At 46.6% G+C, this 288,358-nt stretch overlaps 1 protein-coding gene and 1 pseudogene across 1 annotated transcript; one reads left to right on the top strand and one right to left on the bottom strand.

The window, feature by feature from the left end:
• The first annotated feature begins 153,039 nt into the window (after window positions 1–153,039).
• On the top strand, window positions 153,040–156,252 carry LOC123169029 (cytochrome b561, DM13 and DOMON domain-containing protein At5g54830). Its single transcript, XM_044586887.1, has one exon. It carries the CDS (start codon window positions 153,226–153,228, stop codon window positions 155,911–155,913), a length of 2,688 nt encoding a protein of 895 aa, XP_044442822.1. The 5' UTR covers window positions 153,040–153,225; the 3' UTR covers window positions 155,914–156,252.
• A 24,176-nt stretch (window positions 156,253–180,428) lies between these two features.
• Window positions 180,429–180,567, bottom strand: LOC123171734 (uncharacterized; annotated as a pseudogene).
• Between the last annotated feature and the right edge of the window lie 107,791 nt (window positions 180,568–288,358).

Here is a 288,358-nt window from a genome sequence, read left to right as displayed (position 1 = left end):
AGTGCATGTGTCGTTGAGAAACGACAAGACAGCATCACTTCCGTGTGCGATTATCTCCCCCAACACCGTTTCTTTTGCTTCGTCTCGGGGGTGCGGATCCATAGTTGCTGCAAATATTTACAACATGGCAATAATTATTCAAACATGATAGATGGATATGTTAGTGGCAAACGTAGAACTAGCTAGCAACACAATAAGGAATCATATTAGTGGCCTGGCCTCGACGCTTCTCTAGGGTTTGGGGTGGCCTCGGCAACGCTTCAAGGGTTTGGGGTGGCCTCGACAACGCTTCATGGGTTTCGGGTGGCCTCGACGACAACGCTCTTTTAACTTGGTAAATTTGGGTGGCCTCGAGAGAGTTTGTTGGGTAGGGGCGTGGCGGGAGGGGGTAGGAGACCGACATCGTTTTTTTCTAGGGTTTGGGTGTCCTCGAGAGTTTTAGTCGAGCAAGAGGGCCGGGGGTGCTCCCGTGGTATAAGTTATCATGGTCGAGAGGGGGTTATATCGACAACGACATACCCCATAAAAAATAAGAAAAGGAAGAAGAAGAAAAAAAAGAAAAAAAAAAGAGGAGAAGAAGAAAGGAATAGAGGAGAAGAAGAAAAATCTATTTTTTCTTCTTCTCCTCTATTCCTTTCTTCCTCTCCTCTTTTTTTCCTTTTTTTCCTCTTCTTATTTATTTCTCCTCTTCTTCATCTTTTTCTTTTCCTTCTTCCTAAACTAAACATAAACTAAAATAATCCTAAAACTAAACGAAACTTCTCCTCCTCCCTTTATATTTCTTCGTCTTATTTTTTTCATCCTAAAACTTTATGAACAAAATTACAACAGAAAAAACAATAAAAATTCTATGAACAAAATAAAAATTCTATGAACAAAATTACCTGACCAAAAATCCTATGAACAAAATTACAATAAAAAATCCTATGAACAAAATTACAATAAAAATTCTATGAACAAAAAAAACAATAAAAATTATATGAACAAAATAAAAATTCTTTGCATATGAACATATATACAAACATTTGCATATTCTACAATATCATCATCATATTCTACAATAATATCACCAAAAATCCTAACTTTTGAATATGAACAGGGGGCCTGCTTCGTCGTCGGCGTCGGGGCGGGCGCGCCGCGGCGTTGGGGTGCGGGGAGGAAGGGGGAGAGGAGGGGGAACGGCACGGTGAGGCTCACACTGCAGGCGAGCGGCGGCGAGGTCGGGGCAGGGGCGACGGCGACGAGGTCGGGGCAGGGGCGACGACGACGAGGTTGGGGCAGGGTGCGGCGAGGCCGGGGCAGGGGCGACGGCGACGACGTAGACGGTGGCGAGGTCGGGGCGGGGGCGGCAATGCCGGGGCAGGGCGAAGGCGACGAGGTCGGGGCAGGGTGCGGCGAGGCCGGGGCAGGGGCGACGGCGGCGACAGAGACAGCGGCGAGGTCAGGGCAGGGGCGGCAGCCTGGCGGCGTCGATGTCGTCGGCGTCATCGCGGCGGCAACTGCGAGATGAGAAGTGAAATTTTCACAAGTCCTTCTTATATACCAAGAGCATTGGTCCCGGTTCGTGGCACCAACCGGGACCAATGCACCACTTTAGTCCCGGTTGGTGCCACCAACCGTGACCAAAGGTCAGTTTTCGGCAGGCCAAAGGGTGGGAAGCGGCGGCCATTGGTCCCGGTTGGTGGCACCAACCGGGACTAAAGTATGGGCATTGGTACTGGTTGGTGCCAGGAACCGGTACCAATGCATACCTTTAGTACCGGTTGGTGCTACCAACCGGGACCAAAGGTCCTGTGCTGTTGCGCCCGCGTCGAAAGTTTAGTCCCACCTTGCTAGTTGAGAGGGGCGCGCGGTGGTTTAAGAGCCCCACTGCCGCACCCCTCTCGAGCTTCTCTCCATTGCAGGCTTCAGGCCTAAATGTCACTGCTATGCCTGATGGGCCTACTGGGCCTTCTGCGGGCCTGAATCCTGGCCCATCGATGGGTTTCTAGTCGTATTCACGCCGTGGCAGCCCAGTAGGTGGCATATTTTTTATTTTTTGACTATTTTTTGTTTTCTTTTTTGCTTTAGTTATTTTGTTTTGTTTCTACTTATAACAAAAAACTTATTTATTTTATTTTATTTTATTTTGTTTCTAATTACTTATTTATTTTATTTTATGATAATTCTTTTTGCTATTAAAGTTTCTAAACAAAAAAGGTCTTTATGAAAATTCTTTTTGCTTTTCATGATTTTGAACAGAAAATACTTCGATAATTTTAGTTGCATCAATTTTATATAATTTTAGTTTCAATAATACTAGAGGTTGCTTATAATGTTTTGAACAGAAAATACTTTGTTAATTTTAGTTTCATAAATGTTATTAAAGTTTATTTTATTTTGTTTCTACTTATATATTTTACTAAAGTTTATATTAATTTGTTTCTAATTACTTATTTATTTTCTTTGTTATTTTTCATGCACCATTTTTCATGCATTTACTGATTATTTTGAGCTATAAGGCCCTAAAATTGAAAAGCATTTCAAATGAACTCTGAAAAGGTTGAAAGTTGGCATGGTATCATCATTTCACCCACATAGCATGTGCAAGAAAGTAGAGAGGCTTACGGCAAAAACTGGATGCACTTCGTGTACAAAACGGACAATCTCTTTCGAAGTATCAGGGTTTCATACGAAAACTTGTCTGTTACAAAGGGATTTCATTTTTTTGAACTTATTTGAACTCCATAGTATTTCTGTGTTCAAAATGCACCATTCAAAGCCACATCATCAATTTTCAACCCTTTCTGACTTCATTTGTTATTTTTCATGCATTTACTGATTATTTTGAGCTATAAGACCCTCAAATTGAAAAGCATTTCAAATGAACTCTGAAAAGGTTGAAAGTTGGCATGGTATCATCATTTCACCCACATAGCATGTGCAAGAAAGTAGAGAGGCTTACGGCAAAAACTGGATGCACTTCGTGTACAAAACGGACAATCTCTTTCGAAGTATCAGGGTTTCATACGGAAACTCGTCTGTTACAAAGGGATTTCATTTTTTTGAACTTATTTGAACTCCATAGTTTTTCTGTGTTCAAAATGCACCATTCAAAGCCACATCATCAATTTTCAACCCTTTCTGACTTCATTTGTTATTTTTCATGCATTTACTGATTATTTTGAGCTATAAGACCCTAAAATTGAAAAGCATTTCAAATGAACTCTGCAAAGGTTGAAAGTTGGCATGGTATCATCATTTCACCCACATAGCATGTGCAAGAAAGTAGAGAGCCTTACGGCAAAAACTGGATGCACTTCGTGTACAAAACGGACAATCTCTCTCGAAGTATCAGGGTTTCATATGGAAACTCGTCTGTTAAAAGAGATTTTATTTTTTTTAACTTATTTGAACTCCATAGTTTTTCTGTGTTTAAAATGCATCATTCAAAGCCACATCATCAATTTTCAACCCTTTCTGACTTCATTTGTTATTTTTCATGCATTTACTGATTTTTTCCAGCTGGATAGAGATAAGTGACCAAATTAATAGTAGTTCATCATCACATTAAAACCAAAGTACATACATAGTTCAAATTGAACAACATATAGCTCTCCAGAACATCTAGTTAAACCATACATTGAAACTATGTAAAACCTTTCAATGCAACAACAAATGCGTTCATAATCACAACTAAGGTAACAATTGCTCGAACGACATAATGATACCAAGCCTCGGTATGAATGGCATATTTTCTAATCTTTCTAATCTTCAACCGCATTGCATCCATCTTGATCTTGTGATCATCGACGACATCCGCAACATGCAACTCCAATATCATCTTCTCCTCCTCAATTTTTTTATTTTTTCCTTCAAGTAATTGTTTTCTTCTTCGACTAAATTTAACCTCTCGACAATAGGGTCGGTTGGAATTTCCGGTTCAACCACCTCCTACATAAAAAAAAATCTATGTCACGTTGGTCGGCATAATTGTCATAAACAATAAATGAACCAAATAGTTATAAAAAGATAATATATACCACATCCGAATCATAGACAGGACGAGGGCCGACGGGGGCGGATACCAGAACCATCGCACTATATAATAACAAGGAATAATAAAAGTAAGAAAATTAGACAAGTATCCATCTCAAGTAAGAATTTTTTTCTTTCAAAAAGAAGATAAGAACAAGAGGCTCACCACGGTGGTGCCGGCGACGAGATCGGCGCGGGCGATCGACGGCGGTGAAGACGGGGACGGGACGTGACGGACCGCTAAACCTAGAAAAATCTCGGGGAAAATGGAGCTCGGAGGTCGAGTTTCGAGAGAAGAAATATTAACTAGTGTGGCTCGGACATTTCATCGAACACCTCATGTGCATAGGAGGTGAGCTAGAGCATCCAAATGCCCTCCCCTCGCCGGCCAGCAAAAAACAGAGCACGGTGGAGTGCTCTGCTGGCTGGCGGTGGGCTATATATAGGCAAATCATTTGTCCCGGTTCGTGGCTGGAACCGGGACCAATGGTTATGGGCCAGGAGCGAGGCCCATTGGTCCCGGTTCATTCCAAGAACCGGGACAAATGGGTCCAGACGAACCGGGACCAAAGCCTGCGAGGCCCCGGCCAGCCACCTGGGCTCACGAACCAGGACCAATGCACCCGTTGGTCCCGGTTCGTATAAGAACCGGGACTAATGGGCTGGCCAGGCCCGAACGAAAGCCCCTTTTTCTACTAGTGATGGCGGTGTGATTTACGGATAGGGTCTACCGCTTCTTAGGCTGGACATGATTTATTGCTTGGCTTTGTACCAAATTATTTTATTTTAGGGTGCTCTGGACTTTTTGCCTGTGTTCATCTAGCTTTGCAGAGGCCGGGTTTCTTTCAATACGATTGTATCACCTCGATATATCTATTCAATGAAAAGTCCTTTATCGAAAACGTTGCGGCCGGAAAAATATCTCTGCTATCTTATACTTCGTCTACCTCCGACCGTGAGTGAGAGAGAGCTAGTCTAGGGCTGCGCCAACATTTGGTATACAAAGCTTCGATGTGATCCTGCCGGTGGCCATGACGCTCGTTCCACACGCCGGTGGTGCGGGCGCTATGTCGTTGCAGCTGCCGCCATTGACGACGGCGAACTACACTGCTTGGGCGATCAAGTCGGAGGCTATCCTTGATGCCCAAGGGCTGTGGAGTGCGGTGGCTCCGGCGGAGGGCGCGCAGGTCGACGCCGGGAAGAGCAAGACGGCGAGGGCGGCGATGCTGGGGGCGCTGCCGGAGGACTTGCTGATGCAGGTGGCGACGAAGCCAACCCCGAAGGAGGTATGGGACTCCCTCAAGGTTCGCTTCGTCGGCGCCGATCGGGTGTGGGCGGCGAGGCTCTGGACGCGAGTTCGATCGCCTATGGATGGACGACGACGACGAGTTGGACGACTACGCCGGGAAGGTCAGCGGCATGGCGGCGAGGTACGCGATGCTCGGGTCGACGCTCGACGGCAGCGCCATGGTGAAGAAGTTGCTCGACACCGTGCCGGACCGCGTGTACGCCACGGTGGCCGGAATCGAGCAATTCTACAACGTGGAGGAGATGGCATTCGAGGAGGCGCTCGGACGGCCCAAGGCGTTCGAGGATAGGACGCGGCGGCGTGTGCAGGTCGGCGGCGAGCGCGCGGATGGGCAGCTGATGATGACGGCGGCATAGTGGGCGGCTCGGAGCGACGGCGAGGCGGACGCGGTTTCGGCGACCACGACGATGACGGCGCGGCGAGCACAACGTCGGGCGGAGGGAATCGCCGTGGACGCTGCTACAAATGCGGGGAGCACGGACACTTCCGGCGCGAGTGCCCGCAGCTGCGGAAAGGACCGGCGGCGGAGCAGGCTCTCCTGGCCGACGCCAACGTCGACAACGATGGACTCCTCTAGGCCGTGGCTTAGGGGGTCTGTATTAGAATAAGCCACGGGGTCTAGTGCGGTCGGGCTTGTCGGACGCGTCGGGTGCGCGCGGAACGTGCGGGATTCACTGATGCGATCGGACTCGTCGGGCGCGTCGGATGCACGCAGGACGTGCAGGGCGCAGTGGAAGCATGGCGTGTGTATGCGTGTGTGTGGGCATTGTATCGCCCGCGCGCGTGTGTGCGTGCGTGAGTCTAGGTTGAGTCGGACTGTGGCTGAGCCTGCGATCGTGCGGCGAGGCAAGCAGGATGTAGCGGTAGCACGATGGCATCAGGTCTTGCGGAGGAGCGGGCTGCTCACGTTCGAGGGAAGACCGGATCCCCACGGACTCCGTGAGCGTTACGTATTGTTAGCTAGAAAGCCGGATGTACGTTTGAGTCTGTTAGTGCGTGCGTGGGTGCTACGTTTCTGTTGGCTACAAAACGGCCGTAAAAGCCTAGTCTGCTGGGGGGCGTTGTGTATCCAGTTTGAGATAAAGGGAAAAAGGCCTGTACGTTGCGGCCGGAAAAATATCTCTGCTATCTTATACTTCGTCTACCTCCGTCCGTAGGTGAATCAGAGAGAGCTAGTCTAGGGCTGCGCCAACAAGAAGCTAGTAGATTAATTCCTCCTTTGGGGTAGAAGCATGGTCGACTAGCCAAGTTTTTTGATAAAACAATGTGAAAAAGTAAGTACATAATGATGTGTCGCTTCGCCGCAATTAACACATAGCTACATTTATATTAATTTAAATTCGGCCTTACAATTGTCAATAAGATCAAGAATATTAATAATTATGTTATATGAGAACTTCACTAGTAATTGCTTTGGATTATAGGTTATCATGCAATTCAGAAACAAGTCATCTCTCATTGGAATGTGATCAGTGCACATTAGTCTCATTAACAATATCACTACACTAGTAGGAAAAGGGGCTTTTACCCCGGTTCATAAGGGCCTTTAGTCCCGGTTCTGGAACCGGGACTAAAGGGTCGTTACTAATGCCCTAGCCCTTTAGTCCCGGTTCTTACACGAACCGGGACTAAAGGCCGTCCACGTGGACGGTGCGGGGAGCCCAGGCAGGAGGGCCTTTGGTCCCGGTTGGTGCCACCAACCGGGACCAATTGGCATCCACGCATCAGCACCTGGCAGGAGCTGAGATTTTTGTTTTTTTGAAAGGGGGTGGTTTAGGGGTTTTGGGGGGTTAATTTAGGTGTTTCATATATTGTGTTAGCTAGCTAATTAATAGGGAGAAGTGTCCTCTCTTATCTCCGTGCTTGGTCGACGCTACGTACTATATACGTACGGAGAGGAGTAGACACGCTAGCTAGTAATCAAATGAAGGAAACAGAAGATCGTCATGAACATATGCATACAGAGAGAAGTGATATCGACCACCTCTCTTTCTCCGAGATATTCATCGAAAAACAAGTTCTCGTATATCTATCCGTCACTACCGGCTACATATATACAATAATTATCTCTTACAATACAATCTCCTAATTATATTGTAGGAACACAGGGTCCACATAGTATTCTCCGTTTTCAGCGATCACGTGGTCAAGGAAGAATGCCGCCAATTCCTCTTGAATTCCTAGCATACGATCTTCTGCTAGGAGTTGATCCCGCTTCCGAAAAATCTAATTTGAAGAAGGGGGTCAATACATATATATATATATGAATAAATGAAACTCAACACAAATGATGGTAATAAAATAAAATTATGAATATTATTGCTTACGCACTTCATATTGTTCTTCAGTGTAGCCCCGCTCACAGGTATGGTAGCGGATGGACTCGCAAATGTAGTATCCACAGTAATTATTCCCGGGTTGCTGCCACAACCACTTTACAAGAAATAGAGGTCAATCAAACTGATAAGCAAGCATGCTAAATGGTATTGATCAAACTAGCGCTTGAATCACTAGGAGATGCGCGGAACATGCTACTATAGTACTTACTTTCGGGTGTCTAAATTGCAGCTGGTTCGGCAGTCCCGGGGCTTTTGAGGTGAATTTTCTCCAAACCCTGCCAGACAAAGAAAACAATTACTTGATATCAGGAAATGAACAAAGTTGCTGATATGGTGGATAATGATCGATTTAACTTACTTCTGGAGCATTTGAGTCATGTTCGCATAGTCCTGGGGATCTTTTCGTCTCGAGTCTAAGACGGTTACTACTCCCGGCTCAAGCTTAATCTCTAGGAGAATATAGTGGAAGCTGCGCATGCATGCATAAGTCATCAATTACATTACCATAACCTGGACTAATAAAGGGAAACCGAATATGCAGAAGACAGTAACACTCACTTGAAGTTGTAAGGAAAGAGTATTATATCTTTGTTTTGATTTATTACCAACGATTGTAGCAAGTTGGCCTCGGCTTCTTTGGCATGAAATTTAACCTGAGTTGCATCTATGAGATTTGTGTTAATGAACCCAATATCACCGATTTGTCTTTTCTTCAATTCGGCGATCTTCAATCTGCATAATATAGTGAGGATAAGTATAAATACATGCAATGAAAGAGCTGACCTATATAGAGAGACTTAATGACAGAAGTAGTACTACTTACAGACAGTAGCAAGTGATCGTTGTTTTATCGAGGGACTTTAGATTGTAAAACTGGAAGAAATCCTCAAATGGAACATTCAGCAGTTCAATTCCAACGAGGTCATGCTCCGGTTTAACTCTCAGCGTTAAAGTACTCATCCCATTAGACTCTCTGTAGGTTTTCATGTACCAATCATGTAGTCTTCGCATCATCGTGCTTAGAGATTTGACATCTTTGACGAGAGGCTTCCCGTAATGGTATTTGTGTTCGTCCACCTCCATGATTTCATAATGTACATCGTCGGGCAGGTAATCTCCAAGATCGTATAACCGGGCACCATACCCGGATCATTAGCGACGATGTCTTTTGACACCTTGAGCGGGGGGCACGATTGGTTCTGTTGTTCGCCGAGCTGGGCAATTTTTTTCCCAGCTCGTTGTTCTTTCATCCTTTTATCACTGACAGTACTTCCCGACCGCTCCGCTTCGGCATATGCCTTTGCAAGAACGCGCTCATAGTTGCCTTTTGGCGGAGACTTTGGTGGTTTGTCAGGGCAGCCAGAGTGCGCTTTGCTTTCACCGGATCTACCTTCTCCTCCGGAGGTGGATGTTTCTTTGCTTTGACCCCTTCAAAGAAGTTCTTCACTTCGGCTCGCACGATCTTCGCGTTCTCCTCCTCGGTCCTCTCATATGGTAACTTCTCTGGAGTCTTCAGAGAAGGACCGAATCTGTATTGCCTCCCGCCTCTGGCAGCTGTACTGCTAGACGCCGGCAGAGCAGACGGAGCGGCTACGGCTGTCTTCTTTCCTTGCTTACGAGGCGGAGGAGAAGGACTACGACGCGCCGGAGCAGCCGCAGCGGCGGCGGGTCTCTTCCGCCCTTGCTGACGAGGCGGAGAAGGAGGAGGCTGGCTGCTCTGGCGCGCTGGCGCTGGCGGAGAAGGAGGCGGAGTGCCGCCACGCGCCGGAGAAGGAGGCTGAGTGCCCTGATCACTCGCCGGAGGAGGAGGCGGAGTTCCCTTACTCGCCGGAGCCGTCCAGTTCGGAAGCTTGATGAGCTCCTTCTGCCATAGGCATGGAGTCTTCAGAGCTAAACCCAGCCGAGTCTCCCCTTCACCGGTAGGGTGGTCAAGCTGGAGGTCCTCAAATCCCTCCGTTATTTCATCCACCATCACCCTAGCATATCCTTCAGGAATCGGCCGGCAGTGGTAGGTTGCGCCGGGTTCAGTAGGTAAAACAGAGCCAACAGCCGCCTTGACTTTCAAGTTCTGCCATTCCGCCATAAGGTGGCAATGTTGAGACTCCGTGATAGCATCCACGGGGTAGCTAGGAGTAGCCGCATGCTCCAGCTGAGGCAGCTCGGTGGAAGCCACGCTGCTTCTACGCTGAGATGGCGGTGTAGCTTCGGGGGCAGTTTCGGCATCTCTATTGCTGTCTCGTTCCTCTAGCACTTGAACCCTTTCGTGCAGACGCTGAATTTGGATCTGCTCCACTTTTTTCCTCCTCTCCTGGGTTTTGTAACCGCCCGCGTCCGGAAAACCAGCCTTCCACGGAACGGAGCCTGGCGTGCCTCGTGTCCGTCCAGGGTGCTCAGGATTCCCGAGGGCCATTATGAGCTCGTCGTTCTCTCTGTCTGGAACGAACGTCCCTTGCTGCGCTACATCGATATAGTGCTGAATCTTCTTGACGGGTATAGCAAGTTGCTCGTCCGTCCAATGACACCTCCCTGATACAGGGTCCAAGGTTCCGCCAGCCCCGAAGAACCAAGTCCGGCAACGGTCTGGCCAGTTCATTGTCTGTGGTTCGATCCCTTTATCAAGCAGATCCCTCTCAGACTTGGCCCACTTAGGCCAGGCTTTGAGGTAGCCACCTGACCCCGTGCGATGGTGAAGCTTCTTCTTCGCAGCATTCGTCTTGTTTGTCGCTGACATCTTCTTACCCTTTTCCGATGTCTTGTGGGCCACAAATGCGGGCCAGTGATCTCTGATCTTCTCATACCGGCCGATGAATTCAGGTGTCTCTTCTTTGTCGACAAACGTTTTCAGCTCATTCTTCCACCTCCTGAATGGGTCTGCCATCTTCTTAAGAGCATGAGACTTGATTAATTGCTCTTTAACTGGCTTCTCCCGATCCTCCTCTGGCGGTAGGGTGAAATTTGCCTTCAGCTCAGTCCAAAGATCATCTTTGTGCATATCATTGACATAAGACACCTCAGGGTCTTCCTTCTTAGGCTTATACCATTGGTGGATGCTGATCGGGATCTTGTCCCTAACTAGAACCCCGCACTGAGCAGCAAAAGCATCCTTTGTCCGGAGGGGTTCAATCGGTTGGCCGTCGCGCGCGATTGCTGTGACCTCAAACCTTTCATCCGAGCGCAACTTTCTCTTCGGGCCTCGTCTCTTTACCGCAGTTGTGCTCGATCCGGAGGGCTAGAAAAAAGAAGAAAGACGAGTGTTAATTAATATGTGTACATACCAAAACAATGAATGCATCAATTAGCTAGTCAGCACAGGCTTAACTAATATATTTACCTGGCCGGACTCTGTTCGGTCACCGGAGCCGTCACCACGGGCTCCTTCTTGCACCAGCATTGGGTCACCGGAGCCATCATAATCATGTCTTTCCTCCTCCACTCTTCGATCACCGCAGCCTGCTTCTTCACCCTGTTCTTCCAGACCATCATTGTCGTTAAGATACGACAAGATATCACCTCCGGCTAAGATTATGTCCCCCAACACCTCTTCTGCTTGCTCATCTCGTCCGTGCTCCATTGTTTCTGCAAATATTACAACATGGCAATTATTACACAAACATTACAGTAGGTGGATATATTAGTGCAAACGTAGACCTAGCTTATTCCGGGTTTGGGGTGGCCTAGGCAGCGCTTCAAGGGTAGGGGCGCGGCGGGAGGGGGTAGGAGACCGACATCGTTTTCTTCTAGGGTTTGGGTGTCCTCGAGAGTTTTGGTCGAGCGAGAGGGCCGGGGGGTGCTCCCGTGGTATAAGTTATCACGGTCGAGAGGGGGTATACATATCGACCGTCCATCATGTCGAAGTTAGCTGGGAGGGAGTTATATATATCGACAACGACGACATACATACACGGGAAAATACTGTTATGGGGGAGGGGGTATATATCGACCCCCCCCCATGTGTTGAAGTTATCGGGAGGGGGTTTTATATCGACAACGACGACATACATACACGGGAAAATAATGTTATCGAGGAGGGGGTATATCGACACCCCCTCGTGTTGAAGTTATCCCCCCTCGTGTTGAAGTTATCGGGAGGGGGTAATATCGACAACGACAACATACATACACGGGAAAATAATGTTATCGGGGAGGGGGTATATCGACCCCCCCCACGTGTTGAAGTTATCAGGAGGGGGTTATATTGACAACGGCGACATATATACACGGGAAAATAATGTTATCGGGGAGGGGGTATATCGACCCCCCCTCGTGTTGAAGTTATCGGGAGGGGTATATATCGACGACGACAGACCCGATAAAACATAAGAAAACGAAGAAGAAATAAAAAGAGGAGAGAAGAAGAAAGGAATAGAGGAGAGGATTGAAGAAAAAAAAAGAAGAAAAAAAAGAAGAAAAAAAAAGAGGAGAAGAAGAAAAAAAAAAACAGAGCCGGGGCGGCGGCTCTCACAGCGGGGGCGGCTAGGACGAGGGCGCCGGCGCACGGGGCCGGGACGGGGCGGGGGCGGCGAGGGCGCCGGCGAGCACGCGCGGGCCGGGCAGGGGGGCTCGGGGCGCCGAGGCGGCGCGCGCGAGCAGGGGAGCACGAGGCGGGGCGGCGCGTGGGGGCAGGGCGACGGTGACGAGCACCGGGCGGCGACCCGTCGAGGCAAGGGCGCGGGGCGACGGCGATGAGGAGCGGGCGGCGACGGCGAGCACGGACAGCTTGGCGGCGTCGGGGGCAACTGGCGAGGTATGTCGAAAATTTCCTAAGTGTGGACTTATATAGCAAATCCTTTAGTCCCGATTCGTGGCACCAACTGGGACTAAAGGTGGGCATTAGTCCCGGTTGGTGCCACCAACCGGGACCAAAGGCCTGTTTTCAGCAGCCCAAAGGGCGGGAAGCGGCGGCCTTTGGTCCCGGTTGGTGGCACCAACCGGGACTAAAGGGGGGGCATTGGTCCTGGTTGGTGCCACCAACCGGGACCAAAGGCCTTGCGCTGCCCGCGGCCAAAAGTTTAGTCCCACCTCGCTAGTTGAGAGGGGCTCGGAGTGGTTTATAAGCTCCACTGCGGCTGCCCTCTCGAGCTCCTCTCAAATGCAGGCTTACGGGCCTAATGTCACACTGTGCTGTCTGTTGGCCTATTGGGCCTTCTGCGGGCCTGAATCCTGGCCCAGGTTGGGTTTCTAGTCGTATTCAGGCCGTGGTGGCCCAATAGATAGCAGTTTTTTAAATTTTTTGCATTATTTTTTTTTTGTTTTTTGCTTTATTTTTTAATTCTTTTTGCTTTTAGGTCAGCAAAATTATAAACTGTCTGTTAGTGCCATTAGTTTTAGAAAACATATAAACTTTCTATTAGTGCCATTAGTTCTTTATGAAAATTCTTTTTGCTGTATTTAGTTTTTTTATTTTCTTTTTTACTATATTTATTTTGTTTTATTTCTACTTACAACAAAAAACTTATTTATTTTATTTTATTTTGTTTCTAATTACTTATTTATTTTACTTTATGATAATTCTTTCTGCTATTAAAGTTTCTATCAAAAAAAGTTCTTTATGAAAATTCTTTTTGCTTTTAATGATTAAAAATAAAAAAGAGGCGCAATGCGCGTTGATTTGCTTCAAGCCTTTCGGAATAGTGTAGACTGCACTGCACATAGCTCGATGCAGTCTACCTTATTCCTCAAGGCTTGAAGCTAAGCAACGTGAGCATTGCGCCTCTTCTTCATCGTCTCTGCACTCAGGGCTTATAAACCGCTCCTAGTGCCTCTCAGCTAGCAAGGTGGGACTAAAAAACTGCTTAGCTAGTAAGAAACTCTAGTACCGGTTCGTGCCACGAACCGGTACTAAAGGTGCTCGTGGGGCCACAACCTCATTAGTACCGGTTCGTGGCACCAACAGGGACCAAAGGGTGGAATTGGTCCCGGTTCGTGCCACCAACCGGGACCAATGGCCTTGCACAGCGGCGTGGTGGTGAGTTTAGTCCCACCTCGCTAGCTAAGAGAGAGCCGCACCTGTTTATAAGGTGCGGTGCGCCTGAGCTGTCGAGCTCCTCTCTAAAGCAGGCTTACGTGCCTAACCTCTCTGCACTCAGGGCTTATAAAGCATTTCAAATGAACTCTGAAAAGGTTGAAAGTTGGCATGGTATCATCATTTCATTCACATAGCATGTGCAAGAAAGTTGAGAGGGTTATGGCAAAAACTAGATGCACTTCTTGTACAAAACGGACAATGGTATCATACTCGTCTATTACAAAGTTGGCATGCTATCATCATAATAGTTGCGGGAGAAAGTCTTCACTTTTTATTCGCTTGTGTCATTTGCTTATTGCGCCGTAACCATGGATAATCTTCATCGTTTATCAGGATGCTTGGGTCAGCCTTGACTTTGAAGGGAGGAATTTCATGAAACTTTTCATAATCTTCAGACATGTCTGCCTTGCCCTCCACTCCCACAATGTCCCTTTTTCCTGAAAGAACTATGTGCCGCTTTGGCTCATCGTATGATGTATTCGCTTCCTTATCTTTTCTTTTCCTCGGTCTGGTAGACATGTCCTTCACATAGATAACCTGTGCCACATCATTGGCTAGGACGAACGGTTCGTCAGTGTACCCAAGATTGTTCAGATCCACTGTTGTCATTCCGTACTGTGGGTCTACCTGTACCCCGCCTCCTGACAGATTGACCCATTTGCACTTAAACAAAGGGACCTTAAAATCATGTCCGTAGTCAAGTTCCCATATGTCCATTATGTAACCATAATATGTGTCCTTTCCCCTCTCGGTTGCTGCATCAAAGCGGACACCGCTGTTTTGGTTGGTGCTCTTTTGATCTTGGGCGATCGTGTAAAATGTATTCCCATTTATCTCGTATCCTTTGTAAGTCAATACAGTCGAAGATGGTCCCCTGGACAACGAGTACAACTCATCACAAACAGTGGTGTCACCTCTGAGACGTGTTTCCAACCAACTGCTGAAAGTCCTGATGTGTTCACATGTAATCCAGTCGTCACACTGCTCCGGGTGTTTGGAGCGCAGACTGTTCTTGTGTTCATCGACATACGGGGTCACCAAGGTAGAGTTCTGTAGAACTGTGTAGTGTGCTTCAGACCAAGAATATCCGTCCCTGCATATTATTGAGTTCCCCCTCCAAGCGTGCCTTTTCCAGTCAGTCTCCCCTCATACCGCGATTTAGGGAGACCTATCTTCTCAAGGCCAGGAATGAAGTCAACACAAAACCCAATGACATCCTCTGTTTGATGGCCCATGGAGATGCTTCCTTCTGGCCTAGCGCGGTTACGGACATATTTCTTTAGGACTCCCATGAACCTCTCAAAGGGGAACATATTGTGTAGAAATACGGGCCCCAGAATGACAATCTCGTCGACTAGATGAACTAGGACGTGCGTCATGATATTGAAGAAGGATGGTGGGAACACCAGCTCGAAACTGACAAGACATTGCGCCACATCACTCCTTAGCCTTGGTATGATTTCTGGATCGATCACCTTCTGAGAGATTGCATTGAGGAATGCACATAGCTTCACAATGGCTAATCGGACGTTTTCCGGTAGAAGCCCCCTCAATGCAACCGGAAGCAGTTGCGTCATAATCACGTGGCAGTCATGAGACTTTAGGTTCTGGAACTTTTTCTCTGGCATATTTATTATTCCCTTTATATTCGACGAGAAGCCAGTCGGGACCTTCATACTGAGCAGGCATTCAAAGAAGATTTCTTTCTCTTCTTTCGTAAGAGCGTAGCTGGCAGGACCTTCATACTGCTTCGGAGGCATGCCGTCTTTTTCGTGCAACCGTTGCAGGTCCTCCCGTGCCTCAGGTGTATCTTTTGTCTTCCCATACACGCCCAAGAAGCCTAGCAGGTTCACGCAAAGGTTCTTCGTCACGTGCATCACGTCGATTGAAGAGCGGACCTCTAGCTCTTTCCAGTAGGGTAGGTCCCAAAATATAGATTTCTTCTTCCACATGGGTGCGTGTCCCTCAACGTCATTCGGAACAGCTAGTCCGCCGGGACCCTTTCCAAAGATTACGTGTAAATAATTGACCATAGCAAGTACGTGATCACCGGTACGCATGGCGGGCTTCTTCCGGTGATCTGCCTCGCCTTTGAAATGCTTGCCTTTCTTTCGACATTGATGGTTGGTCGGAAGAAATCGACGATGGCCCAGGTACACATTCTTCCTGCTTTTGTCCAGGTATATACTTTCAGTGTCATCTAAACAGTGCGTGCATGCGTGGTATCCCTTGTTTGTCTGTCCTGAAAGGTTACTGAGAGCGGGCCAATCGTTGATGGTTACAAACAGCAACGCGTGCAGGTTAAATTCCTCCTGTTTGTGCTCATCCCACGTACGTACACCGTTTCCAGTCCACGGCTGTAAAAGTTCTTCAACTAATGGCCTTAGGTACACATCAATGTCGTTGCCGGGTTGCTTAGGGCCTTGGATGAGAACTGGCATCATAATGAACTTCCGCTTCATGCACATCCAAGGAGGAAGGTTATACATACATAGAGTCACGGGCCAGGTGCTGTGATTGCTGCTCTGCTCCCCGAAAGGATTAATGCCATCCGCGCTTAAACCAAACCATACGTTCCTTGGGTCAGCTGCAAACTCAGCCCAGTACTTTCTCTCGATTTTTCTCCACTGCGACCCGTCAGCGGGTGCTCTCAACTTCCCGTCTTTCTTACGGTCCTCACTGTGCCATCGCATCAACTTGGCATGCTCTTCGTTTCTGAACAGACGTTTCAACCGTGGTATTATAGGAGCATACCACATCACCTTCGCAGGAACCCTCTTCCTGGGGGGCTCGCCGTCAACATCACCAGGGTCATCTCGTCTGATCTTATACCGCAATGCACCGCATACCGGGCATGCGTTCAGATCCTTGTACGCACCGCGGTAGAGGATGCAGTCATTAGGGCATGCATGTATCTTCTGCACCTCCAATCCTAGAGGGCATACGACCTTCTTTGCTGCGTATGTACTGTCGGGCAATTCGTTATCCTTTGGAAGCTTCTTCTTCAATATTTTCAATAGCTTCTCAAATCCTTTGTCAGGCACAGCATTCTCTGCCTTCCACTGCAGCAATTCCAGTACGGTACCGAGCTTTGTGTTGCCATCTTCGCAATTGGGGTACAACCCTTTTTGTGATCCTCTAATGCGATCGAACTTCAGCTTCTCCTTTTGACTTTCGCATTGCGTCCTTGCATCGACAATGACCCGGCGGAGATCATCATCATCGGGCACTGGTTCCTCTTCATCTTCAGCAGCTTCCCCCCTTGCAGCATCATTGGGCACATCGTCTGGTTCCTCTTGATCTTCAGCAGCTTCCCCCGTTGCAGCATCACCGTATTCAGGGGGCACATAGTTGTCATCGTCCTCTTCTTCTTCGCCGTCTTCCATCATAACCCCCATTTCTCCGTGCCTCGTCCAAACATTATAGTGTGGCATGAAACCCTTGTAAAGCAGGTGGGCATGAAGGATTTTCCGGTCAGAGTAAGACTTCGTATTCCCACATGTAGGGCATGGACAACACATAAAACCATTCTGCTTGTTTGCCTCAGCCACTTCGAGAAAATCATGCACGCCCTTAATGTACTCGGAGGTGTGTCTGTCACCGTACATCCATTGCCGGTTCATCTGCGTGCATTATATATAATTAAGTGTGTCAAAAACCATTACAGAACATCATGAATAGATAATTAAGTGACCAAATTAATAGAAGTTCATCATCACATTAGAACCAAAGTACATACATAGTTCTCATCTAACAACATATATATAGCTCTCCAGAGCATCTAATTAATTAAACCATACATTGAAACTATGTAAAACATTTCAATGCGAAAACAAATGCGATCATAATCGCAACCAAGGTAACAATTGATCCAACGGCATAATGATACCAAGCCTCGGTATGAATGGCATATTTTCTAATCTTTCTAATCTTCAAGCGCATTGCATCCATCTTGATCTTGTGATCATCGACGACATCCGCAACATGCAACTCCAATATCATCTTCTCCTCCTCAATTTTTTTTATTTTTTCCTTCAAGTAATTGTTTTCTTCTTCAACTAAATTTAACCTCTCGACAATAGGGTCGGTTAGAATTTCCGGTTCAACCACCTCCTAGATAAATAAAATCTATGTCACGCTGGTCGGTATATTTGTCATAAACAATAAATGAATCAAATAGTTATAAAAAGATAATATATACCACATCCGAATCATAGACAGGACGAGGGCCGACGGGGGCGGATACCAAAACCATCGCACTATGTAATAAGAAGGAATAAAATAGTAAGAAAATTAGACAAGTATCTATCTAAAGTAAGAATTTTTTTCTTTCAAAAAGAAGATAAGAACAAGAGGCTCACCACGGTGTTGCCGGCGACGAGATCGGCGCGGGCGGTCGACGGCGGTGAAGACGGGAATGGGACGTGACGGGCCGCTAAACCTAGACAAATCTCGAGGAAAATGGAGCTTTGAGGTCGAGCTTCGAGAGGACAAAGCTTAACTAGTGTGGCTCGGGCATTTCATCGAACACCTCATGTGCATAGGAGGTGAGCTAGAGCACCACAAAGCCCTCCCCTCGCCGGCCAGAGAAAAACAGAGCACTGGAGTGCTCTGCTCGCGGGCGAGGGGTATATATAGGCACCTCATTGGTCCCGGTTCGTGGCATGAACCGGTACTAAATCCGGGCCTTCTGTCCCGGTTCATGCCAAGAATCGGGACAAATGGTTGTGGGCCAGGAGCGAGGACCATTAGTCCCGGTTCGTGGCTCGAACCGGGACAAATGGTTCCATACGAACCGGGACCAATGCCCACGAGGCCCCGGCCGGCCCCCGGGCTCACGAACCGGGACGAATGCCCCCATGGGTCCCGGTTCGTGACTGAACCGGGGCTAATGTGAAAACTGCCCTGTGACCTATGCCCTGTTTTCTACTAGTGCTAGGCTGAGAGCAATAAACAACAGACACAAAACTCAAATAAATTTTTATGGTGTTTGGCGGCGCTTTTCTATTCATCGCAGCATGGCACATCACACAATCAAAAGAGTTGAAAATCAAATCGGCATGATAGATCACACAATCAAAATAATTAGAAAATGAATGACAATTTCAACCACATAAGATAGTTTGAGGTGATTCGTAGATAAGATAGTTGCGGGTGATTTGTAGATTGTATTCACTAGTGCTAAAAAAAGTAGTGCTAACCTCTGCTAGTTGGCTCGACGGCTTAAGAATTGATGAGTGCAGCTGCAGAATTGCCCATTGGGCGTTGGTGTTCGCCTGATTCAATCTAATTCGAATCCATCTGAATGCATGTACAACTTTTGTTTCAAAATCTGAAAATCAAATTGCTGGCGCGGCACCAACATGGCATGGCACTACTGATGAATATCACTTCTGGCGTTGCCCACGTGGCACACCATCACTCTCTAAAATACTGCTGGCGTAGGCTCCAATGCCACCACTATTTATTAAATGACATCATATTGGTGGCGTCAGGTGTCCACACCAGCAAGCAAGTCTCTTTTCTGCACTCCACCTATTTATTAAATGACATCATATTGGTGGCGTCAGGTGTCCATACCAGCAAGCAAGTCTCTTTTCTGCACTCCACCTAGATTCATCCTTTCTATCTAACCATCAGTCTCAGCATGATAGGCAGTATCATATTTATATGAGTGCTAGTTTTAGTAATCAGTAACTTCGACGGCTGACTAGTGAAAATAGGATTGCTGTCAGAAACTATAACCCTAGACATACCATGCAACTTGTACACATTGTGCAACTAAACCTCAACAACTTTTTAAGCATTGAAAGGATGTTTAAAAGCTATTAAATGTCCATACTTGGACAATTATACTGAGAAGAGGAGGGCGGACCACTAGACGCAGACAACGACGCAGCGAGGCAACAGATGCTTAGCAAATATTAGGCTTGCTACCATATGTATTGTCTTTTTATTTTTTCTTCACACATTTTCAAAAAGTAGAGCTACGATTTTTTTCATGAAGTTTCAAATATTAGGTTCATATGTAGTTATGTACACATGTTCAGACTTTGCAACGAAGTACTATGAGTTATGGCATATTTAGTTAGGTTTAACTTTTTTTCAGATAGGAGGCATCTGCCCGGCCTTAAACTGAGGCCCTTACAAGTTGAAGCAAGTCTTAGGCGGAACAAAAGAAAAGCGGCAGAAGACAAACACAAATAGTTCGATACATGATCACACACGACCCGAATTGCGACACAGCGCAAGACTTCAGCATCGCCTAGGGGAGAGAGACGTCGAGGTCGTCGAGGGGAGAGGGCGGCTCCCTAGCCGGCATTGTCCCTCCGATCCCTTTGTTGTAGCTTAGCACAACTTGCGTGAAGACTGTCGGCGACTAGCTCCACCTTTCTTCGGTCCCTTGGTCTCGCCAGTAGCTTCCAAAGCTGCAATGGGATCACCAGTTTATCTATCAAGTCAGCCGGGTGTCGAAACAATTTCCCTTCAATAAGCGCTTTATTACGGGTGGTCCATAAACTCCATGCCAACGCAGCAAACCCCACCCAAGCAAGGCGCTGGTCCTAGCCCCGCGTTGCCTTAATCAATATATAGAGATCCGAAAAGCCCCTAGGGTTCCATTAACACCCGGTGGCTTCCCGAAGCACAATCCATGTGAACCTCGCGACGATGGACTTGAAGATGATATGGTCACATTTTTATCATCCCCGCACCAGAAAACATTTGTCATCCCCTGGCCCGTGTCTTTTTCTCACTTGATCCCCACTAGGGATTCGATTCCTGGCCACCGGCCAAATGAATATTTTTTGTTCGATGGGATTCTAGCTTGCCAATCCCCCACCCCCCAAGGTCACAACACTTACATACAAGAGCTACGACTTATCCACAATCAACTCAAAGGAAGCATTCCCGAAGAGTTTGGGAAATTGCCGGATATGGGGGAGGACCAAGCGGCGTTCCTCTGTCGGAATGGGCTATCGGGTAGAGTTCCAACAACATTATTTAATCTATCCAAGCTTATAATACTAGAACTGAGTACAACTAAGCTGAGGGGACAGTTCTGGCCCTCGCAGATGTGACGGTGTCGGAGCCCATTCAGCCTGCTGCCGCTGCATCCGACAAAGGTACGGAGAAGTCCGGGGGTGACAAGCCGTCCAAGTGGGCGACTAAGAAGAAAAAGTTGACCTATTTCCGGTGCGGTGAAACGGGACACTTTATGGTGATTGTTCTGCTGAGTTATGTGATATATGTCGGAAGCCGAAGCATACGACGGCTGAGTGTCCGCTTCTTTTAGGGCCCAAGCCGACGGTTAATATTTATGGGCTCTGTTGCTCTGAGTTGATGTTCTTTGAGTCACCAAGTGTGGCTCCGGTGGCTCCCGTGATTGAAACCTCCTTCCCAGGTGTGGTTAAGGTGGTTCATGGACCTCTCACTGAAGCTCAGATTATTCATCAGTTGCGTGAGTTGGCACCGGGGAATTTTCACTGGTCTCTGTTGAAGTTATCAGATCAGACTTACAAAGTGGACTTCCCTTCTAAGGAGGATCAGATGAGAATTCTTAAGTTTGGCATGAGTAGAGTTACTGGTACAAATTTTGTGTTACAATTTGATGAGTGGAAAAAGAATGAGCCTCAGGGTACACCGCTGACTCTGATTTGGGTTCGTTTTTCGGGGGCGCCATCTGAACCCCTGGATAACTTCCAAGTAACTTGGAGCCTGGGATCTCTGCTCGGCAAGACGGAGCAGGTGGGTATGCCCTTCACGCGTGCTCATGGTGTGGCGCGCTTGCTGGTTAGTGTGGCTAACATTGAGTTCTTGCCGGATGTGGTAAGATGGACCCACGAGGGCATTGCATATATGTTGGATGTCGAGTATGAGGACCCTGATCTGTTTCAGGAATTTGAGGAGATACATCATATGGACACTTCTGAGGGTGGAGGTGCTCCTGGGAACCAGGATGGCAGTGCACAAAATGAGGGTGACAAGGCTTCAGGGCCTGCGGATTCGTCTAAGGCAGGAGAGTCTGCTCAGGGGAAATCGCCGAGTTCTGTTCCGTCTAATATGCTGCAGCTTGGATCATTAGGAGCTTTCTCAGCGCCTCCTCGGCTTTGGAGTGATCGCATGGATTTGGATGATCCGTCAGAACATTTTCTGCCGGCGGTTGCGGGGTCTGACTCTTTGTTGGTCATAGACGGACTGGGAGGAACCAGTGGGTAGGTGGTCCACGTTACTCCCCCTTCATCTCCGTTGCCTAGGCTGGAGGTGACGGCCGCGCTGGACGGTACAGCGAAAGTGGGCGGGTGGGAGGTCCGGCCCTCATCTGCCGCGTCTGCACTTGCCTCGGGGGGGCCCAAGGCTTGCTCCGCGGCTATGGGCCCCCTAGAGGCTCTATTCGGCCTAGGAGGGGCATGCGGGCAGGAGGCATGCGCACCTTCCTCTCCTTCCCTGGCGATGCGTCCCCCGATGTCTTCTGCGGCGCCATCATCGGTGATGGCTACCCTCGTGGGAGGGTCGGCCGGTGTGGGCGGCCAGGGGCCCTCCACTGTTTCACCGCGCAGACCTACTCTTGCGGCATCATCCGGTGCTTTCACAGGTGCTGGTGCTGCGCCAGTGGTTGGTGGGGATCCGGTGGCGACTCCAGGATCTGGACACCGGCCAAGGCCGCGAGAGGCCTCGAGGACGCTTGGTGATCTTTCGGCTGATCCAGTTCAGTTGCGTTCTGTTGGGGGTCGGGCAGGCGGTCTTACCCCCAATAGGGCCACGAGGGAGCAGGTCATAGCTTTTGGCGGGATCCCAGATCCTATTTCTGAGGGGCGGCGGATAAGCAGCCGTCTCCAGGAGCAACCGGATGTGGACGACATGCAGCTAAGGTGCGCTTTGAGAGCGGCCAAGCTTCGTGACATTGAGGTCACTACTGGTATTTGTAAATTTATCTAATTCGATTTTGCATTTTTCCAATGATGAGATAGTTCATAATGCAAATCAATTAGGGGTATCCCTAGGTAGTAATGATACTGAGATCAATAAATCCGTTAATGATATTCTCGATCTCGAAGCGGAGCGCGCTTTGGAGATGATTCGTAACATAGCTGCGATTGAACCCATGAATGATCACGACATAGATGCGTTGGGAGTTAGGACTCTTGATAGTATGTGTGCGGATCTGGCCCCTGAGTTACAGGAGGATGAGGGACTCAATTCCCCTTTGGCTTCAAGCCATGTAGATGTTCCAGAGGCTAAATCCCCAGAGCCCGGTGATACGTCCATTTTGGATCATGCTTTTATATCAATATTTATTGCATTATGGGCTGTTATTACACATTATGTCACAATACTTATGCCTATTCTCTCTTATTTTACAAGGTTTACATAAGGAGGGAGAATGCCGGCAGCTGGAATTCTGGGCTGGAAAAGGAGCAAATATTAGAGACCTATTCTGCACAACTCCAAAAGTCCTGAAACTCCACGAAAGTTCTTTTTGGAAATAATAAAAAATACTGAGTGGAAGAAATACCAGAGGGGTCCCACACCCTGGCCATGAGGGTGGGGGGGCGCGCCCTACCCCCCTGGGCGCGCCCCTGCCTTGTGGGCCCCCTGTTGGCCCTCTGGCGCCCATCTTCTGCTATATGAAGTCTTTCGTCCGAAGAAAAATCATAAGCAAGCTTTCGGGACGAGACTCCGCCGCCACGAGGCGGAACCTTGGCGGAACCAATCTAGGGCTCCGGCAGAGCTGTTCTGCCAGGGAGAGGGCAATCTCCATCAACATCTTCACCAGCACCATCCCCTCTCAAACCCTAGTTCATCTCTTGTATCGTATTCTTGTCTCTAAGTCTGGGATTGGTACCTGTAGGTTGCTAGTAGTGTTGATTACTCCTTATAGTTGATGCTAGTTGGTTTATTTGGTGGAAGATCATATGTTCAGATCCTATATGCATATTAATACTCCTCTTATTATGAACGTGAATATGGTTTGTGAGTAGTTACGTTTGTTCCTGAGGACATGGGAGAAGTCTTGCTATTAGTAGTCATGTGAATTTGGTATTCGTTCGATATTTTGATGAGATGTATGTTGTCTCTTCTCTAGTGGTGTTATGTGAACGTCGACTACATGACACTTCACCATTATTTGGGCCTAGAGAAAGGCATTGGGAAGTAATAAGTAGATGATGGGTTGCTGGAGTGACAGAAGCTTAAACCCTAGTTTATGCGTTGCTTCGTAAGGGGCTGATTTGGATCCATATGTTTCATGCTATGGTTAGGTTTACCTTAATACTTCTTTTGTAGTTGCGGATGCTTGCAATAGGGGTTAATCATAAGTGGGATGCTTTTCAAAGTAAGGACAACACCCAAGCACCGGTCCACCCACATATCAAATTACCGAAGTACCGAACGCGAATCATATGAACGTGATGAAAACTAGCTTGACGATAATTTCCATGTGTCCTCGGGAGCGCTTTTCTCTATATAAGAGTTTGTCCAGGCTTGTCCTTTGCTACAAAAAGGATTGGGCCACCTTGCTGCACTTTATTTACTTTTGTTATTTGTTGCTCGTTACCAATTATCTTATCACAAAACTATCTGTTACCTATAATTTCAGTGCTTGCAGAGAATACCTTGCTGAAAACCGCTTATCATTTCCTTCTGCTCCTCGTTGGGTTCGACACTCTTACTTATCGAAAGGACTACGATAGATCCCCTATACTTGTGGTCATCACTCGGTTTCGAGGACCGGCAGGTGGAGCCGTATAAGCCTAAGCGGAAGTGGAAACGGGAGGTTTATCCAGTTTCAGCTGTGCGTAGAAATGCTAGGATCCGTACCTCTAAAAAAATTCATGATGAAATATGAGAGGAATTTTTTGGAGTAGCAGAGGTCTTAAAGACTTTGCTAAAAGAAGGTTTCTAGCGCAAGCATCTATTGACTACCACTTGGATTTTATTGCCCTGTCCGAGACTGGAAGGGACAATTTTACACCCCAATTCCTTAGTACTTTATCCGGAGGTATTGACTTTGACTGGCACTGCTTACCTCCAAGAGGAAGGTCTGGCGTGATCATACTCGGGGTTAGGTGTGACTCGTTGGAAGTGCGGAGTGTGGTCATGGGGGATTTTGCGGCAAAATTTCGGGTCAGATCAAAGATCGATGGGTTCAATTGGGCTTTAGTGGCAGTTTATGGGGCCGCACAGCCAGAACTCAAACCAGATTTTCTGGCTGATCTAGTTCGTATTTGTGGTAGCGAGCAACTCCCAATCCTAGTTGGGGTGATTTTAACATTATTCGAAGGAGGGATGAGAAGAATAATGGTAATTTTGACGGCAGGTGGTCGTTCATGTTCAATACCATAATCGAAAGCTTGGATCTAAGAGAGATAGAGTTATCTGGTAGGAAATTCACTTAGGCTAATTTGCTACCTAACCCGACTTTTGAGAAGCTGGACTGTGTTCTCGCTAGTGTCGAATGGGAACAAAAGTTCCCGCTCGTAACAGTCCAGGCGTTATGGTGCGGAATTTCGGATCACACTCCGTTGCTAGTTGACTCTGGCGATCCATCTCATGTGGGGAACAAGAATATCTTTTATTTTGATCTCTCGTGGTTTGATAGAGAAGGGTTCTTTGAGTTGGTTGCTAGAGAATGGGCGAAAGATTCAGGAGGAAGGTCTCCTATCGAGAGATGGCAGAATAAGATTAGGCATCTGCGAAGTTTCCTGCATGGATGGGCTAAACATACGCATGGGATTTATAAGGCTGAGAAGGAAAGACTCCTTTTACTTATTCAGTCCCTAGACTTAAAAGCCGAATCCACTATTTTAGATACCAGAGAGCTGGAAACTAAGGTAGAGGCGGAATTAAGACTGAAAGATCTCCTTCGGGAGGAGGAATTGAAGTGGGCATTGCGAGCTAAGGTTCGCAAGATCGTCCAAGGGGATGACAACACTCAGTTCTTTCACATGATTGCAAATGGAAAGCACTGCAAGAAGAGGATATTTCAGCTTGAGCAGGAAGAGGGGACGATCGTAGGTCAAGAAAATCTGAAAGTCTATATTACGAATTACTGTAAGCAGCTGTTTGGGCCGCTGGAAGATAACTATGTGTCCTTAGATGAGACCAGAGTTGAGGATGTACCTCAACTTGCATCGGACGAGAATGGAGTCTTGACTGCCCCTTTTACGGAGAAAGAGGTGTTTGAGGCTATTTCACAAATGAAGAACAATAAGGCTCCCGGGCCGGATGGCTTCCCGACGGAGTTTTATAAAAAAATGTTGGCATATCATCAAAGGGGACTTACTCCCGATGTTCCATGATCTTTTCTCTGGACAGCTTCAGTTGTTTCAACTTAATTTTGGAACGATTACTTTACTCCCCAAGAAGACAGAGGCTGTTCGTATTGAGCAGTTAGGCCCATCTGTCTTCTTAATGTAAGTTTCAAAATTTTCACCAAGGTCGGGACTAATAGACTTACGCAAATTGCGCACTCTGTTGTGCAGCCGTCCCAAACTGCTTTCATGCCAGACAGAAACATCCTGGAAGGGGTTGTCGTTCTGCATGAAACACTCCATGAAATCCACTAAAAAGAAACTAGATGGAGTAGTTTTCAAAGTGGACTTTGAGAAGGCATACGACAAGGTCAAATGTCCATTCCTTCAGCAGGCTTTGCGTATGAAAGGTTTTGATCAGGCCTGGAGACACCAGGTAGATTCCTTCACGCAAAAAGGGAGTGTTGGAATTAAAGTGAATGATGACATAGGTCACTATTTACAAACACACAAAGGACTGAGGCAAGGGGATCCGATGTCTCCTTTCCTCTTCAACATAGTGGCTGATATGTTGGCAATTCTTATAGGAAGGGCCAAGGATGCAGGTCAGGTAGGAGGCCTCGTCCCACACTTAGTAGACGAAGGTGTATCCATTTTACAGTATGCCGATGATACCATCATTTTCATGGAGCACGACTTGGCAAAATCTCGCAACATGAAGCTTGTGTTATGCTTGTTCGAACAATTGTCCGGGATAAAGATTAACTTCCACAAGAGCGAGTTGTTCTGTTTTGGAAGAGTTAATGATGAACAAGATGCGTACATGCAATTGTTCGGGTGTGAATTGGGGGCTTTACCTTTTACGTATTTAGGTATACCAATTCAGCATCGTAAGCTCACCAACAAAGAATGGAAGTGCATTGAGGATCGTTTTGAGAAGAAATTGAGCTGCTGGAAAGGCAAGCTGATGTCATACGGAGGACGATTAATTCTTATTAATTCGGTCCTCACGAGCATGCCCATGTTTCTTCTCTCTTTCTTCGAGGTTCCGGTGGGAGTCCGGAAGAGGCTAGATTTCTATCGATCACGATTCTTTTGGCAGAGTGATGAAGTTGAGCGAAAATACAGACTTGCTAAATGGGACATCATCTGTAGGCCGAAAGACCAAGGGGGTCTTGGTATTGAGAATCTGGAAGTGAAGAACAGATGTCTCCTTAGCAAGTGGCTGTTTAAGCTTTCTGTCGAGACGGAGGCCACTTGGGCTCAGATCTTGCGGACAAGTACCTTCACTCCAGAACCTTGTCCCAGGTGACAGTGAGACTGACTGATTCGCCTTTTTGGAAAGGATTGATGAGAGTTAAATCACTCTTTTTCAATAGGACAGGATTCATAGTTGGAAACGGTACTGCTACGAGGTTTTGGGAGGATACATGGCTAGGGAGACGCCCCTCGCACTCCAATATCCTTCCTTGTATAACATTGTTCATCGTAGAGATGCCAACGTTGCAACAGTGATGCAGTCCACTCCGCTTAATATTCAGTTTAGGAGGACGCTAGTGGGGACCCGTTGGGAAGCTTGGCTCCATCTTGTCCGAAGATTAATGGATGTTCAGCTGTCCCAACTGCCCGATCAGTTGTGCTGGAAATTAACTAAGAATGGCGAATTTTCGGTTAAATCCATGTATTTGGATGTTATCAACTCTAGTGTGATTCCTAGATCGAAACATGTTTGGAAAATTAAAGTTCCTTTGAAGTTCAAAGTGTTTATGTGGTTTGTGCATAAACAAGTTATTTTAACGAAGGATAATTTAGCAAAATGCAATTGGACAGGATCTACCAGATGTAGTTTCTGCGACCAACACGAATCCATCAAACATCTCTTTCTGGATTGTCCCTTAGCAAAAAATTTGTGGCGGTCGATCCACATAGCTTTTAACATTACACCACCGAATTCCATCAATAAGTCATTTGGGACGTGGCTTGATGGGATAAATGTTGATACAGCAAGACACATTCGTGTGGGAGTGTGTGCTTTGCTATGGGTAATCTGGAATTGCAGAAATGATTTGGTTTTTAACAGAACAATAAATATTATTTTTTGCAGGTTATATTCAGAGCCACTGCGTTGATCCGTATGGGGTCGCTACTCACTCCGACGGAGGGCAGGGAGCGTTTGGTTACTGCGTCTACCTGATGGGAGATGGTAGCACGGGGTATTTTCAACTGGTTTGGATGGCGGTCATGTAATAGGATAGACATGTAGTGCTCTTATCTTTTTATGCCAGCCGGTTGTGGCTTTTCCTTTTTTCTGTTCGGCTCTGGTGGAGCCTTTTACCTTTTTTGATTGAGACTTGGAGACTTATGTTTGATATTTTTCTTATGAATAATATTGGCCGCATGCATCATTTAGATGCAGAGGCTGGGGCATACCCCCATTTCGAAAAAAAAACTAAGGTGAGGGGCACATTGCCATCCGATATCGGTAATCTATCTTTCATGCTTCAATGGCTAGTATGGGGTGCAAACAACTTGTCTGGGACAGTGCCATCGAGCATTGGGGCCCTAAAGAACCTAACAATTTTAGATCTTGGATGAAACAACCTCGTTGGACCAATACCATATTCCATCCGCAATCTGCCAAAGTTAAGAAAGCTTGATCTTTCCAATAATCATTTTGATAGTTGGGAGCGCAACGATGCTGCCTGATGGCTAACAACTTGATTCGTGGTGGCTGGTTGTGCGAGGGATGATGTTTGCTGTGCGAGTGCAACAATCCGGCGAGAGCTCTGCACGTTCATGTTCTTGCATGGCCGTGTCGCAGTTTCTCTCAGCGGGTGTGGTTGCTCTGTCTCGACTGCAGTTATCTTTTTCTTGTTTTCCTTAGCGGTTTCCTATATTTTTCAGCGGGTTCGTCCCCATGTATGTATGGTTTGTGGATGCGTGCACCTCATTTCTGTTTCTGTCACCTAGAGTAACTGAATAAAAGGCTTCTATTTGGGGGGAAAACAGTGTGGTAGCTCCCGAAAATGGTTGTGTTGAGGGAGATGATTGGTGGCCACGAGCCTTAAAGGTAATAAATGATAAGTTCATGGTGCTATAACGGGGCAAAGTCTCATCCATTGGTAAACCCGGAAAGAATCTAACAACAAGACGTTGGGAGAAGACTTGTGGAGGTTAATCTTAGGTGCAGTCAAATAGGGTGCGTGGTGTTGGCCTGCCGTGGAGTTGCCCCCCGGCCTGTAGCTACTGAGGTTGTTGTCATGCTCATAATGTGTTCTGGTGTAGTGACACCTCTTGTATTTTTCCTTTTCATTCGTGACACAAGAAAACACAGCGAATAAATCACTTCTTCTCGCATGGGACTAATTTTCTTCCGAACAAAGTGAGGCCTTATTCAGATTGGTAGGGATGGGAGAGGATTGACGGAGATTAAATCCCTTGCAAGTGAAAAGTCTGCTAAATCCTACCCAATCCTCTTGAGGCGACTAACTCAAAAAGTCCTATGTGTCTTAGTTGCAAATTGATTTTCTTGTCCCTTGGGTTATTCGATTCATCATTTTGTTTCCTATCTGTCGAGATGCGCCTTTTGACTAATATATGAAGCTCCTTCAGGCTTCAATCTGATGAATTTGAGAGTAGCGGTCTCCAAGTTGACACTCATCATGGACGGCGGAAGGAAAACATACATGGACCAATACGGAATGTGCAAGGGAGGGTACAACTAGAGATCTACACTGATCTCAAGATTCAACCTTGCAATTTGGATTACCCAGGCGAGTATTGGACTCACATCCTTGTCCCTGTGACATCCTTCCCATGGCCATCCCCGTCCCCATACCCGCCTGCGGCCTGCAGGGATAAAAAGATTCTCATCCCCGTCCCCATCGATTTTTTATCCTTGTGGAGAAACCCATACATGCAATCAACAACTATTGATAGCATTTCAATAAAAAACAATATTTTATCACAATAAACAGTATGTTGTGGCTAGGTTACGGATTTCTTAGGGCTTTTTGGGCGAAAATGGGCGGGTTGGGTGGAAATTTAGGTGGGTAGAGGCTGGAATTACGTGGGGTCTACTAGTTTGAGAGCCCGCACGTACACTTCACTGGAGGGTAACAGGCATGGGTAATGATATCCCATGCCCATCCCCGTATTGTGTGCTGGGTAAGGTATTTGACCCACCAGCTTTTCCGTGGGCATGAAAGTGGCATATCCCCGTCCCCTAATAGAGTAATTACAAACTGGGATGCGAGTAATGGTAAACCATTTTAAGCTTGACTCAAGATGACAATGGGGCCCCGAAACCCGCGTCCCTGCGGGTTTTTACCCTATTAGGGGACGGGGGAGGCGACGGCTGTCGCATGCGGCGGGCCAGATCTGGGCGTGTCCCGGCCTGCGTTTGGTGCCTGGGTCGCCTTCAGTGTGGCTTGAGGTGCCGGTGCGTGAGGTGCTATAGCGGCGCGTGATGGTGTGTGGTCTGCTGGTGGTGGTGCGGCGTTGGGGTGCAGATTCTCCGGACGAAAGTCATGCTCAATGCAGGTGATGGCAACATCAGCTAGGAGATTTGTCATCCCTTTGCAATTTGTGAACCATTCTCCGAGTGAAAACCTAGATCCGCCTTGTCGGATTGGGAATGGGGGTTGCCTTGGAGGCCTTACATCACTGGAAGCACTGCTTTGGAGAGGTTCTTGGTCGGTGCACCCGGTTGGTGGTGGTGTGGGAGTCTTGTTGGCGCGTCCATTCGTGGCTAGCCGTTGCGTGGTGGCGGTGGACAGCAGAAGCATGATGACATGCGGGGAGTGTCGGACAAGTCGTGTTTGTCCTCCTCTCGGTGTCGGAGCGGCATATCTCCTCCTCTCTTTGGAAATGTCTTCTCTCTCCAATGTCGATGAGGTTGACGAACACGCTTGTGGCGGACATGCTCGATGAAGGTATTCTACTGTTTTGTTGTAGCAAAGTTGAAGTCGCCGGGTCATGTGTGCGGTGGGTGGTGTACGATGACACTGTGATGGGGCTGCCGTGTGCTCTACTCTGTCATGTTTAGTTTCCCTGACATCATTGTTTGTCTTGCTATGCTGTTAACTAGTATAGCTAGGTGTGGTTGCCTTTTCTACAGCTTTTCACCCGTTTTTCTTGAATAAACTGAGCAGTTCTCATCGTCGCCGTATTTGTTCTGAATGGAATCTTAGCAGCTCTCCTGCTAAGTTTCAAAATAATAATAATAAAATAAATTCTAAATACTTCAGAGCTTATAACTATATATAGATGTGATTGATCCTGACAACCCAACAGTTGCGGCTGAGTAATTGCTAAATTTGCAATGTGATCATGGTTGTGAATTGTAGAACTGTGATAATGATGAGCATTATTTATAAAAATTAGTACTCATATCAAGAGCGACTTTGACTGTACTGTGTTCAAAAAAGAAGTTATAATCAATTCTACGATCAATTATATTATGTTGTATTTTTTATTTTGTATACAATTTACACAATATGATGCTATTGTTAATTATACATGTCAGGAAAGTTTTAGGCTTTCAAAAAAGTTTTTCTTTAAACATTGAAGGCACACCCTTTAAATCCTAGGCCTGCCCATTGAAAAACAGTATAACGCAGTGACCTGCGAGCCTCCACGGCGTTTTGGTTCTCATAGCCGTCGAATCCCTGTGCGTACGCTCTAGATTAGCTCGGTCGTCCTCGGATCGTTCAGGAGCAGGCCGCTACTCCACAGAGCCAGCGTCCGTTTCTGTCCATAATCGGGCCGCAAAGGCCCAGGTCCAGTCGAAGCGTTTCCCATTCGCTGGGTCGTCCGTCCCCCAAGGAAAATGCTCCACTTACGGACGACACTTACAAAAACTCTCCTACTGACAGAATTGGCAGAGTCTAATTCACCATTCCCCCCTGAATTTCGGGTGTGGGGCCCTCCTGTCCCCAATCTAATGATGCCACTTCCATCTGTAACCTCCCATCAGTAAAAAAATGACTGTAAGTGTAGCATTGCCCGTCCCCCAAACCCGAACTGCTCGTTTTGTATTTCTCTGACCGCGACGCGCCGCCGCCGTCCTCCGTCCCGCTAGTGAGGAAGATTGGTCGTCCTCCGTCGCGCTATGGTGGAATATCGTTCTCTCCTCTGGCGAGTTGCTCGTGAAACTTAATCGCACCCTCGGGCTGGCTGGCCGCGGTGGATGACCCAAAGATGCCATGGAATACTCTTCACATCTCCCATGGCGGTTCGTACACGTCTGTTATCTTCTATGCATGCCGCTTGCGTGTTTGATCTAGTCGTGTGGTTGCAGTTTACTCAGCAACAGGTGAACAGGAATAGCTGGCAATCAATCGGACGTGTGTGCACATTCACAACTTTCCCTTTCTAGAGTGGTTACTACTACTTACTACACCATGAGTATGGTACAGATTAGAGTCCCTCTTTGGTTTTGTGAAGGTAACTTGCTTACCAATCATCACTTATCCCTTCAAGTTTGTTCTGTCGTTTCCATGTTCATGCGTATTTGCTGCCGGGCCTCAGTCTCACTTTCTAGCGTTGTGGGTGAAGATTAAATATTTTTTCTTAATTCTGATTTCTTGTCGCTATTTTGATTCCTTGCAGGGATTTATGTTCAAAGATCTCATCCTCCCATTCATTTGATCTGAAGTATATGCCCAGGGTTCAAATCAAGGGGATGGGTAAAGCACCCGCTAATACTAATATTGGCAATACTGTGTTCGACATCATCTCCCCATTATTCATGTTTAAAGTAATCGGGTGACCTTATCCATGATGCCTGCTGCTCTCTACTGTTGTTTCTGAGCAGTTACCATTCTTCAATAATTTATGGAAGGATCCTAAAAGACATTTTCCAAATGGTTTGTATTCCAAATCCTGACTTAAAAAAAGGTCATTTTAGATGGGGTGCCCCATTATTATGCTTCCATTTTTTTCATAGTTGTAACTGCATGGAAGATAGCTTATGCATTGTTACTTTACAATACATTTGTATTCGATTAGATTATTTTTTGGGTTACCGTTCATTTTGGCAATCTAATGTTCATAGGTCACCAGCCATGTTAAGTTGGAGTATGATATACCACCATGTGGCGACCATAAACTTGAAATGTAACGATACCAGCAAAACAAATCACATGGTTATATGATTATTTTGTGAAACTTGCATATGGCATTTTCTAGGTACTGCTCGAGTTATGATACCAATTTCGATTGCCATGTTTGCATATGGATACTTGTGTGCCAGCATTAGACCTTTCTTTTCTCTATTTACAGACTAATGCGCTTCAAGGCACACTTTGGTCGGTCCCAGGATTGCTTAAATGAAGTGAAAGTAGCCCTTTTAGCATTCTTCTCCTGCCGTGGGTTTTACTATCTGCCACATGATTATCTACGTGCTTAAAGAAAGGAAATACATATCGACTTTTATTATGTACATACTTGCACGTTTGAATTTAAATTGCTGATATATATTGCGCCAATGTTACATGCTTTCTAATTAAAACATTGTTTGCCGAAAAAGCGTTTGCAGCCTCGGAAGAATGTTTACATACAGATGAATATGTAGCCAAACTTCTGCACAGGTATGTGATAATATAGGTCGTAATTAATGTAGCTTTTATAATTGGTATGGACGAAACAAGACTCTTTTCCCCCTGAAATTGTAGGTTATAGGAGCTCATCTTCGGATATTTTAAGCTCATCTTCTGGTTCATTATGGGTATGATATGGTTATTCTTTGTTCAAATAAATGGTCAGCCAACGACCTTGAGCTTTACATCCATGTCCTATCGCAATAAAGGCATTTGTTTTTGCATATCTCTCTCTTGTATGTTGAAGTGCAAATATATAGACAACAGTGTTGATGTTATTCTTCTTTGGAATTGAATGTGTTCTTTGGCCGGTAATATATTTGTGCTAGAACAAAAACCGATGTCAAGTTTTTCTCTTCTAAATGTTAAACCGATGCTAAGTATTCAAGCTGACATGTGGCCTCTAGGGCAAACCAACTTTCTCTATGGATATGGATTTGAAATATTGTAATTTGGACTCTTCAATTTATATCCATTATTCAATATTTTCTAATTATTTCTTAAATATATTATATTATCCCCTTAGAATGGACGGGTGCAGCAACACACGTCTTCATGGCTCCCATGACCGGGGCCTCCGTCTACAATCATCACCTAGAACAACCTTTGCATCTACCGGTAGACTCCCTCCCAACAGCGCAGCTACCAGCGAAAGACATATCTCAAACATCGTGAAATCCGGGGACAGGACTGAGTGATTATATCTTTGCAGGTTGCTGGGTTTCCTCCCTGGCCTCGATTCATTGGCGCACTAAAGAAAGATATCTTGGGATCGGGTAGGAACCACATGCACTTCGCGTCGTGCCATCCGGGTGGCAGCGTCTCCACTAGCGTGGCGGCGCTGTCCTTGAAGCTGTACCTGTACACGCTGCACGGCTCCGGAGGACCAAAACGTCTATTCTGCTCCAACGTGTTGTCGATGACAAAGTATGCGGTGCCACCGCTCACCTCCCCGTTGAACCATGCGGCATCCACGGCGAAGCTGCATGGGAAACCCAAGAACAGGACGGCGTCGTCAAGCTTGAGCAGGCCCGCCCAATAGGCTGATTGTTCACTGCTCACCCACTCCACCACCCGGTTCCTCCAGCGGCCGCTCCGCAGACACAGCTCGTGCAGTGACACCGACAAGTCGGTGCCGCTGTCCTCTTGAAGAACACTGGCCAGGAGCAACCCGCCTCCAGATTCAACGAGGTAGCTGCAACGACGTTCCTTTCCGGGCTCATCCGGCAGCGCCACTCGCTTTTCATTGGTGGTTTCTGGACGGTACAGGCCCTCGGGGACTGAATCGGACACCCAGCCCGGCCAGAGGATGTGACAGTTAGCCAAGCCCACGCACACAATGTAGCCGTAGTAATACGCGGCTGCGCAGCAGCTATCAGGGCTGAGATATGATGATACACGGCGCCATCGGCCGCCGTCCTCGTCGTGGGGCAGGAAGGACGCCCGGAATGTGGGGGTTGGATAATATTCCTCTGGCTGGCTCGGAGTGAAGTCGTATATAAGGACGGTACCGTCGTCCAAGATGATGCGTTGCCTGTGTTGCAGCCACTTCCACTTGGGTTCCAGACGTTCGCTGGGGAAAGGCAGAGAGTCGGCGGTCAGAGGGTTGACGAGGGAGAGCTCCTTGTGGGCCCAGAGCAGCCACGCCGCCGTGCCGTCGGTGCGGGCGACCCTCCTGTCCAGGACGCAGATGCCAGGCGCGTGGTAGCTCGTCTTGGAGAAGACCATAGATTAACATCGCGGGAGAAACGATTTCGCGGCGGCCTCTCCCAGCAGCTATAGCGGCCGCCATAGCGGGCAATCGCGGCAAATAGCGGAAATTTTTCTAGTGGGGGAGATGATTGTGGAGGGATTTGTTGATTGTTGAGCCATTTATAGGGATATGTGAAGGATTTCGCGGCAGCAGCCCGGGCAGCTATAGCGCAGCTATCGCGGCTATTTCGCGTGCTATTTTAATCTATGGAGAAGACGCAGCGGCACCGCTGGTCCTCAGCGGAGTCGTCGTTGTTGGAGGGCGCGACGAGCCTCGGCAGGAGGACTTTTCTATATTCAAGTGCGTTGCGCCATGGCCTGCAGACGGCGTCGAAGCAGACAGCGTCGGACGCGGCGTGGAGACGACAGGAGATGTCGCGGAGCAGGTCGGCCGGCAGATCCGCCCACTGGCCCGAGGTCGTTGTTGACGCCATGGTGCGCGCACAATCAGTCGTCGTCTCGTCGATCCGGTGGTTCGATTGGTTTGTCTCTCTCGTGAGACCCGTCGGGGTAGTAGAGGGGAGCTTGACGTACGCCTCGATTTTATATGTGCGCGGAGTGCAGCCGTGCAGGACAAGATCGAAACCTTTCGGACTCGGCTCCGGCTCTTTCTCCACAATAATCGGCATCCAGTCTGAGTTAAACAACTTCTGTTGTAACCACGTGGGTGGGTTTGTGTTTGTAACAGATACGGCCGAGATATTATTGCTTATTTTAACCACACATGTATTAATGTATACTCCCTCCGTCCAGAAATACTTGTCGAAAAAATGGATGTATGTAGATGTATTTTAGTTCTAGATACATTCATTTGGATTCATTTTTGCGACAAGTAATTTCGGACGAAGGGAGTATATCACTAGAGGAAAAACACACATTGCCTAGTATCATGCAGTAAGCCGAGTGTCAAAACATGATCTGACGGCTTACCAAAGGATACACCGAGTGAGCATCAAAATGTGCACGGCAAACAAAAGGAACACAGCTTACGTCAGAGTAACCCGTTAGGACAAACAAAAGGTATTTGGCTTACAGGCGACACTCGCTTATGGGAGAGTAAGCGGCGAGGCTCGTGAAAATATACTCGGCATACAGAACAACAACGGCAAAGTCTGTTGCCACGTGGCCGCCGTGGGCGCACCTGATGGCTAGCCTGACGACCGTTGGTCTAAACGGAGTATGCTTCACTAGACACTCGGCTTATATTCTCAAAAAAAAATTATAACCAGAAAACGCTTGGCCTCCCAATAAGCTGAGTGGCCGCGAAAGGACACTCGGCTTACTCTGGTTTATAAATAGTGGCGCGGCAAGTCCTTTGAACTTCAAATCACACCGCTGCTGGCATCGCCCTCGCCTACACTTAGCCGGCCACATCCGCAGCCACCACCACCGCCATCTCGGCAACAACAACCACTTCTTCATTGCCGGATCGAAAAACCGAGGTGAGCACATACCAGTCGATCGATCTAAATCTTACATATAGTTCGATCTCTTCGTATTCATATAGTTCGATCTCTTCATGTTTGACCGATTTATATGAATAGAATCGATGATATTATGTTTATGGGGTAGTAAATATGAACAACGAAGGGAGTATGTGGCTTCGTGCGTTCAAACTCATATTTGTGACAAAATATGAACATGAAAAGGAACACGATGATATTTTGTTTTTTATATTAGAGTAGATGCATTTCTGGCAAAAATAACAGAAGCGTGGATGATATCTTGTTTTTATATCGATTAACCATGTCATGCCTTTTTTTCTTATATGACTAGCGTATGATGGATTATGTGCACGACTAGTAGCTCGATAGAATCGATCGGTAATATTTTGGATCGATGATCGATAGCTATGTATACTTCATGTGTTAATACAAAAAAGAAAATGCATGCACATGATATATATATATATATATATATATATATATATATATATATATCTTGTTTTCATATCGATTAATTATATGCCATGCTTTTTTTCTTATATGACCAACATATGATGGATTATGTGCACTAGCTAGTAGCTCGATAGAATTAATAAAGACATCTTATTAATAATGATATCTTATTAGTTAGTTTGTTTATTATCTTACGAAAATGCGCCCACACGTGTGGGCGTTAGCCAACTCGCCCACACGCCTCGATCGCCACCCAGTGCCTTTTGCACGAATCTTGGCACGAGAGGGCTGATTTGTGTGCCATGTAGGACAACTCGCGTGTGTGGCGTATGAGGGAGTTCGCCCGCACGTTGTTTTCCCTCCGAGGTCAGCGGTTGCGACTCTGGGCGTGCGGTGGAACTGCCGTCACGCCCGCACGCCCCGCACGACTTCTGTCCCCCATCTCCCACGACTGCCCATTTTCCCACTCTCTCACACCCAAGTTGTCATTTGCCATGTTTTTTTGCAGGTTATATGGCAACCGCCCCATTCGTGATTGTAAGCAGATGGCAACTCTCTTTTACCCCGAACGTGTTATTGTTGCCACGTCTGTTTTTGTAGCGCTACATGGCAACTGTCTAGTGTTAGTAGGTGGCAACTCCTACATGGCACCACCGTAATCCACATGCCCGTCTCCTCTCCCACACACCAAAAGCTATCAGTTGCCATGTGTTTTTGTAGGGTACATGGCAACTGCCCTAGTGTACTTGTAAGCAGATGGCAACTCTCTTTTACCCGGACATGTTTTTTGCCATGTTTTGTAGTGCTACATGGCAACTGTCTAGTGTTAGTAGGTGGCAACTCCTAAAGTTTTCAAATCATGGCAACTGTAGTAGACCAGACCATACATGGCAACAGCAACAGTTGCCCAAAAATGGCATCCGGCACTTGACCTGAGATGGCAACTGCAGTTGAGCAACCATGGCAACTGTAGTTGTCCGACATGGCAACTGTAGTTCAGCGACATGGCAACTGCAGTTGTCCGACATGGCAACTGCAGTTCAGCGACATGGCAACTGCAGTTACACGTACATGGAAGAGGGTCCGGACCATAGCAATCGCGGCGGGACGCGTGGTTACTGCCACACGGGGCGTGTGGCTCGCAGGCGGGGAGGGCCGACGGCCGAGACGGGTCCTGCAGGCCGCGTGGTCGCTCGCCCAGACGTGCTCATGCGGGCGATCGCGCCGCACACCGAACGTGCGGGCTGTGGCAGGGTGAGCCCGGACGTGCTCGTGCGGGCGGGCCTGTGTCGATGCCACACGGGGCGTGTGGCAGATACCCCCTAGATGCCACACGTGTGGCAGTTATCGACGTCCTTATCTTAACAGATGGACGGCAGTAGGGGATGGAACAGGCTCATTAAGGCGTTAGCGTTTGGCGAGGCTGATCTGTTGGCCAAGATGAAGACGATCGCTTCCTGGTATGACAGCTACGGGACCTTGGTTTTGCAGTCGAAGCTTGATCTCCTTCGTACCATGGAGTACGAGCGAGACCGGATCAGGGCCGCGTATGGTGGTAAAATCAACACTATCATGGTAAGCATTCTTGTACTATTTCAAAGTTTTTTGCCAAAGAAATTTAGAAATACAAGCAAAATACACATTCAGCCCCTTTTTGGTCAAAGTTTGACAAAAATAATTAAATGTCAACGGAAACTTCTATTCAGGGAAACTTTCAATCTATTTATCAATATTCATGGAAGTACAAAGAAGACCAGATGTAAGAGAAATTACATCCAGGTCCGTAGACCACCTAGTGATGACTATAAGCACTGGAGTGAGCCGAAGACGCACCGCCATCCTTGCCCCTCTCTTACAGGGGTTGGGAAAACTTTGTTGTAGTAGACAGACGGGAAGTTGTCATGCTAAGGCCCCGCAAGACCAGCGCACCAGAACAACAACCATCACCGATCAAGAGATGCGTAGATCAGAAGTATCCAATTTGTAGACGCGCGAACGTAGACTGAATCCAAGTAGATCCACCGAAGACAAAGCACAATTAGATCTCATGAGATCCACCGGAGACACACCTTCACACGCTCTCTAACAACTCTAATCCCACCACCGGGACAAGGGCTATGCGGAGAGAATCTTATTTCATCTTCAGGGAGTCGCTGCCATCTCATCTTTCGGAACAGGATACAGGTCCTAAAGAGACACAAAAGACACCTAAAACGAAGAAGCCCTTCCGCTAGCAAGGGCCGAGATCCACTGCGCCTTGATGGCCTAAGGCCACAAAAGACGAGGTAAATTTGCAGCACCAGTGGTAGGAGGCAAGAAACCCTAGTCGCCCTTTGCCTCACAAGAGCAAAGGCGAATGGGTACGTGCGGCTGAAGCGTATATGAAAACTTTATGTAAAATGAAAACTACCATGATGATCGTTCTGGTAAAGTTTTAAATCTCTTCACCAAAAAGAATAAAAAAATACAAGCAAAATACAACTTCAGCACATGTTTTGGTCAGAATTTTCCCCAGAAATGGAAGTGTCAAGGAAGCATTGGAAAGTTCCTACAAAATGAACACTGCCATGAATCATTCTGGAAAGTTTCAAACTGTTTCGCTGAACAGTTAGGAAAATACAAGGAAAATAATATCCAGTCTCCCTCTAGAAAATATATTGATAATCGCAATACCACATAAATAGTTTTTTCGAAATGAAATTTTTAACTCAAAACAAGAGCACATATAGACTTGCCCTAGTTATTGCACATGTAAGTGACTAAATCAAACATAAAAAAAATACCCGTGTAAAATCAGTAATATAGGACTCGGATGTGCAATATTTAAGGCACATCTAGATGTGCTTTAATAAAACTATCAAAATATAATACAAACACACACACGCAGGCCAAAACTGTAGACAGAAGCACATGTCGTGCCTCGTGAGTTTTTTTTATATATTTTTCCGGTATCACGGATTACCGGAAAATGCTCGTGTCCCGCTTTATAGATAAAGCAACAACCATAAGGCATACGACCCAGCACCACACACCACACACAACAACACATGACACATTAGTGCAAAGAACAGCGCCACACCTCCCAGCCCCTTCCAAGCCAACAAAAGAGTACAATTACAGTCCCGCTTGAAGAAATCACAGTTCTCCAATGTGATGGAGACGCCACGAAGAGATGAAACTGCGCCCAACAAACCATGGACTCGGACAGACCATGAACTCCAAGACGGTGCCTTCATGAGAGTGAGCACGCCGAGGAGGACGGAATCACGGCGACCCTATCCCTAGCTCGTGCTTTCTCCTCTTTCATGCCCAGCATATATCGCCAGCATTACTGATCGATGGAAAGAGTAGCTAGCAAAGAGTGATCGGTGGGTGGCACAAACTAGATGGGTGAATTTGAGAGTAACTTATTCCATGTGGATCGGTGGACGGCAGCAGGAGAACATGGAGTCCACGGCGAGTTCCATTCTGAGCAAGCAGAGGTGTATAAGATGAAGCACACGCACTTATAATTAAGTATATCACAACGTGCAACCTGCTGATGTCCAGTGTTAGTTCCGATTTCCCAGTGCCTCCTTCAGAGGGTTCCTATCAGAAGGATAGAATAAATCTTGACCGGAGGGAAGAACGCTCCGAGCCGGACAATCTTGCCCAACTCAAACAACGACGCAAGTGGTGAGGGACGAGTCAAGGTCTCCGCTTCCAGATGCGGCCAAGTGTGTGGATGTGAGGACGCTGTACATGTGTTCTTATTAAGCCCCTGGGGCCTGAGCTTACTTCAGCAATCAGCACCCAACTCACACACCACCACCGTCCGGCGAACAACATAGCAGAGAAGGCTGTCGTGCGGTGGGCTCCGGCCGAGCAAGCTTGCAGAGGTGCGTATCAGCTCTCCTCCTGATTACCTGTACAGCTAGTATACTTACTGAGTAATCATCTAATTTCGCTTGGGCCTTGCTGTGTAAAACTGACGCTGATGTAGATTCTTAGTTGGACTGAACTTGCTTGCTGAAACTGCTTTATGCCTTACCCTTTGCAGGTGACTGACCTAATTGATGGCCACACGGCGATCCCTGGAACCCAGTGCGCTTGTGCTACTAGCAGTACAATTACTGCTGTTCTATGGAGCTGGTAACGCCTATTGCTCTGTGGTATCTGACAACACCACGGATCGACTTTCATTGCTCGATTTTAGAAAGGCGATCACAGATGATCCAAATGGAGCCTTGCGCTCTTGGAACGACAGCATCTACCACTGTATGTGGCGGGGCGTCAAGTGCAGCAAAAGCCACCTAGGACGTACGTGTTACGACAGTGGATGTTAGAGTAATCCAAACAAATACGTGTTAGGTTTGATAGCTTGGTTAAGTGTAATCATGATCAACCTGATCAGGTGATTAACTAGGTAAGTTTTCGATGTACATGTAATGGCTGGCTTGCACGCCGTGTCCTAGTTTGAGCAGTAGTAGTATAGGAAAGTTTAGTTCCGAGTCGGTTTGAAGTTTCCTACTACTAGTACATGTACGTGTGTCAGGTCTAGCCGTCCATGTTAATTAGGAATCTTTTAGCAATTGTGTCCGGATTGGGTTAGCAGTCAACATACGAGTAGGTTTGGAGTTTAGTCGTGGCTGCACTTATATAAGCAGCGGTAGTCTTGGGTTTGTAACACCAGAGAAAAAAGAGAAAAGAAATAAAGAGAAAATAAGGGCACGACAAGGGCCCTTGGCTATCAGTTTTGTGTGCGCGTGTGTTGGTGCAATTTTATGTGATCGATCCTGTGGAAGAATTTCCAACAATTGGTATCTAGAGCAAGGTTCGAGGATTTGAAGCCGCGCTTGCCCCGGGGTGGCAACCCTGCTAGCGCCTCGGGGCGGGCGATACAGTCGCTGGTGTAGCGACAAGGAGGTGCGGGCGATATTGTCGTTGGGTGGTGCAACGACGAAGAGAAGCAGGCAATTGTCGTAGGAGCGGCGACAAGGAGGATCGGGCAGTTGTCGTTCGGCGGAGCGGCGTCATGAAGGCGGCGAGGACGTCGTCGCAAGCGAGACGTCGGGTGATTGTCGTTCTTCAAAACGACGTGGAGGAGGTTGGCGGGAGCGGTAGTGCACATGAGTTCTCGTAAGGTGCGTCCAAGAGCTCAGGTGTGTGAATCTTCTGCTGCAGTTGAGATGCGTCACTGGCGGAGGAGAATTGAGCGTGACAGCGGATGAAAAAGGAAATTGTGCCTTGCGTTTTCATTCGTGGTCGTGCAGTTCCGGCGAGTTCATATACGGTGGAGATGAGTTGCACGTATATGGCGAGTTGTGTTGCCGCTGGACAGGAGGTGTCGTTCGATAAGATGTGGCATCGGCGACACTGAGAAGATACGAAGATGTGACGGGTGAAGAGATGTGTCTCCCCGTGTGCAAGAAACCGATGTGCAGATGAAGATCAACGTGAAGATAGACGCGGACCAGTTAAGTCGAGTTCCTGCATGAGACTATGCGTTTAGTCGGCATGTAGCATGCTAAAATGTGTCGGCGTGGCTGGTAGTCCAGGTAATCGTTGATCCAGTCTACAAGTCGGTATGAACAGAAAAGATGATGATGCAGTGGTGCCCATCATTGCAAAAAGAGCGAAGTTGTGATCCGGTAAGTCGTGTCACCGGAGGCAACCGGCATGACAAGATGAACAGAGGGTCGTCTGCGTGTCTCGTCAGGTGAAGAGTCATATGTTTGGATTAGGGGGTGAATGTTAGAGTAACCCAAACAAATACGTGTTAGGTTTGATAGCTTGGTTAAGTGTAATCATGATCAAGCTGATCAGGTGATTAACTAGGTAAGTTTTGGATGTACATGTAATGGCTGGCTCGCACGCCGTGTCCTAGTTTGAGCAGTAGTAACTCGTAGTATAGGAAAGTTTAGTTCCGAGTCGGTTTGAAGTTTCCTACTACTAGTACATGTACGTGTGTCAGGTCTAGCCGTCCATGTTAATTAGGAATCTTTTAGCAATTGTGTCCGGATTGGGTTAGCAGTCAACATACGAGTAGGTTTGGAGTTTAGTCGTGGCTGCACTTATATAAGCAGCGGTAGTCTTGGGTTTGTAACACCAGAGAAGAAAGAGAAAAGAAATAAAGAGAAAATAAGGGCACGACAAGGGCCCTTGGCTATCAGTTTGGTGTGCGCGTGTGTTCGTGCAATTTTATGTGATCGATCCTGTGGAAGAATTTTCAACAGTGGACCTCTCAGTTTTGAGCTTGCTGGCCAAATCACACCCTCTCTAGGAAATCTAACCTTCCTTAGGAGACTTGTCCTACGCGCAAATTGCTTTTCTGGCCTACTACCTCCTCTCAATCGTCTTAGAAGATTAGAGGACCTTGTTCTAGGCAACAATTCATTGCAGGGGAATATTGCAGATGCACTTATTGCACTTGCAAATTGTTCCAAACTCCAGATTCTAGACCTGTCTTCTAACATGCTAGTGGGTTCAATTCCCCCAAACATAGATTCCCTATCATGTCTACTCTTTGTGGAACTTTCCCAAAATAACCTCACTGGAGGCATTCCGCCAACATTCAGTAACATCACTCACTTGTTGTGGATATTACTTAGACAATCATCTCGAGGGAAGCATTCCTGAAGAGCTGGGGCAATTGCCCAATATAAACACTTCTTCTTCGGTACAACCCCTGGACACATCAACGGCCCAGATTAAAAGATACCTCTTCGGTACGATAAGTGAGGAGGGGTAGGATGGGAATTTCAAGAGGGGCGCGGCGTAACGCGGCGTACCGCGGTGCGCGGACGTACGGTCCGCTATACGCCGTACCTGGCGGTGTACACCCGCGTGAGGGGCGGCCCACGCGTACTTAGTCCACCACCGTCGTCCCCTGCATTAATCCGGCGCGGATTGCGGTGGCCATTTACGCCGCGCAGCGCCCCGTCGAATCGCCGCAGTGTGGAGTCTAATCGCCGGCGTTGGCCCGCGCGCGGCGTCGATTCCCACGCTGACGCCTGCGCTCGCCGCCTGTCCACGCCACCGCTTTGACCGCCTGCGCACGCCGCCCCCTCGCCTGCTGGCATTAATCGCCGGTACCCACCCCGCCCCCTCCCCGCCCCTATAAAAGCCGGCCCGTCCCGCCGTCGGTGGCACACCGTTCTCGCCTCCCCCACTCGCCGGCACCCACCACCGCCTCTCGCGCCCTCTCTCTCTGCCGCCGGTGATGGCCCGCCCGAATCTGACCCTGGAGGAGGCGGAGAAGCTCGCCCACTTCTCCATCCCCACCGCGCCCGACGTCCGCCTGCCGTCGAGGTTGCGTCTCAGCGTCGACAGTGTGCCTGTCGCGCCGGTGCCCGACGTCGGCACGCTGAACTTTGCTCGCGCCGTTGGTCTGTACCGGGCGCGGCTCTCGCCGGAGGAGCGGGCGGACCCGCAGTACGCCCTCGACCACCCCGGCTGGGCGGCCCGGCTCGCCGGCGACCACGACCGCCACCTCCACGCCTACGCTGGTCCCCGCCCGCCCGTCAAGCACAACCGAGCGGTGTGGCACCACCTTTGGGACGGGCGCTCCTTCGAGGACGTCGTCGCCCCACACCGTGCCCAGGCGGTCGCCGGCGTCGTGCCCGCCCCAACGAGCTACGGCTACGTGCTCTTCCGCCGCGGCGAGGCGCGGTCCACCCATGAAACCATGGGCGCGCGGATGAACCTCGGCACGTGCGCGGCCCCCTCGCCGGTGACCGCGGCTCTGTCCGCCTCGGCAGCGGCGATCGTCGCACGCACGCGCGGGACGGCGCCGGGTCCAGCCGCGCCCCTCCTGTTGGGGATCGTTGCAGAAATTAAAAAAATTCTACACATCACCAAGATCAATCTATGGAGTTTACTAGCAACGAGAGGGGAGGGCATCTTCATACCTTTGAAGATCGCGATGCGGAAGCGTTGCAAGAACGCGGTCGGTGGAGTCGTACATGAAGCGATTCAGATCGCGGCCGATTCCGATCTAAGCACCGTACAACGGTGCCTCCGCGTTCCACACACGTGCAGCCCGGTGACGCCTCCCGCGCCTTGATCCAGCAAGGAGAGAGGGAGAGGTTGGGGAAGACTCTGTCCAGCAGCAGCACGACGGCGTGGTGGTGGTGGAGGAGCGTGGCACTCCAGCAGGGCTTCGCCAAGCACTACGAGAGACGAGGAGGGAGAGGGGTAGGGCTGCGCCAAGAGAGAGGGAGACTCGTGTCTCTGGCAGCCCCAAAACCCCCACTATATATAGGGGAAGGGGACGGGGGCCGGCCCCCTAGATCCATCTAGAGGGGGGGCAGCGGCCCCTCGGGGGGGGGGGGGGGGGGCAGCGGCCCCTTAGGGTTTCCAACTAGGGCGTGCTCGCCCCCCGGGAGGGGGGGGCAGCGCCCCCCTGGGGTTTCCAACCCTAGGCGCCTTGGGCCTTTGGGGCGGGGGCACCAGCCCACTAAGGGGCTGGTTCCCACCCAACTACAGCCCATTAGGTCCTTCGGGGCAGGTGGACCCCCGGAACCCCTTCGGTGGTCCTGGTACAATACCGATAAACCACGAAACCTTTCCGGTGACTGAAACTGGACTTCCCATATATAAATCTTCACCTCCAGACCATTCCGGAACTCCTCGTGACGTCCGGGATCTCATCCGGGACTCCGAACAACATTTGGTAACCACATACATCTATTCCCTATAACCCTAGCGTCATCGAACCTTAAGTGTGTAGACCCTATGGGTTCGGGAACTATGCAGACATGACCGAGACATCTCTCCGGCCAATAACCAACAGCGGGATCTAGATACCCATGTTGGATCCCACATGTTCCACGATTATCTCATCGGATGAACCACGATGTCAAGGATTCAATCAATCCCTTATACGATTCCCTTTGTCTACCGATATAGCACTTGCCCGAGATTCGATCGTCGGTATACCGATACCTTGTTCAATCTCGTTACGGCAAGTCTCTTTACTCGTTCCGTAACACATCATCCCGTGACCAACGCCTTAGTCACATTGAGCTCATTACGACGATGTCTTACCGAGTGGGCCCAGAGATACCTCTCCGTCATACGAAGTGACAAATCCCAGTCTCGATTCGTGCCAACCCAACAGATACTTTCGGGGATACCCGTAGTGTACCTTTATGGCCACCCAGTTACGTTGTGACATTTGGCACACCCAAAGCATTCCTACGTGTCAGGACCCCGATACCAAGTCACACCGATCTAGCCTGTAACACCTCATATAACATTGCGGCCTCACGCACGGTACTCCCACGGGTGTCGCCTTACCATGGCCGGGGACCGTTTGCGCCTTTTGGCTCACGTATATGACAATGTCGCTAGCATCCATATGACAGAGAACCCGGGCCGACATGGCTAGTCGTGAACCCAAAGCGGCACTAACATATGGGGACAGGCATACATGAATCAACATCGAACGTGTCGGTCAGTAGCGTGTGAATCCGGGCTGTAGCACTGGGCTAACAGGACTCCGGGAACCCGGGCTGTAGCAGGCTAGGCAGGACTCCGGATGTCACCGCGTGACATTCCCCCGAAGGGACAGACACAGGAACGATATGAATCACATGCCGGCCAGTCAGGCGTCCAGAGCAGTAGTGCTGGGCTAGCAGGACTCCGGTGAACCGGGCTGTAGCGGACTACTATGGCTCAAGGAGGCACTAGACTACATTTCCCCATAAGAGAGGCTGCCAAGGATAAACAACTAGATTGTCTTATCCCACACATACCAAGCATTTCAAACATACACACAATATGCTCGATATGTGCAAATACAACATGGCATCACAACAAAACTCTACAACTCAAAGTACTTTATTTAAAGGGCTCCGGAGAGCCTTACATAACTTGTTCATACAGATAGGGGTCACATGATCTGACACTCAAGTCATACAATCATACAAGCACATGCGGAAGCAAACTGTCTGGGTACAGACGCTAGAAAGAAAGAAGGCTTGACGAAGCCTGTCTATCTACATAGGCCCTTCACAAGCCTAGATCACCACCTGGGTGGCAAGTCACTCGTCGTCGTCGAGTTCTACGTAGAACCCATCAGAAAGGGCGGTGTTGTCGTCTGAAAACAGTAATTGAAGCAACATGAGTACAAAGGTACTCAGCAAGTCTTACAACAGATCCTACTATACATGCTCATTCTCAAGAAGGTAGTGGGGTTATTGCAGCAAGCCAGCTTTGACTCTTGGCTAAACTATCCTACGATACACCACTTGTGAAATAGTTTTCGCACACGAGTCCACTAATCACCATCTCAATACTCCACCGTGGATCCTCCCTCATCATCCAACGAGAGGGCCATCCGCGGTACTCACACTTATCTTGAGGCTTTTAGTAGTATCCATTTACTTGTCTATGAACTGCATAAGCGACCAAGTAGTCCTTTACCGCGGACGCGGCTATTCGAATAGTTTTATACCCTGCAGGGGTGTACTTCGTCACACACGCTCTCACCACTTATCGTCGCTACACGACGTGTACTCGGCAACCTTCAAGCGGAAGCCCAACGTGGGTGTCGGCCACAGCCTACCTAAACACTCGAGTCTCTAGTCCAGGTTTATCGCCTATTTAGGTTCCATCCGCAGGGAGTCCGGCCGAGGTTTCCACATACGGCCCCAAACGATGTGTGCAGGGTTCCCGGACACCAAACGGGCGACTCGGTACACCGTGCCACGAGCCTACCGCATCACAGCCCACCCCTTGGTCAGCGCTGTCCACGGCCTCCAGCTTACTACAAACACCAGAAACTACGTGCAACTCCTGGACAGAGGACAAGGGTGATTAAGAAGCCGAGGGGGTCCATTGGTTTCGGGCCCAATGTGTGGTAGTAGCTGAATCTTAAATCACGCATACAGATCTCAGTTCTTAGGGACGGTCTCAATGAAACAACCCACCATGTACTCCTACATGGCCTCCCATCGATACCTTTACCAAATCGTATTCAACACTTCACTCTCTTTACGGACACACACACTTTCACTCTAGTTCATCACCCGGATGAACCAGACCTGACACAACTCTAAGCGTAGCATGCATAGCATTGTAGGAACACAACATGGCTCAATCAACTCCTACACATGCTAGTGGGTTTCATCTAGTTACTGTGGCAATGACAGGTCATGGAAAGGAAAGTGGGTTCAACTACCGCAACACACAGCAGTTTGAGTCGCGTTGTCTTAATGCAGTAAACGAGAGCAGAAGCGAGAAGATGGGTTTGTATCGAAATGATCAATGGGTTGCTTGCCTGACGGAGTGGTGGTGGGATACTGCCCTTCAGTTGGATACTCGTGAATATCCTCGGAGGCAGGACCTACCACCATGAACACATCGAAGCACAATCAACACCAAACAAGTGCAACAATATGATGCATGCATGAGACATGGCAAGATGGATGTATTGGGCTAATGCAACTAAGGCCAGAAGGGTTTGGACTATTTTGAATCAAAGATTCAAATTCCAAGTTCATAAATGGCCCATATTAGTGCTTTATCTTGTTCTGTATAAAACAGTAGGTTAACTTGCTTAATCATGCATGAAACCAGTACCGATGGATAGAATGGATTTTTTGATCATTTTTCATATATAAATCTTTTCATTCTGAGCTATAGATTATTTTCTATGATTTTTTGAAGTTTGTGATAATTTCTGGAATTTCCAATATAAGAATAATTCCAGTAATGCTTTACTGCATCAGCCTGACGTCAGTGTGACATCAGCAGGTCAACGGGGTCGTCCAGGTCAAACCTGACGTGTGGGTCCCCTGTGTCAGTGTCTCTGTTAGGTAATTAGCTAATTGGGATTAGTTTTAACTCTAACTCAGATTAATTAGCAGGCGGCCCCACTTGTCAGTGACTCTGGGGGGGTCAACCTGTGGTCAAACCACGCTGACTCGCCGGCGTTTAGCCGCCGGCGACGTCCAGACGTGGCGGTGGAGTGCGGGATTGCTCCTCCGGCGACCAAAAGGACGGCGGAGAGTACCTACGTGTAGCTGGGGGCGAACCGCGTCGACTGGTGGTGGTGGTGGAGCTCGGGGTCGCCGGAATCGACGCCGGCGACGAGCCGTGCGGCTGCCGGGGTACGGGCGTGGTTGAGTCCGTTGCTAGAGAGCACGGCGAGGAATGTGGGATGGTGCTACGGGTTCCTGGTATTGCGGTGGAGCTAATGGCTACGGTGGTGCGGCCGTTGGATGGCCGGAGCCTCGTCGGCGACGAGCTCGTGCGGCGGCGCGTACGGGTGAGCTTTGTGCAGTGGCTGCGGAGCTCGAGAGGGAGAGAGGAGAGGATGGGAAGGTGGCCATGCTCACGGCGGTTGCGACGGAGCGGACGGCGAGGTCGGAGGCGAGCTGTTGCAGTGGCGACGGCGGAGGGGATCTCCGACGGTGAGCGGCGAAGGCGAGGTCGGAGGCGAAGCTTCGGGCAAGCGAGCGCTCGGGGCTCGGCCTGCTCGAAGGAGTGGGCGACGGCGGAGCTGTTGGACACGGCGGAACGGCGCGAGGTCGACGGTGGGCGCGGCTACTCCGGCGAGGTGGCTGCGGCAGCGTCGGCCATGGTGGGGGAAAGGCGAGGGAGAGGCGATGGGGGAGAATGGCGGTGTCCAGAGGCTCGGGGGCGCGTCGGGGAAGTTGGCCAGCGCATCCACGGGCGAGGCGGCAAGCAGGTGGCGCCGTGGGGAGCTCGCGCTCGCCGGCGTCACCTCTCTGCCTGCTCTGGCGAGAGCAGGCAGCTGACTGGCGCGGGCCAGCATAGTGCTCGGCCGCCAGGTGGGCTGCCAGGTGAGTTTCTCTGCTTTCTGTTTCTCTTTTATTTATTTATTTCTGTTTCTGTGTTTTGAAATAGTAAAAATACTATTTCATTTGGAAAAATCCTGAAAATATTCTGAGGCACCTTTGAAATTATTCTCAACAGCCTAAAAATACCTTCAAGATTATTTGGGCATTTGAAAATATTTATAGCATTAAAAATGCCCAAATGCAAATACTTATGGCTTGTGCAAAAATCCAAAATGGCCTCCAAAAATATGAAACCATTTTTGGCAGAGGTTTTAGCCAGGACCAAAGGTGGTGAACATTTATGGAGGGCATTTCAGGATCATTGAAAAGAATTTTAGTAAACCCTAGTTGTTCCAGGGGGGGTGCTAGGGGTTTCTGGCATCCCCATTTCAGGTTTCTGTAAAATGTAAACATGATGCAACACTCTAATGCATGAACTAGCTAGGATGTGACAACTCACCCCCACTCAAAAGAATCTCGTCCCGAGATTTAGGATCCGTTGGGAAGAGGGTGGGGTACTCAAGTCGAAGACGATCCTCCCTTTCCCAAGTAGCTTCTTTCTCGGAATGGTGTGACCATTGAACTTTGAGATACTTGATGTTTTGGCGTCGAGTGGTACGCTCGGCTTGATCAAGGATTCGAACGGGATACTCCCGATATGTGAGATTATCTTGGAGATCAAGCGTTTCGTGGTCCACTCCTCGGATAGGATCCGAGAAGCAACGCCTGAGTTGGGAAACGTGGAAGACGTCATGAACCTTGGAAAGATGCGGAGGTAGTTCCAATTGGTAGGCAACTTCTCCTCGCTTGGCAAGAATGCGAAAGGGTCCAATGTAGCGAGGGGCCAATTTGCCTTTGATACCGAATCGATGGGTTCCCTTTAAAGGAGTCACCCGAAGGTAAGCCTTCTCGTCAACCTCAAAAGTCATAGCCTTATGTTTGCGATCATAATGGCTCTTTTGGCGAGATTGGGCTGTTTTCAATTTCTCACGAATAATGCGAACCTGCTCTTCTGCTTCCTGGATCATATCCGGGCCAAAGAGTTGTCTTTCCCCGGTTTCTGACCAGTTAAGAGGCGTTCGACATTTTCGTCCATAGAGAACCTCGAAAGGGGCTTTGCCCAAGCTAGCTTGATAACTATTGTTATAAGCGAACTCGGCGAATGGAAGGCATTTCTCCCAATCCATGCCAAACGAGATGACAGAAGCTCGGAGCATATCCTCCAGAATTTGATTAACTCGTTCTACCTGACCACTTGATTGAGGGTGATAGGCGGTGCTAAAAGAGAGACGAGTTCCCATTGCATTTTGGAAACTTTCCCAAAATCGAGAGGTGAAGAGACTTCCACGGTCTGAGTTAATTTCCAAGGGAACACCATGAAGAGACACTATTCGGGAGATGTATAAGTCTGCTAGCTAGCTAGCGGTTATACTCTCACGAACAGGTAGGAAGTGGCCTACTTTGGAAAGACGATCGACAACACCGAAGATAGCATTATTCCCTCTCTTGGTCCTGGGAAACCCGGTAATGAAATCCATACCGATTTTATCCCATTTCCATTCAGGGATAGCCAGAGGCTGAAGGGTGCCAGCAGGCCGTTGATGCTCTGCTTTAACACGACGGCAGACGTCGCAATTAGCAATGTATTGAGCAACTTCTCTTTTCATCCTAGTCCACCAAAACCTCTGGCGTAGGTCTTGATACATTTTAGTACTACCGGGATGAATGGTGAGAGGAGATTCATGAGCTTCCTTAAGGATCAATCGCCTCAGGTTGCGTACCTTGGGAACCACTAGGCGGTCTCCAAAGAACACAACACCTTGGTCATCAACGGAGAAACAATCCGCAACTCCTTTCTTGATGTTTCTCTTAATACGGGAGATTCCCGGATCTACCTTCTGAGCTTTGATGATCTGATCCGTAAGGGTAGGTTTCGCCACCATGGTGGATAGAAAACCTCGAGGAACAATGTGAAGGTTAAGCTTACAGAATTCCTCGTGGAGAAGTGGTTGACTTTGTTGTAACATCAAGTTGTTACAATAGGATTTACGGCTTAGCGCATCAGCCATGACGTTGGCTTTGCCCGGGGTGTAAGTTATTCCTAAGTCGTAGTCTGAGATCAACTCGACCCAACGTCTTTGCCTGAGATTCAAATCTGGTTGGGTGAAAATGTATTTCAGACTCTGGTGGTCGGTGAAAATCTCGCAACGATTACCGAGAAGGTAATGTCGCCATGTTTTGAGTGCATGGACTACGGCTGCAAGCTCTAGATCATGAGTGGGATAATTATCCTCATGTGGACGCAACTGTCGGGAAGCGTAGGCAATCACATGATGATCTTGCATGAGTATGCAACCTAGTCCTTGTCGCGAGGCGTCGCAATAGATAACAAAGTCCTTAGAAAAATCTGGTGGTACGAGTACGGGGGCAGATGTCAGGCGTCTTTTCAGTTCCTGAAAGCTGAACTCGCACTGTGGGGTCCACTCAAACTTTTTATCTTTCTTGAGGAGTTCGGTTAGAGGTTTAGCAACCTTGGAGAAATTCTCGACGAAGCGGCGGCAGTAGCTCGCTAAGCCAAGGAAACCATTAAGGAATGCCGTTTTGACGTCCATTTGCCATATCTCATAATCATAGAACGCGGCAATTGCTAACATGATTCGGACGGACTTCAGCTTCGCTACGGGTGAGAAAGTCTCATCGTAGTCAACCCCTTGAACTTGTCGATAACCCTTAGCGACAAACCGAGCCTTATAGATGGTCACATTACCATCTGCGTCTGTCTTTTTCTAAAGATCCATTTATTTTCTATGGCTTGCCGATCATCGGGCAAGTCAGTCAAAGTCCATACTTTGTTTTCATACATGGATCCTATCTCGGATTTCATGGCTTCAAGCCATTTGTTGGTATTCGGGCCCGCCATCGCTTCTTCATAGTTCGAAGGTTCACCATTGTCTAACAACATGACTTCCAGGACAGGGTTGCCGTACCACTCTGGTACGGAACGTGTCCTTGTGGACCTACGAAGTTCAGTAGTAACATGATCCGAAGTTCCTTGATCATCATCATTAACTTCCTCTCTAGTCGGTGCAGGCACCACATAAACATTTTCTTGAGCTGCGCTACTTTCCGGTTCAAGAGGCAGTACTTCATCAAGTTCCACTTTCGTCCCACTTACTTCTTTTGAGAGAAACTCTTTCTTCAAAAAGGATCCATTCTTGGCAACCAAGATCTTGCCTTCGGATCTGAGGTAGAAGGTATACCCAATAGTTTCCTTAGGGTATCCTGTGAAGACGCATTTTTCCGACTTGGGTTTGAGCTTTTCAGGTTGAAGTTTCTTGACATAAGCATCGCATCCCCAAACTTTTAGAAACAACAGCTTAGGTTTCTTCCCAAACCATAATTCATACGGTGTCGTCTCAACGAATTTTGACGGAGCCCTATTTAAAGTGAATGCGGAAGTCTCTAAAGCATATCCCCAAAATGATAGCTGTAGATCGGTAAGAGACATCATAGATCGCACCATATCCAATAGAGTGCGATTACGACGTTCGGACACACCATTACGCTGAGGTGTTCCAGGCGGCGTGAGTTGTGAAACAATTCCACATTTCCTTAAGTGCGTGCCAAATTCGTGACTCAATATTCTCCCCCACGATCTGATCGTAAGAACTTGATTTTCCTGTCACGTTGATTCTCAACCTCACTCTGAAATTCCTTGAACTTTTCAAAGGTCTCAGACTTGTGTTTCATTAAGTAGACATACCCGTATCTACTTAAGTCATCCGTGAGGGTGAGAACATAGCGATAACCACCGCGAGCCTCAACGCTCAATGGACCGCACACATCAGTATGTATGATTTCCAATAAGTTGGTTGCTCGCTCCATTGTTCCGGAGAACGGAGTCTTGGTCATTTTGCCCATGAGGCATGGCTCGCACGTGTCAAATAATTCATAATCAAGAGACTCCAAAAGTCCATCTGCATGGAGTTTCTTCATGCGTTTGACACCAATGTGACCAAGGTGGCAGTGCCACAAGTATATGGGACTATCATTATCAACCTTACATCTTTTGGCATTCACACTATGAATATGTGTAACATCACGTTCGAGATTAAATAAGAATAAACCATTGACCAGCGGGGCATGACCATAAAACATGTCTCTCATATAAATAGAACAACCATTATTCTCAGATTTAAATGAGTAGCCATCTCGCATTAAACGAGATCCAGATACAATGTTTATGCTCAAAGCTGGTACTAAATAACAATTATTGAGGTTCAAAACTAATCCCGTAGGTAAATGTAGAGGTAGCGTGCCGACGGCGATCACATCGACCTTGGAACCATTCCCGACGCGCATCGTCACCTCGTCCTTCGCCAGTCTCCGCTTATTCCGCAGCTCCTGTTTTGAGTTACAAATATGAGCAACCGCACCGGTATCAAATACCCAGGAGCTACTACGAGCGCTGGTTAGGTACACATCAATAACACGCTAAGTACTTGGGGCAGTTCCGCTTCCAGTGACTGTTTCCCTTGCAATTAAAACACTCAGTCTCAGGCTTGGGTCCATGCTTTGGCTTCTTCCCAGCAACTGGCTTACCGGGCGCGGCAAGTCCCTTGCCATCCTTCTTGAAGTTCTTCTTACCCTTGCCTTTCTTGAACTTAGTGGTTTTATTCACCATCAACACTTTGTAGGGTAACGTAGCAGAAAACAAAAAAATTCTGACCTACACACGAGCCCAGGACCACTATGGAGACTGCATACAAGGTTTGATCTTTTTCGTTACCGACTCGTAGCGCAGCGGGAAGTAGAGTCGATGACGATCGGCGGTGCAGATCCCCGCAGCTAGGATTTACAACCTCCCAACCGCGAGGATGTATACCCTCATCCTCCATACGGACAGCCCTCCGGGAGGCGGTCGAACAGTCCCTCGGACGGTGTCACGGACAGTCCTCGAACAGTCACTCGGACAGCCCTCTGGGAGGACCCACAGAACTCGGACCGTCACTTGGACAGCCCTTCGGGAGGCACTCTCGAACAGCCCCTCAGGGCACTAAGATCGAAACTACGACCTCTCTACAGAGTTGCACACATACGGTGTCAGCTATCCGGCAGGGCTTCGCCGTCCAGAACTAGTTCCTGCCGGAACCCAGACAGCCTTTCGGCTCTACGAAACTATTTCGCTGGGAGGGAGAGAAGAAGCCAGATCATTGCAATGGAATGTATGTGAGAAGGGATGATCCTTTAGGCAGCCCCGTCCACCCCTATTTATAGGCCAAGCCCAAGGGTGGCTTCTCCAAGAAGCCAAGGGGGGAAATACCAAAAAGGCCCTCAAGGTGGCTTCTCCAAGAAGCCAAGCAAAAAGCACTTTCACTATTCATGACGACATATTTCAGCGTCCGTTCGAATTGAAAATATTTATGTGGGCTCAGAACATTTCCAGTACCCACTAAAATAATTTTCAACGCGTTCCGAAACAATTTCGGTTTAGTGATTTTCATCTGCGAAAAGCAAACAAGAATGCGTTTTCACTATTCATGAAGACAATTTTCGCGTCCACTAAATCCGAAAATATTTATGTGGGTCTTAGAATAATTCCAGTACCCACTAAAATGATTTTGGATTCGTTCTGAAACAATTTCAGATTAGTGAATTTCATCTGCGAAAAATAGCCAAAGCGGTACCGGCAGCTCCGAAACATTTTCGGTTTTTATTTCTGAAAATTCCAAAAAGTTTCCAGAATGATTCTGGCACCCTCCAAGAATTATCAGGCATGTGCCGAAACCATTTTGACTTAATGGCATACCCCAAAACAACTTTTTCGGTTTCACCGAAACTCATCCGGTGACCTCTCTCTGCGGTACGATTCCGCTGTCCGAAACTTTTCGGTGTCCGAAACTTTTTCGGTGATTTTCTCTCAGACTCCCTGTCTAGTATTCAGAAGATAGATGACCCTTAAGCGTGTGACCCTATAGGTTCGGTGACGTATAGACATGACCTGGAACCCCTTCCGATCAATGATCAACATCGGAGCCGTGGACACCCATATTGGCCCCTATACCCACACGAATGAATATTCGAGTGAACCTCCAGTTGAGGTGAGCTATTCCTGTTGCTTCACGATATATCACAAACACCTGAGGTGAGATTTATTGCATCCCCGTGGGCCAATACTTTGTCCACTATGCAAGTTACCTCGTTACCGGTTTTGTTCTCTTTTCTCGTTTCGTGTTCCGGCATCCCCGTGATCAAATCACAAAGTGTCTGGCCAGACGATGATGGACACCGTAACACCGAGTGGGCCCGAGCATATCTCTCCATCGTCGGAGGAGCAAATCCCAATCTCGAGCTATCAAGTTACTTCACATACTTTCCCATGAACCCGTAAGCCGCCGTAATAGCCATCCAGTTACGGATGACGTTTAACAAACCCCAAAGTTCATGAAGCAAGCATGAAGAAACTCGATACTCTCATGGTCTAAGGAATTATGCAAACATTAACTATCTCTGTGTTATAAACCATTAACTTGTGACGAATGTATCTCATAGCATAACATCAATTCGGGTCGATTCAACACAAATGTCCTTCCTGACATTGTGCCCTCAAAGTTGCTTGGCGTAGACATGCCCATGATTGGGAAAACATAATCATCATGCAACACTTGAGCTAGTCTTAGAGGCACGACTAGGAATACATTTTACCGTTTATTATTCCACACGTGCATATGGGTTCTCCCCAGAGCCTTTATGGATATACGGGCTCGGGAACCACAGCAGTTATAGCATGGAACATAAACATAATTATGAACAGGGAGATAATCAATAACTATTCACCTCCATCTTACAACTATAGAACTTTTCAGAGACTTCATATCTCTCGACCCGGGCATGAGCTTGGAAAACCATTTTCAGCTCTTGGAACATCTCATATGCTCCGTGCTGCTCAAAACGCATTTGGAGCCCCGGTTCTAAGCTGTAAAGCATGCCGCACTGAACCACGGAGTAATCATCACTACGCGACTGCCAGGCGTTCATAACGTCTTGAGTTGCTGGGAAAACAGGTGCATCACCTAGCGGTGCTTCAAGGACATATGCTTTCTTGGCAGCTATGAGGATAATCCTCAGGTTACGGACCCTGTCCGTGTAGTTGCTACCATCGTCTTTCAGCTTGGTTTTCTCTAGGAACGCGTTGAAGTTGAGGGCAACATTAGCGTGGGCCATTTGATCTACAAGACATATTGCAAAGTTTTAGACTATGTTCATGATAATTAAGTTTATCTAATCAAATTGTTTAATGAACTCCCACTCAGATAGACATCCCTCTAGTCATCTAAGTGATACATGATCCGAGTCAACTAGGCCGTGTCCGATCATCACGTGAGACGGACTAGTCATCATCGGTGAACATCTTCATGTTGATCGTATCTTCTATACGACTCATGTTCGACCTTTCGGTCTTCCGTGTTCCGAGGCCATGTCTGTACATGCTAGGCTCGTCAAGTCAACCTAAGTGTATTGCGTGTGTAAATCTGGCTTACATCCGTAGTATGCGAACGTTAGAACCTATCACACCCGATCATCACGTGGTGCTTCGGAACAATGGACCTTAGCAACGGTCAACAGTTAGGGGGAACACTATTCTTGATATTTTAATGAGGGGTCATCTTATTTATACTGCCGTCGTTCTAAGCAAATAAGATGTAAAAACATGATAAACATCACATGCAATCAAATAGTGACATGATATGGCCAATATCATTTTGCTCCTTTTGATCTCCATCTTCGGGGCACCATGATCATCATCGTCACCGGCATGACACCATGATCTCCATCATCGTGTCTTCATGAAGTTGTCTCGTCAACTATTACTTCTACTACTATGGCTAACGGTTTAGCAATAAAGTAAAGTAATTACATGACGTTTATGTTGACATGCAGGTCATAAATAAATTAAGACAACTCCTATGGCTCCTGCCGGTTGTCATACTCATCGACATGCAAGTCGTGATTCCCATTACAAGAACATGATCAATCTCATACATCACATATATCATTCATCGCATCCTTTTGGCCATATCACATCACACGGCATATGCTGCAAAAACAAGTTAGACGTCCTCTAATTGTTGTTGCAAATTTTTTACGTGGCTGCTATAGGTTTTTTAGCAAGAACGTTTCTTACCTACGCCAAAACCACAACGTGATATGCCAATTTCTATTTACCCTTCATAAGGACCCTTTTCATCGAATCCGATCCGACTAAAGTGGGAGAGACAGACACCCGCTAGCCACCTTATGCAACTAGTGCATGTCAGTCGGTGGAACCTGTCTCACGTAAGTGTACATGTAAGGTCGGTCCGGGCCGCTTCATCCCACGATGCCACCGAATCAAGATAAGACTAGTAACGGCAAGTAAATTGACAAAATCGACGCCCACAACAACTTGTGTTCTACTCGTGCATAGAAATTACGCCTAGACCTAGCTCATGATGCCACTGTTGGGGATCGTTGCAGAAATTAAAAAATTTCTACGCATCACCAAGATCAATCTATGGAGTTTACTAGCAACGAGAGGGGAGTGCATCTTCATACCTTTGAAGATCGCGATGCGGAAGCAACGAGGCCGGTGGAGTCGTACACGAAGAGATTCAGATCGCGGCCGATTCCGATCTAAGCACCGAACAACGGTGCCTCCGCGTTCAACACATGTGCAGCCCGGTGACGTCTCCCGTGCCTTGATCCAACAAGGAGAGAGGGAGAGGTTGGGGAAGACTCCGTCCAGCAGCAGCACGACGCCGTGGTGGTGGTGGAGGAGCATGGCACTCCAGCAGGGGCTTCGCCAAGCACTACGAGAGACGAGGAGGGAGAGGGGTAGCGTTGCCCCAAGAGAGAGGGAGACTCGTGTCTCTGGCAGCCCCAAAACCCCCACTATATATAGGGGAATGGGATGGGGGGCTGGCCCCCTAGATCCATCTAGAGGGGGGCGGCCCCCTAGATCCATCTAGAGGGGGGGCGGCCCCCTAGGGTTTCCAACCCTAGGCGCCTTGGGCCCTTGGGGGGGGGCGCACCAGCCCACTAAGGGGCTGGTTCCCACTCAACTACAGCCCATTAGGTCCTTCAGGGCAGGTGGACCCTCCCGGTGGACCCCTGGAACCCCTTCGGTGGTCCCGGTACAATACTGATAAACCACGAAACCTTTCCAGTGACTGAAACTGGACTTCCCATTCTGGAACTCCTCGTGACGTCCCGGATCTCATCCGGGACTCCGAACAACATTCTGTAACCACGTACATCTATTCCCTATAACCCTAGCGTCATCGAACCTTAAGTGTGTAGACCCTACGGGTTCGGGAACTATGCAGACATGACCGAGACATCTCTCCGGCCAATAACCAACAGCGGGATCTGGATACCCATGTTGGCTCACACATGTTCCACGATGATCTCATTGGATGAACCACGATGTCAAGGATTCAATCAATCCCGTATACGATTCCCTTTGTCTACCGATATAGCACTTGCCCGAGATTCGATCGTCGGTATACCGATACCTTGTTCAATCTCGTTACGGCAAGTCTCTTTACTCGTTCCGTAACACATCATCCCGTGACCAACCCCTTAGTTACATTGAGCTCATTACGATGATGTCTTACCGAGTGGGCCCAGAGATACCTCTCCGTCATACGGAGTGACAAATCCCAATCTCGATTCGTGCCAACCCAACAGATACTTTCGGGGATACCCGTAGTGTACCTTTATAGCCACCCAGTTACGTTGTGACGTTTGGCACACCCAAAGCATTCCTACGGTATCCGGGAGTTGCACAATCTCATGCTCTAAGGAAATGATACTTGACATTAGAAAAGCTTTAGCAGACGAACTACACGATCTTGCGCTACGCTTAGGATTGGGTCTTGTCCATCACATCATTCTCCTAATGATGTGATCCCGTTATCAATGACATCCAATGTCCATGGTCAGGAAACCGTAACCATCTATTGATCAACGAGCTAGTCAACTAGAGGCTCACTAGGGACATGTTGTGGTCTATGTATTCACACATGTATTAGGATTTCCGGATAACACAATTATAGCATGAACAATAGACAATTATCATGAACAAAGAAATATAATAATAATCATTTTATTATTGCCTCTAGGGCATATTTCCAACACCTCCACCCGAGCCGGCGCAGGAACCAGAGCCGGCGTTGCTGGCCGAGTACAGGCGGCTGGCGGCGGAGGCCGGCGACCCGGAGGACATGCCGGGCTACCTGACGGCGATCCGGGAGTCGGAGAACGTCTCGATGCCGCCGCCCCTCGTCTAGGAGTACATGCAGGTCGCCCCGGTCGCCGTCCACCCAGAGGACCCGCCGGACTTCCCCGGCTACCATGCCGCGGTGGCCGACTCGATGGCTGCGCCGGCCGCGCCAGTGGTGCCCCTCGACGACGACAGCAGCAGCAACGACAGCGACGACGACGACGGCCTCTACGACATGGCGGACTTCGGCGGCGTCGAGGACGAGTAGTTTAGTTTAGGTTAATTTCAAAATAACGTTTAGTAATGTTTAATTATTTTCGTAATGTTTTTTAGTTTAGTTAAGTTAAATTTCTAGTATTATGTAAAATATTTATGAAAACTATAATGAAATATCGAGTGTGTTTGAATGCATGGTTTTAAATATTGTTTACAAATTAAGTGTTTGAATTCATAATATTATTTAAAATTGTTATATTGTATAAAATTATTGTAAAAAATTAAAAAACAGAAAAAGTTAAACTTGAAGTGCAAAAAAAGTATGAAAATTAGGAAAGAAAGAAAAAAAATGGACAAATAAATAATAGTAGCAAAAAAGAATGAAAATCTCTCGCTAATAATAAAGCACGGATTGACTTTGTCGGGTTCATCGTCACAATACGCTTCTTCCTGTGATTTTACACTTTCAGTTTGAATTTAAAACATATTCGAGGTGGTACTAAATTGACTCGATTGACCGCTCGCGGTTTCGTAGGTCTCGCTTCCGGTTTCGTACTTCGTCAGGTTTCAGCTTCGGAAGTCACGTGGCCCAAATTATTTTATTATGGGCCGGTAAAAAAGTTGCTCCTTATGTATGTAATTAATAGTCCCATCTTGCGCTTATAAATCAAATCAAATCCTACCAACTTATATACCTTTGCCAGTTGCAAGAATCAAACAAGGCAAAGACACCAACCAAAAAACGATGAGATATACGCCGGGGCAAAGAGATACAGGAACAAGCGAGGAAGGAAACGACAAGAAATACACGCGAGCCGTTCCAGCTGATTCATTGTCTACCTCATGGAGGATGAGAGAGTTGACAGAGAGAGGCATGCGGCAGGGGTGGAGCCACTCCTCCGCACGACGGCAGGACCGCAAGGTGCGGCTGCTCCGGCATGGATCCGGCAACGGGGCGGACGGATCGAGTCGGAAGACAGTGGTGGAGCCAACTGCGTAGCCCATGGGGTGCTGCGGGTTTGTGTTTGGATCGAGGCGGAGGGAGGACGAGGCCGATGGAAAGGCCCCCCCTGACCGGCGGTGGGGTGGGTGCTGCGGGGGTCATTGGACGAGGCCGACAGGGAAATCTGCGAAGGGCGGAATAAATGGGACAAAAACAAGGTGGGGTTGCGTCCGATAAGGCCTTGCGTATTCCAGCACTTCGATCTAGAGCATTCTCAAAAAAGTAAGGAAATACTAACGCCCACACGTGTGGGCCTTTGCAACTTGGGCCGAACGCGTCTGGAGCCGCCGGATGTATTTGCTCGAATCTTGGAGCAAGGAGGAGGGAGTTCGCGTGCCACGTCATGTGTTGTCGCTGTGCGGCAGTTTCTCGACTCGCCGGAACGGTGGACCCGCGGCAGTTGGGCGACGGTTGTCACCCTTGTCGTGCGGGCGGTTGCCACATCGCCCGAACGCCCACGAACGCCATGCCCGCACCCTCTTTCCTCCACATCGCGGCAGTTCACTGCGGCTCCCCATCTGTCTTCCTCCTCTCTCTCTCTCTCGCATTGCGCTTCGGCGGCGGCGCAGAGGCGATTTCGCAGCGATTCATCGGTGAGACGGCGGCGGCGCTCGCGGAGTCGTCGTACAGGCGGCTGCGCTTGAGTAGGCATTGAAGAGCCGCCGGAGACCACAGGAGAGGAGGTAATGTGCTCAAAATCATCTCCACTCCCCCTCAATCTCTATATTTGCGTCTCAAATCGACGGCGATTCCAAGGCGATCTTCATTTCTATTTGGTGGGGATTCTGCAGGAGTCGCCGGTGGGACATAGGGGCGGCTCGTTGGTCACCGCACTAGACCATTTGGTTGGTTCATTTAGTCGCCTTGCGGATTCATGCTCTGCTTTGAATCGCAGAGTTCATTACCCTTCTGGATTTCATCCATTTCTATGGTTGCCAAGCAATGGTTGGCAGTACCCCTCGTTTTGTGAAACCAGAGCAGTGATGCAGTGAATCACTGTGTTCTCGTCTTTTGGTCGTCTTATTTTGATGCAGTGAAGGTCTAGAACACAACATGAACCCTAGATTCATTTTATGTAGATTCTAGTTTCTTTTGATTTTGAACTAGGTTTTGATTACAGTGTTTGTGTGTGCTAATCATAATTAGTTGCCTATGCCGTATACCCAAACATGGCAACTACATATGTTGATTGTGCTTGAAGTTGCCGTACCCTTCACACATTCAGATGGCAACTCTAATGTTCCCCATAAACACTAGTTGCCCTGTCTCTGTGTGTACTGGTGGCAAGTCAATCTTTGTTCCAAGTTAAATTAGTTGCCATGGTGTCTGTCGGCATACGTCAACTTGATATTCGAGCGTGTCTGTTTACTTTGCTGCCATTCTGTTTTCCTAACAGATGGCAACTCAATAGGTGATTTTAGTACATTAGCTGCCATGGCGTTTGTCAGGACATGGCAAACAATAAAAGATACCCACCTTTTGTGGTTGCCATTCTATTTTTTGTAACATATGGCAACTATGTAGTTCATTTTCATTTTAAACTAGTTGATGTGGTGTTCGTCGACACATGGCAACTGGTATCTGAACATTGCCATCACTATATTTTTGCCGTTCTGTTTACCTACCAGAATGGCAACTGCATGTTTGTCTGTGTGTGTACTGGTGGCAAGTCAATCTTTGTCCCAAGTTAAATTAGTTGCCATGGTGTTTGTCATCATAAGACAACATGATATTTGAGTGTGTCTGTTTAATTTGTTGCCATTCTGGTTCCCTAACAGATGGCAACTCAATATCTGATTACAGTACATTAGTTGCCATGGGGTTTGTCGGCAAATAATAACATATCCCCACCTTTGTGGTTGCCATTCTGTTTTTGTAACATATGGCATCTATGCAGTTCATTTTTGCAAATGTTCATACTTAAGCCTTGTTTGTCATCTTTTGAACCATGGCAATTTTCACTGCGATGATGAAAATTATCAATTTGCCAGACCTTTTGCTGGTGCTCACGGGAAATGTACCCTGTTTTATGAGTACCCACTAATGTGTATTTGCCGTCTGTTATAGCATAATGGTTCGCATCCGTCAGGACGACGATGACGATGACTTTGTGGACCCACCCCCACGGAACGTTGTGGCTGGTGCCAATAAACCTGCGAAGGAGGTTGGTTTTTCTTTGCTTTGCCAAATAATTGCATCTCCAACCCACATAGGGTGGTTGACCAGATCTTGTAGCGCCCCTCCTGGGTGATCTGAGGTGTACGTAGCACAAGAATTTTTCGTTGTTTGTGTCTAAAGTTGAACCTCCTGCATGGCAATTGTAGCTGTTATTTCATCATGGCAAATGTAGTTATGCTTGCATGGGAACTGCAAGTAAGCAGTTATGGCAACTACACATTTCATCAGTAATGGAGACTGCAGTTGCCACATAATGGCAGTATCCCTGCAAATATGATGGCAACTGCAGTTATCACAACATGGCAACTGTAATTATGCATACATGGCAAGTTCTTATAACCAGTGATGGCAACTGAAACACGATCAATGATGGAAACTGCAGTTGCCACATGATGGCAAGAGCAGTGAAACATGATGGCAAATGTAGGTACCACAGCATGGCAAATGTAGGTACCACATCATGGCAATTGAATTTGCCATAGCTTGGTAACTGCTAGACCATCACCACATGGCAGTTCATTCTGAATACACAAGTTATTTTTGTCCCTTGACCATTCATGGCAGCCGTTGTTGCCTTGGGATGGCAAATGCATTCATTAACCATTTACTTTCTCCATTTTTATTCTCACCTGCATAATACGTTGATGGCAGGTCTCCTATTGTTAGCTGTTGCCATGCGTTACACGCAGTTGCTGCAAATGTCATTTTTTAGTAAGTTTCCCTGTTTCATAATATGTTTTTTCTTCATAATTTACCTTGATCTCTTTTTGTCCCTATGCTGTTGTCCTGATTGTGAGGCACTCACATTTACTCCCGGTGCAGTTTTTGCCATGGGACCTCTGATGGCAAACTATAATTCCCTGCAAATGTGTAGAACGAACATCATACGTTTGCCATTATTTTGTCTTCAAACATGGCAAACTATCCTTTTTGCTCGATACGGAAATGCCCGCATGTCTCCATATTCTTGCAGTAGAGGTAGCAATGGCCCCCATGAAATGAGGTTGTTGTACGCATCCCATGGCGTCGATTGCGGCTGTCTGAAAAACCAAGGATTTGAACCTTCGCCTAGTTCCATCCTTCCTTTTTGTTAGTCCCCAAAACCTAGATGCATAACGAACAGACACCTGTTGTGTTAGTTTGCATTCTACCTTGCATATCCTATCTTCAATGAGCATCACAAAAAATGTAGCATCTGATTTTCACATGTCAAACTGATTTTGGGTGGCAATTGGCTGCCTGATGGCAAATTCATCCAGACTAATGAGGCAAATACTGCTGGAACCACATGGAAAATCTTGTGGTCCAAGGCGGCAACTATTTTTTTCCCCATTCGGATACATGCCCAGTGTTTCTTCCAGAGCAATCCACTTGAATTTCACTAGTTGGCAACTACTGTGTTGGAACCACATTGAAGATTAGGTGATGCAAAACGGCAACTAATTTTCCCATCTCTCCCATATCTACCAACACACCCAACTGCCATACATCCCAACAGATCTGGGAGAATTCTGGATGAATCCGGGTGGCAATTCTGGCTTTTAGAGACAGCAGTCACCCCTTCGATCTCAATTCGTGCGTTAGGCATGGAAATTGGCCAGATCCCAAATTTCCGAACCTACTGAGATGCGGGATGAGAGTGTAGGGACGACAGAGTGAGGGCGACAACTGCGGGACGTACATACAAAAAAGGGTTCGTTGACGTGTTCTTGGTCTACGATTTTGGCGTAGCCGACCTTGTTGCCATGGCAATTTGGGTGTAGATCGGCAGAGGTGAACGAGACGAGCAGGGGCAGAGGTAGACGAAGGAGTTGGAGGAGGGGTTAGGGGAGTTTTGCGGGCAGGCGTTTTTGGGGCAGTTGACAACGTGCGGGCTTTGGCAATTGCTGTTGCACGGTGGTGTGCGGGCCACATATGTGGCTGCCTGATCGTTCGGGCGCTGGCAGCTGCGCCCGCACGGGGGTGTGCAGGCTGGCAAGTGTTGTTGCCGAACGAATCGTGCGGCACTAAACCATACAGCCCACACATGTGGCAGTTATCGGCGTCCAAAAAGTAAAAAATGGCAACTCGGCAAGAGTGACTACGAGCTGCATTTTTTAAGCTAACTTTGAACGTGTATAGCTCCTCGGATGAGGATATATGATGGCCATATATGATCTATATAAATAAAGTTCTAAAATCAATAACAGTCCCACTTATGTATACTCTTTTTATTAAATCGAGGGTGAAGATTAAAACTTACCCTTTCGATTACGAGGGCATGATGGTCAAATTAAAACCTAACCAATTAATCGTTTACGTGCGCCCACCGGAGGTGGAGCGCATGGGCGACTGCAGCGAGTGGTAGCGGCCGGCGGCGGGAGGCACATGCCAGTGGACGCGTTGGTAATGGCACAGAACAACGCATGGCTAGGCATGGCTAGACAACGGCATCGGTGCCCACAATGCGCAGTAGGGCGTTGGCGATTTGTGTGCATTACACAGATGATGTGGGGGCAACAGGGCTCCATCGAAGGCAGTGTGTGTGCTCGGCTGTGCGGGCACGGGGCCACGTGTGGTTGCATGGTGATGACCAACACCAACAGCGAGCTTGGAAGCGGCGGTGCAATGTGTGATAGACAAAGCGAGATTGTTGCCGATGCAAGCACCTAGGAAATTCTGACTAGGGATGGATGTAGGAGTGTATAGATATGTATGCTTTGCCAAAGATCCATAATGCTGTATTATACGTTTTTAAGGGGGGTTGCACCCTTTCCTCTCTTTCTCCGTCTCTACGGTCACGCGAGTGACATTGATCGGCACTGGATCTGCACCTGTGCAGTAGGGCGGCGGCTCGTGTTAAGTAGGCCCGGGACACCTTGTCCCCCTCTATTTTTGTCGTCAGCTCCCTGTACATCTTTATCAACGAGCCGCCGTGGATTTATTGTTTTTGTATGAAGTGTAGTTGTCGTTCGTATGATACATCTTCACATGACACGGGGTCCATTCATTACATGTCTTGCTACCTTAGGTTAATCATATACGTCTTGCGCTTCCCTACCTAAAAACCCACTTTGTTTGACCCGCTAGCTTCTGACATGATATATGACGTGTTAAGTTTTGGAAGCAAACTTATAAATATAGCGCACGATCCATTTTTCTTTTATACAGGTGGCGATCCGGATTGCAAATAAACACCCACTATAATCATATAGGGAAAAGAAAACATCGAGAACTACACATGCATACCTCTGAATACGTCGCAGGGGAAAACAACAGATTTCTCATCGCGAGTGTGAGAGAAAGCGAGAGAGAGGGAGAGGGGGGAAAGAGGGAGAGAGAGACGTCTTAGGATTAATCACACTCTAACACATTTTGGTTTGTGTGAACACTAAGGCCACCGCCGGCAAGGGTGAGAAGAAGGATAAGCGGCAACACAAATATGATGCGTCGCTAAAATAAAGGAGATGGACCTATTGTGGTCTTGAGTGATGGTTGTTCGGTTAAGAGTGTGTGTTGTGTTTTTTCTCCCGTTGCAACGCACGGGCTCTTTTGCTAGTAAATTTTAAAAACAGAAATGAGTTAAACTTTGAATGCAAAAAACACTATGAAAATTAGGAAAGGAAAAAAACACGAAACAAAGGTGGAAAATAAAAATACTACAAAAAAGAAAGAAAATAAAAAAATTGTATTAAACTTCGAACACATACCATTATTTGAAATTGTTCTCTTGTAAAACATTTAAAATTACAACAGAACTAAACTTGAATTGAAAAAATTAGAAAAATTAGAAAAGTAAATAAAAATGAAACAATAAAAAAATTACATAATATTAGCAAAAACAAAACAAATTTTTTTTTTAAAAAAAAAGACCGCCGGCCCGGAGCCGAGCGAGGCGTACGAAGTCGTTCCCGATCAAGCTGTCGGCGAAAGGGACCGCTTTTCGGCCCTGCAAGGCCCACGTGCCCAAACAGACGGGGTAGGGCTGGGGCGTGCTATTGGTTTTTTTTAGTACGGCGGAGTAGGGCGGGGCGTGCTATTTAAGCCAGTGCGGGCATGCTTCGGCGGGCGAGGTGGGACTAAATTTAGACCTCGCCTCCCACGGCGCTGCGAGGACCGCCGAGGTGGGCCGAGTGGGCCGCGTGGAAGGCGTGCGCGCGAGCGGTCCAGGGCGCAGGGGCGGTGTCCGGTACGGTGGAGGCGCATTTTTTAGTGCCACCTCGCCCGGTGATGGACGCCCCGACCGGCTTAAATAGGCGGATTCATGCACCCTGTCAGATAAGATAGTTAGTAATAATGTGATTTGACTTTGCACTGCCCGGGCAGCTCTGCCGCAGCTGCCCGGACAGTGTCACTGTCCGGGCAGCTACGAGAGTGCTGCTAGCGCATTGTAAACTCAGATCATATCATTACTATCTATCTTATTTTTGATAGTTTAGCACTTTACGCAAGTTTGTTTCATTAATACCTAATTTTTTGTAATATTTGTCACACCTGATTTAAATGACATTTTTAGTACCTGAACAGTTTTCGGAGAACGAGGTAATTTTTTTTGACATCTTCAGAATGGCCTGAAATTTTGCATGTGAGTTAGTATGCCCACTCCCACACGGAATCCAAAAATTGATCGTATTTTGATACCAAGAGCACGTTGCGTCACGTCCGGTCAGTGTTTTAGGTGTTTCGACCGAAAAAATTATAGAAAATTCATAAAGTGGCAAAAAGCCACGAAACTTGTCATGCATCCTAGTCATGATGGTACAACACTATGGAAAATTTTGGGTTCATTTGAAGGATGTCCAAAAAAACTCATTTTCGGATAGGGCCTTTGCTCCTACCCGAACGGTCTACGGAGAAGGAGGTCAATTTTTTGACATCTTCAGAATGGCCTGAAATTTTGCATGTGAGTTAGTATGCCTACTCCCACACGGAATCCAAAAGTTTATCTTATTTCGATACCAAGAGCACGTTGCGTCACGTCCGGTCAGTGTGTTAGGTATTTCGACCGAAAAAATTATAAATGCCAGTTAAAAATTGCACAGAAGGGACAAAATGATACAAAAAAATATGATAGCTAGTTAATAAAGCAATTTGACTTTACATAACTGCCAGGGCGGTTGCCTGCCCCGGCAGTTATGTAAGGTCAAATCTCTTTAATACTAGCTATTTTATCTAACAAAGAGCACAAACGCGGCTATATAAGCCGGTCCTGGCATCTCTCGGCGCGCGAGGTGGGACTAAACAAGCGCCCCTCCCACATCCCCCCGCGCCGTGACTCATAGGAGAGAAAAAAATGAAGCAAAAAAAAGCCCAACCATCCTTGCAAGCCGCTACTGCGCGTAATCGGTCCGGCCCGATCAAGCCAGTGACCAAAGGGCCGGCCTTTCGGCCCAGCTACGGCCTGCAGGGCGGTCACAATGGGCAGTGGCGGGACAGGGCGGGATTCAAAGGAGTTCGAAAGGGGCGTGGGAGGCGGGTATATAAGGTGGTTGCGGCGTCGTTCGGCGGGCGAGGTAGGACTAAACTTTAGTCCTGACCCCCGCCGAACCTGCCCCCGCACCGCCGAACAGTGAATGGGCCGGCCCACGCGCGCCGTCGCGCACAGTCATTGGGCCAGCCAACGCGCGCTGTCGACGGTTTTTTATTAATTTTTGTTTCAAAAATAGTACTAGATTTATTATATTTATGTAATGTTCATTATATACTTAATAAGTAAGAATAATGAGTTGTTTATTATAATTTATAAGTAAAAATAATGAGTTATTTGTCATAATTGTTTATGATTTTTTCGTCAATGCCTAACATTTTTCAGTTTATTAAAAAATTATAATGAGTTATTTGCTACATTAAAAACACTACTTAATATAAAATTTATTCAGTCAACAATGAGAATTTATTAAGTAGTTATATTAAAAACAGTGCTTAATATATAATTTATTAAGTAGTTATATTAAAAACCCTACTTAATATAAACTTTACTATTGCTATTTGTGTCTACAATGATAATGATTTGTTTTTATAATTTTGGACCCCACACAAGATTTCAACGAATTCGGGCACCAAACGCATGTTGTGTCACGCCCAGGTCATGCAAATAACCCTACGCAATTTGAAGGATGTAAAAAAATATCCGTCGGGACGTACAAAAAAATCTTTAAGCGCGGATAGTCATACCTTACAACACTTATACAGGTCATGCTATATCAGTCCACAATAATTATGGAGTGACAGAGCAGAATGTGCATAAGCATAGTGAGGTATGGCCACCACGATTAAAGATTTGATGTTGTAGACGGATGAAGGTATTTAAACACGTTATTAGCCGTGAAAACTAGCAATGTGGGACTAAAAATACAACACTATGGGCGGTTGGCGCCCCTAGCGGTGCACACACGGCCGGCCGCCCCATCTGTGCCCGTGCGCGCCGTGGGTCGCCCCCGCCCGCCTTTTATGTAAACTGTAGGCGAACTTTTTATTATTTTTATAAATATAAAAATAATGTGCCCGAAGAGTACTGTATTTGTAAATATTAAAAAACAGAATAAAAAACTCCTGTAGTGTTGATGGATTTACCTTATAAGATTAATGTGAATTTTTGCTGTGACACTCCATGATTATGGAATGCCAGAGCATAATTCACATTATCCTAATGAGGAAAGACCGCAACAAAGAAGGAGTTAACACTGTACGCAGAGGACGATATTTAAACATCGGGAGACCTTTTCTGGGTATTTTCATGGAGAAAATCGTAGTAAATGCATCGAGTGTCGAAACGCACCCAAATTTTGCAGGCGTGCTTGTGTGCCACATTGTAGCGTGTGAAAAAAATGGCGACGTTTCATGGCTTTGCAAAAGGGAACACCTACTGGATGCATGTCACCCCAAACCAATATCTGAGGTTTGTACTGTGACTACATATCAACATGGATGAAACGCAACCAACTTTTGCATGCGCGTGTGAGTGACCCCCACGATCTCCCACGCCAAATTTCGACGGAATCGGAGTACGAACGGAAGTTGCGTCACGTCAGGAGACCTTTTCTGTGTATTTTCATGGAGAAAATCGTAGTAAATGCATCGAGTGTCGAAACGCACCCAAATCTTGCAGGCGTGCTTGTGTGCCACAATGTAGCGTGTGAAAAAAAATGGCGACGTTTCATGGCTTTTGGAAAGGGAACACCTACTGGATGCATGTCACCCCAAACCGATATCTGAGGTTTGTACTGTGACTACATGTCAACATGGACGAAACACACCCAACTTTTGCATGCGCGTGTGAGTGACCCTCACGGTCTCCCACGCCAAATTTCGACGGTATCGGAGTACGAACGGAAGTTGCATCACGTCGGGAGACCTTTTCTGGGTCTTTTCACGGAGAAAATCATAGTAAATGCATCGAGTGTCGAAACGCACCCAAATTTTGCAGGCGTGCTTGTGTGCCACACTGTAGCGTGTGAAAAAATGGCGACGTTTCATGGCTTTGCGAAAGGGAACACCCACTGGATGCATGTCACCCCAAACCGATATCTGAGGTTTGTACTGTGACTACATGTCAACATGGACGAAACGCACCCAACTTTTGCGTGCGCGTGTGAGTGACCCCCACGGTCTCACACGCCAAATTCCGACAGAATCGGAGTACGAACGGAAGTTGCGTCACGTCGGGAGACCTTTTCTGGGTATTTTCACGGAGAAAATCGTAGTAAATGCATCGAGTGTCGAAACGCACCCAAAATTTGCAGGCGTGCTTGTGTGCCACACTGTAGCGTGTGAAAAAAAATGGCGACGTTTCATGGCTTTGCGAAAGGGAACACCTACTGGATGCATGTCACCCCAAACCGATATCTGAGGTTTGTACTGTGACTACATGTCAACATGGACGAAACGCACCCAACTTTTGCGTGCGCGTGTGAGTGAACCCCACGGTCTCCCACGCCAAATTTCGACGGTATCGGAGTACGAATGGAAGTTGCGTCACGTCGGGAGACCTTTTCTGGGTCTTTTCACGGAGAAAATCAGAGTAAATGCATCGAGTGTCAAAACGCACCCAAATTTTGCAGGCGTGCTTGTGTGCCACACTGTAGGGTGTGAAAAAAATGGCGACGTTTCATGGCTTTGCGAAAGGGAACACCTACTGGATGCATGTCACCCCAAACCGATATCTGAGGTTTGTACTGTGACTACATGTCAACATGGACGAAACGCACCCAACTTTTGCGTGCGCGTGTGAGTGACCCCCACGGTCTCACACGCCAAATGTCGACAGAATCGGAGTACGAACGGAAGTTGCGTCACGTCGGGAGACCTTTTCTGGGTCTTTTCACGGAGAAAATCGTAGTAAATGCATCGAGTATCGAAACGCACCCAAATTTTGCAGGCGTGCTTGTGTGGCACACTGTAGCGTGTGAAAAAAAGGCGACGTTTCATGGCTTTGCGAAAGGGAACACCTACTGGATGCGTGTCACCCCATACTGATATCTGAGGTTTGTACTATCACTACATGTCAACATGGACGAAACGCACCCAACTTTTGCGTCGGCGTGTAAGTGACCCCCACGGTCTCCCACGCCAAATTTCGACGGAATCGGAGTACGAACGGAAGTTGCGTCACGTCGGGAGACCTTTTCTGGGTATTTTCACGGAGAAAATCGTAGTAAATGCATCGAGTGTCGAAACGCACCCAAATTTTGCAGGCGTGCTTGTGTGCCACATTGTAGCGTGTAAAACAATGGCGACATTTCATGGCTTTGCGAAAGGGAACACCTACTAGATGCATGTCACCCCAAACCGATATCTGAGGTTTGTACTGTGACTACATGTCAACATGGATGAAACGCACCCAACTTTTGCATGCGCGTGTGAGTGACCCTCACGGTCTCCCACGCCAAATTTCGATGGTATCGGAGTACGAACGGAAGTTGCATCACGTCGGGAGACCTTTTCTGGGTCTTTTCACGGAGAAAATCATAATAAATGCATCGAGTGTCGAAACGCACCCAAATTTTGCAGGCGTGCTTGTGTGCCACACTGTAGCGTGTGAAAAAATGGCGACATTTCATGGCTTTGCGAAAGGGAACACCTACTGGATGCATGTCACCCCAAACCGATATCTGAGGTTTGTACTGTGACTACATGTCAACATGGACGAACCGCACCCAACTTTTGCGTCGGCGTGTGAGTGACCCCCACGGTCTCCCACGCCAAATTTCAACGGAATCGGAGTACGAACGGAAGTTGCGTCACGTCGGGAGACCTTTTCTGGGTCTTTTCTCGGTGAAAATCGTAGTAAATGCATCGAGTGTCGAAACGCACCCAAATTTTGCAGGCGTGCTTGTGTGCCACACTGTAGCGTGTGAAAAAAAAATGGCGACGTTTCATGGCTTTGCGAAAAGGAACACCTACTGGATGCATGTCACCCCAAACCGATATCTGAGGTTTGTACTATGACTACATGTCAACATGAACGAAACGCACCTAACTTATGCTCGTGTGAGTGACCCTCACGGTTTCCCACGCCAAATTTCGACGGTATCGGAGTACGAACGGAAGTTGCGTCACGTCGGGAGACCTTTTCGGGGTATTTTCACGGAGAAAATCGTAGTAAATGCATCGAGTGTCGAAACGCACCCAAATTTTGCAGGCGTGCTTGTGTGCCACGCACGGCGAAACATCAAAAATTGTAACGTGTGAAAAACTGTAGCGTGTGAAAATAAATTGACGCTTCATGGAAACATAAAAAATAAATAAAAAACAAAAATATAAAAAATCCCCTTGTGTGGACGGATTTAGTTAAGAAGATTAATATAAATTATTGATGTGACACTCCATAATTTTGGAGTGCCAGAGCATAATATACGTTAACCTACTTAAGTAAGACCGCCACAATCAGGGACTTAACATTGCAGACAGAGGACGGTATTTAAACAAGTGAATAAGCATGACGAGAAGCAATGTGGGACTAAACATTAGCAGGTTGGGCGGTGGCCGCCGTCGCACGGATAGGTTGGGCGGTATAGGGCCTGGCCCAGTCGGCGCTGAAAAACGTTTTTCCTCTCCATCGCCGTATAGCGCCACGCACAGGGGAACCCTACCCAACCCCACCACTCGCCCCCGTACGCCGCCCCGTGCCCCCCAAGTCGCCCTACCACGATCGCCCCTCGCGCGCAGCGCCGTCACCGCGTGTGCAGCGCCCTCCACCGCCGTTGACCGTCAACGGCGCACGTTGCCGCATTGGGTGTTAGGCCGCCCCAAGTCCGCCGGCGCAGATCGCCGACGCTCAGCTGCCTACTTTCCCTCCGCCACAGCCGTTGTTCGGCGGCTGTCGCCCGGATCAAGGTCACGTTTTCCCGTCTCGTACAATTTCTTTGGATGCTATTGCGTAATTATATTTATTAATAGGGAAAATTTAACATGCAGTATGGACATCGATGGTGTGATTCCATGTTCCATAGAGAAGTAGATATGTCTCGGTTAGAAATTAACAACCACTAAGCGATTTAGGTTCTACGAAACAAACTTGCAAGAGATGTTGATCATTCCGTCAGTACAAATGAGAGATTTTTTGCTGCATTTTATGATGTTAGGTTATAACCCAAACAGCAAAAAAATCATGGTACAAGAAGATAGTGGCAGTAAAGGCCTTATTTCACTTAGACCGGACGACGTGTTTTCAATATTTGGGTTTAAGAATGAAGGTGAGGATGTTTTTGGCATTCTTGCGACGGAAGGAAAAGAGTTAATAAAGAAAATTCCTATTCAGTACATTCACAAAAAAATGGTCAGATAATGATGGATGACTTGATTCAAAAAATTGTGAGGAATAAATCCGCCGACGATGAGTTTCTTCGGATGGTTGTTCTTGTTTTGTTGGGGACTATTATTACACCGATGTCGGCTGTCTCCATACCAAAGGAGTACTACGCGTTGGTGCATGACGTGAAGCGGATAAGCACGTTGAATTTTAACGTGTTCACTTTGCGAACTTGTTTGACGGAGATTGGTAAACTCAAGCAGGACGGCCGTGTGAGCCAATGGCCATGTGGCAACCTAGCCCTACTCCAGGTATGGTATTAATTAATACTATTTAATATTCCTTCATGTTATGCGTTCGTAATTTATTTTGTCATTTGTTTTGTAGTACTTGTATTGGGAGAAGATGCAGCCAACCACCGGCCCGAAAAATGACCCGTTGTCATTGCAAGTTCCCCTAATGAAAAAATGGACTGAATCTAAAGCGGAGAAACGAGACAAGTACGACCTGGAAAATGGTCGTCGTTATGGATTGGTAATATTGTAATGTTTATTTAACAATACATTGATTATCCATTGAGAATGTTATGTACTCATGTTTTCATTGCATACTCACTTTGCAGATAGATGACTGCATTACGAAAGAGTATAGAATGAAAAAACTTGCAGATGAACAAGCTGAAAGCAGTAAGAAACATAGTAGCTGAAAGTCATCCGTTACGGGAAACAAAAAAGTGGACTGTGTGTCCGAGGTCCCTGCTAACCTAAAGCCTTTTATGGACCGGGTTATGAATGATATGAAGGAAATTCGTAAGGAATTGTTTCGTATGCCGGAGTTATGCGCACAGGTAAAAATGTAGCAATTCTGGTATCCACTCTATTAAACTCGATAAATTGACAAAATATATAACATGTAACTGGGCTTACTTTTGCAGAGATTGTTAGAGAAAATGAATAAAGCATGTATACGGTACAAACCAAGCACAATGGCAGAGGAGGAAGAAAACCTGTTTGGACAGAATAGTGAGTCCAGGTATGAAAACAAGTATCCTAAAAAAGAATTTCAGTATGATGACATACACACACCTAATGGCCGAAATGGCAGTGGGCATTATGATTTGGATTCTGAAGGAGGGGATTCGTTGAAACTCAGTACTGGTCACTTGAGTAGCTATAAAGGTGAGAAGGATGATCCTATAGATGTCCTAGAGCAGTCGGAAAAAAAAAGAAGCATCATCTTTGAAAACCGATGAAATAGAAGCAACAAGATGGCAAGTGCAACAAAATGAGCAAGAAGTGTCACAGGGCATGTCAGATGGTAATAGCGAGGTAGAAGAGAAGAAGGAGGTGATTCCAGGAAAGCGAAAGCGGAGTGCGTCAATGTACCAGAAGTCTCCTTATGTTAAAAAGACTCCGAGAAAACGTGCGAAACGTTCCACGAAAGCGATTAAGTTAAACATGGTATGAATATTTTTTTGATAATTATATATTACAAATTTGTACTATAACTATATTGACTTGTGTTGTAGAACTGTTTAATGAAACAACCCCTCAGTTTGATCATTCTGTGGATGATATGGTGTGTGCCGCTGTGCAGTACGTGAAAGCATACGAGCACTCACCAAAACATAAGAACCATGAAGTATTCAACAACGGTAAAGATGAAGGACTTTCTGCGGCAAGAGTTTGCCAGATACTTAACCATGCATGGTTATCCGGTGATGTATGTACTTTTATTGTCATGCTTATTTCATGTGTTAAGTATATTGCATCCATGTTAAATTTAGTCATCTATTTCAGGTAATTGACGCATATGCGACGTACATATCGGATTCAAGTATCGTCAAGGACAGGTATCTTGTACCCACACATAGGTCTTACTGGTTATTGAACACTCGTCCAAAGTTAGTAAGACGAGGGAAGTCGGTAGACGATCCAGAAGGTTTAGCACATGCAAATGAACCTCAACAGATGCATGACAGAATATTTTGCAAAACCGAAGGTACCGTTTGTATTGCAGAATTGTATTTTCATTACTATCATATGTGAAAGGCAAGCTTAGTAACAATATTTAAGTTGTGAAATAGGCTTATTTTGCTTTAAATAAGGATAAAAACCATTGAATTACGTGTGTTATGCACACTAGAAAGAAAGAGTTTCAAATTCTTTGATTCTTTGAGGGGGGAAGAAAATATCTCTGAAGCTACCATGAAATTCGTTGAAAATTTTGTAAGTCGTATTCATGTGTGTACAATTAACCATATAATTTGTTTACCGTATGTAGTAGTCAACGTGTTTATATTTTTTTGTCAGAGAGAGCAACTTGCAGGAGATATTCAAGATGCAAATGATAGTGCAATTATGTCGTTCCCAGATGTCTCCGCATGGCCTATAGTCCTGTACGACATGCCTCAACAAGAAGATCGGTGAGTTACATGTTGCACGTGCTTTTGAAATACATTAATTGATTCAGTGCTATCTGTCTTAACGTGCTTTGAAAATTACACTTATGATTTTCGAACACAGGAATTCATGTGGGCTGTTCGTCCTTCGCTGTTTTCAATACTGGGACGGAGAAAAATCTATTACTGCTATTTCTCAGGTGGGTACATTTTTAGTATGAAAAATTAGTTCATCATATTATATATAAGTGATGAAATTAAAATTATTTTTATTACTTTTCAGGAATCTATTGATAGTTCGAGAGAAAGAATGATAGCTGGAATTATTTTGTCCCCAGAAAATAAGCTTACAGAAGTGAAGAACAAAGTAATTCGACTTGCGAAGAGGAAACCAAAATAAAAATCTCATACGAGAATTCTACGTGGTTTTCGAAACATAATATGTTCATGAGTGAGGATTGTCTGTGGATGCTTTTATTTTTTATGTGAGTTCCAAATATTTTTCACATGTCCAGATTATGTAGACTGACAAATTTATTTAAAGTACATTTTAATCATTTGATATTTTAAAATTTAATTTATATTTTGTGTTGAATGAGTGTTCTCGCGAATGTACGATGTTGGGGCTTTCAAATACCGAGTTGATATATCATGTTGACGTATCAGAGGCGAGCGTCGCCCGCGCCGCACCACGTGTTCGGCGCGAGATGGCACACGTGGGCCCCGTCATCTGGCCAGCCAGCCCGCGCCGCGCGTCGCTCCAGGGTTGGCCTGTGCCGCCCCCGAGGTTGATTCCCCGTCGGCCCGCGTGCGCCCCTCTGCGCCCGAGGGCGGCGTCTGCCTCGGGATCGCCATCTGCGGCGGCACCAGAATCGCACTCGTACGTAGTGCCCCTTTGCGCCCGCTGGCGCCACTCGCGGCCTAGCGGCTGTTAACGTTTTTATTTTAAATTAAAGCAACCGGTGGCTGTACAACGCCTTCGATCGCCCAACATGCATGTTTTATATACAAAATCATATATTTCTACGAAAATAATGTATACATCATATATCGTATTAAAAACAATGCCTATAGCGCCAAGAAATATATATTATAACGTAAAATGTGTATGTCGCATATCATATTAAGAACAACGAGTATAGTGCCAACAAATATGACATAAGTAAACACCGATTACAAGTCTCCTGTATCGATGTACCAAAACAAATATATGAGTACTATTCTTTAATACAACCAAATAAATCGTAAACTCTATTCAGAAGTTGTTCTTCTTATTCAAACAATCCTTGCTATGATCATCATGCCATGTTCCTGCATAGAAAGATCATAATATACGTCAAAATTTGGTAAAGAATAAACTAAACAAGAAAAGAACGTTAATAAAAAGGTGTGCACATACTTAGGATTCTGTGGACAATTGCTTTTGAAATGACCTTTTATTCTGCATAAACCGCATAGGCGTACAGGAGGTTTCTCATCAAAACCTTTAGGTCTACCATTTGTAGTCACGCCAGGTTCCTTACCACGGCCTTTGTTATTCTGCCCTTTCGGTGCTCCTTTCGTATTGATTTTCTCTGGATCACCAACAAAAACATGATCTTGATCCGGCACAAAAGCATCGTCATGTGCAACCCTATGCTGCCTCACATAATCTTCCTCCTCAACGTCCTTGTTTGCTATCACATCCTCCAGAGCAGCTTTCAGTTTATCAAATAGGAATGGTCTATGACATGCCGCATGATTTGCTTCCGCAGACAAAATAGTCAACTCAGTGTACTTAGTTCTCTCCTCAGTACCTGCCCATCCCCATGCGAAGAGATCGCTAGTGCGTTTCACGGGCAGTCCACCTCTAGCATTCTTGGTGAATCTTCGCAGCACTAAGCACTTAGGTAAGTCCTTCACGTTCAACCTGGCTAAAACATAAAGAACATGCTTGCATGGAAGACCTTTACGTTTCATACTATCACAACTGCACTTCACTGTTTCTTCTGAATTAGTAGGTGTATAGTCCACTTTGAATCTCAGTTGCCTGTTATCTTTCCATGCCACTATGAATCTCCTACTGACGGCTAAACTGAGTATATCTATGATCTCAAGATCCGCTGCCTTCTTCATTTCTTTCTGCAAGAGGTAAAAGTTCACCGCAGTGAAGTCATGGGCAGTGGCTTTTTCAATGCATTTGAACTCGTCGAGTACTGATACAGGGAGTGTCTGTGTGGACATGCAGTCGTCGTGTGACTCGTTCTCACGGAGCCGAACAATGCAGTTCTCATAATGCACAACCATATCAACAATTGTCATGCCAGAGTCAAGATGCATATGAAGGCAAGAGTTCAGACTCTCGCTCCTCTGGTTACTCCGCATACCAAGGAAGAACCCACCGGTGAGATATGACGCAGCCCAAAGCCTTTTCTTCCTGTACATCCTACGAAACCATGTTTCAGTTTTCTCCGACTCCCATTTAGCTCTAAAAGCTGCCCATCTCGCCTCAAACTCATCATGTGTAGTAGCATAGTAAATAAGAGACCCGAACTCCTTAAGGGACTTGTGGTGGAGGTGTTTCTGCATGTTTTTCTCTATATGCCACGAACAAAGTCGATGCCACACGTCAGTAAGGACCTTCCTGACGGCCCTTATCATGGCTGCGTCTCCGTGTGTAATTACAGACCTCGGCTTCTTCTGACAATGAGCTCTCAAGAAGGTCTGCAACACCCAAACATATGTATCCTCCGTCTCATCTGACACAACAGCACAACCGAACACAGTGGTGCAACGATGATTGTTTAGACCAACAAAAGGTATGAATGGCATTCCGTACCTATTCATCTTGTAAGTGCTGTCGAAGACGATTACATCACCAAAGTCAAGGTAATCCCGACGTGACTGAGAATCACACCAGAACATGTCCTTCAGCTTGCCTTCTGCGTCAACAGTGTGCTCAAAGAAAAAGTCTGGATCCCTTGCCTTTCTTGTCATCATGATACCAATCGCAATGTCCGCATCACCCTTTGCTAGCAACTTCATTTTCTCCCTATAACAGATGTTATAAAGCTTTCTCCTCCCAAAACCAGCCCGTGCATATGATCCATACCTACTAACGAAGTTGTCATAAATCCAATGTTTTTTGAGCCCAGCACCTGCCATTGCTAAGATCTCGAGCTTCTGGTATTCCTTTATCTGATTATGAGATCGAAGATATATAACTTCATCCGGTCTAGCAAGGACTACAAAAAAAATACACTTCCATGATGATACGTGTTTGTCACAGTAGGTCGCGTTTTTTTTCATGCATGTACATCCATGACAAATTTATGACAGAATCAAACTAGTCATACATGTGTTGTCGTAGAAGTGTTCCATGACATTACCAAAATTATCATCACGGAAGTGTCCACTTCCATGACGATAAATCGCGCGTCACAGAAGTGCTTTCGTCAAGGGTGACCGACACGTGGAATCCACCGTAACGGAACGCCGTTAAGCTATCGGGTCGGGTTTTGGATCCGATAACCCGTTAACAGCCCCGACCAATGGGGATTTTCCACGTGTAAAATCATCATTGGCTGGAGGAAACACGTGTCGGCTCATCGTTGGGACAGATGTCATCCACTCATTGGACAGAAGGCGCCTATGATACGTCGACACGTGGCACGGCCCAACAGAGGCCCATTCCTGTGAAAAATTCGGCCCGTTTGACTTGGTCAAAAGGTGGCGGGCCAGCCCATGGAAAGCCTGTTAATGGCATGTTCGCTTATAGCCCATTTACAGGCCGCTAACCCAAGGCCCGTTACGCCCTATCCGAATTAGGCCCAGTAGCGTCATCTGGGCCATCCAATATGATTCCCGCCCGTTTTCCCTTCTGGCCCATGTATGGCCCATGACGTCTTTCGGCCCATATGAGGCCCTATGTAACTCTTGGCCTATTAACGGTCCGTGGTGAAACTGGCCCGTAATGAACAGTGTATCACTTTACACCCATTAACGGCCCATGGTGAAACTGGCCTGTAATGAACAGTGTATCACTTTATACCCATTAACGGCCCGTTATTCCGTTGGGCCGTTTCCAGACCATGTTATCTTTCGGCCTTCTCAGAGCCCATTTATTCTTGGGCTCATTTCCAGCATTCGTTTACTTACGGCCCGTTACTGTCATTTTCTGCTTGTGGGCCAAATTCAGCCCGTGGTTACACTCAGCCCGTATGTGGTCCGTCAATACGTTGGGCCGTTTTCATAGCGTCATGAAATACGGCCTATTAACGAAGCCCTGTTATGGTCGGCCCATGAACGGACGATTCCAACTCTAGACCGTTTACGGCCATAATGCGGCCTGTTATTGGCCCATGTTTGGCCAATCGATCATACGGCCCGTATAAGGCCCATTGATGGTACGGCCCATAGCAGGCCCATTGTTTCTACGGCCCGTAGAAGGCCCATTGTTTCTACGGCCCGTAGAAGGCCTACTGTTTGTACGGCCCGTAGAAGGCCCACTGTTTCTACGGCCCGTAGGAGGCCAAGTGTCACTACAGTAAATATTAGCCCATGGTTATTGTGGCCTAGTTTTAAAAAATAGGTTATTGCAGCCACTAGCAAATCGCGGAAAAAGAACTGCACTGACTACAAGCAAACAAATAAACAAGACAACAAGGAAATAAATAAGCAAGCAACTTATGCTAGGCTATCACGGCTATTACACATATTACATCCACTGGGCATCAAAGTTCGCCACCAGTGATCATAAAGCGCAACGAAGAAGCAGATTACAAAAACTGGGCACCATTGCAGCGTACCAAATAATACTGAACCGAGACCACTTCCAAGACAGTTCAAGAAAGGTTAGCCTTGCGGGGGAACTATTGCGCAAGCTGCTGAGCAAGGCCGCGAGACCGGCCTAGCATGTCGGTCATAGCTTCCAGGTGTAGCTGTTTAGCGATGAGGTTCTCATTGGTGTTCTCCGCAATCTTTCTTAGAGATAGGACTTGAAGTCGAAGTTGAGTTGCAGAATGCCTTTCTGCTAGAACTTGGGACTGAAGAAGTCGAACTGATTCAGACGACGAATTCTATGAACTTGTCTGGCTGTAAGTCTCAAGTAACTTGAACACTGCATCAAGACAAGACTTTGGGGTTGTCTCGCTATCTTCAAGATGTTTTGCCTTCTTTGCTGCAATATATGTTGGGTTTGTCTCATAGCCTTCAACAGACTTGTGCATGCCATCAGGCATATCACCCTGAAACAAAGCAGATAGATGACAGGTTTTGCACGTGTATAAACAAAAATGATAACTGTTCTGTCAATTCTATCCAATTTCAAATTAGAAAATAAAGAGTAAGTTCAAAATATCAATAGCATAATTTGGCATGTTCATAATGCGGGGAGCTTCACCACACTACTGGATTACCATGTCAACATAACAAGCATAGATGAAGGGCAAAGAAAATCATTGTATCTATTTTGGATAATGTGCATGGCATGTTGTTCATATCATCAGCCACATCAGTAAGATAAAACAGGAGATGACAAGGTGCAAACGTGTGCTGCTTCACCACACACTGGATTATAGATCCACAAAAACAAGCATACATATAGGGAGTATTAAGTAATGTGCATGGTATGAATAAGGAATTTGGTTTTACAAGTAAAACTTAGAACTTACGGTTCTTACGAACATGCATTTTTGTAGAAACAGCAAATTAAACAGCAGTAAACGATAGGGAGTATGAGCAAATTAAACAGCAGTTGAGGATAAAGGCTTTAGAAGGACTGACTTACATTAACAGTTAAAACCAGCTTTATAATGCCCTTCTCCATGTCAAGGGAAGGATAACTCAAGAATTTCAGCACAGAATCTTCTTCATAAGCATTGCCTGTACTCTACATTTTGTAGAGAGTAATTATAGATATGATAGCACTGGAAGGGATAGAGGATAATGAAGATAAGATGGAGATTGATGCTACATAATCAACTAACAATCCTTGGAAGTACAAGCGTTACAGGACAAAATGTACTGACAAGAGCAATGGGCTACACTTCTGCACTGGCATTGTCTGTGTATTCTACTTGTTGGTAAGATTAAATATAGATCTGATCTTTTTTAGTAAATGGTGGGCGAGGGAGATAAGATGCAGAATGCTACAAAATGAACCAATCCCTCTTCCCATAATACAAGAGTGTTTTGAACACTGGTGTACTGTACAAAACGTTCTTATATTATGGGACGGAGGGAGTAGCTGCTAATGTAAGTACAGTGATAGACCACGTTCAGTCCTTACAAGAGGACTGCAGAGCTAAACCTCTTCAAAAGCATTGGGTTGATTCTAAATTTATGTAAGAGTCCATACGGATCTTATAATGTCCACCAAATAGACGATTACGAGGCTAACATGTGCAGTGATGCTACATAATCAAACAGCTACGAAAGTAAGTATGGTCATATAGGGCAAGAGGTACTCACAAGAGCAATGCAGTGTGCAGTATAGTTGCGAGATTCTGTGGTCCCTTGAGAACGAATGTTCTTCTGCTAACAGTTTTCGTACAAGTGAGATATTAAGGCAAATGCAGAAATGTAGTTCAAATTGTGACGTGATATCATAGACAGTACCTTATCCTGCAGCCGAGACCAATGTGTAACAAGATTATTCCAGTCACCGTCGGATAAATGTAGCACCGGAGACTTTACAGAAATTTCGTTCAGAGGCTTGCCATCGAAGTGTGCTTGCCTCAGGTAGGAACGATACTTCATCAACGAGTGCTTGAAAAGCGCAACCAACCCTTGCTCGTCATCACAATCCAGTTTGCTCCTCGCCTATTTAAAAGAATGAAATCTTGTGTCTTCTGTCAACAGAAACATAAGCAGTAATGACCATGAATAACATTAGTACATTACTTACGCGTAAGTTGCGGTGGAAGACTGGAAATTGTTCTATGTCTGTGGTATAATCTTTCCATGAAGGAAAGATGCGCACAAAGTTCCTGACAACAACATAAGCTTCGTCTTCTAAACTGGGAAGAAATGGAACAGGGGTCCTATTTGCTGCAATTGGGGCTCTCTCTGGTTCAAAAAGGGATTTGGCAACTGGATTTGGTGTACTCTTTGCTGGAATGGGGTTTTGCGTTGTACAGGTGGTGCTATGTCAACTGGCATAATCATACTTTTTGCTGCAGTTGGGGTCTACTGAGTTGGGGCATCAGAAATGACTAGTGTAGTAGGGCTAGAGTCTGCTAGAGTTGGGGTATTTTGTGGGTCAGGTGATATTGCAACTACACCTAATGGGCTATTTGATTTATTAGGTGCCACTACCTTTTCCAAATACTTTGCTTGTGCTCCTCCACGATCAGCAATCGCCCTCTTCCTTTTGAACGTCTGATACACAAGAACAGCATTTGAATGGATAAATATGGTATGATGACAGATGGAATATGTACTGAAAATGGATAGGCAGGGCGTATTCACATACACGATGTGTAAACTAAGCTAATGGCAGTTCAACAAAGTAGAAGCAATGCAAAGCATCAGTTGCAAGATATGTGCGAGCAATGTAACCTTGGAAAGTTAGAGCAACTACCTTGATGGGTGAATAAGATAGGGCATCTTCCTCTGACTCCTCCACTAGGGAGCTACATTGACTTACGTCTCCCTCTAGCTCAGAATCACTGTTAGGATCATATTCTGAGCATGAATCTGTAGATGGAGAGCGTTTGCATTGCATTGCATCCAGACTTGATTTCAGTCCCTTAATGCCAAGTTTGACAGCCATGTCATTGTTCTGCTTTATTCTTTTCATGCGCGCAAGCTCATAATCATTATGATGCTGTTCGGAATCTGAGATTCATGAAAACATAAAAAGTAGTCAGATTATCTATGGAATGCATTGCGGATTCAACTCGGAGAGTGTCTCCATATAAACCCCTGCATATGCAAAGTTCACCTCCCCAACCGTGCAGACCAGACCACACACAGAAATACAAACCCGTTATGTCTCTATAACAGGCAGGCACACATTTCAAAACTGAAGTAGGAACATTAGAATCATATGAAATTCGTATTTGAACAAATAAACTAAGCAATTATGAGTGGCGTAATGTTTAGCTTCAAGGGTGGAGTGTTGGTAGTGCGACACAAAGCAAGTAGGCAGATTGTATTCCATGTAAAAGATCGAAACCTATGTAAAAGCTGGAAATGACACTTTCTTTCTATACAATGCAGTGTTCGTTACCCACACATGATGGAAGAGATCACATAGAGAAATACTATTCACTCATGTCTACGGTTCCAGTATTTAGAAACAGGGTGGTCCACCCTAAAAGAATATTGACAACAAATATGACAAGGCAAGCATAGATGTAGTGAATCAATCATTTACTTGTGAGCTTACTAGGAAAAGTATGCAGAATTGTAACTGCAGTAAGAGGCCGTCCAAAATCTAAATGAAGAAGTTTGTCTAGCACTTATTGTTTGCGACTAATCGACGTGAATAATTGGATATTATATCGAATGAGTAAGAAAGACAAGTAAAATTGTCAACAAACCTGTCTTGCAGTAGTAATCTGGGTCAATGTCAATACGACCAACAATCCAAAATGACTAGTTTCTGTTCCGAGGGCCGGAATTTTGAAAACCCTGTGAACTTTAGAGGTACTAAAGATTACCGAAATACATCTGAACCATTAAGTGTAGGTAGCACTGAGCACAAAACAAACCCTAATGACAGTCCTGCCTAATCAGTAATGAATCAATTAGAAAATGGGTGATGAGGAGTAGCTGCTGAGTGTTGAGGACGTATCTCAGGATAAATCGGGTTGGCTTGGTGGGTGCTGCACGCCTGAGCCCTGAACGGACTGGGAAGGTAGGCACGGCGGCGCGCCCGGGCAGCGGTGACGCTGTTGGGCGAGCGGCTCCTGGCCTCCTGTTAGTCCGGCGTCTCCTCCTAGAGTCATGCCGTCCGGGGACGGCAAGTCGCCGGCGAGGCAGGCGGCTGGGGGCGAGTAGAGATCGGAAGCGCGCAGCAGAACAGAGGGGAATCGGGGCCTGGGACGACTCAAAATCCCAGGGTGGGCCGGCCCACCGTGGGCACCCTGTAGAGATACACACCCGAGCGACGAACATGCATTTTCGAAACTAATTTAGGAACATTTAGCTGACCAATTAAACAACTCTGTTTTAATAATATCAGATTCGTATTTGAACAACTAAGCTTGTTTAGCTTGATGGGTGGAGCAGTGTTATTATGACACGAAGCACGTATTCTGATCGTATAGTGATCATAAAAGGGGGAAACTCTAAGCATATTTTTTTAGCAAAAGAGGGTTTCCCCTCCGATTTCTATTAAAGAAACCACCACGGAACCAACATGATCAATTAAACCCTAAGCATGATCAATTAAATCGTATTTTGGCTGTGCCATGGCAGATTTGAAGCTGCAAACTGGAGAAATGATATTTAGCATCCATTGTTTGCTTCGAACTAAGAACTAAATTCTAAGAGCTGAACAGAAAGTAGAGTAACCAATTTAAGATCTATTTTCTGGTTGAGATCAAAAAGTTGAGGAGATATGAAGTACCACCTCTCTTGCGGCGTCGTGTAGGCATCGGGGGTGCGATGGCTGTCGGTGGCGTTGAAGCAGATCTGCGACAGTAGACGGGTGCATCGGGGGATAAGTCCCGTTGCGGTGGAAGAGAAGGTCGTGTGAGCGGCCCCGGCTAAGAGGACGACGGCGCCAATGAAGCGAGAGGACGCGATGCAAGGCTAATGGTCCGTCGCCGTGGATGAGAAACGTCCATCTCTAGCAGTGGACGACGCGGTCTTGGTAGGCGCTCCGGCATGGTGGAGGACGGTGGCGATGGATGTGGTGGAGGACGGCGGTGATGGATGGGGTGGCGGACGGAGGCTGGTGTGGGGATGGGGTGTTCTAGCGCGGACGGTGTATGAATGGGAAAATGGAGGGAGAGGTACGGGGAACCAAGTTTTTGGGACGCGCCTGTCTAAAATATGGGAAAGTTAGGAACTTAGCCCCCGTTTAAAATTTGGACGTCTAGTCGGTTGGGGATAGGACGGTAATCTCACATCTCGCCAATATTTGCCCAGAGCGATTTCGGGCGAGGAGAGGGTGGTTGGCACCCACGGTGTATGAACGGGGCTGACAGGTAGGGCGGTTGTATCACGTCTAAGTGAAGTTACAAACCTGCCCCTATTGAAAATATTTGCCTACATCGATTTCGGCCGAGTCGAGTTTGTTTTGCCGCCCACCGTGTATGAATGGGGAATGGAGGGAGAAACAGAGGTCTTTTGGACAAGCTTGAATCAAATGAGTTTTGCCGCCCATGTTAGACGCCCACCGTGTAGGAATGGGCTCAGAGGCGGTCGTGTCACGTCTAATTGAAGTTACTAACCTACCCCTATTTAGAGCAGTGGAAATCGGGCCGATGGATTGTCCGTGTAATGGGTAGACAGTAATTTCCATCTCCCAAATACTTGGCTTCGGCCAGCCGACGTGGGAGTGGACATTTTGCTGCTTCTTTTGAATTTTGGGACAATAAGCATCCACGTTTACCCTGGCAACTAAATTCGAATCCATTTTTTATTCCTATATGAATCTTTATAAATCATTCTATGTGTTTTTATATATCTTCAAAAGGATGACAAAGATGTATTCCACTGTCATATATGAATATCGTTTACAAATGCCGATACTCAAATTCAGAAACTAGAATCCAGTTTAAGGTGAATTCGAATATTTGGAACACTTCATGTCCAACTCAAATGTCACACGCAGCATAATGTGTACTCCCATTTAGATATGTACACAAGCGATGTATCAAGATTCAAATACCGAGTCAATCAACCAAGAATGTACAGAACTAACAGACATATAACCACTTATAGAGTATATGGATCAATAATATCAACTAACATACATAAGCCAGGCCGCTGTACTTTTTTTTGGCTACAACAGCATCCTTTTTTTAGCCAGCATCTTGGCCCTGTCCAATGCGTGCCACTTATGGTCCATCTATACTACTACTATTGTTGAATGCACATTTAGCCCGATTGGCATATTTGTAGGTCTGGCACAGCAATCCAAATGAAATGTCTCCGAGTCTTATCAATTGATACAGACTTGTGCTCAAATAAAATTACAAACCAAAAAACAAAAAAAAACAATTATTACATGATCTCTAGAACAAATGGTTTGATTGATTACATGAACAGACAACACAAAGGTTATTCAACTATGGAAAGAACATTTCACCTACGATTTACCAAGTAGGAATTTAATTTCCTTTTTTTCCTTCAGGACCTTAACAATCTGGTCAGTCTCAGCTTGCTTCGTTTTGAAATCCACCAAATATTTAATGGTTGTCTTGAGTACTGCTTGTGATTGTGCTGTTTGCTTGCTCAACATGTCAACTTCATCTCTAAGTGCAGAAGCAGAATCTCTTTCTACCACTAGTTTAGCCTCTAGAGCATCAGCAGTTGGCAATTCGTAATGCACGATTGGGCCGGTGCCACTGCTGTGGGATGATGCAACGTCCATGGGGACCTCGCTCTTTGATCTTGGGCTAACCTGTTTTGCCATTAAAGTTCTGATTGGATTCAGAAAAGTTGAAGTTAGCAAAACATCTCAACTGGGAGTTATAACAGCAAACCAGTTAAACAAACAAGGAATTAAAGAGTTTCAATTGGATGCTGAAAAGTAGTTATTAACATCATTGTAACCCTCTGTTGCAGCAGCAAAGCAGTTAAACAAACAAGTAGATATTTAAGTTAAGGCAAACAGGTAATTCTTAACAGTAAGTATCAGACACATAGATAGGCGCAGTCTACAATATGATTAACAGGCTGTGCCATTATGTAATCAGTAGCAAACTAAATTAAGCCAAGCAACATAATTGAACAATTTTGCAATAAGTGGCTAACTAAAATTCCGAGAAGCAGGTCACTGAACTTACGCTAGTTCATTTTACAGGCACACTGCAACTTCTTTTTCGCTTACAAGGTTGTACGAAGGAGTCCAGGGCATCAATTGCTTGGATACGCAGTCCCAATACTTCTTTCTTCCCACACTGCATGGGTAAGTCGAATGGTTAATCTGGTAAGATGGTGCGTCCTTGATATGTTATATGAGGACGTTTAGTCAGACTAGTTGTAGCCAAACACATCACACTGGCTTTTACTGTATATTTCATGTGATTACTTTTGGCATATCCAGATCTAAGCAATCTACAATAGGATGAAAAGACTGGCATCCTTCACATTATTGGCGAACTCAGTTCATAGAAACAAGCAATTCAACCATTCTGTGGGTAAATCAAAAGCGCCACCGGAATATTTTTCACTATCCAATCATACACGCAAAAAGGGGCGACGCCACCATAGGGGCTGGTATGGGCGGCCGCCTCAGGTAGCTAGAAAGTGTGCACCTAGTTTGAGTCGTCAAGGTTGGCCCACGCTAGTTTTGTTCGTCCCAACGCACGAGCAGGCAATGTAAAAAATGAGGAAAATGTTTCAATTTGGATGGGCCAATAACATAAGTGCAAGGCAGGCACTATAGCAGGCTTGCGGCCCAAACGAGCGCCTCCCATATCGATCGACAGCAGGAAAAATCCCAATTCATTCGCTCCAGCCTCCAGTCTGGTTCGCTCCTAACCTAGCCGCCGCTGGACAGACCGACACAGCACTTCCTCGCGCCCTCGTTGGAGGGCGGTCGCCGGGCTTCAAGCGTACGGAAGGACAAGAAGATGAAGATCCAACCCTGGGTGTAGCCTGCGTGGGAGGCAGTGGTGGCAGCACGGGCATGGCATCGAGCTTGCGCAAACGGACAGTCGCAGCTTGCAAGAGTAGCATGCGCAACGAGCAGGTACATCACATCCCTGATTATATCTAATTCAACTCTTCAATTTCTGGCCAATAGTTAAACCTGACGGTGTTGTAAAACTGCTTGTATGTAGGGAATCTATGAGAAAATGAAACCAATTTCTACTTATTATATAACTCCCCCAATCAATACTGAACTGACTGAATCTGATGTATCAAATCAAGTTTCTGGTGCAAACATACAAGCTCATGTTGTTCTTGAGCTTGAAGTGTCTAATGAACAGACTGCTAATGAAGGATTTGATGCAAACATTTTACATGCTCCTGGTGATGAACATATAGTGTCTAATGAGGGATCTAATGCAAGCATTTTGCAAGCTCATTGAAGGATTTAGTGTCTAATGATGATCTACTATGTTGAGAGAGACAGAGATTTGCAGGCATTGATGACAAGCAAATTATAGTGCATTTTCATAGCTTGAGGAAACGTCGAGGCCATCTACCAGAAAGTCCCCGTATCATGACAACATAGCATAAATACTTTTCTAATCTGTTGTTTGAAACTATTGCCATACTTGTGCAGGATAGATATATTGATATGCAGTTTGCGCACTGGTTATACGTGCAATTACACTTCGATATTTTCAGCCAGAGAACGAATAATTCAAGCAGGTACAGACCATGTTTGTAGTCCTTGTACACCATGTTGCATTTTGTGTTTTTTGGTGCTTGCATCATTTAGTGTTTATAATCTGAACTACTTTGGATCATTAGCTGGTTTTCAAAGTGCATGTAGCTTCACATTTCTCAAGTTATGTTGGTTTTCAAAGTGCATGTAGCTTCACATTTTTCAAGGTGCATGTAGCTTCACATTTCTCAGTCTGACTCCGACTTTAAATTATACGACGATCGATATAAAATAAATGGAAATGATAAACGTTCGGATTTTAAGCATGGCAATCCGAACGTTTTTCATGGCAAATTTAGATTACGCGGCGGCGGCGGGGGCGTCTCGCGGTGGGAAGCGGCTCCTCTGCCGTGCTCTGTGTGTCATCGGGCCACTGACCGATGGCGACGGCGGCGTCTTGCGCCGTTGTTGGCGTACTCCTGGACGTTGGCCTAGCTTCAAGGAAGGCCAAAATGTTCTGGACTTCGGAGTGAGTCTACCGGCGGGAGGAGGCGACTGGCGTTGGTGCAAGGAAGCGGTCAAGGGCGGCCATCCATGCCACTGAGGGGGGCACTGGCACCCGCGCAGGGGCAGGCGCTGTCAACGGCGCGGCGGAGACATTCGTGTGCACGGGCACCGGCACGGGCGCGCACGTCAGTGCACGTCCAGGCGCATGCGCTGGCAGGTGCACGGGCACCGGCACGGGCGTGCGCGTCAGTGCACGCGCAGGCGCATGCGCTGGCAGGTGCACGGGGGCGTGAAAGTTGGCGGGGACCTTGTGGAACCCCGTGGGATCAAGCTCGGCGACAATGTGCGGCTCCCAGCCCATCAATGCCACGGGGATGGGCATTGGCGCAGTCGGGGCGACGGGAGCCGGAACGGGAGCGGGGACAGGCGTGGCGTCTTCCCGCAAGGCCAGTTCAAGCTCGTCCCAAAGCGCCTTATGTTCTTGAGACTCCGGCTGGGTGTCTTCCTCAGGAAACTGGAACACTAAGGGCAGACCATCGTGATGCGGCATGGCGTATGTTTAGGTCAGGCTAGTTGGAGGTAGACGACAGGAGAATCGGAGAGGAAGAGAGAAGATTGTAGCGATACCGGGTAGTGCGGGGTTGATTTTAAACTGCGGCGCCGGCGACATTAAAAGTGGGAGCGGTTGGGACGACGGTGGGCGGCGGAGCCTGGTCAAAGGGCTCGCCTCCCGGTGAGCCTGCACAGCGGTCTGCTCGCACGCCTCCCTGACAGCCGGCGCAGCGGTCTGCTCGCACGCCTCCCGTCGACTCACACGCTCGCTCGGACGGCACCTGCTGATGAGAAGCGGGGACTCGTGGCGGCACGTAAACGCCCACGGTTTCAATAGTGAAAGCGTTCGCCTTAACGTGACAGGTCTTTGTTCCAAAATACCTTGGCTCTTCATTTGTGGAACTTGTCATAAGCAGCTTGTCTCAAATTGAAGAAAAAACTTACGAAGTAATATTTGTGCCATACCTTGGCTCTTCAAGAATTTATGCTCACTTTTGGATTTTCTGAAATTTAAGATCCAGGATTCGAAACAATATCATAACCTGCATCATGCAATAAATTTTCAAGCCGTACATCTGTCCTGTTGTATTTCTTAAGAAAGGATTTGGTCAAACATTTTGCTTAGTTAGACTTCAGACAAGTTATATATGCAGAGTAAAAGGATAATCCCTCCGTACCAGTGCATTGCCTGATATATTAACTCAAGTACTAGGCACGAACAAACAGGCTCAATTCTGTGCTCATCCTGGTGTAGTAGTAGTAGTACTAGGCAATGCAGTTGACGGGTGACCTTGACGAGCGGCGACCGAGGGAATTGAACCATGCTCGGCACGGTAGGTAACGTTGTCTAGTTACTAAAGCATCCCTCCGTTGTTCATCGGTAGTCATTATGGACCGGGGACATGAGGGGAATTTCCTAGGGCTGTAAGTGCATCTAGTGCCCCTTAGTGATTTTCGTGTATTGAAGATTATAGGTTAAGGGACTAATGAGTTTGTGAGTGTACACAGATCTATAAATCTATGAGGAGTTTGATAATTACAGTGAAAGTCAACCCCTAAAAAGGAAGTTCTTCGACTGAAGACTTTGGATTTCTGAAGACTTTCTGAAGACTTTGAAAGTGAAGAAATTGGTGTGACCTTGAATACTTGGTATTCTTTTGAGGAACATGAATCATGAAGACTTTTGTTTTCATAGTTTCATTTTCTCTTTCTTGAGTCATAGGAAACACCGTACTGTTAAAGGGGGTCAAGGAAATACTAAGGAAAAATTTCCATGTGATGCTCAACTCAAATCCTACACCTACCAATCCCTTTGAGTGAAGCCATTGGAAATCTCATACAGTTCAGTCATATTCTTCAGTGACAGAGACGAAGTTCTTCTGGTCTCTGAGGAATTGGTTCTGATGAGGAGTTAGGAATTCGCCAGTGCGGATTGCCTACACAGTGAGGAACATGATAGCCCTGAGGAATTTGAACCTCAAATTTCCGACCGTTGCTGTGCTATGCGCCAGCAGTCCCAAAATATCTACCCACCTAACGGTCATATCATTGAAGGGCATTTATGTCTTATCACGCGGGCTACTCCCTAGGCTATAAATAGCCGCCCCCTACAACCACTAGCTGGTTGGCTGCTCCGAGAGAAACTAACACTTGTCATTTGAGAGCGTCCCATCCTCCGAGGACTTTGAGCGAAAATCATCAAGTGAGGAAAAACCCCAAACCCAAACACCTACAAACCTAAAGTGATTGAGCATCACTGAAGAGATTGATCCTGCGTGGATCCGACGCTTGTTACCTTTGAAGACTGTGCTTCTTCCAGACGGTTAGGCGTCATGGTCTAGAGCATCCAAGAGGAAATTGTGGATCGCCGACTGACCGAGTTTGTGAAGGTTCGGAAGTCACCTGAAGACTTACCACGAGTGATTGGACGAGGTCTGTGTGACCTTAGTTCAAGGAGAATACGGTGAGGACTGTGTGTCCGGGACTGGGTGTCCTCGGGTTTAAATACCTAGCCACTCCAACCAGATGTACAACTGAGACAGCAGTTGGAACTGGTCTACCAAATCATTGTCTTCACCAAGCCAACTGGTTCTATTTCCTCAACTCTTTCATTTCCTCATTCATGTGTTGTGCAATTGTTCATATATGTGTTTGAAGACTTTGACTAAAGTCTTTCTCAATTTCCTCAGTTCAATTTCCTCAGTCTGTTTGTCTTCATTCTGTGTTATCCTATGTTTATGCTTTCTATACTTTGTGCTTGTTTTCATTTCATCATGATGACTATGCTTGTGCTCTGCTATCCATACTTTTGAGTACTTATTCCGCTGCAAGTAGTTCTTCGCTAAGGAATTTCCTCACCCACAAATTCCTCAGTGAAGAATTTATAAAAATCGCCTATTCACCCCCCCCCCTCTAGTTGATATAACGCACTTTCCATTTGTATCAGAGCGAGGTACTCCATTGTTCTGTGTGATTTTGGTTTAACCACCTAGAGTTTTAGTTATGTCGACCACATGTATGAAGAAAGTGACATGTCCCATCTTTGACGGTCATGATTATCCCAAGTGGAAGGCCATGATGAAGAAGCGCCTCATAACAATGAACAGCGAGCTGTGGACCGTCACTGAGATTGGTCTTACCGATCTATGCAAGACGGCGGAAGCTGATGACATTCGCAAGTACACTCTTCTCAACCTCACGACGAAGGGCGTCATCTGCTCCTGTCTGTCTCAAAATCAGTTCAGGAACGTTATGCATCTCGATCAGGCGAAGCTTATCTGGGACCGTCTCTCTGATGTCTATGAAGCTCATCGAACCCGTCATGATCCTTGGTTTGAGGACTTCAAGGAATCTCTCAAATCAATAACATTCGAACCAGAATCATCATCCTCCTCACCATGCCTTATGGCAGATGGTGAAAAGGTAACTGAATGCTATCTGTCTGAATCTAGTGATGATGAATTAGGACCCAGTTATGTCAAGCTTGTTTCCCTTTCTGCTAAACAACAAAGTGCTTTGGAAAAGGTTCAAAACATGCTTAGTAAGAGCGATGATATGTTGGGTGAAGAAATGGATCAGTCAAAAGCTTTGGCTGAAAGTCTTCAGAGACTTCATACTAAGTATGACACCCTTCAAGAGCAACATAACACTCTCTTATCTGATCATGAGAAGCTTTCTTATGAATTTCTTCAAAGAAAGCAAGATCTTGAGAAGCTAAGAGTGAGTTATGAAGATCTTTAGAAGGAGCGCGATTCATTACTTGCTCAACAAATCAGCGCTGCTCAGGAAGAATTTGTTCCTCCATGTTTGAAATGCATTGAACGTGAATCTGCTACTTCTTCACCTGAATGTTCAAATGCTTCTAATGCTACAAATTCTTCAACTGTCTCTGCTATCACTAATTCCTCATCTGAGGACATTGCTAGTATCACTGACGATGCATGGCTGAAGGAATTGTACATGACAGGCATGTACAAAAGCCTCAAAGGGCATCAGACTCTTTGTGATGTGCTTAAAAAGCAGATCCTCAACAGGAACCCTAGGAAAGAGGGTATTGCCTTTGAGAGGAAACTCAATGCTGATGGTACATATTGGAAGCCTGACCAGTACCCCAAAACCTCATGGGTTGCTGCAAAGGGGCCTCCAGTTGACCCATCTAATTTATCTGGCTTTACATGTGAATCTCCTCATTCTTCTGATGAGTCATTTGACTCTATAAACTGTTCAAAATCACAATGGTGAAGCATTTTCTAGATATGTTGGCACTAACTGCAGGAACGGCTCTCCTATGAAGAAAATCTGGGTTCCCAAAAGATGCATTGAAAGTCTTCAGGTGAATGTCCTCATGACACCACCTGTGAGGAATAGGAACCCCAGATCAAATTCCTCATACGGACCAAATTCCTCACATGGATCAAATTCCTCAAGAGGATCAAAGTCCTCATATGAACATCATCGTGCTAACAACTCTGTTTCGCAGGGAAGAGCCAAGGGCTATGAATATGAACATTATTCTTCTAATAATTATGTTCATAAGTCCTTGAAGAATTTCTCTGCTTATTCATATGCTTACCCTAACTCCTCTTATGTGAAACGAAATGGATTGACTTCTATGCCACCCTTCTCGTATGGAGCTCGCATAGTGATGAACTCTTTGCCACCCCTTTAGATGTGGGTGGTGAAGAAAAAGAACTAATCTCTTATGCAGGGTCAGGTCTCCAGACGTGCGTGAACGTCTGAAGAATTTGCTGGAGACCTAAAGGTTGCCTGAAAGGACGCAGGCTAATCATGAAGAAATGAACTTTCATTTCTCACGTCCTCATACTGCTTTATCTGTTCTATTGCTTGATGAAATTGATCTGATGAATTGATGTCATATTCTTCACTGATGAAGTATATGAAGTTCGTAAGCTGCACTAATTCATCTGCAGGATGATCAACCCAAAGCCACTGAGTGGGTCCTCGATAGTGGATGTACAAATCACATGACTGGTGACAAGAATCTATTGATTGATGCGCCCTTACCACCATCGCATCTGAAGGATATCATCTTCGCTGACAAAGGCAAAAGTCAGGTATTGGGTCTAGGTAAGGTTGCGATCACAAAGGATCGACACATGGACAAAGTCATGCTTGTCGAGTCCTTAGGATACAACCTCATGTCTGTCTCAATGCTTTGTGATCTTGATATGGTAGTTGTCTTTGGCAAGTATCGTTGTGTTGTGGTTATGGAAGCTGACAATTCCAAAGTCTTCGAAGGCTTTAGGAGAGGAGACTTGTATATTGTTGATTTCTCTATAGGACCGCAACCAGCCGTGTGCCTACTTGCAAAAGCTTCAGAAGGATGGCTATGGCATCGACGACTAGGTCATGCAGGCATGAGGAATTTGCACATGCTTGCGAAGAAGAAGCATGTCATTGGCATTGAGAATGTCAAATTTCTCAAGGATCACCTATGTGGAGCTTGTGAAGCTGGAAAGATGACCAAGGCTAAGCATCCAGCGAAGACCATCATGACCACTACTCGACCATTCGAATTGCTTCACATGGACCTCTTTTGTCCAAACCATTACTCAGCTGTCACAAATGATGCATCTCTCTATGGGCTTGTTATTGTTGATGATTACTCTCGTTACACATGGGTACACATTGTTACTTACAAACATGAAGTGCAGGAAGTCTTCAAACGATTTTCCTCGAGGGCTTCAACCAACTTTGGTGTGAAGATCAAGCACATCAGAAGTGACAATGGAACTGAGTTCAAGAATTCTGGTCTTGATGACTATCTTGATGAACTTGGTATTACTCATGAGTTATCTCCTCCTTACACTCCTCAGCAAAATGGCGTCGTGGAGCGCAAGAACAGAACTCTTGTTGAGATGGCTCGCACTATGCTTGATGAGTACAAGACGCCTCATCACTTCTGGATTGAGGCAATTTATACTGCGTGCCACATCATCAACAGCGTATATCTTCACAAATTCTTCAAGAAGACTGCCTATGAACTCCTCACTGACAAGAAACCCAATGTGAGTTATTTCAAAGTCTTCGGTGCTAAATGTTGGATTAGAGATCCTCATCGCAATGCTAAATTTGCACCGAAAGCACATGAAGGTTTTATGCTTGGTTACGGAAAGGACTCGCACACCTACAGAGTCTTCAACACGATTCTTCACAAGGTTGTTGAAACTGTAGATGTGCGGTTCGATGAAACTAGTGGCTTGCAAAGAGAGCACCTACCCTCTGTGATAGATGAACCAGCACCTGAGGAAACTATCAAGTTCAAGGCTACTGAGGATGTCATTCCTACCGAAGAATCTGCTGAAGAATTCATTCCAGAACGTGAAGAACGTCGAGCTAATGCACCTGAAGAAATTGCTGAAGAAAATGGTGCCGAAGAAAATGCTGATCAAATTCCTCGACGACAACCTACTCATCCTCGCGTTGCAAAAGAAGTGCAAGTTGAGAAGATCATCGATGACATTGAAGCACCAGGTCCTCTCACACGCTCAAAAGCTTCACATTTATCAAACTTTTGTGGGCACTATGCTTTTGTCTCTATCACAGAGCCCACTAAGGTAGATGAAGCATTTCTGGAGCCTGAGTGGATTCAGGCCATGCAAGAAGAATTACATCAATTCGAGCTCAACAACGTCTGGGAACTGGTTACACGTCCAGATCCTCGCAAACACAATATCATTGGCACAAAGTGGATCTACCGCAACAAGCAAGATGAAAATGGCCTTGTGGTGAGGAATAAGGCACGGCTAGTAGCTCAAGGCTACACACAGGTTGAAGGAATTGATTTCGATGAAACTTTTTTACCTGTTGCTAGACTTGAAGCTATTCGCATATTACTTGCTTATGCTAACCATCATGATATCACCTTATATCAAATGTATGTGAAAAGTGAATTCCTCAATGGTAAGCTTGAGGAAGAAGTATATGTTGCTCAAGCCCCAGGTTTTGAAGATCCTAAGCATCCTGACAAAATCTTCAGACTAAATAAGGCCCTCTATGGCCTCAAGCGGGCCCCTCGGGCGTGGTATGATACTTTGAAGGAATTCCTCATGAAGAAAGGCTTCAAACCCGGTTCACTCGACCCTACTCTTTTCACTAAATCATATGATGATGAATTGTTTGAATGCCAAATATATGTTGATGACATCATCTTTGGCTGTACTGACCAACGTTAGTGATGAATTTGCCTATATGATGAGTGAAGAATATCAAATGTCTATGATGGGAGAGTTGAAATTCTTCTTAGGTCTTCAAATTCGTCAACAGCGCAATGGCATATTCATATCTCAGGAGAAATACCTCAAGGATGTACTGAGGAAATTCGGCATGCAAGATTGCAAAGGCGTCAAAATTCCAATGCCCACTAATGGCCATCTGTGCACTGATGAAAATGGTATTGACTTCGATCAAAAGGTATACCGCTCCATGATTGGTTCTTTATTGTACTTATGTGCATCTAGGCCAGATATTATGCTTAGTGTTTGCATGTTTGCCCGATTTCAAGCTACACCGAAGGAATCACACCATAAGGCTGTGAAGCATATTCTTCGATATCTAGCTCACACACCAACACTAGGATTATGGTACCCCAAGGGCTCGGCTTTTGATCTCGTTGGATATTCTGACTCTGACTATGCTGGTGATCGTGTGGATCGCAAGTCAACATCTGGTACATGTCTTTTCCTCGGACGATCTTTGGTCTGTTGGTCCTCGAAGAAACAGAACTGTGTATCACCGTCTACTGCTGAAGCTGAGTACATTGCTGCTGGTTCTTGCTGTGCTCAATTGCTGTGGATGAAGCAAACCCTCAAGGACTACGGCGTCAACGTGAAGAATGTGCCTCTCTTCTGTGACAATGAGAGTGCCATCGAGATTGCTCACAACCTAGTTCAGCACTCGAAGACAAAGCACATTCAGATTCGTCATCATTTTCTTCGCGATCATGTGTTGAAGGGCGACATTTCTATTGAGCATGTGAAGACTGAAGAACAACTAGCCGATATCTTCACAAAGCCCTTGGATGAGAAGCGATTTAGCAAGTTGCGGTGTGAGCTAAATATCTTAGAATCTTCGAATGTTCTTTGAAAAGGACACTCATCCTAACACATGCAAAATTGATGACTTAGATGTGCAACACATGAAGAAACTATTTCTTCAATCAATGAAGAATAACACTCTAAGTGTGAAGATCTTAATGAAGGATTTGATTCTCAGAACCCTACGACAATTGTACGCGGTGTCTGAAATCATCATTCTTATACGGTGGGTCACGCCACCACAAAAGTTGAAAATCTTCAATTTGAGTTTTTTCCTCAGTTTTGAAATTCCTCAGTTGTTCATATTCTTCAACTTTGCAAAATCTTCACTGTTTCCGTCGTTTCTCTTCATTGGCTATGTAGATATATATGAGTTTATGTCCTCTACAGCATTCACTTATGGCTAATTCTTCAAGTTGCTATTTCTGCTAAGTGAATGTGATCGGACCCTTCCCCCTCTATGCTATACTCAACCCAATCTATTCACAAATTCTTCATGTGCGTTCTATTTGAAACTCGTTCAAAATCTTCACTGTGTCCTTGTCAGCTGAAGAATTTGCGAACGGAACTTTTGACTTATCTTATCCAAATTTTCGGTTTTGCCGCTCAAACCGTTCCGCTTCCCACGATATACTTATCTATTCACCCATGATCTAACACGATCTCCACCTCTTAGTACGTGGGTGACACATGTCATGCGAATGAGAAGGGTCAGGGGCACGTTCGTCCAATTTCTTCAAGCTCACTTCTTTTACTCCGCTCGACCTCTCTCCAAGCTCGAGCTTCTCAAACCCTAGCGCCGCCGCTACATCATCGTCGCCGGTGAGGAAGAGCTTCACTGCCTCGACCTCGTCGCCGCCGTACTCACGCCGACCGCGGAAATCTTCACTCCGCTGCCGCCATAGCCGTCTTCCTCCACCAAGTTAGGGCGTGGAAGATCTGCATAGACGAGCTTCACTTCTCCAGATCCCAGTTCGTCGTGTTCTTCATTTAGGGTAATTAAAAGTTACTTTTACTGCCCACTTTGATTCAAATGTTTACTACAAAATCTTCAAAGGTGTTTTTCTTCAAATCCTCACACACTAAACACCTCACATGTCATCTGCTCTTGATTCGTTTCTCTAAGCATCACTTTTCTTAAAGATTCCTCAATTGTGTGGATCTTCGATCTATACAACTCTGGAACCTAAGACAAAGAACGCTTAGTGAAATTCTTCAAGACTCATCTGGTCAAATTCCTCAAACTTGTTCTTATTGAAAAACCTTCTGAGAATGCATATGACCTCTCCAAATTCCTCGCAACTATACTCTGTTCACAGGTACTCATGTCCGCTGCTGAATCACTAGGTTCTCATCAACTTAACTCATTTGCAGCGTTCCTTGAAGAAAAGTTGCATACTTCTTCAGAGAGTTCAATTGTTCAAATTCCTCAACTAAAGAAAATGGCTAATGAAAAGAGGCCACAGAAAGGAGGAAAGAAGCCTGAGGTCAATACTGCCTTTGAAATCCCTGAGGACATTTATGCTGGATACTGCACACCCCCTGAGGAAGATAAAAATCAGCGCAAGGTGCGCATTCAGAGGATAGAAAGGAGATGGGCAAAAGAGTGGAGGGAGTACAGGTATGTGACTCCAAAATACATGAAGAAATTCGCTATTACTCCTCCATGCTCAAGACCTCCATTGGCACCTGGCCAAGAGGCAAATCCCACTAGCATCAAGCGCGGTGAGGATTTTCCTGAAGAATGGGCCAAGCGCCAAGCCAAGTTGGCCAAACAGGCAAAAGATGCAGTGAGGAAATTCAACGAAGATTCCACTGATGCTGCTGCTGAGGCCTCTGTACGGCCGAAGAAATCCATGGCAAAGAAGCCTGCGCACAAGCCAAGTGCCTCTTCGTCAATGCCCTCACGGCCAATTTCCTCAGCTCAGCCCTCACGGCCAATTCCTCAAGCCGCTCCTACTCCTCCAAAGTCCACAGCTGCTCCGACAAAATCCTCAGCACCTGTGCATCTTGCCACGTGCCAAAGGACTTCAGGCATCTCTATTGCCTCAGGAGCTTCAGCTAGTTCCTCAGCTGCACCAAAGTCTTCAACAGGACCCTCTCTGCTGAAGACAAAGACAACTGCTGGACGAGGCTCTCGCCCAAGTCCTCAGAAGAAGCAGGTCGCCTTCCAAGTACCGTCTGATGAAGACGAAGCTGATGATGAAGAACTTGCTGAAATCATCAGAGACAGGCAAGTCAGGGCCGCTAGAGCCAAGGGCACAGAAGTGCCACTGCTTTTGGATCCAAAGCTGATCCTCGACTATATTGATCTCTGGCACAAGGACCCAAACACTCCTATGCCTGATTTCAAGTTGACACCTGGCCAAAGTCACATGCTGACCCATTTCATCAGTGAAGAAAAATGGAAATATGAGAAGGCTAGGCAACTCAAGAAAGCACAGTACAGGAAGGAGAAGTTTCTGAAGAACAAATGTTGTCTCTATGACAACTGATGAACTTGTAAAGCTCCAGTCTGAGATCAAAGTCCTCAGAGATGATTTCAATGCTTACTATGCTGATTGGAAAGGAGCCAAGGTCAGGTTCGTCAATCTGACGAAGACACTCACTTCAAGTGCCGCTGCCCCTGTGCATATTGAAGTCACTCCGGCTGAAGCATCTGCTCAGCAAACTGAAGAACATGCCAGCACCGCTGATGACAATCAGGCTGCTGAAGATAATGTGAGTTCCAGGGCACCCACTAGCGGTGCGCCTGAAGAAAATGAAGAGGTCAGGGCAACTGCATCAGTTGTGCCTGAAGAAACTGCACCAAATTCCTCTGCTCCACCTGCGCCTACTCCAACTCCAATCCTTCCATCTGCATCTGATGTGAAGAAGACCAAGGCTGTGAAGAAAAGGAAAGCATCAGCTTCTTTAGATTCTTCTGCTCCGAAGAAAATGAAGCCTATGACCAGCTCTTTTGCAAACCCGATTGTTGCTGTTCCAATCTCCATCATGCCATCAAAGGACCTTGTTCCTTTTGGTGAAGAATATGTGATCCCTAGCGGATCTGATGAAGAAACTCCTTCTGCTGCTACGTTAGAGCAGATGGATGAAGAAATTGAAGTGGATGAAATCCCTTCAACCACAGTTGTTTCCTCGCCTGTGCCTCAGTTTACTGCTGAAGAGGCCGACGTTGAAGAAATTGAAGATGAATATGTGGACATTGGCTGTACCACACCTATGATTAATGATGACTTTTGGGAAAGTCAGCACCCCAATTCTCCAGTCTTCACTCCACTGCAGCAAATTCCTCAGTCCCCAGTCACTACAGTTCAAATGGGATCTGATGAAGCTCATGAAGACATTCCAGCTGCTAGTGCTGAAGAAACTGAAAATGAAGAATTCAAGAACTAGGCTGCCACTGAAGAGGAACCAGAAATTCCTCAGCCTGAAGAACCTGAGATTGTGATTCCTGAGATTGTGATGCAACTCACTAACACTCCTCTGCCCAAACCAAAGGATCCTTTCTCCAGGAAGCCAAAATTCAAGACTGATGCCTTCTTTGGCGAGCATGTATTCTTCACTGATTACAACCCTTATGACTCTGCTTGCATAAGGAAGAGGCGTTTCTGGACTGCCAGCCAGGCAAATTTCTATTACTCAGTGCTGTTCGACAAAGACAAAGTCTTTGATCATGAGCACATTCCTCACGTGGACATGGAATCTCTGCCGTGCTTCGTGCCAGTCCTCAGTGTTCTTCACGACGTTGGACTGTTAAATTTCTGCACTGACATCTGCGATTGGAATGAAGAACTTATTCTTCAATTCTATGCAACGCTGCACATCACCGGAAATTCTGAAGATGTGAATTCATGGGTGCTGGACTGGATGTCTGAAAACACTAACTACAAGGCACCAGCTACTGAATTGCTTCGTGCCTTACCTCTCAGTACGCCCCTTGAAGGTGCTTGTTGCGTCTACAATGAACCTGAGCTAACCAAACACTACATGCAAGTGCTGATGAAGCCTTTGAAGCCAGGTCAGGCCCCAAGAACAAAATCCTTGTGAAGGAATTGTTGTATGTGCCTCGGATTGTCTATCGCATTCTGACGAAGACATTGAGTCCTATCAAGGGCCACGACTCGAATGAAGAAGAAGTCGTTGGCATCATGAAGAATCTGCTTTCCAATATCATTCATGGCGTTCCTGTCAACTTCCATGATTTCTTCATGAGGACTCTGGCTAATGTCGCCATGTCACCATTTGAGTTGAAGCCTTATGCACCTTGGATTATGAGATTCATCAGGACAAGGTCTTCACTCAACTATAAAGCTGATACACTGAACCATTGCAGCTACTTGCCCCCAATTGAAGTCCTCAAACGGACATTTTCCTCAGCTGATGAAAAGGGCAAGGCTACTGCTGTAATTGATGAAGGCACTCGTCCATTGGATGGACAATTTCGCAAGGCTGCATCCTACTCCACCAATGATGACTCTGCCACCCATGACTCTGCCGCCAACGCACCCAAGCAAAATCCTCCAGGAACAGCACCCAGGGTGATGACTGACCGTGAGCTTCTCCACAGTCTTCACCAGAAGGTTGATCGCAATCATAAATGGGTTAAGCGTCAGTTTGGTTCAATTCTTCACAACATGACTGCTACCCACAATGCAGTGAAGAAAAACCACTACTACCTTCATGAAATCCTCAACCGCACCTGGGCTGTTCTGTCTCAAGTCTATAGTGAAGAAGATCTGAAGACAATGGGTCTCAAGGACGATCTTGACTAGGCTGCACCTCCTCCGAAGAAGTACAAGAAGGTCAAGGTTCCTTCCTTGGTGGCCAGCTCCTATTCTTCATCACGTGACACTGATGAAAATGAAGATTTGGATGACACTGCGGCAGGCCCTACTCTAACAACCGACCCCAACAACGCTGATGCTCCTTCATCACCTTGATATTCTTCCGGGGCATTAGTCCTCATTTTCGACCTTTTGGTCATTTGATGACAAAGGGGGGAGGGGATTTGAGTTAGTCTTCAAGCGGGTCTATCTTATGGGCGTTTTTTCCTAAGTTACAACTCTCGTTCTTCTGATGACTTTGTTGGATCGAGTTGAAAACTTAAACTTTATGGTGACCTGATACTTTTGCTGTTTCTTCGGCATGCCTGTTCCTCGTTAATGTTATTGCACGCATGCTGAATTACATCAGTCACCGTATTTCATCATGCATTTCAAATTCTTCATATATTATGTCAAATGCGTGTATGAATTAAAAGATATAGGGGGAGATCTCCATGATTCAACTCTTCAAGTGTGCATTGCTTGAAAAGCAAATTCCTCACTATGCACATCTTCAGGGGGAGTTCTTCTATATCTTGCAATCAAATTCCTCAATATCAGTATTTACACTTCATATGTTTATCCCCGTTGAAAACTTAACCTATATTGTCATCAATCACCAAAAAGGGGGAGATTGTAAGTGCATCTAGTGCCCCTTAGTGATTTTGGTGTATTGAAGACTTATAGGTTAAGGGACTAATGCGTTTGTGAGTGTACACAGATCTATAAGTCTATGAGGAGTTTGATAATTACAGTGAAAGTTGACCCCTAAAAATGAAGTTCTTCGACTGAAGACTTTGGATTTCTGAAGACTTTTTGAAGACTTTGAAAGTGAAGAAATTGGTGTGACCTTGAAGACTTGGTATTCTTTTGAGGAACATGAAGCGTGAAGACTTTTGTTTTCGTAGTTTCATTTTCTCTTTCTTGAGTCATAGGAAACACCGTATTGTTAAAGGGGGTCGAGGAAACACTAAGGAAAAATTTCCATGTGATGCTCAACTCAAATCCTAGACCTACCAATCTCTTCGAGTGAAGCCATTGGAAATCTCATACAGTTCAGTCATATTCTTCAGTGACAGAGACGAAGTTCTTCTGGTCTCTGAGGAATTTGTTCTGACTGAGGAGTTAGGAATTCGCCAGTGCGGATTGCCTACACAGTGAGGACATGATAGCCCTGAGGAATTTGAACCTCAAATTTCCGACCGTTGTCGTGCTATGCGCCAGCTGTCCCAAAATATCTACCCACCTAACGGTCATATCATTGAAGGGCATTTATGTCTTATCACGCGGGCTACTCCCTAGGCTATAAATAGCCGCCCCCTACAACCACTAGCTGGTTGGCTGCTCCGAGAGAAACTAACACTTGTCATTTGAGAGCGTCCCATCCTCCGAGGACTTTGAGCGAAAATCATCAAGTGAGGAAAAACCCCAAACCCAAACACCTACAAACCGAAAGTGATTGAGCATCACTGAAGAGATTGATCCTGCGTGGATCCGACGCTTGTTACCTTTGAAGACTGTGCTTCTTCCAGACGGTTAGGCGTCATGGTCTAGAGCATCCAAGAGGAAATTGTGGATCGCCGAGTGACCGAGTTTGTGAAGGTTCGGAAGTCACCTGAAGACTTACCACGAGTGATTGGATGAGGTCTGTGTGACCTTAGTTCAAGGAGAATACGGTGAGGACTGTGTGTCCGGGACTGGGTATCCTCAGGTTTAAATACCTAGCCGCTCCAACCAGATGTACAACTGAGACAGCAGTTGGAACTGGTCTACCAAATCATTGTCTTCACTAAGCCAACTGGTTCTATTTCCTCAACTCTTTCATTTCCTCATTCCTGTGTTGTGCGATTGTTCATATCTGTGTTTGAAGACTTTGACTGAAGACTTTCTCAATTTCCTCAGTTCAATTTCCTCAGTCTGTTTGTCTTCATCCTGTGTTATCCTGTGTTTACGCTTTCTGTACTCTGTGCTTGTTTTCATTTCATGATGATGACTATGCTTGTGCTCTGCTATGCATACTTTTGAGTAATTATTCCGCTGCAAGTAGTTCTTCGCTAAGGAATTTCCTCACCCACAAATTCCTCAGTGAAGAATTTATAAAAATCACCTATTCACCCCCCTCTAGTCGATATAACACACTTTCAAGGGCTGGAATTCTGGCAGCCAGATATTTCGACTTGAAACGCTGAGGCTCGACTGGTTGGGGTTGCCTAATGTGCGTACCACGCATGCCACCGAAGGACACGAGCCCGGTTTTTTTTAGTATCAACACGAGCCAAGGTCTGGCTGGTACGCCGTTGGGTCCTACCATTCGAGAATACGAAAGGAACCTTTTAAATTGCCGAACAAATCTATGTGTATTACAATACCCGTATTTTCCTTGCAAATACTAATCTCAATGTGGTAATTGATTTATGACGAGTTGTTGAATTAGAGTGAGTTTGTGATATAGTGATCTCAACGTGGATTTCACATTTCATGGTATCCCTAGTAAGTTTTCCAATGCAAATTCAAATTTAAAAGATGAACAATATGGAGGTGAGAAAACTTTGTATGTATCAAGCATATGACCACACACACACACACACACAGAGAGACACACGCACGAACACAACAACAATCCAATAAGTATAGTGCATCTATTTTTCCAAACCATGCATGTATGACACGAATTCAAAGATACTCCTTCTATTCCTAAATATTAGTCTTTTAGAGAGTTCAACAAGTGACTACATACGGAGCAAAATGAGTGAATCTAGACTCTAAAATATGTCTATATACATCCGTATGTGCCAGTCCATTTGAAGCCTCTAAAAAGACTAATATTTAGGAACGAAGGGAGTAAAATGCAAGACATCCATGGTCCTCAGTTCAATATTTAAAATGAACATGAAACTGGAACATGAATATTAAGTCTAGTACTACAGTACATGCAAATGTTGTGTTTAGGCGGAGCTATGATTGTCGGGGGTCAACCCCTCGACCTTAGATAAAATTGTGGAGCTCTGTTTAGGGTTGTTTAGATTATATTTGTCCCCACCCTCCCAACCACCGATTGGTTGTGCACCCCCCACCCCTCCTCCCAGGGAGAATATCATGTGCCCCCATACCTTAGATGCTATATGCTGATACGAGTTGTTTGGAGCTTGTAGATCTGAGATATAGTAGCTCACATGATGTGTCTTAATATTTTTGCAGGAAACCTTGATGAGTTTGAGAATTGCACACAATTTGTACAAAAACTACTTAGATGCCCTTTGATCCCATATCCAACGACCTCGAAGCTCGTATCACCGTAGCATCTAAGATGAAGGAGGACATCATATTCTCCTGTATGTAAGAATATCATGTGCTACCACACCTTAGATGCTTTGGTGATACAAGCTCTTCGGAGGCGTTGGATTTGTGACCCAACACCTCCTCAGTGGTTCGAATGGTTTTTTGCAGAAAAGCCCCAAAAGAGTTCGGCCACTGCTTACAAGCACAAAGACTGCTCAGATGCCATTGGATCTCAGATCAAACGACCTCCAAACACATATCACCGTAGCATCCAAGCTGCGATAGCACCTTATGTTTTCTCGCACGGGAGAGTATGAGGTGCTCCCGCACCGTAGATTCTATGGTGATACGAGTTCACTGAGATCTAACGGCCCACAATAGGAGGTTTGAATGTTTTTGCAATATACGACTGATAGAGTTTCGGAAATGCGCAGAAAGTACAAGTACTACGCATGTGCCATCTGATCACTGATCTTACGACCTAGATGCTCATATCACCGTAGCGGGTAATTAAGCTACGGGGAGCACCTAATATGAGCACCGGGGAGCCGTTGGATTGAAGATGCAGCGGCACACACGAGGCCTGAATGTTTTATTTGCAAAAAAACCTTTGGAGAGTTTGGAAATTGCGCATAATTACAAAGACTACTCCCAAGCCATTGGATCTCACTTCCAACGGTGTAAAAACTCGTATCACCATAGTATCTAAGCTGCGGGGTGGATGTGATATTCTATGCTGCTGTCATTTTTGTTCGTAAACTTGCAAAATACGTGTAACTCGTGCCGTTACTTGTCTAATCGCGCAAAGTGTTTGTTCAAAAAAACCATCCTACACTGAAATATCGGAACAACACACGGAGGTCCCACTTGTCATTAATCAAATTTGGACCTAAAACTAACAAATCTGAAAGACGAGATTCGAACTGGCAACCTGGACTACAAAGCGTAAGTCGATAGCCTGAAAAAACGAACGGTTGTTGGCTTTGTCCCATAACTTGATTTTATACAGTACTTGCGTTGAGTAGAGTAGAGGGAGTGCCTCGTCAACACGTGCATGACCGTTGTCTCACTTACTGGTGGGTCCCAGGTCTGCGATCTCAATCTCTCTTCTCTCCATGGTCTAACCTTTGCACGGGCACACACGAAGAGCGGCGCTAGCTTGCCGTGGTGTTATTACAAGTAAAAAGCTTGGAAAATAGAAGAATCGCCTAGAACAAGAGACTTTGTGGCTGGTCGAGACGGAGCTAACCACATCTATCCTCCGTGCCACGTTTGCATGATGAAGCTGTGTGGCTAGTGGGGTGTTTTCGACAGACTGGCTGGGTCCCGAGGTCGAACCATAGGTACTACGTCTGATACAGTATATTTTTACACGCACATTTTTCCTCCGTGCCGAGACGTGGCACACCCTACCGCGCGGTTTCGGAGTCCTCCCGGGTGGTGCACGCATATATTCTTCCTGACGTGGGACGCCCTACCGCGCGTTTTCTAGATCCTCCTCGGTCGTAGCGGCGAAGCAAGTAAATGAGTCGTCAAATCACGAAAGACCACCTTTCCCGCCGAGTACATCAGTGAAGCACGGTGGCTAGCTAGTTGGGCTAGTTCGACCGATTAGCTAGGCCGCCGCCACATTTGTTTTTTCACCCCTTTTTTTATCTACTTGCCTGCAGGTAAATTTAAATATCCACCGCGGCGTTGCTCTGGTGTTTGGGTGCGGCAGGATTTTTAATTTTTTGATTGACAGGAGCAGGCGCGGTAGGATTTTTAATTTTTTGATTGACGGGAGCAGGCGCGGCAGCAATTAGTCACGCTGACTCCGCCTGTAAAAACCCACTGCTCCCTGATGTGAGAAGTCGTCGACTGGTGTTTTACCGTGGTGAAAACCAAAAGATTCCCCGCTCCCTCCGCCTTCCCGTAGATTGCATTGCCTTTCAGCTGTTTCGCCCCCTTTGCTTCCTCTCCCCATTGCTTCTACCTGGTGCCATGGCGGCGCAGCAGATCACGGAGTCCGAGGTGAGGCGCTTGACACAGGAGCTCCATGTCAAGGATGCGGAGCTCAGGGCCAAGGATGTGGAGCTCCGTGAGCTCAAGGAGGAGAGGAGTGCCATGCTCCTCCGTTATGTGCGGGAGTTCACGGAGCTTCAAAAGCGGCAGGCGTCCACCACAAAGATGCTCGAGGCGTCGGCGGCGTTGCTGCAGAAAGCGGGAGATACGATAGGCCGTCAGGGGAGCCGGCTGGAGCGCGAGCGGGCCGATCGTGACGAGGTCCGGGATCGCCTCAGCCACTTGGTGAACCAAGTTGCCATGCACGTGTTGCGGCTGCGCGATGCCTACCGTCGTGCCAGCGCGACGATGCCGGCCGTCGGACTAAATCCGTTCGACCACCCGGTCGACTTCAACGAGCTGCAGCTTCCTGACCTGGTCTCCTTCTTCACCTATATCTCCGAGGAGCTGAGCCGTCTCCGCGCGATGGTGGGGGCTGAGCTGGACAAGGAGGGGTTGCGGGCTGCCATCGCCGTTGCCGGGCGAATCCTTTCAGGGCTCCGTCACCGGAATCCATTCGTGCCATTGGACGCCGGCTTTGACGAGCTGGCTCCCGTCAACCGGGAGCGGGCTCTGCGGGCGGTTGCACCCTGCATCACCAACGTCGTGCGCCTCGAGAAGCAGAGCGACTTCGGTGGTGTTTAGGCGCCCTCTGCATGGGCATGTCCATGTCTCGGCGCAACATGACCGTTGGATCAAACTCAGACGATGCAGATCAGTCACTGTAGCACAAAGCGTGTGGGTGTGTTTGGTTGCATTCTCATCTCAATATAGTTGTTTCCTCTTCGTGTATTTTTGTTAACCTACTTGTGTGGACTCATGCACCCTTCATGCACTCTGCCAAACAACCAAAAGTGGGTCGAGAAGGGAACTTTTGCTCCCATCCTGTGCACCCTTCATACACCCTGCCTAACACTATTCGTGCTTCATATGGTTCATGTTTCGTGGAGTACTGTAGCACCGTACTCTCCGTGCGCTGTGGACCTAGTTCTATTAACATTGATCTCATCGTTCATTCTCGACCGGACAGTCGAAAAAGCGGTACTATGTTATATATAGGAGTAGTTGACATGCGCACGACATCATTTGTTATCCTCATATCTTACTACACTAGCAACAAGATTGTGTAGTACTGACGTATGAACCACTGCACATGCCTAGTAGTAGGAGCATTGTGTATGTTCAAGTGGCTGCCGTGTTTCGCACTCCTCCGTCGTAAGAGTGGAAACGCTTGTTGTAATCATTTTTTTCTTCAGAAAAACAGTGGACACGCTCTACCGTGCGGATCCTCTTCCAGCCATGCACTAAATTACTCACTTTCGCCGACGTGTGGGACAGCCAGCACCTGGGTCCACCAGCCATGCACTGAATTACTCCATAGTAGAGTGCCGGTAGACTACCCCGATCGAACCGCCGTAGTAATGCCCAATGAGCCGTCAAATCACAAAACCCCCTCCTTTCCAGCAGTAAGTTGGACGGACGAAGCAACCATCATTTCACTCTTCTCTCTCAGCTTCCTCTCTTGAAGAAAACCCCCACTCGCTTCGCTTCTCCCTCATCTCGTTCCTCCTTTCACTCTTCTCTCTCAGCTTCCTCTCTTGGATGGACGCCGGAGCACCGGCCGACGTGATGTCTATGGCTCTGGCGAAAACTGTCGAGGCTCATGGTACAAAGAAGCGCAAGCACCCCGCCGAGACTACCGCAGACAAGCTCAAAGCCATCGCCCTGTCCAAGCCCCCCTCTCCGGGATCCCTCATTAAGCAAGTCCAGGTAATGTCTCTTGTTGACGATCTTTTTCTCGATCTTGATCGTGTTTTTTCATCTAACACGCAATACTAGTACTGGTAGTACAACTTTCTGGGTGATCTTGCATGTGATTTTAGTGTGCCAAATGATGGTTCTAAACTCCTCTTTTGACCAAAACATGCGAGAGGTTGACACTGATTTCTTATAGATTACTTTCAACTACTCCCTCTGTCCCAAATTTCTTGTCTTAGATTTGTCTAGATACGGATGTATCTAATACTAAAATGTGACTTGATACATCCGTATCTAGACAAATCTAAGACAAGAATTTTGGGACGGAGGGAGTACTTTATGAACATCAATGCTACCTTTTAAGAGGGTATATTTGCCTCAGTAACTTGTGTTATGGATATTGCATGTAATCCCTCGGTCTCATGCCTTTGAAGACATGTTCTAGTGTCTTTGTTCACTCATTTCTGTGCGTATATGTAGTCATATATGGAGTATAATATCGAAAATCATCTTATATTTCTGAACGGAGGTAATAATAAAATATGGTTTCTGTTTGAATCAGAACCAGGTCCGCGGTGGAGATGAAGTTCTCAAAGTCATGCCGTGTGAACTGGAAGACCTGATGATGAGTTCTACTGCTGAACTATCCAGCTGCTGTGTCCTTGCCGCCACGTGCCCTGAACTAGTGTTTTCCTGTAGCATTGTTGTCAGGCGTGTTCTCGAGGTTGTACTTGACCACAACATTTTCCTGGCTGTGCCTTCGATTACGAAGGGTGTGGTTCTTGTAAAGCTTCCCAACAAATCTGATGCAGTCTGTCTTCATCATCATTTTTATGAGTGGAAAGACCACTCTGTTAGGTTCTCCAAGGTTGACAAGATGGTGATGGTGCATGTAGACATCTCACACGAAGTCCATGGCCTAGTCAGTTATGCGGGGTTCATCCCGTAGGAAGGTGGCAAGAAATAGTCTGCAGAGTTTAGTTAGTGCAACTTTGCTTGTCTGTAGTAAGTACTATTGTTCAGTACTTGATTTGTGTTTGTGAACCCTGTATTGTTTATTAGTACTGCCGCTTTTGGTGTGTGAACGGTCTATGTTAATGTCTATGTTAATGTCTGTCCACTCAATTCAGTTTGTATATTTTGAAGTATCCAGATCATATTTTTTGTGAGGACGGTTTATCAATTATGGTTACACTCCAATATCTGTATGATTGCAGGGTTTATCGCACCCACCAGGATTTCTAGTCCCATGGATGTTCGGTCCATACGATTTGTCACGACCTTTGGACTGTCCTGCTTGTGGGAGTAGGCAGGGCCCCTGCATGCCACGCGTAGTTGGACGATCAATCTTCTGTTTAGTACTTCAACATAGTGATTTCCTGGTAAGGATTTACTCGTGTCACATCAAGTAAATCTTATTGATTTACTATCTAAATCTTATTGATTTAATGTCATGTTTTCTTTCTTTACCTGCAATTTTACGATGCAGGTTTTGCCATGTGACATTCATCACGGAATAAACTGTTTGGTTTGCTCTACGATGGCTATTTTTGCAGGTTTCACTTCTTATGTCGTGTCAGTAACGAAGGCACTGTCCATCACTTATATTACTGGAAAAAATTGGATCAGTCTGTTGTCTGAGTACAAGCTGAATCCCTATGATGAACTGCAGTTTGGTTTAACAAAAACGCCACAATTAGTCCTTCTCGCGTTTAAAAGAAATGAAGAAAAAAACTGGATCACGGTCATGGATCCTAGTCAAGTTAGAAAGCTGATCATAGCAGACCAGACACGATCGCCGCTGTCTCGCACAGATCGAGCACCGGCAGTTGCTCTAGCACTGACAGCGGCAGCAGCTCTAGCACTGACAGCTAAGGATTGGGCACCGACCGCGTCAGCGGATCAGTCTGATCTACCGGAGGATCGGGCATCGACACCGACACCTGCTCCGACACCGGCACCAGCTCTACAAGGAGCACCATCTCCGGCAGCAGCAGCGGCTTCGGCACCTGCACCAACACTTGCACTTGCATCTGCTCCGGCCCGTGTAGTTGCACCGGCAACAGACTGGGCTGCAGTTCGCACTTCATATACCAAAGTCCTTACAAAAACCGACATGTCCACCTTCTTGGTAAGCATTGGCCGCCCAAGTGCTTCGTTCTTTTTTCTTTCCATGTTGTTTCACATGATTCACTGTGTTGATCTAACTGTTTGGGTATGTCTTCTTATTTGCAAACAGAGAATTCCTAGAGCAACGAGGGAGTCGTTCAACAATCCGTGCGACCGCGGCCAAGTTTCTCTTACCATGCGCGGCCTTAGTGTGAATGAACCTGCTCAATATACCGTAAGTACAAAGGATGCTCGCATGATGATTGATGCTAAAGGATGGTCAAGGTTCAATTCTAAATCATATCTTGCAGTAGGGGATGATGTCAAAATCGAACTTTCTCGGCAAGGAGAGCTGGTCCAAATCAACTTTGAAATTCTTCAGTAGCAGCACGCAACTGCCGAACTGATCTATCCTCCGAGAGATTTTGATGTAATAATCTGGCATGGTGAAACAAGTGTCCTGTGTGTATAAGTAGTACGACAATATTATTTATCACATGGTATATCGTTGATAGAATTGCAACTCTGATTGCTGGTTAGGAACTGTCGTTCGATCTCATTCCAACAGCTGCCGTGCTTTATTCAATTTTGTGTATTCGCCTTGCGACAGCATCTAAAACCAGCGCCGCACCGATCGCTTGCAATATGAAAAGCGCTGAGGTAGAACACATGGGCCCCCAAACATGCAGGGTGGGCCTGCGGCCCAAAGTCCAGAACCGTGAGCCTATCTGAGTATTATATTCTCAGCTGAACCCCCATAAAAAAAGCTGAACCCCCATAATGCCCGTGCGTTGCAGAGGGAGTATATTTCTCGGCAAGGTGAGCCTGTGATATAAAAGATTTGTATATTTCTTTACAGAGGGAGTATCTCTCTGTCAAAAAATATATTTATGTGTAACTAGTTACTCCTGTCTTTCTACTTCCTTTCGCTGATATGTGGGGCAACCGGCAACGGGGTCCACGTGCCATATGCACAAATTAGAGTGCACAACTTCACAGTAGACACACCCCGGTCGTAGCGCCGCAGTAATGCCCAATGAGCCGTCAAATCACAACCCCCCCCTTTCCAGCTTTAGCAGTAAGCTGGACGGACGAAGCGGCAATATTTCACTGGGCCTGAATCCCCTTCTCCCTCGTCTGCTTGTTCAGAGAAAACCCCCTCTCGGCGATTGCATAGGGTTTTCTCATGGAGAACCAGGTACGAATTCTTCATCCATCCCCGATAAATCCAAGTCCCTTGGTCGCAGGTAATCCTAGGATGGCAGCCGCCGCCGTTGATGCATTTTTCTTCCTACTGAATCTAGTGTGTTTCATTTGCAGTGCCCAAAGTGCGAGTACCCTACAGGTTTCTGCGCCCTCGGCGAGACGCCACACTTGTTCCTTCTCATCCTAACACAGCATTTTGAAACGCGCATAGTATGTTCCTAAAATCCTCTTTTCTATCCGGGAGGGTGGGGTTTTTTTGAACATGCTGTGTTCTCATATTATTTTTCCTGCAGTGTATTATTTGCTTTGCCAGAACACATGTACTCAAGATGCTCGGCCTTGCCATAACTGAATACACTAGTTTAATGGTCACAGTGAAGACAAGCCATGGATATAAGTTCCGAGTTGGGTTCATGAACCAAGAAGATCGCTGCTTTTTTTATGGCCGAACTTGGATAAACTTTCTCAAGTGTTACGGACTGAAAGTTGGTGCACGAATGTTGACGGAAATAGCAGAACCTGGTCTCATCTTCACTATGATCTTCCACCCCGAGGTCGTTCCAATTGTTCACCCATGTTAGTTTTGTATCTGGTTCTTGCTTGTTGCCTCGATTACTTCTTAATCCACCTATTATGTCTAACTAATCAAAATTTAACTTTAGAAGTAGCAACGAATCTCTCACGAAGATGCTACTTCTAACTAATATTTTCTTATAATTGGTGGCACGTGTAGGTTTTTTCAGAGTTAAGCAGTCTACTCGTTTGTTACTCTGTAATAACTCGGCTGTTACTAATGGCACTGAAGTTGACTGGATCGACATCCACAAGTTCCTACACTTTATTGATCGTCTTGAGGTCCTTGTGGGGCGTTTCAATGGTGGAAGGCCACGTGGGATATGTGTGCCACTGCTGCACTCGTTGAACAGGTCCAACTGTGTCGAGAAACTTATGGTACGAGCTGTTTTCTGTTATATATGTTGTTCATAAACTATTGCTTATACACAGTTTTACAGCTGTGATCTTCTTGAAACAGGAACTGTCGAGTTCTATTGTTCCTATACAGATGCCTGACCATGGTCGGGTCAGACTTGCGCTTGGTCACAACATGATGTTTATGTCGACCTACTCAATTCCCCTTGAAGGTGAAAAGATACTTATTCATGGGTGGTCTCAAATAATGAAGGTCCGTCCATCTTGGAGAATAGGACAGAAGATTATGTTCATGCTTTTCCATGGCTCTAACGCGAATATCCTGTTTATTGACCATGTTGCTTTCAGCTTTGGTTGTTAAGTGCCCCTGATGGTTTCAGTTAAGGTTGTTAAATACTCCTGCTGCTTTTACAGTCTGTCGTGTTTCTTCAGTCCTATCTTCCTACAGCCGCCAAAACCAAACCAGCGCCGGCGGCCGCCTGCTTCCGCCTCCCACGGCTGGCTGCGCCTCAGCGCACGCATCGCCGCCCCACCGTCTCCTAAATCGTTAACGCCGACGTCCTCCGCGCGCTTTGGTGCGCTCGCCGCGGCGCCGCCCTCTCGCGTTGTCAACATGGTCAACAAACAACAGGAATCGGCAGAAGTACGTGGAGAGGATGACAGTAGGGGCCCACCGTGTCAGCGCATGGAAAAATAAAATGCTTCCTCCTAGTGTTTTCCTGACATCTGGGACCCAAGACATTGTCAGCGTATATAGTTAATAGACAAGAGAACAGCACAAGATCGGCTGACACCTGGGACATAGCTACTCAAGCAGTATTTTTTTTGTTTGGTATTGTTGAGACGGAGCAGGGTTTGAACTGGGCTGTGGCCCGTCTAGCCCAGGCTTATATTTTATGTTCACCATGTGACCAGCCCAGCTATTTTTTCTTTGTGAAAATGAGCCCAGTTTATTTTTTTTTGAAGAATACTCAATCCAGGCCTACTTATTTTTCTACGCCCTGATAGGCTGCAACTCTTTCAAGACGCCTGCAAATCTTAAAAGTAATATGAAATGGGTTGTAAATATAAAAACAGATGACAAATTGGCAATTACTATATAATTTCTGAATTTTTTCACATTTTTAGATTCCTATTTCACTGGGCATTAACCTAATTTAAATATATCTTCGAAGTACTTTAAATCTGGCTCGACATTTCGGTATTAAAAATAGTTTGGAACCCACAGAAATATGCGAAATTGGCCCTGGCCAACCAAAAAAACGACTGCAATAAATTGCATAAGAAGTTGCCATGAGCTATATATAAATTATTAAAAAAAGGGAGTGGTCTGACTTGTGGGCCTGTTTAGTTGATGCGTATGCAAGATTTTTTTTAGTTATTACATATGTGAACAAACGATTCTAGCAGACGTAACCGTTGGATGTCAATCCAACGGCCGTCGTGTTTCTTCAATCTCTGATCTTCTTGCTCCAGCCGCCAAAGCAGCGCCGGCGGGACCGCCTACTCCCACCTCCCGTGGCCGGTTGTGCTACCGCGCAGGCTTCAACGCCCCCTACTACTCCCACCGCTGGCCAGGGCATCCCTCTACTCACCCACACCCCCTGTTATTATGCGGCGATGGCAGCCTCACACCGCAGCCAAACCGGTGAACCCTCGTACACCTCTCCGCGCGGGCTTCCACTGCCGTGTCTTCCCCGGCTCCACGTCGTCCCCTTCCTAGGCCTCGCCGTCGTCCACCGCCGTGGTGCTCTCGGCGCGGCGTGGTCAATGTGGTCAACGACCGACTTCCATCGGAAGAGTACTGTACGTGGAGAGGCTGACAGCTGGGTCCACGGCAGCCGCAAGGAAGTGCCTCCTTATTACGCGGAAAATAATTATTCCTCCACCTGACAGCAGGGACCCACCGGACGGGCCACCCGTATTTCGCAAAAAAAACGTTTCCCCCTGACTGCTGGGACCCACAGGACGGGTCACCGTATTTCGCGAAAAAAACGTTCCCCCCGCTGTCAGCTCGGACCCACCGGAAGTGCCTCCTTATTACGCACAAAAAAATGAATACCCCCTGCTAGTTGGGACCCACCTTGGTGGGAGGCTGACTTGTGGGCCTACTAAGTTGACTGGGATGGAGGCCTTTGTCAACTTTAGTCAATATATGAACGATTCTAGCTCCAGTGACCGTACAATGTCCATCCGGCAGCCGTAGTGCTTCTTCAACCTCTGGTCTTCTTGCTCCAGCCGCCCAAAGCAGCGCCGATCGTGCCGCCTGCTCCTGCCGCCCGTGGCTGGCTGTGATGTCGCGGAGGCCTCACCGCCCCCTACTACTCCCACCGCTGGCCAGGCCATCCCTCTACGCACCCACACCCCATGTTATTCTTCGGCGACGGCAGCCTCACATCGCAGCCGAACGAGTGAACCCTCATACTCCTCTACGCGTGGGCGTCCACTGCCGCGTCTTCCCCGGCTCCGCGTTGTCCCCTTCCTAGGCCTCGCCGTCGTCCACCGCCCTGGTGCTCTCGGCGCGGCGTGATCAACGTGGTCAAGGAACGGCTTCCATCGGACGTGGACTGTACGTGGAGAGGCTGACAGCTGGGTCCACGGCCGCAGCAAGGAAGTGCCTCCTTATTACGCGCAAAATAATTATTCCTCCACCTGACAGCGGGGACCCACCGGACGTGCCACCGTATTTCGCGAAAAAAAGTTTGCCCCTGACTGCTGGGACCCACCAGCTACATCTTCGCACGCAAGGAAGTGCGTCCAAAAAAAACGATTCGCCCCCCTGACTGCTGGGACCCACCAGCTACATCTTCGCACGCAAGGAAGTGCGTCTGGGCAAAAAAAACAAAACGATCCCCCCCTGACTGCTGGGACCCAGCAGCTACACCTTCGCACGCAAGGAAGTGCGTCCGGGCAAAAAAACGATTCGCCCCCCTGACTGCTGGGACCCACCAGCTACATCTTCGCAGGCAAGGAAGTGCCTGACAGTTGGGACCCACCTGGTCGAAGCGTACGTAGCGTTGTCATTCTGGTCGCGAACGTGTACGTACATATATACTTGTCGATGTAGAGGCGCGCACGTGTCGTAGTAGAGGCGCGTACATGTCGTAGTAGAGGCGCGCACATAGCATGTACACGTACGTACATCGGCCAGGGTGCAAGAAACAAAATACGACCACGTACGTACATACGGGCAGGGTCTCGAACGCCTACTCGTGCATACGTACGGCCAGGGCTCGTGTACATGGCTGGGTCGGAACGGAGAAACAGCGTCGTCGTCGTGTTCATGGGGAGGCAACGGAATGCGTCGTGTTCATGGGGAGGCAACAGAATGCGTCATGTTCATCGGAAGGCAACGGAACGCGTGGGAGCCAACCGGCTGGGTCGGAACGGAATGCGTGGTCGTGTTCATCGGGAGGGCTTGGACGGAACAGGCGATGGAAACGAGGCCTGGCGTACCGCAAAACGGAGGAAACGGCCTTGTGTTCAACCAGCCACGTTCGAAACGGGATCCTGTTCATCGGGAGGGGTCTGGTGTACCGCAAAACGGAGGAAACGGACCTCCAACGGTCGAAACGGGGGTCCTGTTGATCGGGAGGGGTGTGGCGTACCGCAAAACGGAGGAAACAGACTTGTGTTGGAGCGCTACGGTCGAAACGGGGGTCCTGTTGATCGGGAGGGGTGTGGCGTACCGCAAAACGGGACTCCACGGGATACTGTTCATCTCCACCGTCGACCTCCTCCAGCCCCCACGGGCTACCGTCGACCTCCTCCAGCCTCCACGGGCTCCTGTTCATCCAGCCTCCACCGCGCGCTACTCCACCGGCTACTGTTCAACCACCCCTCCACCGTCTACTGTTCATCCAGCCCTCCACACCACGGGGTCCTGTTCAACCACCCCTCCACGGGCACCCCTCCACCGTCTACTGTCCATCCAGCCCTCCACACCACGGGGTCCTATTCAACCACCCCTCTACGGGAACCTCTCCACCGTCTACTGTTCATCCAGCCCTCCACACCATGGGGTCCTGTTCATCCAGAGGCAACGCCACCGCTCACTGTTCATCCAACCCCCCCCCCCCCCCGACAACGCTCACTGTTCATCCAATCGATCGGCTTCAATTGGCAGCAGTAGCGAAGGAATCACTCGATCGGGTTCAGTTAACAGCCATCGATCGATCGCTCGGGTTCAGTAACGCGTAGCCTGCAGTGCAATCGCTCGGGTTCAGTTAGAGCCCAACGCCTCGCTCGGGTTCAGTTAGAGCCAACGCCTCGCAAACACGCGCGTATGTGTACGAGAGAAACGCGCATCGCTCGGCCCCCGACCTCCCACCGTAACCGGGAACTCCCCGAAATTTTCCTCCCCCTCGCTTCTACCACGGTTTTTTCCGTCATGGACGGCCCAAAGAATGTCATGTAGCTGCGTCTACAGCCCGTCCAGGACGATAAGCCCATTTTCTGTCATGATTTTTTGTCATAGAAGTAGGAGCCCACCACATCTATGATGATACCGGGTTTTGTCACAATTATCGTCATAGAAGTGTCATATGTATGACAGAAAAAAAATCCGTTCGGCCCAAAATGTCACGGATGTGTCTTTTTTTTGTAGTGAAGAGTGTGACTATGATCATCGCTGAAACTGCTGACATACCAAATGAAGCGCTCTCTGTCAAGCTTCACAGTTAGATGGGCCTCGCAATAGCACTGAGTCTCCGCTCTCACCCTGCGCTTCTTCCCTTCCATGGTACAAAACTTGTCCTGTCGTTTCCCAGCCCTTGAACACAGAAACCTCCTCAAGCGCCTACGTGCATCGATACCCTTTGCATATTTCAAGTTGTCCGTCCTAATGCTGAAGCCACGCTTTTTCACATAATCGTTATAGAAATCATATGCCTCCTCGTCTGTCCTGAACGTCGTGGACATCACCGTCCAATGCTTGTCCAGTGATTCTTGCTGGTATTCATCGTACCCAGTGTCAAAATTGCACTCATCACCATCGGCATCATCATCGTTTTCGCACGCCCACCAACCTCTCCCTGGAAAAAATACAAACAACCTTATATGTCAGTAAGTAGTTGTATAAGGACTATCATATGTATTCACTTTCCACTACTTACTTTGCTCGAGCTGTCATTATAAGATGCATCGATATCGTTTTCGTCATTGGCATCATCGAAAAAATTCCACTCATAGTACCCTTCCACTTCCATCTGCGTAAATTGTAAATATGATATCTAAGATTTGATGCGTTTTTCATGTCACTTTAAAATAACCTATAATACATAAATCTAAACCTACATGGCTTCCCCTTTCAGCATATGAATCATCTACATCCATATCCTCATTGTCATCATCCCCTCCTATCTGTGCAAAGTCAAACATGTTATTGTCATCACGGATGCTTGTATTTAATATGGTTGACAACATGCAGACCACTTACATTGCCACTGTAAGACTCATCCAAACTCATATAATTTTCGCCGTCATGTTCGTCTTCATCCAATGACAATGATCCGTCCTCGCTACCGCCATCATCACCGTCATATCCTATTTCAGCCTCAATCTATACACGTTCATATATAATCAAAGATCCATTCAAACATCACGTAACATCTTCGCAATTAAAATCCGTTTTTAAATCACTATGCCAGCGCCTCGCGTACCTTGTTGCCTTCGTCAGACATGAGAATAGTGTTGGGATTCACCGGAGACTCGACGGCGAACAACTACGAGCTGACGGCGGCGGAGGCGTCTGCCCGACCGAGGCGGTTGTCGGCGTCTAGTCACACACAACGCGAGGGCGAACAGCACGCCGAGCTGACGACGGGCGGTTGTCGGCGTCCGGTAGCGCACAACGCATAGGTTTTTTTTTCCGTCGGCCAGGTACTGCCGGAGATGGCGGCGGCGCGAGAGGCGGCGCCTGAGGCGACGTGAAGATAGGATTCGCCCGATCGTTTTTTTATCACTCGGGCGTACGCAGTGGGGCGGGCGTACACCGGGCGTGGGCGCGGATGGGCGGGCGTACGCGACAGCGCTGTACGGCGACGCGGGCGCGCGTACGGCGGGCGGGTATTTTAATACGGCGTGTGAAATGACCGCCCTACCCTTTATACGTTTTTTGGGGGGGGGGGGGGGGGGGTAGGACTAGGTGGGAATAGGCTATCGGGTAGAGTTCCAACAACATTGTTCAATCTATCAAATCTTGGAGCCCTAGACTTGAGTATAAATATGCTAAGCGGAACATTGCAATCTGGCGTTGGTAATATGCCGCCTAATCGCCAAGACCTTGATTTGGGAAGTAACATGTTTCAAGGCCATGTCCCAGATCCGTTGTGCAATGCTTCTGAGCTGGCCTTTCTAAATTTGTCATCTAATTATTTCACTGGCAATATTCCTAGTTGTTTGGGTCAACTTGACAAACTATTCTATCTAGACCTCGACAAAAACAAGTTTGAAGCACAAGACAGTCAGAGCTGGGAGTTTTTAAGTGCACTCAGCAATTGTCCTCATCTACAGACACTCTCATTATATGGAAATCAACTACAAGGAGTTCTACCACATTCTGTTGGTAACCTATCCATCATGCTTCAAGAACTAAATTTGGGTGCAAACAACTTGTTCGGGACAGTGCCACGGAGCATCGGGGCCCTAAAGAACCTAGAATGTTTAGATCTTGGAGGAAGCAACTTTGTTGGACCAATACCACACTCCATCAGCAATCTGTCAAAGTTATGGAGGCTGAATCTCTCAAGTAATCATTTTGAAGGCTGGTAGTGTAGTGCATCGGCGCGGTTTGATGGCTAACAGCTTGCTGCGGAGTGGCTGGCCGAGCCAGTGATGTCGTGTGTTGTGCAACAACCCGACGGGGAACCTCTGTACCTCCCCTGTTCTTCTGTCAGCATGTGTGATTGCTCCGTACAGTCGTTTGTACGGTTTGTCTGTGCGCACCCCTTTTTGGTATTTGTATATATATCATCTGTCCACGTCTTGTGCCGTCCAATCCAGGGTTTGAGTAGTGACTGACTCAGACAAAGCACGGTACCACTATCAGAAACGTGTGTTTTTCTCCTGTCTAGTGTCAGTTCAGAGTGTTTAACCTTTTTTTTTGTGAAAGCTGAGTGTTAAATCTCGACCAGATGAAAATTACAAATCTTGATCCGATGGACGAACATAAGTACACAACAGCAGCGATTTTTCTTTACACTTCAGCTTCGGTACAGCCTCCTAAACATATCAGCGGATGAGATCTCTTTTTTTTTTTGCAAGGAGCGGATGAGATCTCTCCACCCCTTCATAAACAAGGGTAGGATGGTCTTTTTAGAAATACAATGTTTTAAAAGAAGCTAACAGGAGCGCAAGATCCTGAAAACAAAGGCGAAACATTTCTAAGAAATGAGTGAATATTTCTTTGAACGCGAATATTTTACAAATATTGAATAAAATATAAACTCAAACATTTTGTTTGATACTCTCGAACTTCTTTCAAATTTTGAACATTTTCGAAACGGGGACATTTTCTAAACACGAACAAATTTTCAAGAATAAGAGGTACTGTAGAAAACATTTATATAAAAACAAATATTTTTTAAAATTTGAACATTTTTCAAAAACGTGAGCATTTTAGAAAATATGAGGTGCCGTAGCGAACTTTTTTTAAAATGAACAATTTTTGAATTATTGATCATTTCTTTAATACGTAAACAATTTTGAAATTCTTGAACAATTTTGAAAGACGAACATTTTTCGAAAATAGGAACATTTTTTTAATTTTTAACAAAGTTTGGAACAAGAACATAAATTTAAAGTTCCAAGCATTTTTTTCAATACCCACATAATTTCCAAATCCTGAACTTTTTTGAAAATTAATAAAAAATAATAAAAGAAAAACAAAACAGAAACGGAAACGGAAAAATAAAAGGGAAAAAGTGAAGTAAAACCAAACCAGTGAAAACCGGTTCCGGGAAAACCAGGATACTATAGCACATGCGTTATCACATAATAGGGCCCCAATGTTTCGAGGAAGGCGGCAAATAGGGATTTCCACTGTATTTTCGTGACGTCAGTTTTTTCCCAAACTTGAGAATATTTTCAAGTTTGCCGAAAAAATAAGATAACTTTTTTTAGTGAACTTTTTATGAAACTATTCGAATTTTGTACAATTTTAAAAAAAATCTGGGAATTTTTAGTATACATAGAAATTTCGTTCCAAAATATTCAGAAATTTGAGAAAAAAATTCATGAAAATAAGGAACCGGTTCTGGTCCATGAGGTTAGAGTTTGCAAGGTTTTGTCTGTTTGGCAGGGGTAGCTTACCTTTTTTGATTGCAAATTTTTATAGGTAGCTTACCAAGCTGACCGCTTGGTAGCTTACCTTGTAATCAGGTCCTTTCGCCCGTCTCTGTCACGACAAGGCATCATCCAAGAGTAACCTGCGTCGATGTACATTGCGCCCCGAGAGACCATGCCCACAGCAGAACCACTAGGACGTGGTGTTAGTGACGTGAGTGCTGAGTTAGTGGCAGCTTAGCCGTGTTAAATCAAGTTGTACTTCATCAAGAAATATACAGAGGAGAAAAGTTGTGAGCTGTGTGAGACAGCACAGCACCAAATATCCTGTGTTCTTGTGTGTGTTGTGTGAAACAACCAAGAAGAGGGCTGAGATAGTTTGCTCCAACACGGCTGATCCTCTGCCTGCATGCACCAGCCACTTGCAGGATCTGGAGGAGCGGTAGGCGTACTGGATGGAGCCCGAGCCATGTCCATCGAGGGATGGGAGAGTGCAGAGTCGCCAATCCGCAATCAACATCCCATAGAAGTCCACGCGACCGACATCGTAGTCACCCCGCCTGTGGTAGTAGTCGTCGTGAGCCCCAGCGTATGAGAAACTCCCGCTGGAGTAACCCCTGCTGCCGATAGACCTGTTCCTAGTCTTCATGTCGTTTTAGTTTGCCTTTGGATGTTGCCTAGTGCGGTTCCTAGTAGCTTTTCGTTTTATCTTCGTAAGATAACTGGTACTTGTAGTTTGCTGTTGGTTTGCCTTAATGGAAATCAAAGGGAGAAACCCTTCTTTCATAAGAAAAAGTCATCCCCATAATACACGGTCTCCTCCCCATGGTACTCAGTAAAGCCTTGGCCGTGGAGCTCACGACCATCGACGTAGCAGTAACTCTTCTGTCTGCCACCATCGTATCAGCGGCTAGCATCGTCGCCTGCAAGGCTATCGTCGGGGTCGTAGCTGAACTCCGTCGGAGGCAACCATCCTAATAGTTGCCGGCGAAGGCTTGGTGGTAGAAGATGGCCAGCTGCGTTCTCCTTTCATTCATTTAGCTGGGGTGTGTGAGGCTTGTGTGCTGCTGTCCAGCGCCTCTGTATCTTGTCGTTTTTTCGCTTTCTTGTGTTGGTTTCGAGTCTGTAATCCTGGCCGGTTGATGGCTTTGTTAATTCAAAGCCGGGCTCTTCTGGAGCCTTCGTTCTAAATAAAAAATAAAAAAAGGTTCTTTTTTTCTCCAGCCGCACATCCTCAAAATCGCATGGGCAATTATCTAGTCACCGGCGGCAATTGTTGTGGCCATCCATCAGGCTAGCGTCACACAAGGCCTCGCCAAAGCACCAAGTTGCCCTGGCGCTGGCGCCGGCAGAACCGCGGGATGTGTGGCCGCCACATCCTTCGCCGGGCAGCACGGAGCTACGGGCCTCCACCAGCAAGGATGAGATCGTCGAGGTGGACGTTTAGTGATGGCGGGGCTCGGCTACATACTCCTCGGTTACCCCTCCGGTTATCATAGATATATATGTGATTATAATCAATAAATAATATTATAAGATACGGGTGTGCGTGTGGATGGGTGGGGGCTGTTGCCCCCCCCCCCCTCCCCTCTCCCCTCTCCCCCACACACACGCACCACCACCACCACCACCACCACCACCCCCCCCCCCCCCCAATACAAGTAGGGGGAGCGAGTCAAGCCCCCCGTAATTTCACATTAACTATTCATTCACGTTTGATACAACAAGTTTCCATAAGCCAAGTCAGTTCTTTTGTTGATGTTATATTCTGCCAAAACACATTTAAGTAATGTATTTTATGTTTGATAGAACGTACTTGTTGCTATCCTAGTAGTTAATGTATCTAAGTGTTGCTTGTTTTGATTTGACATATATCACATGCGAGACGTTGTCGGGAGAGCTGATGAGTTGTTCCCCACCTCAGTTGTGAGTAGGAGATCTTTGGAGAAGGTATTACGGATTGGTTGGTCATATTGTTTGTCCGCAGGAGATCTTTGGAGAAGGTATTATGGAGTGGTTGGCCTTAGCGTTTGGAAAGTTTACTTATTTGCCTGAATTAACCTGACGAGTTTTGTGTGCAGGTGAAGGTATTTGTATGTCTAGATGAGCTACACTATTCTGGCAGTGATGGATGGAGATCAAGATGGTAACTTGCTTTGACCCTTTTACTCTCATACAAATATTAATGTGCATGCTTCTTAATGTTTTCTGAATTTTGGTAAATTATGCTAATTGTAGAGTTATGAAACCGGGAGTTATACCAGCTAGGGAGCATGAACCTATCATAACGAAGGTATTAATCATCTTATTTATCAATTAGCACAATTCGTAACGTCAGGAACAACGGTTTCTGTGTTTCGGTACATTACCGAGAAGTCGTGGGTGAGGGAATATTTGACCACAATTGTAGTTCTTTCTATTTTTAACAATGCATCGAGACACAAGCTTGCTATGTTCTTAAAATTGAAATGTTCGGCAGTTATTATGATCCTTAAATCTAATGGATGTCAATCTTTAATCCAACAATATACGTTGGAAGTTTCTATTATTGTGGATGTTCTAGATTATTTTTCTTTTTTCGATTTGCATGTCAAATAACTTTAATACATAACAGATCCGTCGATGGTCCATCCGCATAAGTCAGAGTCGCTTACTTGAGGAGGGGGTGATGATGACGACATCTGTAGGCAACACTAGATTTTGCCGTCTTTCCAGTGGTGTGTGTCTAGTTCGTGTTGGTAGGTAGGCCGGCCATTTTAATGAATCGAGGTCCTTCAGGCCTGACTTCAAACAATATACCAGAAAATTACCCAATTAAGATCCTTTTTTGTGGAAGGGCCTAAGGCTAAATTAAGAGCTTCTGGAGCATTGTCAATTACTTGTTTTCACAACATTACAAAAACTGCATTTCTGAATTGTCTAAGCTTTTTTATTCCCTTGTATGTTGTCAGTTGTGTGTTCGCGCTGAGTAAATGTCAGCTGGCTCATGTTTATGTCGTCAAGTAAATTAGAGAATGTGCTCTTCTCTCTGTTGGTAGAGGAGTGAGGAGTGCATATCCAGTGATACGAGCCTGTGATACGGTGATCCCGCAAGATGTGGTCCGTTGGATCTGTACCGTTGGGACAGAATTTAAGATCCGCACACTCCATTGACAAATATACAAAACAGGCCTTGAACTTATTGTAAATTATCAGTTTGCAACATTGCATTAGGCCATGTCAGTCCCATCTCTTTTTTGCATGGTGCATTTCACTCTCACTGACATAGATAAGTTACGATACTAATAATAATATAATTACTGCATGCATGTGTTGATTAATCCATGCATCTTTATCTTTGTGCTACCTCACATGTGTTTTGCAGAGCTGCAAGAAAAAGAAACTAAAAAAACATCAAGCTGTTTTTTTGTGAAAAAATTCAAACAAATTTAACTTAAACTGATCTCTTCTTAGCTAATGATTGTATTTGAGATACACAAGTATACTTATCTGGTGCCATGGGTTCTAACATAATCTGTATTTACCAAGTAAATTTACAAACCTGTTATACCTTGGTACAATTAGCTAATTGCTCGAATCAAAATCTTGTACCATATATGGCAAATTGCATACCTAGTCTGGTGCCAGGGCTACTTATTACTAGAATCAAAATCATGTACCATAGACGGCTAATTGCTCGAATCAAAATCGTGTACAGTATGCGGATAATCGCTCGAATCAAAATTTTGGTACAATGTTCCAGACCAGCCGGGTTCGATCGCCATGGGGAGCGGATATTTCAACCAGTTTCTCGCTTCTTCTACAAAAGTATGCCGGGGGTGCTCACCCCTCTGGTCTTTTCTTTAAAATAAAAATCTTGGTACAATTAGGTTATCTGGTGCCAAGGCTACTTATTATTTGTACGTACAAGTAATAAAACGTGTATTTCCGAACTTCCTTGCAACGAGCATAATCACATTAATAGAAGTTCCAAACCTCCTTTTTTTTAGAAAGTTCACAGCCTCGTTGCAACTTCCTTGTCAAATAATTTAATATCCAGTCTACTTATGTTATCGAGGATTGCCATGAAAATGTCTGAATATTTGCTGAAATGGTTGTTGTCAATCCACATTATAACACATATGAGGTGTACAGCTTATTGTGCATTCAGCTTCAGTCTATCTTCTACAGTACAATGCTATTGTTCGCCTTTTATTTACGCATTAACTTGTGAGTAAGTCCCTCTTCTGTAATCAGGAAAAAGAGTTTACATCAAGATTACATGTATATATGAGCAGCAGTATACACAGCTTTTGGGTGGCAAAATCTAAATATACAAGGGGGCATATGTAAAGTAGACAAGTACTTTGATCAGATGCGTTGCATGCAGATCTGATGTACCACACAATCTTAAAGCACCGTATCATGCAATGGACCGTATCTCAGGATATTTTCCCGAGGAATGAGGACCGAACGTCATTTGTTTGAAAATTGATGATCCATACCACCAGTCTGCCTGACAAATTTGATCTGTGGACAATTTTTTTTTACAAAATGAACTATATTTAAAAAAAATCACTGTGCTGATCCTTTTGTGTACCGCCCGACAGCCAGACGCCACACTACACTGAGCTGTGCATGACTGACAGGCGCTGCGCATCTAACCATCGTCGCTCTCCGGACTGCTTAAAAATCATTAAATCAGTGTACAAAGCCCCAAAGCTAGACACTAGACGCTGCACTATTTGTTGCTTACAACAGCTGCAGCAGCTAGCACTCCCTGTGATCATCTCGAACGTTGTACAGACAAACATGCGGCCGGTCAAACTGCGCTGCGGTCGTCGTCGTCCGTTGGCTAGGTCAAACTGCTTGCTGCAGCATGCATGTTAGTGTAAGAATAATACTTCCTCCGTTCCTAAATATAAGTATTTTTAAAGATTCACTAGATGGACTACATACGGAGCAAAATGAATGAATCTAAACTTAAAATGCATCTATATACATCCGTATGTGGTTCATAGTGAAATCTCTACAAAGACTTATATTTAGGAACGGAGGGAGTATAATGTATCATGTATGCTGTTCCATCGAGAGTTAGATGCCACGTCTTTGTTGACCTCGATGCTCAATACAAGATCCTTAAAATACGCACGTACTACCACGTGTTGATCTGATCTTTGTCTGTACAACGTTCGAGATAAATTAGAGAGTGTCAGCTGCTGCGTAATGCAAGTAGTGCAGCGCTTAGCGTCTAGGTGGTGTAGCGCCTAGCTATTAGGCGTTGCACACTAATTTAGTAATTTTTAGGTAATTTGAAGTGTGATGCTATTTAGACGTGTAACGCCTATCAGTTAGGCGCTACACAGTGTAGTGTGGCGCCTGACTGTCGGGCGCTACACAAAAGGATTAACGGAGCGAAATTTTTTCAAAGACAATTCGCTTTGTAAATTCTTTTCGTTCACAAGTTAAATTTATCGTTTTTGCCGCCTGACGATGCAGCACGATAATGCTGGTGGGGAGGACACGTCTACGTGCGGTGACGAAGGAAAGCGTAAAGAATCACCTCGGGCTCTGAGTGGACAGAGACCGGACATGGCCGGCGCGCTGGCCGCGCGGCGCCGTGGCCATCACTCACGCTACTTCTGCTGGATCGGCGCTCCTACTACGTACCCGTACTGTCATCGCCCATGCACGGAATTTAAATTCCCCTAGCTTGTACAAGAAACGAATGCAAACTCTCCGTCCGGCATTTCTCCAACCCTCTCGCATCTTTCTTCCTGCTAGCTCCCGGGCGACGGCGGCCACCATGAATTGCTCAGGTGAGCAGCACCGGCAGTATGTTTGTTTGTTCTACTCCGGTGCGTGGTGTGCTCGTTCCATGCCCCGTCGCTGCGGGAGACTGACAGAAGAGAGCGAGAACACGGCGGAGGCCGGCGTCATGGAGACGCCGTCCCCGACGCGTGCTCCCTCCTCTTTCTGTCGGTCTCGGGCTCACTGGCACTGGGGTGTTAACCATACTGATCAAGGGAACAAGAAGCTAATTACGAGGGAACGGTTAGTGAGACAAACATGATCGACGTGACCTAATCATCCTGATTTGCTTGTCCCTCGCATGGTTTGGTTTGCCATTTGTTTTTTTTAAACGTAATATCTTTGTATTTATTTCCGACTGATTCTCCTATTATCTCTAGCCTTGTATTGATTGACTTCTAGAGATATTGTAGGGTTAGTTGCCTTGTCACGCAAGACATCATCTGTATATATTGTAGCCGACTCCGATGGAATACAATTGAGTTTCATCCTATAGTCTTCTACATGGTATCTGTTTTCTACCCATCTCTCTCGCTTCCGCTCTAGGCCGCCGCCGCGTCTCACGCCGCCGCCGCCGCCGCCGCCCCACCAAACCCTAACCCTTCCATGCCGCCGCCGCACCATCAAACCCTAAACCCTATCACGCCGCCGCCGCTCCTCCTTCCTATGTAGCCGCCGCTGCCGCCCCTACCTAACACCTTCCAGCCGCCGCCGCGCTCTTTCCAATTACCACCATGTCTCGCTCCAAAGCCGAACCCTCAGGCGCCGGTTCTTTCGCCGGTGCCATCTTCACCTCCGATCGCCTCAACGAGCTCCATATCAAAGACCACGTTCCCGTCGTCCTTGACCTCGACTCACCATCCTACAACGCATGGCACACCTACTTCGCGCTCCTCCTCCGCTCCTACCGCCTCATCGAGCATGTTGATGGTAGCATCGACATCCGCGACATGAAGGACGACGACGAGTGGCTTGTTGTGGATGCCTGCATCGTCAAGTGGCTTTTTCTCACCATCTCTGCAGGTCTCTTCAACATGGTGAACTCCCGCGACCCGTCGGCGTACGCCATGTGGACACGGTTGTGTGACCTCTTCCTCGACAATCAACTCCAGCGCCGTGTCTTCCTCCAAGAGGATTTCTTCACCATGCAGCAAAACGATCTTTCGATCGACGAGTACTGCATGCGGATGAAGGTTCTCGCCGACGAGCTACGGGACGTCGGCATGACAATCGACGACTCCGTCCTCCTCACTAACCTCCTTCGCGGCCTTCACCCCGACCTCGGCCAATCCGCCGCCAACCTCTCCCTCATCACGCCGGCGTACGCCAAGGCGGTCACGTATATTCGCATGGAGGAGAAGCGTCTTCGTCACGCGGCTCGGCAAGCGCCTCTCGCCGTGCTCCACGCCGGCACCGTGAAGGGCCCCGCCGCCCTCCCGCAGCCTCCATGCGCGCTGGCTCCATAGCCGCCCTCTGCCCTTGACCAGGGCCGCCAGAAGAGGCGGGGAGGTCGCGACGGCCGCGGCCGCAACGGCTGCTCTCAGCCCCGCCAAGCGGCTCCACCCGCTCCTGCCCAGGCTGCGGCGCCCGCGCCCTGGCTCACGGGGTACAACCCCTAGACGGGGGGTGGTGCACGCCTACTCGATGCCTCTTCCGCGGGCGCCTGCTCTGGGCCTAATTGGCCCTCGCCTGGCTCATCATCAGGCCCTCTTGGCCGCGCCGGGTGGCTCTGGACCCGGTGGTTCCTCGGCGTACAGCGGGACCGTGGCCCATGGCGCCGCCATGTCGCCACCCTACGACGCCGCACCCACCGGCTACAACTACAACCCAGCGCTTCTATCCGCCCTCCACGCCGCCCCTACCCTAAGCAACTACTCCGGCGGCGGGGACTGGTACATGGACACAGGCGCTGCTACTCATATGGCATCGCACCCGGGTATCCTCTCTCGTGCCTCTCCGTACCCTCTTCACTCTCGCATCGGTGATGGCTCTACACTTCCCATCACCCACCACGGCGCGTCCTCCCTCCCTCTATCATCGTCTTCCTTATCCCTTAACAATGTTCTTGTGTCTCCATCCTTAATAAAAAAATTATGTTTTGCTCGTACTCTTACTCGTGAACATCCTGTTACCGTTGAGTTTGACAAACATGGTTTTTCTGTCAAGGATGCCCACTCCCGGAAGGTTCTGCACCGATGTGATTCCCCCAGCAATCTTTACCCGTGTGGCCCAACGACAAGCCGTGGTCCCGTCGCTCTCCATGCCGACGTCTCTCTCTCTCTCTCTCTCTGGCATGCTCGTCTTGGCCATCCCGGCGCCGACGCTCTTCATAAAATTTTGCGGACTTTTCCTTTTTCATATAATAAATCGGAGGTACACACTTGTAATGCCTGTCGCGTAGGGAAACATGTTCGTTTGCCGTTTTCTTCTTCATCATCAATTGCCACATTTCCTTTTGATGTTATTCAATGTGATGTTTGGACATCTTCTGTGCCCAGCAATTCAGGTTTATCATATTACCTTGTGATTTTGGATGATTTTTCTCATTTCACTTGGACCTTTCCGTTGCGCCGCAAATCCGACGTCGCTTCCTCACTTCATGCTTTCTACGCTTATGTTGCCACCCATTTTCACCGCACCATTGCCCATCTTCAAACCGACAACGGGAAGGAATTTGATAACCTTGCTATTCGCACCCTCTTATCCACTCATGGCACCATTTTTTGCCTCACATGTCCATATACATCATAGCAAAATGGTCGTGCCGAACGTGTTCTTCGCACTCTTAATAAGAGTGTTCGCGCATTGCTCTTCCACGCACACATGCCTGCCCGGTTTTGGCCCGATGCCCTTGCCACAGCCACCCTTCTTCTTAACATCCGGCCTTGTAAACCCTGATGGAACTACACCCCTCATCATCTCTTATTCGGGTCACCTCCGTCATATGATGATCTCCATGTCTTCGGTTGCCTTTGCTATCCTAATATCACAGCCACGACACCACATAAGCTGGCGCCTCGCTCTATCGCTTGTGTTTTTCTTGGCTACCAACCCAAGACAAAAGGCTTCCGTTGCTATGACCCGGAGTCCCATCGTGTGATCGTGTCTAGGCATGTTTATTTTGATGAGGTTGTTTTTACCTTTCAGCAGGCATCGTCGCGTCCCTCGCCATCTCTGGACGCCTCTCCTCGACGGACTCGTGGAGCCCTTGTGCTCCCTCCACCCCGTCGCTCGGGCGCGGTTGCGGCCTCATCGTCCGCTGCCTCGCCGCCCTCGGCGTTTCCTTCGCTGGCTCAGGAGGAGTCGGCCTCCTAGGCCTCGCCGGGCCCCCACCTCTCGGCTCTAGAAGAGCCGGCCACGCCCCCAGCTGGGCCCTCGAGGGTCTTGTCAGCTCAGGAGGAGCCGGCCCCCTCGGCTCCGTCAGCGCCCTCATCGCCGTCCACAGCCGGGCCCTCTGGCTCCTTGTCGGCTCAGGAGGAGCCGGCCCTCTCGGCCCCGTCGGCGCCCCTGTCGCCGTCCAAGGCCGGGACCTCTAGGGCCTCGACGGCGCCCTCGACACCAACACCCGTGGCCTCGCCCGCATCTTCATCATCATCCGAGCCGGCTGTTGTGGCCCCTCGCCGCGGTCCACGCCCGCCTCCCCCGCCGCCTCACCACACCATGGTGACGCGCGCCAAGGCCAGGGTGCGCAAGCCGAATACACGCTACCACAACCTCAGCGTCACGACCATCTCTCCGGTTCCGCGATCGGTGCGTTCTGCGTTGAGTGATCCGCATTGGACCGCAGCCATGCGCGCTGAGTACGATGCTCATGTTGCCAACCGGACTTGGACCCTTGTTCCTCGTCCCTGATACGTCTCCAACGTATCTATATTTTTTTATTGCTCCATGCTATATTATCTACTGTTTTGGACATTATTGGGCTTTATTATTCACTTTTATATTATTTTTGGGACTAACCTATTAACCGGAGGCCCAACCCAGAATTGCTGTTTTTTGCCTATTTCAGAGTTTCCAGAAAAGGAATATCAAACGGAGTCCAAACGGAATGAAACCTTCGGGAACGTGATTTTTAGGAAGAATATGATCCGGGAGACTTAGACCCTACGTCAAGAAACAAAAGAGGAGGCCACGAGGTAGGGGGCGCGCCTACACCCCCAGGGCACGCCATCCACCCTCGTGGGGCCCCTGTTGCTCCACCGACGTACTCCTTCCTCCTATATATACCTACGTACCCCCAAACGATCAGATACGGAGCCAAAAACCTAATTCCACCGCCGCAACCTTTTGTACCCACGAGATCCCATCTTGGGGCCTATTCCGGTTCTCCGCTGGAGGGGCATCCATCACGGAGGGCTTCTACATCAACACCATAGCCTCTCCGATGAAGTGTGAGTAGTTTACCACAGACCTTCGGGTCGATAGTTATTAGCTAGATGGCTTCTTCTCTCTTTTGGATCTCAATACAATGTTCTCCCCCTCTCTCGTGGAGATTTATTCGATGTAATCTTCTTTTGCGGTATGTTTGTTGAGACCGATGAATTGTGGGTTTATGATCAAGTTTATCTATGAACAATATTTGAATCTTCTCTGAATTCTTTTATGTATGATTGCTTATCTTTGCAAGTCTCTTCGAATTATCAGTTTGGTTTGGCCTACTAGATTGGTTTTTCTTGCAATGGGAGAAGTGCTTAGCTTTGGGTTCAATCTTGCGGTGTCCTTTCCCAGTGACAGTAGGGGCAGCAAGGCACGTATTGTATTGTTGCCATCAAGGATAACAAGATGGGGTTTTTATCATATTGCATGAATTTATCCCTCTACATCATGTCATCTTGCTTAAGGCGTTACTCTGTTCTTATGAACTTAATACTCTAGATGCATGCTGGATAGCGGTCGATGTGTGGAGTAATAGTACTAGATGCAGGCAGGAGTCGGTCTACTTGTCTCAGACGTGATGCCTATATACATGATCATACCTAAATATTCTCATAACTATGCTCAATTCTGTCGATTGCTCAACAGTAATTTGTTCACCCACCGTAAAATAATTATGCTCTTGAGAGAAGCCACTAGTGAAACCTATGGCCCTCGCGTCTATCTTCATCATATTAATCTTCCAACACTTAGTTATTTCCTTTGCTTTTTTACTTTGCTTTTATTTACTTTGCATCCTTCTCATAGAAATACCAAAAATATTATCCTATCATATCTATCAGATCTCACTCTCGTAAGTGACCGTGAAGGGCTTGACAACCCCTTATCGCGTTGGTTGCGAGGATTTATTTGTTTTGTGTAGGTGCGAGGGACTTGCGCGTAGCCTCCTACTGGATTGATACCTTGGTTCTCAAAAACTGAGGGAAATACTTACGCTACTTTGCTGCATCACCCTTTCCTCTTCAAGAGAAAACCAACGCAGTGCTCAAGAGGTAGCAAGAAGGATTTCTGGCGTCGTTGCCGGGGAGGTCTACGCAAAAGTCAACATACCAAGTACCCATCACAAACCCTTATCTCCCGCATTACATTATTTGCCATTTGCCTCTCGTTTTCCTCTCCCCCACTTCACCCTTGCCGTTTTATTCGCCCCCTCTTTTCCGGTTGCCTCTTTTCGTTCACTTTTCCCTTGCCATGTCAGAACCAAAAAGAGTTGGGGTTCCTCTCCTGAGTTTTAGCGCTTTAGACAATCCTGCTATCTTATCTAAACTCATAAATAAAAATACTATGGAAAAACCTGCCGGAGTTATCAATGAAAACCTTAGTAATTTTGATGAAGATGATTCTGGAATTTTTCGTTATTTACTCGATGAATCTTTGAAAGATGCTTGGGATAGGCTATTAAGGATCCGGGCTAGCTATGTACCTCAATATCAAATTGAGGTTTACTTAAAGAGCTTTTATGTTGGGTTGCCCGCTTCGTTCAAACAAGTTTTAGATTCTATTTTTGAAGAGGGTTTTCTCGAAGGGGACCCCATAGATACCTATGAAAAGATGAAAACTATATTTGGGCACCCCATTAATGAGAAAGTTGAAATCACACCTCTTTTGCTTTCTTACCAAAACGAATCTATCAAAGAGATAAAAGCTAGCCTAGATGCCAATTTCCGCAAGATTCTTAATCTTTCTTCTACCATTAATGGCCATGTACTTTGTCAAAATAGAAAGATTAATTCCATAGATAACAAGTTTGCTCTCTTTTTCCCTAAAACCAAAGATGGCAATACCTAGATCTATCTTTGCTTTTATGCCTAGCTAGGGGTGTTAAACAATAGCGCTTGTTGGGAGGCAACCCAATTTTATTTTTAGTTTTTTTTGCTTTTTGCTTCTGTTTAGGAATAAATATTTGATCTAGCCTATGGTTAGATGTTTTTTTATGTTTTAATTAGTGTTTGTGCCAAGTTAAACCTATAGAATCTTCTTGGATGGTAGTTATTTGATCTTGCAGAAATTTCCAGAAACTTTCTGTTCACGAAAATAATTGTTAAAAATCACCAGAACGTGATAAAATACTGATTCCAATTGCTGCTGATCAATAAACAAATTTTCTAGGTCGTCCTATTTTGGCTGATTTTTTGGAGTTCCATAAGTTTGCGTTAGTTACAGATTACTACAGACTGTTCTGTTTTTGACAGATTCTGTTTTTCGTGTGTTGTTTGCTTATTTTGATGAACTATGGCTAGTAAAATAGTTTATAAACCATAGAGAATTTGGAATACAGTAGGTTTAACACCAATATAAATAAAGAATGAGTTCATTACAGTACCTTGAAGTGGTCTTTTGTTTTCTTTCGCTAACGGAGCTCATGAGATTTTCTGTTAAGTTTTGTGTTGTGAAGTTTTCAAGTTTTGGGTGAAAGATTTGATGGATTATGGAACAAGGAGTGGCAAGAGCCTAAGCTTGGGGATGCCCATGGCACCCCCAAGATAATCTAAGGACACCATAAAGCCAAAGCTTGGGGATGCCCCGGAAGGCATCCCCTCTTTCGTCTACTTCCATCGGTAACTTTACTTGGAGCTATATTTTTATTCACCACATGATATGTATTTTGCTTGGAGCGTCTTGTATGATTTGAGTCATTGCTTTTTAGTTTACCACAATCATCCTTGCTGTACACACCTTTTGAGAGAGCCATACATGATTTGGAATTTGTTAGAATATTCTATGTGCTTCGCTTATATCTTTTGAGTTATATAGTTTTGTTCTAGTACTTCACTTATATCTTTTAGAGCACGGTGGTGGATTTGTTTTATAGAAACTATTGATCTCTCATGCTTCACTTAGATTATTTTGAGAGTCTTAAATAGCATGGTAAATTGCTTAAATAATCTTAATATGCTTGGTATTCAAGATTAGTAAAAACTTTCTTATGAGTGTGTTGAATACTAAGAAAAGTTTGATGCTTGACAATTGTTTTGAGATATAAAGATGGTGATATTAGAGTCATGCTAGTTGAGTAGTTGTGAATTTGAGAAATACTTGTGTTAAAGTTTGTGATTCCCGTAGCATGCACGTATGGTGAACCGTTATGTGATGAAGTCGGAGCATGATTTATTTATTGATTGTCTTCCTTATGAGTGGCGGTCGGGGACGAGCGATGGTCTTTTCCTACCAATCTATCCCCCTAGGAGCATGCGCGTAATACTTTGCTTTGATAACTTGTAGATTTTTGCAATAAGTATATGAGTTCTTTATGACTAATGTTGAGTCCATGGATTATACGCACTCTTCTTCCTTCCACCATTGCTAGCCTCTCTAATACCACGCACTTTTCGCCGGTATCATACACCCACCATAAACCTTCCTCAAAACAGCCACCATACCTACCTATCATGGCATTTTCATAGCCATTCCGAGATATATTGCCATGCAACTTTCCACCGTTCCGTTTATTATGACACGCTCCATCATTGTCATATTGCTTTGCATGAGCATGTAGTTGACATCGTATTTGTGGCAAAGCCACCGTTCATAATTCTTTCATACATGTCACTCTTGATTCATTGCATATCCCGGTACACCGCCGTAGGCATTCATATAGAGTCATATTTTGTTCTAAGTATCGAGTTGTAATTGTTGAATTGTAAGAAAATAAAAGTGTGATGATCTTCATTTTTAGAGCATTGTCCCAAGTGAGGAAAGGATGATGGAGACTATGATTCCCCCACAAGTCGGGATGAGACTCCGGACGAAAAAAAAGAGGCCAAAAAAAGAGAAAAGGCCCAAATAAAAAAATGAGAGAAAAATAGAGAAGGGACAATGTTACTATCCTTTTACCACACTTGTGCTTCAAAGTAGCACCATGATCTTCATGATAGAGAGTCTCTCATTTTGTCACCTGCATACTAGTGGGAATTTTTCATTATAGAACTTGGCTTGTATATTCCAATGATGGGCTTCCTCAAAATGCCCTAGGTCTTCGTGAGCAAGCAAGTTGGATGCACACCAACTTAGTTTCTTTTGTTGAGCTTTCATATACTTATAGCTCTAGTGCATCCGTTGCATGGCAATCCCTACTCACTCACATTGATATCTATTGATGGGCATCTCCATAGCCCGTTGATACGCCTAGTTGATGTGAGACTATCTTCTCCTTTTTTGTCTTCTCCACAACCACCATTCTATTCCACATAAAGTGCTATGTCCATGGCTCACGCTCATGTATTACGTGAAGATTGAAAAAGTTTGAGAACGTCAAAAGTATGAAACAATTGCTTGGCTTGTCATCGGGGTTGTGCATGATTTAAATACTTTGTGTGGTGAAGATAGAGCATAGCCAGACTATATGATTTTGTAGGGATAACTTTCTTTGGCCATGTTATTTTGAGAAGACATAATTGCTTTGTTAATATGCTTGAAGTATTATTATTTTTATGTCAATATTAAACATTTGTCTTGAATCTTTCGGATCTGAATATTCATACCACAATTAAGAAGAATTACATTGAAATTATGCCAAGTAGCACTCCGCATCAAAAATTCTGTTTTTATCATTTACCTACTCAAGGACTGTAGGGTAACGCAGCAGAAAACAAAAAAATTCCGACCTACGCACCAGCCCAGGACCACTATGGAGACTGCATACATGGTTTGATCTTTTTCGTTACCGACTCGTAGCGCAGCGGGAAGTAGAGTCGATGACGATCGGCGGTGCAGATCCCCGCAGCTAGGATTTACAACCTCCCAACCGCGAGGATGTATACCCTCATCTGCTCCTCAGACAGCCCTCCGGGAGGCGGTCGAACAGCCCCCCGGACGGTGTCGCGGACAGCCCTTCGGGAGGACCTTCGAAACTCGAACGGTCACTCGGACAGCCCTTCGGGAGGACCTTCGAAACTCGGACGGTCACACGGACAGCCCTTCGGGAGGCACTCATGAACTAAGACCGAAACTACGATCTCTCTACAGAGTTGCACACATACGGTGTCATCTATCCGGCAGGGCTTCGCCGTCCAGAACTAGTTCCTGCCGGAACCCAGACAGCCTTACGGCTCTACGAAACTCTTTTCGTGGGAGGGAGAGAAGAAGCCAGATAATGCATGGCATGTGTATGAGAGCAAGGGATGAGTGTGGAGGGCTGCCCCTCCACCTCTATTTATAGGAAATCCCAAGGGGGTAGGGTAGTTTCACAAAAAACCCAAAATGCACATGAATGAAGTCCTTCCACAAGGACCTAGGAGTGAAACCAAGGAACTAGAGGGTCCCCAAGGGGGGATACCCCATGTGGCCGGCCACACCCCCATGAGGGGCCCCAAAAATGGCTCCTATCCATCCATGTCATCCCCAAGATCTTTTGGAGCAAAGCCCCAAAAGGTGGCTTTCCATAAAGTAACCATAAAGCTGATTTTCACTATTCACGACGACATTTTTCAGCGTCTGATCGAACTGAAAATATTTATGTGGGCCAAGGACATTTCCAGTACCCACTAAAATGATTTTCAACGCGTTCCGAAACAATTCCGGTTTTAGTGATTTTCATCTGCGAAACGCATCTGAAGTGGCTCCGGCAGCTCCGGAACATTTCCGGTTTTTATCTCAGAAAATTCCAAAAAGCTTCCAGAATGATTCTGGCATCCTCCAAGAATTATCAGGCATGTGCCGAAACCAATTTGACTTAATGGTGTATCCCGAAACAACTTTTCGGTATCATCCAAACTTATCCGATGACCTCTCTCTGCGGTACGATTCCGCTGTCCGAAACTTTTCGGTGTCCGAAACTTTTTCGGTGATTTTCTCTCAGACTCCCTGTCTAGTATTCAGCAGATAGATGACCCTTAAGCGTGTGACCCTATAGGTTCGGTGAAGTATAGACATGAACCGGAACCCCTTCCGATCAATGATCAACATCGGAGCCGTGGACACCCATATTGACCCCTATACCCACACGAATAAATATTCGAGTGAACCTCCAGTTGCCGTGTGCTATTCCTGTTGCTTCGCGATATGTTACAAATACCCGAGGTGAGACATGTTGGCATTCCCGTGGATCAACAACTTGTCCACTATGCTAGTTACCTCGTTACCGGTATTGTTCTCTTTTCTCGTTATCGTGTTCCGGCATCCCCGTGATCAAATCACAAAGTGTCTGGCCAGACGATGATGGATACCGTAACACCGAGAGGGCCCAGAGATATCTCTCCATCGTCGGAGGAGCAAATCCCAATCTTGAGCTATCAAGTTACTTGACACACTTTTCCATGAACCCGTAAGCCGCCGTAATAGCCACCCATTTACGGATGACGTTTAACAAACCCCAAAGTTCATGAAGCAAGCATGAAGAAACTCGATACTCTCATGGTCTAAGGAATCATGCAAACGTTAACCATCTCTGTGTTATGTACCAATAAACTTGTGACGAATGAATCTCATAGCATAACATCATGCCGGGTCGATTCAACACAAATGTTCTCTTAACATTATGCCCTCAAGGTTGCTGACATAGACATGCCCATGATCAGGAAAACATAACCATCATGCAACACTTGAGCTAGTCTTAGAGGCCAGACTAGGAATACATTTTACCGTTTATTATTCCACACGTGCATATGAGTCTTCCTCCGAGCCTCGTGGTTATTGCAGACTCGAGAACCATAGCAGTTATAGCATGGAACATAAACATAATTATGAACTCGGAGATAAATAATATCATTTATTATTGCCTCTAGGGCATATCTCCTACAAGGACGAGCAGGAATTAAGCTTGGGGATGCTTGATACCTCCAACGTATCTATAATTTTTGATTGCTCGATGCTATATTATCTACTGTTTTGGACATTATTGGGCTTTATTATTCACTTTTATATTATTTTTGGGACTAACCTATTAACCGGAGGCCCAGCCTAGAATTGTTGTCTTTTGCCTATTTCAGAGTTTCGCAGAAAAGGAATATCAAACGGAGTCCAAACGGAATGAAACCTTCGGGAACGTGATTTTTAGGAAGAATATGATCCGGGAGACTTGGACCCTACGTCAAGAAACAAAAGAGGAGGCCACGAGGTAGCGGGGCGCGCCTACCCCCTAGGGCGCGCCCTCCACCCTCGTGGGCCCCCTGTTGCTCCAGCGACGTACTCCTTCCTCCTATATATACCTACGTACCCCCAAACGATCAGATACGGAGCCAAAAACCTAATTCCACCGCCGCAACCTTCTGTACCCACGAGATCCCATCTTGGGGCCTGTTCCGGAGCTCCGCCGGAGGGGGCATCCATCACGGAGGGCTTCTACATCAACACCATAGCCTCTCCGATGAAGTGTGAGTAGTTTACCACAGACCTTCGGGTCCATAGTTATTAGCTAGATGGCTTCTTCTCTCTTTTTGGATCTCAATACAATGTTCTCCCCCTCTCTCGTGGAGATCTATTCGATGTAATCTTCTTTTGCGGTGTGTTTGTTGAGACCGATGAATTGTGGGTTTATGATCAAGTTTATCTATGAACAACATTTGAATCTTCTCTGAATTCTTTTATGTATGATTGGTTATCTTTGCAAGTCTCTTCGAATTATCAGTTTGGTTTGGCCTACTAGATTGGTTTTTCTTGCAATGGGAGAAGTGCTTAGCTTTGGGTTCAATCTTGTGGTGTCCTTTCCCAGTGACAGTAGGGGCAGCAAGGCACGTATTGTATTGTTGCCATCGAGGATAACAAGATGGGGTTTTTATCATATTGCATGAATTTATCCCTCTACATCATGTCATCTTGTTTAAGGCGTTACTCTATTCTTATGAACTTAATACTCTAGATGCATGCTGGATAGCCGTCGATGTGTGGAGTAATAGTAGTAGATGCAGACAGGAGTCGTTCTACTTGTCTCGGATGTGATGCCTATATACATGATCATACCTAGATATTCTCATAACTATGCTCAATTCTGTCAATTGCTCAACAGTAATTTGTTCACCCACCGTAAAATACTTATGCTCTTGAGAGAAGCCACTAGTGAAACCTATGGCCCCTGGGTCTATCTTCATCATATTAATCTTCCAACACTTAGTTATTTCCTTTGCTTTTTACTTTGCTTTTATTTTACTTTACATCCTTATCATAGAAATACCAAAAATATTATCCTATCATATCTATCAGATCTCACTCTCGTAAGTGACCGTGAAGGGATTGACAACCCCTTACGCGTTGGTTGCGAGGATTTATTTGTTTTGTGTAGGTGCGAGGGACTTGCGCGTAGCCTCCTACTGGATTGATACCTTGGTTCTCAAAAACTGAGGGAAATACTTACGCTACTTTGCTGCATCACCCTTTCCTCTTCAAGGGAAAACCAACGCAGTGCTCAAGAGGTAGCAGTCCCCCTGGAGCGAACGTCGTCTCGGGCAAGTGGGTTTTTGGTCACAAACTCCTCCAAGACGGTTCTCTTGACAGATACAAGGCTCGCTGGGTTGTCCGTGGCTTTGCACAACGTGCTGGTGTTGACTTCTCCGAGACTTTCTCTCCGGTCGTCAAACCCGCTACGATTCGTGTGGTCCTTTAGCTGGCTGCCTCTCGCCGCTGGCCCGTACATCAGCTCGACATCAACAATGCTTTTCTGTACGGCCATCTTCAGGAGCGAGTTCTCTGTCAGTAGCTGAACGGGTTCGTTGACCCTCAGCGACCGGATGATGTCTGCCTATTGTCACGGTCATTATATGGCCTCAAACAGGCTCCGCGCGCCTGGTACCAGCGCATCGCAGCGTTCCTTGGTCTTCTCGGGTTTCGCAGCACCACCTCTGACACGTCGCTGTTCGTGCTGCATCGGGCTAATCATGTGGCTATGCTTCTGCTCTATGTTGATGATATTGTCATCACTGCCTCCCGAGAGGATCTTCTTCGCGACATCATTGGTCGTCTCGGTTCTGAGTTTCAGCTGAAGGACCTCGGCGTGTTGCACTTCTTCCTCGGCATTAATGTGCGACGTGATGCCACTGGGTTTTTTCTGCACCAGGGCCAGTACGCTCTTGATCTTCTGGACCGTGCCGGCATGACTGACTGCAAGCCAGCCGCCACACCTGCTGAGGCCAAGCCGAAGCTCTCTGCCACCGCTGGCCAGCCTGCTACTGACGCCGCTCTTCAGAACCTTACGCTCACGAGACCAGATATCCAGCTTGCGGTGTGGCAAGTTTGCTTGCATATGCACTCGCCCCGTGATGTTCACTGGTCTTTGGTCAAGCCCATTCTTCCACTAGTGCAGAATCGGGCTCTAGCGCCGGTTCGTAAGGGCCTTTAGTGTCGGTTCTGTCACCGGCACTAAAGGGTGGGGACTAAAGGCCCCCCTTCGGTGCCTGTTCGGCATGAACCGGCGCTAAAGTGCCACCACGTGGCACGAGACAGGCCCGGGTGCGGGTAGACCATTAGTACTGGTTGGTAACACCAACCGGTACTAAATGTTTGGGGGGGTTGCTTTTATTTTTGTTTTTCCTTTCATTTTGTGTTTTAAATTTAATTTAGTGATTGTTTTACATTATAATGGGTTGTTAAATCATTAGGTGAAAGTACCGCAGATTAGTTTCGACTGGATGCATGTGGATCCTAGCTAAGTGATCAAGTATATGCCATATATCCGTATTACTTGATCACTTAATTAGGTGATAAAGGTAATATGGATATGGCATATACTTGATCACTTAGATAGGATCCATCCAGTTGAAACTAATCTGCGGTTTCTTTCATAAATGATATAATAAGTCATCATCATCATCATCATCATCATATTAATATAAAAACTCTTGCATCATATCATCACCAACAACAGTAACTAGCTAGCTAAAAATCATCATATATAGTCGTCATTACCACTATTTAATCATCATAGTCATTACCGCTATCTAATCACCACCAACACTAGCTTAAAGAAGAAACATTCACTTGTACCAAAAGCAAAGATATCATCGAGTTCAACATGGTCATGATATTATAAGCGTTCGTAACACCAAAAAAGAAAATCACTCTTTGAGATTAAGTTCAGGACGAAGAACACGGACATGAGAGGACAAGTACTAAGAGCATGAACTAGCTAATCACTCCTGTTGCTCTTTCTCGGGTAAAATAGCATAGAACTTGTATAGCTCTCCTGATTCATCATATTGGAGCATGCAGATGAACCTGTCTCCTAATCATGGGCTGCGCTTCTGCTTGCTGCCCCCTAGTACTTCTCTGCGATCGTTAACAATTTTGCTCCAATCTTTCACTATTAAGCATTCCTCGCTTTTAGAAATCCTGTATGCACTCATGTGCAATGTAGGATGTCTTGGCCGTAAGCTAATCATTGACATGCGACCTTTAGTCTCGATCCACTCAGGCACAACTGTCATCGGGAGTCCCTGTTGAAGAACATCGTATAGTAATATACTTAGCAATGAAAGTTTAGCTTGAAAAATAATGTATGCAAAAGATGCACTGAGGACAAATAGTAAAAATCTTACCATTTTTCCTAAATAGATGTGACCGTAATTCAATACGATCACTATTGGTCGCACGTTTTGAGTACTAAGATTTTCAAATTCAGGAAAATAATTTCTCTTGACAACATCAAGATCCTCAAGCCATGAAACATAACGACTTATCTCCTCACAGTTTAGTTCAGCCCCGGGACAGTGGACGGTCCTGTCTACCAAGCGCCGGACATGTTTGCTTGAATGAAAATAAGCTATCCATAGAAATTAGTTGTCAACTATTTTTGAATAAACAATATCAAAGACATAAATATGGTTGAGAAACTCACATAATGGTAGAACTGGAGGCGTCTGCACATCGACCCAGATGTCTCTATTACCTTCAATATCATCTTCCGGACGAATATCAAAGGTGATAGCCATATCAGGCTCAAATACATAAGCCTTGCATAGTGCTTGCCAAGTTTTGCATTCAAAATAGATGTATGTGTCTGCATTGTATAATTTGACGTTGAAAATATAACCATGCTCGGTCTTCAAGTAAACTCTCTTTACCTCCATAGTTTTCATAGCACTGAAACCTATCTTATCCAAGACAAAAATTCTTGCATGGCAGGGGATGCGCTAGTAGAATAGTAAAAATTTAAAATTATAAGTTCAAGCAAATGAAGCATAAGTCATGCTTAATTACGAAAACGCCTTGTCGTTGTGACTTACTGTATCCACTTCGAAGGTCTTATCTAGCTTGATGCTGAAGCGCATATCATCAACAAGGAAATTTCTATTGTACAGCCGCGCTGGTCTTCACAGTATTCGCACATAATGAAATCTTTTTCGTCGTCGGACGACATTTTCTATGTTCATATGTGTGAAACATTAAACACTTACTAGTTCTATTAATTCAACTAAAAAAACTAGTTCTATTAATTCAACTAAGCATTTACTAAAAATAAACTAGTTCTATTAATTTTCTTACTAAAATAAAGTAGCTAGTTCTATATAGTAATATTTTAATTAGATCATCAAATCTCAGATACCTAAATTTTCTTACTAAAAATAAACTAGTTCTATTAATTCAACTAATTCTACTAAGCATTTACTAAAAATAAACTAGTTCTATTAATTTTCTTACTAATTTAACTAAGCACTTACTAATTCATCTAACATTAATATATCTAATTTATCTTTAAGTAAAAGTATAAAAAACTAACTCATCTAATTAACACTAATTAATATCTAGCTAATTCATCTAACAATTGACATTAATATTTAACTTTTCTATCTAATTCATCTAACATTCGACATTAATCTAACATTCTTATCTAGGTAATTCATCTAATTCGATCATCTAATTAACAATTTGACATGCATTAATCTAAAAAACAAAAAAAACAAAAAATAAGTAAAAAAAATGTGTGTGTGTGTGTGTGTGCGCGCGCGTGTACGTGTTTGTGTGTTTGTGTGTGTGTGTGTGTGTGTGCGTGTGTGTGTGTGTGTGTGTGTGTATGAGCGGGGGCGGCGGCGTACGGGCGGCGGGAGCGAGACGGCGACGTACGGGGCGGCGGCGTACGGGCGGCGGCGCGAGACGGCGACGACGGGGACGGCGGCGTATGGGGCGGCGGCGCGAGACGGCGACGACGGGCGGCGGGGGCGATGGCGAGCGGTGGGGGCGGCGAGGGCGAGACAGTGATGTGCGACAGCGCGGGACGGGAGCGGCGGCAATGTCGCGAAGAGGTTGGAGATGGGGAGATGAAATTGAATTTTTCGTAAGTGTTATATATATAGGAAGTGCCTCTAGTACCGGTTGGAGCCACCAACCGGTACTAAAGGCCAATTTTGGCCAGGCCAAGCGGCGGGAAGCGGCCCCCTTTAGTACCGGTTCGTGGCTCCAACCGGTACTAAAGACCACCCTTAAGTACCGGTTAGAACCACGAACCGGTACTAAAGGGCGCGTTGTGATGCGCAAATATTTTTTTATATAGTATTTTCTTTTATTTATTTCGGAGTAGTTTTTTTGATGTATTTAGTTTTTTTTGTGAATATTTTTTCTTTAGGTACAAAAAATTACAAATTTTCTGTTAGTGCGAGTAGTTTTCAAATTTGAATAGTTTAAATTTTGTAGGGATTTTCAATTTCACGGCCATTTAGTTCTCTAAACAAATCGGTAAATGGCTGAAAAATAGCAAATGATGTCAGAAAGTGTTGAAAATTGATGATGTCGCTTTGAATGATGCATACGGAACGCGAAAAAAGTCTGGAGTTCAAATAAGTTTAGAAAAATGAAGTGCCCGTATAACAGATGAGTTCTCGTCCGAAACCCTGATACTCCGAAAGAGATTGTCCAGTTTGTACACGAAGTGCATCCAGCTTTTGCCGTAACCGTCTCTACTTTTTTGCACATGCTATGTGGGTGAAATAATGATACCATGCCAAGTTTCAACATTTTCAGAGTTCATTTTGTAGCGATTTTCAATTTCACGGTCATTTAGTTCTCTAAACAAATCGGTAAATGACTGAATATAGCAAATGACGTCAGAAAGTGTTGAAAGTTGATGACGTCGCTTTGAATGGTACATACGGAACGCAAAAAAAGTCTGGAGTTCAAATAAGTTTAGAAAAATGAAGTGCCCGTGTAACAGATGAGTTCTCGTCCGAAACCCTGATACTCCGAAAGAGATTGTCCAGTTTGTACACGAAGTGCATCCAGTTTTTGCCGTAATCCTCTCTACTTTTTTGCACATGCTATGTGGGTGAAATGATGATACCATGCCAAGTTTCAACATTTTCATAGTTCATTTTGTAATGATTTTCAATTTCACGGTCATTTAGCTCTCTAAACAAATCGGTAAATGACTGAAAAATAGCAAATGACGTCAGAAAGTGTTGAAAATTGATGATGTCGCTTTGAATGGTGCATACGGAACGCAAAAAAAGTCTGGAGTTCAAATAAGTTTAGAAAAATGAAGTGCCCGTGTAACAGATGAGTTCTCGTCCGAAACCCTGATACTCCGGAAGAGATTGTCCAGTTTGTACACGAAGTGCATCCAGTTTTTGCCGTAACCCTCTCTACTTTTTTGCACATGCTATGTGGGTGAAATGATGATACCATGCCTTTGTTTGTAACAGATTTGTTTTCGTTCGAAACCCTAATACTTCGAAACAAATTGTGTAAACATGTAAAAATATACATCAAAAATACATTGATCTAAATGCTATATATGTAAACATGTAAAAATATACCCCTCTGTAAAGAAACTATATATAAAAGCATTTAGATCATGATCTTATATTTCTTTACAGGGAAATACATCAAAAATACTTTTATCATATTGCGGTCGCAAATTCTACACATAGAGTTCAATGAAGACCAAGTGCTTGTGATAGTTTGAGAAGTAACATATTTAATGTGATAAAAACCTTGTTAGGGGAGCGAGGTGGGACAAAAAACAGCCTGTCACAACCTCTTCAGTACCGGTTCGTAGCACGAATCGGCACTAAAGGGGGAAGGTGGGGCCACAGCCTCTTTAGTACCGGTTCGTGGGATGAACCGGTACTATAGGTTCACCATGAACCGGTACTATAAATCTCCCCCCGCCTAGCCGTTTGAACCGGCACTAATGGTCACATTAGTGCCGGTTCTGTTACAAACCGGGACTAATGTGCTTCACATTTGATCCTTTTTCTACTAGTGTTCGGTACATTCGTGGCACGCCGACCTACGGTATTCGCCTCCGTGCATCCGCCTCGACTGAGCTTCTTGCTTATACTGACGCCGATTGGGCTGGCTGTCCCGACACTCGACGTTCCACGTCTGGCTATTGTGTCTTCTTCGGTGACTCTCTTGTCTCCTGGTCCTCTAAACGGCAGCCTACTGTCTCCTATTCGAGTGCTGAGGCCGAGTACCGAGTTGTTAACAACGTCGTTGCGGAGACTTGTTGGCTTCCTCACCTTCTTGGTGAGCTTCGGATTTCTCTTCCGAAAGCTACTGTGGTCTTCTGTGACAACGTGTCGGCCACCTATCTCGCGGTTAATCCGGTGCAGCACAAGCGCACCAAACACATTGAGTTCGATGTTCACTTTGTGCGCGAGAAGGTTCAGTTGGGTCAGCTTCGTGTTCTTCATGTACCGACCACCCAACAGTTTGCCGACATCATGACCAAGGGATTGCCTACTGCTGCATTCCAGGAGTTTCGTTCCAGTCTTCGCATCGCCGACGCCGACGCTTCGACTGCAGGGGGGGTGTTGAAACGTGATATCTTTGTATTTATTTCCGACTGATTCTCCTATTATCTCTAGCCTTGTATAGGTTGACTTCTAGAGATATTGTAGGGTTAGTTGGCCGCAAGACACCACCTGTATATATTGTAACCGACTCCGATGGAATATAATTGAGTTGCATCCTATAGTCTTCTACAGTTTTCTTGGGGAAACTGGAGGATGACGTGGCTAGTCCTGTACCGTTGTACGCCTTCAATCGGCGATGAACTTCGGTCCTGGAAAATCTAACAAAATACTGGTGCTGAATTCCATTATCATTTTTTCACTGCATTGATCCGCGACTTTGATATCTGTTTATATGTTTTGTTTCAGACCATTCAAACAACGTTGCCAGACAGTATGACTTCAAATCTTATGTTTGAAGCAAAGTGTTCGCTGTCAAAGAATCTGGCTTCTCCGAAGCATCCAATTTTGGTCCCTCCTCGTACGTGTTCACCGGATTGATCTATGCATTCAACGAGGTCAAGTGTCTATGTCAGGATGCACGCTTGTTACCAACTGGGAACTGGTATTTAATATTTAAAGACACCGCAGCTGGAGCACTAATGATTCATTTCAAAGACCTTTTTCTTTTTTTTTCTTCACCTTTTCCCTTGTCAATGTTTTCTTTAACTAATTCCATTCTTCTACGCATTCCATCTCAATTAGTTGCCCATGTTTATGCAAAATCTTATACTCTGTCCGTCTCATAATATAAGAACGTTTTTTGAGACTCAAAACTGTGTTCTTATATTATGGGACGGAGGGAGTAGCTGCCAAAGTTATGGCCTCTAGCAGATTTGGACAAATTCGGTCATGTCCAAAAGCTACCTCCACATGCATGCTTGGATGGTTACCAACTAATATGTGACATTACCTACTACGGGGACATCTTAACAGTTCCCTGTAAGATGCATTGCGTGACACTTTAGCTGCAAGTTTTCCAACAGCAATGGCTTTCGCGCACGCTTTGTGTTGTTCGGATGAAACAAGGGATCTACTACCTACCTTGCACTGCAATGCATGCATGTTAGTTCCACGATGATCGTCGGTCGCCATCAGGTAACAAACTGCTGTTGCACAGGGACCAGTGGAGTCGTGCCAACATCAAGCATGGTCTATTTCATATACCAGCAGTCTCCTACCGAACTTTATAAAAAGTTAACTTGACACGCTCAACCGCATATTTCAGCTCAAAAGGGATGGTTTGAATGAGGAATCCTAGTTAATCTAGTTTGGTCATCTCCATGTGATTGGGAATAGTTTTTGAATTAAGAAGGTCGTTTTCTCTTTTGAGAAATATAATACAGACGCATATGTTCAGAACACGAGAGGAAATGCAGAAAGTGATAATTGACATGCATCGCCACGAAGTATCTGTTTGCCCTTCACGTAGGCTTTTGTTAGAATCTTTCCTTTCCTCTCTCCCAACGCGACTTGGGAAAGTCTTCTCCCCTCTATCTCCGCCGCATTTGTACTCGTAGGGGCCGCATTTGTACAGATGGCGGCGCTCCTTCTTCGAGTCAATCTTTCGGGCTCCGATCCTCATCAAGTTCGTTCATTGAGACTGATTATACGTAGCTCTGGCGTAGATTCCTACCAGCTCCTTGGGGCGGCGAGGTTAGGATTTCCCGCCATGCACACGCAACGGCGATATTTGGTGCCAGATTGTTCAGATGATTCAAGGATTCAACGACGACGCCTGTGGCTCTGGGGCGCTGGTCCTTAGATGCACGTGTACAGAGACTTTCCGGCTGTCATCGACAAGGTAAGGCCGGCTCCGATATTGCAGTGGTGACAGCGGCGCTTCTGCAGCTCGTTCTGGCGGCGGCAATGGTCGTTTGCTGGTCCATGGACCACGATGTAATTTTTATTATGTTTGAGATGTTTCATACTTCCGGTGAATCTTTATAATAGATCTGATCCTTTTCGCAAAAAACAAGATGGGTATGCCCGGATTCTCATTATAGGATCCGCATGTATGTTTGGGTGGTGACAATTTTTACCCCATTTTTTGTTATTCTGTTGGATGCATGGTTCCAATATGTTGACAATTCTCATGGACTCTAGCCAACTCCAATTCATCCTTTTGGTCAATATTGAATAAAAATTGGGTGAGTAAAAGCTTAACCAAAATATAGGCTTGCAAAGTTTTGATCGGTTGGCTAGGGCCAAAACCAAACACACCCTATGTGCCAAACCATTTGATGTCAAAAACAAGTAGCGAACTATTTCTTTCCAAAAAAAATTGAAGCGCTTCTATGAAGAAAAAGGATATTTTTCTATGCAACTCACAAAATAGTGTAATAAAAACGATGCTAAATCATATTCATGTTTATAAAATAGTAGTTGGAATAAAAATGTGATTACAAATCCAAACCAGTTACGATAAATAACTTGTTAAGGGCTAGTTTTGGTCATGGAAGTCTCATCTCTTCCCTCATCGGATCCTCAAGGCGATAAGGGAGAGAGTTTCCGATCCCCACCCTCCACCATGCGTATAAACCCTGCGGATTCCCCCTCCTCTTGTCACCTCTTCGGTGGTGTGGGAGGAGAACCATGGTACCTCGATGTTGGCCCGTAGAGAGCTTAGCTAAGGGTTCTGCAGTAGCGCATTGCTGGTGGTCGACGAATAATAAGGTCCCTCAAGCCTCCTCATCTTGAGGATGTCGTGAACGGCGATGTCGATGATCGATGGCATAGATTGTTGCTGGTCGTTCTGGTCCGTGAGGTTAGAGTTTGCAAGGTTTGTCTGTTTGGCAGGGGTAGCTTTACTTAGTAGTTAGGTCCTTTGGCCCGTCTCTCTCACGAGAAGACATCATCGAAGAGTAACATGCGCCGGCGTACATTGCGCCCTGAGAGCCCATGCCATAGCATAATCATCACCGAACGACACATCACCCCAATCCTCACCTAGTGATGATTTATTTAATAGATTATACTGCCTTTTGCACAAAGTTGAAGGGTTATCTATAATTTTGTACTTCCCATTTTCCAATTCATAGGATCCACGCGTATCACTATATCGTACGGATGAAATACAAGTTACACAAAATAGTTCTAACGAAGTTTCTAATACTATATTTGATATGCAAATATGACCCGTATTAAACCCAGGAAACGTCGGGCCGGGCCGGGTTTCAGGCCGGGCTTGTAAAAGTCTGACCTTCATTTCTCAAGCCTGAGCCCGGCCTGAAGTCCAAAATACTCCTTGTTTTCAAGCCCGAAGCCCAAAAGCCCGCCCCGAATGATGTTTTTTAGTATGCGCACGTGCAAGACCAGCCCGAAGCCCGAAAGCCCGACCCGAACTATCTTTCGGGCTGCAAAACAAAGCCCGAGCTCGGCCCGAATGTCAAGCCCAACCTGGCCTGGCCCGTGTTTTTTGGGCCGGGCTTCGGACGGGTCGTCGGGCCGGGCTGTCCATGCCCGGGTTTAACCCGTATGATCAACATCAAAGTTAGACCAGCTTCAACGGGCCGACCTAAACGGACGGCGATTTTGCTCGCTTTTTGTTCGTTTGGGTCGGCCATGCGGACACGAACGACCGCTTCCGCGTTTGGGTCGGTGCATGCGCCTAACGCTGGCCCGACCCATTTTGACGGCGCGAGAAAAGAAAAAGATACATGCATTTTTAAAATAAAAACAACATTAATCAAACATTAAAGCCGGCCATGAAGGCCGGCGAGAGTCCACGCGTCCACATTTGCATTAATGAAAATTAAAAACAAACTAAACTACGAGGCGGCGCGCTGCCCTAGGCGTCATCGTCGTCGTCCTCGGGGTCCATGAGGTTGATGAGCATCGGCGCAGGGCCGGCCCAGGGGAACGCCGTGTTCCAGAGGGCGTTCATGTCGGGCGGGGGCCGGCTGTGCCGCCGCCTGAGCCGCCGCGGCCTGGCGTGCCTCCTCCTCGGCCTCGCGCTGCTCATCCTCGGCGTCGCGCTCGAGCATCTCGAGGTACTCGCCGTGGCGGCGCTCCTCGGCCAGCCGTCGCTGGCACTACTGCTCGAGGTACGCCGCCTCCTGCACCGGCGTCGCCCCCATCCAGACCGGCGGCGCGCTGACCCACTCGCGCACTACTCCCGTCCAGGAGTAGCGCTCGATGGGTGACGGGTCCAGCTCCGACTTTGCTTTGACAGGGGACGACGGGGCCACCGGCAGCAGGACGCAGTCGCCCGCCGCGGAGAGGGCCATGGCCGCCTCGTACGCCGCCTCCTCTTCCTCGACCGCCGCCACCCTGCGCTGCCCGTCTGGCTTCGCTGGGGTGGCTAGGGTTTGCCGGCGACGGAGGAGCAGTGTGGCTAGATGGGGACGGGGGCTGGCTGGAAGCGGATGAGGACGGCCCCGCCGCACGGTCGGCTTAAAAAAGGACGACCACCGTCGCTGATGCGTGGGCCCGAGGTCATTAATTAAGTTGACCAGGAAGTCCGCGGGCAGTTGGACGACCGCCAGATGGGGACGCGGCGGACACCGAGAAGGCGCGCATGGCGTCCGTTTCGTGTCCGCGCCGACACATTTGTGGCGCAATCCTCGTTTGTCCACGCCGACCCAAACGGACGGCGGCAGACGAAATGGGTCGACCCATTGAAGTTGCTCTTATCCATAATTGAACAGTGCGGCAGGCGTGGTGAGCAATCTTCAAATCAAATCACTTAGAAAAAGTAGTGAGGCATAATCTTCAAATCATTCAAAAAGAGTAGTGTGCGCAAACAAAATCGTTAAGAAGATTCATCGTTGCTTCCCATATACAGGAACAGCGACGTGCACGTTGGTTCGTTGGCACCCAAACAAAAGCGGAGCATCTGCGCCCACGCACGTTCGTTCGCACCAACGCTGCGGCCCCGCCACGCACCATCAGAAAAGCCGCGCGCCGGACAAAACAGACCGCGCGTTCGTCCGTCCCTCCCGAGGCCGCACGATCGCCCTGTTCCTCCCGCCCCGACGAACCCGCCGCCGCCCCCGCCGCGCCGCGCGATCGCCCCCATGCCACCGGCCTCCCGCCCCCCACTCGCCTCCCCCTGACCCCCCCTCCCCGCGGGGCCCCGTGCGCGGCCATGGCGCCGCTCGCCCTCCTCTGCCTCGCCTGCCTCCTCCTCCTCGCGCCCTCCCTCTCCGCCGCGGCGTCGGCGGAGTGCGGCAGGAACACGAGCCTGGCGGGCCACGAGGCGGACCTGCGCATGTCGCAGCACCAGCTGCGGGGCCGCGTGGCCGTGCTGGACGGCTGCTCCTTCCGCGTCTCCTCGCTGGACCTCCTCGCCGGCTCCGCCGACGCGCGCTGGTGGCGGGCCGACGGCGCCGACCTCGCCGCGCTCTCCCGCGGCTCCCCCGCCGCGCCCGACCCGCTCAACCGCACCTTCGCCTCCGAGTCCCTCGTCTTCCGCCTCCTCCCGGGCCTCTCCTGGCCGCTCGTCCCCGTCCTCGCCGCCTTCGACCCGCTCACCTCCTCCCTCTTCGGCTTCGTCAGCCTCGCCGCCCCCAACGCCACCTCCGACGCGAAGGTCGCCGCGTCCGCCACCGAGGAGCCCACCATGTTCGCCTCCTGCGCGCAGCTCTCGCCGCGGCTGCGCGTGCGCTGGACGCTCCGCGAGGCGGCCAACGCCATCGACGTCGGGCTCGAGGCGGCCGTCGGCTCCGAGTACTACATGGCGTTCGGCTGGGCGGACCCCGCCAGGTCCGCCGCCAACGTCTCCATGATCGGCGCCGACGTCGCCGTCGCGGGCTTCACCGAGGAGGGCCTCCCGTTCGCCGACGACTACTTCGTCACCAAGTACAGCGAGTGCCTGCTCCGCGGCGACAGAGGCGCCGAGGGCGTCTGCCCGGACACGTTCTACGACCGCCGCAACGGCAGCGCCGCCGGCGACGCCTCCGTCAACAACACCAGGCTCGTCTACGGCCACCGCCGCGACGGCGTCTCCTTCGTGCGCTTCTCGCGCCCGCTCGCGTCGCCCGACAAGAGGTACGACGTGGCGGTCAACTCCACGAGGGGCATGACCGTCATCTGGGCCATCGGGCTGCTCCGGCAGCCGGACTTGCTGAGGCCGTACTACCTGCCGCTCAACCACGGCGCGCCGGCGGGCACCGCCTACGGGTTCCTCACGCTCAACGTGTCCGCGGCGACCAACGGGTGCTCCGGACCGCTGGACGCCGACGACAAGGAGGACCAGGGCAGGATCACGGCGGAGCGGCAGACCCCGCTGGTGGTCACCACGGGGCCGGCGCTGCACTACCCCAACCCGCCCAACCCAGAAAAGGTGCTCTACATCAACAAGAAGGAGGCGCCTCTGCTCAAGGTGGAGCGCGGCGTGCCGGTCACCTTCTCCGTCCAGGCCGGGCACGACGTGCCGCTGTACATCACGTCCGACCCCGTCGGCGGGAACGCCACGGCCCGGAACGCCTCGGAGGTAATCTACGCTGGCGACCCGACGGCGGAGGGCGTGCCGGCGACGCCGACAGAGCTTGTCTGGCTGCCGGACCGGAACACGCCGGACCTGGTATACTACCAATCCCTCTATGATCCCAAGATGGGGTGGAAAATACAGGTGGTCGACGGCGGCCTCAGCGACATGTACAACAACAGCGTGCTGCTGGACGATCAGCAGGTGACATTCTTCTGGACTCTGTCCGGCGACTCCATCAACATCGCCGCCCGCGGCGAGAAGAAGAGCGGGTACATCGCCATCGGCTTCGGTGGCGCAATGGTGAACAGCTACGCCTACGTCGGGTGGGTCGACGGCAACGGCACGGGACATGTCAACTCGTACTGGATCGACGGGAAGGACGGCATGAGTGTGCACGAGACGCATGAGAACCTCACCTACAAGAGGTGCCGGTCGGAGAACGGCGTGATCATATTCGAGTTCACCCGTCCATTGACGCCTTCGTGCAGTGGAAGGGTGGAGTGCAAGAACATCATCGATCCCTCGACACCTCTGAAGGTCATCTGGGCCATGGGCTCCCAGTGGTCATCTGGCCGATTGAGTGTGAAGAACATGCACTCTGTCACCAGCAACCGACCTGTCCGGATCCTTCTGCTGAGTGGCCTGGCGGAGGCGGTGGAGGATCTGCGGCCGGTGCTCGCCGTTCATGGGTTCATGATGTTTGTGGCATGGGGATTGCTGCTTCCAGGAGGAATCGTGGCGGCGCGGTACCTCAAGCATGTCAAAGGGGATCTCTGGTTCCAGGCTCACACATATCTTCAGTACTCAGGCCTGGCTGTCATGTTCATGGGGGTTCTCTTTGCGGTCGCCGAGCTCCGGGGTTTCTCTTTCAAATCCACGCACGCTAAAATCGGCGCGATAGCATTTACATTCACTTGTATGCAGCCGGTAAATGCTTATCTCCGACCACACCGAGCGGAGAATGAAGAAATTCTGTCAAGAAACAGGATCATCTGGGAATATCTGCATACCTACACCGGGAGGACTGCTCTGGTAGCCGCTGTCACGGCACTTTTCACCGGTTTGCAGCATCTTGGGCACAGGTACGGCAGCAAGACGATCAAGGGACTTACATGTGGATTGGTAGTTTGGGTTGTGAGTGCTGTATTGGTGGTGGCTTACCTCGAGTACTTGAAGGTTAAGCGAAGAAGAGATGGCGCCGATGGCCTCACGCACAAATTCGTGCTTGGCAACACTGAGGAAGACGATTCAGTTGATCTTCTGCAGTCCGGTAGGTTCGACAGTAAAATGGACTCTAGTTCGCCTGGATCGATGGAAGTGCAGCTCGAGCCACTCAAAGGATGAACATATATACCTTTTTCCATATATTTGTAGTGCATATCAACATAAAGGATTTTAGTTCAGATTCTTTATAGATAGAACAAAGTGGAGATATAATATACGTATATACATCTCAAGGTAGAAAGATTTTACTTGAGGTTCTCTATTGATACAAGGTAGAAGGAACTCCTCTTTGACTGCAGGAGATATGTAGGTGCCCTGTTTTTCAGAATAGGTGCTCTGTTTTTCATCTTTTTGAGCATAGGTGTTGTTCTTTTTTCTTAATCTTCTAACTTAGTGACTGGTATATGTATATCTGTACAATTTTGGTATACTTCAAAGAGAAGATTACTCTTTCTTACATGTCCAAAAATAATCACATGATGCATTTGGTTTCTTACCCAGTAAATCTTAACATCGGTCCATGAGATTATGACATACAGTAATGTGAAGCTGTTAACATAGACAGTACAGTAGCCGAGTACTATTGTCAGATTACTCACTTTTGTGCTCTTATATGCCCTACTTTTGACCCTTTTAAATTTTTAGATTCAGAAATATGTCCTACTTTTGACCCTTTTTAATTTTTAGATTCAGTAATATGTCCTACTTTTGGCAATTTGGTACCAACAGAAGCTGGTTCAAGTGTTAGGCTGATCGCACCCTGATAAGCCTACTCAACAGACGTGATTAATTGATAACCAATTACACCAAATAACCATGAATGCATTTAGCTTCAGGTTAAGCGAACTCTCTGTTATTCGTGGTCCTGACGTGCAGATCTGTCACAAGATACTTGTCTACTTGCCTTGCAATGGCAGCTAACATGCTTGGAGTCAGTTTGTTGACCCTTGAGGGGATTGTCCATTACGACGATGAGCTGGACATCCTCTGCTCCAACCAAACCAAATCAGGTACCGAAATATCTCATTTTGCTGCTGTGCCCTTACTATATTGTCTTCAGTGACATGGACATCAGACTGCATGTTAGGCCTATTGTTTTATTAGTAGTTAGGTATTCCTAATTTCACAGTCAGATCTGGATCTTTGGTAGGTGGCTTACCACCTTGTTGGGAAAGCAGCAGTAGGTGTGTAGCATTACATCTGTCCCTTTGTCCTTAAGAATCTGAGTCTTCTTTTCTCTCTCAATTATTAGGCCTTGAGAGAAATGGGAAGGTAATATAGTTTAGATGCAATTTTCTCTTATTCTTGTTGCTCGAGCCGACAATTCTGTAGATTTCCTGCTTAGATGTCGATTGCACCATCGTAAGTACTGTAAAAGAAGATCCAGTATAATCCCCATTGACCTTATGAATCAACTACTCGTAGATGCATCTGAACACAGACAAGGAGCTTGTCATCTTCAGAAGCTGAGAATTTTTCAAGAAGTCATTAAATATTAAATGACAATGGGTTTAAAAGACTACCGAACAATATCAAATATTGCGGTGCTCAACAGAAGATCTAATCGGTTTGTTTTCAAAACTATCCCTTTTGTTTCGCGCGGAGATCTTCAAATCGCGTCCTACACCTAGACTGAATAAGCTTCAGTCACTTAGTTCAGATATTCACCACAACATTTTTTATGCGAGCCAAGTTTTGCATCCAAGTATAACTACATTTCGGTACATGTACAACCACCACACTCGGCCATCTGTAGATGCGATTGAGGTTTGGTTTGCTCCAATCTCCCACACTAGTTAATTTGGACACTTGTTGGTGACACATGAGCTTGTTCGTGACAGATCTGTTTTCCAGGGCTGGCTAGCTAGCTACGCCGGTTCTCTCATGTGATACCTTATATAGGCAGCAGTGGAACAACAAACGATACATATAGTTAGCCTGCCTAGCCAGATGTTCGCACTGATAAGGTATGTATATGCATGCACCTTACCTGAAATAACCGAATGCTTTACATTTGAGCACCGGTCATGCATGCCTCCTTGCTCTGCACATGTCAATCTGTCATGAATCATCACATCGGTCTCTCATTTCCTCAGTGCCATTTTGCATAAATCTCCTGTAAACAAACTAAGTATATCTAGCCCACACGTACATGAACCACACATGAATGTGGGTTCCATCAGACAAAGAAAGTAACGTGATGATCAATCTTGGATTCAGATCTGATGCACGCTTGGCAGTTGGCATACAACTTCCTGAGTCCATATCGAGGCCCTGGTTGTAGGTGCGGTACGGGCCTTTGTTGGGATAAGTATGCTTGTCGGTCATAGCCACCGCCTGCCTCGATTTTTTGACTTGTGCTTTGCAAATTATATCGGTGACCCCATAATGTATATTTTTAATAAATAACAGGTATGTTTTCTCTATTTCCTAGTCTCCCAAAAATTTATATCGGTGGATGTTCAGTTATAAAATACTTTTGGTTTGTTTTTCCTAGCCTCCCAAATTATATCGGTGACTGAAGTTTGGTTTGTTCCAATCTCCCACACTAGTTAATCTTTTTTTTTTGAATGGATAAATCCATTAATTAAGAAGAGGCATTACAATCGTTCTGGCATAGGTTGCCAATTTCTTCCGGACCCCTACGCAGCCAAACAGCGGTGCGTTGGGTCGGGTCGTTTGCCCCATCTGAGCTAAAGCATGGGCAACCTTGATCCCATCTCTAAAGAAACGCGCTATAGGAAACTCCCTACCATGCCAAGGAGCCTTTTGATCTCACCAACATATGCAGTTACAGGTGATCTGTTCATCTCAACTTCAGAGAGCATATTGGCCAACACAAGGCTGTCCGTCTCCACCATGAAGGGGTGTTCGCTCCACTCTAGAGCAAGGCTAACACCCTCCATGCATGCAGCTAGCCGTCTCAGCCTCCAACGCGGAGGTACACGTCAGGAGGTGAAGGCAAGAGGCAAAGATGATGGCCCCTGTGGCAATGCCTACAGTTAGTTAGCCCGATAGACAATCCTAACATGCATGTAGACATATTATTTTTTTGGGACTGAGATGTGTAAACCACCAGTGAAAGACTAAACTGAATAATCTTTCCGTTCCTTGATAGGTTTTGAGTCAGTTAGTTTCTCTTGCTGGTGTCCTCAACCCAATATACACATGCACTGGTACCAAGGTTTTGGTTATCGAATGAGGCAATTTTACCGAGGGGGACTGGTAAATGTGGTTACCACAGTTACCGAGAAATACCGAGAATATTTCGAGCGAATTTTGTAGTTGAATTTTGAATTCAAATAAGTGAATGAACGAATATTCGAGCCAGATACCTCTCAAAATAGGAACTAGGTTGCTACCAACATGCCAGAACCAACTCTCATGGCATTAATTAGATCCTATGTATTTTACAATAAATTGAGTGTTTAAATTCAAAAATTTCAAAAAAATGGTATTTTTTCTCGGTATGGCGATTTACCGAGGGGCACGGAAATACGTGCTAACCATGGGAAATCTTGAAATTTCGACCGGTAACCAAAACAGTGTACACATCTGATTTGACATTCAAACGTAGCTTGGTTCGCATTGATGGTGGATCTAAAGTATGACTACATTTCGGTACAGGTACAAATCCTCTCTTGCACGAAGGTGAGATGAGATTGTTGTTTGGTTTGCTCCAATGTCGTACGCTCAGGTTAATTTGAGCACCTATTGCGCATGGGCCATACCACACGAGCTTCAAGGGATGGTAACTAGATTGTTTCTCTGATGTGGATGGTGAGTTAATAGAACAACAAACCATACTTGATTACTTATATATACTGCGGGTGGAAGGGATGGTCAGCTGGTTATCTAGCAGGGCATGCTTTACCCAATTGAGCGAATGCAGTACATATGAGGATTGGTCATGCATGTCTCCTGCTGGCCGGCTGTCCGATTGATCTACCCGGATCTCAACGTGCCTAGCCATTGGATGGACCAGTGCAACAGATAGGCAAGAGAGTTTCTCCCTATGGAAGGTCCGCGGCACACACAACATACAGTTTGCTTTGTTCTCCCTATGGCAGCACGACTGACGAATCGAAGAATAGTCTGCGTCTTTGCAATATCGACGGTGCTCCCACAGCACCGACCACATCATCGACGACTGGTCCCGCCGCACCGGCATTGAAACAACACCGGTGACCTCCCGCAGCATCGTCCGTAACACCGGTGACTCCAGTAGCACTGGCCACAACACCCAATTGGAAACCCCCGGTGCCCCTTGCAGCATGGCCGACGCCGGTCGTCGCAGCATCATTGGTTCCCATGTTTGCAGGGGTGTGGCACTCTAGGTGGCAAGCTTGCAGCAGCATCCGGTGGGAGCATCGCCGCCGCTGCATGCTGTAGCTATACCATTCTCGTAGTAGTGCACGCCAGTGTTCCTGCAGCACTGTTCAAGGCTCTTTAAGCACTGGTGTCTAGGCTGCAGCGGCGCTATGAGCAAGTGGCGCCCAGGCTTGCAACACTGGCGCCGACGGTGACGTACCAATAATTTTGTTTCTCTCGGGTGAGCATAGTGACAACATCACGAGGCGAGTGTAGGGCAAGCTTGCTGCATCGACGCCCCGCCTTGCATCGGAAGGTGTCTACCGGTGCGTCTTGGGTTGGAGCATCAGCTCGCATCTCCTCGCTGGCCTAGGCGACATCACCATCTTCGACCAAGCCTTGAAGAAGCTTATAGCAGCCATACGGGAAGACCACCGGATCGACACAAGACAACACAAGTGGGCATGGGATGGGAGGGCGACTGTTGGAGTAGCAAAAGGTGGGAGGCCTATGGAGCTTGGGCAGCCACGTTTGGTGAGTCCTTTCTAGGGCGAACAGGTAGCACATGGAGAGAGGTAGGAGACAAAGAGGGATCTCGTTGGGATGGGTGGGCGAAGAAATGAGTGCCTCTCATCTCTCATGTAACTGTTGGAGAGATAAGTGAAAATGGGACGGGCAGTGATGGACCTGATGGTACCCTCAACCCACCAAGTATTAAACCACATGTTTGGCTATTTGTTGAGTGGGAATGCACATTTTTTTGTGGATTCTCTCAATTTTTTTTCTTTTTGTTTGGTTTTATGGTTTCATTTTTTGGTGCTTTGGTTTCCATTTTCCTTTGTACTTCCCTTCTATTTCTTAACCTTAAAAAATTCACTAATATTATAAAATCTGTGAATAATTTTTGAGTACATGATTATTCTATATGATTTATTAACCTTTTTAAATCCGTAAACATTATAATTCCATGAACATTTTCTAAAATTTGCGTTTGTTTTAATTATGAGCATTTTTCATATTTATGAAATTTTTGAAATTACATTCGTGTTTTAAAAAAATCAAGAACCAGTTTTAGGTCCATGCACATTAAAAAAATTAATTATTGCTTTTAAAAATAAACAAAACTGAAGAAAAAAATTAGCTGAAAGACCAGAGGTATTGCTCGGTAACGTGCACAATGCAACAACGCTCGACTATGCCAGCCCATGAGTAGCGGCCTTGTGCGCTTGCCAACCAATTCGACCTACACAACCTCAAATAGGGGTTATCGGGTATTTGAGAGATAGAACCCTAGCACCGTGCATGACGTGCTACATATGTACTTTAAATGGAGTCCTCGTATCTTTGGCTAGGTCCAACATATATTAGAAAATCGTACAAGACTCGTGTTGTTGACTGGCCCAGTTCGTTGCTAAATTTTGGTCCTTTCTTCTTTCTCTTCCAATATTCCACCTTGTGTAATCATGGAAAAACCTGCTTCCGAATTTTGGATAGACTTATAATCTATGTATACAAGAACGAAAAAGTTTAAATATATTTTAATAATGTGCTTGAATTTTTGGAAACATTCAACAAAAATTAAATGTTCAAATTATTCAAAAAATGTTTACGAAATTTTAAAAAATAATTCTGTTCTTTCCATAAATGGTTCTTTTCTTTCTAAAAAAAGTTGTGTATTTTAGAGAAAACATGCGTTTTAGAATTTTTTTCCTTTAATTTGAAAATGTTCACGATATTTTGTTATTCGGGACGTTTCATGAATTAAATAAATATGAAAAGAGGAAAGTATAAAATAGAATAACAGGAAGAAAACCGGTGGAAGCGAGGAAAAAATAAATCACGAGACCAAGCAGATCTGCTTGGTCATACATGCAGTTTTGTTGAACTTAGTGAGAATACCACTCTTTGTTACCTTTCGAGATAATCACATGAAGCATTCGTTTATACCCAGTAAATCTTAACATTGGTCAGTGAGACTACGATGTTATAATAATATGAAGATGTCAACATGCATAATAAAGTAATTGAGCAATAGTTCTTCAATCCAGATCCTGCACCTGTTGATTAAGCTTCCTCAACTACGTTTAGACGTCCACCACAACATTTCTTATTCGAGAGCCAGGTTTGCCATCCGAGTATAACTACATTTTGGTACATGTACGACCATCTCACTGCACCGGCCGGCTTTAGATGTGATTGTGGTTTGGTTTGCTCCGATCTCCCATACTAGTTAATTTGGCTGGTGACACACGAGCTTGTTCGTGACAGATTCCTTTGGGCTGGCTGGCTAACTCGGTTGCTTCTCTCCTTGTGATACCCACGTTCCATATTAAGTTTCCCTGATTTAGTACAAACCGAGGGAGTATATAGCAGCAGTGGAACAAGAAGCCATATATATAGCTGGCCTGCCTAGCCTCTAGCCAGATGTTCTCATTGATAAGGTATGTATATGCATGCATGCACTTTACCTGAATTAACCGAATGATGTATATTTGGCCACCGGTCATGCATGCCTGCTTGCTTTGCCTGGCAATCTATCATGCATCATCGCATCAATCTCTCATTTTGTTAGTGCCTTTTTGCATCGATCACCTGTAAACAAACATAGTATGTACACGTACATGCAACACACATGAATGTGGATTCCATCACACAAAGAGAGTAGTGTGATGATCGATCTTGACCCAGCTCTAATGCACCATTGGCCAATAACATCGTGAGTCCATATAAGGTCCTGGCTAAAGGTGGCGCAAGGACTGGGTTGCAGTCCCACTACGTGCCTTCGTTGGGATATATAAGTATCTTGTCGGTCCCAGCCAACGCCTCGCCCGGATTTTACCACTTGTGCTTACCAAATTATATTTGTGACCCCTAAATATTTCTTTTTAATAAACTAGCAAAGTGACCCACTCGATGCGCAGGCTAGGATTTTACAAATGTAACTTACATAGTCAACATCTTAGCCTTTTATTTGGAGAACATGTTATTCGATTTGTCTAAAGAAGAATTGGGACCAAATTTTGTTTCGCTTAAAAGTAGATCCTTTCTCAACATAATTTCATCTTGTGTATATCATAAATAAAAATACAAACTTGACTTCACAAACTGAATATAAGTGAAAAGTTCAATATATTTTCCATAGAACAATAAAATGGACAACATTAAAATTTTGAATGTTCTCTCGCATCACATAATGTTGATATTAGAATTTTTTTACTAATCAAACTTTCCGCTGATGGTGTTTCTCATATCTGGTAAGAAGTGACATTTCTTCTGTCGTAAGTATAGAAAAACTATATGCTTTGCAAGATTGTACTTAATCAAGAACCTCTAACAATAGCAAAGAGACATATAGAAGATTTACAATCTTTTTCTAAGAACATCTCTTCTGTCGAGAGGTATTTATATATTTTTGAGTTATAAATTTTCTTTAGGGATGAACGTAATTAAGTGCTTGTAATCAAAGAGGATCAATAGAACGAAACTATGGGAACAATCCGGGGTGGTAATAACACTCTTGTCTTCTGAATACCATGGCATATTTTTTGTAACTAAAATGTATAATCCGGGATAGTAATAACACTCTCTGCCTGCATGGCGTGGTCGCAGGCACGGGAGGCGAGGACAAAGGCATGGGAGGCACGGTCGCAGACCCGGGCGGCGCAGTCGAAGATACGGGAGGCGCGATCACAGACGCGGGGAGCACGATGGCACGGGCGTCATCACTACCGTCCACGACGCCACATCGTACCGCGCTTCCCTGTGTCTGTGATCGCGCCTCCTCATCGAGTGGGCCTGGAGCGGCGAGTTGCTGAAACACGTGTCGGCTTGCGGCGGCAACTTGCTCCGTCAGCAGGGGAGGTGGAGCAGCGAGCTGCCTCGCTCGTACCCGGTGGGCTCGGCGGGCCACCCAGCCGGCTTGTGTGCGGGAGAAATGCTCTTCGGAAGCCATCAGAAGAGTGGTGTAGGAGGAGATGGGGGAGCGGCGGCGGGGTGCGATTCTTGCCCCGTGTCTGGCCTTGTTTAAATGGAGGGCGAACGGGACGAGCTCAGCCGGCATTGCGTTTAATGCTGGCCCGCTCATGAACAGACATGTGGCCGGAGTATGTTTCTCAGCTTCCACGCGGGTTTAATTGAGGCATATGGATGTGGCGAGGAGGCGTGTTTGCGTGCAACGGGCGGCGCCCTCGGCCGACAAGCTGCTTCAATGGCAAATGCAGTGAGAGGTCGCATCCGCCCTTAGCCGCCTTCAATGCGGAGCAGCGCGCTCTACATGGGCATGAATGCGGGTAGTTGGCGCCGGGCGAGATGCGCGCGCCGGAGGGGGGAGGGTTTTTTGGTGGGCCAGAGCGGTCAGAAGCGGGGATCGGTCTGGATTCCCGCAAACCTCACCCACTTTTGTCTTCGGTTTGCCGGAGAAATCGCGTCCGGACCGTCCCTCGGACCGATACAGGTCGGCGTTGGATGGCTTCCGCGGTCTGGACGGTTGCGGGAGGTTTGAGGGTCGGCGTTGGAGATGCCCCAATTGCTTTTTGTTCACAAAACACAGCCACCCATCAATTGAAACATTGAGTACAACATTAAGGTCTACAGTTAGCATTGATGCACAAAGGCAATTCGGTAAGCATACCACCACTAAGTCCATTATAGAAGCTAAATTCAGATCCAAGTATATTTTCGATACTTTGGGTTGCCAGCGAGATGTTAGAACCACCTATCTGACCTAAACTGAATAATATTCTCAACTTAATTTAGACATCTACTACAACCCTTTTGATGTAGCTCTCAAACCTAGCTAGGTTATGATGGATCATCGTCCTAAGTATGAGCACATTTTGTTATAAGTTTTTTTTTTCAAAAAGCAGGATTACCCTCGGCCTTTACATCAAGCGATGCAAACAACCATATTTATTAATTATGCATCAGAAACTGACAAAGTACATACTTGGATTAACCCAAAGCCACCTTCCTATGGCCTCAATCGCTACACCTACAAGTCTCATGTAGTGCCACGGCGCATCCAGGCACACCATCTAATCTAGTGGCCGCCCTAGGCTGCCTGCCAACGAGCCGAGAGGAGAGCACCAACCGGTGTAGCAGACCCTCAGCACACACCGCTTGTGCACACTGTAGAATCCGCCGCCGCCATCTTCCACCGTCCCATATTTAGGAGAGATCAACGCACATGCCTTGCCAGACCCACGTGCCGTTGATGCCACCACGACGGCAAACGGCGCCACCATCCTGCGCGCATCCATGAACACGCGACCATCACTGAGACCCCACTGCCTCATGCCACCTAGACCCGCCGTTGTCAATGCGTCAGATGCCTTGCCGCTCCACCTTCGCGAACACCACCTGCTACCGCTTGTCCCATCCCCTCCGCCTGCAAGTCCTCTAACTGAGCATCCGAACGCCCCAGGCGGCGCCTCCAAGAAGGGCACGACACACATTGTGCCGTTGCCACCTAATCAAAGGGGATTTTGGGTCTCCACACGGGCCCAGGGTTGGGGTGGAGGGGAGGACCTTGAAGGCGCCTCCAAGAAGGAAAGCGGCGATTGTGGTCGTCGCCACTGTCGGGACGAGTGGGCCATCCAGAGTTTCCTCCAGTCTGAAGCCACCTCTACCAACTCCTGCCAACACACCTGGGCCGACAGCCGAGAGCACAAGCAACCAAGTGCAGCAGGAGAGAGGATGCAACGGGGAGGAGATCCACCGGCAAGTCACTTCCCACGCTGTCAAGAAATCATCCATTCACCACCCGCGAGCGCCACCCGCCAAGGACACTGCTGCCATGCCTACCGGGGCCGCCGCCCCAGGTCCAGATTCCTTTGCGAGGACCGATGCGATACGATCCGCTACAACATGGCCCACGCCATCGCCCAGGCCTGCCGCCGGGAGAGCCGCACCCCATGGATCTGGGCGCCCGTGGATCCGGGAGTGGGAGGACAGACCCTCCGCCGCCGCCATCACTTGCACGGGCTTTGCCCAGCGCTGACCACCGGCAACGGTGGAGGGGGAGGCTAGTCGCTGGGGGAGTTCTCGGTGGTGGCGATTGAAGCCCCCCATGTCGCCCACGAGGGGAGCAACGCGAGAGGAGGGCTGTGGTCTGGTTTGAGATGTGACTGTGGTCTTCCAGTTTGAGATGTGACTGTGGTCTGGTCTTCCAGTTTGAGATGTGACTGTGGTCTGGTTTGAGATGTGACTCTGGTCTTCCAGTTTGAGATGTGGTCTTACATTTCGGTATAGGTACAAAGAACAGACCAGTTCTTCCAGTTTGAGATGTGACTGTGGTCTGGTTTGCTCCAATCTCTGATGCTCAACTACATTTGGGGACCGGCCATGCATGCTGCTTGTTTGCCAGTCAGGCATCACATCGGTGTCCCATTTTTTCAGTGCGCCTTTGCATGAATGGTTTGGATTCCATCAAACAAACGAAACAAAGTAATGCGCACATCAATCTTGGACCCAGATCTGATATGCATGATTTGCCCACAAGAATGATACATGGTTGTGCTGACAGGCGACTGAGACCTAGCCATAACCTTGGGAGAAAATTACATATTTGCTAGTTTCAATATGGAGTAAATAGCATAAAACTACTACTTTACAGGCTAGGGTTTCAAAAAACTATCGGTTTTTATTTTTTCTCAGATAACTACCAAATGAGTGGTTGGCTGTTTCAAAAAACCCCAAATCCTCTTTGTTAAAAAATTAAACATGTTTATGACAGGTCGGGCCCGCCACTAAATGCACCGTTTGGTTGACCGTTTGTTTGACCGTTACCTGACTTGTGGGGGCCACATGTCAGCGCCTCATCCAGAGATTTTTTACAAATTAGCCCCTACAATTTTTTTAAAAAGCAATCGGGTCCCTAGAATCATTTTAAAAAAGCAATCGGGTCCTTGGACTGTCGCCGCCGCGCCTCCAAAGGGCCTGCCGGTGGTCGCCGTTGCACCATGGGGCTTCACCCGTGGTCGCCGCGCTCGCAGCCTGGGTGGCCGGGGTGGCCGGGATCCGCCTGGAGCGGCCATGGGGCTCCGGCTCGGGTCGCCGCGCCACAGCGCGCCATGGGGAGCCGCCTGGGGCTCCGCTCAGGTCTCCACGCCGCCGCCCGCGATGGGGAGCCGCCTGGGGGTCGCGGCCTGCCATAGGGCCGCCAGGGCTCACCACCCGCCATGGGGAGCCGGCGTCCACGCCAAGCGCAGAGAAGCAGCAAGGCGGAGGAGCGGCCGGGGTTGAGAAGCAGCAAGGCGGAGGAGCGGCCGGGGTTGATCTCCGGTGATCACCGGTGGCGGGCGGCGGGCGGCTCACCGGCCAGAGGAGGCGACATCGCGAGCTTCGGGCAAACCTGCGTCAATGGTTGGCGTGATGTGGCAGGGACCCGATTGCTTTTTGACAAACTTATAGGGACCTGATTGCTTTTTTAAATATGTGTGCAGGCCCACCCCTAACGGTCAAACAAACGGTCAAACTAATGTTTCGCTTAGGTGTGGGTCCGACCTGTCATAATCACGGTCAATAGATAAGCACTCGGCGATTTGGGTTTTTTGAAGCAGCCGACCACCCATTTGGTAGTTATCTGAGAAAAATTAAAAACCGGTAGTTTTTTAAACCCTAGCCAGTAAAGTAGTAGTTTTATGCTATTTACTCTTCAATATGGGGCTTCTCAAAATTGCCATTTTCAAGATTGGCTTCGCAAAATTGCCGCTCATAACATTGACTTCTTGATTGTCATGCCATTTGCCTCCTTTTATTGATTTCCCTTTTCTTTTCTCATTTATAGGAACTGAAAAAGACCAAACTACCCCTCATACTAAGTATACGTGCTAAGTATTCCTATGTGGCATTCTGGCTATCGATCTAGTTCGACAGGGTGAAAGGAGCAACGAAATTTCTCGTCGCCCGAAAGAGCGCCCGCTGACGCCTCCGGTCGCCGCTCGTGCCACTCGACCGCACACTGCTCGCTCCACCCGACCGCCATCTGTGATGGCCGCCGCTCGCGCCGCTCATCCTGGTCGTCGTTCGCTCGCCTGGTCATGTGGCCACGGAGGAGCTGCCGTCGGCCAGGAAAGGGTTCTCTGGACGGCTTGCTAGGGCAGAGTTTGTGGTGTTTATGCCGTCGCTGCTGTACCGAGCGATCCAAGGCGTTCTGCCTGCAGGCCATTGGCAGCACAAGACGTCCAGCCGGCGGCACGAGGCATCTAGGTGATCGGCGGCGTCGGAATCGCCGGATCATGACATCCAGGCAACAAACGGTATGGCAGTAATGGCACACGCGATATTATCGGCATGCAGCGCGCGTTTGATGGTTCGAGTGCTGATTCGATTGCAGATGTGTACGATAGCCACAGGGGTAAGAATTAAAATGAATAAAAGAGGAGCTAATGGCATACTAATCAAGGACTCCATGACATAAGTGGCAATTATGCGAATCAATTCTTCAAAGTGGCAAATCTGCCAAGCCCCATGAACAAAGTGGCAAAAATCCAAATGTCTACTTGCTTGGGCGAGTATTTGACAAAAAACTACCACATTAGGGGTTACCGTCCCACAGAACTACCACTTTCAAAAAAATGACTAATAACTACCAAAATTTTCTAATTTTGTGACTAAAAACTACCACTTTTGAAAATGGCAAGTTTAGACGATTTAAACATATTTATGACACGCGGGACCCACTTGTCAGGGCTGACGTGGCAGCAAAGTCAACTAAGTTTGTTTTGACCATTAGTGTTGACCGTTATGACAAGTGGGGCCCACATCAACCTTCTTCCTCCTCCTCTTTCTTTGGTATTTCAACAAACATCTTATGTGCATTGAGGAAAGCAGGTGAACTCCGGCCGACGACGGTCACGAGCGTGCTCATCCAGCTGCCGGCCCTGACCCCAAGACCGAGCCACACCGCCCCCTCTACCGCGCAGGCGCGCACCAAAACCACGCACCGCCGCAGCGCCCGAGCTGCCCGTCCTCTCCCTTGCTCGCACGCGACGCGAGCTCATGCAACCATGGCGCCCCTGAGTCGTCAGGCCCGTACGGGAGCAGCGGTGGCTCCGGAGGCGGGGCGGCGGGCGAGCGGAGGAACTCCGGCGTGGAACGCGCGATGGTGGAGTAGCTCCCAGTGTTCCGCTTCGGGGCGCTGCGCGGGCAGAAGGCCGGGCTCGAGTGCGCCGTCTGCCTCGGCTGCTTCGATCCGAGCCCACGGAGGCGCTGCGGCTGCTGCCCAAATGCCGGCATGGGTTCCACGTCGAGTGTGTGGATACGTGGCTATGCGCACTCCACGTGCCTCCTCTGCCGCTCCCGCGTCGACCCGGAGGACGTGCTGCTCCTGCCCGAGCCGCCCAAGCCGTCCACGACGGGACCTCCCGAACCGCCGGAGCAGAAAGCTGCCGCTGCCGCTGCCGTTGCGACGGTCAAGGACAAGAGCCAGGACGCAGCCTTGGCTCCAACGCGACCTCGTCTCCGTCGCCTCCTTCCCTTAGATGCACAGAAGGTGCTTGTTGAAATGCCCGAGAGAGACGGGAGGAGGAGGAGGAGGAAGATTGATGATGACGTGTGGGCCCCACTTGTCATAACGGTGAACTTGACGGTCAAAACAAACGGAGTTGACTTTGTCGCCACGTCAGCCCTGGCGAGTGGACCCCGTGTGTCATAAACACGTTTAAATCGTCTAAACTGACCATTTTCCAAAAGTGGTAGTTTTTAGTCACGAAATTAAAAAAATTTGATAGTTATCAGTCACTTTTTTTAAAGTGGTAGTTCTGTGGGACGGTAACCCCTAATGTGGTAGTTTTTTGTCAAATACTCTGCTTGGGTGGTACAAAACTTTCAAACAATGAAAATTTGAAGTGATGCTTCCCTTGATCTGCCCGAATATGGCACTGTTTAAGACAAGGTCTAGCTCTGGGCTGATAATGGCACAGACCAGGAATTCATATTCTGCCTCTAGGTATAATTACATCTCGGCATAATTTCAAACCTAGCTAGTTTCCCACGTATTGTCAATCTAAGTATAACTATAGTTCAGTACATGTACAACTCAGGCATGGCACCCATTGTAGATATGACTATGGTTTGGTTTTCTCGGATCTCCCACACTCAAGTTAATTTAAACAATTGTTGGCCATGGGCGATGACAAGAGGTTGTTCCTAATAGCTTCATCTTCAAAAGCTAGCTAGCCCAACTAGGTTGTTTCTCTCGTGTGGATGGTGATAATACCTTACATAGCAGCAGTAGAACATTAAACCATAGATATATATTGGAGGAGGAAGATCATGCATAGCTAAGGTGTGGTATGCATGCACCAAATGCAGTACATTTTTTTTTTGAAAATAATGGGCAGCACCCTTACATTCATTCACTTAGAAACATGTCCATTACAAATAATGGCCCTGATTTCGTCAGGTGGCTCACTAGACCAACAGGACCCAACATCAAATTCTACAGATTTTCCCAGTACATGCGCCTCATTACAACAACATTTGACATGGATAAAATCACAAGATAAGAACTTTGCGGCCCTACTTTTAATATCCTGGACTATGGCACCTGAAGGGGACCTGCCGAAACTCATATCCTGAACCTTGTTCATCAGCGACAAGCAATCGGAGACCACCTGAATCTTATGAAAACCAGCATCTTCAGCAATGATGAGCGCTTGACGAACAACAATAGCTTCAACCACTTCTGGGTTTTGAATTTGATCAATATAGGAGCCTCGGTATGCAGACAAAAGTGTCCCTCGATGGTCTCACACTACAACCCCATAGCCAGCCCATCCTGAGTGGGAGAAAACCGCAGCGTCTACATTGATCAGCACCCAACCTTCCAGCGGCGGAGACCATTTTTAGGTTGATGGAAAGGTCTCACGTCTGTTGGAACCTGTTGGGCTGACATTATACTCAGTAATGAATTCAATATAAGCCTTGATTTTCCCCACCATGCGAAGAGGATTAACTAGTGCCTCGCCATTGCGGTAGTTGTTCCTGTACATTTGAGGACCCTTCATGCTTGCCTGCTTGTTTCGCCTGTCATGCATCGTGGCGGTCTTTCATTTCCATGCGCTTTTGCATTGGTATCATGCAAACGAACCAAGCCTTTGACTGGTCTGCCTGTACGTGTGCATACAATAGGTAGAATATGTGAATCACATCAAACAAACGACAATGTGATCGTTAGTCTTTGATCACGATTGGCCTACAAAAAGGAAACATGCTTGTGCAGACACGTCAACAATCGCCTCCGGAAGTCTCAACCAAAAACAGCCCACACGGCATACACGCTGTATTGTTTTTTTGGATGAAAGAAGGGCCTCGAAGCCTCGAAGGATCCCGATAGCTGCTTTTATTATCAGCGGTGATATTACATCTCACAAAAGGATTTATGAAAAATAAGTTTCAATCTGGTCCTTGAAGATTGCCTACTAAACTGAAAACTTGAATTACAACTAGGTACAAACAGTGTGTCCAGCTCAGATGCAATCTCGCTGATGCTGGGGTTGACATCTACTTGGCCCAGCTAGATTCCCACGTATAACTACCTTTGTGATAGATTCCCACGTATCGGCATAATTCCAAAAGTAGCTAGATTCCCATTATCGTTATCTAAGAGCATCTTACGCCACAATGAACAAATCTCATCCCTCAAACGTCCACGGACGCGCGTCCGTTTTGACCTCTCATATTTTCTGCCAAACAACCACATACCTCAAATATCTCTCCCCACTACATTTCGATGAGCACACTGCATGCGGCCTCGCCAGTGCGACGTTTGACCGGGCACTAACCGGGCGGACGTTTCGGGTGTTTAGGGGAAAAGTACGGGGTACGGCTCTAGATGCTCTAAGTATAACTACAGTTCAGTACATGTACAACTTTGGCACCGCACCTCTCGTTGATACGATTGTGGTTTGGTTTGCTCCAATCTCCCACGCTTGTTGGCCATGGGCCATGACAACGAAGCTTGTTCCTGACAGCTTAATCTTTAAAAGCTGGCCAAACTAACTAGGTTGTTTTTCGCTGGTGTGGATGGTGAATCAATATAACACATTATATAGCAGGAGTAGAACATCAAATCATAGATATATATTGCAAGGGGAAGATCATGCATAGGCAGATGTTTGCATATAGGTAAGGTATATGGTATGCATGCACCGATCATGTGATGTGCATGCTTGTTTCGCCTATCATGCATCACATCAATCATTCATTTTCGGTGCACTTTTCCAATTTGCATCAGTCTCTCTCATGTGAACGAGGCAAGCCTTTGGCTGGCCCCCATGTACGTGTGCATACAATATGCATGAATGTGTGGATCCCATAAACAAATGAAACAAAGTAATCCGATCATCAATCTTTGATCTAGCTCCTGTTCACGATTGGCCTGCAAAAAGGAAACACACATGTGCTGATTCGTCAACAATCGCCTCTGGCATCCTCAGCCAAAGAGACTCCACACAAGCTAGCTATATATATTATTTGGACGGAAGAAATTCAGCGAAGGAAGAATGGGGGTCGACTCCAAGCCAAAGATACACTACCTACTTATAGGTCTCAAGCCTAGAGAAGGAAAAGGAGCTCGCGTCAATGAAACGGATGCAGTGGCTCCACGAGGCCACCCATTGTTGAGAAGATACGTCGATGTGGAGTCCCGGACCTGCAATCGACCGCTGCTACATGTCTTGTAAAAGAGGACGGAAGCCTCCATGTGCATCATAGCTTCTTCACGGTCATCAATGTGGATGATCCTCTTCCCGATCCTTAGAATCTCGAGCTCCACGTCTCCTATTCTCCATCTCCACCATCAAGGTGGCTCAAACGAAAGAGGACAAAGAGAAAATCTTCTTTCAAATCAAGGAATCCGTCGAGCTTAAAAGAGCATCTCTAGCCGATCCCTCAAAACCGGTTAAAGAAGTAAAAGTTCTATTTTAAGGAGTTAAACGGACTTAGGCGATCCCTTACCCGGTTTAACCCCTCAAATATTATACTCCTCGCGTCGGCCATGGCTCAATCTCAGAGTAAATCTTCCCCTCCCCCACCTCCCATCGCCACCTCTGTCCCTCGCTTGTGGTGCATTGATGCTGGTGCCATCAAATGCACCCCACACCTCTGTCAGCGCTCCGGTCAGCATCGTAGCCACCACCCCCCCCGGCACTTCCAATCGATCAGCGCCGCCTCAAAAATGGTGCGATCCAGCATTCGAAGCGCGGATCCTCACTGCGGCATGCAGCCCACAGGAGCACGACATGGCAAGCCTCCTCCGCGCTCCTTCACTGACCTCCCGCTGCCGCCGAGGAGGATGTGACGCCCCCGATTCAACCGTACACTAATCATACACGCAAACGTGTATGATCAATATCAGGGACTCACGGGAAGATATCACAACACAATTCTAAAAATAAAAATAAGTCATACATGCATCATAATACAAGCCAGGGGCCTCGAGGGCTCGAATACAAGTGCTCGATCATAGATGAGTCAGCGGAAGCAACAGTATCTGAGTACAGACATAAGTTAAACAAGTATGCCTTAAGAAGGCTAGCACAAAATGGGATACAGATCGAAAGAGGTGCAGGCCTCCTGCCTGGGACCTCCTAACTACTCCTCGAAGCCGAACTCTACGTAGAATCATCCTCGGGATCTCTAGCTCCTGGACTCCAGCATCTGGTTGCGACAACCAAGAAGAATGCAAAGGGGGAAAAGAGAGAGAAATGCAACCGTGAGTACTCATCCAAAGTACTCGCAAGCAAGGATCTACACTACATATGCATGGGTATCTGTGTAAAGGGGCAATATCAGTGGACTGAACTGCAGAATGCCAGAATAAGAGGGGGATAGCTAGTCCTGTCGAAGACTATGCTTCTGGCAGCCTCCATCTTGCAGCATGTAGAAGAGAATAGATGGTAAGTTCACCAAGTAGCATCACATAGCATAATCCTACCCGGCGATCCTCCCCTCGTCGCCCTGTGTGAGAGCGATCACCGGGTTATATCTGGCACTTGGAAGGGTGTGTTTTATTAAGTATCCGGTTCTAGTTGTCATAAGGTCAAGGTACAACTCCAAGTCGTCCTGTTACCGAAGATCACGGCTATTCGAATAGATAAACTTCCCTGCAGGGGTGCACCACATAACCCAACACGCTCGATCCCATTTGGCCAGACACACTTTCCTGGGTCATGCCTGGCCTCGGAAGATCAACACATCGCAGCCCTACCTAGGCACAACAGAGAGGTCAGCACGCCGGTCTAAATCCTATGGCGCAGGGGTCTGGGCCCATCGCCCATTGCACACCTGCATGTTGCGTGGGCGGCCGGAAGCAGACCTAGCCTAGCAGGCGTTCCAGTCCAATCCGGCGCGTGCCGCACAGTCGCTGACATCACGAAGGCTTCGGCTGATACCACGACGCTGAGTGTCCATGACTGTTCCGGCGTAGTTGGTTAGTGCGTATAGGCCAGTGGCCAAACTCAGATCAAATACCAAGATCTCGTTAAGCGTGTTATTATGAAGTAACCGCGAACGCCGACCAGGGCCAGGCCCACCTCTCTCCTAGGTGGCCTCAACCTGCCCTGTCGCTCCGCCACAAAGTAACAGTCGGGGGCCGTCGGGAACCCAGGCCCACCTCTACCGGGATGGAGCCACCTGCCCCTTCAGCCCCCATCTCCGAACAGTATCACAAGTAAGGTAACAGTATAAAGTATATAGTATATGCCCGTGATCACCTCCCGAAGTGATCACGGCCCAGTAGTATAGCATGGCAGACGGACAAGAGTGTAGGGCCACTGATGGAACACTAGCATCTTATACTAAGCATTAGGATAGCAGGTAAGGGTAACAACTGTAGCAACAATGACAGGCTATGCAGCAGAATAGAATTAACCGAAAGCAGTAACATGCTACACTACTCTAATGCAAGCAGTAGAGATAAGGAATAGGCGATATCTGGTGATCAAGGGGGGGGGCTTGCCTGGTTGCTCTGGTAAGTAGGGGTCGTCAACAACGTAGTCGATCGGGGCACCAGCAGCGGCGTCAGTCTCGTAGTCTAACGGAGAGAAGAGGGGGAAGAAACAATAAATATAATGCAAACATAGCATCACAAAACATAACGAGGCAATACGCGGTGCTAGGGTGAGCTAACGAAGTACTAGGTGCTACCGGCGAAAGGGGAAAGCATCCGGGAAAGTATTCCCGGTGTTTCGCGTCTTCGGACAGATGAACTGGAGGGAGAAAGTTGCGTGTTTGCTATGCTAGGGATGTGTGGCGGACGAACGGGTTGCATATTCGGATTCGTCTCGTCGTTCTGAGCAACTTTCATGTAGAAAGTTTTTCCATCCGAGCTACGGTTAATTTTATATTAATTTTAAAAAGGATTTAATCATTTTCTAGGATTAACAGAATTAATTTAAATCTAAAACGCATTTATGATGTCAGCATGACATCAGCGGTCAGCTTTGACCTTTGACCAGTCAAGCTGATGGGTGGGTCCCTTTTGTCATTGATTAAGACTAACTAATCAGGATTAATTAGATTAGTTAAATGATTAGGTTAATTGATCACAATTAATTAATTTATTTAACTAATTAATTCATTAATTAAATATTATTATTATTATTTGATCTCTTCTTTTTATTCTTTTCGTTCTAATCGGGGGGTTGGCCCCACTGGTCAGGGACCCAGCCCAACCGGGGCGGGCGAACGGAAACGGGCGCAGGGCGCGGGCGCCGCCCGAACAGGCTCTGCGGGCGCCCGACCGCTGGCGAGGGCGAGGGCATGGCGGATGCGGGCGGGGCTGCTGACGGAGAGTGTCGGGGCGCCAGCGGTGATGCGGCGGCGATGAGGGGCTAGGCGCGCGGGTGGGGTAGCGGGGCGGCACCGACGAGCGGTGGCGGCCTAAGGCGGGCGCGCAGGGGTGGCGAGCCGGAGGCGGGCGTCGAGCAGTTGCTGCGGGCAGCGCGGGGAGCAGCAGCAGTAGTAGAGGGAGAAGCGGCAGCAACGGGGCACAGCGCGCACGGGCGAGCCACGGCAGGGCAGTGGGCGCGGCCGGCGGGGCGCGAGGCGGGCTGCGGGAGGAGGTGAGGCCAGGGTGGGTACGCGAGCACGGGGCGGCCTGAGCGCGGGCTAGCGGGACGCGGTGCGCGGGCGCGCGCATCGGGCGTGGCCGGGAGCAGAGAGGGGGCAGAGGGGAGGCGCGACCGGCGCGGCAGCTCACCGCGAAGCTGTAGGGAGGTGGCAATGGGGGTCGAGGAGGAGGACGGGGACGTCCGGCGAACGGCGGGGCTCCGGTGGCGGCGACGCGGACGAGGGCGAGGCGGCGGCGCACGGCGGCGTCGGGGCGATGGGATCGGGGGTTTGCCTTGATCCCGATCGGGCAGAGGAGGGAGAGGGAATCGTGGGGGGGAGTGGGGTGCGGTTAGGGTTAGGGTTGGGGGCAGAGGCCTAAGTAGGCCAAGGGCATGGGCCGGCCTGGCTGGGTCGTGGCCCAGTTGGGCCAAGGGGTCCAGTGGGGGAAGGGGTCTTTGTCTCCCCCTCTTTATTTTTTTGACTTTTGTTTTATTTCTTTGCTATTTTAATTTTATATTTTAAATTCCTTTGTTTTATAGAATACATTAGTTGTACCTAAATTAGTATTAACAAATATGCCACCACCTCAATTAATTTGGCACCTAAAATAAAATAGTTTGCAATTGTTTATTATTTTAAAAGCTTTTAAATAATTGGTTTTGTTACTGTTTTGTTCAGCTTATAGTATTTAAACATTTTATAAAGGTGTGGTTTCTCCACCATAATTTCCTATGCAATATTTGGTTCACTCCGATCATTTTAGTTTTAATATTTGAAAAGTTTTATTGTTTGCTTGATTTTGAATTTGAATTTGAATCGGTTTCGAACTGACACGAGATTAGCAACAATAATCGAAGTGACGTGGCATCATTAGCAGAGGGTTGCTGTAGCTTAACTACCCGGGGGTCACGATTCTCCTCTACTACAAGAAATCTTGTCCCGAGATTTAAGAGGTAGAGTAAGGGGGAAAGGTCTGGTTACGAAATTCTAACGGACCTTCTCGGTCTTGGTTGCTTTTCTCGAATAGGTCAATCCACTACGTTGATGTCTTGATTCCTCTGCTTCATGTCATCATGATGAAGTCGGCATCCTTTCTTCGAGAACTCCATTGTACTTATGAGAGAAAAAGGGTGCGTATTCCGGGAGAACGCACCTATGCAAGGTTGACTATCTGGTTGGCCACATCGAGGAAGGTGGCGGAAAGTAACTCTCGAATTGAAACTTAAAAGATATCGAGAGCAAACTAAGAAGGTACCATAAGAAGTTTCAAGTAGCCAGGCAATCGTTCAATGCCTAGTCAGAAGGTGAAAGGGTTTCAGGGCAACGTGAATAAGTATTGCGTCTGATACCAGAATAGATCACTAAGAATATGGCTCGTGAATTAAATACGAAGCCAAGCGTGGGGAAAAACCATGAGAAACAGGGTTGTACAGGAGAGTCAGGTTTCGGTCCTGTGAAACTGTGGGTTATGGGCCCACCCTGTGGGTTAAAAGTAGGAAGGGCGGAGACATCTTGCGTGATCAGGCAAGCAAGGCATGTCAGAGGGTAGCCTGTCGATTATGTCGGCAACAACGTCGGTACCAAGGGCGAGGGACGAAGAGAACCATCTTCCTGCTCGTTGAACGAGGCGGACCAATAGGCGAAGTTCTCGTCCGTCGGTGGTTATCGGAATGTCATCAACAATAGTAACAGGTTCTTACTGACAGAGTTGTACACCAAGGCGTTTATATAAGCAGCAAAATATTACTGCTTAGATCATATGGATCACAAGGGAGGTTAAACAAATCAATGGAAAGAAAAATGTGATTATCAGATTAAACAGAACAATGGAAAGGGAAAATGTGTTTAAACACATAATTCAGGGGTATATTCTTCCCAAGGACAAGCAGAGCTTGATACCCATGACATGATATAACGTAGAAAACCATTTAAGTTAGGGAAGAGGGAGTTCATGACATTACCCAAACAACGGTGTTTGAATAGTTGATAAAGGAAATTTAGCATGGCGCTTCAAATGTTCTTATCGATGTTCAGAGTACCACAGACATGCTTCGAGATAGCATTGACATGGTCTTCAAGCAAAGGTCGAACTTTGGATACACAAGGATCCATCGGAAACGACTTCTAGAATAAGTCTTACAATTTCCTCATGGAAGAATGGATAACCTTGCTAAAAGGAAACTATAACAATAGGTCCTCCGGCCAGGTGTGATGGGCATGACATCATCTTACCGGGACATATAAAGACCAATGTTATGACTCTTGGAAAATGTTCCAACCATCATATCTGAGCGAGATTCAGATCTGATTGGTATACCTCAGACTCAGGATGCCTGAGAAGAAAAGGTGCAACGTAATTGTCGAGATAACATTATAAGATTCTCAGAAAATAAACTATGGATGCAAGTTCCGAAACAAGAGTTTATCATTAAACCAAGGAAAGGATGAGGAGGTAGATGATGAATTTAGCGACAATTCATCGAGATTTCCAAAGGATGGATTTCCACAATTGTATGAGTAAGGTGATAACATTTGTCAGATCAAATGATATAATGATGTATGCTCGTGGGAAACATACATAATTAAATATTGGTTGAAAGGTGCGCTCGAAATATGGACTTAGGTAGCATGATCGATGTTAGAATGGTGATTCAATAACCAAAAGACGACTTAGGTAGCATGATCGAAGTGACGTGGGATGTCGGTGTCATAAATTGAGGACATGGACACCGGCCAGCTTTACTGGATTACTCAAATTATTCAAAAGCGCTTCAATTTGCTGGCCAGAGCCACCCCGCGCCCCAGAGCTCCACGCCTACCTCATTTCCGACGGAGAATCGCGGTCACGACCGCTCGAACCAACTCCGAACTCACGCCATGGTCGCGTGGACGAACGCTGGAACACCCGCCGGTGCTCTCTCCCTCTACCAGTGTGGCTGTGTTGTGGGTGTGCATTTGTGTTGTGCTAGTGTGAGCGTGCTGGTGGGTGTGATGTGCGAGTTTGTGCGTGCTGGCGTGTGTGCGTCACCGGCGGTACTCGCCATGCCGCAGCTCCTCGGCCGCCTGCACGTGCGCCGCGGCAAGCTCCGCGTTGACCTCCTTCTGTTTCTGCGCCAACTGCTCGACGAAATGCTCAGCTGAGCTAAAGATTGCAAGGAAGAAGATTGCAGCGTTGGCAAAGCCGGGTCAAAACCACGCCAACTCAGCACGAAAACTACTTTTGTTGAATCAAGGGACCAAACTAATCCGGTTTTCAAACTTGAGCGACTAATGTTTGCCGGAGTTGAGGGACCATTTCTAGACTTTTGAGAGAGTTCTGTGATAAAAAATATACTTTTCCCTAAAAAGAAGATGTCCACGTGCATGCAACCGCTCAACAGAAAGATTGATCAAACCATATGCTCTTTTATTGAGGCTTCTAAGTTGAGCAATCAATTAGAACCCTCCCACGCATCTACCTTGATACATAATTCTCCTCGTGGCTTGGTCCTTCATCAAAAAGAAGAATGGATGAAATTCTAGAAAGACTTTATTATCAATGGCAATGCTATGAACATAGAGCAAATTTTGGGAGGCACTCGGATCTTGCAGAAAAGAAAAATCTAAGATGGATATATTTTTATGGGGTTTTGATAATGGAATGACCAATATGACTTATCTGCATACCTGTACCGTCAGCGGTGTGAACTTGATCTCTGCCATGGTATTTCTCCTGGATGGTTATCTTCCCTAGCTCACTGGTAATGTGATCCGAGGCACCAGTATCCACACAAAAAATTGTATCTACTCCATAAGAAGAATCTGCATGCACGACAACTCACTTTTTCTGGTAATTATGATCCTCGGCATAACACCAATTGCAATCCTTGGTGATGGGATTGGTTTTTCGCTGATTTGACTAGGACCAAATTCATCAAAATCATACCCATGGTTGTTGTTGTTGCTGGTTTGTCCCACTCCTTGGCGAACCCTGTTCTTGGGAGTAGAAGGGGTGGCCGTTGCTGGGACGACCGTTGCCATCGTAGTTGTTCTTGTGATAGCTACCACCAACATGGTTTTAGCCACCACCGCTGCCTGCATTAGAGTTGTTGTAGCCTCCTCCTCCGCGTTGCTGTTTGGACCACCACCACCACCACCACAGATGTTGTTGTTGTTGTTGTTGTTCCGTGATGGACGATGGTAGCCCTTGGAGGAACCACGACCACCACGAGCAGCCGCGTTCGCCGAGGAGTTGAAGCCGCCAGAGGGTTGAAAGAGCTCAACTTGCTGATCAAAATTTGACATAAGCGCGTAGAGGTGGTCGAGGGAGAGTGGCTCGGTGCGGACTTCAAGGGCGGAGATTAGCGGCTGGTAGTCAAGGTCGGTGTTGGAGAGGATGTGAAAGATGAGTTCTTCATCTTGAAGAGGACTCCCTGTGGCTGCAAGTTCATCCGCCAAGGACCTCATGTGCGCGAAGTAGCTAGCCACGTTCTGAGTTCCCTTCTGAGTGTTGGTGAGGGCGACGCCAAAATGATTGATCTTTGATCTAGAGGTGGAGCAGAACATGGCTGCAAGGTATTTCCAAAGAGCAGCAGCAGTAGGGATTAATACTACCTGGACCAGGACCTCCTTCGTGAGGTTGTTGAGGAGGTAACCAAGAACGAGCTGGTCTTCGTAGTCGAGTGGCTAGCTATTTCAAAATGACCATTGTACCCTTTATTATGGAAGGGTATGATGTAATCTCAATCGTTAATGTGTTCGGGGGGGGGGGGGGGGGTAGCGAAGCAGAAGTGAAATATTCTCGAGAAAAAAGAGAGTCTATGTTACATGACACCCTTACAACCAAAGTATTATTCTCACAGCCCTCGGGCCTCGTCGCCATTAGATGTGATTGTCGTTTGATTTGCTCCAATATTCCCAAGCTAAGTTAATTTGGACGACACTTTATGACCATAGCCATGACACACACGAGCTTTTTAAAAAAAAATTACACACGAGCGAGGGTGGAGCTCCAGTAGCACTGTCGCTGTCGTCCGGAACCTCCCACCATTGGGGTTGTGGATCTGGCGGCGGCTCCCTCGACCGATCCTGGAAGAGCACAGAACGGACGGTGGCAAGAAAAAAAGGTCGGGTCTTGGTCCAGCCCCCCGGGCCTTTTTTGGGTTTCCTGGTCAATTACCAATGATTGGTGATGCGCTCGTCACTGGTAGCTGTTTCGTGCTGTTCAGTGGTAGGCGTTTTTGAAGTAGTGAATACCTTCTGCTTGGATTAGGGGTAAAATTGTGTTTAGCTGGGCCTGGGTGCAGTGATAGTCTTAATCAGCTAGTCGTATTTAAAAAGCCCATCAAGCCATTTTTGAGCCGTTAAAGACCAGTTCTCTGCGTGCAATGTTTAAGAGAAAAATATAATGTGCATGCAAGTAGCAAAAAAAACATGCACACCTCGGAAACTGAAGCAAAATTCTCATGCATCCTCCTTCGCCCGGAAAAAAAATTCTATACGACCAGGTCGAACAAAACTAATCGTGAGACCCTCTCCCCCATGCCACCACCCTGCCCTTGCCACCTGTGCTTGCCAGCCACCCCGTGGCACCCCGTGCTCGCCCTCGGCTGCCTGCCCTCGCCTGCCTGCCCTCGCCGTCTCCCTTGCAACTGAGGAAGACGCCCCGCTAGTCACAAATGCCTACATGTCATCGTCACAGCAATTTCTGTCACCGGTCGTAGCGAACATTGATGATGGTTTCAATCAAAAATTGTTGTCGCCTCGGTTGTAGCTCGGTGTGCGTCTCGTCCAGCATCCTGCCATGCTGGTCGCTGCATTTTGCATTGCTGGTTTTGCAAAACCGACCTCGCCAGTTCCCGCAACATGACGTCGATGGTTTCAGCAAACGGCCTCGCCGGCCAGAGCATGCTGTTTTAATTGTAGCAATTTGTGTCACCGGTCATCACAAAAGTCGACAACAGTTGCAGCAAAAGTTGCCGTTGTCACATTCACGATCCGCAACATGGCCATTTGGTTGTAGCAAAATGTGTCGCCGGTCGTAGCAAAAGTCGACAATGGTTCCATAAAAAATCGTTGTCGCTGTTGTTGCAAGTCGCAGCGTGGCCTGTTCGTTGTGGCAAATTTCGTCACCAATCATAACAGAAACTGATCACGGTTGTAGCACCGGCTCATCACTTGTAGCCATTTACAATGATGGTCATACACTGGTTCTAGCAATGTTGATCGCCGGTTCCAGCGTGTCTGGAGATCACGGGCGTTGTCAGCGGCGGTGGTGAGGGCGTGCGGCAGCAGGGAGGTAGATAGGGGAGGGAGGGGTGGTGCTTGAGGGAGGCATATCCATGGCGAGGTGAGGCTGGCTGCATAAAAGGGGAAAAGATGAAGACGAGAGGAAGAGAGCAGCAAGGAAGGAGTGGATATTAGATAAAATGTGTTTGGGAGCGTTCGTAGGGATAAGGGTTTGTGCAGGCCCATTAACAAAACACGTGACGTGAGATTGAGTGACCGGGCGAACATTGCGCGGCCGAGCATTGCGCTTGCCAATTACAATCATTTACCAATATTTTTGGGGCTTGCAGCATCGAGCCACGATTCATGGTAAGTATTGACTATTGTACTTCCACCATTGATCAGGTTGGGATCCTTCTAGGTGTTATCAAGGGAATGATAGTACTGCACTAACACACAGCCTTAACAAGCAGACTGTCGCACATAGAGCACTACGCTGCCAAGATCACCGTCTCACTGCAGAAATTCTTCCATCCGGAGGCACACCAACGCCTCGGGTCTATAGGCAAAAGTAAGCTTGGGCCTACTGGGTCGCATAGTCAGACACAATGCATTAGAAAGATAGAAGCCTGGTTGCTAGAATATTGGTATCCTCCAATATCTCACCTAAACATTCCAAATATACTACTCCAGAGTAAGATGCATGGTGAAGAATAACTAAGCACAAAGATAGGTTGCTACCTAGCTCGCCTATTGATATGCAATCTCGCACATGCGATCAATCAGCGATATATTTATAGAAGCTTCCTTCCATGCAACAATGAATTGTACACATATAAGCTTTGTTCTGTGCAGGAATCAGTGGTACATGCATATAAGCATGATCACGTGAAGTCTAAACTGTGTGAGTACATCACAAAATTGTTCTCCAAAGAAGCCAACATGGTAAGTTCTAAAAAATTAGTCGTCATAACTTTGTAGTCGTTCTCTTCCATTTTATCTAGTTCATGTTTCATTCCAAGAACAAAGATATCATATAAATTGGCTCATTCGGGTGGCAATTTTGGCTTCCGGGGTGAATAATAAAATTGTAAAATGCAAGTAAATAAAAAAAATCCTGATTTTTCTGTACAACGTAATGTGCTGAGTTCCATGACTGAGAAGGTAGATAATGTGCTCAGGTGAAAAGAAACCCAGTATTTTCAAAAGCAATTATCCATATATTTTGGAGGAGGAAATACTGAAGAGATAGGTTGGTGTCCCATGTGAATGTTGATACCTAACTAGCAGCATGATCCGCGCATTTGCGCGGCTAGAATTCTAAAATGTTACCTTACTTTACCTACTACTTATCTTTTAATCCGATGTACTATGTGAGTAGACTTGCAAAGAATTATAGAAAGCTTGTAGAATACACAGTGACTAGACTTGCAAAGAATTTTCTTGTCTGTTATTTTCACGTACCAATTGATATTTAATTATGAAAGAAGATGCAAATGGACTTTGGTTTACTTCTTTCCACTAAGTTTATGAGGTGGTTAATGACAACTTTGGTGTGTGTGACAAAAAAAGATCAATGTCACTGCGGTCTGCAACCCATCGTATAAATTCATGAAATTTCAACAAATCTCTAACTTTATCCCTTCTTCCATCAACATTTTTTTTAAGAACTTAACAAAAAAACTCTGAACATCATGGCTCATATTTCAACCATATGTTTGTACCTCTCTACACCTTATCTTCGTGGCAGTGTGGTTTCTCCTCTCAATTGCACATGTAAATAATATAATGATGTTTTATTAATAAAGTATTAGTATCACATTTTATCAAGTGCAATTTTATAGATTGTACTCTCTTCGTTGCAAAATAAGTGCCTTTAATTTAGTACAACTATTTTCTTAGTGTGATTGCATTTTTGAATGGACTTACGGATGAATTATACAGAAATACTATTTCTTTTTTCATCTACTTTTCCAAATTTAATATAAAAAATAGGTTGGAATTCATAAGCATGACAACTACATTTTTTCTTTCTAATTTTAAACATGAGAGAAGTTTTATTACTAAATCTTATCACTAATTTCATGTAAAATTAATCATGAAGTTCCCTCGACTCGAGGCGTCTATGGTGACTTCGTAAAATCTCAAGATGCTATTTCGGCTTAGTATCTCAGAGGTGCTCATAGGGGTAGGATGTGTGTGCCTTCATATGGATGAGTGTATATGAGCAACTTTGATTGTACTGTGTTAAAAAAGCATTTTTTATATACAATGACTCTTGTTTCCTTTTACGTGATGACTCTTGCTTCGGAAGTCCGCATGTCTTTCACCGCGCATTCACGCACAAGCACTTGTACATATTGTTTTGGATATTGATATTGTCCTTAATACATGTAGCTAAAGAAATTGGACACGTACAATTCTCAATCTATTATTTTATACTTCATCCTTGACACGTAATCATACATCGAAATAACAGAGTACAGTTCCCTCAAAAAAGAACTTAGAGTACTCTCAGTTAAACGTTGACAAATAATGGGGCATTGCATAACTAAAAGGTATTTAGACAAAAAGACATCACTCATCGGTACGTGCATCTTGAGAAAATTGCAAAAAAGATAACAAAGAATTGAACCTGAAATTTGATGGTTGGTTCATATCTAAATATTGTGTTATCTTTTCGAGACATTTCATAGATTAGGCATAGAAATATTTTCAGAAAAAGGTATCATATTAGACCACAATATAATTTTGTGTGTCAAAATTGAAATAAGACTTCATAGTTTATCGCGTCGCATGGTAGATATATGGCATATCTATTTTTGTCCGAGTGTTTTTCTCTCATGTCTCAAGCCTATTGTTATCTGGTATTTTTTACATAGCTCATCCGCATGCACCCAAACAAAATTGCAGTGAAGTGTACCAGTGATACAATTGATTTTTACCAAAAAATCAGATCCTCGACATGATTGGGTCAGGGCATCTATGAACATATAACGGCCACCATTGATTAAACGTACATGTTGTCATGTTCCCCTTGTTGGATTGAAAAATGGGTGTTTATTTTCTTCACCGAGAGAGACAACTTTTTGATAAAGGGTGGATTTTATTTACTGAAAATGAAGCAGCAAGGAGATACACACAGCCAACACACATATAAACATGTTGGCAAGTAGCAAAGTCATATAAGACCAAAGCTATGCCTAAGCGTGGAAAAAGAAAAAAGAAACCCCAAAACAGAGGACATTGATCGACAAGCTACAACAATGACCGTATCCGCACCAATCATTTTCTGACACCACAAAGACGACCGGAAAGGTTCTTCAATAGCAATGCCTTCATGAAGGGAATGTCACTGAAGCGCCGCCGTCGCCGGATCCGATCATCAAAGGCTAGATTCTAAGTTTTCACCTTGAAAAACAAGTCCATGCAACATATCCGAGCAATGTCTTCAACAAGGTAACAATGCTTCTGCATCGCCATTGCCAGCTAAACCCACATATCGGTTTAAACCTTGGATTTCACCACGATCCTATAGACTGGGCACTCGAAGTACCACCAAATCGAAGTCAACTGTGTTGTCACCACCACTTTTTCATGATCACGACAGCTATGTGCGATAGGACAGAAACCCCAGCGCCGCCGCTGCCCACCCATACCGGTGCATCAAGCCATTGTCCATAGATTGCATCTTGACGTTGAAGATAATCTGACCGAAGTGGGAGCCGCCAAAACTCAAAGGAGCCTTTCGGCTACATCCCGCAACCACGCCAGTACTTGGTGCCAGCGACAGCCATTCTTGGGAGAGGAACCCTCACGTCGGTGCCCACCGCAATCCGCCAAAGGTCGTCCAGTGCCACCATGCAATTCCAGTTCCAAACCTGAATCAGCCATGGCTAGGCCAAGCCGGATGGAACGTCCTAGGTGACACAACTGGCCAGGACGGACCTGACGTAGTCCAGCTGCCTGGCAGAAACTGCCTCGTGCGTCGGGCGTGGGAGATGGGCATGGTTGCACCACGGCTGATGTGGTTAGCTGCCAGAGCCCTCTGAGGCGCCCAACGCAGTAGGCCTAGCCGGCTCATACCGAGTCAACGCCATAGCAGATCGGGTCCGGGGCGTCGGTGCAGATCGACGTAGATCAGTCAGCTAGATGGGGACAAGAGAGAGGGGGGATGGATGAGAATGGAAGGAACGGGTAGCACCCTGCCGTCGCCGTCAGCATCGATAGCCTCCTCCGGCGGCGGCGGCGGGTGGGCATGGACAGTGGTGGGAAGGCCACCGGGTGTCGCGGCGGGGTGGCCTCTGGAGTCGCCCATGCGGGCGACCCTGGAGGCAGTTTTTTCCATGTGAATGAGGAGGTGCCGCAGAGAGAGAGAGACAATTGTGCGCTGTAGGTACGCTAGGTCGTCTGTCGTCGAGGCTCCTTGTACATGTCCATCTCTCAAGAAAAAAATCATAGAGAGCTCCCTGTAGGTGTCATGTTTGTCTAGTTTGTCACTTTTTTTTAATAATTATATAATAGATAGATAAATAATATAGTGCAGTACGCCAATGAGCATACATATTACTCTAGGAAATACTAATAAGATAGTTACCCAGCCTACCTGGCCAGATATTTTCATACGTATTACACTCGAAATAGACTTTCGCCTTACTTTATAGATGAACTCACATAACGAAATGATATAAGGTGATGAAAACCTCTCTTATAAAGCAGATCAAAGAAAGACAGACAACTGAGATGTAACGGAAACACAGCACAAGAGAAGCATTAATATACGCGAAGACGCCACTGTCGAGTATGCGCACAGGAGAAGACGAACTCTAGCAAGATACCCCCGCAACCATCGATGAAGATCGAACCCACATCTCAAAAGAAACCATCAGACACCATTGTAGAGCCCTCTCCAAACTATCATTGGGGAGGACCATCTGCCCTCTCGATCTGGTCTGAGGAGCGCTGATCATGCTGACGAGCAGCATAGACCAAGAATGCTAACGATGTGGTCACATTGAAATACTAACGAGACTGCTCCCCATGAGAACCTAAGAGGTTACAAGCTACCATCCAAGCCTACCCATAGAAGACATCTTGCAGCGTCGACGCAGCCAAGAGAAGGCTTGAAAGGAGGCGGCTGGTCCGTCGCCAAGCAGCTGCTCCCGCACCGCCCGGGCCTGCAACCCGCGGCCGCTCGTTGAGTCCCTTGGTGTGCCTGCGTCCTGCGAAGCTCCCGAATCTGCCGACCAAATACTTCAAAGTGCTGCAACAAGAGGGCCTCGCCGGTGCCGTCGGTCGCCAGAGATTTGCCCAACCGCGTCATTCAGCAGTTTCGCAGGGGCAGGAAGGTCGGCCCAAGTCACCCTGGCGGTGAGCGACACGACTTTCTGTGTTTGCTTTCTTTTACGTAGGTATTTAAGCATGCACTTAACTGGATTAATCGAATGTAGTAGTACACTTGGGTCCACTTGTTCCAACTGTCATGTTATGCGCACGACTAGCATGCATGTTCGCACTTTTTCTTTTGCGAGATCACTAGTGGTCTATTTCAATAGGGTAGAGCTACAATTCTTCGGTAGGAGTTCCTCAATATTCGTACTATTTATACAAACATACGAAGTAGAGTAACAATTCTGTGAAAAAACACAAAGTAATACCATAAATCTTGGAACGTGCAAAGATTGGCCGACACAAAGTAATGTGGGCCGCCTCTCTGTGTGCAGCGTCACCGCTTCACAACCGTCGAGTGACCACATTTATGACTTACATTGATGACAAGCAAGCATGCTACCACATTATGCCTCTCCATCTTCTACACGGCTCAGGACGTCCTATATTACGTGCCATGTCGCAACCATAACACATAACCTACAATTGTGTCACAGTGGGAGAAGCTTGCTTGCTAGTAGGTACATTGGTATCCTCCAATCTCTCACCTAAGCTTCCAAATATACATAGTTGCCGAGAATAGTTAAGCAAAAAGGCTTGACTCTTAAGTAGCTGGCCTCGTTGATACGCAGTCAGGCAAATCAAATAAATCAGGGATATACTATAGAAGCTTTGGTCCCTGAAACAATTGATGAGAGAAACGTTTAAGCATGAGCACAATCGAGATGCACATGAGCATGATGAGGTCTAAAGTATGGGTGAGTATAGAACATAAGGTACCCGCTCCTCCCCCCCCCCCTCTAACCCTCGTCGCCGCCGCCACCTCCCCCGCCCGATCCCGGACGGATCCGGCGAGTCTCTCCAGTGCGGAGGCCAGATCCGGGTTCCCCTTCCCCTGCTCTTCCCTTCCCCCCCCCTTTCCTGCCCTCGCACCGCCTCCCCTGGAGGCGGCCAGGGCGGTCTCGCTCGTCCTCCCAGCTCGCCTTGTCCCCCCCCCCCCCCCGCCGACGGCGGGCGCCCCCGGCTATGGCCTGGGTGGTGTCAGCGGTGGTGGGATCTTCTTTCCCCGTGCGTGTGTCCTTCCTGCCCGGGGCAGGGGACGGCGGCGGTGTCGCTCGGCTAGGCGGTGGCCGGCGGCAGGCGTGGTGGCGGCGCTGCTCCTTGGTGGCGGGGCAGCTTGGTAGCGCGGGGTGGCCAGCGATGCGCCCCCAGCCCAGATCTGGGCCCTGAGGGGCCCATCTGGGTCCTAGCGGGTCGGCCCCCGGCGTGGCTTCGTTGTCTTCTGCATGGTGCGGAGTTGGAGCAGCTCGGACCGGGGGCGGCGACGCCGACGCATGCTTGCTGCAGCACGAAGGCGGGAGCTTTACGGGCCTTGGGGGGCCCGGCCGAGCCTATGGGCCCACGGGGCTCTATGCTCCTGCTATTGCGTCGGGTCGGCTACCGTCGTTGACGGTGGAGGTTGGGCCCTCCCACGTGCTGAAGGTGCTGCTGCCTCTAGTCCCGGCTCCTCTTCTTCGGTGTGCAGACCTCACTTCGTGGTGCCGTGGTGAGACGGCCGGAGAAGCTTCAAGACCATGTTGGCGCAGGGGGTGGTCGGTTTCGGTGGCGGGCTCCGGAGCGCCCGGGGTGAAGGTTGGGATCGGGAGAAAACCCTGTCGGCTTGGCCGACATCGACGCGGTGGCGCCTGAGGGTGCCGCCGGACCTTTCTGTAGGGCGTCGGGGGGTACACTTCTTCTCTCCTCCTCGCGTACCGGGGGAAACCCTTGGCAGCAGCGTCTACATCGTCGCGTCCCTTCTTGAAGGTGTTGATTGTTACCGGTGCTTCAGAGTCTAGGAGCTTGTTGAGAGATCTTCGGTGGGCGCAGCGATCGCGAGGCTTCTTCGTGTTTTCGTCGATCCACCGTAGTTGGCATTTGTTTCTTTTGGATTTTCTCTCTCGTTACTTCTGGGCGTGTCTGTGCTGCTTCCGCCCCAGCAGCTATCATTGGCTGTATCGGTTGGTAGGTTGCTTTGTAATACAAAGCGGGGGGAAACCCTTTTTTTGTCAGTATAGAACATAACTGTCCCCATAAAGGCTAGCATCTATTATGAGAATTAAATCGTCGATGGATATATATATATATATATATATATATATATATATATATATATATATATATAGAAAGTCTATTAGTGACCCTGGGTGAGGAATTCTTATTCCTCACCCCAGCCTATCCCAAATCCAGAGTTTTGAAACATAAGAAATAAAAACAGGTGAGGTAAGATTACTATGGGGAGGAAGAAACCATTCCTCAGCCGTATAAAAGGGAGAGAGGTAATCTTACATTATGCATGGCACTAAGCTACGTCCTGTGAGAAACTGTTATGGCGCTGCCATAAGAAACAAAGGATGTGACGTAAATTTCCCTCATGCATGCTAAGTTATGGCGCTTACTAAGTCTGCGCACCCGAACCACTGCCGTAAGAGACAATAAGCTCGCACGGTAACTTTACCTCCGCATCAAACTACCTCTATGTGCACGAGCTGCATCACATGATACTCCGTTCCTTTAAAAATATCTTTTTCTGCTCCTAGAGAAACAACGAGATAGTGATGCATTCAATTTGTGTTTTCTCCTTTTCGCTCAATAGTTTCATCTAGATTTGGTGTGATGGCAATCTCAGTTGTAATCTTTCTGGAGGTACCATTTCTCGAATTGCGTCCTCAATTACACAAAATATTTTTATTTGAATGGCATTCCTAAGAGAACCTTATTGTTAACATATAAACACACCATCACCTTTTAATCTGGGGAGTAGTATTATCTTTAAGGGCCTGAGGCTGAACTTTATTTAAACATTGAAGAATTTACATATCAGCTCAAAGAAAACAGAGCTAGAATTTACAGGGTCAGCTCTCAAGAAAAACAGAACTGGAACTCTATACATTGCCTCAGATAGCACACTGATTACACGACCCTCCAGGGAGAACCCTATACTCCAATACACTCACAGCAAGGAGAAAAAAGCAGGAACATGATTCTGAAAGAAAATGAAACTGGTTAGTAGAAAGCAAGGCTGCAGCTATTCTGCCATCTATAGACACTCCACAATACAGGCAAATGCAACTAATTTTATTTGTTCTAAGCAGGCGATTTGGTGCGCAGAAGGATGCATGGCACATCATTTATCAAAAATATGTTTTCTTCGAGAAGCCCAACTGATTTGCTCTGTGCCTTTGAGAGCTGTTGAACAGCAACATCAAATGGAAGAGTAGCCTCCGGAAGTCATGCGTTGCAACTCAAATAGGAACAAAACATTATTCCTGGGATAAACTCCCAGAAAGAATTTGGAAGCAAAATCAAATTTCCTTTACTCGCTAATTTTGGTCTACACAAGAGATCAATTAAACCAATATACTGTATTTTTTTTGTTCTTTATCAGGCCTTCATTGGCATGTCTCCATGAACCAACAAGAAGCACATCTGGAAACGGGCTGCTAGTAGTGCTTGTTTGCTAAAGAAATGTTAAGCATGATTCAGGAATAAAATCACCTTTTTAATTGCTCTAAACCTCAATTTTAGAGAGTGGAATAGTTGCCCACTCCGCCATTCCCCGCTGCAGTCAGCGAGTCACCTCCTCTATGCTTGCCCATTGGTGGTTGATTTCAGGGCCACGTTGGGGTTCCGGTCACCTTCCGTGGCCTCTGTCCGCAATCTGCCAGATGTCGCTCACCTCGCCACGACATTCTTCATGTTCTATTGCTGGTGCATCTGGAGGCATCGCAACGACGTCGTGTTCGTAAGAAAATGGAGAGTATTCCTAAGAAAATCAAATTACATATAGGAAAAGGAAGATTGCTACACAACTTCACAAAAGGAAGACTAAGAAGAATCAACGATATGAAGGAAAGCTGTATCTTTTCTATTCCATGGATAGTTCAAACTTTTCAGACCCTCTTCAATTCAGAATGGAAAGGCCATGCCACCAACCGGAGCCAGCCATGTGCTTCCCAAAAAGACAAATAATTGTGAACCGACATTTTGGAACTATTGACTCGATTATAGCTATCGGCATACTGCCAGGGTGAAAAAAGGTAATGATCAATAGCAGACTGGATAAGCTATCAGCGTACTGCCGGGATGAAAAATGGAAATGATCAATAGCAGACTGGATAAATAATTTATGCAAAGGCATGCATATAACCATGTAGATGAATCAATATTAAACGGACGAAAAAGAAAAGCATGTCAATGTCACTATGCCAGTGTTACAAATGTATTAAGTCACATAGTAGAAATTGAATATACTTGAATGGACAGCTTTGCAAGATAGGAAAATGGGTTGAAGTTGAACAAAATCAATTCCTTACAGTATACATGAATCTAATGTAAAAATGATATGTCGATCTTCCGTATAGAATCCATGGTTACGATTTGTTTCAATAATGTGCCAAGTTAGATGGTAAATCTGCAAGCTTCGACGGAATGTAGAAACTTGGCAGATATGATTTTGTTTCAATGACAAAAGGCTGATGTATGTGTTAAATTTTCATAGCAACTAGCGGCATGTTAAGAAAGAAGAAGAAATAATCATTATCTCATGATAGATCAGAAAGTATGCCTTAGAGACATGCAGAAGAAGAGCCAATTTTTTTAAAAAAAATTGTACATGATAATTTGGATAGATAGTCATCCTACATGCCAACGCTGTATTGAAGTGAAGGAGCATCTTTAGAACATGAAATTTGAGCGATAAATAAGGCAAACACTTATAATTGGAACTGAAAAATGTGTACCTCACAAGCATGCTGAACGTATCCCTGAATAAAACAGAAAGTATTCATCTCAATTGCACACAAAATCAGCATAGAGATATGAAGAGAACTAGCAAGCCCATAACATAGATTTGTTGGCAGGATTAACCTTACGTATCAAAATTTGATGTCAGGAGATGAATTTCTGAAACAACTAACTGCAAATGCTAGGTTTGCTCGCCACATAACCCCGAATGGAAAACAGTAACAAAACCTGAACCAAAAAAAGCCTAGCAGGACTCAGGATTTAGCACGCCACCGTACCCTGACGTTGAAGCCCACTAGTGTGCTCCGCCCACCATATAACCACCAACAGCAGTGCCGAGGCCGGCCGGCGCTTGCTGATGCCACCCGTCGAGCCGGCCGCAGGCACCCAAAGCTTGAAAACCTTTGGGTAAAACAAAAACAGTCTTAGAAATTTTCCTAGAAAGGAACGGCTTAAAGATTCACGTACACCTAAAGCATACATCTTCTTCTGCTCCTAGATTTCTTGGCAGAATTTGAATTATTGGTTTGCCTGATAAATTCACAAAACATAAAGCTAGCATCACCGATATAAATCTTATCTTAAGAATAGCATAAAACAAAAAAATTCGGAAGGTGAATATTCTTTAGTTGAAGAAATATTGCTCGTATGTATGCGCAAATTTTGATTAACACAAATTTACAGAGAATTAGCATTGTCAGCTAGGTACAGGCTGATTCTTTATGTACATCACTACTAACATTCAATCAAGTCAGAACCATCATTTTTTTACTTCAGGATGAAAATTCGTGAAATTTAGACAAAACCAAATCAGAGAGAGGATTCACATGTCCCGTGAAAACAAAAGTTGATCTCAGCTAGATGGAAGTCTGATACTCTACTGTTGTCCTTTTTCTCCGCAGCCTTGAGCTCCTCCTCTTCTTCTATGTCATCCACACGGCCTTCATATCCTCTGCTATGATCTCCACCTCCTCCTAGAATTGATCCCACCGCCAGGAGCCCTTCTCCAGCATTACCTCCATCACCCGAGCTTCTCATTTTCCTTTCCTTTCCTTTCCTTGGTCTTCTTCCTCTTTCCCAGCACCGCTCCCAAAAACCAATAACCCTAATCCCAGAAATTCAGAAGTTCATGGAGGAGGATACGGGAAGAGATGAGGAGGGGGGTCTTACTGATGATAATACCGTCGACGGTGAAGAGGGACGCCGGAGAACGCCGTCGTCCTGCCGAGCTCGCCCAGATCTTGCACCGCCCACGGCGCCTCCGAGTCGCTACCGCATGAGAGAGGTAAGGGAAGTACTCCACGCGCAAGAGAGGCAGTCCTCGCCGCCGGGTCGTCCGTCCGGCGCCGTCACTGCCGCCGCCGCCGCCGCAATGACGAGATGTGAGGGGCCGGAGGGAGATAGGAACGGACTGGAGGAGTGGGCTAGTTTTTTTTTCCTTCTGACATTTGGGGGAGTGGGCGACCAGCTAAAGTTTCCCTCGAAGTAAAATTACATTGGCTGGCGTTTACTCAAACTACCATCGCTCGGTCGATCGACCCGGGTGAGGAATTACTTATTCTTCACCCAGGGTCACTAATAGACTTTCTATATATATATATATATATATATATATATATATATATATATATATAGTGTTACTATTCATCACCCAGGATGCAGAATAAGTTATTCTTCACCCGAGGTAATCTTACGATCACTTCCTAAATAAATTACGTTTAGAATATAAATAGTTACATGCACATTAATTCAATATGTAAAATTTGGTCTAAAAAAAGTTATAAGGTCAGAAAAATCACATTTTATGTATGTTTTACAATATGTTTTTACATTTGTAATTTTATGTAACATAAAATATTTTTTACGGCGAGTACATATTTTCTTACGTTCTTTTTTTATGTATGAAATAAGACAAAATTTACAAAACGTAAAAATACGGTGCATTAATGTCGGGGTGAAGAATAACTATTCCTCACCCAGGGTGACGAATAGCGCGACCCTATATATATATATATATATATATATATATATATATATATATATATATATATATAGAGAGAGAGAGAGAGAGAGAGAGAGAGCTGACTCGTCCATCATCCGGCAGCACCCGAGGAGGAGCTGCAGCACAGATGGGATTACACGTCCACGCAATTACTCCCTCTGTCCCATAATGTAAAACCTTTTTTGGCTCTAGTGTATTCCCTCCGTCATTGAAAGAGTGTACTTCCATCTTTGTTAAGTTTGACCGAGTTTGTGCAAAAATATATCAACGCTTGTGAAATCAAATAGGCATATGATGAAAATATACTTTATCATGAATCTAATACTATTAACTTAATATCATAAATGTTGGTCTATTATTGAATAAATATGGTTAAACATAAAAAGTTTGACTTTTTAACAAAGTTGGAAGTATACTTTTTTAAGGATGAAGGAAGTAATGTTAAAACACATCTTGCATTATGCGACGGAAGGAGTACAAGTCATCCAGGGTGGGATTGATCACAACGGTCGTGAATAGATGTTCAATTTGACCATTATCGGCGATGGTGGCGAAGAGAAGTGGCAACAAGGATGAGTTGCTTGGGGCATGCGGGCAACTCTTTCTCCAACTATCATGCCGTCCGAACGGTGCTATTTAGTTTTGCTCTGAGCATGGACGGCCTGATGTGCTACATTGAACGGAAAGAATTTGCCGTAGCAGCGTTCCGGAAATACGGAGATATACATATATAGAGGGCAGTAGGGCCAATGCATGGCAGCTTTTCCTGGTCATTGCGTGCAACCAATGCGTGGTGAACGGCTGGAATTGCAGCTACAGGTGTAACGCGCTGTAAAAGAAACTGCGTCCATTTGAACACCTATGTTGGCCATGAGGGATGAGCTTGTTGGTGACAGCTTCCTCTTCGAGGGCAGGGTAGTTAGGCGGGTGTCTCGATTATGTGGATGTTGCATTAATCCCTTTGAACAGTAGAAGGATAACTAATTGTAGGAGGAAGAGACAGTTAATTTGCATAGTATATGAGCTCTTTTATGGTACCAGATTAAAGGAATGTAGTACATTTGAGGATCGACCAGGCAGCATATGCTGCTTGTTCTGGATGTCATGCCATGCATGTATTATTGCCCTGACCTAAACATACTCAGGCTAGCTCATTGGCCTGCATGTACGTACAATACTGCAATAAGATATATGGGGTGGCACGGCAACCATTGTCTCCCGCAGCCTGAGTAACTTGGTTGTACAAATATCGCCTATAACTAAATCATGTCTCCAGCGATGCCACACTTCTGCATGTGCTAGCTCAAGAGCTGCAACCATCGGCTGTATCGTGTTGCTCCAGTGTCTTGTCAATGGCGGTCTTGCCTTGTGATGTCTAACTAGGATCAGGTTGGAGCACTCCTACCTCCTTCATAGCCATGAGTACACTGGTGACCCTATCCGGCATGGGTGCACCCCTGACCATGTCCATGTCAGGCAGAACGAGGACTCCTGATCTGATTACCAGGCGTCATCTTCGTAGAGCAACTAACTTGTTTTACACCGTACGATGTAGACAAGCAGATCTGTGCATGACAAGCTGTGTGTCCATCAAACTCCAGGGCACTGAATCAATTGTTGTATCGGGAGCCTCCACAAGACCTTGTGCCTCTAGGTTTATGTCACCTCACGCCTATTGTGTCCCAGAACAAGGAGATATTCCACTTTGCGGTGGTTCGGTCGAAATCAGAGAAGCCTGCCTACTAGCATGTTGGTTTCCTCCAATCTCGCGCCTATACACGAGTATAAGTACTACTCTAGAGCAATTAAACACAAAGATTGACTGCTAGATGACTTCTTTTCTAGCTAGCTGATTGAAATGCAACCACCATCAATTGGGGATGTATATATAGAGGCTTTTCTCCAAGCAACCTGCACACATATAAGCATGAGCACAGGGGAACTTGAGGTGCATATATAGAGCTAAAGTCTAAATTGAATGAGTGTATCACAAAATTGTTCTTCACAAAAAAAAAAAAAAAAACTAGCATGATCACGAGAGATCTGTCATGATAACTAACATTGCAGCCTGTGTATGTGTCTGCTTATATCTTCTTTGCTTCCATCTGGTTCATGTCTCAACCCGAGACAAAAGAAACCAGAGAAGCATGTCTAGACATATGCAGAATGCATGAGAGAACACAATAATTGATCCCGTTCTGGCAACGTCGAGTAGAACCTATGGAAGGAGAGGCACCAGCGAATAGTCAAAGGGAAGAGGCCCCCACCTAAGACGGTGCCATAGCGAGAGGTGAGATAAAACAAATTGGGCAGGCAAAAACCTAGTGTGTATTCTTTTTTTTCCTGTGTTGTTTAGGACTTGGGTATCTGTACTTATTAAACTGTTACTTGTTCTTCTCTCACTTTAATGAAAAAGTAGAGCCCCTGCTATTAATTGTCTATATAATATGATACACAGTACAAGCGAGAAAAAAAATGTGATGATCGGAAGGCGAAATTTGTTGTGGTTGTAAGTTGTTGTAGTTTCATATAAGATATGTTCATATGTACATGCAGGAGGGAAAATTAGTTAGCTCTCTTGCATGTCAACCAGTTAAGCTGATGGGGTATATATGGAAGGTTATTAGTAGAAAGCAAACAAGGACGAACCAGATTTGGAAAGGGTTGGACACGAGGCTGTCCATTAATGGGCCTGAGGCTCTAACCAAACCACAGACGTTCGAGCTCAGGAACTGCGTCGGATACTCAGAAAGTTGAGCAAACACAGTGTAGTACATTTGGGTGCTGGTCAGGGCATGTCTGCTGCTTGTTCTGGCTGTCACGTCATGTATATACGTTGCACCGGTCTGTTGGAATCAAACTGGGGCTGGCTCACTTACCTGCATCATGTACGTACCAACACGCATGCATGTCCATAAATCTTTGGAACTACACGTGCAAAAACATAAATGGGCTGGCACTCCAAGTCGATTGACTCCAACAGCCTTGGCCAAACACACTCTAGACATGGTGGTTGTACAAACATCACCTTCCTTCAGCGGTGCCACACGTTTTTATGTCCAAGCTAAAGAATCGCATGGCTATGACGTGTCACAGCAGGTGCTTGTCATTCGCAGCCACCTCTTGTTCTGTCCCGCAAGGATCGGGTTGGAGTACTCATGTCGATCGACACTGATGAACCAGTGACTGAGATCGCCTAATACTAAACGGGGACTCCCGTCCTGATCGCTGTTCTGGTTATAGGTCGTCGACTTCATAGAGAGGCTGCCTTGCTTTATGCCTTACGACGTCAATAATCAGATCTGCTCAAACGAAGCACCGCGTTCATCAAACTGCCACACGATGAACAGGCTTTTGTATCAGGAGCCTTTCCAACACCTTGCTCCTATAAGATGAAGTCTCATCGTCACTACAACGTCATAGAAGAAAACACAGCGGCACAACATGCGCTTGTAGTGGAAGACCTGCCACCTACCATGTTGGTTTCCTCCAATCTCTCACCTAAACGTTACAAATATAGTAGCACTACTCAATAGCACCATTATGAGAAATTACGCACAATGATTGATTTGCTAGCTAGCTACTAGCTAGGTAACTGACATACAATCAGGTGCCAATGAAACTGTCTAGAATATATATAGTGGCCCTCCATCCCTGCAACAATGAATGATAACTCATACTCACACGTATAAGCATGAGTAGACAGGAACACAAGGTGTATAAAGCATGATAAAACCTAAACTGCATGTGTACATCACAAAAGTGTTCTCTGCAGAATCGCTGGTTTGTTTCAACCCATGTCCCTACAAATAAATTGTTTCTACTGTATGGAGGGGTTGGCATTAAACCTTAATGCATTACGTAAAAGGGTTTCTACTATTCAGAGGAAGAAGAGATGGTTAATTTGCATGGCCGTTGTTTGTTTTGGTTGCCATGTAATGCATGCATAGCATAGGTTTCTACTCTCGTAAAGAAACTCAGCCAGGCTCGCTGGCCTGCATGTACGTACGCATGCATGTGTATGTATATACAAGATAACATGATCATCAACCTTCGGAACTATATATGATTGGCCTGCAAAATGATAAATGTGTTTGCACGAACAAATTGTCTCCTGCGGCCTCAATCGAACACTAGACATGATACTTTGTACAAATATTGCTTGATGTAAAGGCTAACTCTATTGATACGTGCCAAAAAAAGAATTTGCCCTAGCTAAACAAATGCATACATCGGCTATATATGTCAGGTGACTGTCAATCGGCATCTCCTTTTTTGGTGTCCTGCGAAGATCAGGTTGGAGTCCTCCTACCTGCACCGCTGCCCTGCTTCTGTGTGTTTGCTTAAGACGGAACGAGAGCTCCTTCTCTGATTGCAGGGCGTCAACTTGTGCGACTACCTTGCTTACATCGTACGCAGAACTGCTCACAACAACCTCCACAACAATCAAACTCCTAGGCGATGGACCGCTGTTGTATCCGGAGCCTCGCCAACATCTTGCACCTATATAGGTCCATGTCACCTAATAGATGCATCATAGATGGAATCACAGCCACACAACCTGCGCTGGTTGTGCCACGGTACACTATTAGAAAAAGGCCTACTAGTGGCGCACCAGTTTTGCCTACTAATGGCGCACTACTGATGCGCCACTAGTACCACGCCATTAGTATTAAATACTAATGGCACACCACTGCTGCGCCATTAGTATCTGGTATACTAATGGCGCATCACGCCGTGCGCCATTAGTATAAACCAACATGCGCCATTAGTGTGTCTTCCAGGGGGCGATATTTACACATGTGTTTTGCCATACTAATGACGCACTGTGGGGTGATGCGCCATTAGTATGGATACTAATGGCGCACGTTGGGGTGATGCGCCATTAGTATGAATATTAGGGATTTTTTTTCTTTTCTGATATTTGCACAGGTTACAAAATATATTATTGGATAGAATATAGACAGCACCACACAGCAACAGCAGATTCATCGAATACAATAGAAGATTAGTCTCCGAATACAATTCAACATATTAATCTCCGAATTCAAAAGACCGAACAAAGATAGAACATTACAAGTCTCGAGACCACGAGTAGCGAGTTTGTCTTCACATTACAAGTCGATATCGATCATCTAAACTACCATCACATAGAAGAGAGCTGCGGTCATCACGATGAGCATCATCGCGATGAAACTGGTCTTCATCCGGTTCCTCCAACGCTCCCTCCTCTCTCCCGCTAGATAGCGCGTATCTAGATTCCGCCTCCGCCCTAGTGGTGTACCCTTTGTAACTGTTACCGCTGAAATGGTGAACCTGTCTCCGACACTCCTCCCAGTCGTCGTAGACTCCGGGAACCTTACCCTTGTACACGACATACGACGGCATCTCTATGCACTAGCCAAACAACAGACAATACATAAGCAATATATAAGTATGCAACAAAAGGATCGGAAGAGAAAAGCAAGACATTAATAGCACGATTCATGGTCCTACTAATAAATAGCATCGATTACATCTAAGTTGAACGACTGTCCAAACCAAAGAGACATACAAGTTCATTAAAGTTTAATTACAACATGAGCTAATCGATGTTTCAGAACTACACATAACATCACTACTTTCGACTCGACTCATGGGACCGGAGCGTGGATGAAGCCGCTGTCTGTCGTGATGGTCATGAAGTCGCGGGCGTTGTCAGCCTGCATTTGTAGCGTTGTGTCTATCTCACTGTTGGACGGTTGATATTTGAGGTAGAACTGCCCCGAGGTACGAAGGACATCTTGATGGATGATTTCTGCAAACTCCGACTGGATGCGAAAGAATTCTTGTCGGATGTCCGGGTCTTGGATTGCCGCCAAGCTTGCGGCCCAATCTTTGAGATTATTTGGTAGCAGAAGGTGATTATGGTCCTGTACGATCGCCCGCATGTGATGGAGGGCGTAGTAGGCATCGTTCTGACCGCCAGGCGGCTGCTTGACGCAGGGGAACGTCGTATTGTGGGTGAACACGTGCCTGCCGTACCTACGAGCTGGCCTCTTAAAGGTGCCTCCAGATGCGGCGTAGCCGGGGAGAGCATCATCAAGAACTTTCTTGATATTTGTGTAGTCTATCTTGGAGTCACGGTCCGGGTCGAAATACGTGGCCATGGAATATTTCGGGCTTAAGAGGATGAGTGTGCAATGTGTGTCACTGCAAAAAACACGGAATGTTAGAAAAAAAAGAAAGATCAAAATCTAAGAAATCATATGTTACGGGGCGGTTAGGGGATGACTTACTCGGGAAAGTAAGGCACGAGGAAGTTATCCTTATCTGGGTTTGCCAGAATGACGCCTTCGAGGTGTGAACTCGCGACTTGCCGGTCCCCAGCGCTGCCCAAGATCTTGGCACGCATGTAGAAGGGGTCGACTATCACAATGTCCGGGGTCTTGTCTCTAATGATCCGCATCTCCATACTCAGCGAAAACAGCCGAACGAAGGTGTAGTGCAGCGGATGAAGGTTAATTAAACATAGCAAAGATGTCATCAAACCACAGGACGATCGTACCCCCGACGGCGCTATCCACAAAGCCCTTGCCCTCTGGCACCTTGGCCACGAAAACCGGGTATGCCACATCATTCTCTCTGAGACGCCGCTTCTCCAAAGAAAGAACACTGTCATGCAGACTCCGCATAGCACTGGTTGCAGCATTGAGCATATTTGTCAGTAGCATCGCCCTACCCGCCACATGCACCCTCCTCGAGATATCCTTAGGTGAAGGTGGCCCGTCCTGAGCACGGATCGTACTCGGTGCCGGCTGGCTCGCACCGGCGCCCTTGTTAGTCTTTCGTTTCCGTCCCTTCTTCCTAATCTGCTGTAATGGGATCGAGTTCTGCTCACAGACCGCCTTCTTGAGCGTGTTGGGGCTGATAATATTTCGCACCTCAGCTATCTGAGGCTCGGTGAAGGCGGAAGCTGGAGGCGTCTCCTGAGAACTGAATGCCAGACGACGCCTGTTGCAATTGGGTTCCTCCGCCGTACCAGCTAGATCGCGGTCGTCTTTTTCAGGGTTGGGTTCTTGAGAAGGAGGCCCGCAGAACTCGTCACCGTACCCATGTTCGGCAAAGTACTTATCGACGTTGGTAAATGTACCGTCGTCGTTGTCGTCGTCGTCCGGATCCTGTGCCATATGCATGTCCGGATCCTGTGCCATAGGGATGTCCGGCATGCCCGGTAGCGTTGCGGCGTTCTTGCCATGGCTTGGCGCTGGCACGACTGGCGGTCTTGTCTGTGGGGTGGTGTCCCCCGCCCCCAAACGAATCTGGCTCTTCGGCCAAAGCAGGGGCCAGCTTACGCAGGCGCTGAGGGTCATCACATCATCTTCGTCGGCCCCAGCGGGTCGAATCGGAGGTAACAACTCGTCGCAGCCTGGCAGCACCCAAACCAGTTCAACCCTATACAAGGTGGGTGGCATCGGATTACCGTGGAACACGCGGTTGCCCGGTTGAACGATTCTGCCCTTGGCGACATCGACCAACTCGCTGCCCACGAAGTGCAGGAGAGTGCAAGGAATGTCGGCGGCGCCCTGCAAAAACATGTAGGGCGTCAGGGATGCCCAGTCAAAGGCAAGGAGATGAAGTCATCGGCCGAGAGGCTTAGTTACCGTGATGCCGTCGAGCTCGGCTAATGTCGAGGCACCGCCAACGGTGGGCGTGCAACTGACGGAGGGGCCGCTTGCTGGCGAGGTGCCGGCCAGCGTACACCCGGGTGCATTAAGCTCCAATGCCCGTGCCGGCGCCGGAGACACGAATACCGCCTCCGCCGGAGACACCAATGGCGCCGTCTGCGCATTGTGCGAGTTGCTGGCCGTGAAGCTGGGAACCGGGGGAGGCCCCTGTTGGCCGCCCGCAATCCACGTCGTCAGCCCCTGAATCAAGATAGGCACCATGGTGGTGAGCGTCGTTCCCAGTTGTTGTTGCACTTGCTCTTGGACAATCTCCGGAATCCGCGCCACTTGTGCCTTGAGTTCTTGAACCTCGCGCGACTGGCTTTCCGAGCTGGTCTTTTTCTCCTTTCGCCCACCAGCGGTATAGTATGACGACCATTTTGTGGACAAGCCTTTGCCGGCCACACGACCAGTTGACGACGACTTACTGAGCTTATCCTTGTTTTTCATTACGTTCAGCGCCCTATTTAAAGGGGTGTCAAAAGGGGAGCTCTAAGACGACCCCGCGCTACTGCTTTCAGCCTCCTGCGGAAGGAATGTGAACCATTTAGAAATTTGGCTTCATTAATTAGAATGCAACCATATGGAGCTAATTACGCGGGGGTGTATTCCTTACCAGAACAAGCTCAAGCGCCCTGGTCTTCGGATCCGTGGTAAGCTCCTTTGTTACCGGGTCCTCCTTGTACCGGGCCCTGACAAAGTTCCTGGTCTGCTTGTCACGGAATTTCTCGAAGCGGGGCGGTAGGCCTTGCTCGGCACGCTCCGCGTCCTCCTTGTCCCATATAGGCTCCGCCACTCTGTAACCGCCGGGACCGAGTTGGTGGACCCCTAAGTTCAACTGCCGCATTTCTTTCCTCCCCTGACTTGATTCGGAGGTTGCGCAGCTCTCGCACTTGATCTTGAACTCCTTGTAGTCATCTTCGCTGATCAAAGGATATTTCGCCTTGATCTTCTCATAACTATCACCTTTTTCAATCATTGCCTTCACCGTGCTTCTCCAAGTAGACAGTGTTGGGGAACGTAGTAATTTCAAAAAATTTCCTATGCACACGCAAGATCATGGTGATGCATAGCAACGAGAGGGGAGAGTGTTGTCCACGTACCCTCGTAGACCGACAGCGGAAGCGTTATCACAACGCGGTTGATGTAGTCGTACGTCTTTACGATCTGACCGATCAAGTACCGAACGTACGGCACCTCCGAGTTCTACACACTTTCAGCTCGATGACGTCCCTCGAACTCCGATCCAGCCGAGTGTTGAGGGAGAGTTTCGTCAGCACGACGGCGTGGTGACGATGATGATGTTCCACCGACGCAGGGCTTCGCCTAAGCTCCGCAACGGTATTATCGAGGTGTAATATGGTGGAGGGGGGCACCGCACACGGCTAAGAGATCCCAAGGATCAACTGTTATGTCTCTGGGGTGCCCCCCTGCCCCCGTATATAAAGGAGCAAGGGGGAGGCAGCCGGCCAAGGGGAGAGGCGCGCCATAGGGGGGAGTCCTACTCCCACCGGGAGTAGGACTCCTCCTTTCCTTGTGGGAGTAGGAGAAGGGAAGGGGGAAGGAGAAAGAAGGAAGGGTGCGCCCCCCTTCCCTAGTCCAATTCGGACCAGACCATGGGGAGGGGTGCGGCCACCTTTTGAGGCCTTTCTCTCCTTTCCCGTATGGCCCATTAAGGCCCAATACGAATTCCCGTAACTCTCCGGTACTCTGAAAAATACCTGAATCACTCGGAACCTTTCCGAAGTCCGAATATAGTCGTCCAATATATCGATCTTTATGTCTCGACCATTTCGAGACTCCTCGTCATATCCCCGATCTCATCCGGGACTCCGAACTCCTTCGGTACATCAAAACTCAATAAAACTGTCATCGTAACGTTAAGCGTGCGGACCCTACGTGTTCGAGAACTATGTAGACATGACCGAGACACGTCTCCGGTCAATAACCAATAGCGGGACCTGGATGCCCATATTGGCTCCCACATATTCTACGAAGATCTTTATCGGTCAGACCGCATAACAACATACGTTGTTCCCTTCGTCATCGGTATGTTACTTGCCCGAGATTCGATCGTCGGTATCTCGATACCTAGTTCAATCTCGTTACCGGAAAGTCTCTTTACTCGTTCCGTAATACATCATCCTGCAACTAACTCATTAGTCACAATGCTTGCAAGGCTTATAGTGATGTGCATTACCGAGTGGGCCCAGAGATACCTCTCCGACAATTGGAGTGACAAATCCTAATCTCGAAATACGCCAACCCAACAAGTACCTTTGGAGACACCTGTAGAGCACCTTTATAATCACCCATTTACGTTGTGACGTTTGGTAGCACACAAAGTGTTCCTCCGGTAAACGGGAGTTGCATAATCTCATAGTCATAGGAACACGTATAAGTCATGAAGAAAGCAATAGCAACATACTAAACGATCGGGTGCTAAGATAACGGAATGGGTCAAGTCAATCACGTCATTCTCCCAATGAGGTGATCCCGTTAATCAAATGACAACTCATGTCTATGGCTAGGAAACATAACCATCTTTGATCAACGAGCTAGTCAAGTAGAGGCATACTAGTGACACTCTGTTTGTCTATGTATTCACACATGTATTATGTTTCCGGTTAATACAATTCTAGCATGAATAATAAACATTTATCATGATATAAGGAAATATATAATACTTTATTATTGCCTCTAGGGCATATTTCCTTAAGGCTCCCACTTGCACTAGAGTCAATAATCTAGTTCACATCGCCATGTGATTTAACATCAATAATTCACATCACCATGTGATTTACACCCATAGTTCACATCTCTATGTGACCAACACTCAAAGGGTTTACTAGAGTCAATAATCTAGTTCACATCGCTATGTGATTAACACCCAAAGAGTACTAAGGTGTGATCATGTTTTGCTTGTGAGATAATTTTAGTCAACGGGCCTGTCACATTCAGATCCGTAAGTATTTTGCAAATTTCTATGTCTACAATGCTCTGCACGGAGCTACTCTAGCTAATTGCTTCCACTTTCAATATGTATCCAGATTGAGACTTAGAGTCATCTAGATTAGTGTCAAAACTTGCATCGACGTAACCCTTTACGACGAACCTTTTGTCACTTCCATAATCGAGAAACATATCCTTATTCCACTAAGGATAATTTTGACCGCTGTCCAGTGATCTACTCCTAGATCACTATTGTACTCCCTTGCCAAAATCAGTGTAGGGTATACAATAGATCTGGTATACAGCATGGCATACTTTATAGAACCTATGGCCAAGGCATAGGGAATGACTTTCATTCTCTTTCTATCTTCTGCCGTGGTCGGGCTTTGAGTCTTACTCAATTTCACACCTTGTAACACAAGCAAGAACTCTTTCTTTGACTGTTCTATTTTGAACTATTTCAAAATCTTGTTAAGGTATGTACTCATTGAAAAACTTATCAAGCGTCTTCATCGATAGATCTTGATGCTCAATATGTAAGCAGCTTCACCGAGGTCTTTCTTTGAAAAACTCCTTTCAAACACTCCTTTATGCTTTGCAGAATAATTCTACATTATTTCCGATCAACAATATGTCATTCACATATACTTATTAGAAATGCTGTAGTGCTCCCACTCACTTTCTTGTAAATACAGGCTTCACCGCAAGTCTGTATAAAACTATATCCTTTGATCAACTTATCAAAGTGTATATTCCAACCCCGAGAAGCTTGCACCAGTCCATAGATGGATCGCTGGAGCTTGCATATTTTGTTAGCACTTTTAGGATTGACAAAACCTCCTGGTTGCATCATATACAACTCTTCTTTAATAAATCCATTAAGGAATGTAGTTTTGTTTATCCATTTGCCAGATTTCATAAAATGCGGCAATTGCTAACATGATTCAGACAGACTTAAGCATAGATACGAGTGAGAAACTCTCATCGTAGTCAACACCTTGAACTTGTCGAAAACCTTTTGCGACAATTCTAGCTTTGTAGATAGTAACACTACTATCAGCGTCCGTCTTCCTCTTGAAGATCCATTTAATCTCAATGGCTCGCCGATCATTGGGCAAGTCAATCAAAGTCCATACTTTGTTCTCATACATGGATCTCATCTCAGATTTCATGGCCTCAAGCCATTTTGCGGAATCTGGGCTCACCATCGCTTCTTCATAGTTCGTAGGTTTGTCATGGTCTAGTAACATAACCTCCAGAACAGGATTACCGTACCACTCTGGTGCGGATCTTACTCTGGTTGACCTACAAGGTTTAGTAACAACTTGACCTGAAGTTTCATGATCATCATCATTAACTTCCTCACTCATTGGTATAGACGTCACAAGAACCGTTTCTTGTGATGAACTACCTTCCAATAAGGGAGCAGGTACAGTTACCTCATCAAGTTCTACTTTCCTCCCACTCACTTCTTTCGAGAGAAACTCCTTCTCTAGAAAGGATCCATACTAAGCAACGAATGTCTTGCCTTCGGATCTGTGATAGAAGGTGTACCCAACTGTCTCCTTTGGGTATCCTATGAAGACACATTTCTCCGATTTGGGTTTGAGCTTATCAGGATGAAACCTTTTTCACATAAGCATCGCAACCCCAAACTTTAAGAAACGACAACTTTGGTTTCTTGCCAAACCACAGTTCATAAGGCGTCGTCTCAACGGATTTTGATGGTGCCCTATTTAACGTGAATGTAGCTGTCTCTAATGCATAACCCCAAAACGATAGTGGTAGATCGGTAAGAGACATCATATATTGCACCATATCTAATAAAGTACGGTTACGATGTTCGGACACACCATTACACTGTGGTGTTCCAGGTGGCGTGAGTAGTGAAACAATTTCACATTGTTTTAACTGAATGCCAAACTCGTAACTCAAATACTCTTCTCCACGATCAGATCGTAGAAACTTTATTTTCTTGTTACGATGATTTTCCGCTTCACTCTGAAATTATATGAACTTTTCAAATGTTTCAGACTTCTGTTTCATTAAGTAGATATACCCATATCTGCTCAAATCATCTGTGAAGGTCAGAAAATAATGATACCTGCTACGAGCCTCAATATTCATCGGACCACATACATCTGTATGTATGATTTCCAACAAATCTGTTGCTCTCTCCATAGTTCCGGAGAACGGCGTTTTAGTCATCTTGCCCATGAGGCACGGTTCGCAAGCATCAAGTGATTCATAATCAAGTGATTCCAAAATCCCATCAGTATGGAGTTTCTTCATGCGCTTTACACCAATATGACCTAAACGGCAGTGCCACAAATAAGTTGCACTATCATTATTAACTTTGCATCTTTTGGCTTCAATATTATGAATATGTGTATCACTACGATCGAGATCCAACAAACCATTTTCGTTGGTGTGTATGACCATAGAAGGTTTTTATTCATGTAAACAGAACAACAATTGTTCTCTAACTTAAATGAATAACCGTATTGCAATAAACATGATCAAATCATATTCATGCTCAACGCAAACACCAAATAACACTTATTTAGTTTCAACACTAATCCCGAAAGTATAGGGAGTGTGCGATGATGATCATATCAATCTTGGAACTACTTCCAACACACATCGTCACCTCGCCTTTTACTAGTCTCTGTTTATTCTGCAACTCCCGTTTCGAGTTACTACTCTTTAGCAACTGAACCAGTATCAAATACTGAGGGGTTGCTATAAACACTAGTAAGTACACATCAATAACATGTATATCCAATATACCTTTGTTCACTTTGCCATCCTTCTTATCCACCAAATACTTGGGGTAGTTCCGCTTCCAGTGACCAGTCCCTTTGCAGTAGAAGCACTTAGTCTCAGGCTTAGGTACAGACTTGGGCTTCTTCACTTGAGTAGCAACTTGCTTGCCGTTCTTTTTGAAGTTCCCCTTCTTGCCCTTTCTTGAAACTAGTGGTCTTGTCAACCATCAACACTTGAAGTGGTCTCGTCAACCATCAACACTTGATGTTTTTCTTGATTTCTACCTTCGTCGATTTCAGCATCACGAAGAGCTCGGGAATTACTTTCGTCATCCCTTGCATACTATAGTTCATCACGAAGTTCTACTAACTTGGTGATGGTGACTAGAGAATTCTGTCAATCACTATTTTATCTGGAAGATAAACTCCCACTTGATTCAAGCGATTGTAGTACCCAGACAATCTGAGCACATGCTCACTAGTTGAGCGATTCTCCTCCATCTTTTAGCTATAGAACTTGTTGGAGACTTCATATCTCTCAACTCGGGTATTTGCTTGAAATATTAACTTCAACTCCTGGAACATCTCATATGGTCCATGACGTTCAAAACGTCTTTGAAGTCCCGATTCTAAGCCGTTAAGCATGGTGCACTAAACTATCAAGTAGTCATCATATTGAGCTAGCCAAACGTTCATAACGTCTGCATCTGCTCCTGCAATAGGTCTGTCACCTAGCGGTGCATCAAGGACATAATTTTTCTGTGCAGCAATGAGGATAATCCTCAGATCACGGATCCAATCCGCATCTTTGCTACTAACATCTTTCAACATAATTTTTCTCTAGGAACATATCAAAAATAAACACAGGGAAGCAACAACGCGAGCTATTGATCTACAACATAATTTGCAAAAATACTATCAGGACTAAGTTCATGATAAATTTAAGTTCAATTAATCATATTACTTAAGAACTCCCACTTAGATAGACATCCCTCTAATCCTCTAAGTGATCACGTGATCCATATCAACTAAACCATGTCCGATCATCACGTGAGATGGAGTAGTTTCAATGGTGAACATCACTATGTTGATCATATCTACTATATGATTCACGCTCGACCTTTCGGTCTCCGTGTTCCGAGGCCATATCTGTTATATGCTAGGCTCGTCAAGTTTAACCTGAGTATTCCGCGTGTGCAACTGTTTTGCACCCGTTGTATTTGAACGTAGAGCCTATCACACCCGATCATCACGTGGTGTCTCAGCACGAAGAACTTTCGCAACGGTGCATACTCAGGGAGAACACTTATACTTTGATAATTTAGTGAAGGATCATCTTATAATGCTACCGTCAAACAAAGCAAGATAAGATGCATAAAGGATTAACATCACATGCAATCAATATAAGTGATATGATATGGCCATCATCATCTTGTGCTTGTGATCTCCATCTCCGAAGCACCGTGCTTGTGATCTCCATCTCCGAAGCACCGTCATGATCACCATCGTCACCGGCGCGACACCTTGATCTCCATCGTAGCATCGTTGTCGTCTCGCCAACTTATTCCTTTTACGACTATCGCTACCGCTTAGTAATAAAGTAAAACTATTACATGGCGATTGCATCTCATACAATAAAGCGACAACCATATGGCTCCTGCCAGTTGCTGATAACTCGGTTACAAAACATGATCATCTCATACAACACATTATATCACATCATGTCTTGACCATATCACATCACAACATGCCCTCCAAAAACAAGTTAGACGTCCTCTACTTTGTTGTTGCATATTTTACGTGGCTGCTACGGGCTTAGCAAGAACCGTTCTTACCTACGCATCAAAACCACAACGATAGTTTGTCAAGTTGGTGCTGTTTTAACCTTCGCAAGGACCGGGCGTAGCCACACTCGGTTCAACTAAAGTGAGAGAGACAGACACCCGCCAGTCACCTTTAAGCAACGAGTGCTCCGAACGGTGAAACCAGTCTCGCGTAAGCGTACGCGTAATGTCGGTCCGGGCCGCTTCATCTCACAATACCGCTGAACTAAAGTATGACATGCTGGTAAGCAGTATGACTTATATCGCCCACAACTCACTTGTGTTCTACTCGTGCATAGCATTAACGCATAAAACCAGGCTCTGATACCACTGTTGGGGAACGTAGTAATTTCAAAAAAAATTCTACGCACACGCAAGATCATGGTGATGCATAGCAACGAGAGGGGAGAGTGTTGTCCACGTACCCTCGTAGACCGACAGCGGAAGCGTTATCGCAACGCGGTTGATGTAGTCGTACGTCTTCACGATCCGACCGATCAAGTACCGAATGTACGGCACCTCCGATTTCTACACACTTTCAGCTCGATGACGTCCCTCGAACTCCGATCCAGCCGAGTGTTGAGGGAGAGTTTCGTCAGCACGACGGCGTGGTGACGATGATGATGTTCCACCGACGCAGGGCTTCGCCTAAGCTCCGCAACGGTATTATCGAGGTGTAATATGGTGGAGGGGGCACCGCACACGGCTAAGAGATCCCAAGGATCAATTGTTATGTCTCTGGGGTGCCCCCCTGCCACCGTATATAAAGGAGCAAGGGGGAGGCAGCCGGCCAAGGGGAGAGGCGCGCCATAGGGGGGAGTCCTACTCCCACCGGGAGTAGGACTCCTTCTTTCCTTGTGGGAGTAGGAGAAGGGAAGGGGGAAGGAGAAAGAAGGAAGGGTGCGCCCCCCTTCCATAGTCCAATTCGGACCAGACCATGGGGAGGGGTGCGGCCACCTTTTGAGGCCTTTCTCTCCTTTCCCGTATGGCCCATTAAGGCCCAATACGAATTCCCGTAACTCTCCGGTACTCCGAAAAATACCCGAATCACTCGGAACCTTTCTGAAGTCCGAATATAGTCGTCCAATATATCGATCTTTACGTCTCGACCATTTCGAGACTCCTCGTCATATCCCCGATCTCATCCGGGACTCCGAACTCCTTCGGTACATCAAAACTCAATAAAACTGTCATCGTAACGTTAAGCGTGCGGACCCTACGGGTTCGAGAACTATGTAGACATGACCGAGACACGTCTCCGGTCAATAACCAATAGCGGGACCTGGATGCCCATATTGGCTCCCACATATTCTACGAAGATCTTTATCGGTCAGACCGCATAACAACATACGTTGTTCCCTTTGTCATCGGTATGTTACTTGCCCGAGATTCGATCGTCGGTATCTCGATACCTAGTTCAATCTCGTTACCGGCATGTCTCTTTACTCGTTACGTAATACATCATCCCGCAACTAACTCGTTAGTCACAATGCTTGCAAGGCTTATAGTGATGTGCATTACCGAGTGGGCCCAGAGATACCTCTCCGACAATTGGAGTGACAAATCCTAATCTCGAAATACGCCAACCCTACAAGTACCTTTGGAGACACCTGTAGAGCACCTTTATAATCACCCATTTACGTTGTGACGTTTGGTAGCACACAAAGTGTTCCTCCGGTAAACAGGAGTTGCATAATCTCATAGTCATAGGAACATGTATAAGTCATGAAGAAAGCAATAGCAACATACTAAACGATCGGGTGCTAAGATAACGGAATGGGTCAAGTCAATCACGTCATTCTCCCAATGAGGTGATCCCGTTAATCAAATGACAACTCATGTCTATGGCTAGGAAACATAACCATCTTTGATCAACGAGCTAGTCAAGTAGAGGCATACTAGTGACACTCTGTTTGTCTATGTATTCACACATGTATTATGTTTCCGGTTAATACAATTCTAGCATGAATAATAAACATTTATCATGATATAAGGAAATATATAATACTTTATTATTGCCTCTAGGGCATATTTCCTTCAGACAGGGCCGTGCTCATCCTCGTGAGGGCGGCACTGTTCACTTTATTCCCTGAGAGGCGTGTGTTTACAAAGTCAGCGGGGAACTTGTATCGTTCGTGCAGCTTCGTGAAGAGGAGGCTGCGCAAATTCCCTCGGTCCTTATGCCTTAGGTTCTCGGTGTTGATCGAGACGGTGCTCCGGAGAATGCACCCGAGTTGAACCGAGTACCCCTTGACTACTTGTTTGGGCGCCGTTGGATGCCCGTCAGAGTTCACTTCAGTAAATTCCTCCTTGACGGTGCCGAGCATGCTCGGGCGCCGGTCCTTCCGTTGCCTCTTCGGTTGGCTGCCATCTGTGCGTGCGCCGCCATCATCAGCGGTGGCATCCTCGGCGGCACCATCAGTGATGTCATCCCCGACGCCACTAGGGGTTGTGTAGTCAGGATCGGTGTCTTCCGCGCCGTCCTCATAGCGGTGAGGTTCTTCCTCCAGCTCCTGGGACAGCTCCCAGAATTGCTTGCCGCCCGAACCGCCGGCCTCATCGTTGTGGGCCATGTTTCGCTCTAAATAGGAAAAAAGTTTGGTCAAAAAGTTGGTTATTGTCAAGGAAGAAGATCATGGTCTCATCATTTAGGGTTTGTCGACACCAAGGCATCCTAAAAGCTAAGCTTTTATCATTTAGGGTTTGTCGACGCCGAGGCACCCTAAAAGCCTAAGCGTACACCATTTAGGTTCTCATCGACACCGAGGCACCCTAAAAGCTAAGCTGGGAAGGAGAATTCTAAGTTGGGCCTAATCACTTGGCTCTATTGCCACCTATGGTTTAATGCAGCAAGAATAAAGGGGCAGTTGATCCTACTTAATTAAGTACTAAGACCCCGGCCCATGCATTAGTCACAAGTACCCCATATGTCCTATTTTTAGCAAAGTCATGCTAAAATTCACGGAAATTTTCAGCATGACCTTTGCTGAAAATAGGACATATGGAGTACCCGAATTTGCCGGAACGGAAGTTAATCGACATTCCAGCAAACTCAAGGGCCTCTCGGGGTACCTGCAAAATCATTATCCCCGCGTAATGAAGTCGCCAATGGGTCATTTCAGAAGATCACAAGTAGGATCATCACAAGTACGGCAACAGCAGCAGCAGTGAATACAGGCATAACAACAGCAGCAGCAGTGAATACAGGCATAACAGGCATAACATTGTAATGGACCATATTCTAATTTGTACTAAATTTGATGCCTTCTACTGAACCATATTTTGCTTTGTATTGGACTATGGTGGTTTGTACTGGATTACATCCTTCCTCGAGAAATACCCGATGCTGGATCACTGCCTTAGACAATCACCGACCGGAACTGTATATGTTTCTTATCTCACACCGCAGTTGTGGCTTACATTACTTCTGATATAACCTTACAGTGTTCTTACACCTTTGTAAAATGTATAGCGGTGTCACCTACTGTCCATAATACTCCCTCCGACAAACTTGAGACAAGTTTTTTCGGGCGAAGGGAGTATCATATATAGAAATAGACCCCTCTACCACATCATAATGATCTGCTAGAGCAGAACACTTGCAACACAGTCCACACTGCACGTGCTACATTTCTGCAAGTAGAAACACAAGCACCACTCATGGGCTAGTAGTAAAGCATTGATGTATATAGCAGCAGCAGTAAATTAGATTGTACCACTCATGGTACATTTCTGCAAGTAGAAACACAAGCACCACTCAGAGCAATGGAGAGGAAAATCTGACAATAACTTAACTGAAACTAAAGAAAGACCAAGCAAACTATTGCAAGTACAGTACACTAACTACTTCACTAAACACAACTGCATAATTAAACTTAGTAGCAGAGGTTCAGTACACTAAATTCGGTAAAGAGCACCAACTGTAGTTAACAGCAAGCTTACACAATAACTACAGCATGTACTTTTAGTACACACATGGATTAATTGACCAAACCCCCAGCAAGTAGGTACTTGCCATGTACTACATATGCAACACAACCAGTTAACATCAGTTAACTAACCATAGTAGTAGATGAACATCTACAGTAGTAGGAAACTCTAGAATTTGGGAATTCCCAATTTACACAACATAACACCACATGTACCAGAACATCAACTGCATAGAGCAAACACACAGAGGCCAACAACAGCATGAGATGCATAACACCAAGACCAAGAATACATGGCCAGTTCACAATAGTATACTAACTCTTCAGTTACTATCACAGTTAAATCTTCGTGTAAATTACATCAATTTTGAAATCAGCACAACTACAAAACCTACACATTGACAACTACCAGTGAATCACATTGTAAATTCAATGAACTTGCAGTTGAAGAAACCATCAAAAAGCAAGATTCAGACAGTTTCAGACTACAGCAGTTTTAGTTAACTAGTTTTTAGACTACAACAATTTCAGTGAACTTTACCAACTCCTGGAATGTTACATGTCTGTCTTGGATAGGATGCAGGTGTACATGGACCAGAAAGAAATCTAGTACTAAGGAATTTACAAAAGATGTGCAGTGCAATGCAAGAACCCCAAGTCTACGACTTACCGTGGCCGATGCACGAAATTTGGTTGTAGCTGAGGTTGAGCACGCGAAGCTTCGTCAGTTCTCGGAGCCCCTCGACGTTGGCGATCTTGTTCCGCGATAGATCCAGTGAGTGCAGGCCCTTCGGCAGCGATCCGAGGGAGATATGAACTGCATGACGAACAGAACAGCCCAAATTCAGCAACGGAAGCTGTACTATCTATCTACTAGTTACTGAATGTCTGAAGATGCTACTATCTAGTACGGGAGAGCGGGAGCACGCGAGAACGGCGGGCCGGGGTACCTGGGCGGGCGCGGCCGGTCGCCGGAGGGGTCGGGGTCGGGGTTGGGGTCGGGGTCGGCGACGGTGGCGGCGTCGAAGGGATGGCTTGAGGGCGTCCGAGCTCGTCCGGGTCCTCGTAGTCGAAGAGGAAGACGGCGGTGGTCCTCCTGGGCGCCTCGGTTGGTCGTGGGGAGGCCGGCGGCCACGTGCTTCGCGGGTCGGCGCGGGGGAGCTGCAGTGGTGGGGGGCGCGGGGGAGCTGCAGTGGTGGGGGCGCGGGGGCGGCGGGGGTGGAGTCCGGCGGGGGTCGGGGCGGCGGCGTCGTGGGTCGGGGCAGCGCGCGGGTGGATCTGGCGAGGGAGAGGGACGAAGGGGATCTGGCGAGGGAGAGGGAGGAATTAGCTAGGGGGAAGCTTACTAATGGTGCACCCCGCAGCGGTGCGCCATTAGTATGTTTTTTTAGATAGCAATGGCGCACCCACGATCAGTACGCCATTAGTAATCTTTTTTTATATAGCAATGGCGCACTAGCCAGAGGTGCGCCATAAGTAAAAAAAATTATTATTATTTTTTGTTGCATCTAATAATTTTTTAGAAAATGAATATGAATATGAAACAGTAATAATTTTTATAACAACAGTAATATTTTTTTTTAAAAATATCATCAAATTTGTTATTTGAAAATATTTATGAATATGAAAAATATCATCAAATTTATTATTTGAAAATATCATCAAATTTTTTATTTGAAAATATAATCAAATTTGTTTTTTTTTGCAATTTTAGTTGCATTCATTTGTGACGGTGGAGCGGGCCGGGGAGGGTGCGGGGGGTTGTCGGCGGCGGTGGAGCGGGGGAGGGTGCGGTGGGTCGTCGGCGGCGGAGCGGGGGAGGGTGCGGTGGGTCGTCGCCGGCGGTGGAGCGGGGGAGGGTGCGGGGGGGTCGGCGGCGGCGGCCGGTGGAGCGGGGGAGAGGGTGCGGGGGGTGCTCGGCGGCGAGGGGGACCGGATCTGGCGAGGTGGGATAGCGATCGAGATGGAGGGGGATCGAGATCGAGTGTCCATGAAATTTAAAAATATTCATGAGTTCAAAAAGTGCCCATGAAATACAATCGAGAAATGAAGGCTACAATTTAAATACAATCGATCTTAGCTAGCTATCTATTCACAATCTTCTTGCCCTTATTTTCGTAAATGGAGTTCTTCTCTTGAACGGACGTCCTTTAGGTAGGGTGGTCCTGCTTCTTCTTGTGGTGTATGCTGATACTTCATCGTCGTCGTCATGTTCCATCTTCGGGTCGCCGTACTTGTCGAAGTCTTGCTCATTGACGACTCCATCCATTCCGATGATCTTCCTTTTGCCTCTCCTCACGACAACACGACTGGGCTTTGACGGGTCGGTAATGAAGAAGCATTGGTCCACTTGGGAAGCCAGTACCCATGGCTCATTTTTCGCGGTGACGTTCACGCCTGCGGTCTTGGATTTGGCTTCGGGTATAACCATGGTGGTGAAATACCGGTCTTCTTTTATGACGCTCTTGGCCCATCTGACACGGAACATCGGGATCTTCTCTCCAGCGTAGCTCAGCTCCCAGATCTCCTCGATCCTTCCGTAGTATCTGTCCTTGTCGTTACCGGTGTAGGATTCCATCATTACCCCGGAGTTCTGATAACCATCGCTCTTCATGTCCTTGTCCTCGGTGTAGAATGTGTAGCCGTTGATATCGTACGCCTTATACGTCATCAGGTTGTACTCGGCGCCCTGTGACAAGGCGAATATGAGTTGTTCTTCCGCGGAAGAATCCTCATGTAAAGGGTACGACAGAAGCTTCTGCTTGAACCAACGCGTGAAACATGAGTTGTGCTCTTTGATTATATCTCCGTCCGTCCTCTGTTGGCCTCGGTCATTGTACGTCTTCTCAATAAAAATTTTGTGCTCTACCACCCAAGGATCGACCACGTCTATGTGTTGTAGCGCGACTAGGTTTGCTCTTTCAAAGTCGGCGAGTCGACCCTCGAAGTCGACATGCATTTCGCGGCGACCCTCACGGTGACCCCATGCAGTGAGCCTGCCGAGGTGCCTGTTGACGGGCAGACCAATGGGGTTCTCGATGCCTAGATAATTCGTGCAGTAGGAGATGCACTCTTCGGTCAGAAAGCCCCTGGCTATGCTTCCCTCTGGACGTGACATGTTGCGAACGTATCCTTTGATGACACCATTCATCCTTTCGAACGACATCATGCTGTGCAGGGACGGCATCATGCTGTGCAGGAACGTCCTGCTTCGCCTCATCATCATCATCATTAGCGTGAAGCTCCTCCCTGATGCCCATTGATTTCAAGTCCGCCCTTGCTTTCGGCCCATCTTTGGTCCTCTCTGGCATGTTGAGCAGGGTACCAAGCAGACTCTCGCACACGCTCTTCGTGATATGCATGACATCAAGGCTGTGAGGCACACGGTGGATCTTCCAGTACGGCAAGTTCCAGAAAACAGACCTCATTTTCCATACTTTCAGCAGCGGCTCTGGCGCCTTTCGCTTCTTTCCCGGCTCTGGCGCCTTTTGCTTCTTTCCCGGCAGTGGGTAATCTTTCCAATTTTTCAACAGCTCGTCTATTTCCTCGCCGTTCCTCGTACGCGGGCGTCTTCGGGGTTCGGTTTCACCATCGAACAGATCCTTGTGTTTCCTCCACGGGTCATCGTCGTGAAGCCACCTTCGATGTCCCATGAACACGGTTTTGGAAGACTCGGGATCTCTATCTAGCTGGCGATACGTTGTGTCATCCATGCACCTGACGCATCCAGAAAATCCGTGGACCACCTGGCCCGCGAGATATCCGTAACCGAGATAGTCGTGCACCATCGTGAGCAGTGCGGCTCTCATAGGGAAATATTTTTTCTCTGCGGCGTCCCACGTATTGGCTGGCGTTTTCCACAGCACGTCTAGCTCCTCTTTCAGCAGCCGCAGATACAGATTGATGTCGTTCCCTGGTTGTTTCGGCCCTTCAATTAGCATTCTCATGTGAATGTACTTCCTGTTCATGCACAACCAGGGGGGAAGGTTGTACATCCACACAAACACAGGCCAGGTGCTATGTGTGCTTCTCTGGCTGCCAAACGGATTGACTCCATCGGTGCTCGCGCCCAGCACGATGTTCCTTGGATCCTTCCCAAATTCTGGGTGTTCGAAGTTCAACGCTTGCCACTGGCTCCCATCCTTAGGGTGACTCAGCATCTTGTCTTTTTTATTTATCTCCGGATCATTTGCGTCATCTTCTCGCTTCTTCTCCTCCCTATCCGCGTGCCAACGCAGGAGCTTTGCTACCTTAGGGTCCGCGAAATACCGCTGCAGACGAGGAGTGATCGGAAAGTACCACACCACTTTTCGAGGAGCTTTCTTCCTCTTCTTGTATCGAGTGACGCCGCACACCGGACATATGGTAGACTCCGCGTGCTCGTCCCGATAAATGATGCAATTGTTCATGCACACATGGTATTTCACGTGCGGTAAATCCAGAGGACACACGATTTTCTTCGCCTCCTTGAAACTGGTCGGGCACTTGTTCCCCTTGGGAAGACGTTCGTGCCAGAATGACATGTTCTCGTCGAAGCATGCGTCGGTCATTTTATGTTTTACCTTCATCTCCAGAGCCATGAGCGTTACTTTCAGGCGGGTATCCTCGGGCCTGCATCCTTCATACAATGGAGTAACCGCGTCTATCTCCAGTTGATCCAGCTTGGCTTTCTCTCAGGCGGCAGCTCTTGCGTTATCCGTCTGCTTGAGAAGCAGCTCTTGAATATGAGGGTCCTGCACCCAGCCCATCGATGGTCCATCGTCGTCTGCTCCGCCGGCATCTTCATCTTCATGATCATGCCCTTCGTCTGCTCCGGCATCTTCCTCATCATCATGTCCGGCATCTTCTACATGATGACTGTGTACAGCATCACCGTCGTGATCATGTCCTGGAGATTCCGTCTTCTCGCCCGCCCGAGCCGTGGTGGTTGTCTTGCTGCCCTTCCTCATTTCTTGCCCGGCCCCCATGGACGACTTCATAGTCATCTTCATCACCTTGCCACCGATAGCCATCCATGAAACGACGCAAGAGCAGGTGGTCCCGCACCTGCCCGGAATCCGGGTCCGCAATAAGGCTCTTCAGCTTGCATCTTCGACACGGACATCTTATCTCCGTCTCGTTCTTTTGAAGCATCTCGGCCTTCACGGAGCTCAAAAACCTATTCACGACGCCTTCGGTCATCGTGCGGACCATGGTCGCCTGCGGGGTAGAGCAAAACGATATTTTAGAACCAAGAAAAAATTTGGCATGACTTTCCCTAAAAATAGGACCAAAAAGAATGCATAGTGCCAAAATTCTCGCCGAAACGGAAATGAATCAACATTCCGGCAAAATATTGGCAACTATCGCATTTCAAATACCGGTACCTGCAAACACAAACATATATGCAACACCACAAACATACATAGATCTAGCTAGGCCATAAAAAGTGCATGTGCACGTTGTTGGAGGGAGAACAACATAAAGATAGCTTCCCCCTTACTTACCTATCAAAAAAAGGTAATTTAACCACTTAATTTGGATGAATTTATGGTGCAAATGAGGTGAGGAGGAGGAGGCAGCCGAGACAAGCTTGGAGGAGGAGGTGGAGAGAATGAAGTGGGGAAAGTGAGTGGGTAGGTGTGGCTGTCCAAAATATCTAGCTGGTCCCAGGTTACTAATGGCGCACCACCTACAAATGCGCCATTAGTAACCCTGGTTACTAATGGCGCACCTGCTGGTGGTGCGCCATTGGTAGTTTCGCAAAAAAATAATAAAAAATATACACTAATGGCGCACCAGGGCACAGTGCGCCATTACTAGTTTAAACTAGTAATGGCGCACTATACACTCGTGCGCCATTAGTAGTTTTGCAAAAAAAATATATAGTAGTGGCGCACTATGAGGCTGGTGCGCCATTACTAGTTAGAACTAGTAATGGCGCACTGTGCCCTGGTGCGCCATTAGTATGTTTGGAAAAATAATAATAATAATTTGTTATTAGTGGCGCACCGTGTGTCTGGTGCGCCATTAGTGTCTTTCACACTAATGGCGCACCAGCACATGGTGCGCCACTGCTATATAGTAGTGGCGCACCACATGTCTGGTGCGCCATTAGTGGCCATTTCATCTATAGCCCTTTTCCTAATAGTGGTAGGAGAAGCCCGCTCACTAGCATGTTGGTTTCCGTCAATCTCTCACCTAAACCTCGCAAATATACTGGCACTAATGAATAACACCATTCTGAGAAATTAAGCACAAAGATTAATTTGCTACCTTACAATCAGAATCAGGTGCGAAATGAAATCCGTCTGCAATTTATATAGTAACCCTCGGTCCATGCAACAATGAATGGTAACTCATATACACACATATAAGCATGAGAAACTAGGAACTCAATGTGCATAGAGCATGATATAGTCTAAACTGCATGTGTACATCACAAAAGTGATATCTGCCAAAACCAGCATGATCAGTTCCAAGGAGTTAGTCGTCGTAACGTTTTAGCATGTGTATCGCACTCAACCCTTTCTACTTCTTCTTTGCGATCATCCAATTCATGTTCCAAATTCCACCCCAAGAGAAAATGTGCCAAGTAAGCATGCCTAGGCATATGCACAATGCATGAAAGAATAAAATAATTGATCCCATTCTACATTGGCCTAACCAATTGAAGTATCTGACATGAACAATGTATGATACACGGTACAATCTCAAAAATAAAATGTGATAATCAGGTACAAATCGAAAGGAGAAATTGGTTGTGGCTGGAAGTTCATGTAGTTCCATATAAGACACACACATGCAAGAGGAACGACTAGTTCGCTCTCTTGCGTGTCAAGCAGTTAGACCCATGGAGTACAAAGATTTCCTCGTGAAAAATATTGATTAAAATATAAGAGATGGGACGAAACCAGAACAACAACTCTCCGATTTGTTCATCTTTTGCTAGACTGGATACGTGAGATATTCAAACCCCATAGCAAAACCTCTCATAAAAAGCACCCTTCAAGAAAGTGGGTGCAGATTGAGATGAGCCGTTCGGATCAAGGGACCATCATCAGGTGGGCCCTGACTACAGCCACAGCACAAAAGGAGACGTCCATAGTAGAAACATGGCGATATGCTTGACACTGCTTGTAGCTAATTTTTACTGATTAATGTTACTTAGTTGTAGTGTTGAACTTTGTTGGATTTGTTTACTAGCAACAAGTAATTGTGTATCAAGAATGATAAGTTCATGCTTCTAGAAATGTAAGCTTTTGAAAACATCTGAATCGACATGCCAAATCATATAGTCAGTTATAAAATCTCCTGACTACGACTACAACAATAATATGCGCGCGAGCACACACACACAAACACAAACAGTCCACGGGATTTTTTTTTTACAAAATGCTGACGGCGCAGCTTTTCATTGCAATAGGAGGAGAGAACAAATACAAAGAAGGACGACTAAACTGCTGTTGGAAAGCGCCTAACAACAGGAATTAATGTTATTATCAATGAAATATATCAACAAACAAGTTCCTCCAACACCAAGCAACAATATTCAGCCCCGCTCGGGTACTCAGCCTTCTTCAAAGTGCTCATCATTGAAACTGACATCTATAACCAGACACATAACCTCCACAAGTTCACCTCCAGAGAGGCAAGTTGGAGCAGGCCCTGTAAGCTAAAATTTGCAAATAAGGAGAGGAGTAGTTGCTTTGCTCTGATGCACTCGCATGCCGTTGTGTGGTGTGGCACAGCACACTAGCTCACTCGATACTCCACACGTCACGGCTTGTGCTTGCATATATACCATTGAAATGGACGCCGAGACATGTGGCATCTCAATAACCCCAGCCGGACACATGAAAAATCTAAGTTCTGATGATCGACAACTTATTGTCGCTGCCGATGGGAAGCTCTTGTTCGTGCAAAGGCAAAGCTACCAATTAGAGATATGGACGAGGCAAGAGGATGGTAGTCCTGGAATGTGGCTCCGCACTATGGTGGTGATGCTAGAATCACCTAGGGAAACTATGACGCACTTGACTATTTGGGGAGAGAAGGGAGGCATGTTGCCCGTCAAGAACAATCATGGGGACCACCACAGCACACAGGAACGTGTACACTCTGCATCTTGAGGCAGGGGTGACGGAGAAGTTGACGTACTTGGACAATATTACCGTAGAAAGGTTGTGCCCCTTAGATGGATTGACCAACATTCTTCTTCTCTTGTCTCGGGGCACGTAAATTTTCCTCCAAGAAACTATCCACGTGATTTTTTTTGTTGAACTATTATTTGGTAAATTATTGTCTATTTTTTGGACAGACTCCCACGACAGGGCGATTTTTCTCAAAATAAACATCACTAATTGTGGTTTTTGTTAAAAATATGTGCCTAATATTATCCGTACGAGTGGTGCGACAGTTGGACTTGAAATTAGCAGAGGGTTAGGTGTTTGAGTTGGACACGTGTAACCGAGGCCCATTTATTTAGCTATATACACAAGGTGGTTGTACAAATATCACCTACCTTTGGCAGTGCCACACGTTTTTATGTCCTGGCTAAAGGCTCGCAAGGCTATGTTGTGTCGCAGAAGGTGCTTGTCAATCGCAGCCACCTCTTCTTCTGTCCGGCAAGGATCGGGCTGGAGTACTCCTGCCAATCGAGTGTGGCTCCCTGGTGACGAAGTTCGTCTGGTACTGAACACGAACTCCCGTTCTGATTGCAGTTCTGATTACAGAGCATCGACTTCATAGAGCGACCACATTGGTTTATGCCGTACGACATCTATAATTAGATATGCTGATAGCAACCTCCATTTACATCAAACTCCCACGCGATGGATAGGCTGTTCCATCGAGAGCCTTGCTAACACCTTGCACCTATAGGTTTATGTAACCTCGTGACTACTGCATCGTAGAAGGAAACAGAGCAACACACCATGCGCTGGTTGTATTGCAGTGGGAGAAGCCTGCCCACTAACATGTTGGTTTCCTCCAATCTCTCATCTAAATGTTGGACATATACTAGCACTAATGAATAGCACCATTCCCATAAATTAAGCACAAAGATTGATTTGCTAGATAGCTAGCTAATTGACATACAATCAGGTGGCAAATGAAATGCGTCCGGAATTTATATATACTAGTCATCAACCCGTGCATTCGCACGGGCTAGATTTTTCGCTAAAATGAATCACTTACATTTTTAAGTGGCATTTATTAAATTTATAATTAAAAGGAAACAAAGGCACTATGGAAGAACTATATGCACGGACATGTTTGAGGTACAGGAACATTCCTACATATTAGGCAATGCTCTAACAGTTAATATAGGGTCATAAGTCATAACCCACAAGAAGAAAGTAACAATTAGGTGCTTCAACATATATCTTGAAACGTCCATTAGATGGAATCCACTTGGACCCAGAGGTTAAACTCCAAAATATCAAGAATCTGCAATAGGATCATTTTCCGTGTTTCGTCATTGGGGCACTTCTTGAAGCCCTCATGTAGCATAATGTGCAATTATCTTTATAAATGTAACTCCATTGAACTTTGTACCATCTCGGTTAACAAATAAGAACCGAGATAGAACCTGCATGTGTGCTTAGGTAGGGGAATTATTCAGAGAAGCATACTCATGATAAATGAAAATTAAATGAACAAAATACTCTTTAATTCACGTTTAGTGGTTGTAAAGCAGGTGGACTGCCATCAAAACATAAAAAATCCATAGCTGGCACTCAGGTTAAAAGCGAAAAGATTGGATCGGTGGTAGACTGCAGCCAACATTCGTCAGTTCATCATTATAAAAGAACAAAAATTCCCTCCTATTTAGAGATAAAATAATTGTAATCAAATACCAATGTTTGCAACAAAAGCTACCTGGGAGCTAAGCCTCGGTTGAGATTAAAGGCTCGCAACCAAATACCTAGATTTGCAACAAAAGCTACGTGACGTATGAAGATTTATTTTTACCTATATGTTCCACTTTTAATCCTTGCTTCCCTTAAATGCTTCGGTAATGTGATCAACCACACAGAATTATCTTAGAAAAGAAAATAACAAAGAGATATATCTAATGGACTATGTTTCCATTTTTAAGAAATAGCAGTCCACACAATCAGTTTAAAAATACACAGCCATAATGTATCCATGTAATACATGGCTTGTTTCATAATCAGCTACAGAGATAAAATATGATGATCTATTGGGAGCGAGTACCTGACGTGAGTGCCAACAATATCAACATGCACACCGGGCAAAACGATTATCTGTTGTTGCTATTGCTTCCATGAAGTATTACTTGTCTCTGGTTAGATGTATTGGCCGTCGTCTTCTACGTCCCTGTAAATAAGATTTGAGGTATCTGTGTAGAGGTGCCATCTTAGATATCCTCCGGGAAAAGTTGTAGAAGATCATCCGATTTAGGAACATTAGTCAAAGAGAAAAGGAACAGTACGGGAGTTGTCGACAGAGAGAAAGACAGGATTTTGGAATTATTGGTTGACTCAAATTGCACGGACGAACGCATGTAAGCTGATTTTGCAAGCAGGTGACCTATTCCAAGCATATGTTGTTCCATCAAAAAAATCTGACCAGATGAGTATGTGTCTACGTACCAGTAGAAATATATTTATTCGGGCTGCCAACAAAGGTGTGTGACACACGATTGATTGTACTGGCCCCTATGAACAGCGATGGATCCTTCCGACGCGATCTATTTGTCCGGCGGGATCCACACGACCTCCTGAACATATGCGTACACCTCCGGATCGATGATGCACTTGATTCATCTTTGTTGCTGGAAACGGGCTGGAAACGGAACACACGTGAGCATGATGTGTTTAAATCTAACAAATAGATCTCATTACGGTGGGAGAGAGAAGAGGTGGCGGAGATGCGCTGCCAATTTTGAGAGTCAGTGGCGGCGTGACGTGAAGAAGAAAGAAGGAGGTTAGGGAGAGCAAATCTCAGACCTGGGACACCGGTGAGGGAACGCATGCGATACGGCCGCGGCATTGGCGAGGATGCGCTAGGGCCCTTTTTCTTGTTTGGACGCTATACGTGCTAGGTACGTACAGATTGGATATTTTATCTAGGTTTTTTTTCTGAACTTTGTCTATTTTTTTACTTGTTCTAGATTGATTAGTTGTGCTCGGTCGTTGTAGTTCCGTGATAAAAAAAATAAACACAGGATGAGCCGTACATGATGAGGTAAGGCGTACATGATATGGACTCTTTATTTAACCTAAGGTTGATTTTTTTTAGATTCAATGAGAGTCATCTCGAGTAGATCTAGGCCGTATTAACCTGGTAATTTCTTGGGAGTCTGTAATTAGTATAGGTATAGATAGATAGTAACCCTCCGTCCATGCAACAATGTATGGTAACTCATATACACATATAAGCATGAGCAGCTAGGAACTCAAGGTGCATAGAGCATGATAAAGTCTAAACTGCATGTGTACATCACAAAAGTGTTCTCTGCAAAAAGCAGAATGATCAGTTCCGTGGAGTTAGTCGTTGTAACTTTGTAGCATGTGTATCACCCTCAACCCTTTCTTACTTCTTCTTTGCTATCGTCCAGTCCATGTTCCAACTTGCAACCCAAGAGAAAATGCGCTAAATAAGCATGCCTACACATATGCACAATGCCTGAGAGAATAAAACAATTGATCTCACTGTACATTGGTGCAAACAATTAAAATATCTGACATGAATCTATACTCCTATATAGTATATGAATATCAACTCATATGAACTGCTGAATCTTTCTTATCCAATAGCTCACATTTAATGTCATTAGCTAGAAGACAACGTGGCTGCAACTACACTGTTGGATAGCCTAATCCAACGGTCCATACTGCAGGGATTCGCGGCCAATGTGGCAGCATGCCCTCTGAACAGGCTTGTACGGACGACGTGACCTCTGTGTAGAAAGTTCTCGCATACTCACGTGATTAGTTATTAGTAGGACAAGCAATAGGAAAGAGAGAGAGAGAGAGAGAGAGAGAGAGCTCTGGCATGCTCACGTGAGTGTAGTGCTAGCAACGGGAAGGAGATAGAGAGAAATGGATTAGAAAATTCTAGCATGCCCACGGTAAGAGATAGGTTATAGAAGAAATGACATGAAGGCATGCAGCGGTACAGCCTCTGGAAAGACGTTTTTTTTACCAAATCAGAAAACCATAAGTAAAATAAAATGTACTCCCTCCAGTTTTTTACTCCGCATATAAGGTTCACCTAAAGTCAAATTTCATAAAGTTTACCTGAAAAAAATTCATAAAGTTTGACCATATTAATATTAAAAAATATGAACATCTACAATATTAAAGTTATATAATATGACAATAAAATCCATGATGCGTCTACTAATATTGATTTTATATTATGAATGTTGATATTTTTTTTCCATAAAGTTGGTCAAACTTTACGAAATTTGACTTCAGACAAATTTTATATGCAAAGTAAAAAGGATCTGAGGGAGTGTAAATGTGATGTATGGTGTAACTAAATATCTTTTACCTTTACTTATAGATCTTCTTACAAATGTTGTGACATGGTTTTCCCTTTGTTTTATCAACAGGCTTTTAGTATAGAAATTGATCAAACATATGTAGTCGTCCGAATAACCATATGTTTATAACAATAAATAAGAGACTTAATCTCTCTACATTGCTCATCTAGAACTTATTAAATTTTATCAAGAAAGACACGGGTGGGATTAACTATTTTTTCATTCGTACATTAAAATGTGCAAAGCCAATAATACACTGCTACAATTTGTTTAAAGTTTTTACGGGTGATCATTTATTAATTAATGATTTCGTGAATACGTACGCTCATTATAAGCTTCAATGATGATAGCTACATTACACACTACTAGGAAAAGGGCTGCTAGTGGCTCAACTGTTTTGCCTACTAATGGCGCACTACAGGTGCGCCACTAGCACCACGCCATTAGATTTTATTACTAATGGCGCATCACAGGTGCGCCATTAGTATAGTAGATGCTAATGGCGCACCATGTAGTGCGCCATTAGTACACCCTATGGTGCGCCATTAGAATGCCTCCCAGGGGCCATATTTAACCATGTCTCTGGCTTACTAATGGCGCACTGCTTGCTGATGCGCCACTAGTATGCATTTTGCAGTGCGCCACTAAAGTTCTGGGTGGTGCGCCACTAGTATGAATATTAGGGATTTTTTTCTTTTCTGATATTTGCACAGGTTACAAAACATATTACTGCACAGAATATAGACAGCACAACATATAAACAACAGAGTTATCGAATACAATAGAAGATTAGTCTCCGAATACAATTCATCATATTAGTCTCCGAATTCAAAAGACCGAATAAAGTTAGAACATTACAAGTCTCGAAACCGCGAGTAGCGAGTTTGTCTTCACATTACAAGTCGATATCGATCATCTAAACTACCATCACATAGAAGAGAGCTGCGGTCATCACGATTAGCATCATCGCGATGAAACTGGTCTTCATCCGGTTCCTCCTCCGCTCCCTCCTCTCTCCCGCTAGATAGTGTTGGGGAACGTAGCAGAAATTCAAAATTTTCTACGCATCACCAAGATCAATCTATGGAGTAATCTAGCAACGAGGGGAAGGGGGGTGCATCTACATACCCTTGTAGATCGCGAGCGGAAGCGTTCAAGAGAACGGGGTTGATGGAGTCGTACTCGTCGTGATCCAAATCACCGATGATCCTAGCGCCGAACGGACGGCACCTCCGCGTTCAACACACGTACGGAGCAGCGACGTCTCCTCCTTCTTGATCCAGCAAGGGGGGAGGAGAGGTTGATGGAGATCCAGCAGCACGACGGCGTGGTGGTGGAAGTAGCGGGATCCCGGCAGGGCTTCGCCAAGCGCAAGCGGGGAGGAAGAGGTGTCACGGGAGGGAGAGGGAGGCGCCAGGGCTTGGGTATTGCTGCCCTCCCTTCCCCCCACTATATATAGGGCCAAGGGAGAGGGGGGCGCAGCCTTGGCCCTTCCTCCAAGGAAGGGTGCGGCCAGGGAGGAGTCCTTCCCCCCAAGGCACCTCGGAGGTGCCTTCCCCCTTTAGGACTCTCCCTTTTCCTTATCTCTTGGCGCATGGGCCTCTTGGGGCTGGTGCCCTTGGCCCATATAGGCCAAGGCGCACCCCCTACAGCCCATGTGGCCCCCCGGGGCTGGTGGACCCCCGGACCCCTTTCGGCACTCCCGGTACAATACCGATAAAGTGCGAAACTTTTCCGCTGACCAAAATAAGGCTTCCCATATATAAATCTTTACCTCCGGACCATTCCGGAACTCCTCGTGACGTCCGGGATCTCATCCGGGACTCCGAACAACTTTCGGGTTACCGCATACTAATATCTCTATAACCCTAGCGTCACCGAACCTTAAGTGTGTAGACCCTACGGGTTCGGGAGACATGCAGACATGACCGAGACGACTCTCCGGTCAATAACCAACAGCGGGATCTGGATACCCATGTTGGCTCCCACATGCTCCTCAATGATCTCATCGGATGAACCACGATGTCGAGGATTCAATCAATCCCGTACCCAATTCCCTTTGTCAATCGGTATGGTACTTGCCCGAGATTCGATCGTCGGTATCCCGATACCTTGTTCAATCTCGTTACCGGCAAGTCTCTTTACTCGTTCCGTAACTCACATCATCCCGTGATCAACTCCTTGGTCACATTGTGCACATTATGATGATGTCCTACCGAGTGGGCCCAGAGATACCTCTCCGTTTACACGGAGTGACAAATCCCAGTCTCGATTCGTGCCAACCCAACAGACACTTTCGGAGATACCTGTAGTGCACCTTTATAGCCACCCAGTTACGTTGTGACGTTTGGTACACCCAAAGCATTCCTACGGTATCCGGGAGTTGCACAATCTCATGGTCTAAGGATCTGATACTTGACATTAGAAAAGTTCTAAGCAAACGAACTACACGATCTTGTGCTAGGCTTAGGATTGGGTCTTGTCCATCACATCATTCTCCTAATGATGTGATCCCGTTATCAACGACATCCAATGTCCATGGTCAGGAAACCGTAACCATCTATTGATCAACGAGCTAGTCAACTAGAGGCTTACTAGGGACATGGTGTTGTCTATGTATCCACACATGTATATGAGTTTCCTATCAATACAATTCTAGCATGGATAATAAACGATTATCATGAACAAGGAAATATAATAATAACCTATTTATTATTGCCTCTAGGGCATATTTCCAACAGTCTCCCACTTGCACTAGAGTCAATAATCTAGTTCACATCACCATGTGATTAACACTGACAGGTCACATCACCATGTGACCAACATCCAAAGAGTTTACTAGAGTCAACCATCTAGTTCACATCTCTATGTGATTAACACTCAATGAGTTCTGGTTTGATCATGTTATGCTAGTGAGAGAGGTTATTAGTCAACGGGTCTGAACCTTTCAGATCCGTGTGCTTTACGAATATCTATGTCATCTTGTGGATGCTACCACGCGCTATTTGGAGCCATTTCAAATAACTGCTCTACTATATGAATCCGGTTTACTACTCAGAGCCATCCGGACTAGTGTCAAAGTTCGCATCGACGTAACCCTTTACGACGAACTCCTTTTCACCGCCATAATCGAGAAAATTCCTTAGTCCACTAGGTACTAAGGATAAGTTCGACCGCTGTCATGTGATCCATTCCCGGATCACTATTGTACCCCTTGACCAACTCATGGCAAGGCACACTTCATGTGCGGTACACAGCATTGGATACTATAGAGCCTACGTCTAAAGCATAGGGGACGACCTTCGTCCTTTCTCTCTCTTCTGCTGTGGTCAGGTCTTGAGTCTTACTCAATACTCACACCTTGTAACACAGCCAAGAACTCCTTCTTTGCTGATCTATTTTGAACTCTTTCAAAATCATGTCAAGGTGTGCGTTCTTTGAAAGTATCATCAGGCGTCTTGATCTATCTCTATAGATCTTGATGCCCAATATGTAAGCAGCTTTTATCCAGGTCTTCCTTTGAAAAACTCCTTTCAAACAACCCTTTATGCTTTCCAGAAATTCCACATCATTTCGGATCAACAATATGTCATTCACATATACTTATCAGAAATGTTGTAGCGCTCCCACTCACTTTATTGTAAATACAAGTTTCTAACAAACTTTGTATAAACCCAAAAACTTTGATCACTCCATCAAAGCGTATATTCTGACTCCGAGATGCTTGCTCTAGTCCATGGAAGGATCGCTGGAGCTAGCATACCTTTTAGCATCCTTAGGATCGACAAAACCTTTCTGATTGTATCACATACAACCTTTCCTTACGAAAACTGGTAAGGAAACTTGTTTTGTCATCCATCTGCAAGATTTCATAAATGCAGCTAATGCTAACATGATTCCGACGGACTTAAGCATCGCTACAGATGAGAGAATCTCATCGTAGTCAACTCCTTGAACTTGTGGAAATACTCTTTGCCACAAGTCGAGCTTCATAGACGGTAACATTACCGTCCACGTCCGTCAAAGATCCATTTATCTCGGATTTCATGGCTTCTAACCATTTGTCGGAATATGGGCCCACCATCGCTTCTCCATAGCTCGTAGGTTCAGTATTGTCCAACAACATGATATCTCAGACAGGATCACGTACCACTCTAAAGTAGCACGCATCCTCGTCGTCCTACGAGGTTTGGTGGTGACTTGATCCGAAGTTTCATGATCACTATCATAAACTTCCACTTCAATTGGTGTAGGTGCCACAGGAACAACTTCCTGTGCCCTGCTACACACTAGTTGAAGTGACGGTTCAATAACCTTATCAAGTCTCCACCATCCTCCCACTCAATTCTTTCGAGAGAAACTTTTCCTCGAGAAAGGACCTGTTACTAGAAGCAATTACTTTTGCTTCCAGATCTGAAATAGGAGGTATGCCCAACTGTTTTGGGTATTCTATTAAGACGCATTTATCCGCTTTGGGTTCGAGCTTATCAGCCTGAAACTTTTTCACATAAGCATCGCAGCCCCAAACTTTTAAGAAACGACAACTCAGGTTTCTCTAAACGGTGTCGTCTCAACGGAATTGCGTGGTGCCCCTTTTAAAGTGAATGCGGTTGTCTCTAATGCCTAACCCATAAACGATAGTGGTAATTCGATAAGAGACATCATGGTATGCACCATATCCAATAGGGTGCATTTATGATGTTCGGACACACCATCACACTATGGTGTTCCAGGCGGTATTAATTGTGAAACACTTTCCACAATGTCTTAATTGTGTGCCAAACTCGTAACTCAGATACTCATCTCTATGATCATATCACAGACATTTTATCCTCTTGTCACGACGATCTTCAACTTCACTCTGAAATTACTTGAACCTTTCAATAATTCAGACTTGTGTTTCATCAAGTAAATACACTCAGCATCTACTCAAATCATCTGTGAAGTAAGAACATAACGATATCCACTGCATGCCTCAACACTCATTGGACTGCATACATCAAAATGTATTACTTCCAACAAGTTGCTCTCTTGTTCCATCTTACTGAAAACGAGGCCTTTCAGTCATCTTGCCCATGTGGTATGATTTGCATGTCTCAAGTGATTCAAAATCAAGTGAGTCCAAACGATCCATCTGCATGGAGTTTCTTCATGCATATATACCAATAGACATGGTTCGCATGTCTCATTCTTTTCAAAAACGAGTGAGTCCAAAGATCCATCTACATGGAGCTTCTTCATGCGTTCTATACCAATATGACTCAAATGGCAGTGCCACAAGTATGTGGAACTATCATTACTATTTTATATCTTTTAGCACGAACATGTGTATCACTACGATCGAGATTCATTTTAGGTGCAAGACCATTGAAGGTATTATTCAAATAAACAGAGTAACCATTATTCTCCTTGAATGAATAACCGTATTGCGATAAACATAATCCAATCATGCTCAACGCAAACACCAAATCTCGATGGTAGAGGGAGCATGCGATGCTTGATCACATCAACCTTGGAAACACTTCCAACACATATCGTCATCTCACCTTTAGCTAGTCTCCGTTTATTCCGCAGCTTTTATTTCGAGTTACTAACACTTAGCAACCGAACCGGTATCTAACACCCTGGTGCTGCTAGGAGTACTAGTAAAGTACACATTCATATAATGTATATCCAATATACTTCTGTCGACCTTGCCTGCCTTCTCATCTACCAAGTATCTAGGGTAGTACTGCTTCAGTGACCGTTCCTCTCATTACAGAAGCACTTAGTCTCGGGTTTGGGTTCAACCTTGGGATTCTTCACTAGAGCAGCAAACGATTTGCTGTTTCATGAAGTATCCCTTTTTCCCTTGCCCTTCTAGAAACTAGTGGTTTTACTAACCATCAACAATTGATGCTCCTTCTTGATTTCTACTTTCACGGTGTCAAACATCGCGAGTTGCTCAAGGATCATCATCTATCCTTGATATTTATAGTTCATCACGAAGCTCTACTAGCTTGGTGGCAGTGACTATGGAGAACTATCACTATCTCATCTCGGGGATTAACTCCCACTCGATTCAAGCGATTGTGGTACTCAGACAATTTGAGCACATGCTCAACGATTGAGCTTTTCTCCCTTAGTTTGCAGGCTTAAGAAACTTGTCAGAGGTCTCATACCTCTTGACGTGGGCTCTAGTCTGAAATCCCAATTTCAGTCTTCGGAACATCTCACATGTTCTGCGACGTTTCAAAAACGTCTCTGGTGCCACAATTCTAAACCGTTAGCATTACGCACTGAACTACCACGTAGTCATCAAAACGTGTATGTCAGATGTTTCGTAACATCTACAGACGACGCTGAGGTTCAGCCCACCGAGCGGTGCATTAAGGACATAAGCCTTCTGTGCAGCAATGAGGACAATCCTCAGTTTACGGACCCAGTCCGCATAATTGCTACTATTAACTTTCAACTACATTTTCTCTAGGAACATATCTTAAATAGTAGAACTAAAGCGTATGACATAATTTGTAAAGACCTTTTGACTATGTTCATGATAATGAAGTTCATCTGATTATTGAACTCCCACTCAGATAGACATCCCTCTAGTCATCTAAGTGATACATGACCCGACTCAAACTAGGCCGTGTCCGATCATCACGTGAGACGGACTAGTCATCATCGGTGAACATCTCCATGTTGATCGTATCTACTATACGACTCATGTTCGACCTTTCGGTCTCTTGTGTTCCGAGGCCATGTCTGTACATGCTAGGCTCGTCAAGTCAACCTAAGTGTTTTGCATGTGTTCCGATGCCATGTCTGTACATGCTAGGCTCGTCAACACCCGTTGTATTCGAACGTTAGAATCTATCACACCCGATCATCACGTGGTGCTTCGAAACAACGAACCTTCGCAACGGTGCACAGTTAGGGGGAACACGTCTCTTGAAATTTTATAAGGGATCATCTTACTTACTACCGTCGTTCTAAGCAAATAAGATGCATAACATGAGAAATATCACATGCAATCAAATAGTGACATGATATGGCCAATATCATTTTTTGCCCCTTTGATCTCCATCTTCGGGGCACCATGATCATCTTTGTCACCGGCATGACACCATGATCTCCATCATCATGATCTCCATCATTGTGTCTTCATGAAGTTGTCACGCCAACGATTACTTCTACTTCTATGGCTAACGCGCTTAGCAATAAAGTAAAGTAATTTACATGGCGTTATTCAATGACACGCAGGTCATACAAAAAATAAAGACAACTCCTATGGCTCCTGCCGGTTGTCATATTCATCGACATGCAAGTCGTGATTCCTATTACAAGAATATGATCAATCTCATACATCACATATATCATTCATCACATCTTCTGGCCATATAACATCACATAGCACATGCTGCAAAAACAAGTTAGACGTCCTCTAATTGTTGTTGCAAGTTTTACGTGGCTTGTATAGGTTTCTAGCAAGAACGTTTCTTACCTACATAAAACCACAACGTGATTTGCCAATTTCTATTTACCCTTCATAAGGACCCTTTTCATCGAATCCGTTCCGACTAAAGTAGGAGAGACAGACACCCGCTAGCCACCTTATGCAACTAGTGCATGTCAGTCGGTGGAACCTGTCTCACGTAAGCGTACGTGTAAGGTCGGTCCGGGCCGCTTCATCCCACAATGCCGCTGAAACAAGATAAGACTAGTAATGGCAAGAAGAATTGGCAACATCTACGCCCACAACTACTTTGTGTTCTACTCGTGCATAGAAACTACGCATAGACCTAGCTCATGATGCCACTGTTGGGGAACGTAGCAGAAATTCAAAATTTTCTACGCATCACCAAGATCAATCTAAGGAGTAATCTAGCAACGAGGGGAAGGGGAGTGCATCTACATACCCTTGTAGATCGCGAGCGGAAGCGTTCAAGAGAACGGGGTTGATGGAGTCATACTCGTCGTGATCCAAATCACCGATGATCCTAGCGCCGAACGGACGGCAGCTCTGCGTTCAACACACGTACGGAGCAGCGACGTCTCCTCCTTCTTGATCCAGCAAGGGGGGAGGAGAGATTGATGGAGATCCAGCAGCACGACGGCGTGGTGGTGGAAGTAGCGGGATCCCGGCAGGGCTTCGCCAAGCGCAAGCGGGGAGGAAGAGGTGTCACGGGAGGGAGTGGGAGGCGCCAGGGCTTGGGTATTGCTGCCATCCCTTCCCCCCACTATATATAGGGCCAAGGGAGAGGGGGGGGCGCAGCCTTGGCCCTTCCTCCAAGGAAGGGTGCGGCCAGGGAGGAGTCCTTCCCCCCCAAGGCACCTCGGAGGTGCCTTCCCCCTTTAGGACTCTCCCTTTTCCTTATCTCTTGGCGCATGGGCCTCTTGGGGCTGGTGCCCTTGGCCCATATAGGCCAAGGCGCACCCCCTACAGCCCATGTGGCCCCCCGGGGCTGGTGGACCCCCGGACCCCTTTCGGCACTCCCGGTACAATACTGATAAATTGCGAAACTTTTCCGGCGACCAAAATAAGACTTCCCATATATAAATCTTTACCTCCGGACCATTCCGGAACTCCTCGTGACGTCCGGGATCTCATCCGGGACTCCGAACAACTTTTGGGTTACCGCATACTAATATCTCTATAACCCTAGCGTCACCGAACCTTAAGTGTGTAGACCCTACGGGTTCGGGAGACATGCAGACATGACCGAGACGACTCTCCGGTCAATAACCAACAGCGGGATCTGGATACCCATGTTGGCTCCCACATGCTCCTCGATGATCTCATCGGATGAACCACGATGTCGAGGATTCAATCAATCCCGTACCCAATTCCCTTTGTCAATCGGTATGGTACTTGCCCGAGATTCGATCGTCGGTATCCCGATACCTTGTTCAATCTCGTTACCGGCAAGTCTCTTTACTCGTTCCGTAACTCACATCATCCCGTGATCAACTCCTTGGTCACATTGTGCACATTATGATGATGTCCTATCGAGTGCGCCCAGAGATACCTCTCCGTTTACACGGAGTGACAAATCCCAGTCTCGATTCGTGCCAACCCAACAGACACTTTCGGAGATACCTGTAGTGCACCTTTATAGCCACCCAGTTACGTTGTGACGTTTGGTACACCCAAAGCATTCCTACGGTATCCGGGAGTTGCACAATCTCATGGTCTAAGGAACTGATACTTGACATTAGAAAAGTTCTGAGCAAACGAACTACACGATCTTGTGCTAGGCTTAGGATTGGGTCTTGTCCATCACATCATTCTCCTAATGATGTGATCCCGTTATCAACGACATCCAATGTCCATGGTCAGGAAACCGTAACCATCTATTGATCAACGAGCTAGTCAACTAGAGGCTTACTAGGGACATGGTGTTGCCTATGTATCCACACATGTATATGAGTTTCCTATCAATACAATTCTAGCATGGATAATAAACGATTATCATGAACAAGGAAATATAATAATAACCTATTTATTATTGCCTCTAGGGCATATTTCCAACAGATAGCGCGCGTATCTAGCTTCCGCCTCCGCCCTAGTGGTGTACTCTTTGTAACTGTTACCGCTGAAACGGTGAACCTGTCTCCGACACTCCTCCCAGTCGTCGTAGACTCTTGAAACCTTACCCTTGTACATGACATATGATGGCATCTCTATGCACTAGCCAAACAAAACGTTAGTAGCAATTCCCAGAAAATACATAAGCAATAGATGAGTATGCAACAAAAGGATTGGAAGAGAAAAGCAACACATTAATAGCACGATTCATGGTCCTACTAATAAATAGCATCGCTTACATATAAGTTGAACAACTGTCCAAACCAAAGAGACATACAAGTTCATTAAAGTTTAATATTACAACATGAGCCAATCGACATTTCGGAACTACATAGCATCACTACTTTCGACTCGACTCAGGGACCGGAGCATGGATGAAGCCGCCGTCTTTCGTGATGGTCATGAAATCGCAGGCGTTGTCAGCCTGCATTTGTAGCGTTGTTTCTATCTCACTGTTGGACGGTTGATGTCTGAGATAGAACTGCCCCGAGGTACGAAGGACATCTTGATGGATGATTTCCGCAAACTCCGATTGGATGCGAAAGAATTCTTGTCTGATGTCCGCGTCCTGGATTGCCGACAAGCGTGCGGCCCAATCTTTGAGATTATTTGGTAGCAGAAGGTGATTATGGTCCCGTACGATCGCCCGCATGTGATGGAGGGCGTAGTAGGCATCCTTCTGACCCCCAGGCGGCTGCTTGACGCAGGAGAACGTTGTATTGTGGCTGAAGATGTGCTTGCCGTACTTACGAACTGGCCTACTGAAGGTGCCTCCAGATCTGGCGTAGCCGGGGAGAACATCATCAAGAAATTTCTTGATATTTGTGTAGTCTATCTTCGACTGACGGTCCGGGTCGAAATACGTGGCCATGGAATATTTCGGGCTTAAGAGGATGAGTGTGCAATGTGTGTCACTGCACAAAACACGGAATGTTAGAAAAAAAATAATGATCAAAATCTAAGAAATCATATGTTACGGGGCGGTGAGGGGATGACTTACTCGGGAAAGTAAGGCACGAGGAAGTTATCCTTATCTGGGTTTGCCAGAATGACGCCTTCGAGGTATGAACTCGTGACTTGCCGGTCCCCAGCGCTGCCCAAGATCTTGGCACGCATGTAGAAGGGGTCGACTATCACGATGTCCGGGGTCTTGTCTCTAATGATCTGCATCTCAATACTCAGCGAAAGTAGCCGAACGAAGGTGTAGTGCAGCGGATGAAGGTTAAACATAGCGAAGATGTCATCAAACCGCAGGACGATCGTACCCCCGATGGCACTATCCACAAAGCCCTTGCCCTCTGGCACCTTGGCCACGAAAACCGGGTATGCCACATCATTCTCGGAGAGACGCCGCTTCTCCAAAGAAAGAACATTGTCATGCAGACTCCGCATAGCACCGGTTGCAGCATTAAGCAGATTAGTCGGTAGCATCGGCCTACCCGCCAGATGCACCCTCCTCGAGATATCCTTAGGTGAAGGTGGCCCGTCCTGAGCACGGATCGTACTTGGTGCCGGCTGGCTCGCACCGCCCTTGTTATTCTTTCATTTCCGTCCCTTCTTCCTCATCTCCTGTAATGGGATCGAGTTCTGCTCAGAGACCGCCTTCTTGAGTGTGTTGGGGCTGATAATATTCCGCACCTCGGCTATCCGAGGCTCGGTGAAGGCGGCAGCTGGAGGCGTCTCCTGAGAACTGAACGCCAGACAACGCCTGTTGCAATTGGGTTTCTCCGTGGTACCAGCTAGATCGCGGTCGTCTTTTTCAGGGTTGGGTTCTTGAGAAGGAGGCCCGAAGAATTCTTCACCGTACCCATGTTCGGCAAAGTACTTATCGACGTTGGCAAATGTACCGTCGTCGTCGTCCGGATCCTGTGCCATATGCATGTCCGGATCCTGTGCCATAGGGATGTCCGGCATGTCCGGTAGCGTTGCGGCGGTCTTGCCATGGCTTGGCGCCGGCACGACTGGCGGTGTTGTCTGTGGGGTGGTGTCCCCCGCCCCCAAACGAATCTGGCTCTTCGGCCAAAGCAGGGGCCAGCTTACGCAGGCGCTGAGGGTCATCATATACTCTTCGTCGGCCCCAGCGGGTCGAATCGGAGGTAACAACTCGTCGCAGCCTGGCAGCACCCGAACCAGTTCAACCCTATACACGGTGGGTGGCATCGGATTACCGTGGAACACGGGGTTGCCCGGTTGAACGATTCTTCCCTTGGCGACATCGATCAACTCGCCGCCCACGAAGTGCAGGAGAGTGCATGGAATGTCGGCGGCGCCCTGCGAAAACATGTAGGGCGTCAGGGATGCCCAGTCAAAGGTAAGGAGATGAAGTCATCGGCCAAGAGGCTTAGTTACCGTGATGGCGTCGAGCTCGGCTAATGTCGAGGCACCGCCAACGGCGGGCGTGCAACTGACGGAGGGGCCGCTTGCTGCCGAGGTGCCGGCCGGCGTACACCCGGGTGCATTAAGCTCCAATGCCCGTGCCGGCGCCGGAAACACCAATACCGCCTCTGCCGGAGACACCAATGGTGCTGCCTGTGCATTGTGCGAGTTGCTGGCCGTGAAGCTGGGAACCGGGGGCGGCCCCTGTTGGCCGCCCGCAATCCACGTCTGCAACCCCTCAATCAAGCTAGGCACAATGGCGGTGAGCGTCGTTCCCAGTTGTTGTTGCACTTGCTCCTGGACAATCTCCGAAATCCGCGCCACTTGTGCCTTGAGTTCTTGAACCTCGCGCGACTGGCTTTCCGAGCTGGTCTTTTTCTCCTTTCGCCCACCAGCGTTATAGTATGACGACCATTTTGTGGACAAGCCTTTGCCGGCCACACGACCAGCTGACGACGGTTTACTGAGCTTATCCTTGTTTTTCATTATGTTCAACGCCCTATTTATAGTGCTGTCCCAAGCTGGGGAGCTCTGAGACGACCCCGCGCTACTGCTTTCAGTCTCCTACGGAAGGAATGTGAACCATTTAGAAATTTGGCTTCATTAATTAGAATGCAACCATATGGAGCTAAATACGCGGGGGTGTATTCCTTACCAGAACTTTCTCAAGCGCCTTGGTCTTCGGATCTGTGGTAAGCTCCTTTGTTACCGGGTCCTCCTTGTACCGGGCCCTGACATAGTTCCTGGTCTACTTCTCACGGTATTTCTCGAAGCGGGGCGGTAGGCCTTGCTCGGCACGCTCCGCGTCCTCCTTGTCCCATATAGGTTCCGCCACTCTGTAACCGCCGGGACCGAGTTTGTGGACCCCTAAGTTCAAGTCCCGCATCTCTTTCCCCCACTGACTTGATTCCTCGAACGCGCCGCTCTCGCACTTGATCTTGAACTCCTTGTAGTCATCTTCGCTGATCGAAGGATTTTTCGCCTTGATCTTCTCATAACTATCACCTTTGTTAATCATTCTCTTCACCGCGCTTCTCCAAGTAGACAGGGCCGTGCTCATCTTCGTGAGGGCGGCACTGTTCACTTTATTCCCTGAGAGGCGTGTGTTTGCAAAGTCAGCGGGGAACTTGTATCGTTCGTGCAGCTTCGTGAAGAGGAGGTTGCGCAAATTCCCTCGGTCCTTATGCCTTAGGTTCTCGGTGTTGATCGAGACGGTGCTCCGGAGAATGCACCCGAGCTGAACCGAGTACCCCTTGACTAATTCTTTGGGCGCCGTTGGATCCCCGTCGCAGTTCACTTCAGTAAATTCCTCCTTGACGGTGCCGAGCACGTTCGGGCGCCGGTCCTTCCGTTGCCTCTTCGGTTGGCTGCCATCTGTGCGTGCGCTGCCATCATCAGTGGTGGCATCCTCGGCGGCACCATCAGTGGTGTCATCCCCGACGCCACTAGGGGTTGTGTAGTCAGGATCGGTGTCTTCCGCGGCGTCCTCATAGCGGTGAGGTTCTTCCTCCATCTCCTGGGACAGCTCCCAGAATGCCTTGCCGCCCGAACCGCCGGCCTCATCGTTGTGGGCCATGTTTCGCTCTAAATAGGAAAAAAGTTTGGTCAAAAAGTTGGTTATTGTCAAGGAACAAGATCATGGTCTCATCATTTAGGGTTTGTCGACACCGAGGCATCCTAAAAGCTAAGCTTTTATCATTTAGGGTTTGTCGACGCCGAGGCACCCTAAAAGCCTAAGCTTTCATCATTTAGGTTTTTATCGACACCGAGGCACCCTAAAAGCCAAGGTTTTATAATTTAGGGTTTGTCGACGCTGAGGCACCCTAAATGCTAAGTTAAGTTTTCATCATTTAGGGTTTATCGATGCCGAGGCACCCTAGGTTGACTGATATATATGGGTATCTTCTAATAATATACCCTATCAAGAAAAGGGAAGGAGAATTCTAAGTTGGGCCTAATCACTTGGCTCTATTGCCACCTATGGTTTAATGCAGCAAGAATAAAGGGGCAGTTGATCCTACTTAATTAAGTACTAAGATACCCCGGCCCATGCATTAGTCGCAAGTACCCCATATGTCCTATTTTTAGCAAAGTCATGCTAAAATTCACGGAAAATTTCAGCATGACCTTTGCTGAAAATAGGACATATGGAGTACCCGAATTTGCCGGAACGGAAGTTAATCGACATTTCGGCAAACTCAAGGGCCTCTGCAACCCCACAACACCCCACAATATCATCACGACACGATGGTCGGAGACAAAACCAATGCTATGTAGCCTTAATGCTACAGAACATATGAAATACATGCCAGCAATATATATGATATAAACTCCAATAATTAGAGAGCTGTCTGAGTTTAAGATAAAGAAAACTTAAACTACATGGGGTGCTGCATCAGTAGTAGTAGTTCCAGTTCCAGTACAAGTAGTGTCTGAACAATATTGGAAACTTTGAATAAGTTCACAACTAAGCATTTGGTTGCAAACATAAACTGAGTTCACAATCATTTGGTAAGTTCAGATGTTGTCGAATGCCAACATAAACACTCTGCAATTTATATCCACTTTGATTACAGTACAGTAGAAATTGAACCATATTGATCTTGGAGTACAAATTTTTCTACTCCTGGACCATAGCAGCAGTAATTTGAAACACTATGAATTCATACACTGAGATCAATATGCACCAGGAGACTATGAATTTTCAGTTTAAACTTTCTGTACTACAGCACTGAATTTTCAGTTTAAACTAAATTACTGCAGATAAAGATCAGTGTATTTGTCAACACTAATTATGCATTGAACTGGATTTTTAGTTGACTGTGTTTGTCAACAGTGAAGATCTAAACAAAGTACCGTGGATTTTTTGATTTTCTGTTCCAACAAAGTACTGATGCACTACTGTTTTATTAACCTCATTGGCAATATGATACAAGTCTCATTGCTGGGTGACCAAAGGGCCGGTGACAAACCACCAATCTTCCAAAAACATGGCCGTGTGAGGAGTTACAGCACAACCTAATCTGACAGTTTTGGAGGCCCAGATGACCCCTTTCCAGATGAAAGAAGCACAAGTGTCTTTACAACAGACTACACTGAGTTTAGTATTGTTACTGTAGTCAGCATCTACAATAAGTTATGGCACCCTTCGAAATCATTCCACATGCAGTTAGCCAATTGAGTGTTGATCATTTCTATTAAAACCAATTTGACGAGTTTTAAAAAGGAGACTATGTAAGCAGGATGTCTCAGATGGCCGCTCACCCAACAAAGTACTGAACACTAATCCCGAAGATTTGCTGCACAGCAACTACTGTTTCAACAAAGTATAGCTAAAAAAGAAGAACAAAGAGTTGGGACAGAGATGATGGCTCACCGTGGATAGAGAGTGGTGGGCACTTGGGCTACGGCTTCGGGACGGAGGCGCCGTGGGCAGCCGATGCAGAGGGGCGCGGCGGCGGCTTCCTGTTGTCCCCGCTGCGGCAGAGGGCAGAGGGGCGCGGCGGCGGTGGCGCTGGAACCCTAGCGCGCGGCCCTGCTCGAGGTAAGCCCAAGAAGTCAGACCAAGGGCGCGCGGCAATCACGAGCCACGGAGAAGTGAGGGGCGCGGGGGAGGGGAGGCAGGGGGCTTACAGGGGAGGGCTGGGAACGGCGTGGGGTCGCCGGTGATCTCCGCGGCCGAAAGAGGAAGAAGGGGTCGGGGACGACGCTTCGGGGCTCTTCTGGTCGTGTGAGCCGTCGGGGAGGACGAGGGAGACGCGGCGGTGCTTCTGGGATCAGCGGCAGAGCAAGGGGAGCACGGTGGCGCGGCTATGGCGTCGGGGGACGACGACCGGGCGGCGGAAGGGGGCGTGAGGGTGTGGCGAGGGGGGAAGTGGATCTGGCGAGGGAGGGACGAAGGGATCAGGCGAATTAGCTAGGGGGAAGGTTAGTAATGGCACACCCGCTAGCGGTGCGCCATTAGAATGTTTTTTTGATAGCAATGGCGCACCCCCTGGCGGTGCGCCATTAGTAATCTTTTTTTAGATAGCAATGGCGCACCACCCAGCGGTGCGCCATTAGTAATCTTGTTTTTTAGATAGCAATGGCGCACCACCCAGCGGTGCGCCATAAGTAAATTTTTTTATTATTTTTTGTTGCATCTAATAATTTTTTATAAAAACAGTAATAATTTTTTTAAAAATATCATCAAATTTGTTATGCGGCGGCGGTGGAGCGGGGGAGGGTGCGGTGGGTCGTCGGCGGCGGTGGAGCGGGCCGGGGAGGGTGCGGGGGGTCGTCGGCGGCGGTGGAGCGGGGGGTCGTCGGCGGCGGTGGAGCGGGGGAGGGTGCGGGGGGTCGGCGGCGGCGGCGGCGGTGAAATTTGAAAAAATATTCATGAATTCAAAAAGTGCCCATGAAATTTAAAAATATTCATGAGTTCAAAAAGTGCCCATGAAATACAATCGAGAAATGAAGGCTACAATTTAAATACAATCGATCTTATCTAGCTATCTGTTCACAATCTTCTTGCCCTTATTTTTCGTAAATGGAGTTCTTCTCTTGAACGGACGTCCTTTAGGTAGGGTGGTCCTGCTTCTTCTTGTGGTGTATGCTGGTACTTCATCGTCGTCGTCATGTTCCATCTTCGGCTCGCCGTACTTGTGGAAGTCTTGCTCATTGGCGACTCCATCCATTTTGATGATGTTCCTTTTGCCTCTCCTCACGACAACACGACTGGGCTTTGACGGGACGGTAATGAAGAAGCATTGGTCCACTTGGGAAGTCAGTACCCATGGCTCATTTTTCGCGGTGACGTTTGCGCCCGCGGTCTTGGATTTGGCTTCTGGTATAACCATGGTGGTGAAATACCGGTCTTCTTTTGGGACGCTCTTGGCCCATCTGACACGGAACATCGGGACCTTCTCTCCAGCGTAGCTCAGCTCCCAGATCTCCTCAATCCTTCCGTAGTATCTGTCCTTGTCGTTACCGGTGTAGGATTCCATCGTTACCCCGGAGTTCTGATAACCATCGCTCTTCATGTCCTTTCCCTCGGTGTAGAATGTGTAGCCGTTGATATCGTACGCCTCATACGTCATCAGGTTGTGCTCGGCGCCCTGTGACAAGGCGAATATGAGTTGTTCTTCCGCGGAAGAATCCTCATGTAAAGGGTACGACAAAAGCTTCTGCTTGAACCAACGCGTGAAACATGAGTTGTGCTCTTTGATTATATCTCCGTCCGTCCTCTGTTGGCCTCGGTCATTGTACGTATTCTCAATAAAGGTTTTGTGCTCTACCACCCAAGGATCGACCACGTCTATGTGTTGTAGCGCGACTAGGTTTGCTCTTTCAAAGTCGGCGAGTCGACCCTCGAAGTCGACATGCATTTCGCGGCGACCCTCACGGTGACCCCATCCAGCGAGCCTGCCGAGGTGCCTGTTGGCGGGCAGACCAACGGGGTTCTCGATGCCTAGATAATTCGTGCAGTAGGAGATGCACTCTTCGGTCAGAAAGCCCCTGGCTATGCTTCCCTCTGGACGTGACATGTTGCGAACGTATCCTTTGATGACACCATTCATCCTTTCGAACGGCATCATGCTGTGCAGGAACGTCGGCCCGAGTTGGATGATATCCTCCACGATATGGACCAGCAGATGCACCATAACGTCGAAGAATGCGGGCGGGAAGTACATCTCAAGCTCGCATAGTATCACCACGATCTCTTCCTGTAGCCTTCTGAGTTGCCTCACGCCAACCGACTTCCGAGAGATGACGTCGAAAAAGTTGCATAGGCCAAATAGCATTTCACGGACGTGCGCGTCCATGATCCCACGGATTGCAACTGGAAGTATCTGCGTCATCAGCACGTGACAGTCGTGAGACTTCATCCCACTGAACTTCTACTTCGCTGAGTCTAGGTATCTGCTTATCTTCCCCGCGTAACCGTAAGGAAGTTTTACTCCTACGAGGCAAGTGAAAAACTGATCGATCTCCTCCTGACTTAGAGTGAAGCACGTGGGAGGGAAGTCATTTCCGGTCTTCTTGGCCTTTTTGCCTTTGCGACGACTTTTCGTGTCCTGCTTCGCCTCATCATCATCATCATTAGCGTGAAGCTCCTCCCTGATGCCCATTGATTTCAATTCTTCCCTTGCTTTCGGCCCATCTTTGGTCCTCTCTGGCATGTTGAGCAGGGTACCAAGCAGACTCTCGCACACGTTCTTCGTGATATGCATGACATCAAGGCTGTGAGGCACACGGTGGATCTTCCAGTACGGCAAGTCCCAGAAAACAGACCTCGTTTTCCATACCTTCAGCAGCGCCTCTTGCGCCTTTTGCTTCTTTCCCGGCTCTGGCGCCTTTTGCTTCTTTCCCGTCAGTGGGCAATCTTTCCAATTTTTCAACAACTCGTCTATTTCCTCGCCGCTCCTCGTACGCGGGTGTCTTCGGGGTTCGGTTTCACCATCGAACAGATCCTTGCGTTTTCTCCATGGGTCATCGTCGCGAAGCCACCTTCGATGTCCGATGAACAAGGTTTTCAAAGACCCGGGATCTCTATCTAGCTGGCGATACGTTGTGTCATCCATGCGCCTGACGCATCCAGAAAATCCGTGGACCACCTGCCCCGCGAGATATCCGTAACCGAGATAGTCGTGCACCGTCGTGAGCAGTGCGGCTCTCATAGGGAAATATTCTTTCTCTGCGGCATCCCACGTATTGGCTGGCGTTTTCCACAGCGTGTCTAGCTCCTCTTTCAGCAGCCCCAGATACAGATTGATGTCGTTCCCTGGTTGTTTCGGCCCTTCAACTAGCATACTCATGTGAATGTACTTCCTCTTCATGCACAACCAGGGGGGAAGGTTGTACATCCACACAAACACAGGCCAGGTGCTATGTGTGCTTCTCTGGTTGCCAAACGGATTGACTCCATCGGTGCTCGCGCCCAGCACGATGTTGCTTGGATCGTTCCCAAATTCTGGGTGTTCGAAGTTCAACGCTTGCCTCTGGCTCCCATCCTTAGGGTGACTCAACATCTTGTCTTTTTTATTTATCTCCGGATCATTTGCGTCATCTTCTCGCTTCTTCTCCTCCCTATCCGCGTGCCAACGCAAGAGCTTTGCTACCTTAGGGTCCGCGAAATACCGCTGCAGACGAGGAGTGATCGGAAAGTACCACACCACTTTTCGAGGAGCTTTCTTCCTCTTCTTGTATTGAGTGACGCCGCACACCGGACATATGGTAGACTCCGCGTGCTCGTCCCGATTGATGCAATTGTTCATGCACACATGGTATTTCACGTGCGGTAAATCCAGAGGACACACGATTTTCTTCGCCTCCTCGAAACTGGTCGGACACTTGTTCCCCTTGGGAAGACGTTCGTCCCAGAATGACATGTTCTCGTCGAAGCATGCGACAGTCATTTTGTGTTTTACCTTCATCTCCAGAGCCATGAGCGTTACTTTCAGGCGGGTATCCTCGGGCCTGCATCCTTCATACAATGGAGTAACCGCGTCTATCTCCAGTTGATCCAGCTTGGCTTTCTCTCGGGCGGCAGCTCTTGCGTTATTCGTCTGCTTGAGAAGCAGCTCTTGAATATGAGGGTCCTGCACCCAGCCCATCGATGGTCCATCATCGTCTGCTCCGGCATCTTCATTTTCATGATCATGCCCTTCGTCTGCTCCGGCATCTTCCTCATCATCATGTCCGGCATCTTCTATATGATGACTGTGTACTGCATCGACTTCGTGATCATGTCCTGGAGATTCTCCGTCTTCTCGCCCGCCCTCGCCGCGGTTGTCTTGCTGCCCTTCGTCATTTCTTGCAGGCCGGCCCCCATGGACGACTTCATAATCATCTTCATCACCTTGCCACCGATAGCCATCCATGAAACCACGCAAGAGCAGGTGGTCCCGCACCTGTACGGAATCCGGGTCCATAAGGCTCCTCAGCTTGCATCTTCGACACGGACATCTTATCTCCGTCTCGTTCTTTTGAAGCATCTCGGCCTTCGCGGAGCTCAAAAACCTATTCACGATGCCTTCGGTCATCGTGCGGACCATGGTCGCCTGCGGGGTAGAGCAAAACGATATTTTAGAACAAAGAAAAAATTTGGCATGACTTTGCCTAAAAATAAGACCAAAAAGAATGCATAGTGCCAAAATTCTCGCCGAAACGAAAATGAATCAACATTCCGGCAAAATATTGGCAACTATCGCATTTCAAATACCGGTACCTGCAAACACAAACATATATGCAACACCACAAACATATGCAACACCACAAACATACATAGATCTAGGTAGGCCATAAAAAGTGCATGTGCACGTTGTTGGAGGGAGAAAAAGTAGATCTACAACATAAAGAAAGCTTTCCCCTTACTTACCTATCAAAAAAAGGTAATTTAACCACTTAATTTGGATGAATCTATGGTGCAAATGAGGTGAGGAGGAGGAGGCAGCCGAGACAAGCTTGGAGGAGGAGGTGGAGAGAATGAAGTAAGGAAAGTGAGTGTGTAGGTGGCTGTCCAAAATATCTAGCTGGTCCCAGGTTACTAATGGTGCACCACCAACAAATGCGCCATTAGTAACCCTGGCATACCAGCTGGCGGTGCGCCATTAGTAGTTTTGCAAAAAAAAAATTTGATAGTAGTGGCGCACGGGTTGACTGGTAACTAGTAATGACGCACTGTGCCAAGGTGCGCCATTAGTATTTTTGGAAAAAAGGAAAAAAAATAGTAGTGGCGCACCATGGTTGCTGTGCGCCATTAGTGTGATAGACACTAATGGCGCACGAGCACACGGTGTGCCATTAGTATTTTTGAAAAAAAGAAAAAAAATTGTTAGTAGTGGCGCACCATGGTTGTGGTGCGCCACTGCTAGATAGTAGTGGCGCACCGCATGTCTGGTGCGCCATTAGTGTGCATATTGTCTATAGCCTTTTTCCTAGTAGTGACACACCCATGTGTGTATGCCTTTCCCTAGCAACTGTGTGAGATTAGCAGACTTATTATTGTCCTATGTATGTCCATGTGTGTGTATGGATCTTAATTGAAGAAAATAAGTTAATAAATACAAAACAAAATTGACATACATCCTTCAAACTATGACATATCACAACACGTGCATAGCACGTGCCATTTACTAGTATTGTATAATACACGGTACAATTTGGAAAAAAGATGTGATAATCCGTACAAATAGAAAGGAGAAAATTGTGATTGGAAGTTCATGCAGCTCCATATAAGGTACACACATGCAAGAGGAACGGCTAGTTCACTCTCTTGCGTGTCAAATAGTTAGGCCCATGGTGTACAAAGATTTTCTCAAGAAAAATATTGATTTCAATCTGAGAGATGTGAGGAAACCAGAACAAGAACTCTCCAATTTGTCCTTTTTTGCATTAGGCTGGCCACGTGCAATACTCAAAACCCATAGCAAAACCTCTCATAAAAAGCACCATTTAAGAAACTGGCCGCAGATTGAGATGAGCCGTTCGGATCAAGGGACCATCATCAGGTCGGCCCTGACTGCAGCCACAGCAGAAAAGGAGATATCCATAGTAGAAAACATGGCGATATGCTTGACATCGCTTGTAGCTATTTTTTGTTGATTAATGTTGCTTAGCTGTAGTGTGGAACTTTGTTGGATTTTGTTTAGTAGTTGTCGCTAGTAGCAAGTAATTGCATATCAAGAATGATAAGTTCATGCTTCTAGAATTGTAAGCTTTTGAAAACTTCTGAATCGACATGCCAAATTATATAATTGGTTATGAGTTTCCCTGACTACAACTAGTACAACAATAACACAGAGAGAGAGAGAGAGAGACATACACACACATACACACTCACAAACAAACACACAAAAAGCAGTCTGGACGAATTAATGTTTTTTTTTGCGAAATGCTGACGGCTCAGCTTTTCATTGCAATAGAAGGAGAGAACCAATAAAAACAAGGACGGCTAAACTGCTGTTAGAAAGCGGCTAACAACAGGAATTAATGTTATTGTCAATTAAATATATCAACAAACAAGTCCAATGTATCGCTACAAACTTTGCTCCATCCAAATTAGAGGCTATCTGAAACAAGAGAGCAGTTTCTTAGAGCTTCTCCACGCCGGTGCTCATGTTTTTTAAGGGGAAACGTGGCCACTTTATTGATCTATCGTATAAGGTACAATAGTAGAGTCCATGGCTGTAAAAGCCAAGTATAACAACCATGCTCGAGGGAAAGAGCGCTCTTTACAAGACTGTGACGTCAATATTCGACGCTCTCCCCTCGTAACGAAGTTCACCTACTAAGAGGGCCAGCTTCGCTCCTTGATCTCCAGCAATATAGATTTAGGAGTCCTGCTTGGGTACAACCCCTGTCACTAAATGTATAAAAAGTAATATGGACTTTTGACAAGTTATACCCACATTTGTATGTATACGCCGTGCGTATCCCCGCGCGACTGGGCTGGTCCATGGAGGTGGCTTTTGTACCGATCCGTACCAATGTCTAAACTAAACAAAGAATGGGTAAAAGAGCTGCCAGTCAACCTGAGAAGCGTTGATTACTAACATTGAGCACGCCACTTTAAGAACTAAGTACAACGCAGAATCCGGGCAGCTTTTGGATTATTTTTTGATCTTCACTTCAAAATTGTGACAAATTTTTTTAAAACTGAGTGATATTTTAAAATCCAACAATGGTTTGAACTTCTGAAACAAACTTTGAAAATTCAAAAAAATTGAAAAACATGCCTTACTTAAAAAATAATTTTTGAAAATCCCAAAAAAATTGAATTTAGATGTAACACCCCAAATTTTCAATTTGAAATGTTTTACAATTATAGCTAAGCATCTATTGCATCATGATTGAATTGTGGTGGAATTTGAAAATTTCAGAGGCATTTGAATATTTTCTGTTGAATTTGAATTCAATTCAAACTGGCATTGAAATTAATTTCAAAAATGCCTGACAAATACTTTGTTCAAAAAGTATGAGAGGAGCTAACATGACACTCCAAAAAAGTCAGAAGAAAATAATGCCAAAAGCTTTGAGTTCAAATTTGATTTTATTTGGAATTTTCGAAAAAATATATTTCTATAAGTTTGCATTTTTGCCTCTGAAAAATACTTCACATTTTAGGATTTATTTTGCTGATCATTTTGACATATATATATATATATATATATATATATGTCCTATATAAAATTATTTTTATTTTCTCTATTTCTAGTTTTTCCCTGTGTCAAGATTCAAAAAAAAACGCCAAGCGCCAGCCAGACCAGGCGGCCCACTTGCCAGCCGGCCCAACCGCCGCGGCCTGCCTCACCCGCACCCGTGCTGAAGCCGCTACAGCTCGGTCGTCTGCCCGCGCACGTTGACAAGTGGGGCCCGCCCTTGTCTTCAACCTCCGAAATCCCAGCATCGAATCCCGCTCGCACTTGCGCACGACCGCGTCCGTGCTCTCGCTAAAACCCTAGCCCGGGCTTTCCCCTCGCCCAAGTTTTGTGTCCTATAAATAGCTAGCCCCTTCGTCCCTCGTTTCCCTTCGAAACCCACGCCAAAAAAACCATCGTAGCCCACGCACTAGCCAAACCGATCTCGCCTCCGCCGACGTCGTTCACCGCCAAGGTTCGCCGTCGGTGAGCAACCTCACGACTCCCACTTCCGTCTATCCGTTGCCCTCGCTATTGTGCGTCGTTTTGACATTGTCACCTTGTCCAGAGAGCACCGGAGCCACCCCCTCGTTTTCGTCGTCTGCCGGCAGAGCACGCGGAGCAACCGAGCTCTGCCACTTCTTTCCATCGCCCTCGGTCACCTCAGATCACCACTGACCCGACCCCGACGACCCCCTCGCGCCAACGCACCCGCCTGATAATCCCCAAGCGTAGGGAATCATCGTAGCAATTCCAAAAGGTGGAAGTGATAAGTATGGAGTGTCGAACCCACAAGGAGCTAAAGGTAAGATCAATATTCTCTCAAGTCATATCTGCCACTGATACGACTCTACGTACACCGAACGTTTGCTTCCAATTAGAAACAAGAAATAAAACTAAGTTGTGGGTATGAAGATGGTAACTTTGCATGGTATCGGAGAGCTAAAATATAAAAGTAGGTGATGTTATCATAAAGTTATAATATATTACTAAATATTATAAATAGCGAGTGTGGAATAATGATGGATCAGTGTGCGGAATTGTCCTAGGCAATTGTTAACAAGATTGGTAGTCGTCATGGCAATTTCATATGAGGAGAGGCATAAGCTAACATACTTTCTCTTCTTGGATCATATGCACTTATGATTGGAACTCTAGCAAGCATCCGCAACTACTAAAGATCATTAAGGTAAAACCCAACCATAGCATTAGAGCATCAAGTCCCCTTTATCCCATATGCAACAACCCCCTGACTCGGGTTTATGCTTCTGTCACTCAAGCAACCCACTATAAGCGAATCATAAACGTATTGCAACACCCTACAGCGGGAATCCCTCACGCTTGCGCGACACGGAGGGCACAATAGGACAGCACCAAATAAAACATACAACTCGTACCAATCTAGATCATCAATCAACCCAAAGACAAAGGATATCTACTCAAAACATCATAGGATCATAATATGTGGCATAAAGCACCATGTTCAAGTAGGGATTACAGCGGGGTGCGGGAGAGTGGACCGCATAAAATAGATGAGGATGGTGATGATGATGGTGATGTTGATGAAGACGATCACCGCGGCGATGATTCCCCTCCCGATGGCACTCCGGCGCCACCGAGAGAGAGGAGGAGATGTTCTCCTCCTTATGCTTCCTCCTCCATGGCCTCCCCCCTGGATGGGGAGAGGTTCTCCCTCTGGTCCTTGGCCTTCATGGCGATGATGGCCTCTCCGGGATCCTCCTCCATGGCCTCCGGTGATGATGGCCGCCTCCGGCAGGGTGCCAGAGAGGTCCTAGATTGATTTCTCGTGGCTACAGAGTCTTGCGGCGGCGGAACTTCCGATCTAGGTCAAGTTCTAGAAGTTTGGGCATTTATAGGAGAGGTTGGCATCGAGAACAAGTCAGGGGGGCCCACAGGGAGTCCACGAGGCAGGGGGCGCGCCCTCCACCCTCGTGAGGCCCACGGGTCTCCCCTCCGGTAACTCTTCATTCCAGTATTTTTAATATTTTCCAGAAAAATTCTCCGTTGATTTTCATCGTATTCCGAGAACTTTTATTTCTGCACAAAAACAACACCATGGTAGTTCTGCTGAAAACAGCGTCAGTCCGGGTTAGTTCTAATCAAATCATACCAAAATCATATAAAACAATAGTAAACATGGCATGGATACTTCATAAATTATATTTACGTTGGAGACGTATCAGCATCCCCAAGCTTAATTCCTGCTCGTCCTCGAGTAGGTAAATGATAAAAGAAATAATTTATGAAGTGTGAATGTTAGCAAGTGCATAAGTTTGATCAATGATAATTCCAATCACTTTTTCTAGCATCATTATATATCATAACAGTAGCTCAACTCATAAAACTTCTCATGATCAAGTAACAAGCTATTCACATGTTAAAGTATAGATCATAAACTTTCTTGAAAAGTAACAAACCGTGCTCTTAGTCATCAAACAATTGCAATTCATCTTATTTTCGGGAAGGGTCTATGTAAGAGCTTTGATTCAGCAAACTCCACATACTCAACTATCATTTAATCTTTCACAATTGCTAACACTCACGTCATATTTGTGGGTTCAAAGTTTTAATCAGACATAGAGAAAGATAGGGGCTTATAGTTTTGCCTCACAACCTTTCACCTCAAGGGTAATGTCAACAATAATAATTCATGAAAACCTACATCCAAGTGGATATATATATCTGGATCGCTCCAACACAAAGTGCTTGCCAAAGGAAAAAGTGTAAAAAGGAAAGGTGATGATCACCATGACTCTTGTATAAGGGTAGAAGGTAAAAGTAAAAGATAGGCCCTTCGCAGAGGGAAGCAGAGGTTGTCATGAGCTTTTATGGTTGGATGCAAAAAATGTTAATGCAAAAGAACGTCACTTTATATTGCTGCTTGTGATAATGACCTTTATTATGCAGTCTGTCTCTTTTATTTCTTCCCTATCACAAGTTCGTATAAAGCTTATTTTCTTCGCGCTAATAGATCGTACATATTTAGAGAGCAATTTTTATTACATGCACCGATGACAACTTACTTGAAGGATCTTACTCAATCCATAGGTAGGTATGGTGGACTCTCATGGCAAAACTGGTTTAAGGGATGTTTGGAAGTACAAGTAGTATCTCTACTTGGTGCAAAGAATTTGGCTAGCATGAGAGGGAAAGGTAAGCTCAACATGTTGGATGATCCAAGACAATATAACGTTTGGGATTTAGGAAAACATTGCCCATTAAGTTGTCTTCCTTGTCCAACATCAACTTTTTAGCATGTCATATTTTAATGAGTGCTCACAATTACAAAAGATGTCCAAGATAGTATATTTATATGTGAAATCTCTTTTCCTTCAATATTCTTTCATGAATTGGTCAAGTGACCAATTCTGTGTTTGCTAACTTTCAATAAGTTTACTACCTACACTTATTATGTGTGAAGTCATTACTCCCCATGTTATAAGCCTATGAAACGTATATAAATTCAGATTTACGATATTCAATTCATTCAACCATTTACTCATAGGATATACGTGAAGCACGTGAGTAAATGACAAACTACTCCAAAAAGATATAAGTGAAGAACACTGAGTAGTCAAATAATTAACTAGACATGGGAGGATTCTTTTTCATTCAAGATTTCAGATCCAATGATTTTATTCAAACAGCAAGTAAAATTGAAAATACGCTCCAAGCAAAAGACATATCATGTGACGAATAAAAATATAGCTCCGAGTAACGTATACCGATAGTTTTGAAGACGAAAGAGGGGATGCCTTCCGGGGCATCCCCAAGCTTAGGCGCTTGAGTCTTCCTTGAATATTACCTTGGGGTGCCTTGGGCATCCCCAAGCTTAGGGTCTTTCCACTCCTTTTTCTCCTCATATCGATATCTCACCCAAAGCATGAAAACTTCAATCACACAAAACTTAACGGAACTTCGTGAGATAGGTTAGTATGATAAAGAGTAAACCATTCACTTTGTTACTGTAGAAGACAAGGTTCATAATTGTTCTCACACAATGCCTACTGTACCGTATCATTTCTACAATTTATATTGAGAAATATAAGCCATAGAAACTAGAAAACAAACAAACTATGCAATGAAAACAGAATCTGTCAGAAACAGAATAGTCTGTAATGATCTGAAGAGAAACCATACTTCTGCTACTCCAAAAATTATGAAATAAATTGGTGGTCGTGGGGAATTTCACTATTAATCTTATGCAAAAAGAATCAACTCAAAAGCACTCTTATGTAAAAATGACAGCTAATCTCGTGAGCGCAAAGTTTCTGTTTTTTACAGCAAGATCACATTAACTTTCGCCCAAGTCTTCCCAAAGGTTCTACTTTGCACAAACACTAATTAAAACATAAAAAAAATCTAACCAGAGGCCAGATGAATTATTTATTACTAAACAGGAACAAAAATCAAGAAACAAAAATAAAATTGGGTTGCCTCCCAACAAGCGCTATCGTTTAACGCCCCTAGCTAGGCATGATGATTTCAATGATGCTCACATAAAAGGTAAGAATTGAAACATAAAGAGAGCATAATGAAGAATATGACTAGCATATTTAAATCTAACCCACTTCCTATGCCTAGGGATTTTGTGAGCACATAATTTATAGGAACAAGAACCAACTAGCATAGGAAGGCAAAACAAGTATAACTTCAAAACTTTAAGCACATAGAGAGGAAACTTGATATTATTGCAACTCCTACAAGCATATATTCCTCCCTCATAATAATTTTCAGTAGCATCAATGAATTCAACAATATAACCATCACATAAAGCATTATTTTCATGATCTACAAGCATAGAAATTTTACTACTCTCCACATAAGCAAAATTCTTCTCATTCGGAATAGTGGGATCACTAATTCCTAAAGTTGACACTCTTCCAAACCCATTTTAGATGATAGTATTATTCATCATCCAAAAGATATAAGTGAAGTTCATGGAGCATTCTACAATTAATATAGTCTAACAATATCCAAGCTCATAATATATAAGTGAAGCACATGAAGAATTCTATAAAACCATACTCAAAAGATCTAAGTGAAGCGCAAAGAGCATTCTATAAGGTCATACTCAAAAGATATAAGTGAAGCACATGAATCATTCTATAAAATAAATCTATGAAGGGATATCTCACACTAGCATGGTTCTTAAACAAAAAAAACACAAAGGACACAAATCATGTGAACAAAACAAAAACCGAGGTATACCGATAATTGTTGAAGAAGAAAGATGGGATGCCAACCGGGGCATGCCCAAGCTTAGATGCTTGAGTATCATTGAAATATTTACTTGTGGTGCCTTGGGAATCCCCAAGCTTGAACTCTTGCATCTCTTTATTCTTCTCACATCGGTAACTCCTCGTTCTTCGAACACTTCATCCACAAAAACTTAACAAAAACTTTGTGAAATCCGTTAGTATACTAAAGCAAATCACTACCTTTAGATACTGTTGCAAATTCATTTCAATTTCATATTATCACTTTATCTACTGTATTCCAACTTCACCATGGTTCATACCCCCGATACTACCCATAGATTCATCAAAATAAGCGATCAACACATAGAAAACAGAATCTGTCAAAAACAGGACAGTCTGTAGTAATCTGGAAGTTTAGTAAACTTCTGTAACTCAAAAAAATTCTAACCAAAATGACAATTTTAAAAATTTGTACAGAAGTAATGTGCAAAAAGTTTCAGACCCATTTGACTCTCCAGTAAAAAATGTAAATTCACGCACTACAGCCAAAGTTTCTGTTTTTGTACTGCACATAGTAAACAAGCAATCTAATCATCCTAAAACCAAAGCTTGGCACATCATTTTTATAATACGATGGAAATATGCAAGGGGATAATTATTTTCAGAGAAGCTTCCATGAAAAAATTTACATTGTTTCCATGAGCATGAACACAAGTGCTCAAGGTCGACCCTCACTTCTTCTATGCATAATCTTCCAATCACTTTTCTTATTGAAAAACTTTTTAGGCATGAAAGGCAAGTAATTTTTTTTGTATTTTCATTCTTTAAAAAACATTGTATGTTTCACCCACAACTAAACAGAAACAAAAAGGAAAAACAAAATCTACTTAGTGAAGAAAGCAAACAAGCACACACGAGAATATCAACCCCACGCTATTGCTCCCCGGCAAAGGCGCCAGAAAAGAGCTTGATAATCCCCAAGTGTAGGGAATCATCGTAGCAATTCCCAAAGGTGGAAGTGATAATTATGGAGTGTCGAACGCACAAGGAGCTAAAGGTAAGATCAATATTCTCTCAAGTCCTATCTGCCACTGATACGACTCTACATACACCGAACGTTTGCTTCCAACTAGAAACAAGAAATAAAACTAAGTTGTGGGTATGAAGAGGGTAACTTTGCATGGTATCGGAGAGCTAAAATATAAAAGTAGGTGATGTTATCATAAAGTTAGAATATATTACTAAATATTATAAATAACGTGTGTGGAATAATGATGGATCGGTGTGCGGAATTGTCCTAGGCAATTGTTAACAAGACCGGTAGTCGTCATTGCAATTTCATATGAGGGAGAGGCATAAGCTAACATACTTTCTCTTATGATTGGAACTCTAGCAAGCATCCGCAACTACTAAAGATCATTAAGGTAAAACCCAACCATAGCATTAAAGCATCAAGTCCCCTTTATCCCATACGCAACAACCCCCTTACTCGGGTTTATGCTTCTGTCACTCAAGCAACCCACTATAAGCGAATCATAAATGTATTGCAACACCCTACAGCGGGAATCCCTCACGCTTGCGCTACACGGAGGGCACAATAGGACAGCACCAAAATAAAACATACAACTCGTACTGAGGGAGTGCTGGATTAGGGGGTCCTCGGACAGCCGGACTATATACTTTGGCCGGACTGTTGGACTATGAAGATACAAGATTGAAGACTTCGTCCCGTGTCCGGATGGGACTCTCCTTGGCGTGGAAGGCAAGCTTGGCAATACGGATATGTAGATCTCCTCCCTTGTAACCGACTCTGTGTAACCCTAGCCCCCTCCGGTGTCTATATAAACCGGAGGGTTTAGTCCGTAGGACAACAACAATCATACCATAGGCTAGCTTCTAGGGTTTAGCCTCTACGATCTCGTGGTAGATCAACTCTTGTAATACTCATATCATCAAGATCAATCAAGCAGGAAGTAGGGTATTACCTCCATCGAGAGGGCCCGAACCTGGGTAAACATCGTGTCCCCCGCCTCCTGTTACCATCCGCCTTAGACGCACAGTTCGGGACCCCCTACCCGAGATCCGCCGGTTTTGACACCGACATTGGTGCTTTCATTGAGAGTTCCACTGTGCCGTCACCGTAAGGCTAGATGGCTCCTTCGATCATCGGCAACGATGCGATCCAGGGTGAGGTTTTCCTCCCCGGACAGATCTTCGTATTCGGCGGCTTCGTACTGCGGGCCAACTCGCTTGGCCATCTGGAGCAGATCGAGAGCTACGCCCCTGGCCATCAGGTCAGGTTTGGAAACTTGAACTATACTGCCGACATCCGCGGAGACTTGATCTTTGATGGATTCGAGCCCATGTCAGGTGCGCCGCACAATCACGACGAGCATGACTTAGCTCTGCCGTCGGACAGTGTTCGGGAGATCACACCTGCAACTACTCCGGCCCTCAATCCGGAACAAATTGCGCCATCTGAGGACGGGTGGATGGACCCCGCCACGGAGGCCGCACACTCAGCGGCGATAGAGCCGAATACTGACTTCACCTCCTCCGAGACCCGTGTTGCCGAACCATTGGATTCGTCCCCGGCCATGGGCTCCGAGCCGCCTGCGTCCGTGCCTATCGAATCCGATTGGGCACCGATCATGGAGTTTACCTCCGCGGATATCTTTCAGCACTCGCCCTTTGGCGACGTGCTAAACTCGTTGAGGTCTCTCTCCCTGTCAGGAGACCCTTGGCCGAACTATGTCCGGCTAGAATGGGATGCGGACGACGAAGAAATTCGCTCCCCACCCACCACCCACTTAATAGCCACTGTCGACGATTTAACCGACATGCTCGATTTCGACTCCGAAGACATCGACGGTATGGACGACGATGCAGGAGAGGAACAGGAACCACCGCCCACAGGGCGCTGGACAGCCACTTCATCACACGATATATATATGGTGGATACACCCAAAGAAAACAATGACGAGGAACGGAAGGATGCAGCGAAGGATAGCTCCCTCGAGAAGCAACCAAAGCGACGGCATAGGCGCCGCTCCAAATCCCGCCTCGGCAAGAACAGCGCAAGAAAAAATAACACCCCGGTCGACTCCAGAGGAAACGACGACCACATTGACCCAGCGACAGAACAGGATGAACCAGCGGACGGCGAACATAGTACGGAGCCGCTGTCCGATCACGGCGACGCCGAGGATAAAGCTCATCAACCTCTCTCCGGAGAGGAAAACAGTCCGGACGACGATGCACACATCATCCCGGAAAGGCACTTGGAACAAGAGAACCTCCGTAGAAGGCTTATTGCCACCGCGAGGAGTCTGAAGAAGCAGAAGCAAAGGCTTAAGGCCGCGCAGAATACGCTCAACAGTAGATGGAACAAAGTGCTTGACACTGAAGAAAAGTATGGTGGCAGTCGCCACACAAAGAGCTATCCAAAGCGCAAGCTGTTGCCTGAATTCGATGATGAGGCCTTAGAGCCCACACAGCCGAAAAATAAAACGGCCGACCGGTCGGATCGACCACCTCGTGGCCGCGATAGGGCGGCTAACGAGGCCGCACATAAGTCAGCACACGATCCAAGCAAGGACTTGCATCAAAAGGCCGGCGTGACCAGATCCATCTACGGATCTAGGAAGCGCGCTCCAGCGCATAATCAAAACCGAACACTACAACCGTCAGAACGCCATGACACATCCAAATACAGGGGTGCCGCGCACCCCCTATGTTTCACCGATGAGGTGCTGGATCACGAATTTCCAGAGGGATTCAAACCCGTGAACATAGAGGCGTACGACGGAACGACAGACCCTGGGGTCTGGATTGAGGACTTCATCCTCCATATCCATATGGCTCGCGGAGACGATCTCCACGCCATCAAATACTTGCCCCTCAAGTTGAAAGGACCAGCTCGGCACTGGCTGAAGAGCCTCCCCGAAAATTCAATTGGAAGTTGGGAGGAGCTTGAGGATGCTTTTAGGGCTAACTTTCAAGGGACCTATGTCCGACCTCCGGATGCAGACGATTTAAGTCATATAATTCAACAGCCCGGAGAGTCAGCCCGAAAGCTTTGGAACAGATTTCTCACTAAGAAGAATCAAATCGTCGACTGCCCGGACGCCGAAGCCTTAGCAGCTTTCAAACACAGCGTCCGAGACGAATGGCTCGCCAGACACCTCGGCCAAGAAAAGCCAAGGACAATGGCAGCCCTAACAAGCCTCATGACCCGCTTTTGCGCGGGCGAAGATAGCTGGCTGGCCCGTAGTAGCACCAGCGACCCAGGCACATCTGAAGTCAGGGATGGTAATGGAAAACCACGACGCAGTAAAAGCAAGCGTCGAAATAACGAAGACAGCCCAGACAACACGGCGGTAAACGCCGGATTTAGGGGCTCTCGACCCGGTCAGCGGAAAAAGCCTTTCAAAGGCAACAGAGATGGACCGTCCAGCCTAAACAAGATTCTAGACAAATTATGTCAGATTCATGGCACCTCCGATAAACCTGCAAATCACACTCACAGAGAATGCTAGGTCTTCAAGCAGGCCGACAAGTTAAACGCCAAACACAAGGGGAGGGATACACCAAGTGAAGACGAGGATGAGCCTCGCCAGCAAAGCACTGGGGGACAGAAAAAATTCCCACCAGAGGTCAAAACAGTGAACATGATTCACGTAACAAAAGAAGAAGCAAACATGCACTCCGAGACATACGCGCCGTAGAGCCCGTCACCCCTAAGTTCAACCCTTGGTCGGCCTGCCCGATCACTTTTGATCGCAGGGATCACCTGACAAGTATCCGGCACGGAGGATTGGCTGCCTTGGTGCTAGAGCCAATTATCGACGGATACCATCTCACCCAAGTCCTCATGGACGGCCGCAGTAGTCTTAATCTGATATATCAGGACACAGTCCGCAAAATGGGGATAGACCCGACAAGAATCAGCCACAGCAATACTACCTTTAAAGGAGTAATACCAGGCCCAGAGGCCCGCTGTACGGGCTCTCTAGTACTAGAGGTTGTATTCGGTTCTCCCGACAACTTCCGAAGTGAAAAGTTAACCTTCGACATCGCTCCATTCCGAAGCGGCTATCAAGCACTACTCGGAAGAACAGCTTTCGCTCGTTTTAATGCAGTACCGCATTACGCTTCTCTTAAGCTTAAGATGCCCGGTCCACGTGGCATCATCACAGTTAGCGGAAATGTTGAGCGTTCCTTACGCGCGGAAGAACGTGTGGCGGCTTTAGCAGCCGAACACTAAACGGCCCCTCCAACCAGAATAAACGATCGGTCGTCAAGACCGCGGACACGGCTAGACGAGTCCGGCGCATCACTAGCTGTAACAGCTTAGATAAACCTGAGATTGGTTTGATGGATATACCCCCATAGGCGGTACCAGGGGCTTCCCGCATGTAAAAAGGACTACAGTTCGGCTCGACCTTACTTATCTTGAATTTTAATGGTTTATTGAGAATAACCAATTTTTCGCACGACAACTTTCACCTAAGTTCTTCTCTTTTACAGATGATAATCGTGCTACACCCTTCCAGGATACGGCACAACGGAGACACAGGTGCAGACGTGCAGCAGGGCCCCACTCAAAGGTTTCTTTTTAGATTAAGACCCTGTGTAAACTTTTTTTACTGTCTCTTGTTGCTTCACATCCTCCGGATACTCAGTATAACCGAGAGGGATGCTGACGTTATTGGCATTTCGCCACGTCAGAATAATGCACGTACCTGGACACTCGGGGTTCATTATCAAGGGCGTTACTCAGCCCGGTATATGTTGTAAAGACCGAATACCTTAGGGAGTGTTCGGCGTCGCGAGTTTGGCCTTATATGCATCAGCTCCGAATCATGTCTTTGGTCAAATGTTGGGTTTGCCCGGCTCCCGCGTTTTGCTACCTTACGTTCCGCTCTATCGGCTAAGGTGGCACCGGGAGAACTACTGCGATTGTGCCCTGGTTCATCCGGATGAGCACCTCAGTAGAGAAAGCCGAAAACTGACTGTCATGATAAAGCGCGAGACTGGTCAACCACTCGATGACTTAGCGGAATCTTCGGGATTCCTCCGCATTAACGAAGGACCGGTTTTCCCGGTCATGTACGTACGCGCACCGTATTCGGATAGCCGCGGAAATACCAGGGGCTATATAGTAGCCCCACTGTCAAACTCCTATGGTTAAGTGAAAGTGTTAAAGCAATATAGTCCGATTGCCTCGTTCGCCGCGCTACCACCTCCTTAATGGACCAAGACGTTGGATCAAGTGTGAAGACGCGCTTTTGCGAACACCCCCGCATTATATGCGTGGGGGCTGAAGCCGACGACTGCAAACTTTCAGGTTATATACATATATACATAAACGACCGCACAGGAGGCATAATAATACTTTCAGGCAAAAGTATAAACACAGCCTTTATAATTCAAATAACATTGTTCTTACAATTGGGATACATGTCACTAGAACATGATACTCTTCGAGCACTGAGCCTCTATTAAACGAGCGCCTTCTAAGACTTCTTCAAAATAGTGCTCGGCCGATACCCGGCCTACGGCCGAACTCTGGGTTGCAATAGCGGTGGCCTCCATCTCTGCCCAGTATGTCTTGACACGGGCAAGAGCCATCCGCGCACCCTCTATGCACGCCGACCTCTTCACAGCGTCGATATGCGGCACAACACCAAGGAATCGTTGCACTAAGCCAAAATAACTATTCGGCCTTGGTCCTTCCGGCCAAAGATGATCCACAACAGACCTCATGGCAAGCCCGGACAACCTATGGAGCTCGGCCCACTCGGCCATTTGCTCATTTAACAGCAGCGGACGCGCCGGAGCATTGAACTGCGACCAGAACAACTTTTCCACTTCGTGATCTTTTTGATCTTCGAAAAACTTGGTCGCATCAGCAGCACTTGCTGCCAAATCCAGGTACGCGTCCGCAGAACTCCATAATTGATCCAGAAGGGCATACTTAGGATCTCCGAACTTCGTCCGCAACAAAAAGGGCTTCCCAGCCATGATATTTCCGGCTTGACGTAGCTCCTCCTTCGCCGCTCTGATTTTAGAGCGGGATTCCTTGGCTGCTACCATGGCTTTCTCCAGGTCCGCCGTCTTCGTTTGGCTTTCCTTTTCAAGAAGCTCATAACGGTCGGCGGCATCTTTCAGCTCAACAGCCATCTTGGCTATTTTCTCTTTGCTCTGGCAATGCGCAGCCTGTTCGGCTCTTAGCTCTTCGACCGCCTTTAGGGCGGCCGCATCACTCCTCCTGGCTTGTTCCTTGGCTCGGGCAAGTTCCGCCCGAAGGGTCTCCACGGCGGCAGCTCCATCTGCAGTCACAGCATATTACAGATACTAGCATCATGCTCCTCTTAATATGTGTTGATCATAGGAGAATACGTACCCTGTGCCTCGTCAAGCCGCTTGTTTACAAGCACGATGTCGGCATCTGCCGCATCAAGTTGCCGCTTCAGTTCGGCAAACTCACCAGTCCGGCTAGCCACCGGACCCTCAGCCGCCTGCACGTGAAAGCAGCACGGTTATTACCTGGGACTATGATCCTCTATTTGCCGTCTTTTTCGACAGCAACCAGAGTCTCAGGGGCTACTATCTGCATAGGGCACACCTAGCGTGTGCGGTACCGTCAAAAATAATATATTACTTTGCGTACCTCAAAGCCTCTCAGCAGGCTCATAAAAGCTTCATGCAACCCGCTTTCGGCGGATGAAATCTCTCAACCACCGTACCCATTAACGTACGATGCGCTTCTGAGATAGCCGCTTGCTCCAGAAGATTCATCAGTGCGTCTGGTCGCGCACCGGACAGTCCCGGACTCTTTCTGTTGCTCTCCTTAGGAGCCGAATACTCCGGACTTCGGGTGGCCGAAGGGTTACCCTCTGGCCTTGGCGGATCAGGAGAAATCCTCCGTGACGACACCTCAGGGTCGTCCGCTTCACGAGGCGGGGAGGCACGGGGAGGTGTTTCGCTCTCCATCATCTCCGGAAGAAGATCCCCCGAAGACGAACTCTGTCGAGAAGGGCTACGATCCGAACTACAAGACATACGTCTCGGTTATTGTTCTCAGAAATGAAGCAGGGTATATTTACTATAAAGTACTTTTGTTTACTTACAGCTCGGTGGAGGGCTGGTCCCCTTGCGGGTACTGTGCGGTAAGGATGCCCTCCGGGGTAGGGCCCTCTGACAAAGGTTTCTTCCCTCGTTTGAAACCATTGTTTCCAAGTCTTCAGAGGCGGCCCTCTTCCTTCCTTGGGGAGAGGGAATTTTAGATTCTTCTCCCCGGTTATCCTCCTTCGCGGAGGCACTAATTCCCCCGGTTTGGATGAATAATGAGTGAGGCTCGCTTTTGGCTTCTTTGTTCCTCCCTTTATCTTCCCCTGATGGCGCTTGATAAGGCGCAAGCTCAAGCATCCTGGCTAGTACAGGATCCGGTGGGCCCTCGGGAAGGGGGGCCGAACACCTGACCATCTTCGCCTTTTTTATCCAGCCCTGGTCAAAAGGCGACTTTTCAGAATGATGTTGTGGTAAATTAAAAGACAACGTGTTCGGCCGCGGAATTACTTACTTGGGTGTCTGGACGATTGCAGTTCAGACCCGCATCCTTGGTGGTGTCCGGACACTTTATCCGTGATCCGAAGAACAATCCATACATCTCTTTGAGCGACGCACCGAAGAATTGCTGAATAGTTCGCGGTCCTTCTGGGTTGAACTCCCACATACGGAGAGGTCGACGTTGGCATGGCAGGACCCGACGAACTAGCATGACTTGCATTACCTTGACAAGGCTGACATCTCCCTTGAAGAGATCCGAGATGCGGCTCTGCAACGTCGGCACATCATTAGCTGGCCGCCAGTCCAGCCTTTTGTTGACCCATGACGCCAATTGTGGCGGGGGGCCCGGACGAAAGGCGCGGGCAGCTACCCACTTAGCGCTTCGGGGAGCGGTGATGTAAAACCACTCCCGCTGCCATAACTTGGATGTCTCCGGGAAAGAACCCTTTGTCCATGGAGCATCGGCGCCTTTGTTTATTATGGCGCCTCCGCACTCTGCGTGTCGCCCCTCAATCATCTTTGGCTTCACATTGAAGGTCTTGAGCCATAAACCGAAGTGTGGGGTGATGCGGAGGAAGGCTTCACACACGACGATGAACGACGAGATGTGAAGGATGGAATCCGGAGCCGGATCATGGAAATCGAGTCCGTAGTAGAACATAAGCCCTCTGACGAAGGGATCAAGACTAAAGCCTAGCCCTCGGAGGAAGTGGGAAATAAATACGACACTCTCGTTGGGTTCGGGAGTGGGGATGACCTGCCCTCGAGCAGGCAGCCTGTGCGAGATTTCGGCGGTCAGATACCTGGCTTCTCTTAGCTTCTTGATGTCCTCCTCTGTGACAGAGGAGGGCATCCACCGACCTTGAAGGTTGGATCCGGACATGACTGAAGGTCCGAAGCGCCTAGCCTGAGCCTTGGGTGTTGGAACTCGAGGTGGGGGAAGGATTCGATTGAGTGCGAGAAGAAAAGGACAGGCCTTGGCCCCTTTATAAAGAGGGTGAATATCAAGCGTCCTCCGCGTGGCCGTTTGGAACTTGCCTAAAATCGAGGAGTCATACCAACAGGCACGATTGGGTTACCCACACCCGTATTGATGAGAATCCCGTGAAAAAGGGACACGATCTCTGCTTCGACAGGACGTGCCAATAAAACCGCCTCGCAACACGTGCAGTGGCAGGCTCGGGAAAAACGGTTCGTCATGACCAGACCACGGCAGTACGTCACGTTATGAAAAGCTGTCAGCAGATTAGATTTGTGGAAATATTATTCTCTCTACGGTGGTATGTGGAATTTGTTTTGCAGAGCCGGACACTATCCTTGTGTTCAAAATCTTCTATGGAGTATTCGGAGGAGGAACCCGCCTTGCAATGCCGAAGACAATCTGCGCGCCGGACTCATCGTCATTGAAGCCTGGTTCAGGGGCTATTGAGAGAGTCCTGGATTAGGGGGTCCTCGGACAGCCAGACTATATACTTTGGCCGGACTTTTGGACTATGAAGATACAAGATTGAAGACTTCGTCCCGTGTCCAGATGGGACTCTCCTTGGCGTGGAAGGCAAGCTTGGCAATACGGATATGTAGATCTCCTCCCTTGTAACCTACTCTGTGTAACCCTAGCCCCCTCCGGTGTCTATATAAACCGGAGGGTTTAGTCCGTAGGACAACAATAATCATACCATAGGCTAGCTTCTAGGGTTTAGCCTCTACGATCTCGTGGTAGATCAACTCTTGTAATACTCATATCATCAAGATCAATCAAGCAGGAAGTAGGGTATTACCTCAATCGAGAGGGCCCGAACCTGGGTAAACATCGTGTTCCCCGCCTCCTGTTACCATCCGCCTTAGACGCACAGTTCGGGACCCCCTACCCGAGATCCGCCGGTTTTGACACCGACACGTACCAATCTAGATCATCAATCAACCCAAAGACAAAGGATATCTACTCAAAACATCATAGGATGGCAACACATCATTGGATCATAATATGTGGCATAAAGCCCCATGTTCAAGTAGGGATTACAGCGGGGTGTGGGAGAGTGGACCGCGTAAAATAGATGAGGATGGTGATGATGATGGTGATATTGATGAAGATGATCACCGCGGTGATGATTCCCCTCCGGATGGCACTCCGGCGCCACCGAGAGACAGGAGGAGAGGTTCTCCCCCTTGTGCTTCCTCCTCCATGGTCTCCCCCCTGGATGGGGAGAGGTTCTCCCTCTGGTCCTTGGCATTCATGGCGATGATGGCCCCTCCGAGATCCTCCTCCATGGCCTCCGATGATGATGGACCCCTCCGGCAGGGTGCCAGAGAGGGCCAAGATTGATTTCTCGTGGCTACAGAGGCTTGCGGGGGCGGAACTTCCGATCTAGGTCAAGTTCTAGAAGTTTGGGGATTTATAGGAGAGGTTGGCATCGAGAACAAGTCAGGGGGCCCCATAGGGAGTCCACGAGGCAGGGAGCGCGCCCCAGGGGGGTGGGCGCACCCTCCACCCTCGTGAGGCCCACGGGACTCCCCTCCAGTAACTCTTCATTCCAGTATTTTTTATATTTTCCAGAAAAATTCTCCGTTGATTTTCATCGCATTCCGAGAACTTTTATTTCTGCACAAAAAGAACACCATGGTAGTTCTGCTAAAAACAGCGTCAGTCCGGGTTAGTTCTAATCAAATCATACCAAAATCATATAAAACAATAGTAAACATGGCATGAATACTTCATAAATTATATTTACGTTGGAGACGTATCAGCATCCCCAAGCTTAATTCCTGCTCGTCCTCGAGTAGGTAAATGATAAAAGAAATAATTTATGAAGTGTGAATGTTAGCAAGTGCATAAGTTTGATCAATGATAATTCCAATCACTTTTTCTAGCATCATTATATATCATAACAGTAGCTCAACTCATAAAACTTCTCATGATCAAGTAACAAGCTATTCACATGTTAAAGTATAGATCATAAACTTTCTTGAAAAGTAACAAACCGTGCTCTTAGTCATCAAACAATTGCAATTCATCTTATTTTCGGGAAGGGTCTATGTAAGAGCTTTGATTCAGCAAACTCCACATACTCAACTATCATTTAATCTTTCACAATTGCTAACACTCACGTCATATTTGTGGGTTCAAAGTTTTAATCAGACATAGAGAAAGATAGGGGCTTATAGTTTCGCCTCCCAACCTTTTACCTCATGGGTAATGTCAACAATAATAATTCATGAAAACCTACATCCAAGTGGATATATATATATCTGGATCGCTCCAACACAAAGTGCTTGCCAAAGGAAAAAGTGTAAAAAGGAAAGGTGATGATCCCCATGACTCTTGTATAAGGGTAGAAGGTAAAAGTAAAAGATAGGCCCTTCACAGAGGGAAGCAGAGGTTGTCATGAGCTTTTATGGTTGGATGCAAAAAATGTTAATGCAAAAGAACATCACTTTATATTGCCGCTTGTGATAAAGACCTTTATTATGCAGTCTGTCTCTTTTATTTCTTCCCTATCACAAGTTCGTATAAAGCTTATTTTCTTCGCACTAATAGATCATACATATTTAGAGAGCAATTTTTATTGCATGCACCGATGACAACTTACTTGAAGGATCTTACTCAATCCATAGGTAGGTATGGTGGACTCTCCTGGCAAAACTGGTTTAAGGGATGTTTGGAAGTACAAGTAGTATCTCTACTTGGTGCAAAGAATTTGGCTAGCATGAGAGGGAAAGGTAAGCTCAACATGTTGGATGATCCAAGACAATATAACGTTTCGGATGTAGGAAAACATAGCCCATTAAGTTGTCTTCCTTGTCCAACATCAACTTTTTAGCATGTCATATTTTAATGAGTGCTCACAATTACAAAAGATGTCCAAGATAGTATATTTATATGTGAAATCTCTTTTCCTTCAATATTCTTTCATGAATTGGTCAAGTGACCAATTCTGTGTTTGCTAACTTTCAATAAGTTTACTACCTATACTTATTATGTGTGAAGTCATTACTCCCCATGTTATAAGCCTATGAAACGTATATAAATTCAGATTTACGATATTCAATTCATTCAACCATTTACTCATAGGATATACGTGAAGCACGTGAGTAAATGACAAACTACTCCAAAAAGATATAAGTGAAGAACACTGAGTAGTCAAATAATTAACTAGACATGGGAGGATTCTTTTTCATTCAAGATTTCAGATCCAATGATTTTATTCAAACAGCAAGTAAAATTGAAAATACGCTCCAAGCAAAAGACATATCATGTGACGAATAAAAATATAGCTCCGAGTAAGGTATACCGATAGTTTTGAAGACGAAAGAGGGGATGCCTTCCGGGGCATCCCCAAGCTTAGGCGCTTGAGTCTTCCTTGAATATTACCTTGGGGTGCCTTGGGCATCCCCAAGCTTAGGGTCTTTCCACTCCTTTTTCTCCTCATATCGATATCTCACCCAAAGCATGAAAACTTCAATCACACAAAACTTAACGGAACTTCGTGAGATAGGTTAGTATGATAAAGAGTAAACCATTCACTTTGTTACTGTAGAAGACAAGGTTCATAATTGTTCTCACACAATGCCTACTGTACCGTATCATTTCTACAATTTATATTGAGAAATATAAGCCATAGAAACTAGAAAACAAACAAACTATGCAATGAAAACAGAATCTGTCAGAAACAGAACAGTCTGTAATGATCTGAAGAGAAACCATACTTCTGCTACTCCAAAAATTATGAAATAAATTGGTGGTCTTGGGGAATTTCACTATTAATCTTATGCAAAAAGAATCAACTCAAAAGCACTCTTATGTAAAAATGACAGCTAATCTCGTGAGCGCAAAGTTTCTGTTTTTTACAGCAAGATCACATTAACTTTCGCCCAAGTCTTCCCAAAGGTTCTACTTTGCACAAACACTAATTAAAACATAAAAAAATCTAACCAGAGTCCAGATGAATTATTTATTACTAAACAGGAACAAAAATCAAGAAACAAAAATAAAATTGGGTTGCCTCCCAACAAGCGCTATCGTTTAACGCCCCTAGCTAGGCATGATGATTTCAATGATGCTCACATAAAAGGTAAGAATTGAAACATAAAGAGAGCATAATGAAGAATATGACTAGCATATTTAAATCTAACCCACTTCCTATGCCTAGGGATTTTGTGAGCACATAATTTATAGGAACAAGAACCAACTAGCATAGGAAGGCAAAACAAGTATAACTTCAAAACTTTAAGCACATAGAGAGGAAACTTGATATTATTGCAACTCCTACAAGAATATATTCCTCCCTCATAATAATTTTCAGTAGCATCAATGAATTCAACAATATAACCATCACATAAAGCATTCTTTTCATGATCTACAAGCATAGAAATTTTACTACTCTCCACATAAGCAAAATTCTTCTCATTCGGAATAGTGGGATCACTAATTCCTAAAGTTGACACTCTTCCAAACCCAATTTAGATGATATTATTATTCATACTCCAAAAGATATAAGTGAAGTTCATGGAGCATTCTACAATTAATATAGTCTAACCAATATCCAAGCTCAAAATATATAAGTGAAGCACATGAAGCATTCTATAAAACCATACTCAAAAGATTTAAGTGAAGCGCAAAGAGCATTCTATAAGGTCATACTCAAAAGATATAAGTGAAGCACATGAATCATTCTATAAAATAAATCTATGAAGGGATATCCCATACTAGCATGGTTCTTAAACAAAAAAAACACAAAGGACACAAATCATGTGAACAAAACAAAAACCGAGGTATACCGATAATTGTTGAAGAAGAAAGATGGGATGCCAACCGGGGCATCCCCAAGCTTAGATGCTTGAGTATCATTGAAATATTTACTTGCGGTGCCTTGGGAATCCCCAAGCTTGAACTCTTGCATCTCTTTATTCTTCTCACATCGGTAACTCCTCGTTCTTTGAACACTTCATCCACAAAAACTTAAAAAAAACTTTGTGAAATCCGTTAGTATACTAAAGCAAATCACTACCTTTAGATACTGTTGCAAATTCATTTCAATTTCATATTAGCACTTTATCTACTGTATTCCAACTTCACCATGGTTAGTACCCCCGATACTACCCATAGATTCATCAAAATAAGCGATCAACACATAGAAAACAGAATCTGTCAAAAACAGGACAGTCTGTAGTAATCTGGAAGTTTAGTAAACTTCTGTAACTCAAAACAATTCTAACCAAAATGACAATTTTCAAAATTTGTACAGAAGTAATGTGCAAAAAGTTTCAGACCCATTTTACTCTCCAGTAAAAATGTAAATTCACGCACTACAGCCAAAGTTTCTGTTTTTGTACTGCACATAGTAAACAAGCAATCTAATCATCCTAAAACCAAAGCTTGGCACAACATTTTTATAATACAATGGAAATATACAAGGGGATAATTATTTTCAGAGAAGCTTCCATGAAAAAATTTACATTGTTTCCATGAGCATGAACACAAGTGCTCAAGGTCGACCCTCACTTCTTCTATGCATAATCTTCCAATCACTTCTCTTATTGAAAAGCTTTTTAGGCATGAAAGGCAAGTAATTTTTTTTGTATTTTCATTAGTTAAAAAAAATTGTATGTTTCACCCACAACTAAACAGAAATAAAAAGGAAAAACAAAATCTACTAAGTGAAGAAAGCAAACAAGCACACACGAGAATATCAACCCCACGCTATTGCTCCCCAGCAACGGCGCCAGAAAAGAGCTTGATAATCCCCAAGTGTAGGGAATCATCGTAGCAATTCCCAAAGGTGGAAGTGGTAATTATGGAGTGTCGAACCCACAAGGAGCTAAAGGAAAGATCAATATTCTCTCAAGTCCTATCTGCCACTGATACAACTCTACATACACCGAACGTTTGCTTCCAACTAGAAACAAGAAATAAAACTAAGTTGTGGGTATGAAGAGGGTAACTTGGCATGGTATCGGAGAGCTAAAATATAAAAGTAGGTGATGTTATCATAAAGTTAGAATATATTACTAAATATTATAAATAACGAGTGTGGAATAATGATGGATCGGTGTGCGGAATTGTCCTAGGCAATTGTTAACAAGACCGGTAGTCGTCATTGCAATTTCATATGAGGGAGAGGCATAAGCTAACATACTTTCTCTTCTTGGATCATATGCACTTATGATTGGAACCCTAGCAAGCATCCGCAACTACTAAAGATCAGTAAGGTAAAACCCAACCATAGCATTAAAGCATCAAGTCCCCTTTATCCCATACGCAACAACCCCCTTACTCGGGTTTATGCTTCTGTCACTCAAGCAACCCACTATAAGCGAATCATAAATGTATTGCAACACCCTACAGCGGGAACCCCTCCCGCTTGCGTGACACGGAGGGCACAATAGGACAGCACCAAAATAAAACATACAACTCGTACTGAGGGAGTGCTGGATTAGGGGGTCCTCGGACAGCCGGACTATATACTTTGGCCGGACTGTTGGACTATGAAGATACAAGATTGAAGACTTCGTCCCGTGTCCGGATGGGACTCTCCTTGGCGTGGAAGGCAAGCTTGGCAATACGGATATGTAAATCTTGTTGGAAATATGCCCTAGAGGCAATAATAAAATGGTTATTATTATATTTCCTTGTTCATGATAATTGTCTATTGTTCATGCTTTAATTGTGTTATCCGGAAATCGTAATACAAGTGTGAATACATACACCATAACATGTCCCTAGTGAGCCTCTAGTTGACTAGCTCGTTGATCAATAGATGGTTACGGTTTCCTGACCATGGACATTGGATGTCATTGATAACGGGATCACATCATTAGGAGAATGATGTGATGGACAAGACCCAATCCTAAGGATAGCACTAGATCGTGTAGTTCGTTTGCTAAAGCTTTTCCAATGTCAAGTATCATTTCCTTAGACCATGAGATCGTGTAACTCCCGGATACCGTAGGAATGCTTTGGGTGTACCAAACGTCACAACGTAACTGGGTGGCTATAAAGGTGCACTACAGGTATCTCCGAAAGTGTCTGTTGGGTTGGCTCGGATCGAGACTGGGATTTGTCACTCCGTATGACGGAGAGGTATCTCTGGGCCCACTCGGTATTGTATCATCATAATGAGCTCAATGTGACTTGCCGGTAACAAGATTGAACGAGGTATTGGGATATCGACGATCGAATCTCGGGCAAGTAAAGTAGCGATTGACAAAGGGAATTGTATATGGGATTGCTTGAATCCTCGACATCGTGGTTCATCCGATGAGATCGTCGTGGAACATGTGGGAGCCAACATGGGTATCCAGATCCCGCTATTGGTTATTGGCTAGAGAGGTGTCTCGGTCATGTCTCCATGATTCCCGAACCCGTAGGGTCTACACACTTAAGGTTCGATGACGCTAGGGTTATAAGGAAGGTTTGTATGTGATTACCGACTGTTGTTTGGAGTCCCGGATGAGATCCCGGACGTAACGGGGAGTTCCGGAATGGTCCAGAGGTAAAGATTTATATATGGGAAGTCACCATATGGTCACCGGAAATATTCGTGGGTATACCGGTATTGTACCGGGACCACCGGAGGAGTTCCGGGGGTCCACCGGGAGGGTCCACCTGCCCCGGAGGGCCTTATGGGCTGTAGGTGGAAGGGAACCAGCCCTTAGTGGGCTGGGCGCCAACCCCCCTAGGGCCCATGCGCCTAGGGTTTGGGGGAACCCTAAAGGGGGGGGGGCGCCCCCCTTGCTTGGGGGGCAAGCTCCCTCCCCCCATGGCCGCCGCCCCCCATCTAGATCTCATCTAGAGGGGCCGGCCCCCTTCTCCCTATAAATAGAGGGGTGAGGGGAGGGCTGCAGCACCACATCCAAGGCGCAGCCCCTCCCCTTCCCAACACCTCTCCTCCTTCGCGTATGCTTGGCGAAGCCCTGCCGGAGAACTGTCACTCCACCACCACCACGCCGTCGTGCTGCTGTTGGAGCCTTCTTCCTCAACCTCTCCCTCCTCCTTGCTGGATCAAGGCGTGGGAGACGTCACCGCTCCGTACGTGTGTTGAACGCGGAGGTGCCGTCCGTTCGGCGCTTGGATCATCGGTGATTTGGATCACGACGAGTACGACTCCATCAACCCCGTTCTCTTGAACGCTTCCGCTCGCGATCTACAAGGGTATGTAGATGCACTCCTCCCCTCTCGTTGCTAGTAAACTCCATAGATTGATCTTGATGATGCGTAGAAAATTTTAATTTCTGCTACGATCCCCAACAGTGGCATCATGAGCTAGGTCTATGCGTAGTTTCTATGCACGAGTAGAACACAAGTTGTTGTGGGTGTCGATTTTGTCAATTTACTTGTCGTTACTAGTCTTATCTTGATTCGGCGGCATCGTGGGATGAAGCGGCCCGGACCGACCTTACACGTACGCTTACGTGAGACAGGTTCCACCGACTGACATGCACTAGTTGCATAAGGTGGCTAGCAGGTGTCTGTCTCTCCCACTTTAGTCGGATCGGATTCGATGAAAAGGGTCCTTATGAAGGGTAAATAGAAATTGGCATATCACGTTGTGATTTTGGCGTAGGTAAGAATCGTTCTTGCTAGAAACCTATAGCAGCCACGTAAAAGTTTGCAACAACAATTAGAGGACGTCTAACTTGTTTTTGCAGCAAGTGTCATGTGATGTGATATGGCCAGAAGGATGTGATGAATGATATATGTGATGTATGAGATTGATCATGTTCTTGTAATAGGAATCACGACTTGCATGTCGATGAGTATGACAACCGGCAGGAGCCATATGAGTTGTCTTAATTTATTTATGACCTGCGTGTCAACTGGAATGTCATGTAATTACTTTACTTTATTGCTAACCGTTAGCCATAGTAGTAGAAGTAATAGTTGGCGAGACAACTTCATGAAGACACGATGATGGAGATCATGATGATGTAGATCATGGTGTCATGCCGGTGACGATGATGAACATGGCGTCCCGAAGATGGAGATCAAAAGGAGCAAAATGATATTGGCCATATCATGTCACTATTTGATTGCATGTGATGTTTATCATGTTTTACATCTTATTTGCTTAGAACGACGGTAGCATAAATAAGATGATCCCTCACTAAAATTTCAAGAAAGTGTTCCCCCTAACTATGCACCGTTGCGAAGGTTCGTTGTTCCGAAGCACCACGTGATGATCGGGTGTGATAGGTTCTAACGTTCGCATACAACGGGTGTAAGCCAGATTTACACACGCAATACACTTAGGTTGACATGACGAGCCTAGCATGTATAGACATGGCCTCGGAACACAAGAGACCGAAAGGTCGAACATGAGTCGTATAGCAGATACGATCAACATGAAGATGTTCACCGCTGATGACTAGTCCGTCTCACGTGATGATCGGACACGGCCTAGTTGACTCGGATCATGTATCACTTAGATGACTAGAGGGATGTCTGTCTGAGTGGGAGTTCATTAATAATTCGATTAGATGAACTTAATTATCATGAACTTAGTCTAAAAAACCTTTACAATATGTCTTGTAGATCAAATGGCCCACGCTAATGTTGCCCTCAACTTCAACGCGTTCCTAGAGAAAACCAAGCTGAAAGATGATGGTAGCAACTACACGGACTGGGTCCATAACCTGAGGATTATCCTCATAGCTGCCAAGAAAGCATATGTCCTTGAAGCACCGCTAGGTGATGCACCTGTTTTCGCAGCAACTCAAGACGTTCTGAATGCCTGGCAGTCACGTAGTGATGATTACTCCCTGGTTCAGTGCGGCATGCTTTACAGCTTAGAACCGGGGCTCCAAAAGCGTTTTGAGCAGCACGGAGCATATGAGATGTTCCAAGAGCTTAAAATGGTTTTCCAAGCTCATGCCCGGGTCGAGAGATATGAAGTCTCCGACAAGTTCTACAGTTGTAAGATGGAGGAGAATAGTTCCGTCAACGAACACATACTCAAAATGCCTGGGTTGCACAACCGCTTGTCTTAGCTGGGAGTTAATCTCCCGGATGACGCGGTCGTTGACAGAATCCTTCAGTCACTCCCAGCTAGCTACAAGAGCTTTGTGATGAACTTCAATATGCAGGGGATGGAAAAGACCATTCCTGAGGTATATTCAATGCTGAAATCAGCGGAGGTGGAGATCAAAAAGGAACATCATGTGTTGATGGTGAATAAAACCACTAAGTTCAAGAAAGGCAAGGGTAAGAAGAACTTCAAGAAAGACGATAAGGGATTTGCCACGCCCGGTAAGCAAGCTGCCGGGAAGAAGACAAAGAATGGACCCAAGCCTGAGACTAAGTGCTTTTATTGCAAGGGAAACGGACACTGGAAGCGGAACTGCCCCAAGTACTTAGCGGATAAGAAGGCCGGCAATACCAAAGGTATATGTGATATACATGTTATAGATGTGTACCTAACCAGCGCTCGTAGTAGCTCCTGGGTATTTGATACCAGTGCTGTTGCTAATATTTGCAACTCGAAACAGGGGAGCTACGGATTAAGCGAAAGATTGGCTAAAGGACGCAAGGGTGACGATGCGCGTGGGAAATGGTTCCAAAGTCGATGTGATCGCGGATCGGGCACGCTACCTCTACATCTACCTTCAGGGATTAGTTTTAGACTAAATAATTGATTATGTGGTGCCAAGCGTTAAGCATGAACATTTATATCTGGATCTTGTTTCGATGCGAGGACGGTATTCATTTACAATCAGAGAATAATGGCTTGTTTTATTAATATGAATAATATCTTTTATGGTCATGCACCCTTGAAGAGTGGTCTATTTTATGTTGAATCTCAGATCAGTAGTGACCACACATAATTCAGAATGTCGAAGCCAAAAGATGCAGAAGTTGATAATGATAGTGCAACTTATTTGTGGCACTGCCGTTTAGGTCATATCGGTGTAAAGCGCATGAAGAAAACTCCATACTGATGGACTTTTGGAATCACTTGATTATGAATCACTTGGTACTTGCGAACCATGCCTCATGGGCAAGATGACTAAAACACCGTTCTCCGGAACTATGGAGCGTGCAACATATTTGTTGGAAATCATACATACTGAAGTATGTGGTCTGATGAATGTTGAGGCTGCGGTGGGTATCGTTATTTTCTCACCTTCACAGATGATTTAAGCAGATATGGGTATATCTACTTGATGAAACATAAGTCTGAAACATTTGAAAAGTTCAAAGAATTTCAGAGTGAAGTGCAAAATCATCGTAACAAGAAAATAAAGTTTCTACGATCTGATCGTGGAGGAGAATATTTGAGTTACGAGTTTGGCCTTCATTTGAAACAATGCGGAATACTTTCGCAACTCACGCCACCCGGAACACCACAGCGTAATGGTGTGTCTGAACGCCGTAATCGTACTTTACTAGATATGGTGCGATCTATGATGTCTCTTACTAATTTACCGCTATCGTTTTGGGGTTATCCTTTAGAGACAGCTGCATTCACATTAAATAGGGCACCATCTAAATCCGTTGAGACGACGCCTTATGAACTGTGGTTTGGCAAGAAACCAAAGTTGTCGTTTCTTAAAGTTTGGGGCTGCGATGCTTATGTGAAAAGCTTCAACCTGATAAGCTCGAACCCAAATCAGAGAAATGTGTCTTCATAGGATACCCAAAGGAGACTGTTGGGTGCACCTTCTATCACAGATCCGAAGGCAAGACATTCGTTGCTAAGAATGGATCCTTTCTAAAGAAGGAGTTCTTCTCGAAAGAAGTGAGTGGGAGGAAAGTAGAACTTGATGAGGTAACTGTACCTGCTCCCTTATTGGAAGGTAGTTCATCACAGAAATCTGTTCCTATGACTCCTACACCAATTAGTGAGGAAGCTAATGATGATGATCATGTAACTTCAAATCAAGTTACTATCGAACCTCGTAGGTCAACCAGAGTAAGATCCGCACCAGAGTGGTACGGTAATCCTGTTCTGGAAGTCATGTTACTAGACCATGACAAACCTACGAACTATGAGGAAGCGATGATGAGCCCAGATTCCGCAAAATGGCTTGAGGCCATGAAATCTGATATGGGATCCATGTATGAGAACAAAGTGTGGACTTTGGTTGACTTGCCCGATGATCGGCAAGCCATCAAGAATAAATGGATCTTCAAGAAGAAGACTGACGTTGACGGTAATGTTACTGTCTACAAAGCTCGACTTGTTGCGAAAGGTTTTCGACAAGTTCAAGGAGTTGACTACGATGAGACTTTCTCACCCGTAGCGATGCTTAAGTCCGTCCGAATCATGTAACAATTGCCGCATTTTATGATTATGAAATTCGGCAAATGGATGTAAAGACTGCGTTCCTGAATGGATTTCTAGAAGAAGAGTTGTATATGATGCAACCTGAAGGTTTTATCGATCCAAAGAATGCTAACAAAGTGTGCAAGCTCCAGCGATCCATCTATGGACTGGTGCAAGCATCTCGGAGTTGGAATAAACGTTTTGATAGTGTGATCAAAGCATATGGTTTTATACAGACTTTTGGAGAAGCCTGTACTTACAAGAAAGTGAGTGGGAGCTCTGTAGCATTTCTAATATTATATGTGTATGACGTATTGTTGATTGGAAATGATATAGAATTTCTGGATAGCATAAAAGGATACTTGAATAAGAGTTTTTCAATGAAAGACCTCGGTGAAGCTGCTTATATATTGGGCATCAAGATCTATAGAGATAGATCAAGATGCCTAATTGGACTTTCACAAAGCACATACCTTGATAAAGTTTTGAAGAAGTTCAAAATGGATCAAGCAAAGAAAGGGTTCTTGCCTGTGTTACAAGGTGTGAAGTTGAGTCAGACTCAATGCCCGACCACTGCAGAAGATAGAGACAAAATGAAAGATGTTCCCTATGCTTCAGCCATAGGCTCTATCATGTATGCAATGATATGTACCAGACCTGATGTGTGCCTTGCTATTAGTTTAGCACGGAGGTACCAAAGTAATCCAGGAGTGGATCACTTGACAACGGTCAAGAACATCCTGAATACCTGAAAAAGGACTAAGGATATGTTTCTCGTTTATGGAGGTGACAAAGAGCTCATCGTAAATGGTTACGTGATGCAAGCTTTGACACTGATCCGGAGATTCTAAATCGCAAACCGGATACGTGTTTACATTGAACGGTGGAGCAGTCAGTTGGTGCAGTTCTAAGCAAAGTGTCGTGGCGGGATCTACCGTGTGAAGCGGAGTACATAGCTGCTTCGGAAGCAGCAAATGAAGGAGTCTGGATGAAGGAGTTCATATCGATCTAGTGTCATACCTAGTGCATTCGGACCAATGAAAATCTTTTGTGACAATACTGGTGCAATTCGCCTTAGCAAAGGAATCCAGATTTCACAAGAGAACCAGCACATCAAAGACACTTCAATTCCATCCGGGATTTATCCAGGTGGGAGACATAGAAATTTGCAAGTACATACGGATCTTGAATGTGCAGACCCGTTGACTAAGCCTCTTCCACGAGCAAACATGATCAACACCAGAACTCTATGGTGTACGATTCATCACAATGTAACTAGATTATTAACTCTAGTGCAAGTGGAGACTATTGGAAATATGCCCTAGAGGCAATAATAAAGGTTATTATTATATTTCCTTGTTCATGATAATTGTCTATTGTTCATGCTTTAATTGTGTTATCCAGAAATCGTAATACATGTGTGAATACATAGACCATAACATGTCCCTAGTGAGCCTCTAGTTGACTAGCTCGTTGATCAATAGATGGTTACCGTTTCCTGACCATGGACATTGGATGTCATTGATAACGGGATCACATCATTAGGAGAATGATGTGATGGACAAGACCCAATCCTAAGCATAGCACTAGATCGTGTAGTTCGTTTTCTAAAGCTTTTCTAATGTCAAGTATCATTTCCTTAGACCATGAGATAGTGCAACTCCTGGATACCGTAGGAATGCTTTGGGTGTACCAAACGTCACAACGTAACTGGGTGGCTATAAAGGTGCACTACAGGTATCTCCGAAAGTGTCTGTTGGGTTGGCTCGGATCGAGACTGGGATTTGTCACTCCGTATGACGGAGAGGTATCTCTGGGCCCACTCGGTATTGCATCATCATAATGAGCTCAATGTGACTAAGTAGTTAGTCACGGGATCATGCATTACGGAATGAGTAAAGTGACTTGCCGGTAACGAGATTGAACGAGGTATTGGGATACCGACGATCGAATCTCGGGCAAGTAAAGTACCGATTGACAAAGGGAATTGTATACGGGATTGCTTGAATCCTCGACATCGTGGTTCATCCGATGAGATCATCGTGGAACATGTGGGAGCCAACATGGGTATCCAGATCCCGCTGTTGGTTATTGGCTAGAGAGGTGTCTCGGTCATGTCTGCATGATTCCCGAACCCGTAGGGTCTACACACTTAAGGTTCGATGACGCTAGGGTTATAAGGAAGGTTTGTATGTGATTACCGAATGTTGTTCGGAGTCCCAGATGAGATCCCGGACATCACGAGGAGTTCCGGAATGGTCCGGAGGTAAAGATTTATATATGGGAAGTCACCATACGGTCACCGGAAATATTCGGGGGTCCACCGGGAGGGTCCACCTGCCCCGAAGGGCCTTATGGGCTGTAGGTGGAAGGGAACCAGCCCTTAGTGGGCTGGGCGCCAACCCCCCTACGGCCCATGCGCCTAGGGTTTGGGGGGAACCCTAAAGGGGGGGCGCCCCCCTTGCTTGGGGGGCAAGCTCCCTCCCCCCTTGGCTGCCGCCCCCCCTCTAGATATCATCTAGAGGGGCCGGCCCCCTTCTCCCTATAAATAGAGGGGTGAGGGGAGGGCTGCAGCACCACATCCAAGGTGCAGCCCCTCCCCTTCCCAACACCTCTCCTCCTCCGCGTGTGCTTGGCGAAGCCCTGCCGGAGAACTGTCACTCCACCACCACCACAACGTCGTGCTGCTGTTGGAGCCTTCTTCCTCAACCTCTCCCTCCTCCTTGCTGGATCAAGGCGTGGGAGACGTCACCGCTTCGTACATGTGTTGAACGCGGAGGTGCCGTCCGTTCGGGGCTTGGATCATCGGTGATTTGGATCATGACGAGTACGACTCCATCAACCCCGTTCTCTTGAACGCTTCCGCTCGCGATCTACAAGGGTATGTAGATGCACTCCTCCCCTCTCGTTGCTAGTAAACTCCATAGATTGATCTTGGTGATGCGTAGAAAATTTTAATTTCTGCTACGATCCCCAACAGATCTCCTCCCTTGTAACCGACTCTGTGTAACCCTAGCCCACTCCGGTGTCTATATAAACCGGAGGGTTTAGTCCGTAGGACAACAACAATCATACCATAGGCTAGCTTCTAGGGTTTAGCCTCTACGATCTCGTGGTAGATCAACTCTTGTAATACTCATATCATCAAGATCAATCAAGCAAGAAGTAGGGTATTACCTCCATCGAGAGGGCCCGAACCTGGGTAAACATCGTGTTCCCCGCCTCCTGTTACCATCCGCCTTAGACGCACAGTTCGGGACCCCCTACCCGAGATCCGCCGGTTTTGACACCGACATTGGTGCTTTCATTGAGAGTTCCACTGTGCCGTCACCGTAAGGCTAGATGGCTCCTTCGATCATCAGCAATGATGCGATCCAGGGTGAAGTTTTCCTCCCCGGACAGATCTTCGTATTCGGCGGCTTCGTACTGCGGGCCAACTCGCTTGGCCATGTGGAGCAGATCAAGAGCTACGCCCCTGGCCATCAGGTCAGGTTTGGAAACTTGAACTATACTGCCAACATCCGTGGAGACTTGATCTTCGACGGATTCGAGCCCATGTCAGGTGCGCCGCACAATCACGACGAGCATGACTTAGCTCTGTCGTCGGACAGTGTTCGGGCGATCACACCTGCGACTGCTCCGGCCCTCAATCCGGAACAATTTGCGCCATCTGAGGACAGGTGGATGGACCCCGCCACGGAGGCCGCACACTCAGCGGCGATAGAGCTGAATACTGACTTCACCTCCTCCGAGACCCATGTCGCCGAACAATTGGATTCGTCCCCGGCCATGGGCTCCGAGCCGCCTGCGTCCGTGCCTATCGAATCCGATTGGGCACCGATCATGGATTTTACCTCCGCGGATATCTTTCAGCACTCGCCCTTTGGCGATGTGCTAAACTCGTTGAGGTCTCTCTTCCTGTCAGGAGACCCTTGGCCGAACTATGTCCGGCTAGAATGGGATGCGGACGACGAAGAAATTCGCTCCCCACCCACCACCCACTTAATAGCCACTGTCGACGATTTAACCGACATGCTCGGTTTCGACTCCGAAGACATCGACGGTATGGACGACGATGCAGGAGAGGAACAGGAACCACCCCCCACAGGGCGCTGGACAGCCACTTCATCACACGATATATATATGGTGGATACACCCAAAGAAAACAATGACGAGGAACGGAAGGATGCAGCGAAGGATAGCTCCCTCGAGAAGCAACCAAAGCGACGGCGTAGGCACCGCTCCAAATGCCGCCTTGGCAAGAACAGCGCAAGAAAAAATAACACCCCAGTCGACTCCAGAGGAAACGATGACCACATTGACCCAGCGACAGAACAGGCTGAACCAACGGATGGCGAACATAGTACGGAGCCGCTGTCTGACCACGGTGACGCCGAGGATAAAGCTCATCAACCTCTCTCCGGAGAGGAAAACAGTCCGGACGACGATGCACACATCATCCCGGAAAGGCACTTGGAACAAGAGAACCTCCGTAGAAGGCTTATTGCCACCGCGAGGAGTCTGAAGAAGCAGAAGCAAAGGCTTAAGGCCGCGCAGAATACACTCAACAGTAGATGGAACAAAGTGCTTGACACTGAAGAAAAGTATGGTGGCAGTCGCCACACAAAGAACTACCCAAAGCGCAAGCTGTTGCCTGAATTCGATGATGAGGCCTTAGAGCCCACACAGCCGAAAAATAAAACGGCCGACCGGTAGGATCGACCACCTCGTGGCCGCGATAGGGCGGCTAACGAGGCCGCACATAAGTCAGCACATGATCCAAGCGAGGACTTGCTTCAAAAGGCCGGCGTGACCAGATCCATCTACGGATCTAGGAAGCGCGCTCCAGCGCATAATCAAAACCGAACACTACAACCGTCAGAACGCCATGACACATCCAAATACAGGGGTGCCGCGCACCCCCTATGTTTCACCGATGAGGTGCTGGATCACGAATTTCCAGAGGGATTCAAACCCGTGAACATAGAGGGTACGACGGAACGACATACCCTGGGGTCTGGATTGAGGACTTCATCCTCCATATCCATATGGCTCGCGGAGACGATCTCCACGCCATCAAATACTTGGCCCTCAAGTTGAAAGGACCAGCTCGGCACTGGCTGAAGAGCCTCCCCGAAAATTCAATTGGAAGTTGGGAGGAGCTTGAGGATGCTTTTAGGGCTAACTTTCAAGGGACCTATGTCCGACCTCCGGATGCAGACGATTTAAGTCATATAATACAACAGCCCGGAGAGTCAGCCCGAAAGCTTTGGAACAAATTTCTCACTAAGAAGAATCAAATTGTCGACTGCCCGGACGCCGAAGCCTTAGCAGCTTTCAAACACAGCGTCCGAGACGAATGGCTCGCCAGACACCTCGGCCAAGAAAAGCCAAGAACAATGGCAGCCCTAACAAGCCTCATGACCCGCTTTTGCGCGGGCGAAGATAGCTGGCTGGCACGTAGTAGCACCAGCGACCCAGGCACATCTCAAGTCAGGGATGGTAATGGAAAACCACGAGGCAGTAAAAGCAAGCGTCGAAATAACGAAGACAACCCAGATAACACGGCGGTAAACGCCGGATTTAGGGGCTCTCGACCCGGTCAGCGGAAAAAGCCTTTCAAAGGCAACAGAGATGGACCGTCCAGCCTAAACAAGATTCTTGACAAATTATGTCAGATTCATGGCACCTCCGATAAACCTGCAAATCACACCCACAGAGAATGCTGGGTCTTCAAGCACGCCGGCAAGTTAAACGCCGAACACAAGGGGAGGGATACACTAAGTGAAGAAGAGGATGAGCCTCGCCAGCAAAGCACTAGGGGAAAGAAAAAATTCCACCAGAGGTCAAAACAGTGAACATGATTCACGAAACAAAAAGAAGAAGCAAAGATGCACTCCAAGACATACGCGCCGCAGAGCCCGTCTCCCCTAAGTCCAACCCTTGGTCGGCCTGCCCGATCACTTTTGATCCAGGGATCACTTGACAAGTATCCGGCACGGAGGATTGGCTGCCTTGGTGCTAGACCCAATTATCGATGGATACCATCTCACCCATGTCCTCATGGACAGCGGCAGTAGTCTTAATCTGATATATCAGGACACAGTCCGCAAAATGGGGAGAGACCCGACAAGAATCAGCCATAGCAATACTACCTTTAAAAGAGTAATACCAGGCCCAGAGGCCCGCTGTACGGGCTCTCTAGTACTAGAGGTTGTATTCGGTTCTCCCGACAACTTCCGAAGTGAAAAGTTAACCTTCGACATCACTCCATTCCGAAGCGGCTATCAAGCACTACTCGGAAGAACATCTTTCGCTCGTTTTAATGCAGTACCACATTACACTTCTCTTAAGCTTAAGATGCCCGGTCCACGTGGCATCATCACAATTAGCGGAAATGTTGAGCGTTCCTTACACGCGGAGGAACGTGTGGCGGCTTTAGCAGCCGAACACTAAACGGCCCCTCCAACCAGAATAAACGATCGGTCGTCAAGACCGCGGACACGGCTAGACGAGTCCGGCGCATCACTAGCTATAACAGCTTAGATAAACCTGAGATTGGGTTGATGGATATACCCCCGTAGGCGGTACCAGGGGCTCCCCGCACGTAAAAAGGACTACAGTTCGGCTCGACCTTACTTATCTTGAATTTTAATGGTTTATTGAGAATAACCAATTTTTCGCACGACAACTTTCACCTAAGTTCTTCTCTTCTACAGATGATAATCGTGCTACACCCTTCCAGGATACGGCACAACGGAGACACAGGCGCAGACGTGCAACAGGGCCCCGCTCAAAGGTTTCTTTTTAGATTAAGACCCTGTGTAAACCTTTTTTACTGTCTCTTGTTGCTTCACATCCTCCGGATACTCAGTATAACCGAGAGGGATGCTGACGTTATTGGCATTTCGCCACGTCAGAATAATGCACGTACCTGGACACTCGGGGTTCATTATCAAGGGCGTTACTCAGCCCGGTATATGTTGTAAAGACCGAATACCTTAGGGAGTGTTCGGCGTCGCGAGTTTGGCCTTATATGCATCAGCTCCGAATCATGTCTTTGGTCAAATGTTGGGTTTGCCCGGCTCCCGCGTTTTGCTACCTTACGTTCCGCTCTATCGGCTAAGGTGGCACCGGAGAACTACTGCGATTGTGCCCTGGTTCATCCGGATGAGCACCTCAGTAGAGAAAGCCGAAAACTGACTGTCATGATAAAGCGCGAGACTGGTCAACCACTCGATGACTTAGCAGAATCTTCGGGATTCCTCTGCATTAATGAAGGACCGGTTTTCCCGGTCATGTAAGTACGCGCACCGTATTCGGATAGCCGCGGAAATACCAGGGGCTATATAGTAGCCCCACTGTCAAACTCCTATGGTTAAGTGAAAGTGTTAAAGCAATATAGTCCGATTGCCTCGTTCGCCGCGCTACCACCTCCTTAATGGACCAAGACATTGGATCAAGTGTGAAGACGCGCTTTTGCGAACACCCCCGCATTATATGCGTGGGGGCTGAAGCCGACGACTGCAAACTTTCAGGTTATATACATATATACATAAACGACCACACATGAGGCATAACAATACATTCAGGCAAAAGTATAAACACAGCCTTTATAATTCAAATAACATTGTTCTTACAATTAGGATACGTGTCACTAGAACATGATACTCTTCGAGCACTGAGCCTCTATTAAACGAGCGCCTTCTAAGACTTCTTCAAAGTAGTGCTCGGCCGATACCCGGCCTATGGCCGAACTCTGGGTCGCAATAGCGGTGGCCTCCATCTCTGCCCAGTATGTCTTGACACGGGCGAGAGCCATCCGCGCACCCTCTATGCATGCCGACCTCTTCACAGCGTCGATATGCGGCACAGCACCAAGGAATCGTTGCACTAAGCCAAAATAACTATTCAGCCTTGGTCCTTCCGGCCAAAGATGATCCACAACAGACCTCATGGCGAGCCCGGACAACCTATGGAGCTCGGCCCACTCGGCAATTTGCTCATTTAACAGCAGCGGACGCGCCGGAGCATTGAACTGCGACCAGAACAACTTTTCCACTTCGTGATCTTTTTTATCTTCGAAAAACTTGGTCGCATCAGCAGCACTTGCTGCCAAATCCAGGTACGCGTCCGCAGAACTCCATAATTGATCCAGAAGGGCATACTTAGGATCTCCAAACTTCGTCCGCAACAAAAAGGGCTTCCGAGCCGTGATATTTCCGGCTCGACGTAGCTCCTCCTTCGCCGCTCTGATTTTAGAGCGGGCTTCCTTGGCTGCTACCATGGCTTTCTCCAGGTCCGCCATCTTTGTTTGGCTTTCCTTTTCAAGAAGCTCATAACGGTCGGCGGCATCTTTCAGCTCAACAGCCATCTTGGCTATCTTCTCTTTGCTCTGGCAATGCGCAGCCTGTTCGGCTCTTAGCTCTTCGACCGCCTTTAGGGCGGCCGCATCACTCCTCCTGGCTTGTTCCTTGGCTTGGGCAAGTTCCGCCCGAAGGGTCTCCACGGCGGCAGCTCCATCTGCAGTCACAGCATATTACAGATACTAGCATCATGCTCCTCTTAATATGTGTTGATCATAGGAGAATACGTGCCATGTGCCTCGTCAAGCCGCTTGTTTACAAGCACGATCTCGGTATCTGCCGCATCAAGTTGCCGCTTCAGTTCGGCAAACTCACCAGTCTGGCTAGCCACCGGACCCTCAGCCGCCTGCACGTGAAAGCAGCATGGTTATTACCTGGGACTATGATCCTCTATTTGTCGTCTTTTTCGACAGCGTCCAGAGTCTTAGGGGCTACTATCTACATAGGGCACACCTGGCGTGTGCGGTACCGTCAAAAATACATATATTACTTTGCGTACCTCAAAGCCTCTCAGCAGGCTCATAAAAGCTTCATGCAACCCGCTTTCGGTGGATGAAATCTTCTCAACTACCGTACGGTGTGCTTCTGTGATAGCCGCTTGCTCCAAAAGATTCATCAGTGCGTCTGGTCGCGCACCGGACAGTCCCGAACTCTTTCTGTTGCTCTCCTTAGGAGCCGGATACTCCGGACTTCGGGTGGCCGAAGGGTTACCCTCTGGCCTTGGCGGATCAGGAGAAATCCTCCATGACGACACCTCAGGGTCGTCCGCGTCACGAGGCGGGGAGGCACGGGGAGGTGTTTCGCTCTCCATCATCTCCGGAAGAAGATCCCCCGAAGAAGAACTCTGTCGAGAAGGGCTACGATCTGAACTACAAGACATACGTCTTGGTTATTATTCTTAGAAATGAAGCAGGGTATATTTACTATAAAGTACTTTTGTTTACTTACAGCTCGGCGGAGGGCTGGTCCCCTTGCGGGTACTGTGCGGTAAGGATGCCCTCCGGGGTAGGGCCCTCTGACAAAGGTTTCTTCCCTCGTTTGAAGACCATTGTTTCCAAGTCTTCAGAGGCGACCCTCTTCCTTCCTTGGGGAGAGGGAATTTTAGATTCTTCTCCCCGGCTATCCTCCTTCGCGGAGGCACTAATTCCCCCGGTTTGGATGAATAATGAGTGAGGCTCGCTTTCGGCTTCTTTGTTCCTCCCTTTATCTTCCCCTGATGGCGCTTGATAAGGCGCAAGCTCAAGCATCCTGGCTAGTACAGGATCTGGTGAGCCCTCAGGAAGGGGGGCCGAACACTTGATCATCTTCGCCTTTTTTATCCAGCCCCGGTCAAAAGGCGACTTTTCAGAATGATGTTGTGGTAAATTAAAAGACAACATGTTCGGCCGCGAAATTACTTACTTGGGTGTCTGGACGATTGCAGTTCAGACCCGCATCCTCGGTGGTGTCCGGACACTTTATTCGTGATCCGAAGAACAATCCATACATCTCTTAGAGCGTCGCGCTGAAGAATTGCTGAATAGTTCGCGGTCCTTCCGGGTTGAACTCCCACATACGGAGAGGTCGACGTTGGCATGGCAGGACCCGACGAACTAGCATGACTTGCATTACCTTGACAAGGCTGACATCTCCCTTGAAGAGATCCCGGATGCGGCTCTGCAACATCGGCACATCATTAGCTGGCCCCCAGTCCAGCCCTTTGTTGACCCATGACGCCAATTGTGGCGGGGGGCCCGGACGGAAGGCGGGGGCAGCTACCCACTTAGCGCTTCGGGGAGCGGTGATGTAAAACCACTCCCGCTGCCATAACTTGGATGTCTCCGGGAAAGAACCCTTTGGCCATGGAGCATCGGCGCCTTTGTTTATTATGGTGCCTCCGCACTCTGCGTGTCACCCCTCAATCATCTTCGGCTTCACATTGAAGGTCTTGAGCCATAAGCCGAAGTGTGGGGTGATGCGGAGGAAGGCTTCGTACACAACGATGAACGACGAGATGTGAAGGATGGAATCCGAAGCCAGATCATGGAAATCGAGTCCGTAGTAGAACATAAGCCCTCTGACGAAGGGATCAAGACTAAAGCCTAGCCCTCGGAGGAAGTGGGAAATAAATACGACACTCTCGTTGGGTTCGGGTGTGGGGATGACCTGCCCTCGAGCAGGCAGCCTATGCGAGATTTCGGCGGTCAGATACCTGGCTTCTCTTAGCATCTTGATGTCCTCCTCTGTGACAGAGGAGGGCATCCACCGACCTTGAAGGTTGGATCCGGACATGACTGATGGTCCGAAGCGCCTAGCCTGAGCCTTGGGTGTTGGAACTCGAGGTGGGGGAAGGATTCGATTGAGTGCGAGAAGAAAAGGACAGGCCTTGGCCCCTTTATAAAGAGGGTGAATATCAAGCGTCCTCCGCGTGGCCGTTTGGAACCTGCCTAAAATCGAGGAGTCATACCAAAAGGCACGATTGGGTTACCCACACCCATATTGATGAGAATCCCGTGAAAAGAGGGACACGATCTCTGCTTCGACAAGACATGCCAATAAAACCGCCTCGCAACACGTGCAGTGGCAGGCACGGGAAAACAGTTCCTCATGACCAGACCACGGTAGTACGTCACGTTATGAAAAGCTGTCAGCAGATTAGATTTGTGGAAATATTATTCTCTCTACGATGGTATGTGGAATTTGTTTTCCAGAGCCAGACACTATCCTTGTGTTCAACGTCTTCTATGGAGTATTCGGAGAAGGAACCCGCCTTGCAATGCCGAAGACAATCTGCGCGCCGGACTCATCGTCATTGAAGCCTGGTTCAGGGGCTACTCAGGGAGTCCTGGATTAGGGGGTCCTCGGACAGCCGGACTATATACTTTGGCCGGACTGTTGGACTATGAAGATACAAGATTGAAGACTTCGTCCCGTGTCCGGATGGGACTCTCCTTGGCGTGGAAGGCAAGGTTGGCAATACGGATATGTAGATCTCCTCCCTTGTAACCGACTCTGTGTAACCCTAGCCCCCTCCGGTGTCTATATAAATCGGAGGGTTTAGTCCGTAGGACAACAATAATCATACCATAGGCTAGCTTCTAGGGTTTAGCCTCTACGATCTCGTGGTAGATCAACTCTTGTAATACTCATATCATCAAGATCAATCAAGCAGGAAGTAGGGTATTACCTCCATCAAGAGGGACCGAACCTGGGTAAACATCGTGTTCCCCGCCTCCTGTTACCATCCGCCTTAGACGCACAGTTCGGGACCCCCTACCCGAGATCCGCCGGTTTTGACACCGACACGTACCAATCTAGATCATCAATCAACCCAAAGACAAAGGATATCTACTCAAAACATCATAGGATGGCAACACATCATTGGATCATAATATGTGGCATAAAGCACCATGTTCAAGCAGGGATTACAGCGGGGTGCGGGAGAGTGGACCGCGTAAAATAGATGAGGATGGTGATGATGATGGTGATATTGATGAAGACGATCACCGCGGTGATGATTCCCCTCCCGATGGCACTCCGGCGCCACCGAGAGAGATGAGGAGAGGTTCTCCCCCTTGTGCTTCCTCCTCCATGGCCTCCCCCCTGGATGGGGAGAGGTTCTCCCTCTGGTCCTTGGCCTTCATGGCGATGATGGCCCCTCCGGGATCCTCCTCCATGGCCTCC

This window comes from Triticum aestivum, chromosome 7D, assembly GCF_018294505.1.
Source record: "Triticum aestivum cultivar Chinese Spring chromosome 7D, IWGSC CS RefSeq v2.1, whole genome shotgun sequence".
Taxonomy (NCBI): domain Eukaryota; kingdom Viridiplantae; phylum Streptophyta; class Magnoliopsida; order Poales; family Poaceae; genus Triticum; species Triticum aestivum.
The sequence above is the reverse complement of the archived record's forward strand: the minus strand, read 5'-3'. Positions and strand labels throughout refer to the sequence as shown.

Coding starts and splice junctions, on each gene's coding strand:
- LOC123169029 (XM_044586887.1), top strand. CDS start 153,226: ATGGCGCCGCTCGCCCTCCTCTGCCTCGCCTGCCTCCTCCTCCTCGCG.